Raw genomic sequence first — 243793 nt, 5'->3', positions numbered from 1 at the left:
TGAAAGTCTGTTTCAGCCTTTGTTTCAGAAGATACCCTTTTGTTATCAGTGCCTGTTTTGAAACGCATATCTTAAAATAAATTGAGTGCAAATTTTGACCTTGCCCCAAATTCAAATGTGTCCTTTTAGTAAAAAATTTTTATGTTTCTGGGACATTCTTATAGTTTAACTTTTGAGCTTTTCTGCCAGTATATTTAAGAGAGTTGATATTATGTCTCAGACTTTCAAAACTGCCTCCGTAAATTATATTTGCAAATTCTCCATTCAGAATATCCTTTGTTTGCGTATTTAAATAGGTATTTGCATATTAAAATTGACACATCAGCAGGCAGTTGTCCATATTGCACACACACATGGTCATTTGTATATGCAGATGCAGACCATTTTGAAAATACTTTTATACCAGTTTGTATTCACTTTGCACTGAGGGTTGTTCATGACAGTATATATGATGATTTCACAGTGTTATGAAATATCTTTCAAATCAAAATAAAGAGAAAAAATAGTCCTTGGGCAAAACCTGTTCTCATTTATAACCAGGCTCCTCAATATTCAGTGACTCTGAGACTGTGAATTTGCCACAGAATTCAGCTCCAGAATCTAAGCTTTCAAGGGTGGGGGGAAAGGGGAGAGGGGAGAGGGAGAGCTACTTACCCTTATGGTTGTGAAAAGACCTACCAAATGTGAACCAAAAGTAATAAATACAGCACTGTCTGCAGACATCCTGAAATAATAGCTCTGACTAGTGAGGAATGGGGTTGTTAACTTTGAAATCTAATGAGTATAGTGGTTATAAATACAATTTTCTAGCATGGTGTCATTGTGGGTCTTTTAACTCTAGCAACACTTCAATAAAACCTTTCTCCAGTCTATTCAGGAATGGTATATTCCTTCATTGCTTTGGTCCTTTCTACCTTAAAAATGTTTTTGCAGTATTTTTTGGTACTTTTGTGTCTTCTTGGCCTGACTTTAGTCATTTCTCAATTTCTGGTACGTGGGGTCTTTTAGGGTCTTTTAGCACCTGTTGGTTATATCATTTCCCACACTTTGTGAGGTCATGTGATAACACCTGCTGCAGAGCTAAAGGGCTTCTGCTGAGACACCAACCACAAAAGCAGACTGTGGTTTTGAGAAAAGCACATCTTGTTGAGGGTGACATCCAGCACTGTTGTGACACCACCTGCCTCCATGTTTGAAGTATTCTCTCAAGCAATGTGAATCATGTTTGACTTTGTGCTAATGCCGAAAGTCCAATGCAAAACCTTGAAAATAAGTGTAACTAGTCTCATAGGAAAAATAGAGAAGGGGGAATAATTTTTAAGCAGCAGAGTTTATATTTATAGATTTAAAAGATGCACAAGGCAGATTAAGGCAATCTGAAGCCCTAAGCATATCCCTACATGGGCCTTCTTTTGTGGCAGTTCTGCTCTCCTGGCTACAGTCCCATCCCTGCTTGGGGTGGCAATGGCAGGGCTACCCACAGAAAGTCTGGTGGGCTTGTGAGAGTCTGAAGTGTTCTTCTTTGGCAGCATGGAAACTCACCTTCCTGGATCACTGTTCATTGTCTTCAGATGAACTGAGGTCAGAAGGAGGGGGAATATAGCCTCCCCTCACCCCCAAGGGCTTGAACAGAGAACTTGAACAGAGGACAAACCATACCCTAGCAGAGCCCTCTTCCTCCCCCCCAAGTCATCTGCTGGAATGGTATCAGTGGGGAGCTCCAACATGCAGGAACCCCAGCTCCACCCCCAGCCAATTTTTGTGTAGATACACAATGGTGTTTGAAAGATACACATTGACAAAAAACATGACAAAGGGTGACAAATTTCAGAGACCAATAAAATTGAAGGTGCCTGTCTTCATCTTTAATATCCCAAATACCTTTCAAAATCTGCCCTTTAGTTTCTTTGTGCCTCTTTGACCCATCTGTAAAATGGGGATAATAATACTTACTACCTCACAAGGGCATTGTGTGGTAAACATGCCAGAGCTTGTGAGGTGCTCAGTTACTATGGTAATGGAGGGGCATATCTTAGATATATACTAGTTAAGGCAATGGAGATGAAGGCATGCATAAGGTTTCTAGCATAAGGGGAGTTAAGGCAGTGCAGTAGTAGGGTGACACTGCAGAGATAGTAAAAGTCAGATTGGAGATGGAGTTCTCAGGATCAAGAATGACTGCAAACTCAAACGGAGGAGGTCACTGAAAGGTCTTGCTCAAGAAGGGAAATAGGGGAGATGGATTTGTGATTTTAGATGTCACTTTTGATCAGTTCTGTCTCAGAAACACCTACCTGGAGGAGGTTGAGATGAAGCCACGTGTATACCTGAGAAGACAGAAAAGGAGGAGGTGGTGACCCTAGAAAGGAATCTTAAATGTCTAGAAAAACATGCACAGTTCGGTATCATCTACATAAAAGTGGTGGCTATCAAAAGCTTAAAGATAGATCTAAATGACTGTGGTAGATAAAACATAACATGAGTCTACATATCGATCATATATGAACATGAAATATGTGCAAAGGGTCTTTTCCAGCTCTCAGCGATGTTAGTGGAAAAAGTCTCTGACTTCAGTAGGAGCTGGATCAAGTGTCAAGAGTTAAACATATCAGAATGGAAGTCTGTCCTTTTTGTCTTTGAGGCTAAGAGCCTGTGCCATCACTAATCAGGCTCTTAATTTGATTAACTTATCTTGTTATAAATGCTTTCTTGGTTTCACAGACATTTTTTATGGTTGTGCAGAATCAGATGGGTTGCAAGAGTGGGGTTGGAAAATAACATTGAAACCCCCTCTCTGTTTTTGTTTCTCAGTGAGAGGCCTCCAATGAACAGCAAAAAATAAAATTCTGCAGTCCAGAGAGGTTTAACAAGATAATGTGAGTTGGGGACTGAAGCCTATTCTGTGACCTTTTACTGGCCATTTATTTGATGAGCACAGAGCCCTTATTGTTGGTGGTGTGTAAAACCACCAAGAATTGTCACAGTAAAATTGTATAACCAACCATTTAATATTGAGTATGAGAAATTTCCACTAATGAGTGGGAGATTCTTTGAAAAATACTCTGTGGTGTCAATTATCAATTAAATGAACCAAACACAAATTTTAAAAGGGAAAGTGCAATGCATCTTAATATGTAATTTGTCCATTTATTTTGACATCTGTAGTTTAGTTGTAATTTTTTATGATAAAAAAGAAAGAGAACCATGAGTGATAAACAGCAGCTGCAGAGTTAGGGCTATGCTCTTAAGTAGGTGTATTGATCTGTTTTCTCAGGTCACCCTCATCTCTCACACACATTGAACCCAGCATCTTGATCCCCTGATTTTTATTCTGTGGTCCCATCTGAAATTTGTGTGATGGAGTCAGAGCAAAATTTGAATTCTTCCATCTTCACCCACCCCATTGCTTGAAAAGTTGTGCTCTGGCTTCACTTCCTGACTTTCTGCTCCATGCTTGGTTTTCCAGATGCTGCAGTGCCTCTATAAATAGGTAATGGAGCACCACGGTTCACTCAGTTTGCAGAGGTGAGGCCAGGGTCACATGCAAGCAGCAGGAAATCACCAGCAACAGGAACAAACTGTGGTAATTTACGTACAATGTTGCTAGGCATTCAAAATACAGAAAAGAATCTGTGATTGCTTACATCCATGAAGGATGAATCATATTTCTCTATATCATACAGCGCATTTCAGGGAGCGAACTCTGCCATCAGATAAGCATACAAGGCTTCCATTGGCTTCACTAAGATTTTCACACACTCAACCAATGGAATAATGTATCCTCCAATTTTAAAGTACACTTCCAATGTGCTCCACTGCTTTGCTGAGCCTTAGCTCTGCACTTATATACATCTATATGTATTTTGGTTTTTGCAAGGGTTGGTCCCCCTTTTCAAGTCATGATGGGAAAATGAATAGTAAGCAAACAGAGATTATATATGCACTGTATTCATGTTACAAAAATGACCATTTTAAAAATAGCTGATTTATTTTATGTACAAAATGGGGCTGCAATTATAATGTTAGGCCAAATAGTACCTATTATTACTTGCCTAGTTTCTGTTCTTTTAGGAAGAATCTTTACCAATGTGCAAGTCCTTCTTCAAGTGCTTCTTTCCTGTCTTCCACAGTGCTGCATTGGTCCAGCATAGTAAATAGCAATCACTTAAGTGCCTGATCCAAAGCCCATCAAATTCAGTGTGAGCTTTTACAGTGACTTCAGTGGGCTTTGGATCAGATCCTAAAACAACAAGACCACAAATCCTGTAAATTTCTATTCCTTGGAGGAGAAGTTGCCTTATCCCTCTCAGGGTATGTCAACCCTACAGTCACTTCAGCAGCACTGCAGGTAATCCACCTGTCCGAGAGGCAGTAGCTAGAAGAATCCTTAAGGTGATTTTCCCACGTCTACACCGGAGGTTAGATCAACTAACTATGGTGCTCAGGGCATGAAATTTTTTATAGCCCTGAGTGAAGTAGCTAGGTGGACCTACATTTTAGATGTAGATCAGGCCTCAGTAAATATTCTGTGCCATGTGGCAGTGCTTACAAACAAACACTTTCTTAACCTAGCAGAGTATTTACTGTTCACAGAATTAAGTGTGTTAAGTATGCAGTCGGCTTAGACTATAAATAATCACATGTGCTTGTACCTTGAACAGATTGTCAGTTTAAGCTTTCTCATATGTATAAAATGTGTTACACTGAAGCAACACTTTCATCCATTCACTAGCTAAAACAGTGCAACTTTTCCCTCAACATTGCTGATGTAAAGAGATCAAGGGTTTAACCCTGTGTATCTATACTGTACTGTTAGTTACTGGTATATAACATTTTACAAGAGAAGTTTAATATTCAAAGCAGAGGCGTAGGGTAATTAAGTGACTAACAGCCTCTTCACTGGCATGTGTGGATTAACACTTATGCAGCTCCAGCCCATCAAACCTTTGTGCCTTCTCCCGTCTTGCACGTCCCTTTAGACCAGTGGGTCTCAAACTTTTTTACTGGTGATCCCTTTCACACAGCAAGCCTATGAGTGTGACCCCCCACAATAAATTAAACACTTTTAAATATATTTAACACCATTATAAATACTGGAGGCAAGCAGGGTTTGGGGTGGAGCTTGACAGCTCATGACCCCCATGTAATAACCTCATGACCCCCTGAGGGGTCCCGATCCCCAGTTTGAGAACCCCTGCTTTACACCTCCCTCAATTATTATTCTCCTTATTAGTGTATATTCTACTCACACTTCTTGTGTAGATAGTTATCACACTACCCATCACTATAATTTGTTTAATCTTTTCCCCATGTCAATTTCAAAATAAAGATGAGGTCACCATCCCTGTGAGACTGGAATGTGGACATTGAACCTTCATCACCCATAAGGTATTGCAAAGAATTGGCCACCATTATAAATATTCAATCAATTTGTGGAGGCAAAATACTGTAGAATCCTCTTCACTGGAACACATAGTGAATGGCTTATGTCCCCTTTAAGGGGAATTCCAGTTAATATAAGAACAGCAGTAGAATTATACTAATTTAAAACTGGGATGAGTGCAGGGAGAATCAGGCCCACAGTGTGAAATATTTACATTTATTACTGTGGTATATTTGATACGGATAAAAATCTTTCACTGGAAATGGCTAACAACCAGTGCAGATTATCTCAGCCTAGCACTGCATTAGCAGGTGCTTAAGTGAAGAATTTAGGAAATTAATACCACATGGCCACACCTGACAGGCAGTTCATATCACCCATTGTCAAAACATAACATGTTAAACTATACTAGCTAATTAATAACTGGATCATAAAAGACGTGCCGGCATCAGCTTGGTGGTGGTTTTGATTCATACTGGGGCCACTTGATCCAGAGTGTCTTTGATTTTAAATTGAATAATTATTCAATAAATACATAAATACCATCATTTGACCAGCTACTGGAGACTGAGGGCTAGTCTACACTTACCTGCCAGTTTGACGCGGAGAGTTCAACTTTTCGGAGTTCGAACTATCGCGTCTAATATAGACGCGATAGTTCGAACTCCGGAAGCGCTCCGTTCGACTCCGGTACTCCACCACTGCAAACGGTGGTGGCGGAGTCGACCTTGGAGCCGCGGAGTTTGGTTCCGCGGCGTCTGGACGGGTGAGTACTTCGAACTAGGGTACTTCAAATTCAGCTACGCTATTCACGTAGCTGAATTTGCGTACTCTAGTTCGACCCCCGTTCTTAGTGTAGACCAGGCCTGATAAAGAGATGTTTCCTGAAGATCTGGGTCAGTGAATTGTAAACTGCGGTTTGTTTTTGCTTTCTGATATTCTTATTCAAAAATTGACAAGTTGTAAGTAAATACCAATGAGGATAAAACACCTATGCAAAGTAGGCCAGATCGTACTACGGCTGCTTTGTGCCACTCCAGTGGCACAGAACAACTGTAATGCCAGCTCGATCAGATGGTGGAATAATCCCTTTGAAGGCTCCCTTTGTTTGGCCAGCTGATGTGTCAGGGAAAGGGTTTCTCTACACATTGGCAATCCCCAGCTGCTGGCAGACATGGTGCTTTGGAGCTATTGGTAACAAGGCATAAATTAGAGCACTCTTAAGGCTGCTCTCATATGTGCTGGGGACCATTCTGGTTCCCTGGAACACCAATGATGACTTGGATACAGCACAGATTACATCTTCACATGGTGAAAGGTACAAGAGCAGCAGATCCACTGGGTATACATCTACTCATTTCTTTCTTTAAAGGAAAATAAATTATTGCTTGAGCCCAAACTCCAAGGCTACTTGGCAGCTTTGACAATAAATACCATTATATCATTATTTAGGGCCTGATTCTGATCTAAGTCATGTTGGTTTAAATCAGAAGTAATTAATTTAAATCAAGTGTGTTACACAGGTGTAAAATTGCTGTCAGATTGGAATTACGGCCTTAACATATGAATATTCTCTAGGTATTAGATCACAGATAGATTTATGTGTAACTATATTTATATTTGGGATGCCACTTCCCTCTATCCTTCTTCCCTCCTTTTTTGAAAACAGTTACCTTTAAAATGATTAAAATACAGTGTTTAAAAGATCAAATCATTTGGACAACAATAGTTTCCTTTTTTCTTTGATAGGTGATCATTCTCCTTCAAGTAACATTTCTGTGGGTACTCCACTTCAGGTGTGTTTATGCCCTGTGCGCCTTTGATCAGCAGTGCCTTTTCGGTCTGCACATGCACCCTAGCTATCCTCCCGCTCCGTACCAAAGATATATAGGGCAGTGGTGGACATATTGCCCTCAGTTCCTTCTCAACTGCCTAGGCCTGAGATGGAGTGTGTTGCAGTGCTCACTTATAGCTAGATTCATTCCCCTTAGGGAATAGCTTAACTCTTACATTTGTTGTTTTAGGTCTTGTCTTTAGTTATTGTAGCTTTAGTTTTGTATGAGGGGATTTCTTTGTGAGATCTTCCCTCTCCCCTTCCCCGCCCCCGAGATCTCTCTCCCCTTTTAAGGGGTTTTAGCCTCAGGTTATGCATAAATCCACAGGATTTAAAGGTTGTCTCACTTGCTGGGATTCCATCCCAGTTAGTGATGGTGTCTCTCACTGTATCTGCTGCTTAGAGGATACCCACATCCCAGCTATGTATAAAATCTGTTCTGGATTTAAGAAGAGGTCTATAAAAAATAGGGAGATGAATCTTAAGCCTCCCATGGTAGAGTGCTCCCTTTGATCTGCCTCAGATCTCCCCTGTACAGTGGGTCTTCCAGTGTACACAATGCCCTGTCACTTCCACAGCCAGCTCACCCAGTAGATCTTCACAGGAGAGAACCATGGAGGATAGCAGTTCTTCAAGGTGTTTGTCCTTATGGGTGCTGCACTAACCTCCCTCCTTACTCTCTGCTTTGGAGTTTAGTTTTGCAGGACTTTCAGACAGAGAAGGAACTGAGGGCAGATTCATCTGACGGTGCCCTACATATCTTTGGTATGGGTCATGAAGATAGCTACAGTGCATATGTGCACCTAATGGGCACTGCTACCAAAAGTCCCAATCAAAAGTGCATAGTGCACATCTGCACCTGAAGTGGAGCACTCATAGGGACAAACATCTCAAAGAAGTCCAATTCCTTTACAAGGTAAGTAACCTCACCTCTTCCATGGTGTACAATCAAAGATAAGATATCAAGTCTGCTTGCAATTACTGGCAAGCCTCATTCTTTTCTTCTAAAATGAGGGAAATTGTTCACAAGCAATACAATCCTTTGCTATTATGTTTCCTTATTTCACTTTTGATTTAAATGATTGTGTGTTTTTGTAGATAACATCCACTGAGAACACAGATGAGATAATTTGCCACTTCTGGCATCATCTTTGCTACCCTATCTTACAGACTAACTCCATGGCTCTTCTAGCAGTAGAAGAGTATTTCTTTATAACATTTAACTCCACTTCAGTTCATAGCATATTTTTGTAATTATGTTCTACTAATTATTTAGAGCATTTAAATTACATTATTGTAAAATTCCATCCCTTTATTAAATGTTGCTAGTTTAATAGTCAGCATTGATTGGATCCAAAGCCCACTGAAATCAACAAAATTCTTTCTGTTGACTTCAGTGAGCTTTGGTTCAGACCCCATGTAAACTACTGTGAAAAGAGAAGACCAAAATCTCCTTGTTCGAGCATGTTGGTAAACAACTCCTAAGACAATTACTGTGAATAAAAATGCAGTTTTTCACATGAGCATGATTAATGTAAAAATGCAGAAATATGTTATAAGCCTTCTGGTATTCATTTTGCAAACTATGTGGTATATGTTGATCCTGTTTCTTGTTAAATTTCCAGCGACTCTGACCTTTCTTTGAACACTGAAAATGAGGCAAGCAATATACCAGAGGAGCATCCTGTCATGACCATAAACTGTAGTCTCAATATTAAGGTTCCAAATCCAGCAAAGTACTTAAGTATCTACTTAGAAATCTACTTTAAGTACTTTGCTGGAGCAGGACCTAACTGGGTAGTAGCTACTAAAATTTAAAAGTATGGGGCTATATTCAACCCTGATGAGACCTCACACTGAAGTTACTTCAAGGATGAATTTGCCTGATAGTTCTTATCTCTAATTGTCAACTAAATTATTCTTATTGCAAAAATCCATTCCTGCTACAGTCGACTCAGTTATTAAACATTGTACTAGAGAGTACTGTATTGTCCCCTGACCGTCCTATTACCAGCTTTAGTTTGACTGACTATATACAACATTTCAGACTTCAGTATCAGTATATCCCAGTCAAAAAATATGTTGGTTTAAAATCTTGATCTGGCAAGATTGTAGAAAGAGAGTAAACTTAATTCCTGAATAATCAGAACATATGGAGCAAAGAGGGACTTTATTACTGTTAGAAACTAAGGCCCTAGCCACTCTGGGAACAGAACAGTACTAGCCCCAATTGTGTTTAAGCAGGGGGGGATAGCTCAGTGGTTTAAGCATTGGCCTGCTAAATCCAGGATTATGAGTTCAATCCTTGAGGGGGCCACTTAAGGATCAGGGCAAAAATCAATACTTGCTCCTGCTAGTGAAGGCAGGGGGTTGGACTCAATGACCTTCCAGTTCTAGGAGATTGGTATATCTCCTATTGTTGTTATTATTATAATATTGTAGTTGTTGCTAGCAGGTCTCTAGAGTTGCATTTAAATGCTGCTAGCCATGAAGGAAGATATCTGCAGTAATGATCAGCACAAAATACATATACAACTCAAATTTTGGTGGGAAATTGTTATTTTGTGTATGGTAAGGGAAGGGATGGATGTGTATCCTGTTTCTTTCATAGATTCATAGATTCTAAGGGTATGTCTACACTACCAGAGTAGTTCACTTCTACTTAAATCGAATTTGTGGAACTGATATTACAAAGTCGAACGTGTGTATCCACACTAAGGACAGTAATTCGACTTTGTGAATCCACACTAACGGAGCAAGCATCGACATTGGAAGCGGTACACTGTGGGCAGCTATCCCACAGTTCCCGCAGTCCCCGCTGCCCATTGGAATTCTGGGGCGAGCTCCCAATGCCTGCTGGGGGAAAAAATGTGTCGAGGGTGGTTTTGGGTAACTGTCATCATTCAACCGTCACTCCCGCCCTCCCTCCCTGAAAGCGCTGGCGGGCAATCAGTTCGCGCACTTTTCTAGTGAGTGACAGCGCGGACGCCGCAGCACTGCGAGCATGGAGCCCGCTGCGATCATCACTGCACTTATCGCCGTTGTCAACTCCTCGCACCTTATCATCCACCTTTTTCACAGGCAGATGCTGAGAAATCGAGCAAGGAGGCTACGGCAGCGCGGTGAAGACATGAAGTCTGAGAGTGGCACAGACCTCTCACAGAGCATGGTACCCCGCGCCGTGGACATCATGGTGGCAATGGGTCATGTTCATGCTGTGGAACGGCGATTCTGGGCCTGGGAAACAATCACGGACTGGTGGGACCGCATAGTGCTGCAGGTCTGGGATGAATCACAGTGGCTGCGAAACTTTAGGATGCATAAGGGAACTTTCTTTGAACTGTGTGAGTTGCTGTCCCCTGCCCTGAAGTGCAAGGACACCCGGATGCGAGCATCCCTGACTGTGCAGAAGCGAGTGGCCATAGCCCTCTGGAAACTTGCAACGCCAGACAGCTACCGGTCAGTAGTGAACCACTTTGGCGTGGGCAAATCTACCATGGGGGTTGCTGTGATGCAAGTAGCCAACGCAATCGTTGGCTCTCAACGCTACTGCTCTCAAAGGTAGTGACCCTGGGAAACGTCCAGGTCATCATAGATGGCTTCGCCGCGATGGGATTCCCAAACTGCGGTGGGGCTATAGATGGAATTCACATCCCTATCCTGGGACCGGACCACCAGGCCAGCCAGTATATTAACTGAAAGGGCTACTTTTCAATGGTGCTGCAAGCACTGGTGGACCATAGGGGACGTTTTACCAACATCAACGTCGGATGGCCGGTCAAGGTTCATGACGCGCGTGTTTTCAGGAACTCTGGTCTGTTTAGATGCCTGCAGGAAGGTATTTTCTTCCCGGACCACAAAATAATTGTTGGGTCCTCATTATGGAGGATCCTATAGTGATCCTCGGGGACCCAGCCTACCCGCTAATGCCCTGGCTCATGAAGCCCTATACAGGTGCCATGGACAGTGACAAAGAAATCTTCAACTACTGGCTGAGCAAGTGCAGAATGGTGGTGGAGTGTGCTTTTGGACGTCTCAAGGGGAGATGGAGAAGCTTACTGACTCGCTCAGATCTCAGCGAAACCAATATTCCCATTGTTATTGCAGCTTGCTGTGTGCTCCACAATCTCTGTGAGAGCAAGGGGGAGACCTTTATGGTGGGATGGGAGGTTGAGGCAAATAGCCTGGCTGCTGATTACGCCCAGCCAGACAGCCGTGCGATTAGAAGAGCCCAGCGGGAAGCGCTGTGCATCCGGGAGGCTTTGAAAGCTAGGTTCCTCAGTGAGCAGGGTAACCTGTGACTATTAAGTTTGTTTACAGAGAAGCTGAACCTGCCCCCGTTTCTTTACCCAGTTAATGTTGACTATCCTCTGCAGTTACATACCCCGTTCACCCCGTTCCCCCCTTTCCAACACACGTTTAAAAATAAAATACATGGAACTTTGTTAATTAACACTGTCTTCTTTATTACTGATTTCGTGGTAAAGGGTTGAAACTGGGACGCAGACTGTGGTGGGTAGGGTGTGTAGTGATGTAAAGACCGCCTCTAAACTCGAGGAATGACAGGCTCCTGCTCCTAGAGCGGTCCGCAGTGGCGGACTGGTTGTTTCAACGGAGCCCTGCCACCCCTCCTTTTCGGGACTCTGTGTGTGGGGTCTATGTGACTTTGTGGTGGGGGAGGATGGTTACAAATCCCCTGCTGCGTGGCTCTGTGATCCAGGATAAGGACCGCTGCATAAGATCTCTAACCGCCCTCCCCCGCCACAAAGTCACATAGCCCCCCCCCACAGAACATGAAAACCACCTCCCAGACTGACCAGGGTGCCTAGTGACTGCACTTTGTGTGTGACCTGCTGCTGAACCTGCCCCCGTCTCTGTACCCTGGTAAAGGTGACTGTCCTGTCCAATTACCAACCCCCTTCCCCCCCTTCAAACACAGTCTCCTCTAAAAGAACATGACGGAATCAGTAATTAACAGAAAAGTATTTTTTATTATCAACTAGACAGTTAGGGGATGAAACTGGGATGGGGGCTTGGGTGAGGCGGGAAGGAAAGGACTTATCAAAATTTTGGGAATGAGAGCCTTCCTGTAATTGAGCACTGTGCAGGGGTGGAGTGACAGTTTTCATGGCCCCTGCCGCCCCTCCTTCTTGGTACTTTGGGTGAGGGGGTTATGGGACTTTGTGGCGGGGGAGGGCGGTTAGAGATAGACTGCAGTGGGGCTCTGTCCTCCTGCCTCCGGTCCTGCAGAACATCCACAAGGCGCCGGAGTGTGTCCGTTTGCTCCCTCAGTAGTCCAAGCAGCGTTTGAGTCGCCTGCTGGTCTTCTTGCCGCCACCTGTCCTCCCGTTCACTGTGTGAGCGCTGGTACTGCGACATGTTCACCCTCCACTGGGTCTGCTGGGCCGCCTCGGCTCGGGAGCAGCCCATAAGTTCTGAGAACATCTCGTCCCGTGTCCTTTTCTTTCGCCGCCTAATCTGCGCCAGCCTCCGTGAAGGGGATGCCGGGGTAGGTCAGGAGACAGTCACAGCTGTGTGATGGGAAAAAGGGAGTGAATTCCTTACAAAGATACATTTTTGCGAATGAACATAGTCTAGTCTGTCTCTGTGAACAAGACCATGCACAGCACCTCTCTCATGCGCACTTAGGACCAGTTCGAATTTTCGGCCTTCGCATTCAGTGCCTGGGGTCTTGCAGTGGAGATCAGACAAGCGGGGCAGGACAGCAGAATTCGTGTAGCAGGCAGACATGGTAAGCCGTAGACTTTTGGCTGCTTAAAACTTAATTTATAGCAGTGCCCTCCTTTCACGGTCAAAGCAATGCTCCTAGCGTTGGCCAGTCCCTGCTACCGGCAATCGGGAAAGCATGAACTCTGCCCCTGTCCCGCCTCCACCGTGTGGCTGTAAACCCCCGGTTACAGTTATGTAAAGGAACAGGCAAGCAGTCCCAATACTAACATTCCCCTAATTCAAAGCAGGTCACCATGAGCGACATCACCTTGCTGAGGATCAGTGAGACAGATAAAGACCGCATGCTGCGTGAAAGCCAGCAAAAACCAGGGCCCTATGCCACCATGCTCTGCGAGGCAATGATACCAGAATACCTGAGGATAGCCTGGCACGGAAAAGTGTGCTACCACGGAGGACCCAATAAGGCTGCTCTCCCCAGGAACCTCGTGCGGAGGCTTTTCGATTACCTCCAGGAGACCTTCGTGGAGATCTCCGAAGAGGATTTCTGTTCTATCCCCGTTCATATTGACCTTCTTTTCAGATAGTTAATATTCCTTTTCTGTTAAAAATAAATGTTTACATGTTTAAAGCACTTACCGACTGATCCTTCCCCTGATTCAGGGTCTGGGTTAACGGCTGGGGAGGGTTGGTAGGGGATCTCCGTGAGGGTGATGAAGAAATCCTGGCTGTTGGGGAAATCAGCGTTGTAAGCGCTGTCGACTGCCTCGTCCTCCTCATCTCCTTCCTCATCTTCCCCGTCCGCGAACATCTCCGAGGAACCGTCCGTCGACACTATCCCATCCTCAGAGTCCACGGTCAGTGGTGGGGTAGTGGTGGCAGCCGCACCTAGAATGGAATGCAGTGCCTCGTAGAAACGGCATGTCTGGGGCTGGGATCCGGAGCGTCCGTTTGCCGCTTTGGTCTTCTGGTAGCCTTGTCTCAGCTCCTCGATTTTCACGCGGCACTGCGTTGCATCCCGGCTATATCCTCTGAGTGCCATGGCTTCTCGTAGATCTTCGCATTCTGGTTTTTGGAGCGCAGCTCCGAAAGCACAGACTCATCGCCCCACACAGCGATCAGATCCAAGACTTCCCGGTCAGTCCATGCTGGGGCCCTCTTTCTATTCTGAGATTGCATGGACACCTCTGCTGGAGAGTTCTGCATCGTTGCCAGTGCTGCTGAGTTCGCCACGATGTCCAAACAGGAAATGAGATTCAAACTGGCCAGACAGGAAAAGGAATTCAAATTTTCCCGGGGCTTTCCCTGTGTGGCTGGTCAGAGCATCCGAGCTCGGACTGCTGTCCAGAGCGTCAACAGAGTGGTGCACTGTGGGATAGCTCCCGGAGCTATTAGCATCGAATTCCATCCACACCTACCCTAATTCGACATGGCCATGTCGAATTTAGCGCTAGTTCCCTCGTCGGGGAGGAGTACAGAAATCGAACTAAAGAGACCTGTATGAGACCTAAATAGCTTCGTTGTGTGGACGGGTGCATGGTTAATTCGATTTAACGCTGCTAAATTCGACATAACCTCCTAGTGTAGACCAGGCCTAAGACTGGAAGGGACCTCGAGAGGTCATCGAGTCCAGTCCCCTGCCCTCATGGCAGGACCAAATACTGTCTAGACCATCCCTGATAGACTCTTAAATATCTCCAGAGATGGAGATTCTACAATCTCCCTAGGCAATTTATTCCAGTGTTTAACCACCCTGACAGTTAGGAACTTTTTCCTAATGTCCAACCTAAACCTCCCTTGCTGCAGTTTGAGCCCATTGCTTCTTGTTCTTCCTTAGAGGCTAAGGTGAACAAGTTTTCTCCCTCCTCCTGATGACACCCTTTTAGATACCTGAAAACTGCTATCATTTCCCCTCTCAGTCTTCTCTTTTCCAAACTAAACAAACCCAATTCTTTCAGCCTTCCTTCATAGGTCATGTTCTCAAGACCTTTAATCATTCTTGTTGCTCTTCTCTGGATCATCTCCAATTTCTCCACATCTTTCCTGAAATGCACATATTTTGGAGAGAACTTGAATTCTAAAAAAATTTCAACTTGCACCACAATTTATTATTTGTACCTTTCTCAATGAATTATTCCTCTGAATACAAGCATGAGAAAAATGATGCCATTCATGTAAGAATCTAATTCAGCACATCTGCAATCTACAAAAAAATCAAATATAGCAAATTATAATTTTTAGATTAATGTTGCTTTGCACAGTGTTTATACAATTAGTCTAGAGTCAGATATACCTTAATAACTAACACTAGTAGACTTTTAGGAAGGTGGCATTAATTTGGAAGTACAATGTGCAATTGCGGCAGATGAACCTATTAACTCCTAGCACTAAAATAAAAAATATGCATTTGTAATGTCTAGTTCATTATTTGTTGTTATAAATTATAGGAATATGAAGATAGGAAATATGAATAGATATCTACAAAGTAATGGAAGTACAAATAGACAAGGCAGTTTTTGTGGCACCAAAAGAATGCATACTTCTCTTTGTGTTATAAAGGCTAAGAATGCATTAGGAAATTTTGACTAGAACTTTTTTTATTCATGTATCTCCTTTACACTTTGTGGCTAATGTTTACTCATTATCAAGACCTTGCATATTTTCAGCACCCACCCAGCCCCATGGTATTATTATTATTTTTTAAAAGGTCTGAGTGACAAGTACATTGATATAAGTGAATCATCATTGTGCAGGCATGAAATGTTATCAGATTGGTTTTCAAGTAGATTTATACATTTGAGAAAGTGCATCTGCCATAGAAGATTAGTCTCTGGAAGATAGGACATTTGTTCTAGTAATGGGTGATAGAATTTTACACTTTAGACATGTGAAGCAAATTAGATAGTACATTGACATCTTGAGTAGTTCCTGGTTATCAGATCCAGTGACAAAAACTAAGCTGAAAGGATATTCTTGTACAAGATTATTGGTGCAGGGCCAAGTTTCCATTCTCTGCTGGTTCCACTGCTTTGTGCTCCAAAAGTGCAAATTTGGGTCTAGCATCTGATCTTAATATAAAATTAAGTTAGCTGAACATGAAGAAGGGAAGTAAATAAACCCTCAAAGTGCCTGTGATTCCATGATGAAATGGCAATGTCTGTTGTAGAATTTTTCAAGGGCTACAGTAAGAGGGACCTAGGGGGAACAGAGAAAAAGACACCACATTGAACTCAAGATTCTCCTGTAGCAACCTCAAAGACTTTAGTTACAGACCAAAGTATAATGTTATCAGTTTGAATGTGGCCACATGCCTGATGGCAATTGTGATGCTCTATGTCACACTTAAAATAAAATAATCAAATACATTATGTACATCATATACATTTTTCAGCCATAAATGCCCCACAATTCCATAGGCTTGATCCTGAGCTCACTTATGCAAAGTAATGTAAATAGGGAAAAACCTGCATGCAGCACCACACAATCACAATGATGGTTGTTCCAGGCCAACAACTTTTACTCATATAACAGGTTGTGTGTATTCTAGGAACTGCAGATGGTTTTTCTTATGTTTTCCATGCACAGAACAACCATATTTTTTACTCTGACAACTTGTATTTAGAATAATATAACATGAAAAACAACAAAGAACAAGAATAAACTCCCCACAAGAGAGCAAAGTATGGGTTTCCTTGGTAACATGCTGGTTCTGCTCAATTTGCCAACAGCAAATTCACAGAAATTGTAAAGTTCAGAACACAGAAAACAAAATTAAAAAAATTACCAACTAAATACACCCCAGTTTAACAAGCTACGTTCCCAACAAGCAACTATAATTGTACACCCCCCAGCCATGGGGATATATATGTCAGCAAATTTTTTATGCTAAGTGTTGTGTCCAGAAGTTTGGTAGTGAGATGTCTTTATGTGGCTAATATAATCAACGGCTGCATCCAGATGAGGCGGATTTTGTAACTTGTGTGCATCCTGCAGTGCTTCTAACCTATGAACACTTGTGCAATGCTTCTAAAAGGATATTTGCCAGTCACCCTACGTTCAGTCCTTCTACTGAAGTCAACAGAAAAACTCCCAGTAACTTTAGTGGGAGCAGGATTAGGTCCCTATTGTCCAGAGACACATCATGCCATATGCATGCCACTGCACAGATGTACTAATAGTTATGCTGTTGTAGTCAGAGCCCATTAACTACATGTGTTTTAACGCTGCAATAACATAAGAATTGTATACAACAGAGTGCCGCTAATATATATTGTACATGAGTTGTTATAATGTGTACTGGAACACACATGTGCATAACATGTTTAAGAATAAGAGTAATTTAAGACAACTTGTACCAATGCTCCCTCAATATCCATGACTCTAATTAATGCAACTTTTCAGTTGTCCTAATAGTTAGAAGTTGGCTTGTGTCCTGAACCCTGAAGGTTTACATCATTCTTGTACACAAAACTCTTGTATATGTGTTTTAAAATATTTACTGTTATAACTCTAAATATTTTTGTGACTCATATAAATGTCTAATCCATATTTGAATGATTCCTTATATCATTTAAAAAATTTTCACCTTTCAGTTTAATTGTATTCTCTCGTTTTACTAAAAGAAAAAAAAGTTATGGAAATTTCGGATCTATCTTCTGTATGCCGCTCGTTATTGTATACTTTTATCATGTACCGTCTTCTTCATTTCCTCTGTAAAGTAAATCCCAATTTTTTCAATGTCTCTTCATATAAGAGAATTTCCATGCCCCTAATAATTTTTATCCATTTCTGAACCTCTTTTATTTCTGTGATATTCTTTTAGGGGTTATTAGAACTGAACACACTGTTCTATGAGAGGGAATACCATTGATTTACATAATAGCATTACAGTATTTCCATATAATTTTCTGTCCGATTTCTCATGCATCCTAAAATATTGTTTGCTTTTTAGCTGCTGACACACATTGAGCAGAGGGCTTCAGAGAATGGCCCTGTGATGGGGTGTACCAGCTCTGCAATGGACAAGAAGGGGTTAACCCCATATTGTGGGCGGAGGAAGCCATACACTCCCGCCACTGCTGCATGCTCCAACTGGACCCTCAGTATAAAAGGGAGCAGCCCAGCTCAGTTGGAGCTGGCTGGTGAGGAGGGAGGATGCACACTGCAGGCTCACTCCTAGGAACTGCTGGAGCCCCAGATCGCAGAGGCCAAGTGTGCTGGGACCCAGGCAGATATCCGACTACCTGCAGAAGCCCAAGAGGGGATGGAGTCATTGAGAGGTTCTCAAGCCAATGATCCCAGAGGGCCAGGAGACCTGTGGACAGCAACACTGGAAAGTAGCATAGGAAGTAACCCAGGGGAACTAGACATTGATCCGGTTGTGGAACTGGGACGAAGGCAGTGTGTTTCAGACAGATTCCCGCTGACCTACTGGCGAATCCATTCACTGCTATCAAGGCCCTGGGTTGGGATCTGGTGGAGTAGGGAGGACCAGAGTCCTCCTACCCTGGATGCCACCCATCCCTGGTGGCGGCCCACTTCCTCCCTTGGCCACTAGGCCATGCAGCCCTGCCGAGGGCAGCCATATTGACTCTTGCCACAAGGCCCCGCCAAGGAGGGGTGCCTTACTGACTCTGGCCATTAGGCCATACTTCCCTGAAGCTAAGGGTGGTCATTTGGACTCAGCCAAGGGGCTATAATGCCCCTCTCCAAAGTGTGATGGGATGTACCAGCCCTGCAACAGGCCCACAATGATGCCCAGGTCTTTTTCCTGAGTTGCTACAGTTAATTTAGAACCTTATAAGGTGTACAAATAGTTACAGATATTCATCCAAATATGCACTACTTTGCATTTGTCAACACTAAATTTCATTTACTATCTTGTTGCCCATTCATATAGTTTAGTTAGGTCATAGACTCATAGACTTTAAGGTCAGAAGGGACTATTATGATGCAGGCACACAATCTCACCCATCCACTTCTATAACAAACCCCTAACCTATGTCTGAGTTATTGAAGTCCTCAAATTGTGGTTTGAAGACCTCAAGCTGCAGAGAATCCTCCTGCAAGTGACCCGTGCCCAGGGCCGGCTCCAGACCCCAGCGCGGCAAGCACGCGCGTGGGGCGGCCCTTTCCCGGGGGGGCGGCAGGCTGGGCTGGCGGACCTGCCGCAGTCATGCCTGCGGGAGGTCCACCGGAGCCCCGGGAGGACCGGACCTGCCGCAGGCATGACTGCGGAGGGGGCGCTCGTCCCGCGGCTCCGGTGGACCTCCCGCAGGCATGACTGCGGACGGTTCACTGGTCTCGCAGCTTGGCTGGACCTCCCGCAGCTGCTCCCGCGGCTCCGGGGCACCTCCCGCACATGACTGCTTGGGGCGGCCAAAAAGGTAGAGCTGCCCCTGCCCGTGCCCATGCTGCAGAGGAAGGCGAAAAATCGCCAGAGCCTCTGCCAATCTGCCCTGGAGGAAAATTCCTTCCCGACCCCAAATATGGCGATCAGTTAAACCCTGAGAATGTGGGCAAGACACACCAGCCAGCACCCAGGAAAGAATTCTCTGTAGTAACTCAGATCCCACCCCATCTAACATCCCATCACAGACCACAGGTCCCTCTGAAGTTCCTCAAATAGTCTCGTCTTGACTCACCTAAATAATTTTGTCTTATATGAAACTTTTGTTACTCTGTAGCTCATCCCATTTTCCAGATCATGAATACAAGAACACTGATCACAATATGAAAACTTGTGATGCCCACTGTAAACCTTTTACTGCGTTGCAAAATGTATTCCCAATCTGTTTGTCTCCTAGCCAGTTTCTGAGCTAGATACACCTCTACCTCGATATAACGCTATTCTCGGGAGCCAAAAAATCTTACCGCGTTATAGGTGAAACAGCGTTATATCCAACTTGCTTTGATTCACCAGAGTGCGCAGCCCCGCCCTCCCGGAGCACTGCTTTACTGCGATATATCTGAATTCATGTTATATTGGGTCGCATTATATCGAGGTAGAGGTATAGTGTCCTTTTAAATAAAGATATTCATGTATTCAATGGGTACAGATCTTTTCAGAAGTTAGATCATTTATCAGTTAGATACATATTTAATGACATTGACACTATATTTTAAAACTTAACCCGAAAGTGACACATTACAGTGCAGTAAGCCATCTGGAATTAGTTTTCTCCAAACCATGCCCTGTTTACTTGTGATCTTAAAAGGTATGTTTAAGCACAATCTTTGTACTGAGTGCTTGCAGGGGTGGCTCCAGGCACCAGCACACCAAGTGCATGCCTGGGGTGGCAAGCCACGGGGGGCGCTCTGCCGGTCGCCGCGAGGGCGGCAGGCAGGTTGCCTTTGGCGACATGCCTGGGGAGAGTCCGCTGGTTCCGCGGTGGGTCCGCTGGTCCCGGGGCTTCGGCGGACCTCCCGCCGGCGTGCTGCCAAATCCACGGGATGGGGACCTCCAGCAGGCAAGCCGCCGAAGACAGCCTGCCTGCCGTGCGTGGGTCGGCAGAATACCTAGAGCCGCCCCTGAGTGCTTGATACTTAAAGCTTTTTAGACAGTTACACGGTTGAGTAACCTGTGAAAGAGTGGGGACTGTTTTTCCACTACAGCAGGTAGTAGAAGGTAGCCTGCACAATTTTTCATAATTTTGTCTCTGTTCAGAAAACTGAAGGCCTTGTTAGACATTTAAACACAGTTGACTTACTGAATAATCTTGTTGTGAACCTTTTGGGGACTGAGAATTATACAAGATGAGTAGAAAAGAGGTTCTTTTGAAAATTTGTTGTGAGATCCTAAGAAGACATTTTACTTGACAAAAAAAGTAAAAAAGAAAAATACACTAAAAAAAACAACCTATCCAGAAGCTTTATCCCATAAATTGTGCGTACATTAGTATGAAATTTTTCATTAAATGATAGTTTACTTTTTAAAATGTACTAACACAGGAAGCTGGATGACAGATGATTACTGATGCATTATGTATACTTCTAGGTCAACAGTTCAGATCAGCAAATTGATAATAACAAAAAATCATTACTATCTGCTGGCTGTTTGATGGCCTCTGAGAAATACATTGGTGATTTCAATTCAGTTCCTAGTGCACAGGTCCTTACATAAGAAATATCAGCTCAAGGCAGTTTCAGTGAAGGGACTAGGGTCTGAATGATCATAGAGAATGAACCTGTTCACCTCACTCAAGAGGTGCTATCTCCAGGTTAAAGATGTTGGAGGCAGATTGGCAGGATACTGTGACAGTGCTTGAATTCCTGCTATCATACTGCACATGATCTGTGGCTAGACAGAAGTTTTAATTTGTTCTTTGCTATTAGTCTTGGCCTGGTCTACCTTAAAAGTTAGGTCGACCCTGCTACGTTGCTCACTGATGTGATAAATGTACATTCCTGACCAGTGTAGTTAAGCTGATCTAACCCCCGGTGTAGACAATGCTAGGTTGATGAAAAAATTCTTCCATCGACTTAGCTACCACATCTCGGGGAGAACCCCTCCTGTAGATGTAAATAGTGTCTACACTGAAGCACTCCAGTGGTGCAGTTACAACACCGCAGCTTAGCCACTGTAGCATTTCAAATGTAGGCAAACCTTTTCATGAGCATTACATTCACTGTAAAAGAATACCACTAGCTGAACTTTAAATATAGCTTTGAAAATATGACACTGTCACATGGTTCTTGAACAGTTCATTAGCTGGTCATCATCTCCAAATATTTATATCGGGCTCAGAGTGAAACTAGGTAAGGACTATGGCACATTTATTATTAATTATTATTATTATTTGTATTACAGTGGTGTCTAGGAGCCCTCACCATGGACCAGGACCCCATTGTGCTAGGTGCTGTACAAATAGAACAAAAAATGGGGCCCTCCTGAGCCCTACTGCAGTACAAAAATAATAATACTTCTGCATGCTATTGTCCTTGGAATGCACTGTTGTCAGGTCTTCTTTTCAAACTATCTGCTAAGTGATAATTACACATTAAACTAAGAAATATTTTAGGCTACAGGTTCTTTTTAAAGATTACATCTGCTTTACCATTAAAATTATTGCTTCAGGGAAGCTTCATGTTATTGGCATGTAAGGATTATACTATGTAGATTCTCCTGCATCGGAGAGAAGTTATGTTTATATTTTCTAGTGCCATTATTTAAGTTATTCACTTTAAATAAAACTTCCTAAGTCTTGAAAACAATGTTATATTTGGTTATCAAATAAAGGATATGTGGTTTTTGTCCCCAGAAATTAGGGGTAATTAAAAAAGTGATAAATAAGCCAGTAAAAGTGGTACCAAAATTCAAGGAAGTGTGCCAAAATGATAAATTGGTAAGAGACTGATGAGATTTGTGTTAAAAATACGATGAACAAGTTTAACCGAAGTGTTATATGAAATAGAAAAGATGTTGTTACTTTAGTGTGTTTAATATTTATCACAGATTTTAACATTTGAAAAGACCTAGTCATCTAGCGTTTCTCAACCGTTTTGATGCCAGGGACCGGCTTACTGTGTTCCTAAACTGTGTCAGGGAGATCTCGGATACTGGCGCTGGTCCACGCACCAGTTGTTGAGAAACACTGGTCTAGAGCATTTTGAGATGCATCAGTAAAGGTCCAGACAGAAGCCATATGTTCTCCAAACCATTCATGATTTTATAGACCTCTAGCATATCCCCCCTTAGTCTCTTTTCCAAGCTGAGCAGTCCCAGTCCCACACCCAAACTTCCTCCCAGAGCCTGGTCCCCTCCCACACCCAAACTCCCAACCAAAGCCTGCACCCCAAGCCCTCCTCTGCACCCTCCTCCTCCCGAACCCCCTGCCCCAGCCCAGAGCCCACACCCAGCACCCAAACACCCTCCCAGATCCCGCACCCCTTCCCACACCCAAACACCCTCCCAGATCCCACACCCCCTCTCACACCCAAACACCCTCCCAGAGCCTTAGGCAAGTGTTCTGTGGCACCTTATAGACTAACAGACGTTTTGCAGCATGAGCTTTCGTGGGTGAATGCCCACTTCGTCAGATGCAAGCAATGCCCACTTCGTCCTTGCATCCGAAGACGTGGGCATTCACCCACGAAAGCTCATGCTGCAAAACGTCTGTTAGTCTATAAGGTGCCACAGGATTCTTTGCTGCTTTTACAGATCCAGACTAACACAGCTACCCCTCTGATATTAGGCAACTGTGGTGGTGGGGGAAGCAGGACTTGGACCCGTTCTGGGCACCACCCAAAATTATACAAACCTGCCACCCCTGGGACTGATGATCCGTGTGTCAGGGCAGTGGCACAGCTTGGGTAGTTCTGGGAGGGCCGATATACCCCGGGAAGATGGGCAGGGTGCAGTGCGTGGAAGGGACAGCGTGGCCAGTACATGGGCTTGGCTGGGGATGGCCTGGTCTGGGTGGGGCGGGGCGAGACGGGGCAGGGATGGGGGGGTTGGGTGCAGCGTAGGCAGGGCCGTGGCTGGCGGGGGGTTGCGCAGGGAGCACGAGGGGCTCCGGGCCGTTGCTCGCAGCGCGGCTGGCGGGGGGGACGCAAGTCGGGTTTGTCAGGGTGTGCACGTGCCGGGGGCGGGGCTGGCGGCGGCGGAGCACTGACTGGGTTGTGCGGCCAGGCGGGCCGCGTCGGCCGCAGGGCGGGGTCAGGCAGCACGGGCCGGAGGGGGCGGGGCAGAGAAAAACTCGCACTCAGAGCAGCTCCTTCGGCAGGGCAGTCGGCGAGGGCCTGCGCCTGCGCAGACAAAACGAGCGGGAGGAGGCTGTTTGGCGCCTGCGCACAGCGATTGGGAGAGGCCAGGCGGAGACCAAGATGGCGGCCTAACGCTGCGGCCGCCAACGCCACCGAGTGTGAGCGACGTCGCCGCCGCCATGGCCCGGCACAGGAACGTCCGAGGCTATAACTACGACGAAGGTAGCGAGAAGCCTCCGCCTGTCACATCTCCGGTCCCTACCAGTAACCAGACCCCTCCCACCCCCGCTCGGTCCTGGCGGCAGGAAGCGCCAGCGGCATGAACACGTCTCCCAGGCGGCCTCGGGGGGAGGGAAGGGGGGTGCGGAGTGTACGCCAGGCCGTGGACGGGGCTAGGCCCCGGGGACAGGAGTGGCGTGCATGGGAGGTGTGGGCGCTAGGCCCCAGGGGAGTAGGGGTTGGAGGGGGCAATTTTTACTCTAACTTTAGGGAGCGCATTTGACAGCAGTTTGAGTGACCTCAGTTTAATTCTCTCCCTTGTGGAAACCAGTTCACCCGTTTCCATCACTGTGTGGGACTTTCACAGCCTGGCATGGGGGAGACAAATATTTAAGAAGTAGAAACGCATTTTAAAAGCACAGACATTGGCAGGGGAAGACACGGTGGGGTGTGTAGTACCGTACAACTTTCAGCTCTGTTCGAAACTGACGACGTTTCACGTGGTAGTGCCACCTTAAAACTTAAGACAAGCTTATTTTCACCTAACCTTGCTGTGCACGGAGTGTTCAGTGTGTCTCCCGGAACAATTTATGACATCACAACCACTTGAAACATCAAGGAGGTGTCAGTTGCCTTCCTCTGCGTTTTAGGTTTGGGTGATGCCCCTAATCTCTTGGGGAGGACATGCAGGTTCCCGAAGAGGGAATTTGCAGGGCATGTAATAAAGCAGCTGACAACTTGTCTTAAGATGGGAGTATTTAAGGCTCTGTGTATTTTAAGTTTGACTTCATATAATTATATTCTTATGAACACCTGCGTTAGTGCAGCTTTCTTTGGTATACTATCTCATTTACCTACACTGCAATTTATATTAGGTGCTCATACCCGGGTAACTATATCAATGGTTTTAAATAATGATTTTGCACTTCTTTTTACCAGGGTCTGTAGCTTCCTGCAGCAATTCAGGTCTAATTTGTATCTGTTCACCCTTAAACTATATTATGAAAATAAGAGTTTCAGGTCATGCAGTCACTAGTGGCATTTATAGGTTATTAGAACTACACCAGTGTAAGTGACACTACATCAATCAGTGCATCTACATTAGGAGTTTGCATCACTGGTGCAAATTAACCTAACATAGACAAATCTTAAGACTTGCTTGTGGATTTCTCTGATTGATTGTTTCACCCCTTGGAGATTAACTCAGTTTCACCTAGTCTGCGATGAGGCTAAACTCTACAAATGTCCCTGCCTTTAAGTGGTTTTCAGTTTTCCTATTAAACACTTGGGTCCCAATCCTGCAAACACACATGGATATCTTTACACGTGAGTAATCCTTTTAATTGAGACTATGCTACTCACACATCTAAAGTTACTTGCGTAAGTGTTTGCTGGATTGCGGTCTTTAATTGCTATATGCATATAATGAACATTTTATTATGTACATAAGAAACTTGGTCTATGAATTGTGTTGTATCCAAATTTGTTAGTTTTTGGCATGCATACAGGTATGTACATATATACACACAGAGAGACATATATTGTGGGGGCATGCTACCTGTACCATAGTTGGGTTTTGCTATGAGTTTACTTTTTGGATAGATGATGCGATTTTCTATTTTTGTCTAGGTAAATAAAAAATCACTTTTATTGCAGGACTGGCCGTATCAAATCTTTTGCATTCCAGTAGTGAAGATTATTCGTCATGGAAATTAGGGTCAGGAGAGACCATTTATACATATACATATACATTTATACATATATACACTAGCTTTCCCATCATTGCTGCCTCTGCTAAAGCTGTATCGAATGTGAAAAAATTGGGAAATTTTAGGGAAAACAAAAGAAGAAAATCCATCTCCTTCCCAGTGCAAAATCAAACTATTCTTGTGCTCACTTGATGCAGTATGAGTTCCTGGGGGGCAGCTTTCTTTTTAATAATTCAGCTGTTCTTCCTTTACTTTTTCAAAAATTAGAAATCTTAAATACAAAAGGAGAGGGAGCTATTTTCAAATGGGTAAAAATGAATATAGTAGTAATTGCCACACTTATTTATGAATAAATCTGGTAGTTAATGTCCAAAGAGAAGATCAATGTTGTTTTTTGTGTTGTAATGCAATTTTGGTTTAGATCATGTATTTATGTAAAATTAGACATACCTGTTGCTGGTTTGGGGATAGGAACACACGAATTACCATAAGAGATCAAACCAGTGTTCCATCTTCTTGTTCGAGTCCAGTGGCACCTTAAAGACTAACAGATTTATTTGGGCATAAGCTTTTGTGGGTAAAAAAAACCCCACTTCTTCAGATGCATGGAGTGAAAATTACAGATACAGGCCTGAATATACTGGCACATAAAGAGAAGGGAGTTACCTTACAAGTGGAGAACCAGTGTTGACAAGGCCAGTTCAGTCAGAGTGGATGTTGTCCACTCCAAATAATTGATGAGGCGGTGTCAATACCAAGAGAGAGAAAATGAAGCAATTTTCCTTCTCTTGTATTGACATCTCCTTATTATTTCCAATGTGTGTTACCTTGCATTTGTTAACACTGGAATTGCACTTATCAGTGTGTATTTGTTCATTTTGTTTGAATTTCATCGTGATTTGCTCTCCTCTTGGCTAATTCAGTAATTTTGTTTCAGCTGCAAAATTTCCCACATCACTGCTCAGCTCCCTTTCCAGATTAATAGGAAATATATTAATAAACACCGGTCTTAGTGTGGAACCGTGGGACACTTTTCACTGTTATTTTTTGACCATGTTGAAAAATGCATCACCCTGCCGCCATTAACCAGTTTCTAATCCATGACAGTACTTTACTTTTCACCCTATGGCTGCTACTTAGTTTCCTTAGCAGCTGCTTGTGAGGAACTTTGTCAAATGGTTAATGAAAGTCCAAATAATTATGACAACCTGTTCTCCATTATCCATTTGAAATACCCAAATAATTCTAATAGAGGTATGATTATTCTTTACAGAAGCTGATTTGTCCATGTCACATCAAGTAGTCAGAGCAATAAGCCTTTAATTCCCCAGATTGATCTGAGTGCCTTTTGTAGGGAAGGGTACAACATTTGCTTTGGTGTAGAAGCTGTTATTAAGGAGTGTGCATAGTTTTCTTAGCATGATAGCTACTTCATTCTTCATGACTTTTTAAAACCAATTATAAAACTATTTTAAACTGAGTGTGCACTAGCATCTATTAAACAATATTTTAGTATATATTTTGTTCTTTATAATTATGTTCACTATGTATTTATAAATACTAAGCCTTGAAAATAAGTTTGCCTTTTCCATATTATTAGTATTATTTGCTTCCTTTTAATGAGCTCTGAGAGCCATATCCTGATCCGAGTAAACTTAGATTTATTTATTAGAAATAATTAATATTACCCTTACATAGCTTTACATGTCCATACAGCTTTTCTGTTAATCTTCTCAGTACTCTTATAGTATTTTCCTATTTTATAGATGGAGAAGTGAGGCAAGAGATGGAACAGTCATTGAAAGAGCCAGGACATTTTGGCTCTCAATCTTATGCTCATTCCTTCAAAATAGATCATGCTTCTTCCCAAGAAGGCCAAAGAGTTTATTCAACTGAGGATATGGTTATTACTTAATGACATTGTAATTCATATTTAAAAGGAAATAGAAGGAAAACCTACAAAAAACATGAGCAATCCCATTGCTGGAAGGATGCTTACTCAGTGCTAAACATTTTCTGTTCCTTCTCTAAAAGCCAGCAGAGGTCTTATTCTTGGAATAACTAATATGAGGAGATGATAAATTTAAAAAAATGCAGAACTCATTGTGTTGTTTTTTTTTAAATGAGAGTGGGAGAAGGAGAGATGCACAGAAATATGGGGGAGAAGTTATAGAACAGACCACAGCATAAGGCAGGGGTGGGCAATCTTTTTGGCTTGAGGGTCATATCTGGGTGGGGAAATTGCATGCAGGGCCATGACTGTAGGGCTGGGGCAAGGGGTTGGGATGTGGGTGGGAGTGCAGGGTGTGAGTGTGGGAGGGGGTGCAGTGTGCAGGAAGGGGCTCAGGGCAAGGGGTTGGAGTGGATGAGGGGTGTGGACTGCAGGAGGGGACTCTGGGCACAGGGTTGGGGTGCAGGAGGGGTGCAGCAGAGGGCTCAGGGCAGGGGTTTGGGGTGCGGGCTCAAGCCCAGTGCCGCTTACCTGGGGCGGCTCTGGGGTGGCAGCGGCACCTCGCCGCTAAGGCAGGCTCCACGTTGTGTGTGTGTGTGGGGTGTTTACCTGCTGCGTCTGCAGGTTTGGCCAATTGTGGCTACCACTGGCCGTGGTTTGCCGCTCCAGGCCAATGGGGGCTGCGGGAAGTGGCACGGGACAGGGGATGTGCTGCAGTGCCCATTGGCCTGGAGCGGCGAACCGCGGCCAGTGGGAGCCATGATCGGCTGAACCTGTGGACATGGCAGGTAAACAAACCAGCCCGGCCTGCCAGGGGGCTTACCCTGGCGGGCCGTGTGCCAAAGGTTGCCAATCCCTGTTATATAATATAGTACAGTAATAAAAGTACAGTTGTAGTTACATTTTCTTTTTTGTGTAAGTGTGTTCTGTTGTATCTTCTACTAAATCATCCTGCGTGTGTGAATGCTCAGTGCACATGAAAGTACTTTGGGTATGTGGTTTTATAAATTTTTCCTTGAAGTTAAATATTCTAGTAGGAAATATGCTGACTGTTGTTTTATTTCATATATATATTCATATACATATACAGACAGTCCCATGATTTGCTTAGGTTCCATGTTAGAGGGGGACAGAAAAGGAATTAGGATTCTTGATTTTTTTTCCCACTGTCCTATACGTAGTCTATTGAGTATTAACTATATATATATTACTATTCTTACTTATAGCTGATCAAAAAGACAATTTTTATTGATGTACCTTTGAAATATTAAAATGGAATAATTATATAATCAGGGAGAGGGTTTTTAAAAATATTTAAGAAACCGCTTTTAAACATTCCATACTGGTTAAATATTTAAAAAATAAATTATATGCAGATTAATTCTTTCTGTTTCTGCCTCTTAGATTTTGAAGATGATGATCTTTATGGCCAATCAGTAGAGGATGATTGTTGTATTTCCCCTTCAACAGGTTAGTCCAAATGTTTGTCTATGCAAGTCTCATTTGGAGAAATATAGATGATAAATTATAGAGAAGATTGGGATTTTCTGATGAGTAAAAGAGCTGAGAAGTCAACCAAGGCAAGGCTGGCTGAGTAGTGCTATATTTGGAATGTGATTGGAGCAGCAGTTGCAAAGACATATATTTATTCCCAGAACAAAGCTATGTGGGCCAGATTTTTAAAAGTATTTAGGTGCATTATTGAAATCAGTTGGAATTAGGGTCCTAGGCACTTCTGAAAATCCCAGTAGACACATATCTGCGTGTTTAGGCAACTAAATAACTTTAAAAATATGGTCGTTTGTCACTCTGGTTATTCTTTATTCTAAAGTAAGCAGTTGCAGACATAGATATGTATTTACAGTATTTTTCGTCATGTTCCCCTATTTAAAATTAAATTGCTTTGTGTTGAGTTTTAAACTTTTCTGGTGGTTTTTTTTTGTCCTTTTTGTAAGGTGTGAGGAGGTCCTCTCACCTTGTAAACAAAGAAACAAACGAAAATCTTTTTGTGGATACAGACGAACACAGCTGCTACTCTGAAACAAACGAAAAGACACTCAATGTATTCTGTTTTTAAACAAGTGGGTTGCATAGCTGTGCTGGGGCTTGTGTGCACCCTACAAAATCTTTCAACAGTAAGCTTTTATTTAAAAGTGCCTAATGCTGGTTACATCTAGAAAGATAGCTTTGCAAATAGTTGCAGCAACTAAGATGATTAAATGTAAAACATTGGGTGATGTGCATTTAAGAAACATTTGATAAGACAATCTCATCTTTTAAGAAGTTATAATCAAATTTGTATGTGTTCAGTATAAAAGTTGGAGTTGTGGGAATATTACACGGTCAAATAATGAATATCTGTTTTCTCTGACCATGTCTGTATGGTGTGTGTTTTTGCTACTCGTGAACATTTGTGCAAATTATTATTATTTATTATTACACCAATGTGTGCAAAGTCACTGAACTCTTGTTTTTGCATGGAAGCTAGAATATTTGTGTGTGGACAAGGCTTGCTTTTCTCATTTAAAAAGCTTTAGCCATCCAGTGACAAAGTAGAAACAAAATCAAATGTCTCAAAAGTCTGCTCATACACCATAAATAAAATATAGCAGATAGTGAATGTTCAGAGAACTCCTAGTCTGAAATTTCTTTACATAAACTTTGAAAAATTATGAATTATGACTAGGACCCGGATTCAGCAAAGCATTTAAGTATATGATTTAGGTGCTTTGCTTATTAGGGGTGAGATTTATGCATGTGTTTAAAATTTAAACATGTGCTAAAGTACTTTGATTCATGGGCTGTATTTGTAAAAAATTAAAGCTCAAGAACAGAAAAATGGGCTGAATTAATTGAATAAACTTTGTTATGAATAGATAAAAACTAGTATATGCTACTTTAACCCTACATCACACTGGACTTTAAAACAAACTAATTATGGCCAGTGCACTTATTTTTTAAGCGGAAACAGTGCAAACTTCTTGAGATTTGGGGTCATGAAGTTATAAGTTGAGTCCTAAGTAAAAATATTTGAGCACTCTTGGTCTAGATATTTTTTTTTTTTTGGCCTTTGAAAGTCTTCATAAACTTAATTTTTTGTTACAGAATACTGAACTGGGTAGAATTGTGCATTATATTTAAAGGTACATGGATATTGACTTCTGCATTGGGGGGGTCTCCTCTTTTGGTGGAAGGGGGCCATCCGGAGTATTTAAGTATGGACTCTCCTTTGCCCAGTGCAGTCCTCTAGGCTAATAATTACAAAATGAGATTCTTTTTTTCCAAATTAATTAATGCAGGCTACCATCAATACATATTTTCTTTAGCTAAATTTTGTATTCAAACAATGGGATACTTGTTTGAAGGGAAACTATTTTTAATACTCTGCTCTTGGTTGTTGTAGCTGCGCAGTTTATTTACTCAAGACGTGACAAACCCTCAGCATTTGCTGAGCGATTAGAAGAAGGGTATGGCTATGAAGATTCAGAAGAACCTGCCAAGAATATTACATCCAATCACCAGCTAACTGGAGTTGATCAAGGTAATTGTTAAGAACAGTTAATCAGTTCAATCTTGTTTTCATTCTTCTGTGACTTAAAGACCTTTATTGAAATCCTCTTATATTGAATTATCTTTTATTGATAACCAACTTTTATTACTAGCTGACTTTATCAAACTGCCCACCATTTTGGGGCCAAATAGTAGAACACCCATGAATTCTAAGGAATGGTCATATCTAATAATACATTTCAAAATAATCTCTAGAAGGCTTCAGTTTCTAGCTCTTGAATCTTGTTATGCCTTTCTCTGCTAGATTAAATAGTCATTTAGTGTACCCAGTATTTTCTACTTGTGAAGGTACTTATATATTATAATCAAGTCACTACTACTACTTTTTTGTGGACACCAGAACTGGGTACAATATTCCATTATTGGTCTCACCAGTGTCATACAGAGGTAAAATTGCCTCCCCACTCTTTCTCACAACTCCGCTGTTTATCCAAGGATTACATTTGTCCTTCTAGCCACAGCTTTGCACTGGAAACTCCTGTTGACTTGCTTGCCCACTGTGACCCCTATATCCTTTTGAGAGTCATTGCTTTCTAGAATACAGACACCCCACCCATTCTTTAGATACGGCCTGAATTCCTTGTTTCCTGACTGTATAACTTTGCATTTTGCTGTATTAAAATGCATTTTGTTTGAATGGCTCCAGTTTACCAAGAGATACAGATCTTTCTGTGTGACTGCCTTGTCCTGGTCATTATTTACTACTCTGCCAATCTTTGTGGTCACAGGCAAATTTTGTCAGTAGTGTTTTTATATTTACTTTCAGATCACAGCTGAAAATGTGGACTAAAGTCTAATACCGATTCCTATGGAACCCCTTTTGAAATATTCCCATTCAATGATAATTCCCTGGTGTAAAATTTTTGACATCTGTCAGCCGGTTTTTAATCCATTTTGTGTATGCTCTATTGTTAATTTTTTAATTGGAATGATGTGCGGTATGGAGTTAAATGCCATACAAAAGTGTAAGTATATTACATCTGTCTTCACAGTTACCTTTATCAACCAAACTTGTAATTTCATCAAAGAATGAAATCAGATTTTTTGATCTTTTTTTCTCTAATGATATGTTTACTGGCATTTACAAGATTCAATTTATAACAGATTAAAGGGTAGAAATATAGTATCAGCTTTTCATTACTTTGCCTGGGGTTTATGTCAGTGGGCCATTGTCCAGGTTATCTCACTTGCCGTTTTTTTTGAATATAGGCACAACGTTAGTACTCTTCCAGTCTTTTAGAATTTATTCTGTATTACAGGATATATTAAAAATTAACATCAGCAGGCCAGATATCTTCCTAGCCAACTCTTTCGGACTTTTGGGTGCAAGTCATCTAGGCCTCCTGATTTAAATGTTTATCCTTGGTAAATAATGTTTAATGCCCTCCTTGGTTACTAAGTGACTGGAAGGTGCTTCATCATCCTCATGTATTATGAATTCATTATCCTGCTTTTTTTTCCCTTCAGATGCAAACCAGAAAGATTTATTGAACACCCTGCTTTTTCTGCATCCTAATTAACAATTTTGCCATCTCCATCTAGTAATGGGCTTATTCCATTATTAGGATTACTTATGTTGCTTACATACTTAAAACAAAACAAAATAAAACCTTCACCTTTTATTGTCCACAGTCCTGCCAAGCATATATTTTTCCCTGATGCCTTCAGCTTCCCTTATCAATTTTCAGCACATTTAACTTCTAATTTTTATCTACTGCTATCTATTTCCCATGTGTTATAAATTGCTTTTTCATTTCTAATTACTGCCTCCACTTTGGCACTAAATCAGGTTTTAGCCAAAGTTGTCCTCTCTTTTGATAGTAGAATTGTAACTTTTTGGTCATCTGATAAACTCTTCTTAAAGAACTCACCATTTTTATTGACGTTTTTCTTTCTGAATTTTTCTCCCAATCAGTTTTGCTCATAATTGTCCTTAGCTTTGGGAAATTAGCACTTTTGAAGTACTAAGTATGTATTTTACTGGTTGGAATCATCTTTTTGCCCGCAATATAATCAGGTCATAAGTGATCACTAGTCAACCACAAACTCTGAGTCCAGTGATTAATTCAGCTTTATTCACCGTAATGAGGTCCAAAGTAGTCCTGACATGGGTACATGTTTTTGTGTTAGAAAACCATCTTAAATAAGTTTGAGAAACTTTAATGATATTTAATTACTATCTGCATGAGACTTCCAGCATATATTTCCCGTAAGAGTTTTCTTTCCACACGTTTCAGAGGAGGAGTTTAAGGAGTAATTCATCCTGTTCTCTGGTTTGATTTGGTGGTCTGTAAAAGACCCCCACCATTACCTTCTCCTGTACTTTATTAGCACTAACTAACTGTGGGGAAGATAAGATTTCTACACTATTGTTAAAATAGCCACATTGCTTATACTGCATGTATCATTGTTAGTTTTCTGGTTAAATATGTAGTTTGTTAAATTTATACCATAAAATAGTCAGCATGTAGAACCTGTCCAAGTTAACTTTGCTCTGAATACTGTATCATCTTTTTTGAGAGCCTCTGTACATTTCCACTTAAGGGGAACAGTGTGCTCGTAGCACAAACCCTGTTGAAAACTGTGACTCTGACGTTGCATGAGTAATGCCATTTGGCACTCGTATAAGAGACTATGAGTGAATATGGTTGATTGTCACTTGATCATGTTTATAATGTGCAAGCTGAATAAAGTCCAGACCAGTAATATATATACTTGGTGTTTTAATAGGGCAAATTTCACAAAGCTGAAAACAATTATGAGCCAAGTCAGCTAGTTGGAAGAATTTAATCAGAAAAATGTAGATGAGAATTCGGGAATCATTTAAGAACACCTTACTAGATGCCTCAAAAGCCACAATAGAGGAAGAAGGTTTTACTGGTTTAAAACAGACCTTGTTTAGAGGGAAAGTGAAGGGAGCTATAAATAATTTTTTAAATTTTGTATATATATTGGCATTAATTACATTATCTATATCTATATATCAAGAGGAAGTTGATAGTAGTGAATATAAATTGGAAGTTAGAAATTGTAGAATAATAAGGGAAGCTAAGGGACACATGGAGAAATTTGTGGCCAGCAGAGTTAAGGACACTAAGAAGTTTTTAAAAAAATGTTAGGAACAAAAAGACTCCTGACAATGGTATTGATCCATCATTGGAGGGAAATGGTTGAATTAAAAATAATAATGCAGTAAAGGCAGGAGTGTTCCATAAATATTTCTGTTCTGTATTTGGTGTGTTGGAGTGGGGAGAGATCTAGTCTCATCATATGGTGATAGCATTCTTTCCATTCCACTAGTATCTCAGGAGGATGTTAAACAAAAGCGAAAGGTAGACATTTTTAAATCTGCAAGGCCTGATAACTTGCACCCAAGAGTTCCAAAAGAATTGGCTGAGGAGGTCACTGGACTGTTAATGTTGCTTTTCAGTAAGTTTTGGAACAGTGGAGAACTTTCAGAAGACTGGAAGAAATCTAATGTTGTCCCAATATTTAAAAAAAGTAAACGGGATGAACTGGGTAATTTATAGATCTGGCAGCCTGACACCAATCCTGTGCAAGATAATGGAGCAGCTGATATGGGACTCAATTAATAAAGAATTACAGGAGGGTATTGTAATTAATGCCAATCAACATGGGTTTATAGAAAATAGATCCCGTCAAAATAACTTGATATCTTTTTTGGATAAGATAACAAGTTTGGTTGATAAAGGTAATAGTGTTAGTGTAATATACTTAGACTTCTGTAAGGTGTTTGACTTGGTACCACACAACATTTTGATTTAAAAAAAAATTAGAACGATATAAAATTAACTTTTGTTGTTTGCCGTGTTGTTGTAGCCATGTTGGTCTCAGGATATGAAACCCACAAGGTGGATGAGGTAATATCTCTTATTGGACCAACTGTCTGGATTAAACCTGAAGAAGAGCTCTGTGGAGCTCAAAAGCTTGCCTCTTTAATGAACAGAAGTTGGTCCAATAAAAGAGATTACCTCGCCCACCTTGAGTCTCTTATAAAATTAAAATCTTGTACTTTAAATGGTTTAAAAACTGGCCAACTGTTAGGTCTCCAAATACAATTTTCATCAAGCATGTGTATTTCCAGCATCAGTTCTTGGCCCTGAGCTAATTAACATTTATATCCATGACCTGGGAGAGAACACCTATCAGCATCACTGGTAAAATTTGCAGAAGACACACAAATTGGGGGAGTGGTAAGTGATGAAGAGGACAGGTCACTGATTAAGAGCAATCTGGTTCGCTTGGAAAACTGGGTGCAGGAAAACAAAATGTTTTAGTATGGCTAAATGTAAATGTATACAATTAGGAACAAGAATGTAGGTCATATTACAGAACGGGGGACTCTATCCTGGGAAGTAGTGACTATGAAAAAGGTTTGGGAGTCGTAGGGCATAATCAGCTGAACATGAGCTCCTATTGGGATGCTGTGGCCAAAAGAGCTTATGTGATTCTTGGATGCATAAAGGGGAACTTCAAGTAGGAGTAAACAGGTTATTTTATCCCTATATTTGGCACTGGTGTGGTTGCTGCTGGAACACAGTGTCCTGTTTTAGTGTCCACAATTCAGGAAGAGCTGTGAGAATGATTAAAGGATTAGAAAACATGCCTTATAGTGATAGACTCAAAGAACTCAATTATTTAGCTTAACAAAGAGAAGGTTAAAGGGTGACTTGATTAGTCTGTAAGTATTTACTTGGGGAGCAAATATTTAATAATGGGCTCTTCAGTCTAGCAGAGATAGGTATAATGATGTAATGGCTGGAAGTTAAAATATATATATGGAGATACTGATCTCATAGAACTGGAAGGGACCCTGAAAGGTCATCAAGTCCAGCCCCCTGCCTTCACTATCAGGACCAAGTACTGATTTTGCCCCAGATCCCTAAGTGGCCCCCTCAAGGATTGAACTCACAGCCCTGGGTTTAGCAGGAAATAAGGCTTACCAGTGAGTAATTAACCACTGGAACAATTTACCAGTGGTTGTGGTAGATTCTCCATCACTGACAATTTTTAAATATGTGCTCTAGGAATTATTTTTGGGAGGTTTTGTGAACTGTGTTATAGTGGAGGTCAGGCTAGATGATTACAATGGTGATCCTTATGGTCTTGTAATCTTAGACTCTAACATCATCAGTTTCTTTACTGTTGTGGTGGAGGGTATACAGAAACCTTTGCTTTGTCCATGCCTGTACACTCAGACCCTTACTTAGCACCTCTTCTCAGCTTTATAAATGTGTGTGTGTGTGTGTTTGTAGTTAATAGTGGATTTTGGTAGTTTTGAGAGAGTTTTTTCTTCCTTTTTTGTGTAACTTGCATGACGTTACGTAAAAATATAAGCATGGCCATACGTGGTTAGACCAGTGGTCCATCTGTCCCAGTGTCATGTCTTCCAACAGTGGCCAGTGCCAGAAACTTCAGAGAGAGTGAACAGAACAGGGTATTTATTAAGTGATCCATCCTCTGTTGTCCAGTCCCTGCTTCCAGCAGTCAGAGTTTTAGGGACTTTGAGCATAGGGTTGAGTTGCTGATCATTTTGGCTAATAGCCATTGATGGATCTATCCTCCATAAACTTATCTAATTCTTTTTTGAACCAAGTTGTACTTTTGTCCTTTACAGTATCCCCGGCAGTGAATTCCACAGGTTGACTGTGCATTGTCTGAAGAAGTCCTTCTGTATGTTATTTTTAACCTTGCTGCCTATTAATTTCATTGTGTACCCCTTCATCCTTGTGTTATGTGAAGGGGTAAATAGCACTTCCTTATTCACTTTCTCCACACCATTCATGATTTTATAGACCTCTATCATACTCCCCCCATAGTTGTCTCTTTGAAAGCTATGGGGTTCTAAACCTGGTCTCCCAAAGGGGGTTCATGATATCCCTCAATTTTTCAGGGGAAGTCTGAAGAGCATGCTTAGTGTCTCATCTGCCTGGGAGATGCCTGCTCTGTAGTAATATTGGTTTGCATAGCTCACTAAACTCAAGCTTGTTGGGACAGACAATTCTGACTATACTTCATGAGAGAAAAGTTGAATGCACAGGCTGAGACTCCAGAAGGCCAGGGTTCCATCTAGGGCCCACAATGTCTGTCTTTGGTGATGAAACCCATGACCACATAATGGCCCAAGTCATTTGCCTTCATGCTGGCTTCAGCACTAGACTTTAGGTGAGGTTGAGCACAGGTTTGTCTAAGTCCATGACTCTTCCATTTAATGTGACGATCAATAAACCACTGAGTTGTTAAGACTCTTCCAGAGTCTTAAGGTTTGGCACTTTAACCTGGTTCTGGCAGCATGCCAACAAAACCTGACACTTCAGAGGGCCTCTGGACAACTTTGTTATCAGACCTTTGGAAAAAATGATGCCTCCTTGAACCCAGAAGTCTGGCACTGATGACTTAGCCCATGTAAGCTGCCATGCTTTTAATATATCTCTCTGGCAAATTTCTCTTCTCTTTTCCTGCCAAGAGAAAGGAGAAGAGATCCTTTATCTAGTACTGAGAATGTCTCTCTCAAAGCAGAAAAAAACATTGGCCCCATTCTAAGGATAATACTCCAGAGCAACCACACCAGCACTGGAGTCTACAATGCAGTGATCCCAGCACCACCAGCAGACTTTTCTCTTATTCAGATCTCTTTGACTCTGTCCACATCCTCAAGCCTCAGTGTTGAACTCACGTTTAAAATATTAGCATCCTCATTATTATTATTATAGCTTCCCTAGATACATTATCTTCTGGCCCGGAACAGTTTCAAAATCCTCTAGCATGAATCTGCGTTTTGGTACTGGCAACTGTCTCTGCCATCCAGTATGGGATTTGAGGGTCATTCATGTTCACCTTGTCAGCAAGAGCATGCTGTCTCTGACTTTGGGAGCAGCTCTCTCTCTCTCTGTCCTTGTGAGTTTGAAAGGATTTTATGTAGGAACCTGTCCAATTGCTGAAGTGGTCCTATGGATATGACTTGCATATTTGTGATGGGGTGATTTATTCACTGCAGGTATGGGGCTTCCTTCTTGTCATTCAGGGGAATAGCTTACCAGGTCAAAGCCCCTTCCTGTTTTTGCCCACTGTCCCTCTGCTTCTTTGTCTGCACTCGTGTCTCACCCCAGGAGTTGCTGCAGCCTCTTTGTGACGCAGTTCTCTGGCTTGGACACTATTTTGGCTTCCCCTTCCTGGGGTTGGAAAGTTTATTCCCACACACAGGCTCAGGCAATCTTCCTACATACTGCCCTGCTGGTGCCACTTCCCCACTGGCTGCTTTGGGAACCTGGCTCGTCCTCTACTCCGGGTCCTGGTTCAGTGACCCTCTAGTCAGCAGTCAAGGTCTGTTTCACTCCGTACCTTGCTGCATTTCCCTGAGTCCTTTCCTAACCTTCGGGCTCTCCCTTACATCTTTGGGTCTGCCAGCTTCAGCACTCCCTCCTTCAGGGAACAACCGCAGCCTACACGTCTCTGTAGACTCCAAACATTCTTCCCTTTTCCCACGGAGTGATTAAAGCCTTTCCCAGCAGCCTCTTCTGTTGCCAGCCTCCTGGCTTATATAGGCTCTGCCAGTTCCTGCACAGAAGGTGAGCTTCTTCTAATTAAGGCTTTTCTCTCAGCCTTCAGCCTAATAGGTTAATTGGCCCATTTGGCCTCCATTAACCCCTTAAGGGCAAGTGTGCAGTGTACACCCCATCACAGGCCTTTTATAGATTGTGAAGCCTAAGAACAGAGGGTCTGCCTTACTTATCATGTGAATCTTTCTGGGGAAACACCGACATAGTGTGGATGGTGCCTGGAGGGTAAGAATCACGGAAGATGCATAAATTTAAGGTATGTAGTTCTTTAACAGAACGTGGCAGGGTAGCAGAGGTGGCAAGGTGGCACAGTTGGTTTCATTTTCCCAAAGAAATGCTTCCCAGCATTCAAAAGTTCGGAAAACATTGCCTTAGGGAGGATTGCACCCTTACACATGTATCTTTGTAAAATGGCATTTCTCATGACTATTACTTCTATCAGGAGAGCTAGTGAAAAATTACAAATCCTGATGACTAATCTCATACCACATTACATAAGGCAGTGGTTCTCAACTTAATACACAGTGTGTTACCTGGGCTTCAGAGGCCAGGTGGCAGGGCAGCTGCAGCCTGGACCCTGACCTAGAACTCTGCCGCGCGGGACTGGCTGCCCGCTCCGACCCCCACGGGGCCGCCCCTACTGGGCCAGCCAGCTGCCAGGCCCGACCTCGACCAGAGCCGACCAGAGCTAGCGAGGCCGGGTGGCTGCCCTGGACCCCAGACTCTTGCCATGTGGAGTGGGCCAGCTGCCCTAGACACAGACCCCGGAGCTTACGGGGTTGGGCAGCTAACCTGGACACCCACCATGAGGGGCAGGCCGGCAGCCCCGACCTTGTCCCCACTGTGCTGGACAACGGGGCAGCCTGCACCCCTCTGCGGTGGGCAGACAGGAACTTAGCGGACCGCAGCCCACGAGCCACGCTTTAGCACTTGAGCTGTGCTGCAGTTGTGTGCTATTTGGGCCGTATGCAGGCCGCAGGTTGAGAACCGCTGAATAAGGACACAGTGGTCCTCCAGTCACATCCTAAGTTAATTCCCAAAGTGGTTTCACACATTCACATCAACCAGTCCATCCACTCCCTGTCTTTTTCCCCTAAACCCGTGGCCTATGGAGGTGAAGCTTGTTTCCATATGTTTACTGTGAAAAAGGTTCTCTCTTTCCATTTGGAAATAACTAAACTTTATGCAGTTCAACAGATCGTTTTAGCCTGTATGAGGAAAAGTGCCATATTCACCCAGAAATTATTAGAGGATTAGATCCTACACAGTTTTGTTATAACATAGCTGAAGTCCATATCCCGTCAGGACTTAAGGCTCACTTGGTAAGGCCAGTGCTGAGTCTGTGAGATGCCTGAGACTTATCTCAGTTGCTGAACTCTACAGAACAGCTATTTAGAGTTCTGTGTATAAACTCAGTAAACTCTAGTTCTTAAATTTAGCATCACACTCTAATGATGGGTTTAAGAGAGCTGTTCCGCAGTCTTTTCCTGAGAACTCTTCAGGCTACATTCCGCTGGGGCTGTACTACTCACTAGTCTCCCACTAGTCAGAATGTGCAGGGGTCCATTGAAGAAAAAATATAGATTACCTCCCAGTAACAGTGATTCTTTGAAAGTTGCTTCTGCATATTCACACTTACCTCTCACCTTCTCTTTTACCCAACAGTTCTCTATGCACATAGGACTCTGTGGTACAGGAGAAGGAACTGAGGCAACTGGGAGCTGCACTCCCTTATAGAGTCTGAATGTTTGCAAAAAGGGCATGATCATTCAGCTCCCACAGATATGATTTTCAAGAGGGATTCATGAGCTTGAGGTGGCAGGGGCACCATCCCCCACAAGTATAAATACACAGGGTGACTGAAGAATCACAGCTACTAGCAAATAGCCTTTCTGTGATTCTTGATACATTAAAATATTTATTGTGGGACACTAATATTGTGTTATCTGAGTTTTCTGCATTTAATTTCTCTTAACAAGAGCCTCAAAGATCTTATGGTAGCCATTGCAGTCATGAGACATGTCATTTGGGTTTTGGCTCAGCACGTAAAGCTGGCATTGCTTTAAATCTTGGTATTGTAGAGTTTTGGTGAAGAGCAGTGGTTCCCAAACTTTAACAACCTGTGAACCCCTTTCACTAAAATGTCAAGTCTCGTGAACCCCCTCCTAAAAATAAATATTTTCAGGGATTTTCTCCCTTACCTGAGGATAAAGTATAAAAGCAGTGATCTTGGAAGTATAAAATTTGTTTTTATGACATGCTTATTACACACTATTATTTGATATTTATCATTACAGCATTTTATTACATTATGAAAATGGCAACACTCTTCCAAGATCTCACTTTTGCAGCATGTATCACTTTGATTAAGCCTGTTGTAAGACAAGGCTCCTAGCTTTCATCAAGGAGTATCAGAGTGAAACAGCATGAAGGTATTTAAGAAGCCAACTCAAAGAGTTCCTCCTACACAACATTCAGGTCTTGAGCAGTCCAGGCAAACAACACACATTACACAAAGCTTAAACTTGTTCTTCATAATAATTAAAAAAACAATACTAGCAGCCTATTTAATTTTAAAAACAGCAAAAACAATCTACCTCCCTTTCAATTTCTTATAAGGAGTCTTCAAGTTTAAATCTCCTCAGTGTGATAGATATGCTTGCTTTGATCTGCATAGCTCTTGGAAATCCCTGAGGCTCCGGGCTGGCCCTGTGGTGCCTGGGATCCCTAGGGACAGCTCTGTCTGCCATTAGAGAATTTTTTTCCCGAGAACCCCCTGTGACGTTTCGTGAACCCCGAGGGGTACACGAACCCCAGTTTGGGAACCACTGGTGAAGAGGATGGTCAGAATCATTACCTTCTCCAGTTCGATGTCAGGGCTCACCTTTGTTCTGCGGGGGCTGGAGGACTTAGGGCTTGCTGATTGTTAGTACTGTAAATGTAATGGATCACTTTATTGATAGTAGTTAGGATGTAATTTTCTTTTTTTCCTTGAATACTGATATTTTATTCCTAAATTCTGAACATTATTAACTTTGCCTTGGTGTTTAAATGACCTGCAACAGATAAATCATTAAGTTAGTGGGTAGAGAGACAGTATCAGAAGTTTCACACTGCATCTTTCTGATTGATGTGTGGCAAAGAAATCTTGAAAGATATATGCTGTGCCTGTAATGGAGATGAAGAAAGTTTTCTTCTCCATCGTAGAACTCTCACTGTGATCATGTTTATTATGCTAGTGCCTAAAGGCCAACCAAGTAGGCCCCCCATTGTGCTAGGACTGTACAATCATGGAGAAGGAGATGATCCCTGCCCCAAAGTGCTGACAGTCTAAGTCAGGGGTCGGCAACCTTTCAGAAGTGGTGTGCCGAGTCTTCATTTATTCACTCTCTAACGTAAGGTTTCGCGTGCCGGTAATACATATTAACATTTTTAGAAGGTCTCTTTCTCTAAGTCTATAATATATAACTAAACTATTGTTATATGTAAAGTAAATAAGGTTTTTAAAATGTTTAAAAGAAGCTTCATTTAAAATTAAACTAAAATGCAGAGCCCCCCGGACTGGTGGCCAGGACCTGGGCAGTGTGAGTGCCACTGGAAATCAGCTTGCGTGCCGCCTGGTCTAAGTAGACAAGACAGACATAGGCGGGGTGGGGGAGGTAGGGGAAGGGAAGAAGAATTAACAATGTGAGAGTTACAGTGTGAAGGCAACAAATGCCATGTCAGTTCCATGATTTTTTTTTGGTGGTAGGGGTGGGTTGAATAACAGCCAGATTCATCTGTATTTTCTCAGATTGAACAAAGGGTTAAGGGTATGTGACTGTGAATTTTTTATCTTTGTCAAGGATAATATTGTTTGGTTTCTGTGTACGCAGTTCCAAGAGTGGGGGGAGGGTGGCATTTACCAATGTATAAAATATTTGTAATGTTAGAAAATAAAGGCAAGGTCATTGACATTGGGAGAGGTAGGAAATACTATTCTAATGGATATATAAATAGCATTGATTTAAAACAGGGATAGGCAACCTATGGCACGTGTGCCAAAGGCGGCACGTGAGCTGACTTTCAGGGGCAGTCACACTGCCCGGGGCCTGGCCGCCCGTCCGGGGGGCTCTGCATTTTAATTTAATTTTAAATGAAGCTTCTTAAACATTTTAAAACCTTCTTGACTTTATAATATATAACAAAACTATTGTTGTATGTAGACTTTTAGAAAGAGACCTAAAAACGTTCCTGGCACATGAAACCTTAAATTAGAGTGAATAAGTGAAGACTTGGCATACTACTTCTGAAAGGTTGCCGACCCCTGATTTAAAACATATGAGAGATCTGTAGTAGGGATCTGTGCTAAACAGCCGGTGTGAGGATATTTCTGACTGTCCTTTTTAAAACACAAGATGGTCCAATAAAAGATATTACCGGACCCACTTTGTCTTACCTGCTCTTAAAAATCTCCAGTGATGGAATGAAGGAATATACAAGAGAAATTGCAGTTTAAAAGGAGTATAATTTACTTATTTTAAAGAGAGAGAGAGAGACAAACACCTGTCAGGGATGGACTAGATCAGGGGTCTCAAACATGCGGCCCGCGGGCCGCATGCGGCCCGTGGAGCTCTTCCCTGCGGCCCGCGGAGCTCCCCAGGGGAGCTCCGCAGGGGCCCCCAAGAGAAAAGCGGAGGCTCCCGCCTCCGCCCCTCTCCTGGAGCCTCGGCGCATAGAGCGCCGAGTCTCCGTCCGAGCGCCTGAGCCCCGCCCCGATCCGAGCCGCGTGGGGAGGGGGCGGGGCTGGGAGCTCTGGGCTGAGCGCTGCGCTCGGCGTGGAGCTCCCAGCCCCGCCCCCTCCCCACGCGGCTCTGAGCGGGACCCCCGGAGACGCGCTCGGGTAAGGGGGGGGGGGAAAGCGGGACCCGCCGGGGCCGGGCCCGGGCCGGGCCAGGCCGGGGGGTGGGGGAGGGAAGCGGGACCCGCCGGGGCCGGGCCGGGGGGACGGGGGCCCCGCGGGGGCCGGGCTGGGGGGGGGGGAAGGGAAGCGCTCAGGGCTGGGGCAGAGGATTAGGGTGTGGGGGGATGAGGGCTCTGGCTGGGGCTGAGGATTAGGATGCAGGGTCCTAGTGCCTGCCCTCCGCCAGTACTGGCAAGGCAGGCTTCCCTTACCCTGAGCCTCTCCAACCCCAAACCCTCAGCCCCAGCCAGAGCCCTCATTCCCCCCGCACCCTAATCCTCAGCCCCACCCCTGAGCACCCCCACATCATGAACCCCTCATCCCCCTGCACCCTAATCCTCAGCCCCAGCCAGAGCCCTCATCCCCCCACACCCTAATCCTCTGCCCCAGCCCTGAGCGCCCCCACATCATGAACCCCTCATCCCCCCGCACCCTAATCCTCTGCCCCAGCCCTGAGCGCCCCCACATCATGAACCCCTCATCCACAGCCCTCACCCCACACTCCAACCCTCTTCCCTAGCCCTGAGCCCCCTCGCATCATGAACCCCTCATCCACAGCCCTCACCCCACAGCCCAACCCTCTTCCCTAGCCCTGAGCCCCCTCCTGCATCATGTACCCCTCGCCCTCAGCCCCACAGCCCTCACCCCTGCACTCCCTCCTATCCCCAAACTCCGTCCCAAATCCTGCACCCCCACCCCCTGCCGCAGCCTGGAGCCTGCATCGAGCACAGAGCCTGCATCCAGACCCCCTCCCCCACCCAAACTCCCTCCCAGAGCCTTAGGCAGTAAATCTAAGTGCGTGTTTTGTCCTTTGAGTGAGGTGCATTACTGAGTGTATATATTTATTAAAACTGCGCGCGCTTAGGGGAGGAGGTGGAGAAGAGACAGGGCAGGGGCGGGGCCTCATGGAAGGGGTGGATTGGGGGTGGGGCCAGGGGCAGCAAGGGGGCGTGTCAGTGATGCGGCCCTCGGGCCAATGCACTAGTCCTCATGCGGCCCTCGGGGTCATTTGAGTTTGAGACCCCTGGACTAGATAATACTTAGTCCTGCTATGAGTGCAGGGGAGTGGACTAGATGACCTCTCAAGGTCCTTTCCAGTCCTATGATTCTATGATTTTGGTTTGTTTTTAGGATTGTCCATCATTTTATTCTGCAGCCTTCCTTTCATTTCCCTTTACTTTCTGTAATGTACGCAATATTAATAGAGAAGTCTGGCGTCAAAGAATATGGATTTTAAGACCCAGAAACCTCTCTCAGTTCTAGGAAAGGTAAGATTTCAAGTAGCTGTAATGCTAAAGCGTTAATCTAAAGATGCTAGCATTTATGGTTATTCAGTTGCTAAGTTCCAAGGCCTGAGAAGATGCTGTTTACCATAAAAGTTAAATACAGTATCTGTAAACACTTACAATGTGCTGTTAAATGGATATCACATGGTCTTATCAAATTACTTTGAATAGTTTTAAGCTGAATAATTGCATTTCTTCTTTGGCATGAATACTGTTCATGTTGGTAACACCTCATAATTAAGTGTTCAGCTCTTTAAAGACAATTTTAAAATCATTAAATGTATTTCTTCTAGTAATGTTTTGGTGAAATAATTGTAAAACTCTTCAGTGCTGGGGATAAGAGAGCCTGCAAGAGGAAGAAATCAGGTTCCAATGATTTTATAATTACCATTTCTGCCCCACCCCAAATATATGTATTGCAAGTATGGTTTTAGTAATTTATCATGCCATTTTGTGAAAACACACGTTTTATAATTTTATAACTACTGATGTCTTTTGTAGCCCGTCTTTATTCGTGCCTTGATCAGATGAGAGAAGTGCTGGGGGAAACTGCACCAGAGCAGGTGATGGTGGAAGCAGTGTTGAATAGTAAATTTGATGTACAGAAGGCTTTGGATTTTGTGCTTGCACAAGACAGTAAGCAAAATGTGAAGACCAAGAATGAAGAAGCTGTGACTACGGGAAAGACAACAAAAGGTATGCTTTTATTTAATTACGTTTTGGTTTAGGTTAAAGTTCACTGGCTGTGCATAGGATACTCGAGTTTAGAACTGGAAAATACTTGCATTGTTATATCAAAATTACTCATTGGAAAACAAATAAAGTTCTCAATCTTCTATTTCTAAATACATTTCATGGTTTTAAGATATATAGAGAACATCTCTTTAAAGGAAGCAGTAGATTTTTACTAAACTTAAAATCAAGTTTTAGTTTTAAACTTGGTCCTCACCCCTAAATTCAAATGTAAGCAACCACAATTCTCAATGAAATTCTGTTTTCTAATAAATACTTTAGTTATGTTACTACTTAAGTTATCCAACTGCTAACTTTTTTGTATTTTTTTGAGACAGCAAATTTTAAGACATTTTAAATGTTTGCTTGTGATATTGCAAGACTGTTTTTGTAGAGCTAGTACAATAAATTGGTTGTGTGGATTCAGACATCTTAAGAGTTGATATTCATTTACTAACTTAGTGTTTCTTTTGGTGGATAGTTGTAATAATTTTGCTAAATGATTGAATAAATGCCCTTCAGAACTCAGTTCTATTTGATTATAGAGACAATGATGCAATGCAATTTTTCAAGTAACATTTAGTAATTAAATGCCTTTCATGTTTCTCCTTAACTTTGCTGTTGCTGTCTCCTTAAAAAAATGGATTTTTTCGTTGTGACCATGCATCTATCTGAAAATTATTGGCTATTGTAAGGTAAGGAGATTTACTTTGTTCAGAAACTTTTACTTATTCGGAGAACTTGTCTTACTTAATAGAAAACTCTTCAGCAAACACCAGCATGTCTGAGCTCAGTAGCCTGACGGTCAAAACTAAATCACCTAGTTACTTTTCAACTTTAAGTGACAAAACACTCTTCAAAGCTAAACATTCTAATATATCCTCAATAGAAAAGAAAATATCTGAATCGTCTAATAAATCTTCAGGAGTTCTATATTCTTCCCTCAGTAATGATATGTATGAAGAATCATGTTATGAATCTGTCAGTAAACATGTAGCAGTACAGCTACCAGACAATACCAGCACATTAAGTTTGATTTCCAGCAATGAAGACAAAATTTGCTTTAGTGTAGGTGCTGAGTTACTGGAAGCTAGTCAGTCTGAAAATCCTGCCTGGAAGCAGTTGGAGTGCAAGGAATCACAAGACTTGAAATCTTTGCTGATGCAGAATATAACTAATGATTATTTGAGTCTCCAAGACAGGGGACTGCTTGGGGTTCAAAATTCTTCAGATCATAATAGTAAAGGAAGTATGGATAGTAGTCCTGGCTTAATGAGTTCGGTAGGGAAACTGACACTTGATAATGATATAAACTGTACTCAGAATAGAAAGACTGAGCGTTTTGAAAATTTTCCTTCATTTCTACAAAGTATCAGGCAAGATATCTCATCTTCAGACATGGATAGTTTGCCATTTTCAAACTCTGGGGGTCCATCACTGGCTGACCTACTTCAAGAGCACCAGGAAAGTAATTCAAGCCACTGTTGTTCTTTATCTGATCTTTATAACCAAACATCTATGAGTTTTATAGATTTGAAATTGGGATCCTCACCATTGTCACAATTAGCTGGTCAACATCAAGCTGCAACAGGGATGTCAGAATTAACAGGATCTCTGTCTTCTCTGGCATTGTCTCGGGCTTCTCCAGTAAGAGAACTTGAGAATTTGTCACTTTCAGATTTAATTGCAGAAACTATTGAAGTAGATAAGCCTCAAGAAGCAAAAGACTTTTTGAGGTTCAGTATAGCTGAAATGTGGCCTTCTGCAGGAGTAAACACAAACATTGACTTAAGTGTCCTTATAAAAAATCCAGAAGTATCTGCAGAAGCAGTAGCACGCCAGTCAAATACCATAGTCCCAGAAACTAAAGTTTTAAGTTCAAAGCAAGGAAAAAATATTATTTTAGTTAAAGGAAATAAAAAAAGCAAAAGACGTATTTCTAAGAGCCAGGATCTGTCTCTCTCATGGATGAAGGCTCTTTGTGCCAGACCGTCAGCTTTTGCTTTAACTTTGTGTCTCCGTTATCCTCCAAAAGGATGTAAAAGGCGCACGATTGATATCCATAAGACTTTCCTATACAGTAGGCAAGTAAAAGAAGTTAAAAATAAGGAAATTGACCCTTTAATATCAATAACACCATTTGACTTTAAATCAGCATCTCCTGATGACATTGTAAAAGCTGGACAAAAAAGAGCCTTTACAAGAGACTAGTGTAAAATAGGGGAAAGAAACAGAATGTATCCTTCAGAGCCTTTTTAAATGATTTTATAAATTTTGTACGGGGTGACTTTATGATCCAGAATTCACATTCTATATTTTTTTATTATACATTTGATAATTCTCAACAAATAGTTGGTGATCAAAAAATTTATGTGAACTTTTAAACTACTGCACGGTCTGTATTTTTATTTTTTGCATACTTTGCATTAAGATACAACATCTTAATTTTCACAGACTCTTAATCTTTAATACATAGGCATTGCACATATATAGAATACTACTATACAAAAGTACATTTCTAAGTAAGAAAAAATAGACTTAATTTGGGGGAAAAAAATCCTAGCTATACCATTCTATTTTACTGTTTGGTTATATTGCAGAACAAAACCTAAAATAGATATTGCTCTGGATTAATTTGATTAGATGTGCTTAAATTTAAAGTTTCTGGTACGTTACATAATTAAACTGTCTTGTGGCACGGTTTAATTTCCAACTGCTAATTTCATTCTCAATTTCATTATTCTTTTATATACTTTGGTCATAGTGATGTCACTAATCTTAGAAAATTATCTTATGTTCTCAAAAGCTCCAGTCATTTAAAAGAAATAACCCCAGAAAAATCAGTCATTGACCACTATACCTGATGATAAGCCATTTGCTAGCTTTTTGGCGGGACCAGACTTTCTTATGACAGCAAAGTACTATAACTTAAGGTTACAATTTTTATATCTGTTCAAAACATCCAAGTTAAAACTGGGCATTTAAGAATATTGGAAAACATTTGTGTGCATAGTATATATTTCATCAAAATTTTTCCAGTTGGAATCCATCACCTATTTTAAGTCTGTTTGAAGTGCATTGGAAGAAAAACATTCCCTTTTTTCCCTTTGGCATTAGTCATGCCTAGTGAAAAGGCAATGATAAGCTATAAGTGCTATTTCTCCTTTTAGGAAAAAGTTACCTTTAGTAATGGAAATGTGTAATTTTGCATTCACTTTTCTTGCTGGAGCCAATGCTCGTTATTTTGAGTCTTAATATGTGAGGCCAAAGTCAGGTCTTGAACTTCATTTCTTATCTAATAGTCACTGGACTCTGATACTGTCTATAGGTAGTCATACCTTTACAGAGGTGTTTGTCAAATATTAGTAGTTTTTCACTTGGATCCATGGACTACCAGTCGGTATTTTCAACAGTCAATCTGCAGCATATCCTATACAAGTACTATTATTACTAGAAAAATAAGCTTGTTTATAGTTTATCATAACTTTATTCAGATATAACCAGGAAACTGTTATGAAATAACGGGTTAAATCTTAATGGTGGAGCTTTAATAAGTTGATTTATAAAAAAGAAACCTTATTATTTAGTATTGTTCCTAGCTTTAAGTAGCAATGTCAGTTTAGTTATAAAAATGTATTTGAAAGCACTGGAATGCAGGTTTCATTTGCTGTACACTAATTTGTTTAGCTGGTAGACATTTGTAAATTGTCACTATTTAGGGAATTCTTCAAACATATGAGTATCAGACTCTTTTTTTTGTATTGAAGGGTTTTTGATCTTCTAATTTCTCCAGAATAGAGTTCATGGTTCTAGTGCCTTTTAATAAAGATGGTAGCACTACAGTGTTTATATTCTAACTGATCAGCTTGATTTTTGTTTAGTCACTCATATCCAGAAGCCTTTAGGAGCCTTCAGTAGGTTAAAACATAATTAATGTAAACATAGCTTGTTTAGGTAACTCAAAGAGCAGAAATAAAACCCAACATCCTCCTATTTTGCTCACAAATTATATATATTTTCCCCAACATAAACTACATGGAAACAGTTTCTTGAGCCTTGTCCTGAAGGATGTCACATTCTCTCAAATTATCAGAAGAACTTTCTGCTGTCTCACACCTTAAACAGAGAAAGCTCTAGATGACTTTTGTTGCTATCACAGGGCAATCCCTCAAGTACGCTAGTTCTTTTATCATTTAAGATTTTCATAGTAAGTGCTCCAATTTTACTTGCTGAACAATAAGCAAACAAGGTAGATCAGGGTGAGGCTATTCACTGGCTCAAAATACTAGTGAATAGTTCAGAAATGTTTTAAAAAAAATCTTCATTCAAGTTATCTGTTTTCTGAAGTCTCTCTAAATATGAACAGCCCTTTACTTGATATCTAGAATCTATTTTTCCCATTAAGATTTTAGGTCTTATCTGAAGAATTTGTGCAATAGACAGATCTCCAAATTTATTTTAAATGGGATAGTGTGCTACCAGTGATGAAAAAATTGTTGAACATTTTAATAATTTTCTTTTTAATGGCCCAGTCTTTTTTAGTTTGCTTTAGGTGATTTGCTCTTTTCTTGTTCCTGCCACTTCCTGATGGCTTGAATTGGCTTTTCTAATGGAGGTGTTACTAATCTCTGGTGGAAGAAGTGCTATTATATTTAGTGGAGTAAATTGTTTCTTTGCTTCTGCTGCTTCTGTTTTGTCTTCACCCTGTTCTGTCTAGTCTTATTGTGTTGTCTCTGTTCTCTCATTTCCTCTTCACTACTCTTCTCCCAAGCCCTTCTTTAACATTAGATGCTGCTAGCAGTTTTAGAGCCAAATTCTGCACAAATCATACCTGCACAGAACTCCTGTTGATTTAATCACAAGTTACGTGCAAGTCTCTGATGAAAGAATTCAGCACTTAGAACTCAGTCCTGCAATGATATCTGTGCAGATGAAGCCAGGGGCCTATGCAGCGCTCCATTGACTTCAGTCGGACTCCAACCACATATGGCTGTCCACCCACACAGATGTCATTGCAGATTGGGGCCTCAGTGTCTAACTTTACATGTAAGTACTAGGTGACTAACCCTTAATATTTCTCAGATCTGTTGCATTAGTACTGTTGGTGATCCTGAAGATGCTATGCATAATGCAGTTCAGCAGGATAAAAATCATGCAGCGTGTGGTGGGGATTGTCTGCCCAGACTAATCCTGCAGCCTGAAATGATCCTTGAATAAATATGCACAGAGGGTAAAATTTTCAAAAGCACTAAACTGACATCCTACATCACTTAGGAGCCTAACTTCCATTTAATACAATGAGACTTAGGCTTCTGTGCCACTTAGGCACCTTTGAAAATTTTATCCACAGTTTTGATTTTTAACTAAATGGTAGCATGTTACTGTATTTTTAAAACTGAAATGGGTGTATAAATAAATTACTCAATAAGAACTATGTTTATGTGGTTCACCACAGAAAATTCTTAATTTTCTTAAAACTACTGCATGATATTATGGCACCTGGAATTTTCATATAGCATATGGTTGGTTGGTTCCAAAAATGTTTCTACCTAATGAACATTAAAATCTGTTAGTGAAATCCCTCTTTGTTTACATTTTATATAAAATAGTCAGGGAGGTGGTTTGTTATAAATATTTCCTTAATGGTTTGCAGCCAGCCTGTAACTTTGCATGTGTGTATATGGGTCACTTGTATTAATTGCTTATATATTGATATTCAGATTTTGAAATCATAAAGTATTTGTGTCTATGCACACACAATGTATACATGGAATATACTGCTTACAGTGTTCAGACTGTTGTAAAGTATCTTTTGTACATTAAATTGTTTTTATATATAATTTTTTAAAATTCAGTGGGTCATTTAGTATTTTTAATGAAATTGCTTTGTGAATACTGCTTTTCATTTATGTACAAAAAAATAAAACACTTCGTAAAGACTGATAAACTACTAGCAAGAAATCATGTGTTATTTAGTCTTGCACTGCTAACAGCAACAAAATTTGTACACTAGCCATTTTTTTTGAGGAGGTAGGCCCCAGTGTATGACTAGATTTGCACAGGTGTACCCCTGTTCTCATACAAGTTTCCAGACATGACCTGAGGCTCTATGCAGACAAATATATCCGCACATATGGAATCCAGGTGCAGTATAGGGGTCATAGTTTGCCTTTTTTAGAAATGTATTTAAGAACCTTCACACAATTAGATTATAGATAGAGAAGCCTAAAAATTCTAACTTCTAAGCAAAAAGTAGAAGGGAAAGGATCCTAATGAAATAACCATCTAGCTCTAAAGAAAAAATTCTATGCCTGACATTCATTCTCAGGGCTTGTTTATACTTATGGCTAAATCGGCGCTGCTGTATCGATCGCAGCAGTGTCCATTTAGTGGGTCTGGTGAAGACTCGCTAAGTTGATGGGAAAGTGCTCTCCCGTCGACGTCTGTACTCCAGGTCCCCAAGAAGCGTAAGGTAAGTCAGCAGGAGAGCGCTCTCCTGTCAACACAGTGCAGTGCAACCTTAGGCATGTCGACTTCAATTACGTAACTTATGTAACTGAAGTAGCATAACTTTGGTCAACTTTCAACTTAATTAGACCAGCCCTCAGACCATACATTACAGTGGGGGCAATCAGTGCTGCTACATTTAAGGTTGTACAGGTGTTCAGGCACTTATAACTGACACTTTTATCTTTCAAGTTTAAATTTTCCAGGCTTTTGTGTCTGCCTCTGGGTATAGTTGTTTTGGAAAAATTGAGCCCCCCATCCTCCCCCCCCCAAAAAAAGCTGAGTACAAGGTGAGTGGAAAATTAACTTTGTCCATTAATTAAAAATAAACTTCTTTTAACAGCTTGTGTATGTAGTTCAGAAAGGCTTTACTGCATATATGTGCAGACGAATTATAGTCCTTGCCCCAGTCTCTATGCATCTTGGAAGGTAAAAGCTGCACAGCTCCTAAGGAGTCCAGGTCTCCTGTGGCATGTCTAAAGTGTGCTGGAGTAGGATGCCCTCCTGTAGACCTTATTAGGAATCTGATACAGAGGATTCCAGTGATATCTAGACAAATGAGTAGTTGCATGTCATGGAATTTATTTTTTTGTTTGAAGAAAACTTAGGAATTTCATCCAAATAACTATGGTAAGAGAAATTAAGGTTGCACGGTGAAACATCCAAAAATCAGGACATGATAGATAACGTTGCACATGCATCCTTTCCCCCTCTGCTCTCATCCAGAGCCTCATGACTTCTGTTTAGGTGTGGAATCTCTGCCACTCTACCCTTCCGTCCTCCAGGCCGTTTTCAGAGAGCAGAGGGTATCATTGTTGCTTTTGGGTTCTCTTCTCTCCTGAATAGTTGTGGTGCAGAGCTTTTGCTGGGCTAATTTTCCTAAGTAAGAATAGTGTCATTGATATGATTGTCAATTTTGCTGTTGTCCACCAGACTCCGCGTAACAGCAGTGAACATGATCAGTGACTTCATTTTCACTATGTTGCTCTTCATAGCTCTTCAACAAGCAACAGCATAGACACTAGAGTGGTTTCCAGGCATAACAAGAAAATGCTGCATGGATTAATGTACAGGAGGTTATCTTTGCAAACATAAGAGCTAGAAACTTTTTTTAAATGAAAGGTTAAATTTTACAGAAATAAAATGGTTAAACAGCTCTAGTCACATAGGAAGATTTAATTTGTAATTGATAAGTGACTTTTGAATGCTGTCCCATAATTAGGGCCCTACCAAATTCACAGTTTTGGTCAATTTCATGGCCATAGGATTTTTAAAATAGTAAATTTCATAATTCCACCTATTTAAATCTGAAATTTCATGGTGTTGTTATTGTAGGGGTCCTGACCCAAAAAGGAGATGTGTGTGGGGGGGATCACAAGGTTATTGTAGGGCGGGTTGCGGTACTGCTACCCTTACTTCTGCGCTGCTGCTGGCGGAGCGCTGCCTTCAGAACTGGGTGCCCGGCCAATGGCCACCACTCTCCGGCCACCCAGTTCTGAAGGCAGTGCAGAAGGAAGGGTGGCAATACCGTGACACCTCCCCTGTTAGCTTGCTGATTACCAAAGCTGTTTGTGATTAAATAAGAGCCTGCTCTATCACAGTCCATGTTCTATTTAATCCTTCAGTGAAGAGCTAAATTTGGCACTTCAGTCATTCATAGAGCAAAAAGACTGTCATAAATGCAAAAATACTAACTGCAGGATCTTCTGAGGATAGCCCTTACTGTAGAACATGCATCTTACATAATTATCAGATATGCAAAGAAAACACTGAAAAGTAAAGTAATTTGGCATAATAAAAGCATCCCCTAGGAAGATAAAACTATAATAAATTCATAGATCAATGTTTTAATTCATACCAGTTGAATTGACTGAATAGTGAAATTATAATGTTATAATCAGCAATGTACAAGCTCAGTTGGCATATTGTGTTCTGTTCTAGTTACTGTCTCAAAAAAGATACTAGATATAGTAGGGGTTCAGTGACGGGTGCCAAAATTGATTTAAGGCTTGGAGAATCTTCCATGTATGACACTGAAAAGATTGAGGCTCTTTAATTTGGAGAAGAAATGAGTACGAGGGCATGTGGAAGAGGCACGCAAAAGATTGAATAATACAGAGAAGGTCAGGCAGGCACTTCCTATTTTACATAATGCAAGGACAAGGGCAATTCAATGAAGAATTGAAAGACAACCAATTTGAAGTGGACCAAAGGAAATACTACTTTGCATGATACGTGAATAACCTGTGGAATTAACTGCCACAAGATACTGAGGTCAAGAGAGATGTTGCAACATGAGACTTAAAGGCAAACAGATGCCTTTTAAACTAACAAAAAAAGTAGTTAACCTAAACCATTGCAGTATACCTGTGTAGATGTAAAAATTACATCAGTGCTTATAAGCGTTGTCATCAATGTCTGAAGGAAAAAGGCAATACCTTGAAATGGCATATTCAATGTAAATTACCTTTTAAAATGTGTTACAGAAGAGTGGTAAGAATGTGGCCTGAGCATGTTGATACAGTACGACACTGTCCTTGACCCAGCAAATGTGCATTTTGAGACCATGATTCTGCAATGGGGCTCCACATGGATGGGCCCCTTGCACCCAGGCAGAGTTGATTGCAGGCGTGTGGACTAATTTTGTCCTGTTCATATTTTACATTTAGTTCATTTTTGAAGGAATCAAGATTGATCGCGTTTGCTCTTTCCTTTTGTCTTGTAGACAGTTGAGAAGAAAAAGTCTTAAGCTTGCTGCCTTAGACTTTCTGTTGCCTTCAAGAAGCAAGTGCAATAAGCTTAAAAGGCCTGCTTGTTTGTTGATGGGGTTTATTTGGAGAATAGACATATACAGAATAATTCCTTTTTCCAATTCATTTATCTGATACTCTTTTAAATATGTAAACAAAATGATTTTAAAAGCTTTTCATGAAATTCTCAGAATCTTAGACCCAGAAGTAACAGGGTTTCTCACACACGTCTTTCTGAATCACACTGCTTCATGAGAATTTCTGTATTCTTTGTGGTGCCCAAAGGTCTATCTGAGATAGGTAATCTTTGGAATTTTGTGCTCTGCCCTATCCAATCCAATTACATGCATTTCAACTGTATTTTTCACTAGACTACTTGTCTGCAAATAAGCCTCTCTGCAAAACAGAGTAACCAGTGGCTATGGAAAATAGGTAGCTGTGTTGAATACTTGTGAACACTGAGAGGCTGCTTCCAAGTTCTGAACTATCAATTTCATTCTGTGTTGCACAATGATTCCTGCAATTACTTCTTTAGAAAGACATGCTTTGTAATGGCATTGGGAGGAAGCATAAAAATAGTATGTGGTCATAATTACTTTCACAATGAATATACACAAGGGGGCCTACTTAGGGTTTCAGGGGCAACCTTAATTCTGGCATTTCCTAACTTTTCTGTGATTAATTTTGTAGCTTTAATTTTCTTTTAATGGAGGTTTGTTTGTTTTATATAATATAGATCAGTAGCTGCCAAACTTTTTTGCTGCCAAGGATCTCTTTGGCATCTGACTAAATGTTCTAGATCCCTTTAATTTCTGGTACTAGAATGACCCCGCCAGTGTGGGAATGCCCCTGCCATCATGACCTCTCTGTCATGCTGTATGGAGGATGCCATTTTGTCTCCAGGCAACAAAAGCAGTGGAATACTGTTTGGCACATTCCAGCTCTGGCTCAAGAGACGGACCCCTGCATAACCCAAAGCAGACCCTCGGGGATCACTTTGGGGAACCGCTGATACAGATTATATGCTTTTGGGCGGAAAACAATTTTAAAGCTTGAGGCTGTGCTACAGTATGTATTCATCGGTTATTACATGGAATGTGTTCAGAAAACGTATAACTTCACAATAAAGTAAAGTAGGCTACAGTACTATTTTAATGAGGCTAGCTTTGTTTTGAGCCAGAATTGTTTTGGAAATTGAGCTAATGAGTTTTTACCTAAGTGTGTAAGACAGAGAGAGAGACTGTAGTTAGATTTAAATGGAATAGAAGATTGGACATCGTGATGGAAGATTAAATAAACTTAACTAAGTTTAAGGTAATGCATATGGGCACAAATAGTATATGCTTCTCATATGCTAATGGCTTTAAACTTGCAGGATTTTCTGAGGGGGGGCAAAAAAGGGAATATGTCTCCATGCAGCTGTAATGTATCTTTAGAAATAAGTCTTTACATTTTCTGTGCAGCTGGAACTCCACTCCTCTCCTCCTTTAAGTTGCTGTCTCCAGAGAGGTCACTCTCTTTGAGTGCTTCCAAGAGAATGTTTCTGTGCTATACAAGTTACTATGCATGTCTAATTTAATGTTTGTCTGATGTATATTAGCAGTTGGGGGTCAAATAAGATACTTTGCGTGCATTAAAGAATAGAAATTATTGCATTTCATGTTGCTATATTGGACAATGATACACCATTGAATAGAGTGCTGTGTTCATGTGGAAACAGAAGTGAAGTTTTTCTAGGGAAGAGCAAAGAATATGGTTAAATGTACACCACAGATTGCAGAGACTAAAATTACATAGAGAAGGAGAATTATAAGGGGACTAGACAGAAATCTCAGACTAATGAAGGGCATAGTAGAATTTGATATTTTTTCCTTTCTTGAGACTACATGATGGAAAAAGGACAAATTTAGAATTAATAGAATATAGCCAGCCTGTGAAATTTATTGCTAAAGTGGATGCAAATACTGTTACTGTTAAAAATGGTTAATTTTATGTCCATAAAATGTGTAGCTATACTATCAAAGGTAATGAAATATTGAAATTTCATTGTGTTAATGTGCCTGCTCCTTTTTCTCTCTTCAAATGGGTAGCATTGCACAGTTATTCAGGTGAATCTTTTGCCTTCTGAAACATTGGAAATAGACTGATCCAGGGTGTGATCCCATATTTGCAACTATACTGAAATTAAATTGACCTCATATTTATAACTTCTCTGAGAAATCTTTAAAAAAATTAACACTTCAAGTATAATTCTAATCTGAAAAATGCTTCTGTAAAAAATGGCACCATGCTCTTAGTGAAAAGGATGTGCTTCCTAGGCATATTCATTTTCATTTCTACTTGCTTTTTACTGTTTAAGATGTTTTCATTACTTTTTTTACTCCTGTTAGCACTATAGAACACACACACATACATACTGGTGAGTGAGCTAGATTCTATACCATCTTGGGCGTCATTAATAGAATTGTTAACCACTTTCTGATTGTAAGATTTTTATTTTCAGTGATGCATAAACCAGAAAAAGTCACATCTTGGGTTAAATTTTTGGGGTTGACCAAAAAAAAACCAAACTTGTAAATCTTCTTGTCCACTCCTTCAGGATCTTTTTCTGCTTCCTCTATCCAGGAAGCATCAGTGATTGGCTAATGGAGCAACAGGTCTGTTGTGCAGTTTTATCACCAGCTTCAGGGTCATGCTACAAGCCTCCTTTGCCAAGCTATTCTATGCTGTTCTGTCCCACCTGATTTGCTAGCCCAATAAAGGACATCCCCTGCCACTGGCTGTGCAATGTTGGGCAAGTTACATAGCTGGAATTTTTCAAAGGTGCTTATGGGAGTTTGGAGCCTAAATGCTATTAATCGCTTCATGACTCACTGCATCCATCCCTAAAATGCTGATACTAACAAGCAGATTTGATCTGCAAGTTATTGAAGCAATAAAACTGGAATTCTACTGCATCCATTTTTACAAAATCATTTTTCAAATTAGATTGTCACTTTAACATTATGGTTGAAGATATTTTGTTTAATGCATATTAATTATTAATTTACAATACACAACGCACTATATACTAGTGACCACAACCAAGAATAAAGCCTCACTCTGGTAGGTACTATAAAATGCATAGTAACGGACAATCCCTACACTAAAATACTTAAAATCAAAATAGATAAGACAAAAGGTTGGGGAAAAATAGGCACAGAGAATTGAAGAGGCTTGCCCCAAGGTCTGATGTCATGTTGTTGGCAGAGTTGGGAATAGAACCAAGTTCTTCGTAAACCAGTCCAGTGCCCTAACCACTAGTCCTTAATGCCTCACCAACAGAGATACAGACTACAGGGGAGACAGTATTTCATTTATTAGTATAAATTGCTAATTTATTATTTTTGTTAAAGAATGTCAAATATTCTGGGAATTTTACAGACATGTCTGAAGAAAAAGTTTGTCTCCAACATACAGATGAAGGGGGGGGGGTGGCGGCTGGGGATAGGGGAAAGAGAAAAGGATGCAACATAAAAGCAAAGTAAACAGATGTGTGGTATATTTTTTTAGCTCTATATTTTATTCTAAGTTAATCGCCTTCCTCTGTCTCAACCTCTTCCCTTCCTCTTTCTTTATATCAAAACCTGTCCCAGTTCTATTCCATAAACAATTTCCAGCATATCAGCATAGCCTAAGTTTGACAACACACTGGAACAAGAAACAGCCACTCAGATAAATACCACAGAAGTGCCTTCACTAATCCCTGCAGCTTATTATAGTGATTCTGACTTCTTTGGTGATGGGGGTTTCCCAATCCAGGGACAGACACTTAATGGTCTGGCTTTCATGCTTCCAGATGCGCATTGCAGTTGCAACAGCTTTCTATTCACGAGTGCACTATAGTGGAATGCAAATAATCATATTTGTACAATTTGGGGATTAATATGTGACTTGAAAGGTGGGTGTAAAAATGGTTAAAGGGAAGACTAAAATGGGTCATACTGAAAGGGGAACTGTCAAGCTCGAGGGAGGTTTAGTGAACTTCATCAAGGATCAGTCTTGGGACCAATCTTATTGAACATTTTTATTAATTACCTTGGCACAAAAAGTGGGTGTGTGCTAATAAAATTTGCAGACACAAAGTTAGGAGGTACTACCAATGTAGAGAAGGAGTGGAATATCATACAAGATGATTTGGATGACCTTGGAAACTGGAGTAATAGAAATGGGGTGAAATTTGGTAGTGCAAAGTGCAAGCTCATGCAATTAGGGACTAACAAGATTTTTTTGCTATAAATTGGAAGCGACGGAGAAGAAAGACCTGGGTGTATTGGTTGATAACAGGATGATTATGAACCGCTAGTGTGATGTGGCCATGAAAAAGGCTTATGCAATCCTACGATGCATCAGGCAAGGTATTTCCAGTAGAGAGAGGGAAGTGTTAGTACCATAGTACAAGGCACTGGTGAGTCTTCATCTGGAATACTAGATGCAATTCTGGTCCTCCATGTTTAAGAAAGGTCATTTCAAGTTGGAGCAGGTGCAGAGAAGAGCTTCTAGGATGATCAGTGGAATGGAGAACCTATCATATGAGAAGAGGCTTAAGAAGCTTTGGTTGTTTAGCCTTACCCAATGAAGGCTCAGAGGAGATATGATTACTGTCTATTTATATATGAGAGAGATGGACTCTAGGGAGGGAGTTGAGTTATTTAAGTTAAGGGCCAATGTTGGCCCAAGAACAAATGGATATAAACTAGACATCAGTTTTTAGGATTGAAATTAGACATTGATTTCTAATCATCAGAGGGCTGAATTTCTGCAACAGCCTTCCAGCTGGGCAAAAAAACTAACTTGTTTCAAGACTGAGCTTGTTACATTTATGGAGAAGATGGTATGATGAAGTTGCCTACAATGGCATATGGCACTGCTTCACCTGCTATTAGCAAATATCTCCAACTGCTGGAGATGAGACACTAGGTGGGAAGGGCTCTGCGTTACAACAGTAAATTCTTTCTCCGGTGTCCAGCTGGTGGGTCTCTCTACATGTGCAGGTTCTAACAGTTCAATATATTTCGGGTCAGGATGGAATTTTCCTCCAGGTCAGATTGGCAGAGACGTAGGGGTGTTTTTTTTGTGTTTTGTTTTTTTCCCCCCCTTCCTCTGCAGCATGGGGCACAGGTGACTTGCTGGTTTCATCTAGAATAAATGGTGGATTCTCTGTAACTTGCAGTCTTTTAAATCAAGATTTGAGGACATCAGTAATTCAGCTAGAGATTATGGATCTATTACAGGGAGTGAGTGAGTAAGGTTCTATGGCCAGCAGTGTGCAGAAGATCAGACTAGATGATCATGATGGTCCCTTCTGGCTTTAAAGCCTATGATTAACTTTTGGCTGCTTTGTGAGTTCATAATGGGAACTAAAAATCTAAGTCAAACTGGAGAAACATACATCCAAATGCTAGACTTTGACATTGCATCCCTAGGGAGGATTCCAAGGAATTACAGGGAAAAATAAGTGTTCTGAAGCTTATACTAATAATAGTAAATGATATATTTTTGTTTGCTTAAAATGCCTAAGGCTTTTGTTCAAGATATAGGAACTATCATGCTTGGTCATTGTATTCTGTCCCATTCCAGACTGCAAATCATTTTCACGTTTACATCTCAACTGCCCAGTAGGAAACTAGAAATGTTGTCATGGTCTTTTATTGGTCATATTTTTATTTATTAAGCATGTCATGGTAGCACCCAGATGCCTCAGTTAGTGATGTGCTAGGTGCTGTATACATAAGTGTAAAAATGGTTCCTGATGTTTTAGCTCTGATATAAAGTATTTGAAATCCAATATAACTGATTATTCAACAAGCTTTTAAATCATGGGATATGATGAGATACTTCAAGACTTTGTGTTTTGTGTACTGAAAATATGTCTGCACAGACATTAGGACTTACTGAATCTCTGCACTAAAATACTGTGTGGGCTTTAGAAAGGAAGTGGCTTATTTCACAGAAAAATGTGTCATCAGCAGTGAAAAGCTTTTAAAATGTTCTGAGATACCTTTTTGAGATTCTCTTCATATATACTGTACACCTACACTGGAAAAAATGACACTCCAGCCTTTTTTCTGAGAGAGAGAAGTTTTGCCTTGCAGCATTTTAACACTAGTATAGTTTATTTTTCAAACAAAGAATAGCAATCTATACAAAGTAGGTCATATAGCTAGCTATAGCACACATGAATACTGTGTATTTAGTTAAGGAACCTGGATAAAATTTAAATTGATATCCAGTTAGAAATGCAGAACTCAAAGGGATCTTGAGAGATCTTCAAGCCCAGTCCCCTGCCCTGTGGCAGGACCAAGTAAACATAGACCATTCTTGACAGGTGTATGACTAACCTCTTCTTAAAAATCTCCAGCACAGTCAGTATTCCTGTTCCTGTTAACCAGGTGTGGCCTTCTGTTTGCATCCCCCTGGATCATGTCTTCAGCAGATGATTAGTATGTATATCAGTTAATTTTCTGTTTGCCTCAGGAGAACAATATTTTCATTTTTGTTCCATACACTGAAGTGAAGAATCAATCTGATCTCTAAACTGTGAGGTTCCTGACGTTCTGGAGCATTGTAGAAGTATGATTGGAGAATTATTTTTTTTAAACCTGTTTAGTTTCTTGGAATTTTTCCACAGTATGACAAACTTCACTCCCCATTTTTTTAGTAGGAGCCAAATGCTTTTCTCTTATGGCTATGGCAGAACTTGACTCCAGTATGCTTTTCTCCTTATATATGTAGTTTTTCTCCTGCTGTCAGCAGGAAATGTGTGCAGTTACGGAGCCCATCTTATTTGCATCAAGAGCCACCAGCAGTGTCTGAGAGCAGAATTTTTCTTTAAGACAGTAATTTTCTGCACCCTAGATTGGTGTCAGAAAATGTGTGGAGTAGAAAGTATAAGCTTAAATTGCGTCCATGCTTGCATTTTGTTTTCTGTGGATAAAATGAGAACAATGTCTAATGTTGTCAATCCAGCACCTCCATGAGCAATACATTCCTTTAGCCTCTCCCTTTTATAGACATAGGTATTTTTTAAAGGTGTTAGTTTTTCATTGTGTGATTTTTTGTCTCTGCTGTTCAGATAGATGTCGGTCTCAGGAGATCAGTTAATCTGTTTCAAAGTAATATTGTCAAAATTTTGAGCAGTAAGATCCGTTCTACTGGTTGATGACATATGTCTTATTGTCTAGAATGACTTTGAAAATTTCAGAGGAAATTAACAGGTAAGTAACGTGTATAGGATTCTTTATCACGTGATTTCAAAGAACTATACCATATAGACCGCTACAGAACTAAGCCAATATGTAAGCACTTTAGAGACCAACTTTATAAATTAATAATTTGCCATTTCCATAAGCTTATGGAAGAGGACATTCCTTCTATAGTTAAGGATGTAGGAAGCTTTCCATTATAATGCTGATTTTGCCTTTTTTTCTCCATTGTGTATCTCAGAAAAGTCTCTACAGTTCATATTTCATGTGTGTGATTTTTTTGAGCAAAGAACTTTTCCCCAAAGTTTTGAGGTGAAATGGATAGTTTATTTATAAGTTATTGGACTTAAACAAAATTCAAGTAGGGGATGGAGGCGGGGGGAACACCCCTACCAGGTCCATTTTTTGTGAAATCATCATTCAAAAGAAACTAATAACCTCAACAAGGATGGATAAAAGAATAAATCTGAAGTTTCTAGGCCAAGTTAAGTACATTATTTTTTGAGAATGGAGCTACTTTTTTATATGTACTATATTTGGCACTAGGAAAGAGAGAGAAATCTTTTTCAGTTTTGAAGTCCAAAGATCTGACAGACCTTACGGATCTTCAGAAAGTCATGTGGCCTTAAGCAAACTTTGGTAATGTCCATCATAACATTGCTACTATTGTGCATAGCTGTTAGATCACAGATGTCTCCTGAAGTGTGTAGCTAAGCAGCCAAAGATTAGAAGAGCTCCACTTTGCAGTTGTTGTTACTACCTACAGAGGCTTATGTCACATTAATATTTCGCAAATCTAAACAAACATTCCAGCTTTTGAATCTAGTAATGGATATCTAAGTATCAAAAGGACAAAAATCTTTAAGAAATCCCAGGGATGGGGAAAAACCTTTAAACTGGATTTAAGATTGTAAGTATGTATAAATAACATAAGGGAAAGATAGCCTAAAAGAACATTGTAGCTTAAAAAATAAATGTACAAACTCAGGAAAAGCAAAGTTAAGTGTAAGTTTAAAAAAAAAAAGTAAAGTATGCAAATACAGACTTAAATAACAATAATGTTTCAAGTATCTTAGTACTCATGTGTGCTAGGTATCTTACAATACAGATAGAAAGAAAAGGCTTTGACGTTCTCTGTGTATTCTCTTCTCCACCTACGCTTACATCATAAGACAGCTTTATGCCTGCATATTGTGCATCATCCTCATAGAAAGCATTAACTACATATTCTAGTACGTTATATCATACATGACATACTTATAAGCACTACCCATCCATTATGTTTCTACATCTACACTAGAGAACATACTCCAGTTCATTCTGTTATCACACTTTATATAAAGAAATAATCATCATCCAATCCTCATCTGTACTTTCTGATGTAGTTCGTTCACATAAGTTCCATGCATTTTTCCCCATTCCAGACCTTTACAGTGTACAGTGGGCATCTGTACATTAGTACCATTTTAAGTCCTATATTTCTGTTCTGCATATCCTGCATATCCTTATGGCGATAGACAGAAAATCTTTAAGTGGACTGTCAAAATACACAGTGATAAGATTTTCCTGGTTGAAATGCCAAAGAGTAGGGAGGAGTGTAAGGTACAAGTAGCTTTGATACTTAGCATAGATACATATCTACTGTTTACCAGGACACACAATGTGGGAAAGATAGGGAATAGTTATGGTCATTTGGGTTGCCCCAGCTCCGCTTTCATACTTTGCTATGTTTAAACCATTAAATTAATTGAGTTGTTAACTTTAAATCTAATCAATTCCAAAAAAGAGTTAAAATAATTTCAGGTAGTACAGCAATTTCTGAGTCTTGCTTCTACTTTCTGTGGTACAATCACATTTTCCTATATTTTTTATGTTTTTCTCTTCCCTGTTGCTGACCCACATAAACAGAGGAAAATGACTAACCTGGCAATACAGGGGAAATGATGACACTATACACAAAGGACTATTGAATGCACAAAGTAATCTGAAAAACAGAGAGATAATTGTTTCCCTTGTAATTTTCCTGTTCTAGACATCTTAGCACAGTGGTTCTCAAACTTTTGTACTGGTGACCCCTTTCACATAGCAAGCCTCTGAGTGTGACCCCCCCCAAATATATTTTTAAAAAAAGTGTTTTTAATTTATTAACACCATTATAAATGCTGGAAGCAAAGCAGGATTTGAGGTGGAGGCTGACAGCTTGCAACCCCCCCCCATGTAATAACCTTGTGACCCCCTGAGGGTTCCCAACCCCCACTTTGAGAACCCCATCTTAGCAGTCGCAATAATATTACTTTACGTAAACATTTTTCATGGCAAAGTGTGATTTGAATTGCCTGGCTTCTAATATTTGATATTTTTAATTGCTATGTTTTCTTAGGGTTACCTTCCCTAAAGTAATACATTTATAACCTTACCAGTAGTTTAAGGAAGCCTTTTTTATTTCAGCACCTGGGAATAGAGCTGTAAATGTTCTCTCTAGCTGTCTGCTAATTTACCTCACTATACTAGTTTGTTCATTGTACTTCTCATTATTATACAGTGTAATTTGATTTTGTAAAGACAGTTGATCTGGGTAGATTCTCACAGCTCAGTTTTGATTCTGGTCTAGAGGTAACTTTTTGTTTTTATTACAAATAGAGGGTGTTATCCATGCTTTTTTCTAATATATTTCCTTGTCTCTTCTTACTAACTAAGTAACACTTTGCTACTACTGAGATGGTGATAATGTAAGTTCTTATATAGATCTACTGGTGTCATACTTGGGAAGTTGTAAAAGATTTGCAGAGGTGTTTAATCACTATTATTTTTCTCCAGTTGCTGTCCCCCGCGCCCCTGTCACTCCCCTTCTCCCCCTCCCCCACTTAGAAGCTGGAAAATGGGGGAGGGGTGAAGAGGACAAATGGACAGAGTACTGTGGCTGGCCTCAAAGTTATTCAGAATTTTAAAAACATATGAACTATTACTTTGGAAATAGATAAGTTTTGTTTACAGTATGTGTCCACAGTACTGTTCTTTCCCCATGAAAGTTCTTTCCTTTTGGTAGATCATATCTTCATTTTCTTTTTTAGAGCCAGAAAATTGATGCTTGCCTTTATGGTCTTGTGGGCAGTGATCGATCCAGCGAGGGTCGATTTATCGCGTCAATGCGATAAATCGACTGCTGAGTGCTCTCTTGTCGACTTTGGTACTCCACCAGAACGAGGAGCGCAAGCAGAGTTGACGGGAGAGCGTCAGCTGTCGACTTACCACAGTGAAGACACTGCAGTAAGCAGATCTAAGAACGTCGACTTCAGCTATGCTATTCATGTAGCTGAAGTTGCGTATCTTATATTGACCACGTGCAGTAGTGTAGACAAGCCCTTTGTTTGATAACCGGCTTTAATGCTAGGTTACCATCTTCTGTGGTGTGATAACCAGGCACCAAGTAGTATAAGAGCTCATTAACAACCTAAGTAATATTAGATAAGAATTTTTGTTATCTTTTTCTTCTGCATCTGGTTCACTCAACTTCAAATCTTTCCAGCAGAGTTGCATGAACTGGAAAATTGGATAATAGTTTAATGGATTCAGAGTCAGCATTAAAGCCATATTAAAGTTGTAACATGAACTAATGTAAGAAGAGAAATTCAGAGAAGAAATGCACAATATTGTATGCACTATAACAATTTTTTTGGGGATTCCTGTTCTCTCTGAATGTGCCTTTTACTTTTTCACCTAAGGGATTTAGGAGCACAAGTCCCATTGAAAGTCAGAGATTTGTGCTCTTAACTTCCGTAGGTGCTTTTGAAAACTTCCCTCTTAACATAAGAATGGCTGTACCGGGTCAGACCAAAGGTCCATCTAGCCCAGTATCTGTCAACCGACAGTGGCCAATGCCAGGTGCCCCAGAGGGAGTGAACCTAACAGGCAATGATCAAGTGATCTCCTGCCATCCATCTCCATCCTCTGACGAACAGAGGCTAGGGACACCATTCTTACCCATCCTGGCTAATAGCCATTTATGGACTTAGCCACCATGAATTTATCCAGTTCCCTGTTAAACATTGTTATAGTCCTCTTAATTTCCATTTCTCTTTTTCACAAACTTACTGCTAGTAGGGATGCAGTCCTTACTAGCAGTAAGTTTGTGAAAAAGAGAAATGGAAATTAAGATACATTTATATTGGTGCAGACGACTTCAGAATTGTAAATGACAGCACAACACTGAGTATGAAGAAGACAGGAATCTGGAGGAAATTATATCAGGCAAAGGGGAGAGAAGAATGTGAATGAGTGCACTAAATATACTTCCAGTATTGCTAAAGTAGCATCATATGTATTTTAGTTTCTCCATATTGACTTTAATATAAGTCATTGGTTGATGGATTTTAGGAAAAAAGGGGATTCAGGAGGGATTTAAAAGGACTGTGAGATTGCATGGTGTCTGGCTTTGACTCCTGACTTAAATTTTCGAAAGAGTAAAATTACAAGCTGTTGCTGTCAGTATTGAAACTAGAGTTCCTAGAAATTTGTGCTCCTGTTTGAGAACTGTGTGGAACACAGTGTACTTTTTGAGATTGCAGCTGACCTTGGTTCTCACTGGCATTTATGTATAGGGGGGAGGGATAGCTCAGTGGTTTGAGCACTGGCCTGCTAAACCCAGGATTATGAGTTCAATCCTTGAGGGGGCCACTTAGGGATCTTGGGCAAAATCAGTACTTGGTCGTGCTAGTGAAGGCAGGGGGCTGGACTTGACCTTTCAAGGTTCCTTCCAGTTTTAGGAGATAGGATATCTCCATTAATTTATTTAATTTAGTTGTTCCATTTTCAAATATTTGCTTATTTTAAAATTAGGCAAGATAAATTTGTTTTTGATAGAAAGTGACCAACAGAGTCGTCATAATGGAACAGATGAAGAGGAAGAAGTTGGGGACAAAAAGGCAGTGAAGCAGAAGAGGAACTCTGGCATTTTGCAGGCTGGGTAGCAGGGTAAAACATCTGGGGGTAAACTGGAAGAGCATCTGAAAAGAAGTTGTATTGCAAGGCGGGGTCCGAATAGTAGAGGTAAAGGGGATAGGCTAAGGAGGCAATAGTCAACAAAGCTGAAAAGAGTAGAAAAATATTTTCATTCTTTAAATTAAGAGCCTGTTTTAGTAACAGTATAGGTTTCTTATGTGAATATAAACCACTTTTAATCCCAAAGTCATACATCTCTGGTATATTTTCTAATGTTTTGGTGTGACTATTTTAAAATACACTAGTGATTGGATTTCCACAGCCTAGGAGATCTATGTCAGGTAGCTTTTCCTGATAGTCAGCCTGCATTTTTTTTGTTTCTTCGTATTGCTGCTAGTTAACCATTGTACAATTCTAAATAGTTCCTTTTATATTTCTAGAATAGAGATGATAGTGCTTTCATACCCATCTCACAAATTGGAGGATATGTCATTTTAAAGATTTGGTCTTAGTTAAGTGCAGTGAGTGCTGGTTGTTGCTCAAATGCTTCCTGCCCCCCCTCCCTCAGCTTAGTAAAGCAACTTTTAAAATGTTGTGATATAGTTTTGAGTATAAAATTATTTTTTAAGAGAAAATGTTAAATTTAGTACTCATAACTCAAAAATGCTGTAAGGATTACTTTATGCTTTTAAAAAAAACATGTAATTTGAGACCATGCATGTAAAGAACCCACCCCAAAAGACACTAATTTTTGAAATTTCTGTTCAAATAGGGTTATAATAACGAATAGGATGATTCTGTGATGGAGACTCTGTACACAAATTTTACAGGTTTTGTTTTCATACAAAAGTGAATCTGAAATTGTTTGAATCTTTGATACTTAAAATAGCAAATGGCATTCAGTGGTGGCATTTAAGCATAGCCTATCTTCCTCTCCAGTCTGATTCCAAACCTGTTCGTGCCCCCCCCCCCCCAAAGTGCATGCTCGCTCACTCTCTCTGATAGATGCAACCAGAATCTAAGATTATGGTTTAATATTTCAGATTACTAGTGATAGCCATTCTGTTATTTGAACAGTCAAATTAACAGTGGATTCACCATATGCTTACTATGCTTACCCCACAGAATTCTGATACATGCACACACCAATCTATCTGGTGGCTTCTGTGGCACACTGTGCTTTTTAATGGGACCATGCATTTTTCATGCAATGCATTAGTCCCACCTATGTAGTCTGTGCTGAGTGTTTGGATAAATAATTTTAGGGCTTATCTACACTTACCGGGGGTTTGACATGTGGCGATTGATGCATCAGCAGTTGATTTAATGAGTCTAGTGAAGACCCGCTAAATTGACCGCCAATCGCTCTCTAGTCAGCTCCTGTACTCCACCTGAATGAGAAGTGCAACGGGAGTCGATGGGAGAGCGTCTCCAGTCGACATCGTGTAGTGCGGACCCTGTGGTAAGTAGATCCAAGTACATCGACATAACGTAGCTGAAGTTGCATAACTTAGATCGATCTCCCCCCACATAGTGTAGACAAGGCCTTAGTCTAAGAAAACTGCCTTCCTAGCTTTTTGCATAATTTAAGGTTTGTTACCGTAGTTCTAGTAATGAGATGTGAATTTTTATCAGTGTACTTTTTACTGCTAATATATTGTTTTTAAATACCACAAAAGTTGTTGAGTGCAGATAAACTCAGACTATGCTTAATCAGCCTGCTGCATTGATACAGCTTGGTTTTATGTTTTGCAAGTTAGATTCAAAGCAGCTTTAGCAGTTTCACACCTAGATTTCAAAGATCTTTTTTTTTCTGTAAATGTGTTGCCACTAACACATTTAAATAACAAAGAATACTAAAACTTTTTCTCGGTATTTTTAATGCCCTCCCCTTCCTCTGCATTTTGCTCATATTCAAATGTACTGTATATGTATACAGTCCAGGATGGTGAGGATGCAAGAGAGGAGAGTGGCAAACTGGTTTAATTTTTTTTACTTCAGAAAAATACCAGGACACTGAAATGAGCGGTAAGAAAGGTAAAAGTTAAAGTGAATCTTCAAGCCTGTTAACCTGGCAGATAAGAGATGCTAAAAACAAAGAACCATTTTCTCTAAATCAAGGAGGAAAACAATTTAGCACTAAAACTTGTCTCAAGAGAGACTTGTTTCGAACCATTTTCTGTCAGCCTGTTTGTGAAGTGTCACTTTGAGAATCCCCAGACCTTGTGCTATGTGAATAAGGTCCACAATGTCTTTGGGAGCCAACTACAGTACATTAAATATCCAATCATGCCAGAGCATGTTTGGAGCATCTAATTTTTTCTTTTGTAGCAGGGTCAGGACAACACAGTTATTTTTTTCTAGGGTCTGCCCTTTCTCCTGTTCTAAGTAGGTGTAACTGTTACATGGGAGTGATATTCATCAGAGAAGTGTCCACCAAGCATATAGAATTTCAGCCTCCCTCTGCCTCCTCCTCCAGGCTCCATCTTGGGGGTGGGAAGTAGCATTGAGGAAAGATTCTGAGCCTCATGTTCCTAATTTAAAATAGGAATAGCACATCCCTAGATAATAGGGGTGTTATGAAACTTAATTGAGATAATGAAGTGAAGATGGCAGGTTGAGAGAGAGCAACTGGAAGATCTGGCAAAGATATTTTATTAGTGTGTGCATCCACAGATTCATTTGAGCTTACAATATGGGGATCATACTAGATACTTAACTGCCTTTAGATTGATTGCATGGCAGCTGTGGCCAGAGCTGCTTTTCTTCCCCCGTTTACAGCTCCAAAGCAATTTATAACATTTTATTTTGGATTGTGAACCTCCTAATGACCAATGTCTTTTTCACCTCAAGTATAAAGATGTCATGTTCCCTGCCTGGGACTTGGGACTATTGTGCATTTTAAAACAATTTGGAAAATGAAAGTTGGTGTAGGGTATAGCAGCATAAAAATCATAATGTATGGGAGTTTTAACACTTACTGAGAGACTTTGGTTGTATCATACAAATACATGTTGAAATACTTTAAACAAATATATTAGCACGAGGAATAAAATCCTTAAGCAAATACTGTAAACATGTGGTGGCCATTTATTGGAGTTACATATCTCTACAAAATACCAGAACTGACTGGACTATATCATGGCCCTCACTTGGCAAATTTTATTTCTTTTTATTGGATTACACATAATAGCAACCAGATGTGTTAAGCTAATTATCTTCATTTTATATTCACAATTCAATATTTTTGACATTTGCTTTACATAAATGCTGCTCTGGATGGAGTAAGAGCTGTTTTTTAAAATTAAATAAATAATTACTGAAAAACAGGATTTCATAATGGAGACATCACCAAATCCTAGCTTATAATGGCACAAAACAACCCTTCCGATATCTGAAAATAACATGAAACAATTAATGGAAACAGTCTTCAGTACATGAATAAAATGCAGGTCTCTGCATTTCTGTTTTAAATATAGCAAAACCATTCACTTAAGTTTTGTTTTTAAAAAAAGCTTACATGATTATTTTGTGTGGGTAGGTAATTGTTGTACATCTTCTGCATATTTTTTAAACTTTAGTAAAACTAATACTATAAAAGGTATATGTATTCTCAGCTAACTTGATTTTGAACAGATTTAGTGTGAAATGTTTAACTGTACCTAATTTACATGTGTAAAGGAAAACAATGCATTTCCCAGGTTTCCTCTCTTACCATAATTTTTTCGTTCTTTAAAGACTAAGAATATTTTTTTTATAAATCTTCCCCTACTTTAGTGTTTAAAAATTATTCAAAATGAGTAGGTATTACTAAATGATTACATTTCACAAGCGCTGTATTACATATATTATAAATAATATTTTAAGTTGTTAAATGTTAAGGCTTTAACTTTCAAAAACTTAATTTTGATACTTGTAAATCACTTAAGCCTGTTAATATTTTTGTTAATATTTTCCAAAGGGTGAAGGTTTCCAATAGTTTCTTAAACATTTTGAATATAGCAGATGGTCTAGAGAGCTTGTAACAGGCTAATCCCAGCTCTCATTCATACTCCCAGTATGATCTTTGACAAAACACTTTTAATCTGTTTTAACATAACACTGTAGTAAGGCGGGGCACTCACCACTGCGGCGCCTCCTGCTGGTCAGTCTGGGAATTAGCTCATCTAGCTCTGGAGCTCCCACCTCTGGCCGGTTTCTCCCCTGCCCTTACCTTCCCCTCTATCTCCACCAATTCAGGCCCCGCATCTCTCCCAGACCACAGTGCCCTTTACCTTGTCGCCACACTCTGTGTCTCCCCTCCCAGGGGAGCCCCAACCCCCTATACGCACCTTACACCAGTGGCTACTGCCAGTCATCATGTAGCTCCTTCTCTCAGGGGCAAACTGCTGTCTGAAATGGTCACTCATCATTGGCAAGGGGGTTGGACCTGCTGCCTTTTCTTGCCCTGTCTGCCTCTCTGCAGCCCTAGTACCTCCTCAGGTCTTTGCTGCAAGGCCTCAGCCTTGGAGGTCACCAGGCCAGAGCTCCCCAGCTCAGCTGGCCCTTTCACAGTACTGCTCTGTCCAAGGTATCCTTGTCTCTACCAGGCAGCTAGGTCCTTCTGGAGCAAGATTGACCTCCTTCTCCCCAGGAGCTTGCTGGGCCCTGATTGGCTGCCTCAAGCCCACTCGTGATTGGCTCCCGGGGCAGCCCTTTCCCAGGACTGTTTTTAACCCCTTCCAAACTGGGGCGGGCTGACCGCTCCGCTACAAACACTAAACATATTTCTAATCTAACTGTTCTTGTATTGAATCCATCTCTGTATTGCTTACCTATAAAGGGAGTGGGTGGTGATGGAGCGGTATTATTTATTAATGTATCTAAAATGTCAGTGTATAGACAGTTTTCCTTACTACTAGACCTGATCAGACATCAGGATGTAATTTTAAAAAAAATATTACAAAACTTTAGTCAAACTGTTAGTTTTGCAAATTTTCAATTAGCTCTATATGCTACTAATTTCTGTACGCAAAATACAGTAGTTATTTATTTTAAAAAATGCCAGATGCAATAGATTGCCCATTTTCATCCTTTTATATAAACATTAAGTAATAAGGCCTATTCTGTATAGCTCAGATAATGATTATCTAAAATAAGAGAAATGTCCATCATATTTAACAGTTTGTTTCCACCCTCTTTGCTCATCCTCCCAGAGTTAGAAGCAAAGTGTGAGGGGTTTCTTTTTGTTTCATTGCCCTAGTTTGTGTCATCCAGCCCTACTGCCACCATGCTTTCCTCTTAATTGGCTAGCACATTACAGGTGCTATAAAATAATAAATTCTCCTTTCCTTTGCTCCTCCCTTGTCTCCTTTGGTGCTTACTGTATTCCAGTTAATGAAATATAACTGTTAGAGGACCCAGTGACAACATAGTAGTTTTGGTAATATAGATGACCCTTAAGAAAACTAAATTGCCTTTTACCTTCCTTTCTCTCTTACATTTGATTCTGTTTCCCCAAAATGGTTACGCCCATTATTTTGATTACCACCACTTCCATTTTTTTCTAACTTCCTCAACTCCCAAAAATTTTCTAGAATTCTCTTAGACCCTCTTGTGGCCAAGATACACATAGGCATTAGCTACTGCCTCATTTTAAACTGCATTTTGCAGCAAAGTGCTGTTCTAATGTCCTCCAATCACCTTTTGCACAACCCTGCCTTCGACAGATTTCTCTTTGGGTTTTCTCTGGCTATAGCATCAAAAGGGCTCTCGAGCATATCTTCAGTGACTTCTTTTTGTTGATTATGGGTACTACTTTTATGCTTACCTCAGTGCAGCTTTTGACACTATGGGCTGCTTCATCATTTGGTACTGCCGCTATACAGATGTAGGCATTTCTGGTTCTCTCTTGAAAATCTATACTGAAATCTGTCAAAGACATGCAAAAGGTGATTAGAGGAAATTAGAATAGCACTTTGGTGCAAACACGATATGTTGGGGAAGAGTCAACATGGCTTTTTTTTCCTGTGGCACCTTATAGACTAACAGATGTATTGGAATTGCTTTTACAGATCCAGACTAACACGGCTATCCCTCTGATACTTGACAACATGGCTTTTGTAAAAGGAAAACATGTACCAACAATGTTAGAATTCTTTGAGGGGGTCAACAAATGTGGACAATGGTGATCCAGTGTATATAATGTATTTGGACTTTCAGAAAGCCTTTGATAAGGTCCCTCACCAAAGGCTCTTATGCCGGTGTCAGCAGTAATGGGATATGATGGACGGTCCTCTCATGGATCAGTAACTGGTTAAAAGGGAAACAAAGGGTAGGAATAAATTATCAACTTTCTCAGTGTAGAGAGGTAAATAGTAGGGTCTCCCAAGGATCTGTACTAGGACTGGTGCAGTTCAACATCTTCATAAATGATCTGAAAAAGGGGGTAAACAGTGAGGTGGCAAAGTTTGCATATGATAAAAATGACTCAGTATATTTTAAGTCCAAAGCGGACTGCAAAGAGTTACAGTGGGATGTCACAAAACTGGGTGACTGGGCAAGAAAATGGCAGATGAAATTCAGTATTGATAAATGCCAAGTAAAGCACATTTGAAAACATAATCTCAACTATACATACAAAATGATGGGGTCTAGATTAGCTGTTACAACTCAAGAAAGATCCTGGAGTCATTTGGATAGTTCTCTGAAAACATATGCTCAGTGTGTAATGGCAGTCAAAAAAGCTAACAGAGTGTTAGGAACCATTAGGAAAGGGATAGATAAGAAGACAGAAAAGATCATAATGCCACTACGTGGTACACCCACACCTTGAATACAGCATGCAGTTATTATGTGGAGATATGCCTATCTCACAGAGCTGGAAGGAACCTGGAAAGGTCATTGAGTCCAGTCCCCTGTAAAGCAACTTTACAGCAGGACCAAGGACCTTCCACTGACGGATTTTTTTGCCACAGATTCCTAAATGGCCCCCTTAAGGATTGAACTGACAACCCTGGGTTTAGCAGACCAATGCTCAAACAATTGAACCATCCATGAATGTTGTGGAGAAAATGAATAAGGAAGTGTTATTTACCCTTTCACGTAATACAAGAACCAGACGTTACCCAATTATATTAATAGGCAGCAGGTTTAAAACAAAGTAAGTACTGCTTTGTACAACACACATTGTGGAACTCATTGCCAGGGCATGTTGTGAAGGCCAAAAGCATAACAGGATACAACAAATAAGTTTATGGAGTATAGGTCCATCAATGGCTGTTAGCCAAGATGCTCAAGGATGTAACCTCATGGTCTAGGTGTCCCTAAACCTCTTGCTGCTAGAAGCTGGGACTGGAAGACAGGGAATGGATCACTTGAGAAATTGCCTGTTCTGTTTACTCCCTCTGAAGTGTCTGGTACTGACCACTGTAGGAAGACAGGATTCTGGGTTAGATAGACTGTCGGTCTGACCCATTCTGCCCATTCTTACGTTCTTATGAGATAGTTCTGTTTCTGTTATTGCTCTTTTGTAGTCTTTGAGAATGACCCCTTCTCTGAGGAGATCCACAGGGTCCATTTCCTGAACTTGTTTTTCTCTTCTTCCTACCATTTCACCTGTCTGCAAACCATAGCCATTTTGTATTAGCAGCTTCAGTTTTCTCTTAAATGAAATCCTTAGCCATGTTTCATTTCCTCTCGTCTTCACTATTGCAATGCTTCTCACCAATGCTTCCCAGAGTCCAGAATGTTGTTAGCCATTTGTAAAGTTGGTAAGCCAGGTACCTTTAGATTTGCATAATTTTTTAGAAGAATACCCTAAGCAACTTAATCGGGAAAACTGTAAATTCACTGTTAGTTGCACAATTAAAATCACAAGTAGGAAATGCAAAAATTAACACTAATGATTAAGCTAGTTGCATTGGACCAGTGTTATTCATGGTTTTTCTGATTAAATGTGTCTCTTAAAATATTACTTTTTAAACTTACCAAAAAAGTGTGCAATACACCAAATGAATATTGCTGTTTGAACCTTAATGTTTGTACTTCTTTACTTTGATTTTTAGCCGTTACCTTTTTTGCGACAATATCTGACAGTATGGCCTGAAAATACTCTATTTAAAAAAAAAAAAAATTGGAGGGTTTTCAATATATAATTGGATTTTTTTTTAGTTCTCTGAAGTCACAAGTCTTCCAGTCTGTGAGATGCCTCAACATGCACTCTGCTAGTGACACTGCAGCCTCTATGGCACCTTTTGAATTATGGGAGGAGTGTGGTGGAGGATCAAGTAAGTGCAATTTTCATACACAATGACCTGGTTTTGCAAAGTAGTAAAAAGAAATAAGAGAAAGTGGAAAGCAAAGATAAAAGTAACACAAGAGAATATCACTCACTTCCCCCAGATAGGTCAGCTCTTTGACCATTTATGGTCGGGGTGGTTGTAATTTCACCAGCAGAGTGCACACGATGGTACTAACAGAGTGGAAGTGCTGCATCTTCACAGGGCATAAAGGAAATCAGGTAAAATATTAAAACCAGTTATATGTTAGGGTGTCTCCAGATTGGGAATTTAAAAATCAGTTATGTGCTGATTGATTTCCTTAGCTCTTTGGGACATGATCATGTAACTTTAGTTACTGTACTTAATACCTTACAACTTGGATTGATATTCCACTACTATGTTACATTTCTGGAAGGTGTTTATTGAATAATGTTAGATAAATTGAACAGCACATTTGAGGTAATCCTGCTTTTTGTTTAGTAAATAACCTTTATTCCAATATTATCCTACTTCACTACCTTTCACACTTCAAATATATTTGAGTAATTTAACTGCTATTCCTTGGGATCAGCTGAAGGCAATTCTGGTGCATAAGTATAAGCTTTGGGTCAGGACAGTTCTTATATTTGCACAGCGTCTTGCATATTTGGGTGCTACTGTAATCCAAATAATAAAAATATACGTAAGTGGTATACCTATATATGCATAAAACGCTAACATCTTTGTTTCTAAAATATTTTGTCAACACAAAGACTAATAGCACCATCCTCTGGTGCTGTAATGTAAGTTTTAGATCATACCTGACATTACTAACTGCATTATTTTTGGAAATGAAATTACATTTAATGTACCTGGTTTGTACATATTGTACTTTCAGTTTTACACACTCATATTGGGCCGAAGTCTCAACAGAAATTCTGTTAATTTGCATCGATTGTATACAGTTCTTTTCAATTTAGGTTACTGGCTAATGGATATACCTTTTTAGGGCTATCCCACATATAATGCTGACTCTGTTCTTTATGTGCCCATTTATGGTCAGAGTTAAACTTCAGAAATATTGGGCTGAGTTTTTTCTAAATCTCAATGAAAGCCATATTACAGTCATTTAAGTAAAATACGTTGAATAAGAAAACACCACTAACGATTCGTGGTTGTATGTCTGTGTGAGAATCAGATATTGTGGTGTTCTGTTATAGAAATGTATGGAGTGTAAATTTTTAATGCACAAATGATTGTTTATAACAAATTAAGACTTCAGATAAAATGCAGGGAGTTATAGATTGAGAAAGGATCTTGTTGAGCCTAACTAGACAGATTAGCAAAGAAGCATGTATCCCACAAATCATGACTTTCCATAGGTACAGAATAAGCTGTATTGCCTTGTGATCATGTTAATTACTGGATTTTAGTCCATTGACTATAGTGATTTGGCACCAGAAATTCCAGTGGAACTTTCTTGTTAGAAAATTGACAAGTGAAAAAATAATTCTTTTGGCTGACACATCACTCGCTACTACACCTTTAGGATTCTGCAAGGCAGCTGATATGCATGTGTGCCCCATCCAAAGCAGATCTTTGTTGTTCCTGTATACTTGAGTGCTACTTTGATGAAACTGGAAATCTTGAAACAAGCATTATAGTCTTAACAGCAGTGCTTTTCTTATACTATATTAGATGTGAATGAGAAATAGTAGCCCACTTATTCCTATTTGCATGTATGGTATACAGATGCTCCATATATGTGACTGAAATATAGTCCAGTTTAATGAGCTTCTAAGGTATTGCATATTACACACACAAAAACTGTGCTAAAAGAGCACTATTAATGTTGCAAAGTCAAGCATTCAAAAGTTAGGAAATTCCAAAATTAAGCCACAGAATTTTTCCCTTTTGTGCCATATGCATTATAATACAGTATGTGCTCATATGAGCACATGCTACTTTTTGCCACAGGATGCCTGCCTATTAAGTGCACAGGATGGATCTGCTCTCGGGATGAACCAGTATTGGGCATTATTGTCTGTAGGATCCTGCTTTATTTATTGCAGAAGTTGGAAGGTGTGTAGTGAGTGAAGCAGGGGATTGCAGGAAAAGAAAGGGTGGTGGTATGGTTAAGGCAGTTGAATGCTACCTGGGAGGATTGGATTTCAAGGCCAGAAGGGACAATTTTGATTATCTGCTCTAACCTTCTGTATAACACGCCATAGAATTTCCCCAAAATAATTCCTAGAACATGCCTTTTAGAAAAGAAAAGAATCCAGTATGACCCTTGATAAATTATTCAAATGGTTAATTACTCTCACTGTTAAAAATGTATGCCTTATTTCCAGTCTGAATTTGGTCAAATTCTAGTCATTGAATCATGTTAATCTTTTTCTGCTAAATTGAAGAGCCCATTATTAAATATTTTTTCCCATGTAGGTATTTACAAACTGTAATCAAGTCACCCCTTAACCTTCTCTTTGTTTTTGAGCCTATCACTGTAAGGCTTATTTCTTAATCCTTTAATCATTCTCAAGGCTTCTCTGAACACACTCCAATTTATCAACATCCTTCCTGAATTGTGGATACCAGAATTGGACATAGTATTCCAGCAGCTGTTGCACCAGTGCCAAATAAAGAAGTAAAATATCCACTTTACTCCTGCTTGAGGTTTTCCTGTTTATACATTCAAGGATAGCTTTTGCCCTTTTGTACACCACATCACACTGGGAGCTCATGTTCTGGTGATTATCCACCACAACTACCAAATCTTTTTCAGTGTTCCTGCTTCCTAGGATAGAGTCTCCCATTCTGTTCTTTGATGTATACATTTACACTTAGCCATATTGAGACACAAGACATTTTTTTGCATCCAGAATTCCAAGTGATCCAGATCAAGCTGAATCAGTGACCTGTCTCTTCATTATTTACCATGCCCCAATATTTGTTAGTCACAAACTGTTAGTGATGATTTTATGTTTTCTTCCTGGTCATTAATAAAAATGTTAAATAACATAGGTACAGTAATCGACCCCTGTGGGATCCCACTAGAAACACAGCCGTTTGATGATTCCCCGTTTATATATACATTTTGAGACCTGTCAGCCAGTAATTCATATAATGCGTGCCAGGTTAATTTTGTATTTTTCTAGTTTTTTTTAATCAAAATGTGATGAGGTACCAAGTCAAATGTCCCTTCTGACCTTAAAGTCTATGAGTCTTACAGTAGTCTATATTACATCAACACTATTACCTTTATCAGCCAAACTGGTAATCTCATCAAAAAAAGATATCAAGTTAGTTTGACAGGATCTATTGTCCATAAACACCTGTTGATTGGCATTAATTACATTACCCTCCTTTAATTCTTTATTAATCAAGTTCTATATCAGCCTCTCTGTTATCTTGTGTAGGATCAGTGTCAGGCCGACAGGGTTAGTGTCTAAGGTGCCACAGGTACTCCTGTTCTTTTTTTCCAGATCATCCTGTTTACCCTTTTTAAATATTGGCACATTAGCTTTCTTTTAGTATTCTGGAACTTTTCCAGTGCTTCCAGGCTTATTGAAAAGCAGCATTAATGGTCTAGCAAGCTCCACAACCAGCTGTTTTAAAACTTTTGGTGGTAAGTAATCGGCCTGCTTATTTAAGAATGTCTAACTTTAGTAGCTGCTGTTTAACATCCTCCTGAGATACTAGTGGAATGGGAAGAGTGTTACAATATTATATGACTATCTCATCTGTTTTTCTCCCAAATACAGAACAGAAATATTTACAGAACACTTCTGCCATTTCAGTATTTTTGTTGATTATTCTACCATTTCCATCTAGTAATGAACCAATATCATTGTTAGGATTATCTATCTATCTATCTATCTATTTTTATTATTGACATCTAATGCCACTTGACCTCCCCTTTTGCCCACTTGATCTTTTCAAAATGGGTTATAACCAGTGATTTTAACATTCCAGTCATGGCAGTCCTCCTATCATGTTTCAGTAATACCAACTAGATCAAATTTACACTCATAAATGAGCAATTCCAATTCCTCTTGATTGTTATCCAATCTCATAGCATTGGTATATAGGCAATGCAAGAATTTCTTCTTCTTGTGTCCTTTGGTTCCTTGATAAATTTTGTTCTCTCATCCTTGATTTTGTGCTGAATGCTCACATCTTCTCCTGACTTCTCTTGCCAGCCTGTCCCCAAGGAAATTGATCCCCCATCTACTGAGTCTGGAAGCCGTCCAAACTATGTAGCCCCTTTTCCCTATAGAAGGTGGACCAATGTTTTCCAAAACAAAATCCTACACCACTTACTTAGCCAGTGATCCACTTCCAAAATCGTCTGCCTACTGTCTTTGTTTGTGGGACAGGAAGGATCTCAGAGAAGATTGCTCTATCTCTGTCTCAGGTGCAAAGTTCCCATGTGGTGCTAAGCAGTCACTTAAACCAGACTTTTCCTCAGCTGATCACTAATTTTGTATTCTTCATATTCTGACTTGAGACCCTGGAGTCTGATTTGCAGAAGCACTGAGCACTCACAACTGCAACGGAAGTCAATGGGAGCTGTGCTTTGAACATAAAAAGTTCTGTATAATGCTAAGTACTCTGAAAAATCAGATACTAGGTATCTTAAATTGGGCACCAAAAATTTCTGGATACTTTTTACCTTAATCTTTGTGTCACAGTTCCCCATCTGTAAAATGGGAATAATCATACTCCTTCACTTCACAGGCTTGTTGTGCAGGTCCGGCTCCAGGGTTTTTGCTGCCCCAAGCGGCGGGGGGGGGGAAATATTAGCCGCGATCGGCAGCAGTTCCACCGCACCACTTTCTTCTTTGGCGGCAATTCGGTGGCAGGTCCTTCCCTCTGAGAGGGACCGAGGGACCCGCCGCCGAAGAACCCGATGTGCCACCCCTTCCCCTTAGCTGCCCCAAGCACCTGCTTGCTGGGCTGGTTCCTGGAGCCGGCCCTGTTGTTGTGAAAATAAATCTATTCATATTTGGGAAGTATTTGGATACTATTGTGATGAGCACCATAGAAAAAGCCTCTGAGGAAATGAATAATTCTGTCTTCAGAACAGAGCATGAACAATGCACAGAAATTAGACATGAAGCGACACATTGAACAAGGACGCAAAAAATATGAATAGCTGCTTAAAAGAGCACCCTACATTCTGTGTACTGAATGAGGCAAGAGTTCTGTGGACAAAACGGTATGTGATCATGTATATTAAAGACTGTATCGTAAATGCATATGCACAAGGCAACCTTAGTTCTGGTATTTTCTAACTTTTGAATATTTGACCTTACAGCCTTTAATAATTTTAATATAGTTTCTAAATGCAATTTCTTAGGTTTAAAAAAAAATAAAACTGAAAAAATAAATATTTAATTATGTGGCATTATCTTGACACCCATGTGGGTCATTGACAGGGTTGGAATTTTTAGGTTCATCGTACAGGCCTCTGCTGCTTGAGCTAATCGAGCAACTGATAGCAGTGGTAAGCTGTCATCCTATGTGGGGACCAGCACTGAGGGAGTTGAAACACAGAATTTGCCAGTGGGTTTCACAGACGTTTGCTGAGGAATGGTGAGACTCTGGAATCCTGGATTCCACTCCAGGCAGTGGAGGGGCATGTCTAATTACAGACTCTTCTACTGATTTCCCCCAAGTGTGACCCCTCAGCCCCATTCCCTCCAAGCTGAATCTGTCCCAGTCCTGACTTTTCCCTACCCTTGGGTCCTCATGCCAGTCCTTTCTCTTCACTTGGTCAGTTCCGGTCTCTACTTCTCAGATTTCTCACCCCAGTCTTCTTGCCCTATTAGGCTCACTCCTCCATACTTCCCATCCCAGTTCCAGTCTTCCCCCAGCTCCTTGTTTTCTGTCTCCTTGCCTGGCCAGTTCTCCCCCAATCCCAGCTCCTCATCCAATCTGTCTTCTCCTTACCCTGGCCTCCAGTCACCTCTCCAGCCCTACTACTCCTAGTCCCTGGTACTACTGCATCCAATCTTAATTAATTCCTTCCCCCAACCCCCCCCCCCCCCCATTTTCACTCCCTCCAGTTCCTTGTCCCAATCTCTTTGCCCAGCCAGGCTCAGTTCTCCCCCTGCATCCTAACTTCTCATCAGATCTGTTTACCTCTCCTCCACTCCTCCTTCCTGCACCCCACTGGTTCTCAGTGCCATTCTTCCCCCCACAGTTCTTTGTTTTCCTCTCCCTCCTGCCAACCTCCAGTCCCAGCCAGAGCCCTCAACCCCACACCTCAACCCTCTGCCCTTGCCCTGAGCCCCCTCCCGCACCCTAAACTCCTCATCCCTGGCCCCACCTCAGATCCTGCACCCTCAGACAGAGTCCTCACCTTCCCTGCACCCAAATTCTCTGCCCCTGCTCTGAGCCCCCTCCCACATTCCAAACCCCTTGGCCCCACCCCCATCATACATCATCTCCGTATTGGTGCACATTACAAAATTCATTCCGCACATGGATGTAAAAAATTAGAGGGGACATTGGCCTGGACCCAGTACAGTGCAACACACATCTCCTCAGAGCAGCAGTTACAGCTTCAGGTTGCGGCATGCCCAGTGCAGATGGAATCTGGGGAATTTTGCTGCTAAAGTCTGTCTATACTGAGCATATGCCAACTGCCGTTTTTCAAAAGTTTAGAACTTGGTCCAAATTTGGGTGGATTTTCACAGCGAAAAGCTAGTCCCTGACACAAAGCCAAATTCTCTGCCAAATTTCAAGTCCCCAAAGCATGTCAGTACTAAACTTTTCAAAGAAAAAGGTTGCCAGGATTTTTTTTAACATGGGCAAAATGTATTTTTCACTAGCCTTATAAGTGAATAATTTTGGCTGAAAATTTAAAAAAAAAAATTCATTCTGAGGCAGACACCTGACAGAGAAGTTTTTGCCTAAACAATTGAAATTTGGCAAAGTTATAAGCAACTGAAAACAGGGTCATGTACTTGGAAGTGTTGGACAATTTTGATAGTAAGGGGTGCTATTGACTCTGCCTATAATACTGCACAGTAATGAACTATTCAAGACCTAAGCTGATGCTGGAAGTAATGTGGGGAAATCAGATTGGCTGCTGTGTGTTCTGATAATTCAAACTAATCCTAATGATATACAAGAATTTGTTTTCAGTGCCCTCCTGTATCACCTTCTGAATCAGAACCTTACTACTCTTGAAATTAAATATCCCTATATTCAGGCACAAACATAGTTACATTTTTAGCATTTTTCACTGAAAATGCCCACTGGTAGTTTCATTGAAAAATTTAAAAAAATATTTTCATATATTCACTGACTGAAACCTTACAGAGAAGATAATAGTTGATAACAAGGCTAAGTTACCTGGAAAACCCCTGTCTGTGGTTTGTATTTAGGAAATAACCTTTCTTTTAAAAAGAAAAACAAAACTCAGTGTTCTTATTTGAGGAATTGTTTTCAATAATGTCTTGTGAGTAGCTGAATCTCAATATTTGTGGCACTAACTTACCCTGCCTTTTCCCCCCTCCCCGTTTAAAATTTTAAAGTTTTCAGTTACAGATGTTCAGTAGCATCAACTGTACATTGCAAGTACTTTATTTATAAATGTTGTATTCGGTTGCAATGTTTTGACTATTTTACTAAAAATGGCTTAGTTTTGAGTTTGTATAAGTTAAAATTGTAGAAAAACAGCTTTCTTTGCAAAGCAGAATTTTACATTATTATATTTATAGTGTGAAATTTGAGCTAGTTGGTGTATCTTTGCTGTTTGTATTATCACTCCTTAAAGAGCTGTTGATGCCTCTTGGCAAATATAGAAAAGTCTGTTCTGTTTCATGTTTTAAGTTTTCCTTTCCTAGAGTCCTTTACTACTTTGTATATTTGTCTGAAAACCACATCCTATTTATTCCAACTGGTACTTGTTTCTCACGTGCAGTGGACTTTGCTTTTAAATTTTCTTGCTTGGGCAAAAGTGCCTTCTAGTAATGAGGACATTGTAAAACATATTTCAACAGAATGTAAGTTTTTAAAGATTTAAGTTCAGCAAACCTTTCAAATACTTTAGGAAGTTTGGAAGGGACATTGTAAAATCTGAGGATGAGGTAGTAGTGGTCTCCTAATTCTGAGTCACGAGGCATTAAAGAGCACATGGTTGAGAGTCCTGAATTTTTGAGCTCTATTCCCAAGAATGCTGACTGGCCTTAATACCTTGTACTTGTAGAGCAGTGGTCTACAACCTTTTTATGCACAAGAACACTTTTTTTGAATGTAAGTGCAACCCAAGATCTACCCTGCCCTTTCCCCGAAGCCCCACTCCGCTCACTCCATCCCTGGGTTTGGGGTTCGGGAGGGGGTGTGGGCTCTGGGCTGGGGCGAGGGGTTTGGAGTGTGGGAGGGGGCTCCGGGATGAACCTGGGGCAGGGGGTTGGGGTGCAGGAGGGGGTTCAGAGTGCAGGGTGAGGTACGGGGTGCTGACTCCAGGAAGGGGCTGGGGGTTGGAAGGCCCCACTTAGGCACATCGGCACGTTCTCCCCATCATGAGCCGGGCCACCTCCCATCCCCCAGCCAGCCAGTAGTGCACCATGTGGCCACACCATTCCTGGAAGGGGCCAACGCGCCCATGCAGCCTCTGGGGTGCAGCACATGGCTACATATGCTACCCCTCTCTGCAGGCACCTCCCCCACAGCTCCCATTGGCCACAGCTCCCCATTCCTGGCCAATGGGAGCTGTGGGGGCGGTGCTTGCAGGCAGAAGCAGTGCACGGAAAACCCATCCCCCTGCCCCAGTCACCCCTCTACGCTGCCACGGCTGGAGATTGCGATCGACTGGGAGAGTCTCCAGGATTGACCAGTCGATCTTGATTGACCGGTTGGTGACCATGGTTATAGAGCATTGTACAAACTCTTAGGTGGGCCTCAATGCCTCCCTGTAAATGAGGTAATTGCCATTGGAGGTCCCATGGCAATCTTGATCTAAATTGTGCAGTAAGATTCCTGATTTTGGCAGCATTCTAGTATAGCAGATTGGAGATTTTGTGGCAGCTTCAAATATATTAAATTGAGTGTTTTATTGAATTAAATATGAAAACAAAAAATGAAAAATCAATATAATATTCCTCATTCCTTAATTTGTTATAACATTCAATTTTATATTATCTCTTTTTAAATTTTTCTTGTGCTGCACAGTTTTGATTGGAAAATGCATAATTATATTATGGAAGTTGTCAGGAAGCTGGAGGTCCTTACAATTGGGTAAGGGACAGTGGAGATTTATGACCCAGAGAAAGCTGTTGGATATGCACATGAGCTGGGTGTTGTAATGATTAACAATGAAATAGTTAACTCTGTTGATACTGAAATTTGCATCAATAGATGTCCCTGTAAACTTCCCATTGAGATGAATGGGTGCAGTTCACACTTCACACAAGTGAAACACAGACTAGACTCAGGCTGACATCTCTGCATCCATTATCTTGCACAATGCTCATGTTTGGAAGGTTTTTACAATAGTAATGGCATAGAAACTTTTGTTAAATGATAGCATGGATTCTGTGACAAGGGATAGATTTTTGTGGACATGGGCCTTGGTTATCATCATTGTCACTTTACAGATGGGGAATTATTAAGTAGAGAAAGGGTGCTTCTATACTAGAAAAAAAACGACTTATTACAAACAGTACAGCACCACTAATGTAGTCAAGGGTAAAGCTTTTTTTCTTGATGCCGTAAAATCATACCTGGAGCAGATTTATGTTATACAGAGCCTGAGCACAGTCTGGTAGTACTTACATCATTGGTGGCTGTTGCCACAATACAGGTAGACTAAGTGTAAATGACTACTTGCTCATGGTCATATAGAAAGTCTGTGACAGAGCAAAGAATGGTGAATGGAGAAAGTGAATAAGGAAGTGTTATTTACCCCTCACATAACACAAGAACCAGGGATCACCCAATAAAATTAATTGGCAGTAGGTTTAAAACAAACAAAAAGAAATACTTCTTCATGCAGCGCACAGTCAACCTGCAGAGATTATTGCCTGGGGATGTTGTGGAGAGCAAAACTATAACTGGTTTAAAAAAAGAATGAGATAAGTGCATGGAGGATAGGTCCATCACTGACTATTAGCCAAGATGGTCAGGGATGCAACCCCATGCTCTGGGTGTCCCTAGGCCTTTGACTGACATGTGCTGGGACTAGATGATGGAGGATGAATGACTTGATGATTGCTCTGTTCTGTTCATTCCCTTTGAAGCATCTGGCATTGACCACTCTCAGACGAAAGGATATTGGGCTGTTTGGACCATTGGTGTCACCCAGTATCATGGGTGCTGACTCCATGGGTGCTCCAGGGCTGGAGCACCCATGGAAAAAAATTAGTGGGTGCTTAGCACCCACCAGCAGCCAGCTCCCCCCTCCGCCTCCAGTGCCTCCCATCTGCCCGCAGTCCTGCAGATCAACGACTCGCTCTCCCTCCCAGCGCCTTCTGCTCACTGCAATCAGCTGTTCTGCGGTGTGCAGGAGGCGCTGGGTTCGTGGGAGGGGTTGGAATGGGGTGGCGTGGGGCAGGAAGAGGCGTGGCGGGGTTTTAGGAGAAGGGGTGGAGTGGGCGGGGCCTGAGGGTGGTAGTTTGGGGGAAGGGAGCGGGTGGTGGTGGGGTCTGGAGTGGAGCAGAGGGTTGAACACCCCTAGGGCCTAGAGGAAGCCTCCACCTTTGCCCAGTATGGCCATTCTTATGTTTTTGTGAATGGAAACCAAAATATCTAGTTCTCAATTCCATTCCTTAAGAACAAGACTATCCTTCCTCACCTTTTAATTTAACTGACATATTTAGAACCTACAAGTGAGACTGATTCATAGCTTCTCAATGATTGAATTGATATTTAAAAAAAAAGAACTAATATTTTGACCTTACCAACTTTAAATGTTCATAAATTAAAAGCTACTAAATCATTTCTTCAGATTTGGCATGTTTTGTAGAACTTATTGAGATGCCAAACCATGTACTGTAGAGTTCTCTATAAATGTGTAAGAAATTCTGGTTTATTATATTTGACTAATTATTTATAGTAATACTGAGATCATATTTTACGTCACAAGCATGGGCAGAATTAAGGCTCAGTTTTCAACATTAACTCTGCATTCTCTGTATTGTTGAATGTTCAATTCAAAATTAGTGCTGAGTAATTAATGCTAGGTTTTGGTATATGTTTCTTCTAAAGATTGGAAGTGCATAATTTATCTAGACTGGAGATACAGTAATGTACTTTGTAAGATAATGGGAAAATACATATGCAGGGCTTCTAGTTTTAGATTCAAATAAGTATTTAATGGCAAATGCTTGCTATTAACAAAGACAGAAAATATACTGAGAAATTAATCTCTGCATCCTTTCCAATAATCAGTTTCACATTGTCCATATGTATTTTATATGAATCTAAATTCATTTCCTGGCAGGAGGATTCTGATGAATATATTTGACAATCACTGACGATTTTCAAATGAAGATTAGATTTTTTTTCAATACAATACACACTCCGAATTCTTCTGGGGAAGTTTTATGGCCTTCAGGAGGTCAGACTAGCGGTTCCTTCTGACCTTAGAATTTGTGAATATATGAATCTAAGATCATCTGAATCTGTTAAATGGATGCTGAGTTTTCAGTGCACAAATGTCCATAACCACTATCGTAACTGCCACTGATTTTTGGTAATCTCAGCAGAGAGTCCAAGGACTGAATGGGCATTGAAACTGAATCATACTCTCCTTCTTAGAGGAAGTCCTTCCAGGTTAGGGTTGAGAGAGACATGCTTGAGGAAGGTTGCATTGCTGCTGGCTCTGTTCTGTGATTAAACTGGTCTTCAGTCTCCAAGGTGGTCAGTGTTCCACTCTGTAAGGGCATTACATTTACACACAGTTGCTAAAAGTAGAAAATCTAAGTCCCACATATGTAAAAGTAAAATAAAGGGAATATAGATTGATGTAAAATTTACAGAAGCACCTGTCTCATTTTCAAAACTGACTTAGACACTTAGGAGTCTACATTTCATTGGCTGTAAGCACTTAGGAGTTTAAGACACTTTTGAAAACGGAACACAGGCTCCTAAATTACTTGTGTGTTTGAAAATTTTACCCTTTATTTATAGTGTTGTTGTGTATAGTGATATTAACAGTTTGAGGGGATGTAACTGCAGCTTCCAGTAGGATGTAAACAAGTAGGATGTAAATATTAGTCCAAATTAGGGTGACCAGAAGTCCTGGTTTTATAGGGACAGTCCTGAGTTTGGGTTTTTTTCTTTATATAGGCTCCTATTCCCCTCTCTCCCCCTCTCCCCCCCCCCCCCCCGCTTGTCTGGTCACCCTAGTCCAAATTCTCTGTGTAGCAGAGCCTTTGAACTGCTCAGGCAGAGCAGAGAGGCTATAATCTGGCTTTCAATATCCAGCAGAGAATTCCCTTGTTGGAGGAGAACTCCTCTGCTGGTACAAATATAGTAGAGCAAGTTCTGTGCCTGTGTCCTCTGCTGTTGGGCTACTTTGAGTCACATCAGGGCTGGGGCTGGCCCTGAGAATCAAGGAGTCCTAATTAGCTCCTTCATATTCCACTTCTCCCCTTTGCCAAAATGATCTTTGGCTCAATAGAATTCTGGGCCATTGTATCTGACCCTAATATTTCTACCAAAGTAGGCCCTAAACGTTTAATCTTACATTGTATAGTCATAGAAATGTAGGGCAGGAAAGGATCTTGAGAAGTCAAGTCCAGCTCCCTGTGCTGAGGCAGACCAAGTAAGCCTGGAGTATCCCTGACATGTGTTTGTCCAACCAGTAATGGGAATTCCACAACCTCCCTTGAATCCTATTCCAGAGCTTAACTACTGTTATAGTTAGAAAGTTTTCCTAATATCTAACTTGCTTAAATCTCCCTTGCTGCAGTTTAAGCCCATTACTTCTTGTCCTGTCTTATGGAGAACAATTGATCACCATCCTCTTTATAACAGCCCTTAACATATTTGAAGACTGTTATCAGGTCCTTCCTCAGTTGTCTTTTCTTAGGTTAAAAAACTGGGCATTTTAGTCTTTTCTTTATAGGTCAGGTTTGAAAACCTTTTATCATATTTGTCGCTCTCCTCTGGACTCAGTTTCCCATTTGTTCACTTTTTTCCCAAAATGTGGTGACTAGAACTGAACACAGTACTCCAGCTGAGGCCTCACCAGTGCTGAGTAGATTGAGACAATTACCTTCCATGTCTTAAATATGACATTCCTGTTACTGCACCTCAGCATATTAGCCTTTTTTGCAGCTGTGTGATGTTGACTCATGTTCAATTTGTGATTCCCTATAACCCTCAGAGCCTTTTCAGCAGTACTAACATTTAGCCAGTTATTTCCCATTTTGTAGCTGTGTGTTTGATTTTTTTCTTCCCAAGTGAAGTACTTTGCACTTGTCTTTATTGAATTTCATCTTGCTGAATTCAGACCAATTCTTCAGTTTGTCACGGTTGTTTTGAATTTTAGTCCTGTCCTCCAAAATCTTGCAAGCCCGCCCAGCTTGGTGTTATCTGCAAATTTTATAAGTGTCCTCCTCCAGTCCATTATTCAGGTCATTAATGAAATATTGAATAGTAAACCAGGGGCACAGATGAGGAACCATTGAAAGACTACCCAGAAACAGACAGGAGTGGAGGAGCTTCATCGCTACCCTAAAGGCCAGAGGCATAAAGGGAACATCATGATGATGACTGGACCCAGGACTGACCTCTGTTGGACCTTATTAGATACGCTCTCCTAGTTTGACAATGAACCAGTGGTAACTACTAGTTATCTTTAACAGTCTTTCAACCAGTTTTGCACCCACTTCATAGTAATTTCATTTAGACCACATTTCCCTATTTTGCTTATTAGAATGTCATATGGGACTATGTCAAAAGCCTTACTAAATTCAAGATATGTCACATCTACTCCCCCCCCATTCACAAGACCACTAACCACATCAAAGGAGGAAATTATGTTGGTTTGGCATGATTTGTTCTTGACAAATCCATGCTGGCTATTCCTTATACACCTAGTATTCTCCCTGTACTTACAAATTGATGGTTTAATAATTTATTCCAGTATCTTTCCAAATATCAAAATTAAACTGACTGGTATAATTTTCAGAACATAAGAATGGCCATACTGGGTCAGACCAAAGATCCATCTAACTCAGTATCCTGTTTTCTGACAGTGGCCAATGCTAGGTGCTCCACAGGCAATCATCAAGTGATCCATCCCGTTGCCCATTCCTAGCTTCTGGCAAACAGAGGCTAGGGATACCATCCCTGCCTATCCTGGCTAATAGCCATTGATAGACCTATCTTCCATGAACGTATCTAGTTCTTTTTTTGAACCCTGTTATAGTCTTGACCTTCACGACATCCTCTGGCAAGGCGTTTCGCAGGTTGACTGTGTGTTGTGTTTAAAAAAAACAAAAAAAACCCTTCCTTGTTGTTTTAAACCTGCTGCCTATTAATTTAATTTGGTGAACCCTAGTTCTTGTGTTATGAGGAGTAAATAAGTTCCTTATTTACTTTCTCCATACCAGTCATTATTTTATAGACCTCTGTTATATCCCCACTTAGTCCTCTCTCTTTCAAGCTGAAAAGTCCCAGTCTTATTAACCTCTCCTCATATGGCAGCCATTCCATATGCCAAATAATTTTTGTTGCCCTTTTCTGAACCTCCAATTCCAATATATCTTTGTTGAGATGGGGCAACCACATCTGCATGTAGTATTCAAGATGTGGGCGTACCCTGGATTTATATACAGGCAATATGATATTTTCGGTCTTATTATCTATCCCTTTCTTAATTATTCCCAACCTTCTGTTAGCTTTTTGACTGCTGCTGCACAGTGAGTGTATAATTGAGATTGTTTTCCAGTGTTCATTATTTTGCATTTATTAACATTGAATTTCATCTGCCATTTTGTTGCCTGATCACCCAGTTTTGTGAGATCCTTTTGTAGCTCTTGCAGTCTGCTTGGGACTTAACTATCTTGAGTAGTTTTGTATCATCTGCAAATTTTACCACCTCACTGTTTACCCTTTTTTCCAGATCGTCTATGAATATGTTGAATAGGACTGGGCCCAGTACATACTCCTGAAGGGACACCACTATTTACACCTCTCCATTCTGAAAATTGACCGTTTATTCCTATCCTTTGTTTCCTATCTTTTAACCAGTTACCAATCCATGAGAGGACCTTCCCTCTTATCCCATGACAGCTTACTTTGCTTAAGAGCCTTTGGTGAAGGGCCTTGTCAAAAGCTTTCTGAAAATCTAAGTGCACCATATCTACTGGATCCCCTTTGTTGTTGGGGGGATCCGGTGGACATGCTTGTTGACCCCCTCAAAGAATTCTAGTAGATTGGTGAGGAAGGATTTCCTTTTACAAAAACCATGTTAACTCTTTCCCAACAAATTATGTTCATCTATGTGTCTGACAATTTTGTTCTTTACTATTGTTTCAACCAGTTTGCCCTGTACTGAAATCAGGCTTACCAGCCTGTAATTGCTGGGATCACTTTCAGAGCCCTATTTAAAAATTGGTGTCACATTAGCTATCCTCCAGTTATTTGGTACAGAAGCTGATTTAAATGATAGGTTACAAACTGGTCGCTAACCAGTTTGGAGTGGGAAAGTCGACCGTTGGACCCGTGTTGATGGAAGTGTGCAGGGCCATTAATTGCATCCTGCTCTGAAAGACCGTGACTCTGGGCAACATGCATGACATTGTGGATGGCTTTGCACAAATGGGCTTCCCTGACTGCGGAGGGGCGATCGATGGCATGCACATTCCAATTCTGGCACCAGACCACCTAGCCACTGAGTACATTAATCGCAAGAGGTATTTCTCAATGGTTCTCCAGGCACTTGTGGATCACCATGGACGTTTCATGGACATTAATGCAGGCTGGTCCAGAAAGGTGCATGACACACACATCTTGGAACAAATTGGTAAATTAAACAATTAAAAAGTCATCAGGACCAGATGGTATTCACCCAAGAGTTCTGAAGGAACTGAGATATGAAATTTCAGTACTACTAACTGTGGTATGTAATCTGTTGCTTAATCACCCTCTGTACCAGATGACTGGAGGATAGCTAATGTAACACGTATTTTTAAAAAATGACTCCAGAGGTGATACTGTCAATTGCAGGCCAGTAAGCCTGACTCCAGAGGTGATACTGTCAGTACCAGGGACATTGATAATTCTGTTCTTTACTATACAGATGAACACAATGTGATGGGGAAGAGTCAAAGGAAATCATGCCTAACCAATCTATTGGAATTCTTTGAGGGATTCAACAAACGTGGACCAGGGTGATTCGGTGGATATATAGTGTACTTGGACTGTCAGAAAGCCTTTGACAAGGTTCCTCACCAAAAGCTTTTAAGCAAAGTAGGCCTGTCATGGGAAATGAGAAGATCCTCTCGTGGATTCGTAACTGGTTAAAAGAAAACAAAGGGTAGAAATAGATGGTCAGTTTTCACAGAGGAGAGAGGTAAAGAACAGAGTCCTTTGAGGATTTGTGCTGGGACCGGTGCAGTTCAATTTTTTTAATTAATGATCTGGAAAAGGGGTAAACAGTGAGGTGGCAAAGTTTGCGAAGGATAAAAATGACTCAGTATAGTTAAGTCCAAAGTAGACTGCAAAGAGTTACAGAGGGATCTTACAAAACTGGTGGCTCGGGAACAAAATGACAGATGAAATTCAATGTGGATAACTTCACAGTGATTTTGAAATTCCAACTATACATACAAAATGATGTAATCTAAATTAGCCGTTAGCACCCAAAGATCTTGGAGTCATTGTGGACAGTTCTCTGAAAAGATCACAATATGTAACGGCAGTCAAAAAAAAGGCTAATAGAATGTTAGGAATCATTAGTAAAGGGATAGATAATAAGGGGAAAATATAATGCCAGTATATAAATCCATGGTATTCCCACAACTTCAATACTGTGTGCAGTTCTGGTCACCCCATCTGAAAAAAAAGTTATACTAGAATTGGAAAAAGTACAGAGAAGGGCAACAGAAATGGTTAGGGGTACGTAACCACTTCCACAAGAGGGGAGATTAAAAAGACTGGAATGGTTCATCTTAGAAAAGAGACAACAGGGGGGATAGAGATCTATAAAATCATGAATGTTGTGGAGAAAGTGAATAAGGAAGTATTATTTATTCCTTCGCTGAATACAAGAACCAGGAATCACCCAATGAAATCAATGTCAACAATTTTAAAGCAAACATATAAGGAAGTACTTCCTTCATATCATGCACAGTCAACCTGTGGAACTTGTTGCCAGGGGATGTTGTGAAGACCCAAAGTATAACTGGGTTTAAAAAAAGAATTAGATAAGTTCATAGACCATAGATCCATCAATGGCCATTAGCTAAGATGATCAGGGATGCAACCCCATGCTCTGGGTGTCCCTAAACCTCTGAGTGCCAAAAGCTGGGTCTGGATGACAGGTGATGGATCACTCGATAAAGTGCCCTGTTCTGTGCATTCCTCTGAAGCATCTGGCACTGGCCACTGCTGGAAGATACTGGGCTAGATGGACCATTGATCTGATCCAGTATGGCCATTCTTATGTTAAAACTTTTCTCTGGGGGCTGGATACCAGTTTTCTGTGAGCTACAAAAAATATATATAATTACAGATTATAGAATCAGATTTTTTGTTAGGATTTAAATTTTAACTTTTAAGGCATTAATGAGGTCAAGAAATAATAACATTAAATTAAATAAGCATTTTGAGATATGGCTGCTAGAGAGATGTCAGAATTAAAGTGGGAAGAGAAAAAGCAAAATAGTAATAAGAATGATGTAACTTTTCAGGTTGAATAGCTCTGTTTACTCTTTAGTTGACCTGTGTAAGTGCTTTAAAACCAAACAAACACTTTGTTTTCAACCAGTGGTCCGTGACCTATGAAAAGTGAGAAGTTTTCAATCCCCACCATTTATTTTAGACAGTTGTGTAACTTATGCATTACTAGCTTCATCCTATTTGTGTATGATCCATAAACTTACTTATGACATATGCATGAGATGCTATTAACTCTGAGCTTTTCATGTCTATCACTCCTTTATTTTCTTGCATTTCATTTTTATTTTATCCCTTATTTACACCCACTCTGGATGCGTGTGTGTTTGATCAAAACCAATTATTATTTTTTATATTTGAATAAAGATTTTTAAATCTAAAAATTTGCAGTTTTTCTGTGTGTGTGTGTGTGTGTATATATGTATAAAAATATTAATCCTTGTATTAATAATACTTAGCTCTTATAAGCACATTTCACCCATAGATCTCCAAATGCTTTACAAATAAAAGTGAGCGTCATTATCCCCATGTTACAGGTGGGGAGAATTGAGCAAAAAGAGATGAAGATAAACTCATCAAATATTGAAAATTGTGACCAGCTGTGGGATCTTAAAAAAAATGCACATGCTCTTTTGGCTTGCTCTCTATTAAAGAACTGTCTGTGGTATTCTGTTCCCTCACCTGAAACATAACTTTAAGAGCCTTGACCACAATTATATATAACCTGTATAGCAATTTGATTGTGTGGTTTTGAAGATATAGCTGTCATGCTTAAAATACAATAAAAAGTAACCATTGAGTGGTAGGATCAAATGACTCTTAACCCATCTTACTATAGTCAGGCAGAACAATTAAAATACTTATTCATCAAGAAAGAAGGGTTCATTTGGTGTTGAAAATTAGAATTATTGGTTTATTGGATAATATGACTGCATCCCAGAGCCATGACGTAAGAAGAAAGTTGCTAGGAATGAGAGATTCTTCTCTTTCAGAGGTCAATGACCCTTTTGTACAGCCTTCAAAGGAATTTGATTGAAAATTTTTTAGGTTTTGCAAGACCGCTGGAATACCAGTTCACATAATTCAAAGTAAAACCTTATTATATGCTTGGTTTGTTTAGTTTTAAATAATAGTAAAAATGTTTGACCTGAAACTCACTCATTTAATCTTGCTATAACAACACACCCAGCAGCATAAAAAAAGATAGATACATTCAACAAGAACAAATCAACTCCACTCAGCCAGCCAGTGAATCGGCTACAAGACCTCTTTTTCATTCCTTATTGTCTCTGGGAAGATACACAATTTATTTTATAGAGTTTTTCGAGAAGATTGAGGGTAACTTTTGAATGACACAATCTACCTCTAAATCAGTGAAGAAACAATAGAGCCTTTCACTGGAAATACATTTGTTTATGTAGTCCCATGGGTAATTACATTGTAGAAACAAGATGAAAATGTTTTTATTTTGCTTTGTGTGAAATTCACACTTTCTGGGCTACCAAAAAAAGGGTTACATTAGGAGTGTAACTTGTTAAATCTTCTATTATTCCATCAATGTTAATTCCAATTTTAAGTTCACACTTTAATTTTTCTGCTGCTAGGAAAACCAAGAGATTCCCAGTCAACCAGAATCGATTCTAAAATTGTGCCGAAAGTTACCAAAATGACTGTGTCTGGAAAGAAACAAGCTATGGGATTTGAAGTTCCAAGGTAAACCAAGCTTCATACCTCAAGATACTTTAACAGTTCTTCTTTCAGACTGGTGCACCTGTAGCAAGTTTACTTCTTTTTATATATATTTTACAGAGTTTTTAGTGTACACTCTGCAAAACTAACCATCTTGGCTTCTTGTTTGACTCATAATTACTTTCAGAAGAAGGCCTCTCACGTTGTGAGTTTAACAAATCCTTTCACTATGAATAGTGCAGAGATATCAACTTGTCAGATTATTTAAACATCCGCTTCATAGAATGCTAATGCTAATCTTTCTGGAGGCTAGTTTATTTAAAAATAAATTTTCTAAATGGAATTATGAGACAAGTCACTAAAAACTATAATTGGTTATTCATTGAAAGGAAATAGCTTAAACAATGAAAACATAATTTATGGGGGAAATAATCATTTCAGGCTAATTTCCCTCCATTGCACATGCAGCTTCCGTTGCCTTAGGTAGGATGCCTATACACCTATTAGAAGGCAGAATTTGGACATTTTTGTGTTTTGCTTTAAAATAATAAGATTGAGCAAAATTAGGAGAGTCAGATTAAATTAGGAGTTGTAGAGTAGTAGTCTTTCCTTTCACAGACTAAAGGCCAAACAGATAAAAGAAAATAGTTCTGAAAATAAATTCTGAGTTCAGAGAGATTTCTTTAATAGTGAGCGACTAATAGCTGTCTAAGTGTCATACATTGCAACAGTAGAATCTCCTATTCCTTCTTTCATGTATTTAAAAAAGAAAGTTAATGCAAGATTTAGTGTTAGAAATATATCAGGAATAAAAGGAGAGTGTAGTTGTGCTATGAGAGCATTGTGTGGGATGTCAGCTTTCTTCCTTAGTAAAACTCATTCATTTGATAGGAAAAATTTAGCAGCATGTTAGGTGTCTGAATCAGAAAAAGGACATTACAAGAACCAGCAGAACAAACTGCCCTGCACAGCTCATCAGTGTGTACAACTCTGCTCTGGAGGGACCATTTTAGAAATCAGTGTGTGTTCATGTGCATTCTGTGTTCTTCTGCTAAAACTGCCAAGAAAGTTGGCAGTTCTGTCTGTCATAGGATTGTCTATACTGTCCATCCAACATGCTATCTAAGGGCAATTAATTCCAATTGTGATAGTGGTTTTGTAATATGGTGTCAACTCATGGGGGACTGCACTGAGACTATAATTTCACGCAGGCCACTGAATATCCATCAGGTGGCAATAACTACTTTAAGCTATTTACCTGGAGCAATTTATAATCTGTGAGTTGGAGGATGACTCTAACATGTAACTCCTGGAGTCTTTCAAAATCTTGCCAGTACTGCTGGGGAATCTATGAAATAGAGTTAAGATATGACCAGTGATACACATATATTCATAGTAACCAGCGACTCTGGGTGAAATCTTTTTCTCATTTACTTCAGTACGGACGGATCACCACCCTCCCTCTCTAGTGTTTCTTATGGCACCTTTTATAGTCTGTGGTTCTGCATGGGAAGTGGTAAAACTCGTTGCTCTGAGTAAAAGTTTCTAAAAAAGAAAGAGAAAAAGTAGATGTAAGTGATAAAGCTCTCCATCCGTCAACAGTCCTAAAAGGATTGTAGGAATAGTTTGTTTTTTAAGTGCCTAACAAAAATCACAATTAAAAATATTCTTCATATAAAAAAAGCAGTTTGGAGCTGATCATGCATGTACTGTCAATTGAACAACAGCCACACTTTGAGTTCCTGTGTTGTCCATTTCTTGGGGCAACAGGGAGGTAAACTCTGGAAGACTACTCCCATATCCAGAGGCTAAAGTAAATTCAGGATAGGCACCTGGTGCTCCATTTTCTTTTTGAAATGATCAGTAGTTTTGTCAGGGTTGTCGCTATCCCTTTCTCTTCTCCAGTGACCCTAAAGTGGAGCTGTATATACTTCCCTTTTAGTGGTGGTGCTGTTTTGTATTATAGCAGTCCTCAACTCTGAAATAGCTGCTTGTCATCCAGCTGGGTTTGAATGCTCGGTGTTCTGAGAGAGGTTTAATTTCTCAGTCAGTACTTCATTTAAAAATAGTTGGGAATGTTATAGAAGTGATGCAACTAATTAGGATGGGGGAAGGCTTTGTTCTGTGCAAAAAGCTACCATTATTTGAATGGAGCCTGCCTTCTTAATGGAGTTTTACTCTAGTGTCAAGTATCAGAGGGGTAGCCGTGTTAGTCTGGTTCTGTAGAAGCAGCAAAGAATCCTGTGGCACCTTATAGACTAACAGACGTTTTGCAGCATGAGCTTTCGTGGGTGAATACCTAGTGGAGTCATGGAAAAGTCATTATTGATTATGTAAGATGTGAGATCTGAAGAGAGTCCTGGTGTAAGACTAGAGAAGCATCCTGGCAAACAAGGAGCACTTCTTGGAGGGTTAGTTAATAAGATTTGTATTTTACATGCATAGACAGGTTGGAGAAGACCATACAATGGAGAGTTTAGTCTATAGGAAGCCGAGTGGAGGCGCCTGTAGCTAGACACAGAGTGGTTAGCCAAAATATTATTGTTGTTTTACAACCTTATCATTGCTTTACAGCTGTTACACATGTAGTTCTGAACTAGAAACAACTCCCTCCCCCCCCAACACTGAGTCTCTGTACTACAGTGTTTTCTTTTACACTTGTATGATCTGGAATACTGAAAGCATAATAGTATGTTGTTTAGGATCAAGAGAATTGCAAAGTTTAATAATATCTATGAAAAATTCTTTATTAGCTTTCTTTAGGCACTCTTGATGTTAAGGTTCCATTTATAAATGGCTTACAAAGAGTTAATACATAGTTTTAAAATAAGTGCACTACAGAGATGAGTAGCATGTGCTTATAGCTATTAATGCACTTCAGTGTTATAGAAGGTTATAAGCAATCTGTTGGACTCCATAACAATCAATTAAGCATTTATTAAAACATTTTATAAATACTTTATTAATCCTTTATAAACTCTGTAAATGGAACCTTAATATAAAATGTGATCTTTTCTTCTTTAAAGAAGCTTATTAAAACAAATGGATGGTTATTGGCAGTTGTGAATTACTTATAGAGTTCTGGTTGCCTTTCTTGGGGTTGGTGAATATTTTACAGGGATTATCCTGGAAAAATATGGTTTGTTCATTTCTGATAAACTGCTTCTCACTCTACTAGCTAAAGACAATATTACCATTTTCTGTCTGTGCATGAATTCATGAAAGAAACCAGAGCAAATGTAAGCAAATGAGGATGATTTTTTCAGCCATACTGACCAAATTTGTGTAGCTATAATTTGGAATGGGCAAACTAATTTTGAGAGCTTCCTTAATAAATGTAAGTTTCCCAAAGAGAGCTTGCTGTACAAAAGAGGTTTAGTATCCCTCCTGACTGGAAGATTACAAAGAGTATTTAACTGAAATTCACATAGTTAAACCCAGGGCCAGCTCCAGGGTTTTTGCCGCCCCAAGCAGCAAAAAAAAAAAAAAAAAAAGTCACGATCTGCTCTACCGCTGCCGCTTCAGTCTTCGGCGGCAATTCGGCAGCTGGTGTTTCGCTCCGAGAGGGAGTCAGGGACCCGCCGCCGAAGAGCCGGATGTGCCGCCCCTCTCCATGGGCAGCCCCAAGCACCTGCTTGCTGAGCTGGTGCCTGGAGCCGGCCCTGGTTAAACCATAACAGAAGAAATTGCACATTTTGTAATGCATTCACATAATTAGACCATAACAGATGGAACTGCACATTTTCTATTGTGTTTTACTTAATTGGCAGTATTGAGACAGACAGGCATTCTAACACATCAGTCCCTAAAAGTACATAGATCACAAAGTGGTGTATACATATATTATTCAAGAGAATCAACTGCATAAGCACTTTGAGAATTCTTTCGGGATAGAGATTGTTGAAGCTTCTTTTCCTTCAATAAATTAATGAAATAGTTTCATCCTACTGTGTTTTGAACTGCTTCACTTTTTCATAGATTTTTGCTTTTTGCCTATTTGAGGGAAGTTTGATGATCAATTTAAAGACAGCTTTGGGTTTTTTCAGCTGAGGCTCCGTGAGTATTTGGTACTATGATTCATCATCTTGATGCTTCTAATTCACATCATGGTGTTGCATCAGTGATAGTAATGTCTCATGTTGTGGCAATATTGTCATGTGTTTGATAAAATGTCATTGTGGTGCTTCCTCTTCTAGCAGTGACATCATAGTACCTGAAATAAAGTTTTGGGTCAAGTTGAGAACTTGGATTTGATTAGCAGAGTCGCTCAATCTATTTCCCAGGCTCCTCAGTTTCCCCTGTCCCATTTATAAGCAGGTCGCCCAACCTATTTGCCTGACTCTCCACTTTGCAAAACCCCTTTTCAATTGCACCATCTTTCTCCCTTCTGCTTCTCCAGTCCTAATCCTTGAATTCCCAAATCTCCCCTCTCCTTATTACCCTTAGGTTTATACCCAAACCGAAATATAAGTATACAAATTAATGCATTTAATAACCTTAAGATTGTCACTTACTTGCTTTTTCTTTCCTTTTCTCATTTCTTTATTCCCTTTCCATCTTAAATCAGCTCCTCAGCATAATTCTTCTCCATTCCATTTTTTCTATAGTTTTTCTCTTCCTTTTACCCTCATCCCTTTTCCTCACCTCCTTTCCTTTCTTTCCTATTGTGCTTTCATCTCCTTTTGCAACCAGCGCACCTAATGTCTCCCTCCTCAAGGGTCTCCAAACCCTCCTTTATAAAATCTTTCCCTCCTTGTGTTTCCCAAGTCCCCTTCCCAGTTCTCATCATGCAGCTCAAGCAGAAGGGGGATGAGGAAATGTTTTGTTTAAGTGTCTACTGTTTCAAATCTGCATTACCAGGGAAGGACACTCTGGGGACTCAGGCAGAGCTCCTTGCCACATAGCAGCAGGACCTTTTTTCTGAGAGAACTTCTAACAGCAAGCTTTTTTCCCACTAATTTGGAAAGGAGGAGTGACCCCCCCCCACACACCCTGGACTTGGCATTCTGTTTTTAATTTCTTCAGTCCCATGGAGAGTGAACTATAGGTAACGATACTTATGTGACAAATAGCTAATGACTAAGTAGGGGAGGTGGCAGCCAGCCATTAGGGGCCTCATTGGAAAGGATCATAGTATTGCTGGAGGCGTCTGGATAGTTGAGGCTGTGCACATAGGCTGCCAGTGATGAGATTTATGCCTTTTACAAATTGATGGTCTCTCTGACTGTGTATTTTGAGATCCCTAAAGACTGCTGTACTTACAGTTGCACCCAGAACTCTGAAGAAAGAAAATCCCCTAGAATATGAAGCTTTACATTTTCTAAGTAATTATCAAAGACTAATTTTCTGAGAAAATTCTAATTAATACACAGCCATAAAAGATTACTGCTAAGAAATTGAGACTTTAATAAATATAGTTAAGCCAATAAAAAAGTTATAACCTGTGATTAATTTTTTAATCTGTTGTTCAGTGTTCTTGTTTTTTTGTCTTTACCTTGGTATTTGGGTAGCCTTAGTATAAAAATCTCTAGAACCATGCTTGAAAAGCTGCAGAAAAACTTCTGAATTCTGCTTTTGGGGTTGTATTAATTGCAGTTTCATATAGTTTCTTCATATAGTTTAACTTTTGTTTTTAATTAGCATGGGAAGTTGTGCAGACAATGAAAGAGAAGGTAGTGGGTTGCCATCTACAAAGTCAGTTTGACCTCTTTTCTTATGCAAGAACTTCTCTCTAGATCTTTAAATGTCATAAGGAGATCAATATAAAGTATATCTGTTCTTTTGAATATGTGCAAGTGTTACGCTTCAGTCTGAAAGCATTGGGTGTTAAAATTATGAAGTATAAGTACCTAAAAAAAAAATCTGAGAAAAGGCTAGAAGAGCATCTTTATCTTGATGGGAAAAGCCTGATACAAGTAAAGTATGTATACGTATGTAACTCCGAAATAATGCATGACTTCTGTCAAAACTGATTTGGCCTACTTTATAACTTCTGCTATTTAAATCTACTGTTCAGGTGTGGGAAAAGTGCTCTCACTACAGTTCTCTGTGCATGTGTATTTGGTGGAAAAACTAATTATATATTTTGTGTTATGAAATACTTGTCTAAACAGACAGGAATTGGGGAAGGTGATTTTGCATGAAATGAACTTAGTACTGGTTTGTTTCTAGAACAGGCATTCAGTTTAAACCTGACATACTATTTGTTTAAGTAACTTTTTTAAAAAAATGAAGGACTTTGGTACACAATGCAGAATAGGTGCTGATTTGAAATATTTTCTAGTAAAAGCAAGCATGGATGGTCGATGTTATATTTTTCTGTAGATTAGTTCCTATGCAGTCATTTTTTTCCCTTAACTACTTTTAAATATGAATGTTTTGATGATCTACTACTTTCAGATCTTTAGCACAGGAAATGAAGAATAGCTTCTTCAGTTTAAATTACAGGGGGAATTTATTTTGTTGGAATGTGACCAAGACAAAAGAGCTCTCACACATCTAAATGGGGTGCCATGGGGACAGGGGTCTTTAATGACCATCAGGGCCTTGGCTTTAGATCTCATCAGGAAGATGGCCTCTCCAGCAACACATTGTCCTGATATAGTACTGGGCCACTTAGTTTAGTTCTGAATTTGAGGAAAGGGTGTGACCTATAAAATCACCAATGCCACTTCCTGTATTACATGTGGTAGACTTCCTTTGCAGGTGTGCAGCATGGGTCCTTACCAGGCTTAATTTCTTTTAGTTAGAGATCTGACTAGATCATAAACTATTCTGTCTCTGTCACTACAATTATAAGAGTTAGAAAATCTGAGTTAGATTGTGTCATGGAATTTGTGTCATGGAAAATAGCCCAAAGTAGTTTTCAACCTTTTTTCATTTGTGGACTGCTAAAAGAAATTTCAAATGGAGGTATGGACTTCTTTGGAAATCTTAGACATATTCTGTGCACCTCCTGGGGTCCACAGATCACAACTTGAAAACCATTGGCCTAAAGTAAGAAAGAAATTCCTAGTAGGGTTGAAAACTGGCAGAAAGTGAGTCAGCTACACTGTTTGATGCCATCATGTGATAAAAGGATGAGGCGGAACACCATGCTGATCACAGGATTCTGATGTATATGGAAAAGTAGTTTTGGTTATGAAAGCTGAAGGGGAGGAAACAGGGAAATATACTCTGACAGGTAAATGGAAAGTGAATCATGAAAACTCACTCTGATGCAGCTTGAGATTGTATTATCTTCCATTGGCAGGGCTTCTTGGGCCAAAAGTGATGAATAAAGTTATCTGACTCCAGAAAAGCCAGCGGCAAAAGGATATTGGGGTTTGGAGGGAGATGGGAGGACGCAGATATGATTATTGCAGTAACATCCTTCCATCCCCTATAAATATTTTTTAAAGTGCAGTGTGGTTATGTGGCACTGCCTGGAGCACCCTCCAATGGCAAGCTGGTGCAGAATGTGTACACCTGCCTCAGTTTCCCCTTGAAATCCGCTCGTGAAAAGTAATATTTTCTCTTAGTGGCAATTTTATACCCTTTTATTCATTTAAAGGGTTGCAGTCCACAATTCTTCTAAAAAATCCTAAAGTAAAACAAATGTTTACTATGCAGAAGCTCTTCAATCCCATTCAAAGGTCACTGTTCCCAGATCACCTACCAGAGAGTCATCACTCACTTGGTCACAGTTCCTTTCAGCCCCTGTGTCTAGGCCCCATTCTCTAGGCCACCTACCTCAGATTTCCAAGACCTGCTTCTCTCCCATAGTCCCAAGTCATGTCTCCCACAACAGAGCTCCCTGCAGTGTTCCACTGACCAGACCTCTTTGCCTGTGAGTCCTACCCCTGCTCCTTGGATCTGTCCTTCAGTATCAACCTTCTTGTACTGGGCTCAGCTTCTCTTAACCAGGCTGGTTCTTCCCCTTCTTTATAGGGGCTGATCCTCAAGCTCTCCTTTAACTTACCAGGGGTTCCCCAGCTCTGGCCAGTCCTCACCATCAACCTTTTGCTCTTTCCAGTCGCTTACTGTACCAGCTTTTTGCTGCTGCTGCTCCTGGGTCTCTCCTCTCTTCTTCAGGCAGCTCTCGCCTGTCCTTCTCCTGACTCCGTCAGCTCTCTGTCCCCTCTTGGGTTCCAGGTGTCATCTTTTAAGCCCGGCTGGGGGTCATTGATCCCATCCTTGTTCACCAGGCAGCTTACATGCACAGAGACTGAATCAGATTTTTCTGAAGCTTTGTGTATAAGCCAGCATGGGAAATTTTTCAGTCTTCATTTTTTGTTTACTGTGTTTGGCTTTTCTGTGGTGGATATCACCATAACTATCTGAGCAACTCTAATGAATTTATCCTTCTGACACATCTGTGAATTAGGGATTGTTAGCTTTATTTTACAGATGGGGAACTGAGTCAGAGAGAGAGAGAGGAAATGATGTAACCAGGGTCACACAGAAGATCTGTGGTAGAGTTGGGAAGACACCCCAACCTGTAGATGTCCTGAATCCCAGGCCATTGCCTTAATCATAAGACCATCCTTCTTCCTCTTTTTTTTTTTTTTAGTTAAACCTACCTTCCCCAACACAACTTTCCATAAACATGGCAACCATGCTGACTTTTGGAAAGGCATTGGAGAACAACTAGCACTCGAGTGGTTTAGCCTGCATGCATGCAACAAATTGGGTGCATTATCAGCCCAAGTATAAGCAGCACTCAGGCTTTAACCTATACCCGAGGACTTGTCAGCTAACCTGTTTGTAAAACACCACCACAGTTGGGTGAGAGGTTCTTGTGTATGGAGCCAGGTTAGGAACAACCTCCAGGTAAGATTCCAAGTTAACTCTGCAGCAAGGAAACCCCTCAACTGTCTCTTCCCTCCCCATCAAAAGAAGTGGCCACGAGGAAGAGGGTTTTTGTCTTACCTGAATTTCAAATAGTACATGGGATGCTTTCTTATTTTGCTTTTGTTCAGGCTGCTTTTCAGGCAAGATATTCAGAGCCTATATCTGTCGTTTGTGTCCAGTTGTTTGTCACTTCCATTTTAATAGTCTCTAACTACTTATCAGAGATTCTTAATTTGAAGGGTTGGACTCTACGTAAAGAGAAACCCCCTTTGTTCTCTGATGCTGTGTAGGGCTTCAGTGACATTCTCTATAAATCTTTGTTTTCTCTTTGCTTTCCCTAGTGTGATTGCTGAAGAGAATGGCCATAGTGCTAATACACCTCAAAAAAGACCATCATCTGAAGATTCCAGTGTCACTTCTGGAGTAGTTGAGTTGGTCTCTAAATCAGCTCTTCCATCCCAAACAATTCAGATTCCAGAAGAGCAGAATACAGTACCTACTCCAGTGAAAAAGTCTAGTAAGACAAGACAACAAATAGATGTGAAAGCAGAGCTGGAGAAGAGGCAAGGAGGAAAACAGCTGCTGAATTTAGTGGTAATAGGTAATACCCTTTTTTCTTTATTTTAATTCCAAATTGAATACATTTTGGGCCAGAAACGTGTGCTTATTGAGTCTGGGAGTGATGCAGAAGCAAGACATTCCTCCGTTTAGGAAAGGAAATATCTCAGATTGCACTAAAACCCATCTGTTTTACCCTTCCTCTGTGGCGGGAGCCACTTTTAACCTGCATGGACTAAAATGCTAACTAGGCCTTCTGCCTATCCCCCATCCTCATCTTGTCAACATAAAATATACTTTAAAGTTGACTCTTTTTTTAGCATTATTCTTTTTAACATGAGTTAAGCAGAAGTCATTGTCAAACTTCACCCATTTCTTCTGTCTAGAAAACCTCTCTCTCTGTCTGCTACTATATATGATTATCAGACTCTGTGAATTGCATGAGCATGAAACAAAACTTCAGGGCATTAGATTCCCCTGTCTGCCACTGTGTTTCCTTTCCAGCTGTATTATCAAGTCTAGTAATAGTAGTCTAATGTTTACTTCCCTTCTTAGGACATGTTGATGCAGGTAAAAGTACTCTAATGGGTCATTTACTCTACCTTCTGGGCAACGTGAACAAACGAACTATGCACAAATATGAGCAGGAATCCAAAAAGGCTGGCAAAGCTTCATTTGCTTATGCATGGGTCTTGGATGAAACTGGGGAAGAAAGAGAAAGGTAGGCAAGTTATCTTCTAGTGTGAACTAATGTTCTTTCTGATTGCAACGTGTTACTAAATGTCATTCTATTAATTAGCTATGTGCTTACCTACATTAAATGTTTTAAAAGTAAAATGTTTGGTAGGAAATATTTCATCCTCTGTGTGTACATAGATATACACGATTGAAAGAAAAGTCAGTGTCTTTTCTTGGTTGTGGAAATGAAATGCCATTGAGAAATTGGATTTTGGTTTTTTTTTTTTGGTTAAAATCCTCAGTATGAGGAGCTGATAGAATTTGTTTGATCAAGGCACCAGCACATGTGAGGAGTTTAAGGAAGGTAACATTTTTAGTCTATTATATCTGACTCGTTAAATTAATATTAGAACTATTTTTGAAAAGTCCCCGCCAGTAACATATTACATTGAAATAAAATGTGTAAATACTTTTTCTGTGTAATGCATTTTAAATTGTATTACAGTGAGGAAATACATGAGGAGGAAGTGGTGTGGATAATTAAAAAAATTAATAAAATGGCTTTTTAAAACTATATAAATTGGATCTGTGGACAATGACCTGTGTTCAGAAAAACATGAACTAAACTGTAGAATTAATATCTTACTACAGTTTTTGTGGCATTCACCAGTATCTTAGGCTTCATTTAAAACCACAGAGAAATTTGTTTATCTAATGTAATTGTATTTTTATGTCATGCTCATCACCCATGGTATCATGGTATTAAAGCTCCTCTGGTTGCATAGATAACCTTGAAAATGTAAACTGATGCAAAGGAATGGGGAGTGGAGTGGGCTGCAGAGAGACTAGCTTTTTTAAAAAGAAAAGAGAAATGAACTTGTGCAGTGTTCAGACCTATAACTAAACTTCTGCATTTGCCAGTCTTCCCGTACATATGTTCAATACAGGCTTGTGTGAGAAAAGGTCAAAAAAAAAAAAGTCAACCAAAAATCAGTGTTGCAGACAAAAATGTGAAAAATGGTTTTTGTCTCAAAGTTTAAAACCTTGAAAATAGAATTTGGCCGTCTGGTAATAAAATATTTCTAAATATTGCCTTAAAACGAAAGTGTTATTAAACATCAGGATATATAAAAGGGAAGCAAGGTCTTTTTGCCTTTATTTCTGTAAATAAAAGATTTATTCCATGTTTTAAGGGAAACTTAGAGAATTTCCACCCTCAAAACAATTTCCACCCTTCTTGATTGATTTTTCCCTCATCCTTCTCCACTCTCAAGCCTATATTTTAAAACTAAAGTGTTCTGAAGCTCTCCTCAAATATTTAGATAGTTCTTTGCTGTCATTTGGCATCATGATTTAAAAAATAGATGGGCCAAGGCAATTTCCCACAGGTGCTATTTAGTCAAATTTAGAATTGAGTCCAGAACTATTCTGCCCTTTCTAAATGATAACAGGCATATGTGAATGAGGGGGACATTTACAAAAATATACTCTTATTCCTGTAGTTGTATATGTAGTAATTTTTTCTTGGTTGTGCTCTTGCTGCTGTTGATGCCTATTTTTGCAGAGGTGGAGAACTTCAAAATACTGACTTAGAAAATGTGACAGCTGCTTTGCGCTTTAGTAGTAAATTCTGAACTTTGCTACTTGTTCTTTGATTTGAGGACATAATCCATTATTGTATACAACTGTCATATTTTCAGCCTCTAGGACTTCAACCGTTTGCCTGTTCTCTTCCTATCAGCATTTTTTGGCTGACTATACATCTCCCTTCCTGCCTGGCATAGCAGAATTAGATTTGAATATCTTTATACATAGCAAAGCAGCGTATAAAGGGGAAGGAGAGTAAAACTTCTCTCAGCAACACATGCTTTCTTAACTTCTTTAAGATGAAATTCTGATGCAGATGGATAGTTTCTCCAATGAAAGGGAAAGTCAGTGCCACAAATAGACTTATTAAATTGGCCAAAATTTAGTACTGGTTAAATCAAATGGCAGACACAGTGTTCTGATTTGTTAAGTCTACTAACTTTGTGTGGAGAACTTTGGAAGGAGTTGTAATGGTGTATTACATGTTTGTTTTATTTAAGGGGAGTAACAATGGATGTGGGTATGACCAAATTTGAGACAAAGACTAAAGTTATTACATTGATGGATGCTCCGGGCCATAAAGATTTCATCCCAAATATGATCACAGGAGCTGCACAGGTAGCAAACATTTCTTAACTGCACCTATCAAGTATAATGTGATGTTTTATAATTTAATATTCTAAATTATTTGAATCTAACCTTTACATAAAAAAAAGGTAGTGGAATCTTTAACAGAGTGTCTATATACTGCATATTATCAGTTAATTTTATTCTGTTCAAAATATCATAAATGTAAATTTATTCTGTGCTTCCTAACCTGTAGAAAAAAATATGGGGAAAAGTAAGTCTTTATTTTCAGGAAGGAAAGGAGTCTTAAAAACCGAAATGTCTTATGCTTTTTCTAAACTGAAAGCTGACATTCTTTTCTGGAAATTTTAAAGGCAGTATTTTAGGTTAGTCGACTATATTGAGGTAAAAGGTTTTCACGTTTGTTAATGAACTATTCTGAATACTTCATTGCACTAGGATAACTCCAAGAACAGCTCAGCTTTAAATATTCAAACTTGACATGTATGTACTGCTTGACAGTGCTGAAAAAGTTTTATAGGGTAAAGTGTTGTAAGAAGCTTTGAGTGAAAACAGCAGATAACACACTATGTGAGAATACAGTTGAAGACATTCAGGAGACTGAAGCTGGTGCAGATTGCATGGGCTAGCTTACTGGGCCATCTTGCTGGAAACACATGACACTAGTGCTCTGGGATTTGCGTTTGCTGTCTGTTGGTCTCAGGATGAAGTTTCAGGTGTTGGTAGTTACATATTAAAGCCCTGAATGGCTGGGACCTATCTGCCAGAGAGATCACCACTTGACGTACTGCCACAGTTGCAGTCTTGCAGAGTTGCTTGAGCTGGATTTTCCCCTGTTATGAAATGAAGAGGACTTCCAGCAGGGTATTCTCTGTGAAAGTCCTGGGACTCTGGAACTTGCTCTGCAATGTGGTCTGAAATAGCCTGAATTTGATGACTTACCAGGCATGCTTCAAAAGCTACCATCAATTTAATAGGGTTTTTTGGAGAGGATTTGAGGGTATGTTCTCAGAATGAGGAGGGATGGAAGGAAGCTTTTCTTGCTGGCTGCCTGGGCTGAATGAAATTTGTTCCTTTGTGAATGTTTGGTTTTTCAGTGTTGCTGGGTGTGTTTATGTTGTAAGATTGAGAGTAAGGGCAGCTACAGCTTTTGTATAGATTTTTTTTAAATTAAATAAATTGAATGAGAGAGAATAACAAAGCTATATATATTGTGACAAAGTTCCTCCTCTATCTTGGTAGGTCCTGCGCTTATTGGCAGATTTGCTCACCTCACAGATTCACCCTGTGGGTTTGGAAACAGCCCAGAGACCTTCCCCTCTGGTAGAAGCCACAGTCCAGGTCAATGCCTCCTGTGTTTGATCAGGAGTTGAGAGGTTTGGGGGGAATCCGGGCCCGCCCTCTACTCTGGGTTCCAGCCCAGGGCCCTGTGGACTGCAGCTGTCTAGAGTGCCTCTTGGTTCAGTTGCTTGACAGCTACAACTCCCTGGGCTACGTCCCCATGGCTTCCTCCCAACACCTTCTTTGTCCTCACCACCAGACCTTCCTTCTAATGTCTCATAACACTTGTACTTCTCAGTCCTCCAGCAGTATATGCCTACTCACTCTCAGCTTCTTGCATGCCTCTTGCTCCCAGTTCCTCACACACACTTCCTCTCCTCTGACTCCCTTTGCCTGACTGGAGTGAGCCCTTTTATAGCATCAGAGGGGCCTTAATTAGAGTCAGGTGCTTAACAGCCTAACCTGACTCTTGGCAGGTTAATTGGAGTCAGGTGTTCTCATTAGCCTGGAGCAGCCCCTGCTCTGGTCACTCAGGGAACAGAAAACTGCTTATCCAGTGGCCAGTATATCTCCCTTCTACTACTCTGCTGTTCCCAACTGGCTGGGTCTATCACAATATGGATACAAACATTTAAATGTATATGATAATTTTTTTCTTTAAAAGCATGGACCAAAATTTAAAAACAGCTATTAACAGAATTGATAATTTACTTACAGAGAAGTCAGGATAGTCAGTTTTGGTTTGCACAAAGTACTATTTTGAGCTGCTGCTTCAGCTATGCACAATACAGTCCATATTCTTGTTACTGGTTTGAATGTTAGACGTTGAAATGTGTTGTAATGTTTTCTTTCATATTAGAAATAATTCCTATTTTACAATGTCCGTTTTACATTTTTGCCAGTTAGTTGTCCTTAATAACTGACACTATAATGGCCTGCAGGAAAGTCTGAGTAAACTGTTCTGCGGACATAATTGCCAAAGTTTCAGTGACAGGCAAGAAGCAAATTTTGGCTGTAATCTCATTACTATATATTTGTTTGAAAAGTAATTCCCTAGTCATATTTGTTATAATGAGTCTTACTCCATACTGTTATAGAGGGCCCTATGTAAAGTCTTAAAGTGCATCACAAAGGTGGATATTATCATAATTTTTCAAATGGAGAAATTGTGGCACACTGAGATTGAGTTGCCCAAAATCATATAACATGTCTATGGCAGATCTGCTGGCTTGTGGGTTTTTTTATGGTGTGAATGCTTATGCATGTTACAGAATGTCCATGATTTTTTTTTTATTTTTTTATTTTTTTTAAGTAGAAAAGGGGATCTTTAATCTCAGAAATTTTGGAAAATTCTGCACTTAACTGTATTGTTGTCTTTAATTCTATTTAAATTGTTGATTCATATTGGTGACTGTACAAGTAAGTAACGTGAGAATATGCAAGACCAGAGCCTTGGTCTGCAGGTGAAGATTAGGTGGGGCAGAGGAATCTTTAATCCTCCCTTATACTCCCTCCATATTTAGGGCTGCCAGGGGCCATTCTAGCCTTTAATGTAATTAGAGGTTTGAGTGATATTCTGCTGTAGGAGATTTCTGGAGGTCTGCTATTGCCATGCTCCCAACACTGTGAGGAAATGTTTATAAAGAGATGGCGTAGAACAGACTCTGATGGATCTACAGTAATTGGGAGTTTTGCCATTCTGAGGGAATCCCCAACTGCTGATGTGAAAAATGCAAAGCAGCCCTATCAAAGGCCATGATCTGGTTTATAGTACACAGTGCTAATAAAATAGTTCATGCATTTTTTAGCCCCAAGTGTAATTTTTTTTTTTAGGGCAACTGTAGATATTTGGAGGGTTAAATTTTATTTGTTGCAGCTTTGGCAGTTTCGAGGTGTGGTTGGTTGGTTAAACGAGAGTCTGATATGAGTTCCCTGTAACCTAAGGGGCTGCTTAGGCATTGGCACGACATTACAGAGTGATGAGGTATGATATGTCTCTGTGTCAATTGGTGTGTAGCTCAACTCACCTCATCTTATCCCTCTTATCACTTGTGTGGAGAAAGGGCTTGAATTGGGACTCTGGCTTGGACCCAGAGTTCCTGGGCAGGCCTGAGAGCACAGAGAAGGCATTGCCCTCATACCCATTCTCAGGTTAGTAGAACCCAGGCCCTTTGATGCCCATTTGAAATCCACACTGGAACAGCTCTGTCAGGTAGTTTTAATAGTAGCTCCAGTGGTTAATAGTTTTAATAAAGTTGCTATTTCTATATTTAACCATACTGTGGTGTACATGTCTCATTGTTTCCCTGTCCACATTAGTGATCTAGAAATCAATCCTCATTCAATTGAAGTCATGCTGATATTCTCTTGGTGAGCATAGAAGGTTAGGATGTGTTTTTGTGTGACCAGTCAGGACAATATTTATCCATAATCCATTCCTCTTGTAGAAATTATTTTCCTAACCATCTTTTTTCTTACCTAGGCTGATGTGGCTATCTTGGTTGTGGATGCCAGCAGGGGGGAGTTTGAAGCAGGGTTTGAGACTGGTGGACAGACTCGAGAACATGGGTTATTGGTTCGCTCTCTTGGAGTAACACAGCTGGCAGTTGCAGTCAATAAAATGGACCAGGTATTTGCTTAATAGTTTTCTTTAGTGAACAGTCTTGCATCCCTTCCTGTATGCCCTAAATTAAGGGGATATGTGTTCTGAGGCCAGAAGGTTTGTCCTTCCCTCATTCTTTACACAGTTACCAGCTGTTATAATGTCTGTGTTCAGAAAGAAAAAATTCTTCTGGAGCCTATGAATTCAGCATATCGACCAAGAAGGGGGAGATTTTCAAAAGCAACAAGGGGTAGTTAGGTGCTGAATTGCTATTGAAAGTCAATGGGAGTTGGACACGTAACTCCCCTTTGTGTTTTTTTTAAATCTCCCCAAAGGGTACTCTGTAATTAATCCTGCTGAAATTTACTGGGGTAAACTTCTGTCATGGGGATTGTCACCCTGATGACAGTTGCAGAGCCACCTGGGGTGCTGATGAGTCACTTGTAAGGCATGCTGCTGCATTTGCTCAAAAACATGCTGTTTATTTAATATTACCCTTATTTTACATTTTAGTTTTAATTTATTACTAAGTACATTTAATCTAAGAGAAATCCTTGTTGAATCTGATTTGTTTTGCCTTTATACCTGTGTGAATTAAAAAGCAAAATCAGGGGTACTGTTCATGAACAAGTTAATTTACAGTATCTTTAGACATGAAGTAGAACTGCAGATTTACCCTACAGCTTGTTCCAGATGGGCAAATTTCTGTACGGAGCCCCTTTGAATTCAGGTACATACTACGTTGTAGAATAAGGGCCTCAATTCATCTTCTTTCATAGTGTACTCTATGCTGTCTTTCTCAAACTACGGAAGAAACATTATGTACATTTTATTAATTAGGCTTAATCTTTGAACTGAAGTTTTCATAGAAGATCTTAGGCAGGGTACAGTATAAGAGGTCAATATAATTTGTATAGAGGAATATACCAAAATCTAGTATTTTTATCAAAATATGTTTTTATTTTAGGTCAATTGGCAACAGGAGAGATTTCAGGAAATTACCAGTAAACTTGGCCAGTTTCTTAAACAAGCTGGCTTTAAGGTAAAGTAAATTTAAGATTATGAGATTTGTAAAGGATTGGGACCTCCCATAAAGCACCCTCTTCTAGCTGGATCCAGGCTTGTGCCTGCAGAGCCAGCTCCTTCCCTGGAAAAATCCTGCCTAGGATCATCACAGAATCCAGGAAGGATAGTTTTCAGTCAGATTCATTGCTGTGGGATTTTTATTTCAAGCCTTCTTAATGAAAACAGGGATCAGTGCTTCACAGCCTCTTGGGGGGGGCGGGGGGGGAGAGAGAGAGAGCAAGTTGCCAGTCTTTTCCTAGGTGCAATGGGTAGGGTTTAATCAGCCAGACAGCTACCAGCCTCAACCAAGGGGTATACCATCCCTTATACCTTCACAGGTCTTTGGCATTTTGTTCATACCTTGCTGGTACACTGGGGCTAAGGTGGGATGAGTTTTTTATCAGTTTTGCCTGGCCATATCAGCAAGGTCTGGGTTTTTGCTGTGCCCCCTGTGCTGAACCCACTAGTGGGTTCATGGGACATAGCAGAGTCTGAATTGTACCCCACTTGCCCCACTAGTGGGTACTTAGGCAGTGTCAGGTGTGGACAGCGAGTGTTTGGTGCCCTTCCAGCAGTCCCAGCCTCCTCTTCCTTTAGATCTCCTGGGATGCCAGAGTTGTGGCTAGTTGCCTTCTTTGGATTCTGGAAGGAATTTTTTAATCAAGACAGAATTGACAAACCACTTTTCACTTTTTATATATCTTCCTTCTGGTATCCAAGAGGTCTTGTTTAGGGGAGTTACTGTAGATTGTTGCAAGATAGTACAGATTGTGAATTAGCAAGTGCAATTTTGGGACCCTTCTCATTTGAGAAGGAAGCAGCTGACGTAATTGCATGATGGGGGTGGGGGTGTCACAGGGTCTCCTGAGAGTCTTTTCCTGCCTCAGTAACTGCTCCAGCTGTTCCTAACCACGCCTGTACTTTATTATACCCCTTCAGTAGGCCACAGCCAGGAGTGTTGTTTACATATTTTTCACAGAGAGTAGCCAGCTTCCTCTGCTTGCTTCTGGGGAAGGGTACAGGATTTAGTATCAGCCAGTCTTGCCTTCCTTCAGGCTCCCTACTGTCCTCCCGAGCACTTCCTTCCTGTCTGCTTATATAGTCACAATTGCTGTGATTCCTTCCACGCAACTAGCCCCTCAGCTGTATCTCTACTCAGTCAATTAGCACCCTCTGCCAACTGCCTTGTATATCCGCGGGGATTTGGATGACTCTGTTGTTGTGTCACAGTTCCGGGCAACTGCACCTATATTTCCCTTCTATGGTCCAGCAAGGGCACCCACTTTCAGGCTTCCGGCTCTGCAGCTGGTGCCTTTCTTGGGTAGAGACCCATCTGACCAGGGTATTTCCAGGCTGACAAGTTTCCTGCCTTCCCTGTGTTATTCCCAGCAAAAGACAGTCTGCCTAAGCAGGGCATGCTTTGCTTCTCTCCCCAGAGACTGTACACAGTGTATTTGCCCCAGTTATAAATCACCATACAGTTCTTTCTAATCAAGCCTATTTTATTCTTAAGGCAAAAGCACTGCAGAGAAAACATTAAAAACAATAAAAGAGCCCACGTGCATGCTAATAAGCTTACCAAAGATCGCCCCTTCCAACTTGAAAGAAGTCCTTCAGATCCCTGCCCAGAGGATTTCCTGTGGTTTCAAGTTCACCACACCCTTTGCTCTGAACAAGAACACAGTCTTATGGGGCCTAAGTAGCCAAAATCCTTAGAATCATAGAATATCAGGGTTGGAAGGGACTTCAAGAGGTCATCTAGTGCAACCCCCTGCTCAAAGCAGGACCACTTCCCAACTAAATCATCCCAGCCAGGGCTTTGTCAAGCCTGACCTTCTAACCCTTTCCTAAGGATTGGGGCCTTCTGTGGACCGAAGGTCCTGCCCATTTACGGGATCAGAATAAAAGCCTTGAATCAGTTCACCACCAGATTATTTATCCCAACCTCCTTTCTTTGTCTGCTGGTCTCTTGAGAATCCAGTTTGAACCTTAGAAGAAACTGTGACTAGGTAACCGGCCAGACAATAGTTCCCTTCCCCAGAATAAAGCTTGAGAGGTGCTAATCAGAGGAATTTTAATAGCATGCCCCCTTCTCCTAGAGACATTACATACAATCTCGCAACAACATGTAAGTAATTGGATTGTTAATACCATTGCCCACAAAGGTATTGCATTTAATTCAGTAAGGTTTAACTTAATTCTGTAAGATTTATCCAGGATATTGCATTATCCGTCACAAGGGGTATATGCATTAATGTCTTAAGCAGTGAGGTTTCTTCTTTGCGTGGTGTCCCTATGGGTGCTCCACTGTAGGTGTGCTTGTGTCCCTGCACTGCTGATCAGAGAATTTTGGTAGCAATGTCCCTTAGGCCCGCTGTATCTCCTCCTGCTGCGCTAGTTGCAGGCTAACCCCCTCAGTTCCTTCTCAACAGCCCCTGGCTAGAGGCAGAGCCATTAACAGTCTATTAAGAGCAGGGGTGAGCTGGAGCTGGTTCGCACAAACTGGTTGTTAAATTTAGAAGCGGTTTTAGAACCGCTTGTTAACTGGCTTCCCTGCGAGGGAAGCTTTGATGGGCTCTGGCCGGGAAGCCTGCAATTCCTCCTCCCGGTCGCCGGGGGCGCTGCGCTGCGCTGAGGGAGCCATGTGGGCTGCTTCCTGGCCCTGTTGCTGCTGTTGCTCCTTGGACCTCTGGCCGTGGGGCTCCTGCTGCTGCCTGGTGAGTCCCTGGGTGTGTCCTGCTGCTCGGGCTGCTCCCAGCCGCTCTCCCCGTGTGAGTGTCTGCACCCCCCTGCCTGCAGCCAGCCCCGCCTGCACCCCCTGCCCACAGCCCGCCCCTGTCACAGCCCCTGTCTGCACCCCCTGCCCACAGCCACCCCCTGCCTGCAGCCAGCCCCGCCTGCACCCCCTGCCCACAGCCCGCCCCTGTCACAGCCCCTGTCTGCACCCCCTGCCCACAGCCAGCCCCTGTCTGCACCCCCTGCCCACAGCCAGCCCCTGCCCACAGCCACCCCCGCCTGCACCCCCTGCCCACAGCCCACCCCTGTCACAGCCTCTGTCTGCACCCTCTGCCCGCAGCCGCTCCCTCTGCCCGCAGCCAGCCCCTGCCTGCACCCTCTGCCCGCAGCCAGCCCCTGCCTGCACCCCCTCCCTCTGCCCGCAGCCGGCACCTGCCCGCAGCCGGCCCCTGCCCGCAGCCGGCACCTGCCCGCAGCCACCCCTTCTGCACCCCTGCCCACAGTCAGCCCCTGTCGCAGCCAGCCTGTGTCACACTCCCTGCCTCCAGCTAGCCCTTCCCCAAGCCCCTGACTGCAGCCAGTCCCATGTCCACTGGTGCCCTGCAGTTCTCAGGGCACTAACCCTGCACACCTGCTTCAATGATGGGGGGCAGGGAGCAGCTGGGACCCACACATGTGCACACCCTAGGTTGACCAGACAGCAAGTATGAAAAATCGGGACGGGGATGGGGGGGTAATAGGAGTCTATATAAGAAAAAGACCCAAAAATCAAGACTGTCCCTATAAAATTGGGACATCTGGTCACCCTAGCACACCCCAAGGGAGTGGCGGGGACCCACACATGAAACAGAGCTTATTTCTAGTTCAGGCCTATCTTTTTAAAAAAGAACTTTTAGGTAGGGTTAACATACATCTGTATTTTCCCAGAGATGTCAGGCTTTTTAGTTCTTAAATCACTGCTCTCGGGAAAATACGGACGTATGGTAACCCTACTGGTACAAAAAATACATACTGTGGTACATCCCTTAAATCAGAACTTTTTATAGGGAACCGGTTGTTAAGATTTTAGCAGCTCATCACTGATTAAGAGTATCATTTTATTTTACATACCTATAGTTAGTCTCCTAGTTCTAGTTGTAGTCGTCTTCTCCTTTCTTATTTTATTGGAGAGAGGGAGAAAGACTTAATTTCTTTCCTGCTTTCTCTCCCCGTCAGGGATCCTTTCCCCCAAACGGGGTGTGCCTGGTATGCTAATCTTCAAAAAAATATCTCACTAGTAAAGAGGCGATCCCAATTGCAGACAAGCACTCTCTGTGGCCTTCCCCGAGGCAGTGAATGCACTTAATACAAATGTGAGGTCTTTATCAACAACTCTGGCCCAGATCTCACAAAGACAGAGAGGTCTGCCAGAAGATCGTCTTCATGGAGGCAGCTCTCCCACCCTGGTTGCCTGGTAGACATGAGTCTTCCCCACAGCCTTCTATGTCTAAGGGCTGTGGGTCGAGGAAACAGGCTGTGGACCCCTCTCATAAATCATCTAAGAAGAGAGAGGGATGTCCCCACAATGAGCCCTGAGATAGCCATAAGCGATCACCATATTGCTCGGTATCTTCGGCACCAAAACCATCTCATGGTCTTGGTACTGAAGATACCCATGGCTCATGGAGGCCAGCAGCAACCAGTACTACTGACAGGCCCACGGACCTGATGGGCCGTGCACCAAGTCATTGGCACCAAAGGACAGGAGTAGGCACTCCTCTAAAAAGACGCTCCCAGTATGCGAGTCCACATTGGCACTGCCAATGATGGCTTGCCCGGTACTGGAGCAACCAGTGCGGGCAAGATCTCCATCCACCACCGACACCAGGATGATCAGTTCCGGCGGACTCCCGCCATTCCAGAGACCTTCGCATGCTGAATGCACCGTATTCCCCTCCTCTCGGTACTGAGACCTCTTCACCAAACACTGAAAACACTGCCATACCATGCCCCTCTGCCCTCTAGTGAGGGTTCAGACAGTGAGCCAGAGGAGGCAGTGTTTCAGTACTCCTCCCAAGTTCCATATGGTACTCACTACCAACAGAGCCCATAGATATACCTGCAGATGCCCCTCCCCACACCATCTTGATATGTCCACCCATGGGCACCACCACCATCCCAATGGCCATATTGGGACCCTTGGGTGGTGCATTGCCAGCATGCCTCTCAAACTTCAAGCCTTGCCTGAGAGCCCTCGAGGCATACCACCTCAACCGCATCATCCAGAGCTTGAGAACTGCTTCAAGATATTGAGGAACAGGAAGCTGGTACCGAGAACCATATTCTCCTCCTTCTCCAGATAAAGCCGTCATGCTCTCCTCTTTCGACCCTTCCAGAAGCTGGCAAAGAGAGTGGCAGACACCGTGTAGATACCCTGGGAGGAACACCCACCATCAACTCCTTGACATCCTCCACTACACGTCCTCCTCAAAGATTGCCCTCCTGATTAATGAGGCCATTTTAGACCTGGCACAGATTGTGTGGCAGAACCCAGAATCAGTGATGCCAACCTGCAAGCGAGCAGACAAAAAATACTTTGTCCCTGCTAAGGAATCTGAATTCCTATTCTGCCACCCAACCCCATCATTGTGGACACCATAAACTCCCGGGGCTGACAACTCCAGTCAAAGGGCTACTCCCAGTCCCTAGGATAGGGATTGGAAGTGTTTTGACCTTTTTGGTCAGCCACTCTACAATTTTATATTGCCAACTACCAGGCCCTCACAGCGAAATATGATTACATAAATTACTTAAAACTCAGTGACTTTATTGAAAAGATGCCAGAAGCATATGGCGACCAATTTAAGGTCATTATCCAGGGGGACCAATCAGTGGCAAAGATATTGCTGAAGTCTGCACTTGACACGGCAGCTAGGTCCATCTCCATGGCTGCGGTGATGCGACGAACGTCGTGGCTTCATTTATTGGGCTTCCCGAAAGAGGTACTCTACGTCATTCTGATTGCTCCTATTTGGCCGAGACAGACTTACCTATCACAGCTTGCATCGTGCCCAATGATCCCTCTCCTGGACATTCCACACATCCTCTTGCAGAACACTGAAAAATATTTGGGGGTCATGGTGAATAATTATCCGAACATCAGCTTCTGGTGCGATGTGGCCAAAAGGGCTAATGTGATCTTGGGATGCATAAACAGGGGAACCTCAAATAGGAGTAGAGAGGTTATTGTACCTCTGTATTTGGCACTGGTGTGACCACTGCTGGAATACTGTGTCCATTTCTGGTGCCCACAATTCAAGAAGGATGTTAATAAATTGGAGAGAGTTCAGAGAAGAGTCAAAAGAAATGATTAAAGGATTATAACATGCCTTATAGTGATAGGCTCGAGGAGCTCCATCTATTTATAGCTTAACAAAGAAAAGGGTAAGAGGTGATTTGCTTACAGTCTATAAGTACCTGCACGAGAACAGATATTTAATAATGGGCTCTTCATTGTAACAGAGAAAGATATAATATAATCCAATGGCTGGAAGTTGAAGTTAGACAAATACATACTGTAAATACTGAGGGTGAATAACTATTGGAAAAGTTTACCAGGAACTGTAATAAATCCTCCATCACTGACCATTTTTAAATCAAGATTGGATGTGTTTCTAAAAGATATGCTCTAGGAATTATTTTGGGGAAGTTCTATGGACTGTGTTATACAGAAGGTCACACTGGATGATCATAGTTGTCCCTTCTGGTTTTGGAATCTGTGAATTTATGCCATTGTGGCAAACTAGCAACCTGCACTGGACTATTACTGCCAGTTGAGGGATAGGGTTAGGGAGTTCTTTGCTGAGTATGGTTGTTGATTACAGTTAATAAAGTTGCAGCCTTGCCATGTAACCTATATTTCTATGTTTGTCTCATTGCTTTGATGTAGAGTAAATAGAAGGAAGCTGGATCAGTCAAAAAGGCTGATTGAGTGTCCATCTTAATAGAGGCTGAGTGTTATTGGGCAAAATATTTTCTTTTTCATTCAAGGGAAATGTGGAATAGTAAGCAAAGTGTCCATAAGCTTAAAAACAGTTGTTATATTGAAAATGTGCTCCTTGCTGCTGCTTTTTCACGAAGGTACCATTTTAGAGATACACTGTATATTTATTTTAGAGGGTTTTTTGTTTTGTTTTGTTAATTAGGAGTCCGATGTAGCTTATATCCCTACAAGTGGTCTTGGTGGTGAAAATCTAGTCACAAGCTGTCAATCAAGCGAACTCACTGAATGGTATAAGGGAAAATGTTTGTTAGAACAAATTGGTGAGTGTGCCATTCTGCTTGATTTAATATTTATTTGGTACATTGTAATGTTGTTTATGCCAAAAATGTTCTTTTTGGGGGAGGGAAGTGTGTGTGGGGAAATAGAATGCAATATATTTCATTACTTAAGGGAGAAATTGTGAGATGGTCATTTTGATTACTAAATACGGGAAGTCTCAAGGCATTATCAATTTTTTTTTTCCAGATTCTTTCAAGCCACCACAGAGATCAGTGGATAAACCATTTAGATTATGTGTGTCTGATGTTTTTAAAGGTTGGTTTTACTGTGTGTAAATTTTATTTGACCAATCATTTTGAAGATGTAAATAAATCTATCACTCACACACACATATTATATGTATGTGTATGTATATATTCTGAAATAATTTTAAATTATTTTAAAATCATATTTCTTATTACTGTTAAAAATCTGACCATAAAATAAGTATAAAAAGAGACTTCTGTTCAGGGGATTATACTTTTTTTCTGTGTGCAAAGCATGTTTATTATTGTGTGTATTATTCACATTTTACTGATAGAGAAACTGAAGTAAAAGATTGTGACTTGCTTATGGTCATATAATGAGTTGGTTGCAGAATGGGGAATAGAAATCAGGGGTCCTGGCTTCCAATCCAGTTCTTATTCCTTGAGACCATAACTAAGTGACACCGTGATCTGAGATTTAATATCCAACCTGACATAGTAACCATTAATTTATTGCCACATCATAAATTGTATTGTTTTACTGTTGAAACTTTAAGAATTTATCATAATGTTTGTATAGTGTGTACATACTTGGAATTAGAGTGATAGTATAGTAATCTGAACATCAGGTTTAAAAAGCCAGTGAAAATGGAACCATGTTCAAATATTGGCAATGGTAGAAAAATGCAGTCCATGCAGATTGGGAGTGGGTCTTTTTCAAAGAGACCTTAAAAAAACTTAGGACCTATCAGCTCTGCAAGAACATTGAGAATCTCATGTTAAATACTGGAACACTAGATAAGGGTTTGTCCCAATACCTTGGCCAAAATTTCCATGACTGTACTGAGTGGTGCATACCAGAGTAAACGTTGTTACAGTGTTGCTATATGTATATAGTATGTAAAGCTCATTGAGAACCTTTATGATGAAAGGCTTTATTATTTGCAATAACTAATTTTGCATTGAGCTTAATTTTACAGATATACTAATGAACTAAAATGAATAATTTCAGTAAACCTACTCTATAAAAATGTGCATTTGCCAAATTTATTTTTGGTGGTGATTATGGGAAATATGTCCCTGTTTACATATATAGGGTCTGTTGTTTAAATAGTTAATATTATTATAGTTGTACGTACAGATCACACCAAGAATTTTTGCATACAAGGCTAGTTTTGAACACACATCCAGCTTTGAAATTTGGGCTCTTAGTTTTTTATTTTAGTTTTTTTTTTGTTCCCCCCAGTATACACTGCTCTCTCACTTTCCACACTTTTGGGGTGTTAAATGTTTTTTTTATCATTTGACCAACATGGTAATTCATCTATAAGTTTGCTCTAATGGAGAGGAAAAATGTCCCATTGGCACATCTGGTCATGCTTCTCTAGGTACATATGCTGGAGCACCGTACAATAATGGCAATGAGTAGGAAAGGAGGAAATGTTATTCTATGCCCCCTGGTGACTATAGCATACATACATAAAAGAAATGTTTCCAGATGCACACTGAAACTTCAAAAACTTTGTTTAAAAAGACATTTTGTCGGAAACCAAACCAAACATACCTGCATATATGCCGTCTCCATAGTTTTGGAGATAGAACTTTGCTTCAAGTGTACCAGTAAGAGCAAGAACAGTAGCACACCGCTCACTTTTTAATAAATAACCAGTATGAACATTCATATGACTAGAAATGTACCCACCAGTATATAGACTTTCAAAATGAGAAATATACTTTGTAAATCCAATACTTATTTATTCATAAAAAATGCAACACTCATCCACCATTATTGTGGTATGTTTGGGTAGTAAACCAATCTTCAGCTGACTTCCTGAGAGTATAAAATATGCCAATAGTTTCCAGAATTTCTGGTTCATTGGACAATAAACATGCATGAATGCATGGGGGTTTATTAAGGTGTCTCAGTAAATATTTTTATCTGTAAATAGCGTTTGGGCTGCTTAAAATCAAATAGGCTAATGATCTAATTCTTGTATCAAAAAGCTAAAAACTGGATTTTTATGCAACCACATGAATTTTAAAGTACAGGGTTTCTGCTCTTAGTTAAGAAAAATATCAGATCAAGGGGTTTTGGAATTAATGGTTTGTTTTCAGTATGATGTAAAACTGGTGACTTTACAAGTAATGAATACTGACTCAGCTGAGAAAAATGCTTTTTATCACATTAAAATCTGTCTACATTGCTAATGGGTTAATTGTATATAAAAATGCACCTTACCATATAGTTAATTGTTTTATTATTTTAAATGATTAACATGCTTATTACAGACCAAGGATCAGGATTTTGTGTGACTGGTAAAATAGAAGCAGGCTATATTCAGACTGGAGACCGACTTCTGGCTATGCCTCCCAATGAAACTTGCACTGCAAAAGGTATAGTATTCAAAAGCTTGTTTACTTTCAGGTCAATACTGGTCTAGAAACAGTTACTGAAATGGTAACAGGTTGTCAAACTGATACTAACTGTCAAACATAACATGTGAAAGCATAAACGAATTTTAGATGTGACGGTATAAATATCTGTCTTTGAAAGATATGTGAAAGTTCATATGGTTTTTTCATCTTTTTTACAATGCTAGTTATTCCAAATTTGTCAGCCTCATGATTTTTTCAGTGAAAATGTGAGAGTTTTGCAGTTAATAGCTATAAAATGTATGAAACACAAAAAATCATTAGAAGTCAGATTTACTTATGAGCATTGCAATTTTTGTGTGAGTTTTAAACAGCCCTTGCCGGTAAATCTTAACTTCTGAAGTTTTTTATGTGCTGCAAGACATTCCTTGCTAGGGGACAGAGGCACTTAGCAGCCCAACTGGATCCCAGGTGCTCAGTGGAGAATTGCAAATATATTTCTGCAGTCTTAAAAATTTCAAGGAACAATGCCAAATACGTTTTCAGCATTTAATTTTATTTTTTCACAATTTTCTTAATTCCTGTATCAACAAATGGAAGGGAGAATAAATTTGTGTTGAAAATAAGTTTTGTTTCAGTGTATTTTTCTGATGATGGTAAAAAGTTGCATAACTGAGGAAAATTGCTGAATATCTATTTCTGTCAACAATGAAGTGTATAGTATTCAGCATTGGGGGAAATTAAACCCATTTTTCTGATTTGGTCATATGGAAGAGTTGATGCTAAATTTATTATTTGTTTTGTACCACTGGCTAATGACTGAACAATTTAGCCCTCATGAAGAAAAATTCAGAATATTTGTGTACTTATATTGATATGCAAAGTAATGGCTGGTACATTTAAAAATGTTAAGATGCAAATACTTCTCCATTACATGGAACAGAAGTGAAAAACATGACATTATGTGTTGGAACAAAATCTTCATACAGTTTGCAGTAGCAAAGTGCATAGATATGCCCTGCTATGTATATTTAAACTAGATGAAAAATAACAGTGGTTTAAAACATATGTTTATATGTTTCTTTTCTCCAGTACACTCTGTTGCTCTGGTTCCTAGTGCAACTTAGAGTCCAAGGGAAAGTTACAGCAGTCAGAGTATGCTATATACAAGTTAAGTGCGGGGATGCCCTGGCCACTTTCTAACACAGGTTGCAGGAGAGTAGGAGGTAGCACAGAAACTACTATGAGAGGTCTACGTCACCTGAGGATCCCCCATCCTATGTTGGGAAGGTCCATCTGGGGCTGGAGCATCACATAGTGGCTCAAATGTAACTGAGGATTTGGAGCCATTGTTTATCAAATGCTACATGAGGAGAAAATAATGTAATATATTTATATTTCAGTACAAACTTGAGGCATGCTAACTTGTATATGGTATGCTACTAGCTTATCACTTCTAACAGAAAGTAAAGTCTGAACTTCATTTATCCGTGTATGGGAGTGCCACCTGTAGGTGAAGTAATTATCAACATGGCTTAACAAAGTAGTTCCTCATGACACTGACATGCTTGAATTTGAATGACACTGTATGCCTATTCTGGAAGGGAGCAGGAGAGACAGATTTGCAAACGAAGAAATACAGTTTGGTACATGTTAACATGAAATGTGTTTTGTTTAAATTGTTGTGATCTGCAGTGAAACAGACCTAGGTCTGTGGATGTGTGCAGTATTTATAAAATGAAAACTTTTGCTAACACTTATCTTTCTTCTGATCAATATAATTCATTTAAAAGTCATGATGAATTTTTTATTCTCACTCAAGTCTACACCAGTGGTCACCAACTAGTCGATCGTGATTGACTGGTTGATCCTAGAGATCTCCCAGTCGATCGTGATCTCTGGCTGTGCAGTGTGGCTGCTTCCGGAAGCAACCAGTGCAGCCCCACATCCCTGCAGGCGGCGGGGGCAGGGGTCTCCCTCCACATGCTTGTCCTTCCTGCAAACACCGTCCCCTCAGCTCTCATTGGCTGGGAAAGCTGCGAGGGCAGTGCTTGCAGAGAGGGACAGCGCGCAGAGCCACATGCCCCCTACCTGTCCCCCTGGGGGCCACAGAAGTGCATTGGCCCCTTCCAGAAGTGGGACCAGGGTAGGCAGGGAGCCTGCCTTAGCCTTGCTGCACCTGCCACTGCCTGGGAGCTGCCGGAGGTAAGTGCTGTCCAGCAGGAGGCAGGGCCAGCTCTACTGTTTTCGCCGCCCCAAGCAGCGCACCGAATTACTGCCGCGGATGGCGGGGGCAGTCCGTGTGCCGTTAGAGTGGCGCACACGTTTCCGCAGTTGCGGCAATTTGGCAGCAGCTTCTGTCTTCAGCCAGAAGACAGAAGCTGTGCCACCGCGGACAGCTGAACATAGAAGCTGCCACCGAATTGCCGCCGTCGCGGAAACACGCATGCCACCCTAACGGCACACGGACTGCCCCTGCCAGCCGCGGTGGCAATTCGGCATGCTCCTTGGGGGCAAAAACACACAGACTACTGCCCCTTGCAGATTGCTGCCCCAAGCACCTGTTTGGAATGCTGGTGCCTGGAGCCGGCTTTGGCAGGAGGCTGCACCTCATCCCTGAGCCCCCTCCCGGAGCCAGCACCCCATACCCCCTCCTGTACCCCGAACCCTCTCCTGTACCCCAAGCCCTACCCTGAGCCCCCTCCCAGAGCCAGTAACCCATACCCCCTTCTTCACCTTGAACTGCTTCTTACACCTCAAGCCTCAGCCCGGAGCTACCTCCCAGAGCCAGTACCCTGCACCCCCTCCTGGACCCCAACACTCTGCCCCAGCCCAGAGCCCCTCCTGCACCCAGACTCCCTCCTAGAGCTTGCACCCCTCTCCCGAACCCCAACCCCCTACCTGAACCTGGTGAAAGTGAGTGAGGGCAGGGGAAAGTGAGCGATTGTGTGTGTGGGGGGGGTGAGCGGGGCGGGGCTTTGGGAAAGGAGCGGGCCTCAGGGAAGAGGGAGGGTAGATTCTGGGTTGCCCTTATATTCAAAAAGTGATCTTGGGTGTAAAAAGATTGGAGACCACTGGTCTACACCCAGGAGTGTATACATCACAGACAGAATAGAATACCTATTTAAATGCTTTCTAATAGATAACATGATGCTGCAACCCAAAGTCATTTGTTGCATTCTTCTATGATGGAGAGAGAGCGAGCGCTAACCCACTTAGGGTAAATGAAAGTTGCCACTAGAGCCATTAAGGAACATGAAAGGCGGTGTAAAATATGCATGTGCATCAGAGGATGGGTGGGGCAAGCACTGTGGTATTAGTGCACAGTAGTATTTTCGAGACTGCATCATCTGCGCTGTGTGAGTAGCAGCAGGTCCACTCCCATGACTTAGACAAAGCCATATTAATATACAGGGTGGAGTGAGAGCGATAAGTCCTGACAAAAAAAATTGTTTCCTCTATACTTTTAGTCAAAAGCTTTTACTCTCAGCCCATTCATATTGAAAACTGATGAGTAATGGTTGATGAAGCACAAATGGCCCAAACAGAGCTGTTTGTTTGTAGCTCAGAACCTAGGTACTTCACTGTGAGGTTCTGTTCTTACTCATTTCCAGGAATCACACTGCATGATGAACCAGTTGATTGGGCTGCAGCAGGAGATCACGTTAGTCTCACTTTGACCGGCATGGATATCATCAAAATCAAGTGAGTCCAAATCTGAGTTTCAGTGTAAGCAACGGTTTGTTTTTAATGAAAAACCTTTTAACTACTACACTTTACAGTCAGCGGTTTACTTGAAGAATGATTTGGTTACCAGGATATTTAAAACCAAAGTGATGCATATCACCTGGCCTGCATGTACAAACGTTGGAAACATCTGCTGCATGTGCAACGGCAACCTCAGAAGAACACTGTTAGTGTTCGTGATTAATTCACCCTAATACTGGCAGAAGTGATTATAAAAGCCTTTTGCTTATGCGTCCCATTCTTGGAATCTTAAAACACACATCTTAATTGCTAAATGGAACTTCAGAGACTACTCTAATATTATATTTAGAATTTAGATGATAATATAAAAGATTTACCAAGAATTTCACCAAACTGTAAATCATCGAGACAACAAAGCATGTCTAAATTGCTAGCACATACAAGTCTTGTATCAGTAACTAAAAATGGCCAAACTATTTGTAGTGAACAATTCATTCAATAAATTTAGCCTCTTATTCTGTTTCTAAATGATTGGGAAACGTGTCAATTTTTTAAATAAATTGATTGATCCAGGCTTACTTAATAAATGGTTTTTTATAAGCATATTTCAGCCTACTCATTTCTAACAATGTGTTTGCCACAACTGTTGTGATTAGTATTGGCTATTTGTAAATTGCTATTCATGCAACATGATTGGTAACGTAATTCATATGGCTTCGTTTCTGCTTCTGGGTCAGACAGCCAAACTCACATGGATCATGGTTAGTATTGAGTGACACAGGCAATGCTCACCTTATCTCTCTTTGCCCACAAAAATATAGTTTCTTGATTTAACACTGCCAGTTGCTCTTCTTAGATTCAATATAGTTCTATTATGAAGGTGGATTTATTTTTTATAACTGAATGTAGTGCTGATGAAAGTTGTGAGGTTTGACAATGCTGGAGATGGAAGCCCTCAAGCCACAGAACAGGTAAATAATAGGCAGCAGCACTGCAAATTTACCCATCCCATCTTGGCAAGAGATGACCTCTGGGTAACAGGCTAATTTATTCTCCTGAGTGTCTCTTTTCACCAAATGTCATTTCAGAAGAATTTTAGCAGTGGAGGTATTTGTCCATTTGGATCTTGCCATAATTCTTTGTGCTCATCCACAAAACAGCTTTTATATCCTGTAGTAATGCATTTGACTGGGTGCTTTAATAGTGCGATGTTTTCTTTTCACATAAAGCATATTAATGTGTCACTTCTTTTACGTAGTGTTTACTTCAAAATACACCGCTTAACATTTTTCCAATATACTCTCTGAATATTTGTCTTTTTGCTTCCTCTTGTAGTGTTGGCTGTATATTTTGTGGTCTGAAGGAACCCATCAAAGCCTGCACTCGTTTCAGAGCTCGAGTCCTCATCTTTAATATTGATGTCCCCATTACTAAAGGATTCCCTGTAAGTCTTGAAATATTCTTCTCTTTGAATGTTCTGATTTTCTTTCTAGGTGGCTCAGTATTCTTGTTGATAAAAACGAATTTCATTTTCAAGGCGAGGAAAAACTTTAATAAACAAAATTGCGAAATCAGTGGCATTCTCTTGAAATTCCAGATTCTAGTTTAAAGAGGATGCAGAGTTACAGCTTTGGAGTCAGATGCCGGTGCCTGCTGGTTTCTGAGATGTTGATATGCCCTGTTCAGAGAATGTGGGGGTTACACCCACTGGTTTCAGCCAGGCCTGTCATTAATAAGACAACGTATGAGTGACTGTAGAAATTTACCTAAAAATCTCAGTGCCTGCCACAGGACTGCACTGATGTGGTAGGGTTCAAAAATGAATAGTAACCGAAAAACTTAGAGTGAATGAAGTATTTATTGTAATGTGTAAAAGAATAGCCCGTAAGAGAGATCTAGCAGTCATGTCCACAAAGATCCCATAAAGTCCAGGATGTGGCTCCCCAGGAGATAAGCTCTGACTGAAAGAACAGTGTTTGTCTACATTATAATTTGAGGTGCCATTGCAGCAAGCACAGACACACGTGAGTTAGCTTGGATCTAGCTAGCTTGAGTAACAGTAGCAGTGTAGCCGTAGCAGTATGGGTTGTATAAGTCTGCTATACTCAAGAGGCTATCCCTTGCTTACACTGCTTCATAACTATTGTTACTTGAGCTAGTGCTAGCTCAGGTATGTCTACATGTGCTGCAATGAGAGGGTTTGTGAAGATGAGGTACAAATGTTTCACTGAGGAATGTCCATAAGTAAAGCAAGGGATTTTATACTGATGCCAGCATGTGTGCTACTGTTGGGCCAGTCCTTTATTTTGGCATGTGCATCAGTAGACAGAATTTTTCAGAAGTCAAACTTTAGACCGTGAGGATCTTTCAGGCTCTTAAAATGTAGGTAGGTGTAAATGTAGAATTTTTAAATGTAGGTTACTAACTGAAAAAAGTAAATTATTGTTATTTTAGGTGCTTTTACACTATCAAACCGTAAGTGAGCCTGCCACTATTAGACGATTATTGAGTATCCTTCACAAGAGTACTGGCGAAGTTACAAAGAAAAAACCTAAGTAAGTATTTGTGAGGTGGACATTAATTACAATAGAAATTTGACAGTTTCAAATTGGTTAATATAAAACAAATTGGATCGTATTATTACTGAACATATTCTGATTAAAGATAAAGTAAGAGTATACTTACATATTGTATACTGCTTTTCATCTGTAGAGCTCAAAGCACTTTATAAAGCAAGGTGAGTATCTTTATCCTTGTTTTACAGATGCTAAGGCACAGAGAAGTGAATTGACTTGCCCAGTGTCACACAACAGGTCATTAGCAGAGTCAGGAATAAAACAAGGATTCCCTGATTCCCACCTCAGTGCTCTGTTCACTAGACCATGCTCCTGTAGTTTTACTTCTTGAAACAGGATAGAGTCTATAGCAGGGGTAGGCGACCTATGGTATGCGTGCCAAAGGTGGCACACAAGCTGATTTTCAGTGGCACTCACACTGCCCGGGTCCTGGCCGCCGCGTTTTAATTTGTTTAAATTAAGCTTCTTAAACATTTTTAAAACATTATTTACTTTATATACAACAATAGTTTAGTTATATATTACAGATTTATAGAACGAGACCTTCTAAAAACATTAAAATATATTACTGTCACGCGAAACCTTAAATTAGAGTGAATAAATGAAGACTTGGCACACCATTTCTGAAAGGTTGCCGACCCCTGGTCCTATAGTATGGCTTTGGATACTGGTTGATTAAAGCCATACTCTGGTTGACATATTGTTGCATGGCTGTGACATTACCAAAATGGACCTCTCACTGAAAAGAAATGCAGAGGAAATCCTGAATCCCCCCAAAAAGATCTCTGTGTTTTGTCTCTAGAAAAGAGATGACATCGATGCCCCTCAGTATTATGCACTGTTCTCTCTATCTCACACTGATTTTTTTTTCTGCTAAGCAGAGATAGGCTGACTCACTACTTGGTTGAGTGACCACTAGGGGAAAAATGGAGGTGATGGGGATTCAGTAGAGGCCACTCATCTGATTTAATACCGCTTTAGACAGTGTTCCAGCTTGGCAGTATTGTCATTCGCATGAGACTTAAAACTGAGATCCTACTGCTTGTGGTCATTAAAGATCCCTTGATCTTTCACAAGAGTAGCATTATTAGCTTGGTGCTTAACCAGTGTCCCTCTTGGGTAATTACATTCTGCTTGATTGAATTTAAAAATCCAACCTGTAGTTTCAGTTGGACACAACATTTTTCCCTTTTTGCCCTAAGCTGTTGTGTGGTAGTACTGTGCACTGTTAAACAGTTGTTTCATGTTATTCCACACATTGACGTATTTAATTCCTGTAATTTCTAATGTCTGTAACACACTTTGACATGCACCTAGATGAAAAATGCTATGTAAATGAAACATCATTAATGATTAACAGCAATTTAGAAAGAGACTGCACATCCAGCTGGTGGAAAAAATTATCTACAGTGTGCGGCATTTAGTAATAGCAGAAAAAGTTGGGAGAGAGCTTTTAAAGAGTTACATTTTATTTCAGAACATGAATAGATGAAGCAATATTTAAGTAATCTGAAAGGAAAATGCACAGGGAGTTCTTAGTTCAGCTGGAGTTTACAAAAATTCTCTAACTAGAGTTGTCTGCTTTAAAAGGGACAATTTCATAAAGCTGAAAACAATTTATGAGCAAAATCAGTTGGGAGAAATAATTTAAACAGAAAAATATGAATGATAATTGGGAGTTATTTAAGAACATTTTAATAGATGCCCCAAAAGCCTCATTTGGGAAAGAAGGCTGCATTGGTTGGCTTAGACTTAAAGGGAACTGAAAGCAGCTATTTTAAAAAAAAAAACCTGCATTATATAACAAATGAAAAAAGAGGAAGTTGATAGTAATGAATATAAATCCCAAGATAGGATTTGTAGAAAATTTATAAGGGAAGCATAAGGACACAAGAAGAATCAATGACCAGCAGAGTTGAGGACAATAAGGAGGTGTTTTAAAAGTGTATTAGGGACAAAAGGAATCTTAACAATGGCATTGGTCCATTACTAGATTGAAATAATAGTAATAATGCAATATAATAAGTCAATAATAATGCAGAAAAGGCAGAAGTATTCAGTAAAAATTTCTGCTTTGGAGAAAAAGCCAGATGTATTCGTATCATACGATGACCACGAAATACGTTCCATTTTAACAGAAATTGAGAATGCTAAGCAAGCAGCTACTAAAATCAGCAGGTCCAGATAACTTGCATACAAGAGTTTTAAAAGAGCTGGCCTAGGAGCTCTCTGAACCATTAATGCTGATTTTCAATAAGTATTGGACCACTGGGGAAGTTCCAGAGAACTGAAAGAGAGCTTAATATTGTTCCACTATTTAAAAAGAGGAAATGGAATGACCTTGGTAATTATAGGTCTGTTATCCTGACTTCAATCCTGGCTGAAATAATGGCATGGTTGATACAGGACTTGATAAATAATGAATTAAAGGAGAATAATATAACTAATTGCAATCAGCATGGTTTATGGAAAACAGATCCTGTCAAACTAACTTGATATCTTTATTCAGTAAGATTGTAAGTTTGGTTGATAAAGATAATAATGTTGATGTAATATATATAGACTTCTGTAAGGCATTTGACTTGGTTCCACATGACATTTTGATTAAGAAACTAGGTTGATACAAAATCAACATGGCATACATTAACTGGATTAAAGCATGGTTAACTGATAGGTCTCAAAATGTAATTGTAAATGGGGAATCATAATCAAGCAGATGTGTTTCTAATCGAGTCCTACAGGGATTGGTTCTTAGCCCAACACTATTTAACATTTTCATCGGTGTCCTGGAAGAAAAGACAAAATCATCACTGATAAAGCTTGTGGATGACACAAAATTTGGGGGAGTGGCAAATAATGAAGAGGACAGGTTACCAATCAAATGCAATCTGGATGGCTTGGTAAACTGGGTGCAAGCAAACAATATGCATTTTAGTACAGCCAAATGTACACTCATAATGTCTAGGAACAAAGAATATGGGTCATACTTACAGGATGGGGTTCTCTATCCTAGGAAGCTATGGCTCTGAAAAAGTCTTGTGAGTTAGGGTGAGTAATCAGCTGAACATGAGCTTCCATTGCAATGTTGTGACCAAAAAGGCTACTGCTATCCCTGGATGTATAAACAGAGGAATATTGAGTAGGACTAGGATGGTTGTATTACTGCTATATTTGGCACTGTTGTGACTGCTGCTGGAATACTGTATTCAGTTTTTCTATCCACAATGCAAGAAGGATATTAATTGTACAGGGTTCAGAGAAGAACCATGAGAATGATTAAAGGATTGGAAAACATGCCTTATAGCGATAGACGCAAGATGCTCAATCTATTTTACTTAGCAAAGTGAAGGTTGGGGGTGACTTGATCACAGTCTGTAAGTACCGAAGTGGAGAACAGAAATTTGATGATAGAAGGTTCTTCAGTCCAATAAAGAAAGGTATAACAAGATCCAGTGGCTGGAAGTTGAGGCTAGACAAATACAGACTAGAAATATGGCACAAATCTTTAACAGTGAGGGCAATTAACCATTGGAACAATTTTCCAAGGGGGATAGTGGATTCTCTGTCACTCAAAATTTTTAAATGAAGATTGGATGTTTTTCTAAAAGATTTTCAAACAAGAATTAATTCAGGGAAGTCTTATGGTCTGTGTTAAACATGAGGTCACACTCAATTATCATAGTAGTCTCTGCTGGCCTTATAATATATTAATCTATAGCTTGCAATTGGATTAAATTTTATATCTGATGACAGATGTTTCATTATTATTTTATAGATATATTGATAGATATAAAAATTGGGTGTTTTAATATTTTATTTGCAGGGTCCTGACTAAAGGACAGAATGCTTTAATAGAACTACAAACACAAAGGCCTGTTGCCCTAGAATTGTACAAAGACTTTAAAGAACTTGGAAGGTTTATGTTACGCTACAGCGGATCCACTATAGCTGCAGGAGTTGTCACAGAGGTACGAGGCTTTTGTAACAGACTTTCTAGAATGTTGATTATGGAGAGGTGGCAGCTTCTCCATAATAAAGGTTTGGAGTCGGCTTCCATGACAAAGCCCTATTTTATCAGCCTTATTACTATGGATTGGAAAATTAATTTGATTTGAAAATTGCCAGATGTACTGTGAAAACAAAGGAGAACATTTCTGCAAAGTTTTGAGGAAAATTTGTCCAACTGTTTTTTGAATTACAGGTCATTAAATGAAAAGAACCATGGTTTGAAATTTTAAAATGTGTCTCTTCTTCATATCACTCCAACTAAAAATAGGCTTATTACCATCCCTTCAAAGTTTCCACATAGACAAACTTCCCTAAAAACTTTTCCCCCAACGATGTTTAAAGAAAATAGGTTGCAATTAAGCAACGTTGTTAATTTTTGTTGCCAGTAGCTTTGGGCCCAGTCCTACTCCCTCTGAATTTAAAGGGCTTGTAAACCAAATCCTGCTCCCACTGATGGCCGTAAGCATTTTCTGCTGTTAACTTCAGAAGATGCAAGGACAGGTACTTAGCGCATGTGTAAAGGCTTTTTGCCTTCTGTTATCAGGATTGCACCTTTGAAAATATAATATACCTTCTTCTATACTGACAGGTAAAGTCATCTTTTTTGAGGCCTGTGTTTTTGGATCTGTAGGACCTGAGTTCTAGTTCCAGCTTTGTTTAGTGTGTTATGGAAAGGTGGTGGTATCATCCCACTTTTATACAGAAGCCCATGGTTTAATAATTTGTCAGTAACAGAGCCTGAATTAGAACTCTTCTCTCTCTGCTTAAAACAATTTCCCAGAGCTCGTGAGGCTTTGTGAACTATGTTACAAAGGTGTCTTAACATAGTTTCTTGTTACAGTTTACACAGGACTCTGAGCTGGGGCCATGATCTTATAAATCACTTGCACACATTTAACTTCGCTATTGTGAGGAGTCCCATTGGGACTCCTTATACTACTAAAGTTAAACACATGCCTAAGTGCCTGTAGATTGGGGCCTAAATAAGCTTGTGGCTTGTTAGGCTCTTCTTTGGAAATAACTTTTTGTAGGACTCAGTGTTGTTTCAAAGAATCTCAGAGAAAATTCAGACTACTGTCACTGAAAACGTATCGGTAGATAATCTATTAAATGTATATGTTATGTATACATTATAACCCTTTTGTGGTGGTCTGCTGTTTTTTGCTGAAGTATTTTCATTTGTTTTTTTTTTATGAAATGACGACAAAACTTACTGCTTTTCTTCTTCTTCTTTTTAGATTAAAGAATGATAGTGGTGCTATAAGGCTTCCATGACCCAACCAAAATGCAATCAGCCATCCAAACTGCTTTCTGAATCCAGTTACTTCAGTTGAAGGAACTAAGTGCAATTAAATTAAAAAAAAAAAAAAAGAAAAAATTTAAATCCACATTGGACATTTAGTGAACTTTTTATCAGTCTCTGCCTACTGGGAAACAAAATGCCAACTGACATGGAAATGCTAATGTTGCACAATCTCATTTAAAAAATATCCATATTTCTCTGTGTGAAATTCATCCCACATTTGCATCTCTCAGAGCTTTATGGAAACTTGATTGGAAAGATGCATTAGAAGAAAAGATTGTTTCATGACGATTCACCATCTTTCTACTTCCAGCCATAGACTGTTTACATTTTTTCCTTTGATTTGCTCATTGCTGCACATTAATCCAGAAAGTAACTTAATTGGTCTAATATATTTTAAGGTTTGAGATGGATGCATTTTCAGGGAAAAAATAACTGTTTACTTCAGTTTCAGAGAATGGTATGTAGTGTCATCCACAAGATTATTTCCCCCATCCCAAAATTTATTTTAAAAAGTTAAATTTCATGTGTGGTGGAAGCTGTGCCAACAATGACTAATTTTATTTTTGAAGTGTAAAAATATAATAAAGTAGCCTGGTCTAAGCATAATATGTTTTGCCTCCTTCAAACCGTATTATTTAATTTAAACCCTTGCTAAATTCCATTAAACTGATTATAATTTTTAGGACAAAATGTTTCTATATAAACATTATAAAATAAAACTAGAAACTGCATACTTAGCATGTGAGAGTATGTCTTCACTGCAGAGTTAGTCCAGGCTCTTACTTTTGCATAGCACCAACACCCCTCCCATCATCAGAAAAACCCACTGATCCGATTTTAGTGGTTCTTTCAACACGAGCATTCTGTCCTGGGGTACAGGCTATAGCTTGAATGCTGTTTTCAGTTGGGCTGGTAACCTGCTTATTTTGCAGTGATGATGCATGCTAAACCACTCTAGTGCTGATAGTCCTTCAATGTCTTCCCACAATTCCCCCTGTGTGCCCTGAAGGACAGGCAAGTTCTCCCACTGTTCATTGGGACTCAGAGTGACTCAGCTTGCTGCATCACAGAGAGCCATGGGATATGACCCCAGAAGTCCTAGCAAGTGCAGGACACAGTAACTTGGGTAGGACTTTGCAGTGCGACTGTTCCAGTCTGATCTGGGTGCTCAGACATGAATGCGATGACCTGGATTAACTCTGCAATGAAGACATTCTCTGAGATGTGAAGAACACTGAAGACTGGGCTCATAATTTGATTCAAGTGGTTGCCCAAAACATTCCTATAGGCATCTATCTTTACTCTTCTCATACTGGTGGAAGTTACTTTGACTGCAATCAAATGAATAGACCCCAGTTCTGCAAATACTTATACAAGTGCTTAACTTTGCATGTGAATTATCCCATTAACTTCAGTGGGAATACTTGTGTGTCAAGTTAAGCATGTGCATAAGTGTTTGCAGAATTGAAGCCTAAAGATATGTCTTCACTGCATGTTTAATATGGGTAATTGGCACCTGTGTTAGCCTAGTCCAGGTATGAATGTCATCACTGTTCTTGCACTCAGCCATGTGTGTCTTGGGAGCTTATCCCATGGTTCTTTGTGGCAAGAGACACTAATATTGTTTCACAGTCAATTGCGTCCTTTGGGGGAACTGTGAGAATGGCACAGTAGTGCTATCAGCACTTGAATGGTTTTGCCTACATCCTCAGTGTGAAGTGGGCAGGTTTTGGCCCAGGGTAAACCAAAGTTGGTTTCTAACCAGAGAGGCCATGTTGAGCTCAAGTTACGTGAATTTCTGGGCCTATTACTCTCAAACCTGAACACTTGTGAATTATACCATTATACCAGTACCATTAATTATGGCTTCCAATAGATCTTTAACAATGCATGTCCTTAAAGTTGCATGTAAACCATTATGGCAGCAGTCCTGAGGCTGACAAGATTCCAGAGCTTTCATACTCCCAAACACCTGTGCTAAGCCACCTCAGTAGACTTACTTAAAACCAAGGTAACACCATTTATAGATCTGAAATACCAGGAGAGCTGAAGTGCTGGGAGTGGAAGAAAATTTCAGTCTAGTTCCTGACTTGTGTGCACGAGGAACCATATACCTCATAGCCTCTTTTCTCCTTAAAAATGCAAATTGACCCAAGTGTTACAGCTGGTTAGTACAAGGGACAGAAATAAATAAATGGTGGAAAAGATGAAGGAAAGACATGCTACAACTTCGAGATCAGTGATTTTTTTTTTATTTTAAAAGTACAGATTCCACTATATTACTATTATGTCTCAGGAAGAGCATGTCCTAGAGTTCTGTACATTTTGGGTTAGAACAGTGGTTTTCAAACTTTTTGAGCTGAGGCCCCCCTGCCTGCCCCCTTTGAGTTACAATTTTTGGTTGCATTCTCCCAACCCAGACAAAAATAGACACAATACCTGCCCCCTCCCTCTTTGGTTTTTTGGGGTGGGGGAAGGCATGTATGATGGTCTCTGGGGGCGGAGCCAGCACTGGGTACAGAGGCTTCAGGGAGCAGAAATCAGCATGGACACGGCGGACGTTGACGCTCACTGGCTTGGGTGGCTCACTGAGGTGAGTCAGGAGGTGGAGGTGGGGCTCCTTTTCTGAGCCCAACCCTGTGGGGCAGTGGGTTGCTACTCCCACGCCTCCCCCCCCGCCCCGTGGTGCAGCTTGCTGCGGTTCGTCTCTCAGCGGGGCTCTGCGGTCGGGGGGGAGTAACGCACACTCAGGGGCTCAGGCCCTTGGAGCGGGGGCTGAGTCAATAGTCAAATGGCGGCCCAGGCCCTAGGTCAGGGTGGGGCAGCCAGCAAACAGTCAGAGACCCAGGCCTTTAAGCAGGGACTGAGTCAGCAGTTCCATAGCAGGAGGTCCAAGCCTCTCCAGGCCAGGGAGAAGGGGGAGTCTGCCACCCAAGGAGTCCCACCACCTCGCTACACCCCCAAATGTTCCTCTGCACCCCCCCCCCCCCCCAGTTTGAAAACTTCTGGGTTAGAAGATGATGGTAAAATGTTTCCAGTGGAACATGAGTCAAATATCTGGACTCTCTGGGTTAATTTTTAGCCTAATTTAAGTGGGGCCAAGATTCTACCCCCATCGTTTCCCTGTCTGCTATTGAAGATGGACTTGCAAAGCCCTAGCATAGTACCTAAAATAGGTGAATCATGGCTCTCTGAGGGCAAAGTGAAAGTATTGCTCATGTGTTGTCTGTTTCCCAGTTCTTAAACGAAAAACAGAATTCAGGAGGATTTCCCAGATCTCTTTAGCTGGTAGCTTTAGGCTCTCCAGATTACTCCCCTTATAGAAGTATCTAACAATACTCTGTCTTAGGGATGTAGTTACAGAAAAATTCTAGGGATGAGCAATACCTCTCACACTGTTTAGAAAACTCCCTTTGCAAAATGTAAAGCCGTTGTAGGATGGCTGCGTGGGTATCCCCTATTTTGTAAAACGCATGGTCTTTTGTGTGATTGGTGCATTACAAAGATGAAAAAATTTGTTCCTCCTAAAAGTATTTTTATTACATTTAATGTGCTCTTTTTTCCTTGGGTCCCAATCCCCATTTTACCCCTGGATCAGTGTAAAGTGGAGAACCCAGAAGTCCTGTGTACTGAATGATCTTTACCAACTAATTCCACTTGATCTTCTCCCCTGCCCCCTCTGTCCCTATGAACACATCTTTTATGATAAAATACAAATGAACAAGCAAGCTAATCTGTAAATAAATCATATGTATTTGCTTTATACAAGTGAGATGGTAGCCACACAAAGCCTGACCAACTGTTGTGCTGTTTGTGTATATGCAAGTTGTGGGGAGGTGCAGTCCATCTTTCCAACCAGGGGCTGAGGTGTGGGGGTTTCATTGCGTACCACTTGTACCAGTCTGCATGCTGTCTAGGTACTTATCTAAGCCTGTTCTAGCACTGTTCTCTGAATTTGAAGTTGGGGTTGTTGAGGAATACATTTTGAATACAGCAATATGATGGTGTGTATAATTTGATGACAGCAGATTTACTTATTGAAATAATCTGCACAGTTTGAGAAAAATCTCGGCAGACATTAACATTTGTGTCTGCTTCTATTTCTCAGGCAAGTAAAACAAAACTGCTTAATTAAACAACAGAAGAAACTTCCTGATGGGAAGGTGTTTTATACTGGGGAATAGTTATGCAAAGGAAGGAGGGAAAGCCCCACTCCTTGTGAGATTTAGACTGAAAAAGAAGCTAGAAAATGTACTGGAGGGGAGCAATTTGCTCTCTTCCTCCTCCCCTCCCCCCCGCTGTTTGTCCTGCTCTGTTCTAGTTTTAGCTCTACATTTCTTTTGTCTTGCCTTCAACATTTTTGCTGATCCTGCCACCCTTCTTACACTACACAGAATATTCTTGGTGAGCCATAGGAAAAGCAACCCTTTTTCTGCTCATTTGTTTCTGTTGGCACACAAGGGGTTATTTGCTGGGTGTCTCGCTCTCACACTGGAGAGGGAGAGGGAGAAAGAAGGGGTGGAGCTCAGGCTTGTAGTGTAACTAGATATGAGACCAGCAGTATAAGCTGACAGCTGAAAGAAATCACAGATTAAGCCAGCTGCTGACAATGGCTGGCCCAAAGACTCTCTTAGTGTTGGAGAACTTCATAAATGGTAAATTTGTCCCTTGTTCCTCCTACATAGATTCCTATGATCCATCCACAGGAGACGTGTATTGCAGAGTACCAGACAGTGGCAAAGAAGAGGTGAGTACAGCAGTTTCACTAACAGAAGGCGAAGAAAAAATGGGAACATCAGTGAAGTTGTTTGTGGGGTGGAAGGTGGGGAAATCAGGAAGAGGATTATCCTAGTGATTAATTGTTTAAATGAATAAATTCTTAACATTACTACAAGGCCAGGTAACATTGCTCCGGGAACAAATCCTTTTTGTCACACTGTTCACTATTGAAAGCTATGGACCAGATCCTCAGCTAGTGTCAATCAGTGCAGCTTCAGTTACTTCATTGGAGGTATGTCAATTACACCAGCAGAGGATGGAGTCTTGCAGAATGCAGGTTGAAGGCAATGGTCACGTCAGCAGTTTGCAGATGATAACACTGGAGTCAGGAAAAAAGGGGCTGTTCATCTCCCCTCCGTGAACAGCTCTGGATACACTGTATCCAAATTAATATCTTCTCTCTAAATAGCTTTAATTTCTACTACTATTTCAAAGGACTTTGCACACTGGGGCTCTTTCCTTGAAACAGGATCAAAATCTCACCGCCTGCCTGAGGTTTGATCTCTGCAGATCGATGTTGAGCGCTTAGAACGGGTAGGCAACCTATGGCACGTGTGCCGAAGGTGGCATACGAGCTGATTTTTCAGTGGCACTCACACTGCGCGGTTCCTGGCCACTGGTCTGGGGGGCTCTGCATTTTAATTTAATTTTAAATGAAGCTTCTTAAACATTTTAAAAACCTTGTTTACTTTACATACAACAATAGTTTGGTTATATATTATAGACTTATAGAAAGAGACCTTCTAAAAATGTTTAAATGTATTACCGGCACGCGAAACCTGAAATTAGAGTGAATAAGTGAAGACTCGGCACATCACTTCTGAAAGGTTGCCGACCCCTGGTTTAGAACATTGATATTGCAGGTGAAAAGATAACAAATCGTTTTAGTGCAGCTGCATGAATGTGATTTCTGTACAGTGCAGAAGCCTGCTCCAATCAACGAGAGCAGAAATGCAATATTTCTTTTTGGCTCTGTAATTAATCTTTGCTGCATGTTCTTTGCCACATCAATCGTTAGGGCAACGAGACACTCATATTGGAAACTGCCATTTAGTTTATGGCAAAGTACTGTTTATAAGGAACGAAATTAGAGGTGTGTACAATGTAATGCATTGGGTTCAGCGAGGGGACAGATGAACGGAAAGGAGTTATATTACACTCCAAGGGCTTTCAAAATGTTGACTAATAAGTGCTCAATATTGTTTCATTTTCAGAATAAGTGGTCTTTTTAAAAGACTTTTTACTGTACATGAATACCTCTTTCACATATGTATCAATCATGTTGATCTTGTTTTCCTTTTTCAGCAGAAACCTTTAGCACCATAATTTTGGTTGGGTAAATATTTGCAAGGTGCTGATAACTAATGGTTAAAGTGTAACCAGTCTGGCTTTGCTAGAATATGCTTAATGTAAAATCATGTCAGTCCAAAACCTCTTTGTGCTCGAAGAATTGTTTCTTTCATGCATAAACACTACGTGGGTCCCCATTCTGTTTATTCACATAAGCAGATGCACAAATAATTATAACAGTAACGGAGATTTGTGAGCATGCCAGAAAGACCTAACAAAAATAGGTTATGAGGCATCATAGCAGACTAAATTCTAGATATCTAAGTGTAAGGTAATGCATATTTGAAGGAACACTAACTTCTCATTCAGTTTCCTGAGTCAGCTGCAGCATACACCTTAGGAACTATACTTAGGCACCAACCAACTTAGGGTATGTCTACACTACGGGATTATTCCGATTTTACAGAAACTGGTTTTTTAAAACAGATTGTATAAAGTCGAGTGCATGTGGCCACACTAAGCACATTAATTCGGCGGTGTGCATCCATGTACCGAGGCTAGCGTCCATTTCCGGAGTGTTGCACTGTGGGTAGTTATCCTGTAGCTATCCCATAGTTCCTGCAGTCTCCCCCGCCCATTGGAATTCTGGGTTGAGATCCCAGTGCGTGATGGTGCAAAAACAGTGTCGCGGGTGATTCTGGGTAAATGTCGTCACTCCATCCTTCCTCCGTGAAAGCAATGGCACACAATCATTTTGAGCCCTTTTTTCCCTGGATTGCCCTGGCAGACGCCAAAGCATGGCAACCATGGAGCCCGTTTTGCCTTTTGTCACTGTCACCGTATGTGTACTGGATGCTGCTGACAGAGGCGGTACTGCAGTGCTACACAGCAGCATTCATTTGCCTTTGCAAGGTAGCAGAGACGGTTACCATCCTTATTGCACCATCTGCCATTGTAAATTGGCGATGAGATGATGGTCATCAGTCATTTTGCACCGTTTGCGTTTGGAAATTGGCGATGACGGTTATCCATCCTTTTGTACCGTCTGCTGCCGTCATGGGTGCTCCTGGCTTGCCTCGCTGAAGTCGGCCGGGGACGCATGGACAAAAATGAGTGACTCCCCGGGTCATTCCCTTCTTTATGTTTTGTCTAAAAATAGTCAGTCCTGCCTAGAATATGGGGCAAGTGTACTAGAGAACCAGAGAGCACAGCCGCTCCGTGTCAGAGCCCCAGAGATCCCACAGAAATGATGAGCTGCATGCCATTCTAGGGGGTGCCCCTGCAACAACCCCATCCGTTGCTTCCCTCCTAGTGACGTTTTCTGCTTAGGCCTGTGGGCTGCTGAACAAAAATGGGGAGGCTCTACAAAGCTGGGAGCTAGGGGAGGGGCTGGAGTCCTCCAGTGGAAAATATTGAAATACCAGGTCCAGTTGCCTGCATTTTAGGAGAGATATTAAGACAATTCAAACTGAAAATAAGCACCTACTGTATTAGAATTCAGTACTGGATCAGTGGCCATATGAGTAAGGCTATTCACATGCATAAGGGTTCGCAGGATTGGGCCCATACTCCCCACCGGACATGCGCACATATAAACATTCAAACAGCCAAAATCAAACTTAACCCTACTAAGTAGGTTATTTCCCCCTCATTCACATACAGGAATGCTGGTTCCCATGGATAACTAGGTCTGGCAAAACCCCTTTATCCTAAAGGCTCTTGCCCTCCTACAATTCCTGATGGAGAGAAACAAATTTACTTTACCGTGTGTACTTTGGCTAACATTTTAACATCCAGCTTTTTTTAAATTGTGCTTTGTCTCTGGTTTTTAGGCTGTTACTTCTACTTTCTTATATGGAGGAGGAGGGCAGGGGAAGTATGTATGAAAATAAAAATAGATTTATCATTACATTTTGATTACACACATTGTCTTTCTTGGCTCAGTTGTTTTTTTCCTTCTCTCTCTGATTCTTTCCCTCAATCAACTTCAGTCTATTTTCTCTATAATTCTTTGCACCTTCCCTCTCACTGTATTTCTACCTCCGTACCTCCTCTTCCTTTTTGTTTTCTCCTTAGACTAAGTCCCTTCCATTTCCTTCTCCCCATCTCTCATCCTTGCCCCCACATTTTTTTTCTTTTCCTCAGGCTGTCCTCCCCCTCGGCCTGGGAGAATCCCTTTGTAGTGCTCGCACCCCATCCCTATAAAAATCACCAAAATGTTCAGGGAGAGGGGGATCTCTGGCTGCTACATGGGGTAATTCGTTCTGGATCAGGCAGCTTCCTTTTCTGATGAGCTACTGAACTGAGGCATACAACATGGTGTGGAAGTGGCAGCGAAAAGAGGAAATGGAGAAGCAACCACAGCAGCAGGATGGCACCTAGTGGCGGAAGGATGGAAGAGTAGGTTATTTTAAAAAAGGAGTTGGAGGTGGGTCAATGTGGTCAAATGAACAGGGAGTCCTGAGCCCTGTGTTCTGTTTCTGGCTTAGCCAGTGACCTGCTGTGTGATCTTGTGCAGGACACTTCACTTCTCTGTGCTCCTATTTCTTCCAGCCTTTGTCTCATCTGTGTAAATGGTAAGTTCATCACCTCACCACAATGTATGAAAAGGAACGGTATGTTACAGGGGACTTTGATTTGAGTGACGCATGCTGGATCCAGTCAGCAGCTATGCAAGCAGTAGTAAAACACCATTAGAGTTCATAGAAGATAATTTCCTAACATAAACTGTATTGCACCCAATCCAAGGCAATTCTATTTTGGACTTCATCATGACAGATAAAGATAATCACTAACTTCCAGTCCTATGATTAATTTATCTTGATACTAGTGATACTGACCTGATTACATTCAGTATGGGCAAAGAGAAGGAAGTCCCAACCTGTGTGTGCACGTGCATGCGCCTTTAAAAAGGGCTAATTTCCTAAAGCTGAGGGAAATTGGGAAGAAAAATATAGACAGAAAAATGTGAATGAATATTGGGAACTCTTTAAGAATATTTTATTAGATGGCCAAAAATCATGAGTCCCCAATCAAGAAACGAAGCCCATTCTAGTTCAGTGCCAAAGTGAAGGCAGTAATTAGAATTTAAAAATACCCTATAAGAAATGGATAAAAAGAGAAAATACCACCAGTCGATATAAATTAGAAGCTATGAAGTATAAAAAATAGAAAAGGGAAGCTAAAGACACCAGGGAAAATTCCATGGCTGGCATAGCTAAGGACCAATAAGGATTTTTTATATATACAGGGACAAAAGAAATCCTATAAAAGGTATACTATACTGGAGATGGTGAAATTGTTAATGATTCAGAAATATAATATTTTTTGTTTTAGGAAAGAAGCAGGATATCATGTACTTATATTGTGAGGATGATGAACAAAGGATAATGAACAACATTAGTAACAAAAGAGGATGTTAAAAACATCTGTTAGGAATGAACATTTTTAAATCAGCAGATCTGGATTAATTGCCCCCAAAAGGACTAAAAGAATTGGCTGAATAGATCTCTGGCCCATTGATTTTCATTTTTATTACATCTTAGAATACTGGAGAAATTCTTGAAGGCTGGAAGAGTACTAATGTGCTAATATTCAAAAAGGGCAAGGAAGATAACCCAGGTACTATAGCCTGATATAAATCCCAGACAAAATAATGGAAAAGCTGATAGGGGAATCAGATTATAAAGAATTAAAGGATAGGTATATAATTGATGCCATTTAACATGGTTTTATGGAAAATAGGCCCTGACAAGCAAACCTTATTTCATTCTTTGATGAGATTACAAGTTTGGTTGATAATGGTAAGTGTCTAGAAGTAAAAGACTTTTGTAAGGCATTTGATGTAAAAGTGTATGACATTCTGATTAAAAAATTAGCACTATACAATGTCAATAAGCAGACATTAAATAGACGACAAACTGGCTAACTGACAGATATCAAAAAGGTAGTCATCAATTGGGAATCGTTCCACTGGGGGTATTTTTAATGGAGTTCTGCAGGGATCCATAATAGGCCTGATGCAATTCAAAATTTTCACCAATGATCTGGGAGTAAATATAAAATCACTGATGGCAAAATTTGTGAATGACACAAAGATTAGCAGAGTCAGGATGGGACAGTCGTACAGAGCTATCTGAATTGCTGGCGAAGCTGGCCCTATTCCAACAAAATGTTTCAGTACAGCCAAATGAAAGTAGTCTCTCTAGAGGTAAAGAACGAAGGCCTACACAATGTGGGGCTCTATCCTGGAAAGCAGTGACTCTGAAGAGAATCTCAGAGGCATAGAGGACACATAACTGAATGTGAGCTTCCAGTGTGATTCTGAGGCAAAAAAAGGGCTTCATAGTCATAGATTCCAAGATCAGAAGGGATCATTGTGTTCTAGTCTGCTTTCCTGTACCACACCGAACTTCCCCAAAATAGTTTCTAGAGCAGATCTTTTAGATAAATATCCAATTTTGATTTAAAAATTGTCATTGAGGGAGAATCTACCATGACCCTTGGTACATTGTTCCAATGGATAATTACTGTCACTGTTAAAGATTTCTGTCTATTTCCAGCCTGAAAACTGGGCTTGTCCAGGATTTGAACACAGGACTGCTTAAACCCTAATGAGACTCATTCCCCTAGACCAACAAGCCATCCGAAGCTTGGGTGATCCTTGGATGTATAAGTAGAGAAGTAGCACACAGGCATAAGGAAATGATTTCACCTCTATAACTAGCGTTGGTGACACTGATTCAGGAATCTGGTTCTGGTGTCCACATTTTTAAAAGAATGTTGAATAAATGGAGTGGGTACAAAAAAAGAGCCACAAAAATGATTTAAGGGCTGGAGAAAATGCCTTACAGTGAGAGACTAAAGAAGCTCAGTCTGTTTAGCTTATCAAAAAGAAGACTGTGAGGCGACTGGTTTACAGTGTATAAGTACCTACATGGGAAGAAAATACCAGGCATTAAAGGGCTGTCTAATCTAGCAGAGAAAGGTATAACAAGAACCAATGGCTGGAAGCTGAAGCCCGACAAATTCAAATTAGAAATAAAAATTTGTGCCTTGACAGTGAGGGTGATTAGCTATTGGAACAAACTACCAACTACATCTCTTGATGTCTTCAGAACAAACCTGGATGCTTTTCTAGAAGACATGCTTTAGCCAAACAGGGCTCAATATGGGGGTAACTGGGTGAAATTTAAGAGCTTGTGATACACAGGAGATTAGAACAGAAGACGTAATGGTTCTGTATTACCTTCCTCCTCAGAGGTTGGCAGAGGTCAGACAAGGTAATGGGAGAGGCACTGCCTCAAATGAGGGGCCTGTATCTGTAAAATGTACTGCAGTGTTCCTAGAAGGAGCTGAGATAGGCCATATATGAGGCTGCATCTGGGATGCTGTGTACTGTCCTGGGCACCTCACACTGGTAAGAATGAGAAACCCAAGTGCTTTGGAAGGGAGAGAGAAATTCTCTTGGTTTGGGGCATAAGTGAAGTTCCAAATGATAGGATTAGCATGAAACTTTTCCTTTGGGCAGGTTATTCCATAACTGTATTGCTTGCACTTTCCTCTGAAGCATCTTGTCTTGGCTGCTGCTGGAGACAGAATGGTGGAGTAGATGGCCCACAGGTCTAATCTGGTATGGCAACGCCCATGTTCCTAGACAGATGTCAGGAAACTGGAAGGAATTTGTAGAAGCACCACTGCAATGGTTAGCCAGATGAGAGGGACTGACATACAGGAAAGATTTTAAAGAACTAAATACGTTTCATTTGTTTAAATGACTGGGACAAAAGGAAAAGAGAAGTAACTTGTCACAAAAAAATGGAAGGCTTAAGCATCAAGAAGTGATAAAAAATGAGTATAACTAGAAGAAAGAAGAGTGTTAAATTTTAGGCAGAGTGGGTCAAGAAAAAATGCCCTCTTACTAATGTTGGTTAGATTGTGGGTTGTCTCTTGAGAACTTTGAGGGATGCCAACGGGACACACTGCCTGAGACTATAATGCAAGGCAGGACAAACTGACTCAAAAGATCTTATTCTCTCAAATGTCAATAGCTCTATTGATTGTTTTCCTCCCATAAAGCACTCTTGAAGTTTGCTGTCTCTGCTTTATTCTTTCAGGTAGAAGTTGCAGTCACAGCTGCCAGAGATGCCTTTCTAGGCTGGTCCTCCAAAAGCCCTCAGGAAAGATCTCAGATAATGAACAAGTTAGCAGACCTGATAGAGCATGACCTGGAGGCATTTGCACAAGCAGAATCAAAAGATCAAGGTAGAGGCACAATTTGTCCATCTCTTTGGCTGTCTGTCCCCAAATGAGGTTATAGAGAAGGAGGGTCTTGTTAAATATCGGGACTGAATCACAATGGCCAGGTCCTATTCTTGACTCTAATGCTGGCTGTCGGTGTGATTGGGTCAGTTAGAGCCAAATTTTTAAAGTTGCCACAAATTTTGTGTGCCTAACTAGGCAGTCCCTGGGTTTGATTTTCAGAGGTGCTATGTTTCTAAAGTTGGACACTCAATACTAGAGGCTGGTTTTGAAAATGTGGGCCTCTTAACTCCTCCATGCCTCTGTTTCCTTCTCTACAAAATAAGGATGGCAATACCTGCGGCACAGAGGGGCTGAGGCTAAATTTAATCAATATTCAAAAAGCACTTTGAGGTCCTCAGGTAGAGGATGCTGCCAAAGAGCAAAGCATTACCAGTCCTATGGATGTACTATAAAATCATCTATCTAATCTATAGTGGAAGTGGTGCCTAGAGGCTCCCAGACAAGAATCCAGGACCTCATTGTGCCAGGCACAATGCGTGCACACACAACAAAAACATGGTCTCTGCCCCCAAATTGCTTATCATCTGAATATCTGTTTACGCTATAATTTGTACGTATGCTATTCATGATGCTTTCCAGGCATCTAATTACTTCACCATTTATCATCACCAACAAAGTTCTTCCCTAGGCAGTGGATAGGAATCCTAGTTCAGGGCTCCAGTTTGATTTGGAAGCTCTTCAGAGCAGATGCTTGTCTTCCTGTGTGTTTACAGCAGTATGCACACTTATGGCATTATATAAATGTTAGTTTTTCCTCTGGGATAAAGTGCATGGTAATGACACAACAACATGCTTGTTACTTTTCTCTTTCAGGAAAAACAATTACATTCGCTAGAACAGTGGACATCCCACGGGCAGCATACAACTTCCAGTTCTTTGCATCTTCTATCCTTCACCATACCACAGAATGCACTCAGATGGACCACATGGACTGTATGCATTACACCGTGAGAACTCCAGTAGGCATTGGTGGGTGTTTTCAAAGGACAAATGCTGAAAAGCTCGGCAGATTGTCTGCCAAGAGAGGGGAACAAAATAAGAAAAAGGGGGGCCTTGAGCTCTGCTGCTTATTTTTTTAACTTCAGGCAGCATTTTCAAGGGCAGGGGGAGAAAGGATTATCATAAAGTTAATGTTTACTGCTTCTAGATCTCGTGCTAAGCTTGGATACTCCACTATGAACTCTGGCACCTGCATACCACAAAATCAGTGAACAATTACAACATTTATCTTAAAAAGTTCCTTCTTCCCACAGTAGGACATTTCCCATCCTCAAAATCTTCTGTGGACTGGTCCAGGCTGAGGTTGATGGTAAAGTGGAAAGTGTTGAAATCCAGGTGGAAGCTACAAGCTGTCAGGAACAGTATCCCTGATGAGGCCACAGCACACCTGGTGGCTAAGCTTTCTGACTTTGTCCTCACCCACAATCATTTAAGATTTGAGGACAACTTATACCTTCAAGTCAGTGGCACTGCTATGGGTACCCACATGGCTGACTTAGAACAATGCTTCCTCAGCTCTCGTCTCCTAGCGCCCCTCCTCTACTTGAGCTACATTGATGACATCTTCATCATATGGACCCGCGGAAAAGAGGCCCTTGAAGAATTTCACATGAATTTCAACAATTTCCACCCCACCATCAACCTCAGCCTGGACCAATCCACACAAGAGATCCACTTCGTGAGATCCACCCTATACTGGATGCATTACCAGTCCTATGGATGTACTGGAAACCTACTGACTGCTATAGTTACCTACATGCCTTTAGCTTCCATCCAGGATACATCACACGATTCATTGTCTACAGCCAAGCCCTGAGATACAACCGAATTTGCTCCAATCCCTCAGACAGAGACAAACACCTACAAGATCTTTATCAAGCATTCTTAAAACTACAATACCCACCTGGGGAAGTGAGGAAACAGATTGACAGAGTGAGACGAGTACCCAGAAATCACCTACTACAGGACAGGCCCAACAAGGAAAATAACAGAACACCACTGGCCATCACGTACAGCCCCCAGCTAAAACCTCTCCAGCGCATTATCAATGATCTACAACCTATCCTGGAAAACGATCCCTCACTCTCACTGACCTTGGGAGGCAGGCCAGTCCTCACTTATAGACAACCCCTCAACCTGAAGCAAATACCAGCAACTACACACCACAGAAACATCAATCCAGGAACCAATCCCTGTAGCAAACCTCGTTGCCTACTCTGTCTCCATATCTACTTTAGCAACACCATCAGAGGACCCAACCACATCAGCCACACCATCAGGGACTCATTCACCTGCACGTCTACTAATGTGATATATGCCATCGTGTACCAGCAATGCCCCTCTGCCATGTACATTGGCCAAACCGGACAGTCCCTACGTAAAAGAATAAATGGACACAAATCGGACATCAGGAATGGTAACATACAAAAGCCAGTAGGTGAACAGTTCTATCTCCCTGGACATTCTGTAACAGATTTAAAAGTAGCTATTCTTGAACAAAAAAACTTCAGAAATAGACTTCAAAGAGAAACAGCAGAAATAAAATTATTTTGCAAATTTAACACCATTAATTTGGGCTTGAATAGGGACTGGGAGTGGCTGGCTCATTACAGAAGCAGCTTTTCCTCTCCTGGAATTGGGAGTGGACTACATCCACCCTGATCCATTTGGCCCTGTCAACACTGGTTTTTCACTTGTGAGGTAATCCCTTCTCTTCATGCATCTGAAGAAGTGAGGTGTTTTACCCACGAAAGCTTATGCCAAAATAAATCTGTTAATCTTTAAGGTGCCACCGGACTCCTTGTTGTTTTTGTGGATACAGACTAACACGGCTACCTCCTGATACTTGACATATTTATATCCATTATTTTTGGAAAGCTAGCCACAAGATGGCACTGTCACATCAGAGAAAGTTTGAATGCATGTGTTTTAGAGCTATATGAATAATGGTGAAAATATTTTTATACCAGTTTGATTATTTAATACATTTGTTTAATAAATTTGACCTGTTTTAGTTCTCTTCCCATGAGCAATTGAGAATCTGAGTCTTACTGACCAAAAATGCTCACAGACATCAAATTTTAAATTCATTACACATGCTTGTGTTGGAACTCTGTTCCCTCATTCAATCATAAGAACGGCCATACTGTCCATCTAGCCCAGTATCCTGTCTTCCTACAGTGGCCAAAGCCATGTGCCCCAGAGGGAGTGAACAGAGCAGGTAATGATCAAGTGATCCATCCCCTGTCGCCCATTCCCAGCATCTGGCAAACAGAGGCTAGGGACACCATCCCTGCCCATCCTGGCTAATAGGTCCATCAATGGCTATCTAGCAACAAGGAGTATCACATGACCAATCACAACTAAGCATCATAGCTTGGGTTTCAAATATTTGTGATAAATACACAAAGTAAAAATATTCATGAAGATAGTAATTGAATAAATTTAAATAGCACTGCAATTTGAGGAAGTCAGTCTGTTCACTATTATTCTGGACTAAATTCATCAGGTAAATTATTCATTGTGCATGATGCACTCAGCTCTAATGTTTGACAAGAGCCAGAAGTGGCAATCAATGCATATTTGTTAAAACAAAACAAAACAAAAAATTTCAATTTGCATATATCATTGATTTGTGAATTCTAAACACTTGGACCTGTCTGTAGAGCATGAAAAAGCTCCTACTGAAATATCTCTCTGCTACGCTGGGACAAAAGTACAGCAAAAATCAGTTGTCCAGTTGAGGTGGTCAAATATATTTGCACTGTAAATGTTTGGCATAGTTTAGGTGGGTTATTTAGAAGGTGTTGGCCATTAGAAATGGCCCTTATTGTAGGGTTCACTGTACCATTAAGAATAAGGTAGGGGTGTAAAATTTCCTTCATTGTCTTGCCATACTGAAGCTTTGGCTTCCATCAGGGTAGGAGATGTCAAGCCTGGGCATCAGATTCAGATCTCCTGTCCCAATACATGTGGCCTCTTGATTTTGTCCTTTTTTTCCTTTGTAGCTGGTTTAATAAGTCCTTGGAATTTGCCACTTTACTTGCTGACCTGGAAAATAGCCCCAGCCATTGCATCTGGAAACACTGTCATCGCCAAGCCCAGTGAGATGACATCTGTCACTGCTTGGATGATGTGCAAACTTCTGGGTAGAGCAGGTAATTTGGAAACGCCTTCAGCACAGGGATCCCTGCTGTCTGTTGCCTCCTTTCTTGCAGAAGTTGGAAGGTGAACAGTGAATGAGGCAAGGGATTGCAGGAGGAGAAAGATAATCACAGGGTTAAGGCAATTGAATTCTTCCCTGGAGAACTGACTTTTATCCCGGTCTCTCTCCCATACCTTCCCTCCCCCTGCCACCATCTCCTCATCCCCATCTATTCCCTTCACCTCACCTCTGCATTCCATTTAGGCTGTTTCTCCCTCCAAAGTGCTTGGGTGCCAGCAGGGGGAACATGGAGAACATAGGAACAAGTCTGTCTGTTCTCAGTTCCTGTGCCTGGTGCCTCATTGATCCCGGGTAGCTGGGAGCAGCAATTGCAGAGAAAGTGCTGCTCTACCCCTGCATCCCCTGGTTGAAGCATGCTCAGTACAGATGGAAGCTTCAGAGAATAGAGCTGCCAAACTCTAAGGCTGTCTCTTCACTAAGAAAACCTGGCCACTTCCAGTTAACTAACACATGGTAAAATCCTAGTGAAGACAAGGCACTTAATGGTCCTCACACAATTAACAGGTCAAATTAACCCCTAGGCTACCCAATAGTCTTCAGTTCAACCTGCTAACTTGTGTGAAAGCTGCAAACACCCTTCTCTTCACTGATTTTAGTTCATGTTCATAGGCAGCAGGTTATATACTTTTGTGGTGCCTGGGCTCCAGGAATATTCAGGGCTAGGGGCTCTGCTCCACCAATATTTGGAGCTGGGTCTCTCCACCGGCCCTGCCTAGAGCGGGCCCCGGCCCCCGCGGGTCTCCCCCCTGCCCTGCCGCATCCCTGCCTGGAAGAAAGTGGCGCGTGCCTCTCCCTTGCCTGTTTGTGCTGCCAGAGTAGCACATTCCTATGCGGAGCCCCTCTCCCGGCAGCAACTGCTGTCTGCTGCCCCAGGGTCCTAGCGCCCCCATCCGCTAATGGCAGGGCAGGCTGCCCTTCCGCCCTAGCCCTGAGCCTCTCTAATGCCCCAAACCCCTCAGCCCCAACCCTCATCCCCCTGAACCCTAATCCTCTGCCCCAGCCCTGAGCCCCCTCCCACACCCCAAACCCCTCATCTTCAGCCCCACAGCCCTCACCCCTGCACCCCTTCCTATCCCCAAACTCCCTCCCAAAGCCTGCACCCCTCAGTCCCTCCTGCACACCCACCCCCTGTCCCAGCCCAGAGCCTGCACCCAGCACCCAAACTCCATCCCAGAGCTTGCACCCTGTACCCCTCCTGCACCCTAATCCCCAGCCCAGGACCTGCACCCCAGACCTCCTCCCCTCACCCAACCCCCTTCCCAGAACCTTAGGCAGGTGGGGGGTGGAGGTTGGGGGGATGGAGTTGTGGGGGCGGGTTCTGGGCACCACCAAAATTTCTACAAACCTGCCACCCATGTTCATGTTAGCCAGCTTGAGTTAAGAATACACTTTTTTTTTCCTAGTAAAGATTCACAGTTAACAAGCCTCCACTGACCATGTGCAGTCCGTGATTTTTCAGTGTCTTATAACTTGTCCCGATGGGTGCAGTTTTTCACAGCACCGGCAAAAGGCACATTTCTGACATCAAAGGGACTTCCCTGCCAAATTTCAAGTCCCTCTCCCCAAGTATGTAGGCACTAGAACTTCCCGAGAAAATGGTTGCAGAAATATCTTTCACATGGGCAAAACAATGATTTTTTTTAATTTTCAGAAATGGCTGAACTGTTGAACTGTTTTTGCTGAAACTTAAAAAAAAAAACAGAGAAAAAAAGAAGTGTATCAGTCTAAAGCAGACTGGAAAATTTTAGACCTAATGGTGAAAGTTTGGCATAAGTTATATCCCACTGAAAACTAGGCCTTATTATGGGAGGTGTCAGGCAACTTTAACTATTGGCAGGGCTACCAGCTCCACCTGTAGTAATACAAGAACAGAGATTAAAACCTAATAGTTCAATGTTTTATCTAGTTATTTCTCCTATTTTGCTCAACCACTCTTAAAGTCAAAGGCTTCCTCGTTAATGTAGCGCTGTTAGTAGTTTGCTGGGGGGAGTGCAAAATTAACCTACCTACCTCAAAGTAAAAGACATGAGTGTTTTGTGTGTTTGTTCCCATGAGGAATCCCACCGGGGGTGGTGAACATTGTGTTTGGAACTGGCCCCAAAGCTGGGGAGGCTATTGTCTCCCATCCTGAGGTGCCACTGATCTCCTTCACTGGAAGCACGCTCACAGCCCAGCGCATCAGGGAGAGGAGTGCCCCACACTGGAAAAAGCTCTCTCTGGAACTGGGAGGCAAGAACCCTGCAATCATCTTTGAGGATGCTAATCTGGACCAATGCATCCCTACCACTGTGAGATCCAGCTTTGCAAATCAGGTAAAGGGAGATGCTCCTCTCTTAAGCTTCTTACTTATTAAGTGTGTAAAGAGCAATGTGTGTGTGTGACTGCCTTTGTGCTTGTCTGACTCTTAAATAGTCAAAGGTATTTTGTTAAGATTCCATATCATTAGCAGAATGCAAGTAGGAACTTATGAAGCTGATGTTTTCATGATCCTAGCAGCAGAGAAACAATGATAGTAAATAATTTGATCTTCTATAGTGTCTTTCGTTCAAATATTTCAACACACTTTACAGTCCTCCATGGGAAACAAATTACTTATCCTCCTAGAAAGTCGGTAAGTTATTTATCTAGATGGAAACAACTGAGAGATCAGGTGACTTCCCCAGAATCAAATGAGTTTATACAAGAGACGGGAATAAACCCAAGAATTCCAGTCCCCTGATCCAACTACTAGATGCTCCCATTCTTTGTCAACATCTTCAGCAATGATCAGCAAGCCTATGAAAATTATTTCAGTGAGTGTGAAGATAACTTGGCAAGTCAGGAAAAAGAAGCATTTCCGTGATGTCACGGTAGTGATCATTCAGACATGGCAAGTAATGTTGCTGTGAGCCGTGATGGGGAGGATAAATAACCAAGACTTAATAATAAACTCAACAGTCAAGATGTCTACATCCCTTATTGAGTGACCACGTGATTTTATTATTGTCCCCGTGTCCTCTTTCTCCCCTTCTCCCCTCCAGTCTGTTTAGGACTCTCAATTTTGAGTGTCTTTAAATTTAGTTTGGGCTTTTTGTGGGGTAGGGACTGGCTTTACATGTTTTGTGAGGGGCGTAGCACATTTCTGGGCACTCAGAAGTAACAGTATTGCAACAATTGACAGTATCTTTGTTTCTCTCCTCATGTTTAATAGGGTGAAATCTGTCTTTGCACCAGCAGGATCTTTGTTCAGAGGAGCATTTATAATGAGTTTTTGAAGAGGTTTGTAGAAGAAGCCAGAAAGTGGAAGGTTGGGAGCCCCTCAGATCCCACAGCCAATATGGGGGCACTGATAAATAAAGAGCATTTAGAAAAGGTAACTGCAGAGGAAATCCTGCCTGAACTATAGTCACGTTTTAGAGATCCAGAAAAGATGACTTGTATATGACTGGGGCGAGGACCATGTCATCTTCTGTGTTAGGACCATGCCAGTCACACTGTCATTTCCCCATAAATGATCATTAAAAAGTGTCTGATGATTAAGGTATCTGCTGTGTATGGGTTAGGTTCACATCGTCCTAGGAAAAATAAAATCTGCGAACAAATAATTTTAAACTAAGCGATCAAGCTGTTGCTGTGAAAGTACTTAAATGAATCTAACAGTGCCAAATCAGGCAACATTTTCATTGACTTAAGTGTTGGGCCCATAGCGATAACTTATTTGCCTCATAAAACAGCGTGCATTTAGATTGCAGCATATCTGATTTGTAATGCAACTCCTGAGGAATGTAAAAGCAGAGTTTATCTGGGATACTGAGTGGCTCTGGGGATATTGGTAATGGTATATACATGGAGACTTGTAGTCCACAAGTTCCAGGAATTCCACTTAGGCCATGAGTGGATGATAGTAGTTACCATCTGCTGGCTGCTGTGTGGTTGATGTGAAATGAGTATAATGGGCTCAGTCAGTGGTCTGGAGATCAGGTGTCCATATCACAAAACCCACTGATGCAAATGGCATGATCTGGTAACATGCTGACAATCTCGCACAGAAGAGAAGGTTCAAATAGGCTGAGAGACTGATCTCTTCCTCTGGGCCCTCCGGGTCAGTGATGAGATGTATTGGTGGATTACCCTACACTGTCGCTGCCTATGCTGTACCTGTTCTGTGGCTACATGGAGGACTTGAGTCCCAGGGAGTCTCTCTGGGCACCTTTCAGGGTTTCTTTCACACACAGCATTTAAAAGAAAGGAGCAAAAAAAACCTCAGTGATTTATCTGTGGAATTCCTAGAGTGGGGGAGAGCACCCAGTAGTTTCAAAGCTTTAGATAGAACAAGATCAATAGCATGACCTCTATGCTCAAGATAGCCTATGATAGCAGCAACCACATAAATTGTTGTAATGGTTTATTGATCGTGTTTTCTGTTGTGCTCATCACTGTAGCATCTGAGTGCTGTGACAACATATAGTGAGCTTCCTTGTATGGTAGGAAAAGGTAATCACTCTCATGTGACACATGGGGAAACTGAGGCAAAGAGAGGTGTGGTGTATTGACCAGGGTCATAGAGGAAGTCTGTGACACATAAGGGATAGGAGCCAGGTCTTCTGTGCTTTAATAATGTGACTATCGTTCCATCCCTTCAAAACATATTTAGAGGAAGGTACAAATTCATGTTTTGGCTAGCAGGTTAATGAGAGGAAAGGGAACAGTTTACTTACAGGGAAAAATGCTCTGACTTCTTTTTACATATATTTGGCTAAAAAACCTAGGGAATGAGACCCTGTCATTGGCAGGGGGAAAATGCCAACATGGATCAGTGGGAAATGCTCCTAGATTCCATGTTGGTTTATCCGTATTGAAAATGTGAATTTTACAGCATTTTCAGTCTCCCACATTGATGTTTTACCCTCCCCCACCCAGGTAAAGAATTATGTGAAGAAGGCTCGAGCTGAAGGGGCTAGAATTCTCTGTGGAGAAGGAGTGGATTCTTTGGCTCTTCCAACTGGAAATCAGAATGGCTATTTCATGCTGCCTACAGTCATTGCTGAAGTCAAGGATGAATCCTGCTGCATGCAAGAAGAGATCTTTGGTCCCGTGACGTGTGTGGTCCTGTTTGATACGGAAGAGGAAGTGATTAAAAGAGCCAATGGTGTCAAGTATGGCCTGGCGGCCACGATATGGTCAAGCAATGTGGGGCGTGTTCATCGTGTGGCCAAGAGACTGCAAGCTGGCCTGGTGTGGACCAATTGCTGGCTAGTTAGGGAACTGAACTTGCCATTTGGTGGGATGAAAGCCTCAGGGATAGGCAGGGAGGGAGCAAAGGAGTCTTATGAGTTTTTCACTGAGGTCAAAACCATTACAATAAAACACTGAAATTTGCCCATTAAATATTTAAACAACCGACATTTGTGCTTACAAGTGTCTCTGGGATATACCAAGAGATCATGGCCTGCTTATAATTAATTTCTATAGAAATCCATTTGTTGACAAATACCAACTAAAGCTTAAGATGCTCAGCCCCACAACTGGCAGCAGAGAAAGTAGATTCTGTATCCTACCCAAGCCACAAACCTGATTCTGAGGGTTCAAGGAGATCTTGAGGATTCCAAAGTTAATTCACCATCTCTTTCTCAAGCTGGTCCAGTAAAAGGTATTACCTCACACATCATCTCTCTCTCTCTCATATCTTGGGACTTATATGGCTGCAACAACACTGCGAATAAATGTCCCCCAAAAAGGCCGATTAGTGACAGGGTGATAAATAATGATGGTTGTGGTCAACAAATCACCTTGAGTGACAAAGACACAAGCGAGTTATGATGTTATGTTCTAATAGGAATAAACATATTTGCTCTCTAAATTGTTCCCATGAACAATACGTTTTGTACTTTGATTGTGTCATCAGACTAGAACTAATGAAATTTCACACTAAAATCCCCAAGGCAGTGCTGCTTATCTGTTTAGTTGTGCTAAACTCTAGAGCCAGGATATTCCTGCAAAGCACAAATAAAGCAAACATATTTTTATCGTAACTCTTTTTTAAAGTATGTAGTTGTATTGTCATCCTACTAAAATGGTTATTTTGATGTTATAATGTTTCATCTAGATTGCTCCTATGCTGGTATTTTTCACATTCCTAAAAGTAATTTGGCTGGCAGAACATAGTCACAGGTATGCCCATTGACAAAGCCTGGAAGTGACTCATTTTCAGCAGCACTGTTTGAAAAAATTGTCAAAAAATTTTAAAAAAAAACCCACTTAAAATTAGCCTATTTTTCATTTTCAGGCTTCTGTGAAAATGGTCCATCTTGCAAAACTTTCCCATTGGTGAAAATGGAGTTGAAGTTGGGCAAAGTTTCTCTCCCACCCCAAGTAAATGCCAGTAGACATATCAGAGCAGTTTTCGGTGGCGTGTTCTTCACATTTTGAGCTGGATTTTATCACTTGGTTGAAGTTGCATGGTGGCTTTCAGGTTCCATGGCCATTTGACTAACTTTCTCATGAATTAATCTCAGGACTAATTTTTTTGTGGGGGAAGAAGGAGATATTCCCCATGAACACATACAAGTGTTGAGTAACCAGAGATTGACCATATAGGGGAGTAGCAAATTATTGCTCCTCTACCTTGAACAGAGAAAACACAAGGGAAAGGATTCAGGATTGTCTAGGAGAAGGGTCTTTTTTCAGGCCCTGTTGGGAAGAGGGGTAAGGAGTTGGGATGGGGGGGCCGAGGTATACCTGGTAGCAGTAACTCAGGTAATGTTTAGAGAAGCGTTCAGACTTTGAATACTAATTCATAATTTACTCTGAACCATTTGAGGTTCCCACATGAGTAGTTTGATATTTTCTTCATAGTGTTAAGGCTGGATTACTTTGCACACTCTGAAATGTATGTTTTCTAAGGAAGCTTTTACTGCATGTAGCTTGGCTATGCTAATGCTAGGATTTGCATCCTTTTTCTTTTAAAATTGAAAGGGTCCAAAGGCTGGTCTAAATTGCCCCAGTCCCTGTGTATGCCCCCTTTGGAGATGGGAGATGCAGGGTATAATTGGCTACTTCATGCTCCCTTTGTATTTCTTTCATGGTGTCACAGGGCCAAAGTTAGCATGGGCCCTTCTCAGGTTGAAAAGCCTTTCGTCCCAGTGGGCTGCTTTGTCTGGTGTGTTTGCAGTTTGTGACCATATGGTGGCAGCAGAGTACCGGTACGTAGTTCATTTGTTTCTCCTTTTCTGTTGCTGACCTTGCTACCAAAAAAATTAACAGTTAAAAGGAGTCTGCTGGTAGTATACTGAACTCTTCAGAAACCCTGTTTTGAGGAACCAGATACTTCAAGGCTGTGAAACCACTTAATCGGAGGGCAGATGCCCTCAGTATTGAGGCCTGGCACATCACACAGAAGGCTAGTTTGAAGTATCACCTCAGTCTTGCCTGGGTGCAGCTTTGGTGAGCTGCTTTCCCCCAGGTGTGGATTTTGGCTGAGCATTGAGCAACCTGGGGAATAATGCTGTTTCCCATGATGTAAAGGAAGTATCTGAGTGTTATCTGTGTGCTGCTTGTCCTTCAGCCCAAGATGTCTTACCAGCTCCAGGCACAAATACTGAGTGGAGAAAGGTCGACTGAACCTTGCAGCAATCTTCAGATGAGGACTATGTGGGTGGTGCAGCACTTGTCCAAAGTGACCCTCTGGGTTCACTCTGAAAGAGAGAACCTGAGCTAGTTCAGAACTTCTTCATTCACCCCTGCAGCATCTTGAAGACAAGAGGAAATTGGTAATCAGTGGTGTCTAATGCCATGGGGAGGTTAAGGAGGTCCAGCAGGCTAGAGTGTATATGATACTTCCCTTGTCTCTGGGCAGGAGGAGATCGTACACCAGAACAATAAATACTGTCTTTGGTCCACATTTTCCACAAGCTCTAGCTTTCTTCCTTCTCACTCTGGTGGGTTTTTTTTTGGTTGCAGATCTGATTAAATAAATGGAGGTCTCCACAGTCAGAGGGCTGGGACAAGGCACTTTGGTGATAATATGTGTGTAGCCAAAGTGGTCCCCAAACTTTTCACAGTCCCTCCCCTGCCCGGGGAGCCGGGGCCAGGAGCAGGGCCACAGATCCTGGGGGTTGGGGGGAGGGGCACAGACAGGGGTAAGGGGGCTGAGTCTGGGGCTGCAGCTGGGGGGAGGGTCTTGGGCTGGGAACGGAGCCACGGCCGGGAGCAAAGCCGTGGCTAGGGGTTGAGGCTGGGGCGGGGAGGGGAGCAGCAGCTGGGAGCCAGGGGGCAGAGCGGTGGGCACCGAGTGGGACTGGGTGGTGCTCCCTCCTCATCCCCCACGGAGGCTGATCTGGACCCACCATGGCCCCCCGGAACATTCCTCTGCACCACCCTAGGGGGACTTTCCCCGTAGTTTGGGGTGCTGTAGCTGTAATCAGGAAGTAGTTTTAGTATTCACTTATTCTACTATTCCTTGCCCTCTTGGATGAGTAGAGTTTCCTATGTGTGTGTTTTGGAATTCAGCAGGGTCCAGGAGTTGCTGGGATGGACCATGGTGGTTGGTTTCTTTTTGCCTTGTGATGAGGAAAATTCTTATTTCTGCCTGGGGTAGGGTGGCAATTCTTGTGTCTCTACTGTCCACCTCCAGCCTCAGATGGCAGTTAGCAATATGGGCAACTGTGTGTGGGTCTGATGATGACTTGTAAAGTGGAGAGTTCAGACAGGGGGCTGGCCTGCTGTAACCAAGTGCTATTTACACGGAGATTGAAGTCTCCCAAGTTACTAAATCGTGTGAACTTCATTTCCACTTCTAACAGTTCTATCACAGCTCCTCTGGGCTGAGTTCAGGGTCTAGAAATGTATAGAAAAGCAATGTTTGGATTAATCTTGCCTCTGAATTCAGATTACGTGGATGCACTCAAAAGATTTTCTTCGGGGTAAACTTTTCCTTTGTTTGAGCCTGCCAGAGAATAGAATGGTGACTCTGTCTCCAGATTTTCCTCCCTGGGTTTGAGGCTGTGGTTAATAAAATACCCTGAAGGACAAGCTGAGCTAACACCAGGCCTGAAGCATCGCTCTGCCAGGTTTCTGGGATGCTGTCTGGGGTGGGTGACTTGGAATTTTCCAACCCTATGGTGATGTTTTATTACAGACTGCCCTGACTGGCAAGAGAAATCATGTGAACGTTATGAGGATTTGTTTAATTACTTTTATGTAAGCCCTGAAGAGCTTGTCCATCTGTTAATCCTTACAGATGGCATAAGTACAGTTCTACTTAATGCCCAGAGATTATCTCACTGGGGTGAGATGATTCCTATACATAGATGTGTAGCTGTGTATGCACCATACTGTACAATGGTTAATTAGGGCTTTTCTGTTCTGCATCAGGGGTTTTCTTAACATGTTTAGATCTGTATCCACTTGAACCTGCTGTGTTAGTGGTCATATGGTGCTTGAAAAAACAGGTTTGCTTGTATATATTGTTGGCAGGAGTGTGAAGGGAGACAGGGTGTATACAGATTTCAAACTGTGTTACAACTCTGCCCCTACAATCTTCTCAGCTTTGACAAAGGCCAGTCCTTTTGCTTGTCTCCTAACTATGAAAATGGGATCCAACCCCCTCCCGTAACAGACATTTCCCATCTAGTGGTAGGTATGGAAGACAATGGCAGGGATATGGAGTCAGAATTAAGGTTTTTGTGGAAACGTAACTATGGATTTCTAGGCTTTCAATGCCTGGCTTTAAAATTCATCTGGATGCAGAGCTAAGCCCCGCACCTGTGAGGCCAACGCCTAAGACTTTCTTCTTCCAGTAGAGAAGTATAGAGCTGGAGTCCTGGGGGACTAAGATGACCTTAGACCTGCCACAATACTGGCCTCCAGAGACATACGAATTAGTCTGTACTAGACATGGGTGAGTATTTGCTGAAAACCTACCAAGCCTGTAGAGGATAGAGTTTCAAATGTCCACAGTGCTTGCCTTTGAGATCGTCATTCACTTGATACACAGCTAAGCATTTGAAAGGGTTTGCTGGGCTACCGGATTCATGATGTTATCCTGTAGGGGGATTGGCTGCATTACTCTTAGGCAGTTGTTCTAACTGAAGAAAAATGCAACAAATTTGGGACCAGTTTCTAACCCCTTCACTCATGCTCATTGAGAATTTCAATGAGACCACTTGAGGAGTAAGGTCAGACTCAGCATAAGTAATAGTATCAGAATCTGTTCATGGATGTTTCTAAGCCAAGCCTCTCTTGAAAATATCAAGTCAAAAGACTTTTAACCCCTCCCTTCTCCGAGCACCCTCTCTCCCCCCCACCCCCGTCATGTTTTGCAAAACATTATTTTCTGGCAAGAGACAACCCGCAAAAAATGTCAAGTAGATAAGATCAGTTCTAAGAAGTTAGAGTACTCGATAATGAGCCTTTTAATGGAATGATCTTCAACTCTGCAGTTGCTACCATAATAGAAATGTATTGGAGTTGATGTTTTTACTAAAAAACCAAAACAATCTTCCCCTGTCTGCTCCCTCCCCTGCAAGTTGTTCCAGGTTTGGAAGCATAACATTTTAAAATCTCCCGTGATACGTTTTCTTACAACCTTTCCAAAAATATTGACGTTTTCTACCACTTGGGAAAACTACCACAGAAGATCCTAGGGTATATTTGAGCACCAGAGATGCCATCTAACTTTCATGTTGTCTTCTATCCTGCCACCCCGAATGTCTGTTACCTGGACAAAGGAAATTGATATTCCCTTTGTCCAGGTGAATTAGATTTCATCACCATCTTTAGATGTTACCCAACAGCCTTTCCACTGCTTGCTGAGGTGCCTTCTTTACAGAAAAAATCTCAGGATGAGTCCAAGCACCAAAGAAGCAGGTTTTCAGAGTTCAGCGAGAGGTAAGGCGAGAAAGCGTGGTCCAGTGGTTAGAGTTCTAGCCTGTGACTTAGGAGACCTTGGTTCAGTCCCCTGTTCTGCCACAGACTTCCCGTGTACCCTGGGACAAGTCACTTAGCCTCTCTATGCCTCAGTTCCCTTCTGTCAAATGAGGTTAATATCACTGCTCTACCTCACAGGGGTGGTTGTGAAGACAAATACATTAAAAGTTGTGAGGTGCTCAGTATCAGAACTAGGTGATTCTCTGAACACTTGTACATGTGGGATTCTCAATTAATGCTAATGGCAGGTTCCAGAGAAGCATACAGAAATTCTAAGTAATTATAGACCATTTATCATGGAGACCTAAGAAGACAGATATATTCAGGAAGTACTAAACATGTCCAATTCATTCTGAGTGCCTGAGTTAATAGAGAAAAGACAAAGCCGCCATTTTAATCATTCATTTTCCTCCTCCTTTGGGAGCAGCACCAGTTAAAGCAAGGGTTTACTCAGTATTACAGGGAGAGTTCCTTTTTCTGTAGCATCAGTACAAGAGCTAGGCAAAAATCCCTCTTGCTGCTGGTGGAAAAAATAACATTTTCTTATACTTGTGAAAAAATCATTGTCTCGATTTCTTAAAATGGAAGACAAGAAAATATGTATGTGGTCGCTTGGCCTGAAGAGGATTAATTGTTTGCCTACTGAAAATTCATGCTTTTGTCTTGGGAAGGAATGTCACAGCATTTGCTGATAGAAAACGCTAAAAATCAATGATGGATTCAATTTAGGTGCCAGTGCTAAAATATCCTTGTTTTCATGTGATAACTGGGACTAGATAATTTTGCCCATGTTTAATCACTATATTTCAGTCTCTCTGCCCCCACCCCCAACCCCAACAAGATACTGTAGCTAGCATGCTATGTATTGTACACAGAGTAGCAATGATAACACAGCTATAGAAATTTGATTAGGAAGCTATCCTTCCCGTGCTGCAGAGTGTTCTCAGAATAGAACTAGGTTACTGCAGAGCAGAAGGAGTTCTTTTGTAGCTCATAATTATATTCCTACAGTTAATCATTTTTTCAATGCTGACAGCTTTCCCTCTTCACATGCACTGTGGGAAGAGTCTGCTATCCTGGAGGGTCAAGTGTATCTTTGGGCATCTCTGTGGCTCTGAGTCATATTGCATGTGATGGCACTTGGGTGTACTACAGTGATGACATGCACAAAAGCCTGTTCCCAATCAAAAAGGATTTTGTGACCATATGTTGCTGAGAGTTTTTTCCTAAATCAGTTGACTCTGGGGATGGTTGCAGGCCATTTCCTTCACTGGGGCAATGTTCACATAACTCCTCCTTTGCATTAAAAAAAAATTAAAATTCTGTATCGTAATGCTGTAGTAAGGGGAGCACCTTCTCCAAAGCCTGGATCATGGAAATGTAAAAACTGCATAGACAATACCTTCATGCAAGTAGTCCAAAGGTTTTACCAATAATTACATAAACCTTTGGATCAAGGTATTAATTATAGGTGGGTAAACTGAGGCATTAATCAATATGTCTGCAATGAGAAATTTAAAGGCCTGAGACTTTCCCCTTGGCTGATCTTTATCTCCTAATCTGGTTTCTCTCTGCCAATTGAAAAGCAAAACAAAGCATAGCTTCAAATGGGAATGTTTGTTTTATTCATGTTTGCAGTGTTGTACCTGTGTTGGGCCCAGGATATTGGTGAGACAAGCTGGGTGAGGCAATATCTTTTATTGGACCAGCTTCTGTTGGTGAGAGAGACAAGCTTTTGAGCTACATAGAGCTATATGTTTGCACAAGGTTTAGCACAATGGAGTGCCAACTTGGTTGGCTTCCAGGCACTACCATAATGTAAATAAATAACTCGGAGGAAGAAGATATTTATTATTAAGTTCAGATGCTAGAGGAACTCAAGAATGTAAAAACATGGAGCCAGATTCTCAGCTTGTGTAAACTGGGGTGACCTACATTTGATCAGCTGAGAATTTGACCCGTATCTTTTTTCTAGACTTCTGTGATAGGACCCACCTCTCTCTTCCTTCCCGTATCTATTCAATGTTACTTTCACAGTTGGGGCTAGAGATGGGCAAAAAATAATAATGTGTCTTGAATATTCAGTGAAATAGTGAAATGAGTGTGCTCCAAGTATAAACTTGTTTCTTTGTTTGCTTTCCACAAGACAATTGAATGATAGGCTTACTTTGGTCTTTCTCTTGGTCCAAGACACATTCACTTATTAAGATGCCCCTCACACATGGAAAATGTGCATTTCCAACCACACTGTTTCTGAGGTTTAGCTGAAATGTTACAGTTTATGGCATTTTGGCAACAGGGAGTGAACATTCTGTCCAGGAGCACAGTCTGAGCAAGAAACTGCTCTTTGGCCTGATAACATACACTTTTTTCTCTTTCTTCCTCCTAGCTATTCATATTTTACCTATGCTGTCACACACTTGGATGTACTTTCAGTGTTGTTTTGCAACCATTTCTGACTAGTGTTAGTCAACACTGTGAATTCTCTGCTGAAGTATTCACTACTCCTGGAAAAGAGCATTCTTGACGGGGGTGGGCATGTAGTTTAGACAGAGAATTATTAGTACTTATTATTTGTATTACTGTAGCACTTAGGAGTCTTAGTCACGGACCAGGGCCCCATTGTACAAACACAGATCAAAAAGATGGTCCCTGATCCACAGAGCTGACAAGCTGAAGTGGGTTTTAGCCCACGAAAGCTTATGCCCAAATATGTTAGTCTCTAAGGTGCCACGAGTAATAACTCATAATTAGTTGACAATTAGTTGTCGTCATAATCTCCAGTGCAACCACTTGTCAGGAACACAGGATTATGACTTCAACAGAAGAAGTGGATCAGTTCTTAAGAAAGAAAGTTCCTGATTTTATGTAAATCTCCTTAGTAATAAAAGAAGCGGGAGTGGAGGAAGCATGGCAAGAAAATAAACAGCATTGTCTTAAAATAGAAAAGTGTGTTTCTCAGGTACATCAGGCCCTTACATGTATTTACACCTATGTTAAAGCTTCTTGGTGTAACGGGGCCAAAGTGTAAATGAGAATCAGGCCCAGATAGAGATTTTTTCAGAAGAGTTCCACAAGCAGCAGTGGCCCTTAGCTTTGAAACAGTTTGAAGCCTCTATCCGGGCTGGCCCTGGTGTGTGAACACACAAATTAAAAAAACCAGTGCTTCATATTAGAGTGTGTGACAAGAAAAACATTGCAAATCTGCAACAATATGGATTTCATTGCACCACTGACAGAAGAGCTGCTTAATATACTTTGGAGCAAGGAATTAGGGATATGGAAAGAGTTTCACTTCATTAACCAGCCATCAAGGACTTTTTGGCATGTGACAAGGGTAAATCTTTAGTGCAGAATGTGCATGGAAGGGTGGTGGAGGTGGGTTGTTATTAAACGTGATAGACGTCAAACTAGAACTACCTCTATACTTTCGTTGAAGCCTGAGCCAAAGCACTTCTATGGCACGATCATTGCTCTTTCTTCTAGACCACTCAAATATTTGCTCAATTTAAGTTCAGAAATTAGAATGCCTCTGGGGCACTGACCTCATCTAGACCCTGCATGCCTTGGATGGCATCAGGAATGTTACATGAGCCAAAAGAAGCCGCCTTCTGGCCTAGCTAGGAAGAAGGAGCTGTGTTCTCTTGTCTAAACTGGAAGTTGCCCTCTGTATGTCTTATGCCATGCCATACAGGAAATCTGTTTCCTCTTTACATATACTCCATAAACTTTTGCATATGCACCTGTGGGCCTCATCTGAGCTTGCTGATGTAAAGGCAAAACTTCCAGTGACTACTATGGGAGCAGGCTCAGGGGCCTAAGTTACTATGCTTGCCTCTGTAGAGAGACCATGATCCACCCTTAAACGCTGCTGACAGGATACGAATTGATGAGCAAAATTCTCTCCAACCTGCACAGCAAACCTCACATCTAGCGTTCCATTCGCCCCACGTACATGGGTGTCTCACTGACATCAGCAGGAGTTCGGCTCATTCACGGGGAAAGAGCAGTACTGGAATTGAGCTCCACTGCGTGGATCTGAGAGGAGAATCGGCTCTTTATGATTTGGTTGGCTTGCTGTTTGCAATAGCTGGTTCAGCCCTGTGCAGGTTAATTCTGCAGCGAAAGCTCTAAACTTTCCCCTTAGAGCTATAACTCTCCAGCTGAGTGGGGTGGAGACCAGTATAAAGAGACAGTCAGGAGGTTGTGCAAGCAGCGTATTGTTTAACAGTGACTGTACAAATACAGGATTGGTTTTGTCTCTCTTTTCCCCCTTTCCCGCAACAAGCCCCCACAGAAGGTTAATATAGTTCAGGAGTTTTGGACTGCAGTCACACACAGCGTACTGCACCCTTTCCTCAGGATGTATCCATTGCAGTGTAATCTTTATAAAGACCAAGGCCTGAACTGCAAGGTTAGGGTCAGGGTGCAACATGTGGAAAAGAAAAACCGTCCCCCAGGCTTCTGGTAAATGTCAAAGTGATGAGTGCTGTAAAAGCTGCCTGGGCGAGGAGAAGATTCCCAGCCTCTCCATGAACCTTTGTCACCATATTGTGTAGAAGTGAAACACATGCTGCCGGACATGATAAAAGGAGTGCTGCTATTTTTGTTTTTGGCCATGTTCTCTCCCTACCATGGGTTCCTATTATAAAGGGCTGGAAGCTCCTAAAGCCATGTGGCTAGGAGGCTGCTGGATGAAGTACAAATTGGGGCCCCTTCTCATTCCATCAGTGTAAGGTAAACCTCACTGCCATGGAATGAGGAGCTCCTCCTCTTTGCCACAGCTAGTTTGTGAGACGTTCTAATCTATTCCTGAAATTAAAGTGCATGTGGAATCAGAGCCTCTTTCCTCAAAAAGCTCCACATTGCCTTTACATTACACTTTGCAAAGGGGCCCTTTCTCTGGCTCTGTGCCATGTGTTTAATGCTGTACCTCTTATATACTATAGAATCTTTGCCCGAGGGGCTCTGTTGGGCTTCTTTTCTATTTGTAAGGCAAAGGTAATGTTGCATTGTGAGCCATGGAGACCTAAGTCTGACTTTATCCTGCATCCACAGGAACTGTACAAGCCCCCTCATTTTTGCCAATGTGCCACAGTTCTGACTGGGTCGGACCACCTCTTGGGCTGAAGAAAAGTAGGTCAGTCTCAATACCCATCAGACTACCAGCAAAAGTGCCAGTGATGAGGAGCTCCTCATCATTTCAGACTAGCAGTCAAAAATCATCAAATAGTACAGACATTCTGCCATTACTGATTTGAGCCAGTGACCCTGAGAGGAAGGCCACCATGATCTGACCCAGTGTCTTTAGGTGAGCTTCCCTCCTACCAAGAGGAAAATGTAAAGCAGGGGTGGGCAAACTACGGCCCGCACACTGGCCACTTTAAACCAGCTGTCGAGCTCCCGCTGGGGAGTGGGGTCTCAGGCTTGTCCTACTCTGGTGCTCCAGCCAGGGCATAGGGTCGGGGGATGCTTCACAGAAGCCGTGGCATGCCACCCCCCTGGTGATCCAACAAGGGAGCAGGGTTGGGGGCCACTCCACGCGACTCCCAGAAGCTTCCCTCTGACTCCTACATGCTCCAATGGGAGCTGCAGGGGTGGTGCCTGTGGACGGGGCAGCATGCAGAGCTGCCTGGCTGTGCCTCCGCATAGGAGCCAGAGAAGGGATATGCTGCTGCTTCCAGGAGCCACTTTAGGTAAGTGCCGCCTACAGCCTGCACCGCTGAGTCTCTCCTCACACCCCAACCCCCTGCCCCAGCCCTGATTCCCCTCCTGCTCTCCGAACCCCTCATCCCTAGCCCCACCCCTGAGCCTGCAACCCCAGCCGGAGCCCTCACGCCCCCACGTTCCCCCGCCCCAACCTGGAGCCCCCTCCCACTCCCTGAACTCCTCATTTCTGGCCCCACGCTGGAGTCCGCATCCCCAAACAGAGCCCTCATCCCCTCCCACACCCCAACCCCAATTTTGTGAGCATTCATGGCCTGCTATACAATTTGTATTCCCAGATACGGCCCTCAGGCCAAAAAGTTTGCCCACCCCGATGTAAAAGGATGTACATTGCATGGATTGCTCCCGTACTCATATATAAAATGGTGCGGGTGTGTGTGTGGGGGGAAGCAGAATAAACTCTTAGTGTATAACATTTTTGAACTGATAAAGTCTGGGGGAAAGTGGCTTAATCATCAGGAGAAAGGAAGACCAGGCTTTTTTCTATCACATGGTCTCTGATTGCCCTGTCTCTCCTTCCTCTGTCCTGCTCAGTCCATGAATAGTGGGTTAGAAGGTGCTTCCTGCAAGTGGTTTCAGTATCACTACTGGAGAATCTCAGCTGCAGTTATGAACAGGGGTTGGATTGAGGGTGAGGAGTACGGGTGACTGATCTCAGCTGATGGGAAAATATGACTATCAAGTGAGCTGGCCTAATTCCCAAAAAGAATCCACCTCTGTGGAAAAGAGATTAATAAACTAGATACAGTGGTTACCCTGGACTCAGGACAGCAGTTTACATTGTAGCCACCGGATGAAGAGTTTCATTATGTTATAAAGTGATTATTTATATCTTCCGTTGAATGACACATTTGTTTCCCTAAAACTGCATGGTTGTATAATTTGCCTTTTTAAAAATTCTTTATTAGGTTCTAAATATAAAGCAGGACAGAAGGGTGTGTATCTGCAGCACTGATCTGTTCCCTGGTCAGGGACCCATGGTCCCATCACTTTTTACCAGCTGTAACGGGTCAACTCACCCCTGCGGCGCCTTCTACTGGTTGCTCTGGGGAATTAGCTCTTTCCAGCCCTGGAGCGCCCTCTGCAGGCCGGTGATCCACCTGTCTTCTCCTGGCCCCTGTATCCCTCCCAGGACCCCAGTGCCCTCTTACATGGGGTGCTGTCCCCTAGCAGTAACCCCTTTCTCTCTGGGTTTCCCCTCCCCAGGGAACCCCCACCTTCTATCCCCACTTCACCTCAGTAGTGGCTACTGACCCAGTCTCTATCTAGCCCCCGTTTGCTGGGGCAGACTGCAGTATCCAGTACTCATCATCGGCAAAGGGGGTTTGGACCTGCTGCCTTTGCCTACCCCTAGGTTGCCCCCTGCAACCCCCAGTACCTTTTGCCCTGTGCTAGGCCGCAGCCTGGGGCTTTCTAGGCTGGAGCTTCCCCAGCTCCTCAGTCTTTCCCCAGCCCTGCTTCACCCTAGGTACCTTGTCTCAGCTCCTAAGCAGCCAGGCCCATCTCTCTCTGTAGCCAGAGAGAGACTGTCTGGCTTCTGGCTTCCCTGGCCGCCTTATAAAGCCCTGCTGCTCAGTTTGGGGCATGGCCCCAGCTGCAGCCACTTCCCCAATCAGCCCAGCCTTGAGAGCAGCAGCTCTCAAGCCCTGCCAGGCCACTTTTAAACCCCTTAAAACCAGGAGCAGAGGTCCACCCTGCTACACCAGCCATAAGGACAAGTGATGTGGGGGCAAGGGGCAGATAGGAGCGAGCGGGAGGTGGGTTTTTGGGGAAAGGGGTGGTGCGAGGACGGGGCTCAGAGAGAATGGGTGATACAAGGGCGGGACCTCAGAAAGAATGGGTGACATGGAGGAGTGGGGCATAGTTTAGGTGCCTTTGTCCTCCCCTCTCCACCACACTTTTAGGGTGTTTCTGCCACTCCTGTCCCTGGGTCTACACTTTTAATAACTTCTCAGTCTAGGAATGATTTTCCCCCGTTGCTTCTCCGTGTAAGCAGTGTCTGAATGAGCTCTCTCCGGACGGCTAGTGATGAGCTGGGGAGAGGAAAAGGCTTCAGGACCAGACTGTATTTAAATGCACACCCACTCTGCCTTAGTGTGAGCAGATAGAGCTGCATTGCCAAAGTGATCAACTTTGGCTGGTGTTGGGTTACAAATCACTTTAGTGTTGAATGCAGGAGTCATTAAATGTTGTTGTTCTTATTGTCTGAGTAAATGGCAGTAGAACTGTAATTAGCCAGTCTTGACTGAGGGGATCACCCTCAACTGAACTGAACTCACTAAGCGGGGCGGGGGGGGGGGGCGTCAGTGAAGAGCAAGAGTGCAGAGGTCACAGTAAAGAATCAGGTGGTATCCGAAGGTGACAGTGTGCATCAGTGCTGGACGGCAGAGTGGCGCGGAGGGCGGGGTGGACAGCAGAGTGGCATGGTGAACAGGTGGCTGGTGGAATGGCATGGTGGGTGGGGTGGCACCAGAGGAAGCACCCGGATGGCGAAGCGAGTAAGGTGCCTTTTCCCCTCCCCCTACCCGCCAGAGTAGAAGGTGAACTCTGCAAATGCACCTCTGAACTCTGGGTCTTCACTGATGAAGGCCAATAACTGTGAGTGGGGTGTGGTGGAGGGAGTGGCATATTAAAGGAACTTTTGATTGTTGGACTCAAGAACCTGAGGCAAAAAAGACACTGCCCAATGTACTTGGGGGTGGGTGTTTGGCTAATGGTTTTATGTCTATCAAACCTGCTTGCAGCATTTTTCCAAATTAATGCCAAGTTACTTCTCTCCTTTCATTAAAAGTTTCTTTTCTACACTCAGACACTGTGCTTGCGAGAGGGGAAGTTTTGCCTCTAGAGGCACCCAGGGGGTGATGTGTAATTTTCTCAGGTTACTGAGTGGGGGCTTGGTTTTGTGTTGTATTGTTGAAAAGGAAATTCTAGGTACTGAGCCCGGCCCTGGTTGCTGCCGACTCCACCTGGCAGAAGGGTTACATACATAATTTATTAACACACAGTTTGCCTCGGTCTATGCTTTAAGACCTTTCTGCAGCTCTGCTCACCTGCATTCACAAAGAATTTCACCAGTAAAATAACTCAATCATAGCGTGTGCTTTTAGCTATAACTTACAGTGAGCACACATCTTGATATGTACAAACATCACTGGGAATAAATAGGAAGGAGTGTTAGGATTATGAGATATTTTAGGAGTTTTCTAACCACAAAATGAGTCTTCATGAACTCTGACAACTAGTGGCTCATGGAGAAATTTCCTGGATGGTTCTTTATATTGGAAAGAGAGAGAGAAGCTTTCTTAATTTGAGGGAACATCCTTTATCCCTCACTTTGATGTTTCAAGTCCTGCCTGAACACAGTGACGATGGGCCCTTGAGAAGTGCAGAATGATTGACTGAGGCACCTATGGGTGCAGTTTGTAAAAATCTAAATCTTAAGAAAGGGACAGCTGAGATAAACCTGATATTTCCATGACAAGCTGATTATTTTTGTGATTAAATAAATGAAGCCCAATATAACTCATCGTTGAGGCTTACTTCCACTGTGGGACCTTCCTAGTTTGGACCAGGAAATCCAAGGCCTGTGAAGCATAACTTTTGAGGCTTGCCCATACTCCTCTGTAAAGGCAAATTTTCCCCTACTGTTGAATTTCTGATAACTTCTCTTTAAATGCTACAGCTTCTCTCAGGACAGGAAGGATGAACAAGCCTCCATCTCATAACCTATCAATGCCATGTCTCTGTCAGGCAATAAGGTTCAGTAAGGAATGGTGTCCCTAGCCTCTGTTTGTCAGAGAGTGGAGATGGATGGCAGGAGAGAGATCACTTGATCATTACCTGTTGGGTTCACTCCCTCTGGGGTACCTGGCATTGGCTATTGTCGGTAGACAGGATACTGGACTAGGTGGACCATTGGTCTGACCCAGTACAGCTGTTCTTATGTTCTAGTATATAATACATAAGATGGAGGAACACAGTTCAGATGAAATAAGAACCTACCTGAAACTTCACCCATTCCTTAAACCCAGATAATTTGCTTTTGATGTCCCAAAAGTTTGTTGTTGGTTTCTTTCCCCATCAAATTCTTTTCCATTTTGCCCCTCCCCCCCAAATTCACACACTCAAAGTGCCCAAATCTCACAAGAAAAGCTGGGTTTGTAGTATTTTTGGCCACCGAATGCAGAAAGTCCTGGAAGTCTTGTAAGAATGCCACACCCATGAGGCAACTGATCCAATCTCATGTTCCCAAGAGGTTTAGGTGGTTTGGAGACAATTCAGATACCATACAAACTAAAGCTTTTGAAATTTTCCATAGCTAGTCAAAACTTGTGCAGTGGGATACTCCCTCACTCGATGGCATGGAGTACTGTGCTGCTGTGTCCTCATCAACTCCCACCTGCCAGCCAAATTAGAGACTCAGGCTCAACCTAGACCAGGGGTTCTCAAACTTTTTTTCCGTGGACCACTTGAAAATTGCTGAGGGTCTCAGCGGACCACTTAATGATCTTTCCAAATGTTGTTTTTACTGTTAGCACTTTTATCCAAAGCGCTTTATAATAGTTAGCTATGTAAAATAAAACTTTTAACTTTTTTTTGTTCCACAAATAAAAGCACAGAACTCATATTTTAATATCAGTAGTCTTATCTTTCTAATGCGATGGATGTGCCCTCTCTTCCCCGCCTTGGCAGTTCCTGAGCTGGGACTGGAAGGAGGGGGGGTATCTCCCTCTCTCCCATATGGCAGCAATCCCTGAGCTGGGCTGGAAAGGAGAGGGGTCTCCCCCCTGCTGTGGCAGCCCTCAAGCAGCCACAGAGCTGAGGCTGGGAAGGAGGGCTGTCTCTCCCCAGCAGCCGTTGCCCTGGAGCTGGGGAAAGTCACCTCTCTCTGGCTGCCACAGCCCTGCATATCCCAAATTCCCACCAGTCCCTCTTCTCACCCCACTGCCCCATCCCACCTACCCCTTATTCCCCACAAGGCCACCACCTCACCTTAAATGTGCATCTTCTCCAGGGTCCAGGCTCCTAATTAGTGGAGCCGTGCAGGTGTGGCTCCATTAATTCGATGGGTGGCCCTTCATTCTCTTGTGTGCGTCTGCCCAGGCATGCACCTTAGAGAGGACTATCCACAGACCACCTGAATGGAGCTTGCGGACCACTGGTGGTCCATGGATCACAGTTTGAGAACCTCTGATCTAGACTTTTCAATGGCAGGGTGTGGTTGTAGTATGAACAATCATGACACATCTTAATTTTAAATGTTAAGGACTTGGAGAATTGCAGGCAACTGGCTCAATGAGCAAATATGGCTGAAGTAAAGGAAAACTTAAGTGCAATGAATGGAGAAGTAAGGCAGAGTGAGAAATCAATTGGGCACGAAGGGGGCAGATATGGTTTGGTTGCCTGAAAGCTGGAGAAGACAGGGACTATTTGTAATAATAGGAAGCCACTGCCCAGTGCAATGGGCCATATCATGGTAAGGTAAGGTAAGGTATCGTGTGTAGACAAGACTTTAGTGAAGAAACCTTAAGCTATAGTTCAACCCGCTAAGACTGAGCTAAAGGTGTTCACACTAGTGGAGAGTGAAAAACTGATTTTTTGGTTTAGAGGCCAAACTGAAAAATAATAATAATAAAAAATTGGTTCAGTTCAAACCAAACTTGAATTTTTATTGGTTTATTCCTCAAAATGAAAACAAACAAAAACATCCTTTGGGGTCATTTTGGGGTGTTTTTCATCCTTTGGTTTTTTAAAAATTAGCAAAATTTCAAAATGAGATGCCATTTCCAAACAAAAAGTCAAAACATTTTACAGTAACTCCTCACTTAGTCATCTGTTAACATTGTTTCGTTACTAGGTTGCTGATCTATTAGAGAACATACTTGTTTAAAGTAGCGCAATGTTCCTTTATCAGATTGTTTAGCTTGCCTCGCCCCACTCTGCCTGCCCGGCGCTCCTGTCAGGGAGTGGGGTTGGGGTGTAGGTGCTTGCCCTGCTCTGCCCGCCTGGTGTTCCAGCCAGGGAGCGGGCAAGCCCCTGACCCCCTCCCCGGCAGGAGCGCCAGGTGGAGCAGGGCGAGCCCCCACGCCCCAACCCCGCTACACCCCTGCCTCAACCAAGCTTCACAATCATCATTGGTGAGTACAGTATTCAATTGTTTGTTTAAAATTATTTAAAACTTACACTATACATGTATATAATGCCTTTTGTCTGGCGAAAAACATTTCCCTGTAACTTAACACCCCCCATTTACATTAATTCCTATGAGGAAATTGGATTCACTTAACACGGTTTTGCTTAAAGTAGCATTTTTCAGGAACATAACTACAAGGTTAAGCGAGGAGTTACTGGTTTCAGAGTAGCAGCCGTGTTAGTCTGAATCCGCAAAAAGAACAGAAGTACTTGTGGCACCTTAGAGACTAACACATTTATTTGAACATAAGCTTTCGTGGGCTACAGCCCACTTCATTGGATGCATGCAGTGGAAAATACGGTAGGAAGATATATATACACACAGAGAACATGAAACAATGGGTGTTACCATACACACTCTAACAAGAATATCAGTTAAGGTGAGCTATTACCAGCAGAGGAGAGAGAAACTTTTTGTAGTGGTAATCAAAATGGTCCATTTGCAGCAGTTGACAAGAAGGTCTGAGGAACAGTGTGTGTGTGGGGGGGGAATAAACATGGGGAAATAGTTTTACTTTGTGTAATGACCCATCCACTCCCAGTCTTTATTCAAGCCTAATTTAATGGTGTCCAATTTGCAAATTAATTCCAATTCAGCAGTTTCTCGTTGGAATCTGGTTTTGAAGTTTTTTTGTTGTAATATTGTGACTTTTAAGACTGTAATCGAGTGGCCAGGGAGATTGAAGTGTTTGTTTTCCAACTGGTTTTTGAATGTTATCATTCTTGACATCGGATTTGTGTCCATTTAGTCTTTTACGTAGACACTGTCTGGTTTGGAGTTACTGTATTTCAAAATGGCTCAGACAAACCGTTGAGACTTTTTTTGAACCTTCCCCCCCTTTTTGGGTCATAATTATTTGTTGAATCTGACCCAAATGCATGAACAACTTTGGTGCCCTGAAAAATGCATTTTTCAGCACATTTACAACTTGTTGTATACCAGTGTATGCACAGCCTAACCGGAAAGAAGCTCACTTCCTAGACCAGGAGTTTAATGTTGTGTCATATGTCATTTGAAAAGTCATTTCCCCTACACTTTCAACGAAACCGTCTCGCATTTCATATGACCTCAATGCCGTGACCATTTGGCAACTCTGTTTTGTTGGAAAGCGTGAACTCCTTATTAAAAAGGCTTAATTTTGTCATTCTTAATATACTTTTCCTCAGAAAAGTACCTACACTTTGAGAAATCAAATGGCACTAGTGGGGAAAAATGGTAAATACTTTGTAGGGGTGAATATACAACTCAAACAAAAAAAGTAGGTGTAACTAGTTCCTCTTGGCCTCTGCCTGGGTAATCTGACCTAAATAGTGATATTTTTTGTTTTCTCTGCAAAAGACACAGAAGAGCTGTAATGGGGAGAATTCCAACTTTTTGCCTATATATTGGGGGGAGGGATAGCTCAGTGGTTTGAGCATTGGCCTGCTAAACTCTCAGTTGTGAGTTCAATCCTTGAGGGGCTATTTAGGGACCTGGGGCAAAAATCTGTCTGGGGATTGGTCCTGCTTTGAGCAGGGGGTTGGACTAGATGACCTCCTGAGGTCCCTTCCAACCCTGATATTCTATGATTACATAAGAACATAAGAGAGGCCGTACCGGGTCAGACCAAAGGTCCATCTAGCCCAGTATCTGTCTACCAACAGTGGCCAATGCCAGGTGCCCCTGAGGGAGTGAACCTAACAGGCAATGATCAAGTGATCTCTCTCCTGCCATCCATCTCCATCCTCTGACGAACAGAGGCTAGGGACACCATTCTTACCCATCCTGGCTAATAGCCATTTATGGATTAGCCACCATGAATTTATCCAGTCCCCCATCACTGGCACTCCCATTATAATGATAGAGAGCTAAGATTCTGTGGGTGGGGGGAACTCCAGCCCATTGACTTCATCCTCCAATCCTCACTCAGCCAGCAAATGTACATCACTGTCAATGGAATATTTTGCGAGAATAATCACTGCACAACTGAGTCCGCCGGGTCTGTAAACGATGGTGGCAATACACCTACTTCCCCATTAACTTTGGTGCTGTGCAGGAAGTCCCAGTAAAGCTCTTTTCTTAGCTGGCTCGTGGGTGCTGTGACTTTCAATAAATACCTCATTCATGAGACGCGGCTGTTGAGATGATAATGAGCAATGCTGCTAACTTTCTTGAATATTCCTAATGCGTGTGAAGGGTGATATGTTGTCTAACATACAACGTTTTTATGCCCCAATAAATTTGTTAGTCTCTAAGGTGCCACAAGGACTCCTCAACGTCTTTATGCTCTCCCATAAATATTTTTCCCAATGCACACAATGTGTGCACTGCAAATCGTGAAATTGTCAACATGGAGATTTGCTTCTCTGAACAGTAATTTTCAGCTCATGGAGTTGTTTAGAAAACTCTAATACCAGTTTTTAGTTTTATAGTGCCATTAGACAAGCTGTGATGGATATAGCACCATTTGGAACAATACACACAGCATGGCTGACTAATAAAGAAACAAACATGCCTGCCCCGCTCTCCTTGCAAGATGCAGCTGCTGTTCTTGGAGGGGTGGCAATGCTTCCCTTGACGTGCCATTCTCATGCTTAGCACACCTTCACTTCAATAGCCTGTTAGACTGATGTCTAGGAGAACCGGGTCTTTCTTTACAGTGTGTAGGATAAGGATCCCAAAGTGAATATCTCTGTTTGCCAACAAACTTACACACTGCCCTTGGAACTCCTTGTGATGTAAGTTTCCATCACAAACACTTACTGGAACAATCATCAGTTGTTAAAGGAGGCCCCAACCCAGCAAAGCACTTTAAGCACATGCTTCACTTTCAGGAGGTGAGTAATCTCACTGAAGTCATGCCATACAGAACATAAAATCATTACTGATAAAGTCTGCAGAGGAGATAAAGATTGGGGGAATGGTAAAAATGAAGAGGACAGATCACTGATTCAGAGCAATTTGGATTGCTTGGTAAACTGGGCCCAAGCAAAGAATATATGTTTTAACATTTCTAAATATAAATGTACGCATCTAGGAACAAAGAATGTAGACTGTATTTGCAGGATGGGGGATTCTGGCCTGAGAAGCAGGGACAGAAAAAGATTTGGGGGTTTTGGTGGATAATGAGCTGAACATGAGCTTGTGATGTGACATTGTGGCCAAAAGGGCTAATGCCATCCTAGGATGCATAAACAGGGAATCTTGAATAGGAGAAGAGAGATTATTTTATCTCTGAATTTGGTACTGACCGCTCCTGGATTACTATGTCCAATTCTGGTGCCCACAATTCATTCAGGGTGTAGCTAAATTGGAGAGGGTTCAGAGAAGAACCATGAGACTGATGAAAGGATTTAAAAACATGCCTTATAGTGATAGACCAGGAGTGGGCAAACTTTTTGGGGTATGTAAATTGTATGGTGGGCCATGAATGCTCACAAAATTGGGGGTAAGGGTACGGGAGGTGGTGAGGGCTCCAGCTGCAGGTACAAGCTCTGGAGTGGGGCCAGAAATGAGGAGTTCAGGGTGCGGGAGGGGGCTCTGGCTTAGGGTGTAGGGGGGCTGAGGGGACTGGGGATAAGGGGTTTGGGGTGTAGGAGGGGGCTCCATGCTTGGACCAAACGGTTCGGAGGGCAGGATGGGGATCAGGGCTGGGGCAGGGGGTTGGGGTACAGGGGAGGGGTGTGAAGGTTCCAGATGGGGGTGCGGGCTCTGGAGTGGGGCCAGGGATGAGGGGTTTGGGATGCAGGAGAGTGCTCTGGGCTGGGATCAATGGGTTCGGAGGGCAGGAGGGGGATCAGGGATGGGGCAGGCTGTTGGGGCATGCGGGGGTGGTGGTGGTGGTGTGTGAAAGCTCTGGGGGGCTGGGGATGAGGAGCTTGGGGTACAAAAGGGGGTTCTAGGTTGGGATTTAGTGTTTGGAGGGCGGGAGGGAGATCAGGGCTGTAGCAGGGGATTGGGTCGCGGGGGGGAGGAGCTCAGGGATGCAGGCTCCAAGTGGCGCTTACCTCAAGCAGCTCCCAGAAACATGTCTCCCCTCCAGCTCCAAAGCATGGCCAGGCGGCTCTGCATGCTGCCCCGTCCTCAGGTGCCACCTCTGCAGCTCCCATTGGCCAGGAACTGCAGCCAATTGGAACTGCGGGGGCAGCGCCTGCGGATGGGGCAGCATGCAGAGCCACCTGGCCATGCCTCTGCACACTACGTAGGAGCAGGAGGGGGGTCATGCCAGCTGCTTCCTGGGAGCCATGTGGAGTGGGACAAGCCCCCAACGCCACTCCCCAGCTGGAGCGCCGGAGCAGGTCAAACCCCGACCCTGCTCCCTGGTGGGAGCTGAGGGCCAGATTAAATGGTCTGACAGGCCGGATGTGGCCTGCAGGTCATAGTTTGCCTGCCCCTGTGATAGACTCATGGAGCTTTATCTATTTAGTTTAACTAAGAGAACATTAGGGAGTGACTTGACCACAGTCTATAAGCAGCTGCAAGAGGATCAAGTATTTAATAATGGGCTCTTCAATCTAGCAGAGAAAGATAAATGACTTGCCCAAGGTCACACACAAAATCTGTGCCAGGATAGGAAACTGAAGCCAAGTTTCCCAAGTCCCAGGCTAGTGGACCATCCTTCCTCTCAAGTAGTAATGGTGCATATCAAGTGCCATATAAGTAGAAGGCCTTTTTCAAGCCAGTCAGAAGGAGAGACAGAAATAGTACTTGGGAATCCTTGGCATTCAACCCTTTGCTTACTCCACTAACCCATGTAACGTATGGAGGGCATGCCCAGTGGTCCTATGACCTCAACTGACAATAACCAATGTTCACTTGCCAACTTTGGGACAACCATGTTTTCACGTGACCTTTTTGTTAAGAAATATATTTTTTTCTTTTCAAAAAATTGCTTCCAGCTCCTGTAATTTCCCATGACCTTGAGAGTAGGCAGTTTTTGGTAAAATAATTCATGCAGAGGAAGGTCACATGCACCTTCCTGGCAATATGCTAGCTTCAGAGTAGCCAACTCTTATGATTTTATCATGAGTTTTTCAATATTTGCTATTTTTGTGTCCAAGTAACAGCTCTGTGATGACATCAAAATCTTAGCTTCCATTAAAAGCAGTACGCTTCTAGCTCTGATGGTTGTAGAGAAAAACTCGAAGACATGACCCAAGTGCATCCTAAAAGTAAATAAAAAGAACCCTAAATGCATTATTTTAAACAATCTTGTGGGTTTTTTTTAAGCCAGCCTTGTGATTTTTGAATGCTTAGGGTTGGCAATACTGCCACAGTTGCTAGCTGGCTTGTCTGGAGACATCCTGCCTGCTGGCTTGCTCACGGCCAGAACCAAGAGGCAGGTTGCATACTAGGTTCCTGTTTCTGCAGAACATAGTGAACCAGTCCATTACTTCCACCCACAAAACTTCTCAAGAAGATATTTCCTGGAGCAAGGAGGCCTGTTAACACCTACACTCTGTTATGAAGGCAGGCAGGCTGGCTGGCTGCCTGCCTCTAGCCCCTTCCACCTGCCACATCTTTCAGCAGTAGATCTGTAAACACTCTTTGGGAGGTTTTTTCTTGGAAGAATTTATGAGGTCAGTGGAGAAAAGAACCACTAGATGGTACTATATCTCTACAAAAAGAACAGACTAACACGGCTGCTACTCTGAAATATATCTCTACAGTATATATATATATTATTCATATAACCTCTTTTTCAATAGAATGGATGAGATAACCCAATTCTTCAAGATCCACTTTCAATCTGCACCAAAAGAGAGCTGTGGCTGGGCTAATAAAGTGTGTGTTTTTAAGATTTCTCTCTCTAGTCTTTGGCTGCTAATCCTTACTGATTTATCAGGCAGATTCTATGGGTAGAATATGGCTCGATCCTGTAATTAGTTCTTTCTTACAGCTAGTTTCTCCACTTTGCTACCATGGCTGGAAAGAACCCAACCATAATTGGAGAGCCTCGGGGATTTGAGGCTTAGTCTGGGGATAAATGCCCCAAAATAGGGATGTTGTTTGGGGAGTGCTATGTAAAAGTGTCCTGGCTTATGACAGGAGCTGCTCGGTCCTACTTCAATACCAGTAATTTATAATGATGACTCTGTGTATGTGTACATATTAATAGATCATCATCTATGGACACAGAAAAGTAGCATTGTTCATAAGCGTTTTAGGTTCCATAAAATTGTTGTTATGCATTGAAAATTGCTTGTGTTTTAGCAGCTATCATCAGATGTTTAGCCAAATTTAATTGAACCTTTGAGCCTATACAATTGGACTGGGAAACTCATGAAAACAGACTTTCTTATGGCGATTTGGCTTTTCCCTATCTGCTCAGCATCCAGAAGTATAAAGATTTTCAAAGAGGGAGACTAAATGTCCATAACCTTTTGTGCTGGTTTAAAAGCTTATTTCTGGTTTAGTTTTAATTTTGAGTGAAAGGTTTTCACCAGTTCCTATCTTTTCCATACTGGTTTAACCAACCTTAATACAGTTTCCTTCTCCTCGAGAATGTTTCCCCAGTAGTGGTGCTTGGAAGGAGTGGGTATTTATGAGACTTTGTTTGCAGTATCATATATATAAATAAATCATATATACAAATAACTCCCCCATTGTACAGTTTGGATGAAAGTGGGAAGCTGGTGCAACACAACATCCCAAAGTATAGCTGGCCAAAATGACACTTGGGGGGGGGGTGGTTCCTATTATGAAATGTAATTCACATAAAAAATACAGCTCTGATCCACCACTGCCTTACTCCAGTTGTATGTTGGTGTGACACCGTTTAAACTCATGGCATTGCACTGTGTAAAAGTAGAATGACCACACTGGTGCACAATTTCTTCTCTCTTCTAATTAGATGTGCTAGTTAATTCAGTCTAGTGGTTTAGTGTCTGCAGGATCGTAGTCGTGCTTTGTTGGGCATTTATAGCCACAGGTACTTGCAATATGTATATTTTCATCATGATTTTATTGTATTTCCCCTTTTGGAGAAGATGTAAGTGAACCTTCCATTCTGCATCTGGCTCATTGCAAGTGAAGCAAACAATACTTCAGTAACACAGACTATGCCTGATGCTCTGTATAGAGGGTATAAATGGGCCGGGGGTGACGGCAGCCAAGGATAGAATACCTCTAGTACAGGAGCTGCATAGAATTGGCATATTCAGCCCTATGCTTCTCCCCTCCCCGCCCCCTCGGCGTCCCTCATGTAGAAGCCACGCCAGGACAGGAAGGACATGCCCTGGTGATGAGTGCTATAGCCTTTCTGGGTTGCTGAGCAGACCACTGGCTGCTGTAATCCTGAGCCACGCCTGGGGTTGCTGCAGTTTATGCTAAGGGCCACAGCAGTCCCAGAGGCAGGCTGAATCCAGGTGGAATAAAGGTGACTAGAGTGCTATGCTTTAGGCACACAAATTGCTGCAGAGTTTTAGCCTGGCTTACCTCATCAGTGTGAATAGGAATATAAACCTGTTATAACCATGACTGCATTGGACAGAGGCAGATTAAAACAGGAGCCTTGAAGAAACAGAAGAGGGAGCCACTGAAAAATCTACCATCATATTCTGTAGATGATGGGGAGAGGCTCTCAACCAAAAGGCAGGTAGAATGACTATAGCCTGTGTTCAGGAGCTAGGGAAGGGAGGGTAGCAAAGCACCAATTTAACCACTGTTCAGAGGCCCAGAAGGGATAAGAAGTCTATGAAGGGAGAGGAGTGCTGGGACATACTCTGTTGTAGAGGTGAAATGGCTGCATGTAATAGGGTTTTATGCTAAGGCCATTGGGGGAGATTTTCAAAGCCTAACTGCCTTCTGTGCCTCTGAAAATCTCCCTTGTTGTGTAAATGCACCATGGAATGTGAAAGTGGAAATTCTAAACAGAATCCATGGTGTCTATGAACCTCTGTCACAGCCTTATTTCAGTGTCTTTCCATGTGTACAAGTGCCTCTTTCTTTTTGGGGTAGGGAGTTGGAGTAGTTTTTCTTTTCAGGTGCTTAGTGACAGTATGGCAAAACTAAAAAATATGTTTTACATGACCTGAAAAGTATCCCCTGAGCAATAGGACCATAAAAAGGAAAGACACTTTGCTGAACTTAGAATGTTTTTTCAGAGGCTGGGACAGGGGACACTAATTCATTTTGGTACAAGACAGTTTCCAGTGATCATGCTGCAGAATATATGTTTAATGACAATCCTTGAACGGGTAGAAGTGATGACACACAAGCCTCACCCTGAGAACTAAAGTGTTTTGGATTCCACATTTCGGTGTCATTTCAGGTGAATGCAGTGAGTGGTGATCCTCAGAAACAGGCTTCCAAGGGGCTATTTTGGCAGTTTGGGATTTCCAGAGAGTCACCCCCCATTTTGCCTGGAAATGTCCTCTATGCTGAGGACCAGGAGAAGATGTGGTATAGAATTCCTACAGTGGAGTTTAGTCATAGGCTCCAACTTACTCAGATTCCAGGGGATGCTCGACCCCCACTGCACCCCCACTCCATCCCTTCCTCCAAACCCCCACCTCTGCTTCACCCTAGGCCCTGCCCCCACTCCACCCCGTCCTCCAAGCCCCCACTCCCCACCTCTTCCTTCCCCTGCCCCAGGCCCCACCCCATTCCATCCCTTCCTCCAAGCCCCCACCCCTGCCCTGCCTTTTCCTGTCCCTGCCCCCACCCCGCTCTTTCATCCCCCCCATGCCTCCCATCGCCTCTTGCATGCCACAGAACAGCTGATTGCGGCAGGCAGAAGGTGCTGGGAGGGAGGGGGAGGAGCTGATCAACGGGCAGGAAGCACTGGGGGAGGGAGGGGGAGGCACTGACCTGCAGGGCTGCCAGTGGGTGCTGAGCACCCACAATTTTTTTCACCCTTCAACCTTTTCACCCCCAAGCAAGCACCAAAAAAAAAAAAAAAAAAAAAAAAAATTAAAATACCAACCAACCAACCAAACAAACCCCCCCCCCAAAACCAAGGAATATGGAAAACTATAACCCAGAATAAAAGAGAGTTACAAGACAATTGTATCCTAGCTTTCAATATCTGCATATTACAGCCATTTGGAAAGCATACCGAGGGGTGCAAACCAACACAATGCCAGCAAGCATGACTTTCCAAGGCTCAGGGCCTAAATTCCTTGTGTTAAAAATAAACTATTGCACACCAATTTCTCTGGGTGAGATTTTCAATGCTGACTAGAGGATTTGGATGTGCAATTTGCGTTAAAAGGACTATATATAGGGCATCTAGATCATGTGGGTGGCTCTGAAAGCCTATAGCTTTTAATGTTCTAAAAGAGTTCCATGAATTTTAGAAATGAACCATGGACTTTCACGTATATTAACTAATCAGAAGCACAAAATAAACTGTCATCCAAGGGTGATTTATTGCTAAAGCCTTGTAATTCACAGATACATGAGCTCAGAAGTCAAGCGATCAATTTCTGCTCAGTGCCAGCCTTTACAATTGTTTCATTCCTACTTGTTCTGATCGAATCACTTCCTCTTCCTTTCTGATATTTTTGAGGGGGGGGATGGGTGTATTTTCAAAAGGCCCTAAGGAAATTAGATTCCCAATTTCCCTTGAAATTCAATAGGAGATGAGCACCTAACTTTCATAGGTTTCTTTGAAAATCTCAGCATTGATGGATAAAAAGAGCTGAATAACAAGGCCCTGTTCTGACTACAGACCAATCCATGGTTGAAAACCTGGTTACACCATAGATTCAGGGTACATTTAGAAAAGATTCATCAGTGAAGGTAGGACAAGACGTAATCAGCTAATCTGCAGCAAAGGAGATGTAGGCGAGATGCTAGGTAACACTTTGTAACTATAAGGATAGTTAAGCTCTGAAACAGGCTTCCAAGGGAGGTTGTGGAATCTCCACCATTGGAGACAAGTTAGACAAACACCTGTCAGGGATGGTCTAGGTCTACTTAACCCTGCCCCAGTGCAGGGGGCTGGACTCGCTGATCTATCGCGGTCCCTTCCAGCCCTACATTTCTATGATTCTACAAATCATAAATAAATGGCTAATGAATTGTTACAGATTCCAATAGGTCAATAAATTCCTTATAACTGTGGCTTAATCCTGCCTGTAATACAGTCTGCTGCTGTGCTTGGAACATACAACCATCAGGAACATGCTTATAAAATCTATTAATCATTTACTGACCCTTTATGAACTATTTAGAAATGTACCTTTCATGTCAAATGTGACCTAAAGCTGGGTTAAACCAGTTTGGACATTGCAACTGCACAGATGGTTTTGAACTCTAGTGGCCAGCTGGTGTTGCCCTGACAGTTCCGAACTGGTGACATTCTAACATGACTCAGACTGTTGGAGCCAAGGAGGCAAAATGTGGGAAGGAAGGTAGATTATAACAGTAATGTTACAGGATAGGCCCCCTGACTATGGAGAAGCCCAACCAATGACCCTGCTTTATTGTCTATTGTAGGCACTCCTTTTTTGATAGTTTCTTCAGACTTTGTCTCCTCCACCCCCAGTGGAACCGAACCAAGAGGGGAACACATGGATCTCCGAAGTTTCATGTAGGCTATGTGGCCCTGCACTGCTGCCAAGGTGTTCCTGAGTGTCCCTGCTGTCAATCCCCCCCGGTAAGGGCAAGCAGGGAGTGAGGGGAGGGTGCTGGGTGCTGGCAGTGAGGGAACCAGGAAATCAGCATAAGTTAATTATTGATGGCATCAGCATTAAATTATGCCAGGAATCTGCACAAGCTGGAAGGGAGAACAATGCAGAAGAAAGTGGATGTCTTCCAGGCCCTCGTTATCTACGGATTAAATGATTTAAGATCACACAGGAAACCTATCCCTGATTCCCAGTTGCCTGGTTTAACCACCAGAGACCTCTGAGCGCCTGCTGTCATCAGCCTTCCCCCTACTCACTCACAGTGGTGCACCCATGCAAAGGTTGCCTTGCAATCAGTGGAAAAGGGAAACCACATGTTTCTTGTACGATCCCACTCCCACAGCTACTGTTTGACAGTTTTGTTTCCCTTCTTTTCATTGAATTGGAGGGGAAGGTCTGGTCCCAAATGAGCAATGTAGATGCATTATAACTGAGTTGTAGCAAAGGGTTAAAACTCCAGAGCAGCGATGTGAGGAGAAAGCCACTGCAGGTGTGCAGCTGAGCAGGAGGCTAACTGGTTAGCAGCTGAACATTAGGAGGAAGCATTGAGAAGGGTGGAGGTGAAATTCTATGGCTGGAAGAACAACACTAATGCTGATCCTTGCAGCTGAAATATACAAAGATTGAACTTTTTCTCTGTGCTGCAGCCTTCCTGTCATCTATCCTTTGCTGCTATTAAAATAGGCAGCCTGTAAATATTTGAACAACTCTAACTTGCCCAATGAGCTTCCATCCCCTTTGCGTTCTCCTCCCTCTCTATTAACATCAGATCATCTGAACTGCCCTAATCCTGGCATGCACATATGGACCATTCTAAGAGTCTGTGGTCATTGCATTAGTTAAACTTGTTATTCAAGCCAACTGTTTTAGACACCTACTGGAGCCCTCTACTTGCCATACAATACATCAGTGCAGGGGAAATGCAGCTGCTGATCATTTCCATCTAATTTCATTTCACCTAATCATTTCCAACTAATCCCATGGGCTAGAGCATGAGATTGACTGGAAAGGCACGGACATGCCCTAGTGACGCATGGCCAGCTAACTGGGGAATGCTGAGCTCCTACAGATCATAGCATTTGTACAAGATACATCGAGTGCATGTTCATAGAGAGCTCTCATAATGAGGACTTGTCTGAATTTGGAATGCGTATTAGTGATTATAGTTAGGGAGTGCTATGAAAGGAAAGCAGGTCATAGCCTATGATACCCCAGGGATAAGTGCATGTTAACAGGCTTGGAGGTTTAGCTCAGAGACTCATGCAAGAGGTCAGGTCAATATTCTGTGGCAGCATGGCACAGTGGAGAGGGCACCAAATGGGGAGCCAGGAGATGTGAGATCTCTTGTCCAGATTGTTCCTGTTCTGCTGTGTGATGTTAAGCAAGTCACTTCATACTCTGGGCCTCTGTTTTCCCTGTGTGTCTTGGTTCTTTAGGCTGTTAGCTCTTAGGGCAGGGACTGTCTCTCACTATGCGTTTGTACAGCACCGAGCACAATGAGGCCTCCAGGTACAACTGTCAGACAAATAAGAATTATATCTGGAGCATTTAGAGATCCCACCTTTCTACCTGTCAACCATCTTCCTTTCTTTTCTCCTTCTTTGGGTTTAAAGACAGCATATGAGCTGGTTTTACATTATTTCAGACTTTCTTGTACTGCTAACTGTTGGCCACAGGCAATATAAATACAAGAGAAAATGAGAGAAGAATGTGCAATATCAAAGAGGAAAAAAGGAAAGGAAATAATGGTGGGATTTCCAGGCTCAGTTGCAACTTGCAGATAAAGGTGTTTGCTTCAGGGCGAAGAGGAAACGCTTAGAGAATTAGCCAAGTTCAATCTTGGCACAACTCCATTGACTTTAGTGGAGTTACAACAGGGATGAATTTGGCCAATTTTGCCTTTTGAATTGGAAAAGATAGAGAGCAACTTACATCATGAGTGGTTGGAGAATAAATATATTATCTCACATCTGGGTTTCTTTTCTCCAGCCCATTAGTTATCCACATTAGATTTTCCACACCCCTGAGCTACATAGTTATACCAACATAACTCTGTAGTGTAGACCAAGCCTTGCTGAGCGTCACACAGCAACTCATAAAGGAGCCAGGAAGAAACCCTAGGTCTCCTGACTTCCAGACTCATGACTTATTTATTGATAGAGCTACGACGCTGGCACATAGCAACGCAACAACAGAAGTTAGACCTCCAGTCAGTGTGTCATATACCAGTACCAGTGGCCCACAATGACTGCACAATTATCAGAGGAATTATCATGGGACTTTGTGGTCACTCCATTTTACAATGTAGTATTGTGTCATGAATGATGTGATTTTACTGTGCGTCACCACCGTATCCATAGAAATGTGTGTATTGAATATTGCAATTAAAATTCTTTCTTTGTTCCAGAGTGGGTACCTTTATTTCCCTTTTCCTCTTTCAATTTTATTTCAACACCCACGACCATGAATTTTAAAAAAACGCATAATAAAAAAGGAAAAATATTCGGGACAAGTTGCTACTTTTTTGATGGGAAATCAAAATTTGAAATTGTCTCTTTTCCTAAGTGTAACCTAAAAGCAGTTAGGCATGCTAAAGTCCTCACTGTTATTCCTAGTGGTCTTGCCTTGTAATTTTTACTTATTCTAATTTTTAGGGACTCAGACGGCTTGTGTTTGTTCTCTGTAGCTTATTAGCATATGTGGGCCTGGAATCTGTGGGATTTCTCTGTTAAATACACAATGTTTTCTTTTCCAGCGACATCAGCTTTATGAAAGTGTTTGTTTTTAAAGCTCATTTTGAAAGGTTGTGTGTGTTGAAGGAAATGAAGGTGGATATGGCTACCCTTCTTTAGATTTATGATCAGTTAAATACACTACATCAGGGGTGGGGAAACATTTTGGCCCGAGGCCCAGATCTGGGTGGGAAAATTGCATGCAGGGCCATGAATGTAGGGCTGGGGCAGTGGTTTGGGGTGTGGGAGGGGGGTGCAGTGTGCACAGGGCCGGCTCCAGCTTTTTTGCCGCCCCAAGTGGTAGGAAAAAAAAAGATAAAGCTGTGATTGGCGGCACTTCGGCAGTAGCTCCACCACAGCTGCTTCATTCTTCGGCAGCAATTCGGCGGCCGGTCCTTCCCTCCTAGGGAGACTGAGGGACCCGCCGCCGAACTGCTGCCGAAGACCTGGATGTTCCACCCCTTTCAATTGGCTGCCCCAAGCACCTGCTTCCCGCGCTGGTGCCTGGAGCCAGCCCTGGGTGTGCAGGAAGGGGCTCGGGGCAAGGGGTTGGGGTGGAGGAAGGGTGCGGGGTGTACGAGGGGGCTCAGGGAAGGGGGTTGGGCTGCAGGAGGGGGTGCACAGTGCAGCAGGGGTCTCAGGGCAGAGAGTTGGGGTTTGGGCTTCAGGGTGCAGGAGGGGTTTGGGCTTCGGCCCGACGCCACTTAACTGGAGTGGCTCCGGGTGGCAGCAGCGCACGCTGGGGCCAGAGCAGGCTCCCTGCCTGCCTTCCTGCCTTGGCCCCGGTCCCGCACTGCTCCAGCCTCAACCCTGTGGCCCTTGAGGGGCGGGGGGAAGAGTGTTCCGCATGCTGCCATTGCCTGTGGGTACCTCCTCCAAAGCTCCCTTTGGCCGTGGTTCCCTGTTCCTGGCCAGTGGGAGCTGTGGGGGGTGGTACCTACAGGTGAGGGCAGCGCATAGCGCCCCCCAACCCCCAGGGGCTGCAGGGATGTGGTGCCGGCTGCTTCTGGGAGCAGTGCGGGGCCCTTGGTGCCATGGGGGTGGCAATTCTGAGGGCCGTAGTTTGTCTCCCCTGCACTACATGCACTCCATTTCATCTATCATACTCCAGGTATGCTATTGCTTTCATTTGTTGGCTCTCTCCACTTGCTCATAGGGTACATGGTAGTGCATATTTTTCATGGTACAGAAACAAGTCAAATCAGATTCAATTTAGCCTGCTCCTATGGAGTTCATGGGGTTATGACTTCGAACACATTTGACTGATTCTAATTCTTTTAATGCAATCTCTAACAAACAGCACTTGTTTTCCTTAAGAATCCATGAGACAGCTGTGTGGTTTTGTTTTGTCCAGCAAATTGCCCATTCCATTTTAATTATCTTTTAGAGAAGCACAGTTTGTTTCTGTAAATCTTTGTCACAGTGATTATCCTGGCAAGAGCAAAAAGTGATAAGTATGTTGAGTTTCTATAATTCTGTGATGTCTTGGGAAATGAAAACTAGAAAGTCTGCTGGTTTCATATGTTTTGTGACATCTTCTTTATCTGCAGCTCCACACTTCGTTCTTTAAAAAAGAAAACAAAGAAAAAAAATCATCCAGTTGAATCTAAAATGTTATGGCCAACGGTCTCTGGTCTGTCTGGGCTGGACTTTGCAAGGGAGTGGAAGGAAGCTGATGGAGGACAGAGACATCTTTTGTGCAACCCCAACCCCAACCTTTTATTCCTCCAATCCTGAGGCTATCCAGAGGCCAGTCTAGCCCCTGCTGTAAATTAGAGTAGCCTCAAGGTTGCTGTGTCCTACACTTGGCTACCCATGGCCCCCTCAGAGACTGCTCTGACAGCTGGGGGTCACCCAAATGTAAGAATGCCCTGGCAACAGCCCAGCCCCTCCAGCTACCTATACTAAGGAGGTTTCCCTTTAAATGTTAGTCTTGTAACTTTCAGACAGTTCTATATATGTGGTCACTCTAGCTACTCTTTGCTTTCTTGCTCCTGGTGGCTTGTAGGAGGAGAAGGGAGGCAACTGATAGAGGAGAGCAGTTCCCCATTTTCACTTGCTCACTTTAGTCCATGCAGGGGCAAAGGCTACATTGCATCTGGCTTCTCTGCAGCACTTTCTCCTCCCCTTTAGACTCCAGAGTGACACCTGACATTCAAGGAAAGTGGGACTCATTACAGCTGATGGCATGGAGAGTCCTGGCATCTCCTTCTACCTGTTCGCTTTTCCTGCTCAGGTGACCAAAGGAATTTCATGAGAGGAGAAAGATGTGGTTCTCAAATGGGCAACACAGCTCTACCTAAGCTTCACCACATACAACCACATCATTACCACCAAGATGGCCCACAGCCTGGATGAGATCAGCTCATGGATGAAGAACAGCTGGCTGAAGCTGAACCCGAACAAGACACAGCTTATGCGGGTGAGCAAAGGAAAGCATCAGTCTCCTTTGGCTGAAAGGCACACACCCACAATTGGTCAGTTCAGTCTGTAGCATAGGAGTGCTCCTTGATCACATAGCAGCATTAGCAAGTAATGCTTTTCTCTGTCTCCAGTTGGTTAGGAGACACCCATGCCATATTGGTGGATGATGACCTGACCTCAGTTATTCACACTTTTATCACCTCTCATCTGAATTAAACCAATGTGACATACCTGAGCATGAAGCCTTCAGTGCTTAGGAAACTTCAACAAGTACAGAACACTGCAGCATGTATCCTCAGCAAAGACACATCAGACCTGTTCTCCAGTCTCTACACCCGCTTCACATAGAATTTGGAATCAAGTTCAAGGTCTCGGCCATTATCTTCAAGGAACTCAATGTCCTGGGAGCCAGATGTATAAAAGATCCCCTAAAGCGCCAGGATGAAGACTGTGATCAACAACTTGCCTTCTCTGGCACAATGGAACTCTTTACAGCAGTGGTTCTCAAAGCTGGTCTGCTGCTTGTTCAGGGAAAGCCTGGGGCGGGCTGGGCCGATTTGTTTACTTGCCACGTCAGCAGGTTCGGCCGATCGTGGCTCCCACTGGCCGTGGTTTGCTGCTCCAGGCCAATGGGGGCTGCAGGAAGTGGTGCGGGCTGAGGGATGTGATGGCCGCCCTTCCCGCAGCCCCCATTGGCCTGGAGCGGCGAACCGCAGCTAGTGGGAGCCGCAATTGGCCGAACCTACCAACGTGGCAGGTAAACAAACCAGCCCGGCCTGCCATGGGCTTTCCCTGAACAAGCGGCAGACCGGCTTTGAGAACCACTGCTTTACAGTATGGGTAAAGCCATTTGTGTGGGAGACAGAACTTCCTTGTGGGCTAGTGAGATGTGAAATGAACTCCCACTGGAACTAAGGACCATGACTAACCTCAAATTTCAAAACATTCCACTCACACAATTCTACTGCTGGGGAGAGGAGGAGAGAAGAAACACATGACAAATGTTAGCCACGTTGCTTAAGGCATTACAGGAAGGTGCTCATATACTGTGATGATAAATGTGGTATAAGGACCTATAAAGAATAGAATAGTTGATAGTGCTGCATGTAAATTACTGACCAACAATAACATCCACCTTTTAAGTAGCTAACGGTTGATCCTTTTCAAACTGGGGACATAAGTATTGGGCAGTCTGTGTTATTTAAGAGACATCTTTGAAAAGTTATTTAAGCTGACACCTTTGAAAACAATTCTGTTTAATGAGTCAATTCAAACTGTCTGTTATAGATTTCTCTGTTGTTCTTCCCAAGTTTTTAATTATATGGGATATTTGCATGGAGACAGATGGTTTTGGCTACTGAGTTCATCTGCTTCTCTGCTTAGCCCCTAATTGAACTCCTAATTACAACTGCTATTCAGTGGTGGGCAGCCATGAAACTGACAAGAAGCATGTCAATTTCACTCAGCAGTTGCTCTCTGGGGGAGTATATAAAGTTTTAGAAACACCATGTGTTAGTGTAAGACACCTGTTTAACTCTGGAGGTCTCTGGTGTCAGCCAAGTTGGTGACTATCACAGCACTAATTGTAGTGTCAGGTGGTTAATGAGCAGCAGGGGCCAATGAAGTGTCTTGTCTTCACACAAATATCCTTCATGATAAAGTCAAGGAGGAAAGAGAAATGGAGGCAACGTATGACAGATAAGCAGAATTTGTTCTAAAAAGAATGTCCTGTGACATGTTCCTCCAGAGGACAGCAGGGCTCTAAGGGTATGTCTACATTACAAAATTAGGTCAATTTTATAGAAGTTGATTTTATACAGTCGATTGCGTATGGCCACACTAAGCGCATTAAGTCGGCGGTGTGCATCCTCACTACCGTGGCTAGCCTTGATGTACAGAGCGGTGCACTGTGGGTAGCTATCCCATAGTTCCCGCAGTCTCCGCCACCCATTGGAATTCTGGGTTAAGCTCCCAATGCCTGATAGGACAAAAAACATTGTCGCTGGTGGTTTGGGGTACATTTCGTCAGTCGCCTCTTCCTCTGAAAAAGCAATGGCAGACAATCGTTTTGCACCAGACACCAGGGCGATTAGAAGAGCACAGCAAGGCGCGCTGTGCATCAGAGAGGCTTTGAAAACCAATTTCATGACTGGCCAGACTTCGGTGTGACAACTGTGTGTGTTTCTCCTTAATGCAAACCCACCCCCTTTGTTGATTTTAGTTCCCTGTAAGCCAACCACCCTCCCCCCTTCGAAATAAAGTAACTATTATTTTGAAACCATGCATTCTTTCTTTATTAATTAAAAAAAAGAGATGACGGACAGGGTAGCCCAGGTGGGGATGGGGAGGAAGGAAGGACAAAGCCATATTGCTTATTGTAGCCACACTAAAAATCAAATTGTTTGAATGACAGCCTTGTGTTGCTTTGGCCATCCTCTGCAGTGGAGTGGCTAGATGCCCGGAGCCGCCTCCTCCCCTCCCGCCACGTTCTTGGGCATCTGGGTGTGGAGGCTATGGAACATGGGGATGAGGGTAGGTGGTTATACAGTGGATGCAGCGGGGGTCTGTGCTCTTGTTGGCTTTCCTGCAGCTCCAACAGATGCTTCATCATCATGTCTGTTTGCTCCCCCAACAGACGCTTCATCATGTCCTTTCCTGGCCTCTGCCACTGAATGCCTCCATGCATTAAGCTGTGCCCTATCAGTGCAGGAGGACTGCATGAGCTCGGCAATCATGTCATCGCAAGCGCCTTCTAATCTGCGATAACCTCAGGGACGGAGATGATAGGGGGAGTGTAGAAACAGTCTACGCTTTACGATTCTGGGGGGACTGCATGGTCACCTGTGCTGCTGAGTTTGCCACTCTGACCAAACAGGAAATGAAGTTGATTTTAAGAGCCTTTTAGGTCGATGGAACGGGGTTGCTTGTGTGGACACATTCATTTTTAAATCGACCTAACGCGGCTAAATTCAACCTAGCCCCCGTCGTGTAGACCAGGCCTAAGACATAAAGGTGATCCTTAGTGGGTGTGATGAAGAGACCTGGTTTCCCACTGCCTTCTGACCATTTTATACTGCTGTTACTCCTTTTCACTTGCATAAAACTGATATGATGCAATGGAAGTTCAGGTGCAAAAGCTACAATAAATGAGACAGTCACTAGGCACTGAAAGCTAAGAGGGTATTTGCTGGCATATGTAGCAGGTGGCTTTTAAACCTCACCCACATTTTTCTGTACCCACAAAGTTTCAGGTGAAGAAAGGAAGGCCAGGCTTAGGCCAGTATAAAAGGAGGTCTGGGGAAACTAGAGCAAAGTAAAGTTCTGGAATTGTGTAGCTGCTTTTGCGTAGGTTCTGGCTCAGATCTTCAGTAGTTTAAATCAATGGAGGCATACTGGCCCTTTAACACAGGCTACCTGTCCCATACTACCCTTGTTTTGGCAGTAAAGCCATCTGAGACTTGTGGTCTACCACAAGGCATGCTAGGAAAGAAGTCAAACTATACAACAGCCTCCCTCCCTCAGATCAAAGAACTGGAGCTGCTTGGAGGTGTCTCCAGCAAAGGCGCTATGGAAGAAGCCTTAGAAAGAACTAGGTGATCAAGAAGAGGAAACCCAGGAGAGGGACTAGTTGGTTTCTCTTCGGATTTTGTTGATTTCTTTGTCCCATAGTTTGTTAGGATATGGGGAGAAGAGTGAGAACAAGGTGGAGGAAGAGACCTTGCGCAAAAAAGCAGCCTGGGCTTGAGGCCTAGACTGGGTGCCTGCTCCTTCCAGGGGCCCAAGAGCCAGAGCATCCCCCTCACCACCCCACCATGCCAAAGTGGGACCCGGACCCAAATGAGAAATCTGTGCCCCCCCCAAAAGACTGAGGGGAAACTTGATTTAGTTACATTGAACTTTGGTCACCCTACCCAAGGTGGGATGTTACTGTATGCAGAGGGCTGAACCACCTTACCAAGAGAAGGAAACTGAGGCAGCAGCTGCATTACCATGACAGCCACTGTTACAAGGACCTACACCTGTTGAGCAGTATTTAAAACTCAGGTCCTGGGTCTTTGAATATATTGTATTCAGAAGGCTTCAGAGGTTATCAGCTACCCAAATAAAATGTTGGCTGTCCAGTAGCCCTGAGGTTTACTGTCCATAAATCTCTGCAGCATTAACAGGAATTCCTAAGGGGGCAAAGGTGGTGGAATGTACTGTACCTTCAGACAGAAAATTAATAGCATTCATTCCTTTTATAGATATTGCTGCTATATAGGAAGTCCCAAAGTACACAGTGTCTTCGTTGGTTACATTTCCTGTGTAAGCAAAATGCTCATAAAATTACCTAATACCATTTTTCTTCCTATTTGTTTGTTGGCAGTAGCAGCAGTCCTATGGATGCCTGGAGCATCAGAGCAGTTAGCTCTCCTTTGCCTTCCTTCTGTTTCCTGCGCAGCCTAATAGCAACAAAAATGAGTGAGGGTAAAGAAAGGGGATTGAGGCAGGAGGATGAGGGTTTTCAAGCAGCCCTATAATACGTGCTACATCACCCTGGCTTGCCTCTCCTTCTGCCTCCACGTAGACCCATCCTATAACAGCCAAAGCCACAGGTGTGAGCTCCCTTGCTTCCCACCTGGAGTCACTTTGCCCTCACCCGATGCAGCCAGATGCCAATGGTCAACCTGCTCTTCATCTCGACTCCTAAGTATTAGAACTGCAACACTGAGGCTGTGCTTTCCCATTGTGGTAGGTGGGAGGCTTGACTTCTAATAAATCAGGCAACACTTCCCTGCTCATTTATGCTTGTGGGCTCTCTTTTCCACATGTGTCTCTTCAAAAGACGGACAAGATAAGAGCATCAGCAGACACGTTTGGTCATCGGGTGCCACTTTTCTGCAGCCCTCTCAGCAGGTGGAGAAGCAGTTGCTGTTGAAAGAATTTGAAATGTTCCCATTTAGCTCTCCTTATTGATCCCCTCTGGTCTAAGGTTTTGCCATCTAGGCAAGTCAGATGGGTGATTGGCCTCAAAGGGAACAATTTTATTGGATGTTTTTGCTGACCTTCTAGGAGTCCAAGTGACTCTTATCTTGCTTTGAGGGACAGTCTTCCTGGCTTTCTGTCCATCACTCCCTTTTTCAGAATTGGCTCAAATATTTTAGTAGATTGGTTTCAGGTGTAGTATATTTCAGACTATCCATATTGATCATTACGCATCAAAATAAAAATGGATCCAATGTGACTTATTTTGTGTAACTGCTTTTGTCCAATTTGATTAATAAACACATTTCTTCTGACCTCTGTTATAAATCTGTTACAAAACCTCTTCAAGACACAGACAAATACATATACTAAGGTACTTCTGCTGTTCTTACGTTTGTTTGCTGTACTTTTTGCTCCAGTTCTCCTCGTTGCCAAGAGCTAGTAAATACAAACCAGCAAACTGTAGGCTGCTTTAAAAAAGACTGAAACTGTCGAGATTTCAGAAGAGAAAAGTGTGTCTGCAATTCAAGTTTTAGCATGTGCTGCTTGAAAATGCACAGGTTCCGTTTCAACAGTTGGGTTGTTGGACAGTGATGCATAGGGAAGCCAAGCCCCATTGAGCGAAACCCAAAAGAGGTAGAAAAGTACTTAGCTAGACTTGGAAAGTGTAAACCCTTCTGTGTCCGCTTCAAAGGTCAATCGAAAAGCTGAAAGGCATCTGCTAATGAAAATTCAAGCGGAAACTGTTAAGAAATGGGAAAGGGAGATATCTGATGAGACTGGACATCTCTTGAAGGACTCGGAGAGGAACTTTGACTTTCACTGACATTCTGGCATTAAGCAAGCTCTTGTGTTACCAGCTTTCCTGTTATTTTGGGGTACGTTCATTTATTAGGGTTACTCTTCTGGGGCAGGGTTCTGTACTTCTATCAATGTACTGCTTGTGTCACTTGTGTTCTCATATGGAGCTCTACTTCTCCGTCTGCAAGTCCCCTCCCAATGGAGCTATCCTGCAGGACCTAGGTTCCCCAGGGCTGGGTTCTTCCAGACCCATAATCAGACGAACGAACACACACACACACACAGAGCATGTCTGAGAGGACTGGGTTAGTAAGCACTCCCAAGCAGGGCCGGCTCCAGACCCCAGCGCGCCAAGCAGGCACGTGGGGTGGCATTGTCGGGGCAGGGCAGCATTTGGCTCCGGCGGACCTTCCGCAGTCATGCCTGTGGGAGGTCCACCGGAGCCCTGGGACGAGCGGACCTGCCGCAGGCATAACTGCGGAGGGTCCCCTCTTCCCGCGGCTCTGCTTGAGCTGCCGCAGGCATGACTGCGGCGGGCGCGCTGGTCCCGCGGCTCTGACGGAGCCCCCGCAGGCATGCCTGCGGATGCTCCGCCGGAGCCGCGAACCAGCGCACCCGCCGCACACACCTCTGCCCCGGCCACGGGACCGGGGAAGGGCGGCGCAGCGCGCCGCCCTGCTTGGGGCGCCGTAATTTATAGAGTCGCCCCTGCTCCCAAGCTGACCCCTTATGTGTCCCTGGACTCAGTAGGCTGGGTCGAGCAGCATTTCCAAGCTGTCACCCTCAAATGCCCTTGGACTCAGCAGGTTGGGTTGAACAGCATCTCCAAACTGTCACCCTCATATGCCTCAAGTTCAGCATGTCCCTACCCCCACTTTCACATTACAGTTGTTCTGGTAGTAACCCACTTGATGAGCAAACCCCACAGGATTTTTTGGGTGCTTCAGGGATCTTTAGCTTAGGTATGAGGAGCATTGCTGCAGAGCGAATGAGGAAGCCAAAAAAACACCCACAATGGGGCGGGGGAGGAGAGAGAGAGAGAAGCAACCAACTTAACCATGAAAGTTATTTATTGCCAGGTAATAACCATAGGGGAGCCAAACAAACAAACACTTTATAATATTAAATCTAACTTAAATTTGATTCTGAAAGTCAGGTTTAGAAAACTATAACTGATCATGCAGGTCCGGGTCCAAAGGCTATGCCTAGAGAGAGAGAGTTAGGTTCTCACCACTCTGTGAAGCTTGAATCGATCGGGGGTCCCAGGTGGTGGTGGTAGCTGAGGTTCTGGAGTGCTGGAGACAAGCAGAGCCCCCAGCACGATCATTCAGGAGAAGATGAGAAAGAAAGAAAGATGGAACTGAAGCAGATTTTGGATCCAGGCATCAGAACATTACTTGAGCATGGGTAGGGGTTTTTGTAGGGAAAGAACAATGGTTCAAGGGAGAACACTAGATTTGCTTATGGGTAAATTGATGGCTCAAGGGAGTATATCAAAATTGTTTTGTTCATGCTAGACAATAGGAACTGCTCATTCCTGGCTATGGGCGGTGTTCCTTCAAGGAAGCTCACAGTGCAATTAGGCAGCTTCAGTATTTTGGATACCAATAAAGGATTTATTACTAGAATTGGTCTGATAACTACTGAGCTGTGTGTGTGCAGGTGGGTTCATTAACATCTGGAGCAGAGATCCCCCATCATGCAGTGCTTCCCTGCTTTTCTGGTCCCATAGTTCAGTGTGGTTCTTGCCTTGGAATTTCTGTTCTCCATTCTGTATGTCAATGGAGATGCCTCCCTGTCCCATCTTCGATGCAAATGAAGCTAGGGGAGTTTCCTTAATTCTGTCACCCTTGTCCTGAGGGGTTTAGGTGTGTCTTCCACCACCTTTTCATTGCTTTTTGTAAGTCTTTCTTCTGATTGGCTTTGGTTCAAGCAGAGACTGGGGAGTGGGAGGGGGAAGGGAGGTCTTCTGAGAGTCAGACAGGCTCGGTACTGTGCCCTGATTCCCCAGGAACACAGAGTTGACAGTTAACACTTGTTAACTATTTATCAGGATGCCTTTCTAAGTCACAAGCCCTGATTCCACTATAGTCTATCATCTGGCTCTGGAAGCATCTGAGAATAGTTTCAAGAAGAATCCTCTGCCTGTTCAAACACAATAAAATAGCTAAACATAAACACACATGTTGCATGCCCTTATGCCCCAAGAACTAGAGAAGTGTTTAGGTTGTCTTGTTATGTTTTGAAGGGTCAGCAACAATCCCCATGCAAGCCACATGCAATGAGAAGACGACTCTATCTCCCTTCAGTTGAAGGTTTTCTTTGCAATGCAGTTTGTCTTATTTTTGACAATGATCAGCATTTTGTTCTGTGCATGTGTAATACTTGCTACAGACAATTTGCAAACGCCCAGGGCAGAAAAAAGGAGGCTGTGGAGGATTTTTACACTATCATAAGCCACTAAAAAAACAAAACAAGTTTTTTCATCAGCTCAGTGCAAATGTTTGTGCAAATTAATTAGCCAAAATGGTCTGTTAACTCAAGACTGTGTGAACTTTTCTTTTTTCAGCTCTTATCTGTTCATCAATGGGCATGTTTTCATCAGTGTGTGTGAGTGTTTTGGCTGTGAGGAAGGCTGAATTGCTATTTTGCATGGTTGGATTGTGAAATGGAAACATGCACAATGTGACATGGCTTGAAAGAAACTGCACTGAAATGTGGCTGCACTTTGATGAATGGGTTTTTCATTTGGTGGGTACTTATGAACATTACCACAGTCCCGCTTTTTTGTAAATTCAAATGATCATGGCTGCATATATTATACCTTTTGGCATAGACTGGCAGAGCTACTGTTGCCACATCATTCCAGGTGGGCCATATTTCTGCAGGAGAGACTGCTGGCAGTAATGTTTCAAACTGAAGCAGCACCTCTGACAGACAGGCAGTACAATATGTACTGTATTTATCTGATTATATCTACTTGGAATCTGGGCAGACAGGACTACAGCTGCATACCAACAGCAATCATCCATCCATCCATCCATCCAGTAACTGGAGTTGAACTCACAATCTTTGGTGTCAAAGACGCAGGCTTCTATTTGCTGAGCTGCCCCATAGCTTAAACCAGAGGATAGTACGCCACTACTCTATGCAGAAGAAGGCAATGTTGAGCTCACACAAGCCAGTATAAGGCATTATAATACCCACAAATTCATTAAAAGCAGTGCATTTATTTTAATAAACGGTTGGTGTCTCCCAAGTCCTAATTTAAAAATAACCCCCCCCACCAACATTCCATGAATCAGAGAAAGTAAAAGGATCGGAGTCTAAATGTTGTAAAGGGGGACAACGACCAGATTGTGCATCTGTTATCCAGAATTTGGGGATTTGCACTTTTGGAGATATTGAATGTTTTAAAGTTTATATATAAAAGGGAAAGTCACTAGAGGACAAGGGGTTATGAGGAGGTATGACCCACAAACCTTGTGATGCCAACTGGCAGAGGGCACAGAGATACACAAGAGTTACAGGGATCCCCTAGGTCTGGCATCTACCTACTAGTCTGTCAAAGAACATCGTGCAATGTCTCAAACAAAAGCCTGTGTTACGCGGGTCAGCATACTCGTGAAATATATGTATGGGAAATGTATGAAGAGTTATGTATATATATACTAAAAAGTAATGTTCTCTGGGTCTGTGTTAAGGCAAGTCACTGAAAGGTGATCCACATCCCCTGTCAGGCAGAGGCAAAGAGGCACTTCTCTCACTCTGGATGGGCAAATGCAAATTAAGTATTGCATGGTTCACAATGGCTGCCTATTTTATAGTCCGAGCAAAATGCTAATCAATAGATAGCCATGGCTCGAGGAAAAACCAAAATCAGCAGGGGTTACCTTGTTTTAGGAATAAGAAAATGAACTTCTGAAACTATAGTTAGGGTGCAGAAGAACACCCACGTATACCTTCAGTCTGTGAGGACAAGCCACCTGATCTTACGAGAAGGGTTCTCTGCCAAGGGTTCTGATTGAGAATGCTGGGAAAAGGAGTTGGGGTAAACTATCCTGTAGGAGATGTCTTGTGAGTTAAGTTAATGCTCTAGAAAAGTGTGTTATGATTTTATTTTGTATGTAACCATTTGTGTCTACTATTCTTACTGTCTATCACTTGAATCCCTCCTCTTTGATAATGAACTGAGTGGAACACTGCAAGCTGGAGTGCACTGTTCCTTTGGGAGCAGCGAATCTGGGAGCTCTGTCACAGGTCAGTGGAACAGGGGCTGAAGACTGCAGAGAGTCGCCTGGAAGACTCGGGAGTTGGTGCATGCCTCTTGCTAACCTGCACGGAGTGAGCGAGGCCTGCAGACATCTGGAAAGCTGCGCATGTGCTGCCAGTGGCTGGTGGTTTCAGGCAGCTGATCCACAGCAGCCAGACAAGACTTCCTCAAGGAATAAAAGGGCACCCCAGAAGGCAGGTGGTAGCGAGGCGCCTCACAACCCTGGGTACCCCGGGAAGCGTCACAGTGGTGTAGTCAGCAGGATATACACCCAGTTTGCTGGTTAGCTAAGCATCACGCTCCAGGCACTTATTTACCAAATACTGTAGATACTAAGAGATTCACAAATGAGAAGGTTGGGAACAGGTGCAGAAAAGGTCATTTTATTTATTGTTTTCTGTTTATTTTGAGTAAGGGAATAAAGCAGCAGAAAAGGCGGGATGAGCAAAGAAGTGTATGCTAAATATACCAAAAAGTAGTTGGAAGAGCTGTGTACAGAGTGCTGCTTGTTTGCTACCAGAACAGGTGTGGAGGGGTTGAGAGCCCTGGCTGTGGAATGACAAGCAACATGAAGGGCAGCCAGATGCCTTGAGTGTGCCTACGGACTTGGAAAACCAGCCTGACCCAATTCTTGGTAAGACAGCCATGAAACTCAGACTGGCTGAGATAGAGGTCCAGATGATGGCAATAGCAGATAGAGAATAGGAGCAGGAGGCAGAGAAGCAAAAGTGGAAGGCAGAGGAAGCAGCCCTAAAAGTGGCCAACCAAGAGCACTGGAGCTAGAAGACAAAAAAGCGTGAAACCCGAGAAGCAGAAGCCCTAGAAAAAGCTAAGAGAGACTTCATGCCCTGAGCAGACACACCAAACCTGCAGGGGGAAAAACACATAAATTGAGCTTGTTTTTGGCTTAATTGGCTTGTGAGTTGCTTGTTGGCTAGTTTTTGGCTTGTAGCTTGTTGCTTGTTGCTTGTTTGGCTTGTAACTTGTTGCTTTTTTTTTTTTTTTGATCGGCTCCTGGAAGGCAGGGGCAAGGGAGGCAAGCAGGGGCAAGTGGGGGAGAGAGTCAGGAGTACACAACAGGCCCACCACAGTCCCAGACTGCACACCAGGGGGATCTAGTCACAGAGTGTTGGGGTTTGTTTTGGCCTTGTTTTGAAATGAGATTAGCTTGACTTTTGGCTTATTGTGAAAGTCGGGTGCTTATTTACCACACGAAAGTTGGCAACTGTGGTCCTGAGCATGCTGGCCTTACAAAAACTGATCTCTCAGCCTGTGAGTAACCTCTGTCACGGGATCACACAGCTGGGCCAAAAAATCCCTGATGGCTAGAGAATGACTGTCCTAATTCTCAAACAGACTGAAGAAGCTTTGCAAGTATTTAATGATGTGGATGTTAGTGAAGTTACGAAATATGTTTAGTTCTAGAAGTCTGCGTTACAAAGATTTCCGATTACTCCAGAGGCATATCGCCTCTAATTCAGAAACCTCAAAAAGGTTGTTAAGTGAAGTCCTGGGGAATATGTGCACAACATGTTGGATTATTTGAGCAAGGGGATAAAGACAAGCTGGTAGATCTGTTTTCTCAGGAGCAGTTCTTTGAGGTTTGCTCTAAGGAAGTGTGAGCCGCTGTGTGGGAGAAAACGCCAGCCTCAGTGCAAGCAGGTGCTGCAGCAGCTGACTAGTATCGTACAAGTGAGACTATTTCAGGAGCACAAGTCCCAAAGGGCCGGGCACAATCCTGGAATAAAAGAGAGTTCGTTCCAGGGAAAAAGGAGGGAGGAGAGGGAACTAAATCCACACCACCCCAGTTCCAATCACCTCCTCGTAACCCTGATTACTGGACCCCAGACCAAGAGGAAGGCTGAAGAAAGTGTTACTTATGTGGGTCACTTGATCAAATGAAAAGGCAATGCCCTAAGTGTGGGGGTTTAAGTTCAATCTTCTCTCTGTTCAGGTGAATGAAGCTACCCTTGAGTCAGAAGCTTCAGTAGTGGCAGAGGAGGTTCTGGTTAACTTTGTCAGGCCAAGATAATGGTACAGTGTGCCAGAGGTGATGAGGCACTGATGCTCAGATTTCCCTAGTCAGGAGGGATGTGATTCGGGAGAATGCTATGCTTCCTGGAAGGAGGTGAAACTACTAGCTTTAGGACAGTATAAAACCACAGTATTTTTGGCTGGCATTGAACTGAAGTGGGAAGATTTAAAGGTGGCAGAGGACTCTGTCACTTTACAGATCAAGACTAACACGGCTACCCCTCTGATACTTGACAGAAAGTATTGACTCTGGTATCTCACTGGTTCCTTTTGAAAGGCAGATGCCTCAGAGAATGCCTGTGGAAGCTGAATCCAGGTCACTGCAGCAATCAGCATGGAAGGAGTTAATGGCTGATGAGTCTCTGTATCTCCTACATGTCAATGAGGTGTGAGAGCCCAATAGTGTACTCTCATCTCACAAATGGGTGGTTGGGATTCCTGATTACCAGCAAGTTCTTTGGGGAGGTCACATGTCAGAGGCACCCTGGCCTAGAGAAATATTTTCTTGTGATATGTGACATAACACCTCTTTCACTGTAGGTTTGCCGGTGCATCTACTATTGCCACATTTGTGTTCCCATTTTACTAGCTCAGTTTTAACTTCCTGGAGCCCAGTTTGGTGCATCATCTTCAACAGATCTTTTATTAACCCACTGCTAGACATCTAGGTTTAGTGGCAATCACTGAGGCTTCCCATTGATATTCCATGGTCATATGTGAGATGGAATTTGGCCAGTTGTGTGCAAATATTTTATATTCATTATTCAAAATTATTCAAAGAAATTTCTCCTGAATTTTGTTTATTTTAAACAAAGGCTGAACTCCAAACTTCAGGTTTTATAGTTTAGAGGTGATTAATGAAATAAGTCACCTGGTATTGTTTTCCCCCCAAGTATATGAATGTAGTTATAATCTTGCGCAAATGCTTACAGAAAGAGAACTTAAAATCCATGAGTGTTTGAGTGCATGTGTGTAAAATTTGCTTTCTGCAACCATTAGTGCTAATTAAACAGTGGGGTGAATGTTTGCAAGAAGGGAACACAAAGGTGATGTGAGAATATTAATGGAACTTTTTATTTAGTATTCACACAGTTCTTACTGTGGTTAATGGCAAATACACATTGGGAGTTTGTAGGCTTATTGTGCACTGAGGGGCAGTGAACTGGCTATTGTGTGAATAAATATGAAATGGCTAGCTACACCACTGGATCTAATTATTTTGCTACAAGTGTGTGAATACACTCTCCACTCTCATGCCACTCTAACTTCAGCAATTCTACCACTCGGTTAGATTGGGGATGAAGATTACAAAATCTGGTTGAACGAAGGAATGCTGCAGCCATCATTTAAGGGTTGTGAGAAATGGTTTAACACTGAGACCCCAATATGGGCACTAGAAAACATGGGGAATGTAGCAATACTGTCTGATTCAAGCTGTCCATGGTGTAGACTAGTACTGCACTGAAGTTTATTGACCTGACTTTTGTGCTTGAACCATGATCTTCTATCAGCCAGCTCATGAGGCATCTGTTTGATCAGAAATTGGGCATTGACGTGTCAGCTGATTCAGATTGGCTTGTGCCTCACACACCCCTTGTTACGCCCACAAATCACTAGGTCTTAACGAGATGGGCTGCCTGAAATAGCTCTTACAAAACCTTGGCACTGGGCCCTGCTGGTGTCTGTGATAATGAGGGGTACTTATGCATACACTAGTTACACATACCTTCGTCTATTTAACCTATCGGGAAGGAACACTGGTGTAATCTGAAACAATACAGTGTAGCCTACATTATTTTAAAAAATAGTTCACCTATTTAATTCTCTTTGTATTTGATTTTATTCGTGTTTTGCCAAAGTTACTGTCCTGAGCAATGGTATGTAGCAGCTGTAGGGGGAATTCTAAGGATCCTCCAACCTTTCAAGAAGTCCCGTCTCTTATGCCTCTAATTCCCCTCTGTTTAGATTGCAGTGAATGCAGCACTCAACATCTGGCATGAAGGGTGAATGAACGGCCTCCTCCAAGACCACTCTGAAGACTGGCTGACAAGAGTTGCTTGGGAAGAACTGAGTGCCACCACTCTCACTATCTCCTCCCAGTGGCCAACAAGCCTCCTTTGCTATGGGCTGAACTGCTCTGGCCTGGGAGTATGAGACCTGAAGCTATTCCTGAACTCATGCCTTGTCATTGTGGTGTCCTTGCTGCTAATCCCTACATCTAGCTGGCTGACCTTCAGCTTTCTCATGCCGTTATCTGTTGCGTAATGAACTAGAAGCAGGTAAGTAATTTTGGTTTCAACTATTACATAAAGCAAACATGCATTTTGAAAGCAGCTGTTTCTAATAGTGCGTCAGTCCCTAATAGTGTATTAGGGGTCACTCTAGACTAGCTGGCTTGAATAAAATAAGAAATGATCCAAAACCTCAAATGGAACCTTCAGAAAAAGTGTAATTCTTGTATTGATATTCATATAGCTTTGTCCTTTCTAATTTTTGCTGGGACTGGAAATGCAAGCCAGTTTTCATAAATTTTCCAGCTAGATCTCTAGAATGATATGTTTCCAATATGTGCAGCCAGACATTTGATTATCTGAACCAAAGCTCTGAATTTTCTGAGGTTTGCACAGCCCTTGTAACAATGAAGGCAGAAATCTTTTTTATATTACAGGATTCTTATCCTAATATATAAATATTATCTCACTGATGCTTCAAATTATGCTACTGGTTTGGAACTAAAGGTATGTGTCATTCAGATATTTTTTGCATTAGTTTCCTGTGTGGACCATTAATTGGGAATAGATTTGCAAGAATACTTTTATTTCACTCTTCCCTTCTGGTCTTGTCTATCCTGGGTATATTCCCCTGATCACATCCATCGAGTATCATTCACCAGTTTAATATCACTGGGACCAACCCCAAGCATAGGCAGCCAAAATTTCTCTTTGCCCCAGGTGGGCTTACCCTAGTTTTAAGCAGTGATAAGCCGCACCTTTGGAAATTGTGGCTTAGTGTGTCTACACATGGGGTGCCCATTGGTGGCCAATAATGACTCTAATCAGGGCAAATCCCTAGGATAGACAAGACCTCAGTTTTTCTGGTGGGAGGGGATCTCAGGGCATTGTTGTGTACTTGTTGATTTTATGGGCATTATATTCATCAGCCACCTTTCTGCTTTTTATATTCTCACCCTATTAGGCTCCAACCACTGCCTAAGCCCTTCAGTAAGAAGGGTGGAATACTGCAATGTCTCAAAACTATGGTTTCAGCAAGCATGTGTGAAAATGTCATTAGAAAGACTTCTCTGCAACAAGATGGTTGCATAGAGAACTGTGGGAGTCAGTATCTACCATCATCACTACCATGATCTGAGCCTTTTAGGCTTCCTTTGGACCAGTTCTAGCAAAAGCTGACGACCGTTCTGTTTTGTGGAAACTTGTGAGGTTTAGACATTTGTTTTCCTTCCATATTGGAACAACATCAAACCCATTAGAACATTGTCCCAGAAATGGAATTGTGTCAAAATGTCTGGGTTTGGATCGAAACCTGAGCTATTTGAGAAGTAAATGTGCATGGGTGCGTGCATGCGTGCTCTTTCTTGTTGAAACACATATGTATCTGTGAAACAGCCTATTTCGCCAAAATTTCATTTAGCCAAAAATGTCCCAACCAGCTCTAGTTCTTGCTGTTCCTACGTCTGCTTTGCTGTGTAGTGCCACTGATGTGGCAAAAAAGCTCTCAGGCTGTTAGTGCATGACTTAATAAATATCCACATTAGACAAAACAACTATTTATTATGCATACAAACAAACATACAATGGCATACTTTCCTCCCCTCCCCTCTAACCAGTACTCCCAATTCCATAAATGTGAATGGTGAAAGCCCACCCCAGATCATCGGAGACTGCAACAATGTTACACAAGCTGGTTTTTCCCCCAAGTTTTCTAAATATTTTCCAACTTCTATTACACACTATTGTCTTCATGCTGTAAACTCTTGCCAGAACTCCCCCATCAGCATTCTTCACTGACTTTGCAAATCATTTTTAGACAGCAAACAAACCTTTTAAAGAGTCATTCATTTCTTCAAGAAAGCATTTATGTTTATTATATATGAAATAAAAACAACTAGAATGCACATTTTACAACTCTCAGATCTCCACTGAAAGCCATAAACAAAACCTCCTGTGACAGGTCAGAATTTTATTCTCTTCTATGCATTTAAATTTGGGAACATACTTCTTACCTTCCAGAGCAACCAGGACACCCCTCTGTGTATAAAGCAGTTTTAGCTGCTACCAACTCTACATAACTTCACCTACACCTGGGAATCACTGAATTCTCAGTTGACTTAATTCTTTATCACTTCTCCATTTGCCAGTTGTCCCCTCGCTTTTCTATGGTATAGCTCTTCTATATTTCTGCATACATATTCTGTATGGTAAGATCACCACTTTATACAACTAGCAATGTACTGTTCCACTGTTTGCTATTTGTCTTTTGATCCTCCTCCTATTTATTGATGGCATTCTAAGAGGAGTCTAGTGGCTAATGCACCAGGACTGGTGTCGCTAGATTTGAGTTCTATTCCTGACTGTGAAACAGTGATGCTGTGTAATTTTGGGCAAGCAGGTGAGTCATGTAAGCCCGCACCTTCCAAAATTGTCTCTGATTTTGGGTTGTTTCCATTTTTGGGCCCTCAGCTTGTTCCTACTTTCACTTAGAACAGTGCAGATCCCTTGACTGCTGTGCAGTTGCTCCTGATTTACACTGGGGTTGAGGAGAATTGGGCACCTGGCCTCTGATTTCCCATTGACTTCATGTGGAATTTCTGGTGAGCAAAATCACTGAAAATATGAACTTGGGTGTCTCATGTTGGGCACCCAAGACTGAGGCATCCAAAATTAGAGACAGCTCCTGAAAATCTTGGCTTTTCACTCTTTCTGTGTCAGTTGTTCCAATTGTTTAATACAAATATTTGAATGCCTCAGTGGGATGCTTTGAGATCTTTGGATGCATAAATATCTTTGCTGCAGACAAGTGAAATGTTCTTTATAGTAATATGGGACATTCACTGATGTATTTCAAAGTAAACGTCTAAACAGTTTCACATATTATTTTTTCACGCCTGTTACATGGTAACTTAAAAAGTCCTTCTCAATATTCCTAAATGTTGAACTTCTGAGATGAACTAAACAACTCTAACCATTTTGCTCAGGGGATGAATTGACTGTTCAGAAGAAATAATACACATGTTGTAAGACAGCTGGTCTCTCCATTTTATGGCTCTTCTGAGCAAATGTGACAAATAGATCTTATGTCCTCCCTGTCAGAGAGTGATCAATATGCTGTCACATTCCTTTAGTAATCTTGGAATTTTGTTCTCCCACCCACGTTGATGATGGTATCACAGTGTACTTCCTTGTACTGAGTAAGGGACTGCCTCCTCAGGACATGTTCTTCTTAGTCATGTGAATTTGCCAAATTTAGAACTGATTGTATTAAATAAGCCAAATTGACTTTTCCACGTCTATTCAGCTCTGCGCATTAAAATCAGTTGACTCTTAGGGTATATCTACACTGCAGTTAGACACCCGCAGCTGGCCTGTGCCAGCTGACTTGGGTTCACGGGGCTTGGGTTGCAGGGCTGTTTAATTGCAGTGTAGAAGTTCTGGCTTGGGCTGCAGCCCAAGCTCTGGATGCTCCCACCTTGCAAGGTCCTAGATCCTGGGCTCCAGCCCCAGCCTGGATGTCTACACTGCAATTAAACAGCCCCACAGCCTGAGCCCCATGAGCCTGAGTCAGCTAGCATGGGTCAGTCATGGGATTTTAATTGCAGTGTGAGATACCCTCAGACATAGTGCTCCGTGATCAAATACTGAATGAGGAGATCAGAAGGCGTACAGAGGTGACCAATGTAGTGCAGGTGATGTATGACAGAAAGCGAAGTTGAGCAGGTCATGTAGTCTGCAGGCAAGACAATAGGTGGACAACCCGCATCAGTGTCTGGATCTCTAGAGACTACAAACGACCGCTTGGCAGACCGAAAATGCGCTGGGCCAATCCCATGACAAAACTCTTTGGCCAGAAATGGAAAGAACATGCTTGCAACAAAATAGAATGGTGTGGCGTTGACTTGTGTTCATGGAGGGACGGACGAGGACAAGGCGGACAAAGGTGACATACCCTTAGATGCTGATTCTCCTCTCATTTATAGCAGCTTTACGCCAGTGTAACTTCATTCACTTCAGTGGTGTTACTCCTGATTTACATTGGTGTAAAGGGGGTCTGGGTCTCCTCTCCCTATCTCCTGGGATTTCTTTTCTTTGGATCAGAGTCTATTACCATTCACACAACAAACAACACCTTACGACCTGTCAGTAAAAGCATGTAGCCTCTTCTTCATTTAAATCTGTACAGTGACAACACAATGTTGTCAGAGAACTAGCACAAGGGGAAATAAACAGGAAAAAGCCTGTGGAACCAACCTTTAGCTGGTGTAAATGGTCACAGCTCCATTATGGAGCTAAGTCCATATACAGTAGCTGAGAATCTGACCCTGCACCTCTATAGCTCCCCCCCCCATTTACTTATGGTTCAGAGGGCTTTTAATTAGGATTTTAGAAAAATCGCCAGTTGCTTTAATGGTTTTTTATTTATCTGACTCACCAACAACCTCATCGACTGGCAGAGTTCTTCCTTCTGAGTGTGCATTTCATAACTCTGATATGTCAAGTTAGCTGGAGATATAAACTGCCAATTTGCTTAAGTATTTTTCCAGGTTGGTGCTGACAGTTAATAAGAATTGATATATTGCACTGCGTTCCTCCAGAGTCTATTCTCTCCTTTCATATTAATCGGGAATTCGAAGTGCTCACTGAATGGAGAATATTTCCTCTTGTAAATAATTGGTCTCTCCTTTCTGAAGCAGGCAGTGCAAGCTCAAAATAGAGAGGCTGAGAGAGAAACAGCAGTGGTGTTAGCCAGTTTCCAAGGATGCAACTGCACCCACAGAAATCAGGCCTGGATTAACCAACGTGCACTGTGTACACTTGCACAGCCCCTTCCCCCTCATCTCAAGTTTGTCCTCACCTCCCCTTTGTTATGACAGGGGGAGCCGGGGACCAATTTGAGTGAGCGGCATTGTGACCTGGCGCACGAGTTGCAGCGCCACTCAGGTTTGTCCTGGCTGCCCTTCTGTCACAGTGGAGGAGCAGCTGGGCCAAACCTGAGTGACGCTGCCACCCCGTGCACCTAGTTGCAATGCCTGGAGCAGGAAGCTGGGCCTAGTCCCACGGGATAGGACCTGCCATGGTGGGGTGCATGTGGGGCAGGTTCACTTTCCAGCCCTTCCACCTGGGACATCCCCCTCCACATGAGGCCAGGATTAGGGTTGTGGTGCCAGGGCGAGGGTCAGGAATATTGGTCAATTTTCAACACTTCTCCACCAACATTTTGTTCTGGCAAAAGGAGACGGTTTCCTTCTGAGCTTACCATTATGTTCAGAAATCTATTTGGTGACTAATATTTCTCCCAGCTTGACTAAAGACATTTGGAAAGTCAACGTGTCATTGATATGCAGAAAAACATAAATGACAAATAGACCCATGGGCTTCGTAGGACTCCTGTAGATGCTGGTGTCAAAGAGGAGATTTTTTAACAGCTCATGGAAAATAAGGATTTTTTTTCCGTCCGTTATTCACACTCCTTGGCCTCTCTTTGCTAATGTTTAACAGGAGTCTATTGATTACAACAGACAGTGTGCACTGTAAATGGGTACTGAAGGTTATATTTTTGTCCCACAGCTGGTATGTGCATACACAGAAAGTGGAAGTTACATATTTCACAAACCAATATTAAACTGGGACGCATTCCCAGGCATTGTACAGCTGGCTGGGACAAAAAGGTGGTATTGTTTTATCTAGATACAGAGTGGTCCTCATTGCTGTAGTATCGCAAGTGTCACTGGTGTGAGCCTCACGACATCAGAGGTGAAAATTCAGTTGCATGCACATTGTGTGCATTGTGTCTGTCGGCAGCCACCTGATTAGCCTGCTGCCCCAGCCCCCTTTGGCTAGGCTGCCAGAAAGTTCACCCTCGATGTCTCATTGCCAGCTCCCAGAGCCCTTGGTGGCCACCTGATTGATTCACAGCTCACCTCAAAAGCATATAGAAAGCACATCTGTGTCATCGCCCTCCCTACAGCAAAGTAGCAATTTAGAATCTATGCCTCCTGAGGACCCCGATTTGTGGGGTCTCCCTTTACCTACAAGGTCCAGGTGCTGCTGGTGTATTTTCTCCTCTTCAAGTTCATGTTGCAGCTTTTCTCAAACTGCAGTTTTCCTCCACTAGCTGGTCTCTTCAATGCCAGCTGCTACTGATAAGGTGAACTCGGTCTGGACAGACTCCAATTGCTGCCTCTATCAGCCTCTTCCCTGTTTCCCTCGAGGCGCTCATCCCCAAGATCTCCCAATTCTGCTGTTCCATTTTGGCCTCCAGCAACTTTGACTTTGGTACCCCATCGGCGATCTGGATGCTTCTCTCGAGTGCCCTCCCCATCCTGAAATATCATTTATTTTCTGGTCCTCAGAGTACAGCAGGCTGACCAGCTGTGCCTTTGTCAGCTCTTGAGAGGTTAGCTGTGTCTGCATAACTGCACCAGCTGCCTTCTCTTGAGTTGCTCATAACTCATCTTTCCTGCCTATCTTTTATCTACCTTCTCCCTAGAAAAGAACACTGGACTGTTTTACTCTTGCTCTTCCATCTACAGTACTTACTTTCCCTGCTGTTGGCACTTGTTGGAGTCTCACCACTGTCACTGTCTCACCAAATATGTCACAGTTACTGGGCTAACTGCACCTCTGACATTTCCAACCCATATCTAACTTGCTTGTCTCTTCATGTGCATTTCCCTTGGGCCTTGAGTCGTCACCTGTCTTTCCAGGTGCAATCACATGATTGGACCACTTCTGACTGAGCTTTGGGCTGCAGTCCCCTGGTACTAACTGTGGTTAGCTCAGCCAGTTCAACTGAAGCTTAGACCCTGCAGTTCTGTTCCCTCTGAGAGCAGTGCCAGTGGTAGCCAGTGACCAAACAACATTCCTAAAGCAAATATTCTTTATTTAGAATCAAACCATTTACCATTCCCTGGATCCCAACTTCTTCAGACTTCCTCCACAGAGCCTCTTTCTGTGTCAGCCTGTCCCTCCAGACTGCCCCTTCCATTACAGAGAGCACCTTAGCTGTGTTTGATCTCAAAGTTCCCAGCCTGGCAAAAGAGCTGTGTGATTTTAGTCCGGAGCCTGGAAGAAAGCCATTGTCCTGTAATTGCTCCCCTACTCCCACCAGTGTTTGCTGGGATGCTGCTCATTACAGCTATTGTGGTGCTTTCCTGTTTGTTCTTCCCATAGCCTCATATCAAGCTAGATCAATGTAGTGATACAGGAAAGTCTTATAACTGAACCTACAATAACTTCACCTCCCTGACCTGATCACATACAGCGTTCATAAAATTATTACATATTGTAGGGTTGCCGGGTGTCCGGTTTTTCGACAGGAACACCTGGTCGAAAAGGGACCCTCCCCAGCCCGGTGAAAATGAGCGAATGAGTGAGGGTGGGGGAGAGCGAGCGATGGAGAGGGGGGGATGGAGTGAGCGGGACAGGGCCTCGGAGAAGGGGCAGAGAATGGATGATTGGTTTTGTTCGGTTAGAAAGTTGGCAACCAGTATTAGAGTATTACCTAGCAGCTCCAAATCCACCACAAATACCTTCCTTTCTCTAGTCCTATTTGTGTGGCAATCATGCCCTAACTGGAGCTATTTACACTGTCCTTCTCTTGACTGAAGACCTACAGTCAGAAGCCAAATAGCTAAATGCTTGTTAATACTACTCTGTCTGCTGTCCTACTGATGTCTGCTAGTGCTCTGCACTGAGAGTACCTCACCACATGAAAATATCTGAAGCTGAACTTCTTTGAAGGAATTTAGAATGTAGCTTGGCTCTCTAGTACTGGCTTTTGGGTTATCTTCCCCATTGCTCTGCAACAGACCAGTCAGCAGCTATTCGTAAAGAAGCAAGTTTTTTTTTTTCCTAACAAGGTCTTACTTTTACTTCATCTGTCTCTTACAGGCCAAGATTTCAAAAGTGACTATTGATTTTGGATGCCTGACGTGAGTCACCTTTAAAGGGCCTGAGTTTTTTCAGAAAAGTCCTGAGTGTCCAACCTCTGAAAAATCAAGCCCCTTCGAGATGCCTCAAGTTGGGCACCCAAAACCACTAGCCACTTTTGAAAGTCTTGGCCATGCTCCAACTGGGCCAGTACTTGCACTTTCCTACATTAACCATGAACATCTATAGTAGAACCTCAGAATTATGAACACCAGAGGAATGAACTGATTGGTCAACCACACATCTCATTTGGAACCGGAAGTACACAATCAGGCAACAGCAGAGACAAAAATCAAACAAACAAACAAACAACCAAATACAGCACTGTACCATGTTAAATGTAAACTACTAAAAAAATAAAGGGAAAGTTTAAAAAAAAAAGATTTGACAAGGTAAGGAAACTGTTTCTGTGCTTGTTTCATTTTTAAATTAAGATGGTTAAAAGCAGCATTTTCTTCTGCATAGTAAAGTTTCCAAGCTGTATTAAGTCAATGTTCAGCTGTAAACTTTTCAAAGAACAATCATAATGTTTTGTTCAGAGTTATGAACATTTCAGAATTACGAACAACCTCTGTTCTCGACATGTTTGTAACTCTGAGGTTCTACTGTATATGAATCTCTTCCTTTATCATAGAATTGCAGAATTATATCACCAGGGATTTAAAAAAAAAGACCTATTTGGTCATCTAATCTGTTTCCCTGACAAAGCAGGAGTTTTCTCTTCAGCACATTTTCTAGTGCTATGTCCAGACTCGTTGAAAATATCCTATGCAATGGGACTTTTACTGGCTTTCTTGGGAGACTATTCCACAACGTAATACCTCTCTGTGACAGCAGGCTTTTCCTTCTATACAATCAAAATTTTCTCTTTCTTTACTTTTGGCTGTGCTTCCTGGAATCATTCTACTTACTAGGATAGGGCAAAATATTGTTCTTTCTTAGCTAAACTATAGTTAAACCTGTTAATCTTGGCTCATTTGACTTTCCCTATATACTCTTGATCATTCTGTTCCTCTTAAATGAACTCCCTCCAATTTGTCAGTTATCTTTCTGCAATTGAGATGCCCACAGACAAACACATTATTCCTGCGGTGGTCACACCAGAATGAAACAGAACCAAATCTAAGTCCAACTGAAATCAGTGGAAAGACCGATCATTGGCTCAGGAACTACTGCCTCATCTCTCTGACTGCATGCCCCCCAAAACAACATTGCATTTTTGGCTGACATTTCCAACTCATATCTAATTTGCTGTCCAATGCTGCCCATGGATCTCTTTCAGTGTCACCACTTTCCAGGTTTCTCCTTCTTTTTGAATATTTTGTACAGTATTTTGGATTATTATTGGTTGTATGCATCAAGCTGAGTCTCATTTTTCTAAAGCCTGCCCTTGTTTGTGATCTCTCTAGGCCAAGCCCTCTACCCCAACGTAACCTCTTCACACTGCTCTGGTGGGACAAAAGGGCTGTAAGTTGTCATAGGAGAGCAGCTGGGGACTTCTCTAGCATGAGAATCACCGATTGGTCTACCCCAGGGATCGGCAACCTTTGGCACGTGGCGCACAAGGGTAAGCACCTGGTGGGCTGGGACAATTTGTTTATCTGCCACGTATGCAGGTTCAGCCGATTGCAGCTCCCACTGGCTGCGGTTCACCATCCCAGGCCAATGGGGACTGCGGGAAGTGGCGCGGGCCGAGGGATGTGCTGGCTTCTGCTTTCCGCAGCTCCATTGGCCTAGGATGGTGAACCGCGGCCAGTAGGAGCCATGATCGGCCGAACCTGCGGATGTGGCAGGTAAACAAACTGGCCCGGCCCACCAGGGTGCTTACCCTGGTGAGCTGCATGCCAAAGGTTGCCGATCCCCGGCCTATACAGCGCTGCCAGCTCACATGATTTTTTATCCTGAGTCTTGTGATAGTTTGTGTTTTTCTTCAAGTCCCAGCTGCTGGAGTCAGATGGTTACATGAGAATCTCGGCTTTCGTTAAATAAAAAAAGTAAGTTTCCAGCTTGAAAACATGACGTAAGTGCACCCTAAAGGCTCACAAAGCAGAAGAACTCCGTTTGTACTATTTTTGTAAAATCTCATGATTTTTTTTTCAAGGCCCGACTCATGCTTTTTGAATGTTGGGGGTTGGCAATATCGCATATATTGGCAGAGCTGACTCTACACCACCACCTTCTATTTTCCCTGAGATAGGGTGGATGTGTCAGAGTATTGCCTGGAATACTGCTTTGCTCCAGACATAATCAGCCAGAGTAGCTGTCTCTTAGGGTATGTCTACACTGCCCAAAAGACCCCAAACCCCATGGCAGCGAGTCTCAGAACCTGGGTCAACAAAACCAGCAGTGCAGACGTTCCTGCTTGGGCAGAAGCTCAGACTCTGAGGCCCACCCCCCTCGCTGAGTTACAGAGTCTGAGCTCCAGCCCGAGCAGGAATGTCTACGCTGCTATGTTTAACCTCGTAGCATGAGCCCCATAAGCCAGTCAGTTGACCCACTCTCTGAGACTCGCTGCCGTGGGGATTTTTTCAGTGTAGATGTACCCTTAGGGGCCATACCTCCCAGCAGCTGGGGGCTGATTTGGTACCCAGCATCCACGGAGATCAGGAAATCACAAAGGTGACGCACAGCTCCCCAACCGTTGCATGCAGATTGGCCAGACCTGAGGATCACAGCCTCTATGTTCCTTTGTAGTATTTGCAACTTCCCTGAGTTTAGTAGCATCTGGGAAGTTCATCAACATACATTATGTACTCCCTCCACCAGAACATTCCTATACATATTATAACTTAAGACTGCAGCTTGCAGTGTTCTGATTGATTTCAAGGGGAATTGTACCCATGTAACTGACAGCAGGTCTGAGATCAGTAACTCCAGTTGCAACATGAAGGAATTCTTTGGCTCTTCCCATCAGGAAATCTTAGTCCTTTAGCTTTGTGGCTGTGGAGATGTTACTTGGGAGCATGCAGTCGTATGATGAATACGTCTGGGTTAGCACTATGCTTTTTTTCAGCAGGTGTCCATTTGATGGCAAGTACTTCAGTGGCATGACCTCAGGCATCAACAGCAGCAGTGACAGTACACATTTATTTTCAGGACACAGGTAGCATAAGGACATCATATGAACCATAGCTGTTCATATGCAATCCAACTTTGATTGAGGAAGGAGAGGAACACACTCTGTTGGCAAGAATGCAGCCCCAGGAGTAGTTGTGGACAACTTTCCCCTTTCTGAGTTTCCATTATCATTGACATTTTTCAGACTCCGACCTTGTTAGAGACGAATTTCCTAAGGGTAGGAGCTGGGACAATGACATTTCATTGACATACAGGATGTATAAAATGCCAAAGAAAGAGTGAGGTAAATTACAAGGTTGTTTCGATAACTTATTGAGGTAGCAGAAGTAGCTTGCTGTGCTGTAATGAAAAAACAGGAAGTTGTGGTTAAGGCATAGGGTTGGGAATCTGTCCTATACCCAGCCCTACCACAAACTTCCTGTGTCACTTTGACAATGTTTTGCTAATGTACCCACTAATTTTGGATGCCCAACAAGGGCCTGATTTTCAGAGACGCTAAAGACAACAGAATCTGGGGCTGCTCAGTGGCTCTCAAAATCAGGCCCAAAGGGTGTCAAGGAAGGCACTCAAAATTAATGGGAGCTTTTGAAAATAACAGTCTAAGCGTGTGTGTCTGCCTCAGTTTCTCTTTCTTTAAAAGGCAGATATTAATACTGCCTCTTAGTGGTCTTAGGAAAGATGATTTCATTAATGTGTGTGGGATGCTAAGTTACTAAAGTGAGGAGCCCCATAGAAATGCCTGTAAATGACCAAGCTTAATTAAATGTAATGGATGTCCAAGACTTTTCAAATAAAAATAAAAATGTTTCTTTTACATTGTTTCAGGGAAATGTGTGAATTTTCTTTTCAGTACAGCTTGGTTTGAAATGTGTGTGAAATTGGTTCCCAAGGTGTTTGGCCTTAAGTTTGTAAGAATACTACTACTACTGCTAATAATAATGATAATTAATAACAAAAATGATGATTCTCCTAACTCAGGTGAGGAGATTTTCTAACTGATCCTCTGTCCCCTCCCTGACCTCACTCAGTTCCTGCTGTCTATACACTTCCTCATGCTTCCTCAAATCCACTGATCCTATAGCTCCTTCTGGTCACTCTTCAGTGTCAAATACACCAGTGGTGGGTTTTTTAAAAGCGCTCAGAATTGACTTAACTGTGAGGGAGTTTGATCATTGACTTCAATGGGAGCAGTTGTGCCATTGCTGAGCCCTTTTGAAAATCCCTCCCCATGCTTCTAAACCTGCCAAGGCCCATGTGTGGGAGGCAGCGTGTCACACGGACCCCAAACGAGGGACACATAGTAAAGTGTTCATGCAGGAAACTTAAAATGCTGTAGTGTCCATTTCTTAAATAGTATTAATATTGAACTTCTCAACTAGCTGTCTATAATCTCAGTTGAATTATTCTGTATTTCTGATGTAAATAATGGTTGTCAATAAAAATGAGGGGATGCCAAATTTGTGTGGAACACTGGGGCTAAAACAAGTCCAGTCCTTTGACTGGAGGAACGGTTGAGTGGTCTGTCCCCAACTCCCCCAGTACTCACACAGGCCAAAAGGGGCCACCATAACATTCTCACTATAACAGGCTACGGTTATGTGCACTGTTCCTCTGCCAGAGTGATCTTGAAGGAGAGAGGCCAGAAGATTTGTCTCCCTCCTCCCTTCAGGAGGATTCCTCTGTCACTTCTTTCAGGCGGGGACCATTAGGGACAGAGGCATCATGATTAGTGCATTCGCTCCAAACAAAAGTTCTCTTACCATTTGTCCCAAATCTGTCAGTTCATTACTCTCTCCTCATAGCTCCACCCCCAAATTCAGCTGTTTTCTTTTCCTTCCCCACTCAAATCCATTTGTTCTTTCTTCCCCTCAACCCTATGCTACTTCACCATGGAGTTTTATTTCTTTCCCTCTCCCCAGAAGGAACATGAAGGGGCTATGAGGAGGGTTCTTTGCTTGCCTCTCCTCCATGGACATATGAGGAGGAGTCTAGCCTGTTACCAGCTTTTATAGAAGGGACTGATTCTTCAGTGCCTTCTATCTTGTGTCATTACAGACACGTGTGCAAAGTGAGTGGAAAACACGACCCTGTCCTGATGTAGTAGTGTTTCAAACTCACGTTGCACAGCTGTAGTGGTGAAACAAGGCAGGGGTGAATCAAATTCTAAAGGCCCTATTCTCTGTTGTCCTAACTCTTCCTTTCCTCATACTTATGCCATAAAGGAGGTATAAAAGCAATGGATCTCCCCCCAGTGGAATACCCAACCCTGGCATAGGGAGCTTCGCCTACACTTCTCCCCCTTGCAGCATCCAGCATCGAGGGCCTGGCAGGGATGTGCTGTGGGAGTGGGCTGGACCAGACTGACACTGCAGTCTTGCTACATGAGGATATGGGCATCCTGAGCATAAGTTAGTGCTCCCTTGAGGCTGCTCTAACTTACGTTGGGGGCTGACCAAGCTCAGAATACAAGGAGAGTTAAAGATGTTTTAAAGTCACCTTTGTACCTCACCCTCCCCTGTTCCTGTGCTGAGTGTATCTCAGCTGGAATGGAGAATTGGGTCCTCTACCTTTATGAGAGTGAGCAAGAGCCCCAATTATGGTGCTTGATCAGTCAACACCAGACTGGCCAATGTAAGGCAGCATAGGGTAGTGCTGGTTTAGCTTGATACTTGTTAGTGCTGCTAGTGTGACACCATGGATAAGGCTTGAAGTTGCAGGAAAGTGAATGAATGTAGAATGAATAAGAAGCCCTAGCTTGACTTCTCCTTCCTAATGATAGGTATTGATTTGCCTTTCTCAAATGCCACATACAGGAAGCCAGGATTCTCCTGGGCATTTCAGCTCCTCTGGCTTTTTAAAGTGAATCTTTGTAAGCATCATTAATACTAATTATTCCTGAGCAATGGAAGTGAGCAACCTCATAAAACTGTTGGATCTGTACTAGTGTTTACAATTTAGCATGACTGCCTTAAGGCTCAAGATGACTTTTTTCTCCACAACAGTGACTGAACTCTGATAAAACACATTTTCCCCTCTATGTACTCTTATCCTGTGAGATGGCTGCTGTATGAATAAATTGCACAGTGGGAACTAAATGAAAAGATTTCATTCTGATCATTATGTGCATAATTTAGTTCTCCCTGGTGTTTGCTTTGCCATAATCTCTGCTTTAATATGGCTGTGTACAGTCATAACTCTCCACTGTCCCTCAGCATGAAGGATGGCCCTTCTCTTTCACACCCAAGTGTCTTCCCACACAAGCTTGATGTTGTCTTTTATTTTTGTAAATTCTTCCAGAAATGCGGGATTATGAAATGGAGGTTAGAGAAGTTCTGCAAAATGAACCCCACATCAAGTTAAATTTCTTCCCCTAATACATTTCTTGTGTCTTTCACTTTTAGCCATAATGTGTCCCATATTTGGCTGTTGGAAGAGACTGAGGCATAACCACAGCATCTTAGGGCTTGAAGGAGCAGGCTGCTGAAGTTCATTACTGACACTTCTTATAATTTATGCAATTAAAACTTGAGTTTAATCTCGAAGACAGTGGGGTCCAGGCTTCTAGAAAATCACAGGGATAACATTGCAATGCACAAAGCCTGAGTTAGGTCCCAATAAAATGAATGAGAAGAATTAGAAGTCTTCCAATATGATCCATAAAATCCAGCATTTTAGGCAGGGAGTTGCAGTGGAGATTAAAGATAAGATAGGTGTGGCCAACCCCTAAACAAATACTTTATCTATCTCAATGTTTAATAAGGGTAATGAGGCGTTTGGGGGCAGTGGCCAGGTAGCTAATGGGAAGAAGGATGTGGAAGTAGAAATTACCAAATGCAAGGTGGAAGCCAGACTCATACATCTTAATGGGACCAAACTGGGGGGTCTAGGAAATCTCCAGCCAAGAAGACTAAAGGAATTACCACATAAAATTGCAAGCCCAATAGCAAGGATTTTTAATGAATCTGTAAACTCAAGGTTTGTACACTATGACTGGAGAATTGCTAATATAGCACCTATATTTAAGAAAGGGGAAAAAAGTGATCTGGGAAACTACAGGCATGTAAGTTTGACCTCAGTTGTATGCAAGGTCTTAGAACAAATTTTGAAAGAGAGACTGATTAAAGACATACAGGTGAACAGAAATTGGGGTAAAAGACACTGTGGTTTTATAAAAGGTAGATCAAACCAGACTAGTCTCATCTCTTTCTTTGAAAAGATAACAGACTTTTTAGACAATGGAAATGCAGTAGATCTAATCTACCTGGATTTCAGTAAAGCATTCGATACAGTTCCACATGGGAAATTATTAGTTAAATTGGAGAAGATGGGAATTAATATAAGAATTGAAAGGTGGGCAAGGAACTGGCTCAAGGAAAGACAACACTTCATACTGAAAGGTGAATTGTCATACTGAGGGGAGGTTATTAGTGGCATTTCTCAAGGATTGGTCTTGGGATCAGTCTTATTTAACATTTTCATTAATGACTCTGGCACAAAAAGTGAGAATGTGCTAATACAATTTGTGGATGATACAAAGTTTGTAGCTACTGCCAATATAGAGGAGGACTTAAATATCATACAAGAAGATTTGGACAACATTGAAAACTGGAATAATAGAAATGGGCTGAAATTTAGTAGTGCAAAGTGCAAGCTCATGCACTTAGGGACTAACAACAAGAGTTTTTGCTGTAAGACTTACCAGCTGGCAGCGACAAAGAAGGAGAAAAACCTGGGTGTATTGGACGATCACAGGATGATTATGAGCTGCCCAGTGTGATGTGACTGTGAAAAAAGCTAATGCAAGCCTAGGATGTATCAGGCGAGGTATTTTAAGTAGAGATAGGAAGTACTATTGCTGTTGTACAAGGCACTGGTGAGACCTCTTCTGGAATAGTATGTGCAGTTCTGGTCTCCTGTGTTTAAGAAAGATGAAGTAAAACAGGAATAGGCTACTAGGGAAGGGCTACTAGGATGATCACAAGAAAGGAGAACCTGCCTTATGAGAGGAGACTTGAGGAGCTTGGCTTGTTTAGGATAACAAAATGAAGGCTCGGTGGAGATATGATTGCTCTCTATAACACCTCAGGGGGATAAACGCCAGTGAGGAAGGGAAGTTATTTAAGTTAAGGGCCAGTGTTGGAACAAAAATAAATGAATATAAAATGGCCATCAATAAGTTTAGGCGTGAAATTATATTAAGGTTTCTAACCATCAGAAGAGTGAAGTCCTGGAACAGCCTTCCAAGCAGCCCAGGTGGGCAAAAAGTCTAACTTTATCTAAGGCTGAACTTGATAAGTTTATGGATGGTATGGTATGATGAGGTTGCCTACAATGGTATATAGCCCATCCACACCTGCTGTTAGTAAATATATACAGCACCAGAGGTGGGACACTAGATGGGGAGGCCATTGAGTTACTACAGAGAATTTTTTCCCACATGTCTGGCTGGTGGGTCTCGCCTACATGCCCAGGGTCTAACTGATCACCCATATTTGGATTGGGAAGTAATTTTCCCATGGATCAAAGTGGCAGAGACACTGAGGTCTTTCTGCCTTCCCGTGCAGGCACAGGCTGCTTGCTGGGTGCAGGTCACTTGCTGGTTTAAACTAGGATAAATGATGGATTCTCCATAACTTGAAGTCTTTAAATGGACATTTGGGGACTTCAGTAACTCAGCCAGAGGTTATGAGCATACTGCAGGAGTGGGTGGATGAGGTTCTGTGGTCTACAATGTACAGGAGGTCAGACAAGGTAATTATGATGCTCCCTTCTGATCTTAAAGTCTATGAGTCTACATAGCCAATGGAAGATGCTGATGAAAAGGATGTTTCCTACATCCCACCTCTCTCATGGAAATAGGTGCCTAAGTCTGGGCTGCAAGGAGGTACCAATCCTTGCTAGAGATCCACGAACTGGCAGGAAGATGGGCATCCTTCAGCTTACTCACATGTGGGACCTGATCCAGTAGGTGCTCTCAGAGGCCACCTAACTCTCACAAAACAACGAGAGAGGGGAAGGAGGAGCCAGAGGACCTCCCTCATATAGATGAGCCCATCTCCCCTTGGATGTGGGAGACCCCTGATTAAGTCCCCCCTCTATGTGATGAGAAGAAGAGAATTGAGCAGGGACTGGCTATCTCTGAGGTGAGTGCTGTAACCACAGGGCTCTAGGTTGTTTCTCACATTTTCTCTGGACCCATTAATATCTAATGATTCAATTAAAGTGGAACATCTTCAGGAGGTGAGATTGAGGGAGCCCCATATTAGAATATCCCAGTGGTTAGAGTGCTCATCTAGAAGGTGGAAGCTTCCTGTTCAAATCCCCTCTCCTCATCAGGCAGAGTAGGGAACTGAACAGGGGCTCACCCTCATTCCAGGTGAATGCCAGATCCACTGGGCTAACGGTTACAAAGGAAGGCCTCTCATTCCCACTTTAGACGCCTCTGAGCACGCCTACCAGTTCAGGCCCTGCACACCAGATAGGTGGAGGAATGTGGATCTCTCTGGGGCTTAGGTGGGAGATAGGCATCCGGATGCCCAGAGGGAGGCAGCAGTGCACATGCTCAGAGGTAGGAACATAGTTGCCAAGGGAACTTTTACTACACAAACTTAGGCACCTAGTGAACTTAGCTATCTGCAGGGTTTGGCAGTGGCTGAGCAGAGTTTTGTGGATCATAGTGGTGCCTAAAAATGGGATTTAGGCCCCGAAATCTGGGGGCTAGGTACGTCTATACCTTTGTGGATCTGGGCCTGGCAGCTAGAGCCTCATAATGGCTATTGTTTCCAGTGCAGTAGTAGCTGATAGAAGGGAATCCATTTCCATATGCACCTGCTGAATATGATCATTTAAGTTTACTAATAGCAGGTTAGACTGCTTAAATCACCCTAAGAATTCCATACATATTCTTCAAGAGCCTTCAGGTAGCCAGACAATCAACATAAGGGACCAAATCCATCCTTGGTGTAACTCTACTGCCATCGATGGAGTTGTATCTAGCTTATTTCCAGGCGAGAGGGAAGTGGAAAGGCAATCTACTAACAGTCTGACACATGGAGGCTGAATATTGGTGGTAGAGTGAATAGTACATTAGGAGAGAACACACTAGGGGGCTTTTCTTAAATAAATATTTTGGTAACTTGAGACTCATGCCTGTCTTACACTATTACTAGGGTCCTACCAAATTCACGGTCCATTTTGGTCAATTTCACGGTCATAGGATTTTAAAAATCATAAATGTCATGATTTCAGCTCTTTAAATCTGAATTTTCATGGCGTTGTAATTGTAGGGGTCCTGACCCAAAAAGGAGTGTGTGAGGGGGGGTTGTGGTACTGCTACCCTTACTTCTGCACTGTTGCTGGTGGCGGCGCTGCCTTCAGAGCTGGGCAGCTGGAGAGAGAGAGATGGCTGCTGGCCGGCCACCCAGCTCTGAAGGCAGTGCCACCGCCAGCAGCAGCACAGAAGTAAGGATGGCATGGTATGGTGTTGCCACCCTTACTTCTGCACTTCTGCCTGCAGAGCTGGGCCCTCAGTCAGCAGCTGCCATTCTCTGGCCACCCAGCTCTGAAGGCAGTAGTGAGGGTGGCATAATATGGTATTACCACCCTTCTGTGCTGCTGCTGGCGGGGCACTGCCTTCAGAGCTGGGTGCCCGGCTAACAGGTACCGCTCTCTGGCCACCCACCTCTGAAGGCAGCACAGAAGTAAGGGTGGCAATACTGTAACCCCCTTAAAATAACCTTGTGACCTCCCTGCAAATCTCTTTTGGGTCAGGACCTCCAGTTTGAGAAATGCTGGTCTCCCACCATGAAATCTGTATAGTATAGGGTAAAAGCACACAAAAGACCAGATTTCACGGTCCGTGACGTATTTTTGACGGCCATGAATTTGGTAGGGCCCTAACTATTAGGAGGAGAAGGATTAAAATTGAACCCTTATGGCTAACGCATGGGCCACGAAGTCCGGTGATATCAGTTCTGTTCTTAGCTTTAGTATGGACTTCCTATGCAGCCTTCGCAAAGTCCCTGTACACTGCTGCACCACTGTGCTGGGCCTGTTGTAAATTTCCCCATCAGTGTAATACGGGGATAATAGTAGAGGAGTATTGCAGGGCTTCATTCATTAAAGTTTGCAAAGGGCTTTGAGCCCTTCTCAAGGAAAATGGTGTGTTAAAAACCAGTATTATTATTTTAATAACCTACATCTGGCATGCTGGAAGTCAGTATCATAAACAGCTTCACCAACAGTTAATTTGGAATTAATTGAAAACAGCCCTCTGTGAGCATAGTTATTTGCATGAAAATTTAAAGTGATTAAAATGATGTTGGGGCTTTTGAAAAAACAGAACTGTCAGCTACGTTCTGAGGTATATTTTATTTTTGTATATCTATCTTGAAAATGTTTTAAAAGCTTCTTTTCCTTACTTTGCTGGGTTTGGGAACCAACTGGTCTTTATGATTTTTTGTTTTACACAGTATTTCCTCTCCTCTCAGACAGTTCCAAAAAGCAAGTTTCTTTCAAAAAAAAGTGCCCTCAAAAATAATAATAATTATGACATTGCTTTTTTCTCCTGGAGACCTTGAGTGACTATTGATGAAATCTTTTTTTTTCAATGGTCAAATATTAGGCAAAAAAAAAATGAACCATCTTTCCTGGCTGTAATATGATTAAAGAAAGCATTTCTTCAGTAATCTGCTCTAATACAATAGATTTTGATGACTAAGCTAAATATCCTTGTGCTTTTTCCTTGCCTTCCAAAGACAACTTTTGGTAAAATTCACCCTTATGTTGAGGGCCAGCAATGCCAGGATCTATGCACCATTCCCATTTGAACTCTTTATACAGCTATGAAGGGCCTGATCCTGCAAGCTGTTGTGCACCTTCTGTGAGGTGCGGAAGGCCCTCAATTTCCATGAAATCAGGATGCATCTCTTCCTCATTCTGCACCTGCACCCAAGTTAGAATGCTGGCTGTGGAAGGCTATCCCAAGCACTGCCAATACTGTGATAAGGAACTTTTTAATAAAGGACTCTTTTGTCTGTAGGAGTTATAGATTTTTAAGGCCAGAAGGGACCATTGTGATCATCTAGTCTGTACAGCACAGGCCATAGAACTTCCTCAAAATAATTCCTAGGCCATATTCTGCTGCCCTTTGTCCTAGCGGTGCCTCTACCAACACAGACAGTGGAACTGGGATTTCTGGACACCCCGAAAGAGTTTTCAGAGTCCCAGCTGGGAGTGCCTCATTCTGATGAGGCAATTGTGCAAAGCTGAGGCTAGTTAGCCACAGAACCGTAAAGAATGCAGACTCATCTCATCAGAGAAAGCCAGGTAGTGAAGGTGTTCTGTGTTTATGCTGGTGAAACTGGGCTCCTTGAGTTTCAATAGCAGGTAGATGGTGAGTGTTCTTCTGCCCTTTGTTATTACAGAAAAATTAATAGACTTTAGTTTTTGAAAAGAACAGTTGCAAGTTACAGAAGGCAGCTCAGATATATCTAGGGTGATGAGCCTCTGCTTCTGGTGTTTGCAAATTTGGAATTTACAGGGTATTAAAGGGATGTGGCTAAATTTGCTGATCTGTGCTCTTTTGGTTAAACAAGAATTCTATAATGAACTAAAAAAAATTGATTTTTTTACAATTTTAATTTGGTTTTGTTGAACCCAAGCCAGCTGGGGAAACTTTCTTGTCAGCTGCCCAAAGAAGGAGGCAGAATTCCATGGTGTATGAAGATATTAAGCTGCACTCTGTTGGAGCCATGTATAATTTTACTCTAGAAAGCTACACTGAGTATACTGGTAGAATAACAACTTGCATAACTAGAAGTGGGGATAAAAACAGTTTTAGAGGAGTCTGGGAATATCCTCCCCTGGGCAATTTGATTCCAAATGCAAATAACTTGCTCTTCAGAAATAGTTCTGAGTCCTAGCGATGGGTCATCTCTAGCAAGGATGACCTAGGAATATGTGGCTAAGGGGTAACGCTAGTATTGTCAGTTTGCTTTTAAATCTTTAACAAATGGCTGTTGGGAGCTCCTTTGCCATGTGGTGTGGCTTTATTACACTTCTGTCTAAACTCTCAGACATGCTGGTGCCTGTAGTAAAGTGGGCCTCAAAGGGTTAAATGGGTTACTCAGAGTATTGTGGTAGTATTCCCTTCCTTTCTCTTTAGTTAGTCGGTGTCCACCCCCCCGCCCCACTCTGTTTGTTGTGAGTTAAATAAAGCAGCATGTGCCTAGCCTGCAGCCCTGTAAGTAGAGTATGTTCTCCTGAGCAGGGAGCAGTCCCTTTTACAGAAGAAATTAACCACGATGTCTCTGCTTCCTTCCCCCTCTCCATGGATGGTGAATAGTCAGAGTGGGGCCTGGGGAGCAGCACAGGGTGGTACACTTGACCTTTTTAAGGACAGCAGCCTGCAGTTCTGTGTTTTCACCTTCCCTAGACGAGAAAAGCACTTTAGCTCCCACATTTGTGTTGCAAAACAGCAGTTTAAAAAAACCCCAAACTCTGAAACAATAATTTGTGACCTTCCCCTCCTCCCCCCACCCAACAGAGAGAGACAACAATATCTCTGACCTCATCACTAATGATTGCAGTTAGAATAACAACATCAAAATGAGAAATTGAGACAAACCAGAAACTGGTTTTCTCCTCACAGGATGGGTTCAGGAAGTGACTTTTAATTGCCTAAGTAGAGATGCGCTTTAGTATTACATTGTATTGGATCGCTTTATTTATATAGGAAAAGCTCTCTGAGAGAGCTGGCTCCACGGCAGGCTTTCAGGAGCATCCTGTTGTCTGCACTGTGGTAAAGTTACTGATTACACAAATATTGTGACATAAAATGAAGAGAATAGTGTGTTTGGTCCATGTGCCTCTCCCTAGGTTTTAAGAGTCTATACGGAACTAATCATGCGGAGGCTCCATCCTGGGAGGAGCGGTGTGTTCCTAACTCCCATTGACTTCAGTTGAAGTTGGGGGCACACTGAGCACCCTCCATGACTGAGGTCATAAACCTCTCTGAGTCTAAAAATCTTATGCTAATTTATTATCACACTGATGGTGAGTAAGTCAGTTGGCTAACTGCAGATCCAGCTTGTCTAAACATACCTGTGCTGTATGCAGTGTAGTTTGTAGCCGTGTCCGTCCCAGGATATTAGAGAGAGAAGGTGGGTGAGGGAATATCTTATTGGACCAATTTCTGTTGGCGAGAGAGACAAGTGTTTGAGCCACACAGAGCTCTTCAGGTCTAGGAAAGGTGCTCAAAGCATCACAGCAAAATGCTGGGTGGTACAGATTGTTTAGCAGAAGTAGTTAACGATCTGTTTCACCTGGCATTTTTGCTGAGATGCTGGGAGTCCTTTCCCAGATCTGATGAAGGGCTTTGTGTGGCTCGAAGGCTTGTCTCTCGCATCAACAGAAGTTGGTCCAATAACAGATATTGCATCATCCACCTTCTCTCTTATGGTAGAATTTAGTTGCCCCATTTGTACCTCAGGTAAAACCAGCTGCACCCAAGACTAACCAGAAGGATGTACAGTATGAAATTTACACTGCTGTGGAATACTCTGCTGTGAGTGCACCTTTTTAAAAGGGCTGGACAATTTTATGAGCAACACCCCAATTTGCATGCAGAGTAAAGGATAATCACATCTCAGTTCTGTTCCTGTGGATTAGGGAGTTCTCAAACTTTTCATAATGTGAACTACATTTTAATAGTAATTGTCTTGTGAATAAGTCTCCCCAATTTGTGACTTTGTAGACAAACCCTTCTCATTCACAGTCAGATGCACCACTTCCTTACCCATGTAGGCAACTCATGAACAGGGTTTGTGTGGTGGGGGGGGAGGGAGGAGGAGGGATAAAGATTAAGATTCTGTAATGTGCCTTTCTGACTGCAGCACAGAACATGCAGCCTAATGGAAGGGAGTGCTATAGTGGCTTTTAAGCCACCTTTGTGTTCTGATTCTGGACTTCTTCTAAGGGCCTTATAGGTATACTGTGAGGCCAGTTTAATACTTATAAAGCACTCTGAGAGGCTGATAGACACTTTAAAGATGTTACATATTATCAACGCAGTTTGTGAGATGAGCATGTCTCTACTTGAACAACCAATCCTGCATAATAGTCTCATATGTTGACTTCTAAAGTATATGAACAACTGCCTGTCCAAGCATAAGTGTAGTCATTAGAAAGAGGTGAGCACTTACAATAACTAATACAATAATCCCTGATGCTAGAAGAGAAAGGGATTAAAAAGGATATATCTGAAAAGGAAACAGACCACTGAGGAATAAAATAGCAAGAGAGATTTTCTGTGTACTCCAAATTAAGGCAGAGATGGTTTTAATTTCAGGTGTCCCAAGGTAGACAACAGTACCCGTATAAATGCCCTGAAATGGTAGCTGCTTGTTTCAAGTGTCCTTAAAGGTGACTGCAAACTGTGGAAATGATTGGTTGTTTTTTTACTTCTGGATGCTCCCATCTGCTTTTCTTCAGTAAGCACTGTCCTTCCTTCACTGCAGAGAAGAAGAAAAGGAGAAGCTGTTCTGACTTTCCTTTTCAGTTTGCACCATCTTATGAAAGCAGCTTTACTGGAGCCCAGCTAGTCTTTCATTTCTAGCTTGCTATAAATTATATAAGGTTCTTACTGGTGTGTAGTCCCCTTTAAGGTGGCAGGCTGCCAATGGTAAGAAATGAAATTCTGCTATAATGACCAGGAGGATCAGAGCAGATTTGGGTGATGAAGCTGTTTCCTAATTACACTTAGATACTTGAATAGATTATTTTAATCAGTTATCTGTAAGAAGTTAACATTTTTATACTATATGAATAGTTTACCCCTAGCATCCCTGTCCCCTCGTATAATAAGGACTCTGAGCATTTCTCTCTCTTAAAGAGTTGACAGAATAATTAGATCCATTCAGCAGCCGCAGCACTGGCTGCAGAGGATGACAACAGTGGCAGTAATTGCTGAATGTTAGGGTAACAAAAGAGGCTGGATCAAGATGAAAATTCCTCAACATGTGGGTGGGTGTCCCAGATGGACAGGAGACAGAACATCATAATTACTTAGCGTCATTTACAGGACCCATTAAAAACCAAACACTCAGTGCTGAAATGAACAATAATAGAAAAGAAATAATTCTTTGCTGGGAAATTGAGCTCTTGCATCTCCTATCTGGTCTGGCCAGCCTTCATTAATGTTACTTGGTCTCAGTTGTCAGTGTCAATTTACAGTTTAGGAGCAAAATGTAGCCTTTTCTCTTTAAAAGTACATTATAAAACCTGAGATGTATAGAAAACTCTTCATTTTCTGTATACCATTTCAGTGACAAGTTTATCTGGGATTTAAACTTTCTCTTCAGTGTTGTAACCCAGACTTAGCACTGTTGTGCTAGGCCCGTAGTGGTTCTCAACCAGAGGTACGTGTACCCCTGGGGGGTTTATAGAGGTGTTGTAGGGGGTACATCAGCTCATCTAGATATTTGTTTAGTGTTACAACAGGCTACAGAAAAAGCACTAGCAAAGTCAGTACAAAGTAAAAAATTTCATACAGACAGTAACTTGTTCATATGGCTCTATATATTATACACTGAAATGTAAGTATAATATTTATATTCCAATTGGTTTATTGGTAAATTATATGGTAATGACAAATTAAGCAATATTTCCATAATTGTGTGCTGGGACACTTTTTTGTATTTTTATGTCTGATTTTGTAAGCAAGTGGTTTTTAAGTGAGGTGAAACTTGGGGGTATGCAAGACAATCAAGCTCCTGAAAGGGGTTCAGTCATCTGGAAAGGTTGAGATACACTGTGCTAGGGCAAATATTGACTGTAAACAAAAGAGGAACTACCAGTTCAGTTCCCATGCTCCTTGCTGAAATCAACATGTTATAAAATGTGAAAATAGCTAAGATTTTTAAGGGCTTGTCAACACATAGAATTTAATCCCAGAATAAAGTAGAGAACAAATTAGAGAAGCGTATTAACTATTACTGATCAACTCTAAAAGTGGATTAAACTAGTTTGGAATAAAGCACTTCTATTCCAGAACGACTACCCACAAATGGGGTTAATTAGAATTAACTCTTTTGGAATAAATCCCTGTGTAGACAAGCCCTATGTTTTAATAACCTAAAGTGGTGGTAGTAGCCCAGGTAAAGTAACTTTACACCATATTAAAAAATGTAAACTGAAATTTGCTCCCTTTGCTTGTGACCAAATCCGAATGGCAGTGTTTTGCACCTACTTGGCATTCACTGGTGTAAAAGACTGTGCGGTGTGCAGGACAACAGTGAATCAGGCCCTATCAAGGTGATGACTAAAACTAGTCATAAAATTAGAAAACTGGTGTTAGGGACACTCAAAAAGCAGCAGCACGGCTCACCACAATAGATGTTCACAATAGATGCCCTTTTGAGTTGTTTGGGGATGTTGGTGATAAATGGTGGTAACAGTGGCAATGCTTCTAGCAGATAAGAATCTACATCAGACAAGGTATCACTGTCCAAGGATTATGGCTCAGTAACAGATCAGGTATATTGCAAATAAGAGCTGATGTCAGAATTTATTTATTTTTCTTGGATTGTATGGAAAGTTCTTATTTCTTGTTAGAGTCCACTTTGGCACCTGGCTTTTCTCACTAGGATGGGTGACACCAAAACCCTGGTTCCTTGAACCCAGGAACTTTAGGGAATTCCAATCTGGATCACAATTTTGTGGTCTCAGTACCTGTATATATTAAGCAGCAGAGAAATATATCATTACAAGAGAATGGCCCTCTTCTGAGCAAGGCTGAGTCTGAGTACAGACCCAATAAAGGATTTACATAAGCCCGCAGATGTAGATGAATGAAAGCTTGCAGATCCTTCTCAATCCAAAAAATAGTCTATGAAAAACGTCATCCAGGGTGCAGGGAGGATGAAGGGGGAATTAGAGAGGACCGTTATCCGTGTGTGACAGACCCAGCAGCTGTTGCACTAGAAATGATCTGTCGTCATGCCAGATTCTGCAAACTGTTCAGGGAAGAGAGGAGCAGGCATGTGAAAAAAACGACAGTGACAATTAACACAGACTTTTGTTTCCTATCTGATTTTTTTTCTTTAAATTAACCCCTTCATTGCCTCTGGAAGTTTAATACGTGTCCTGTAATGCTGCATCCATGCCTCCCATTGGACATAAATTCTGTGCACTATCACCACATTACTAGCTGGGCCCTGAAAAGGAATGGCATGTGAAATAGGCATCACAAGGAGAAACTAAAATGACACCTTCGAAAAAAAGATTCCCAAATGTTGTTAGAGAGAGCCCTTCAAGACAAATGTTGTAGGAAGGTAGTGTTTTTTTTTTTAAAGCCCCAACAATCCTGGCAGACGAACATCTTATTTTATTTGTGCAATACCTATTTTATTTGCCACCTAAGTATTAGATAAATAGACATTAACAGAGTGAATTTGCTGCAACAACATTTGTATTGGAATTTAGTACTTATAAAAGGTCTTAGGGTGCCAGCTGTATGAACTGCCTGCTGGAAGAGGAACGTTTAAAGTGCAGTCTTCCTCACAGTGCCCTTAGACCAGAAAGCCTAGCTCCAGGGCTTATAATTCAACCTCCACCGTTGGCCCCTTTAGTACTTGGCTTCTCTAGTGAAATGGTTACTGGGGTATACATTCTTGTATGGGGATGAGATGCCTCCAGGTAGGATTGGGATCTGGGAATTAAGAGTTCTAATCCTGTCTCTGATACAAACTTCGTTGTTGGCCTTCTGAATGTCTCCACAGGCCTTATCCAAAGCTTGCTGAAGTCAATGGAAAGACCTGTGTTTACCTCAGGTTTCTGTCAGGATTTCCTAACGTTAATGAAGTGTTCTGCTTACTTTTAAGTAGTCTGGGTACACCCATCCACCACAAATAGGGTGACCAGATGTCCCGATTTTATAGGGACAGTCCTGATTTTTGGGTCTTTTTCTTCTATAGGCTCCTATTATCTCCCCACCCCTGTCCCGATTTTTCACACTTGCTGTCTGGTCACCGTAACCGCAAAGAAGGAGGCAGCTATTGCAGAACTAGCTATATTTTTGCAACTGAAAATATTTTTGTGACAAAACCAAGCATTCTTTTTACTGAGGTAGGACTGGAAGTGAGGACAGAGCATGCTCATAACTTTATGCTAGGCCAGGGACTGAGTATATTTTAAAACCAAAATATTTCAAAAATCATTCTCCCCCCCCGCCCCTTTTACCTGTCTCAGTATTTTATGGCTTTATAAGGGGTCCATCATTCTGGAATCTTGGCACAGTGCCAGGATCTGAGCCTGTGTGAGAACCCCACAGCTTTCAGTATTCATTTGGTTTGTGTATTGAAACCTGGGAGCTTAGATTAGAGGGGTGGGCAATGGTTTAGACGCCTTGTGCTCATTTAGAGGTTATACACATAGAGACACACACATACCCCTTTCTAGCCGACCTGATTTATTTGGCTAACTGGCTGGAAATTGCCAGCATTCTAAGGGTTAACTGAAAGGCTTTCCTTTAAACTTCTTACTGTGGTGGTTAAGGGGTTACAGTTCTTTTCAGAGACTTACTGCATCACCCCATCTCAACGGTGCTGTACAGATGTAATATCAAAGAGATTTTAATAGGTGATAACTACTGCTGGGAAAAGATTACTTGTTCTCAATCTAAACCATGTAAAGTGTGTCCTGATGCTAGATGTCTGCTGGAAGAGGAACATTACCAGTGCAGGCTTCCTGATATGAACTTTATAAATATGCATCATCATCATCAAACTATATCATAACTTCTGGAAGTTGATCATGGTTGCCCAAAGGATGTCACGCTGCATAATGTCTCCTGGTTTCTTCTTATAATTCTTCTGATATAAGCATTGCTATATTGACCACACTTATTGATATTCTTGATAGTTACGATTAGCTTGAGTGATTTAGTCTATCAGTGGTCAGAGGAGTTTAATGCTGTTGTCCAAACGAATTAGCTGTTGCAAACCTCAAGGCAATGCAGGAGAAAGGGGATGACCCCAATAATTTGTGGATCGAGGCAAAACGCTGTCCAACACTGGCCACGGGGCATGAGAGGAACGTGTTTTAGGAGAAATTTTCAATTATGAAAGCAGTCAGGAGGCCAAGGGGACATTCTGGCATGGACACTATGGCACAGCAGGAATTTGGAAGGGCCTGATTTTCAAAAGAGCTCAGTAGATTGGGTACTGATAGCTTTTGAAAAACCTGGTTGTAAGTTTTACGATGGGAGCTGCTGCTTGCTGAGCTTGCTTGAAAATCTGCCTGTACATCTTTCCCTGAGATATCTGATTCTAGTTAAATGTAGCTGTGGCATACAGTCTGTAGGATAAAGTTTTCAAAAGCACTTAGCATTGACCTAACTCTGCTTCCACTGATGTCTGTGGGAAAACTCCCCTTGAATGGGAGCAGAGGTAGGCCATCACTGAGTGCTGCTGGAACATCTCATCCTATATAGATATGTTAATGAAGAGGTGTTATGATTCTATTAGGTTGTCAGGCATCCGGTTTTCGACCAGAACACCTGGTTGAAAAAGAATCCTGACGGCTCCGGTCAGCACAGCTGACCAACCTGTTAAAAGTCCAGTCGGTTATGCGGCGGGGCTAATGCAGGCTTCCTGCCTGCCCTAGCTTTGTGCAGCTCCCAGAAATGTCCAGTATGTGACCTGCAGCCCCTACACACAGGGGTGGCCAGGGAGGCTCCATGCACTGCTCCCACCCCGAGCACCGGCTCAGCAGCTCCCATTGGCTGGAAACTGTGGCCAGTGGGAGCTGTGGGGGCAGCACCTGTGGACAGTGGCAGCATACAGAACCGCCTGGCCACACCTTCACCTAAGAGCCAGACATACCAGCTGCTTCCGGGAGCCACCCAAGGTAAGCGCTGCCTGGAGAATTGCATCCCAAACCTACTCCCGCACCCAAACTCCCTCCAAGAGCCTACACCCCCCTCCTGCACTCCAACCCCCCTCCCCCAGCCCTGATCCCCCTCCCAGAGCCCTCACCCCCTCCTACACCCCAACCCCCTGCCCCATCCTGATGAAAATGAGCAAATGACGGACGGAGAGGGGATGGAGTGAGTGGGGGTGTGGCCTCAGAGAAGGGTCAGGGCCTCAGGGAAGGGGTGGGACAGAGGTGGGTCTAGGGTGTTTGGTTTTCTGGAATCAGAAAGTTGGCAACCCTAGGTTCTGTACACTGCACCTGTCAATGTAAGGATTCTTTGTGTCAGGGATGCTGCTGCAAGTTGATCCCAGGTGGCAGCACTGTACTGTGTACTTTCTTGGGTATTGGGTTTAGTGTGTGGGTGCTGGATGGTTTCGGTGGCCTATTAGCCACAGGAGGTCAGACTAGAAGGCCAGAAAGGACCACTGGATCATCAACTCTTTGACTGACTGACTCTCTCGTGGAAACGGATTTATTTATTAATTTATTGTTTCCCTTAATGGGCAATAAGTTCTTCAGACTGTGGGAGCTTTTTGTCTATGGGAAGTCTCACAACAACCCATTTGGAAAAGTGATCCCTTTGAGTAACAGTTTTCTAGGTAAGAAGAGTTCTCAGTGGACCTAGCCATTTCTCACCCTCTCCTCCCCTTTAAATCTCATTGTCATAGTTACAGGGCTAACTGCATCTCCGTCCCCTTCCTGGTATCTGCATGCATCTCCTCAAGTGTCGTCCCCTGGCCTTTACCTATCCTGGGGTGGAATTCATAATTTTCCCACTCTTAGACCAGGGCATGGGCTACAGTACCCTGTATATCAACTGTTCTGTTTAGCCTGCAGGTTTGGCTGAGTTTAGGTACTGGCAGTTCTTCCCTTCGGGAGTCTGTGACCGGACAGCCCTTCTAAACCAAGCTGTTGTTTGCTTTGCAGTAGGAGCAAAGGATTAGAATGAGTAGGATTTAAAAACAAACATCTATATGCATGTAGACTATATAACGGCTGATGGGAAAGTAGGCAGGCCTAATTTCTTCAGATATTCCCAAATCCCAGTGAGGCCTGGTTTTCCCAAACAACTATCTCCCCTGCCTAGAAGAGGGTCTCTTTTAAACCCTGTTATAGTTCATCTGTGTTCCTGGGCTTTGACCCTTCTGGTTAAAACCAGACCTATAGGCTCAGCAGCAGGAGATCAGGCAAAATCATCAAAGCTAATCATTCTAGTACTGTCTGCTAACAACTCTCAAGTGTTTGCTGAGCAGTGGCTATCTTGAGCCATTCTTTTCCTTCCTTCCTGCGTTCCCAAACAGCCCTCTATTGAATTAACCCAATATATTTGTACAATACACCTCCAGTAACCAGGCCAACATACAGTATTCAGAAATTATTACAGGGCAGTTCCAAATCTGTCTCCATCTTTTTTTAAGGGATCCTGAGAGCAGATCTCTTGAAGACATAGCCTGGGTGCGCCATACCTTTCTGTCCCAGGGTGATGTTCCCCTCTGAATGTTAATTCCTTTGCACTGGGATTGCCTTCTTTTGTACGTTGTGCACGAGTGGGAGAATATGGTGACTAGTATATGCAAAACATTTAATGAACTCTCCATATCTTCTTTTCCTGGGGCACCATTTAGTCTTGCCAGTCCTTCCCCAGAGCAGAAAGAAGATTAATTAAGGCCCCCATTTAACAAAGCATGTGCCTAATTTTTAACACACAAATAGTCTATTGAAGTTAATAGGGCTATTTGCATGCTTAAAGTTTGGCATGTGCTTACCTCATTGAATTGGGGTGTAAGTTTCCTTGTTTGAGGGTTAACTTGATGAGCAAGTGGTGTAGCTACAGCACAGCAAAGCTGGGAGGAGAGATTAGAGTCCCCCTCCTCCCCGCCCCAATGTAGGAGGAAATTTAATTCTTCTTAAGCTCCTGAAGGGATGTGCAAACTAATCGTCATTCCTCTTCTCCAGCTTGAACCAGAAAGAAAGAGACTATCAGCTACTTCCTGATGACTGGTTTCTTTTAAACCTCAGCCAGCCCAGCCATGGCCTGAGTCTTTTCAAAGTGTGTGGAGCCAGGGGTATGCTCCTCCTTCTGTGCTGTCAATGTTCAACTTGAAGGGAGGGGTGGGATGCATGTGTTGTATCTGCTGGGGCGCACCCTGCTCTCTGGATACTGCTAAATAGTCCCTGCCAAGGGAGACTTTTTTATCCCTAGCATGTAAAGGTATTTCTGAAGAGCAAATATATGGCCTTCAAATAGAATGTGCTTTTTAGTGCAAATTTTTGATTTGGAGCAAACACACCAAACATCTTACGAAGGTTTAAGTCCCCTCTCCTTTTCTCATTGGAAGTTACTAAGAGCTCCAAGCCCCCTGAAGTCAATGGGAGCTTTTCCATTGGTTTCAGTGGCCTCTTTGAACAGTCCATGAACCCTTATAGTGCCTGTGTCCATGTCTTTATCCGTCTTCTTGCTCCATAGCCTGCAGGACACATTGAAGTAACTGGAGTTACCGCTATGCCATCGGGGGAGGGGAGTATGATCACTCAGTTGACAAAGCAGCCTTCTAAAAGTTCTGTGAGCAGTCCTCAGTAAACCTGCCTAAAAACAGTCCTTCCACCCAGAAAGAGTTGTCTGTATTTTTGAATTTCCAGTGGTACCAATTAAATGCTGATAGATTATTAATGAATGAAGCATTCTGCAAGGATTTCTGCTGCAGAGCTACCCTGGAGTCAGAGCAGCTGTTCTGTGCACCCTGGCTCCTTTGAACCTAGCAGAAAGTTCCTTTATGTTAGTGTTGAGACAAACAGCTTTAGAACTGTTTGTGCATCTACTCTATTTATAACAAAAAATAAAATAAAATAAGCCCAGAAGAACAAAGCATGTCTCCCAAATACACTACCCTAAAAATGTGTAAGAGCACACAACAGCCAGGGATGAATCTGACGTCGGGAAACAAAGGCAACAAGTTATATTTAACCGGCAAGCTTTCCTGATCCTGCTGCTAAGTGCTTTTAGCCTGATGTGGGCATGCTATGGAAGCAGCTAGCCTCAATGTGGCTGACTGTGAGGAGGAAGGGTGATGGTGGCTTTGAATTCTTCATGCCTACCTTTTAAATCAGGTAGTGTTAAGTATTTGTTTTTAAACTAGCAGTTTGAGAGGCATTAGAGCAGTACTGACCTCAGACAAATCACCTGATCCTGCTGTTATTTCAAGTCAATGGTAGTTTCACTGATGACATTGATGGTAGGAGGTTACAACCCAGTGGTTTTAAAGTGGCTGCTTCCTACCGGTGGGCCTGCTCCTGCTGAGTGCCCTCAACATCCAAGTGGGGTATCAGCACTTCACAGGGTGAGGCTCAGTGTCCTTGGACAAGAACTGCACAATTACGTGATTCTGAAGCTGCCTTTTTTTTTAATCCAGGAAAATCATGGAAATACTCAAGATGTTACACATCTTCCGTTCACACAATCTGTCCGAACACTTGTCATCACATACATTCATCTTTCCTTGCAATTTTCAGAGAGAACCAAGGGTTAAAAAGTCACAACGTGAGCACTTGGTTCCGCTGCAAATTCTAGACATCTAAAGACTTCGCTCATGAAAACTTAAAGCAAAACTCACTTTTTAGCAATTTTATTTTTATTTACAAACACCCCAAAAGATGTGTCAAAGGAATCTAAAAGTAACTCTTATGACCAGAAGTTTCTTTTACAATATTACAGAGATGGGATTTAATAATTAAGGTTACTATTTTGTTCTGGTGACTTTTACTAAAAGTCAGACAGGTCACAGGCAATAAACAGGTCACGGCTTCCGTGAATTGTCTGTGACTTCTACTAAAAATAACGAGTGGTGGAGGAGGGGGCTAACACCCTTCCCCCTCCCGCCATGGCAGCATCTGGGAGCTGCAGGGTCTCCATGGCGACGGCTGGGAGCAGAAGCGGAAAAAGTCATGGAGGTCTTGGAAAGTCACGGAACGTTCATGATAAGATTTTTATCTTTATTAATATATTTGGGACTGAAAAATTAGCATTTTAGAACAGTTGCTTTATTAGCTGTTAATGTGAAAAGTTTTCAGAGGACTGGCAGTGCTGCAGAAGACAACCAGCTCTCAGACAACAGGAAGTGCTGCAAAGTACCAAGGAAGGAATTGCCTCATGTATCTTTTGAGTGACCCCTCCAATTGTCACATGGTAATGGTGAACTTGAGAGGGCACTAAAGGTAGAAAGTTGCCTTCAGCCCAACACAGGGCCTTCTAAGAGGGAGTTAAAGAGCACACTTGGGAGAGAAGATCTTCCAGAATCCCAAAGAGACAAGAGTCAGGACAACACTCACCCTTTTCTTCTATTTGTTTCTGGTTGTCATACTTGGCTGATTATGACTGTTGTTTGTATTGTGGTTGCACCAAGGAGACCCTGTCATGGTCCAGGGCTCTGTTGTGCTAGGTGCTGTACAAACACAGAACAAAAAGACTATCTCTGCCCCAGAGAGCTTGCAATCTAATCCAATACAAACACAACAGGGGAATACAACACAGATGGGAGAACAAGGAAACAGTGAGACAATACTGGTTGGCATGATAGGCAGTGGTTTGAGCACACCAGCTATAGTGGGTGAAAATTCCCTTTACTCTTATAGCAATTATCAATGGTGGTAGAATAGGATCTTGATTTCTATTTTCATTTTTATATTCTAAGCTAATTTATGGTCATAAAGAAGACAAAGGTAAAGGACTAATGCATTTAAATTTCTCTGGTGGAATTCATTATAATATCAACCACACTTTCTCACTTTATAGGTCAAAAGTTGATATCCTTGTTCACTTTTATTTTATTTTATTTTTTTTTACACACACACAAATCTTATTTAGTCAAGCTCCCATGAACTTCACTGACTGATTTTTATGCTGTCCAGTGTAAACATAGTGTTGGAATCAAGGGACTGACCCAAAGAGTCCTGAAGCCAATGGATGTCTTCCCATTAACTTCAGTTACTTTGGATCAGGCCACAAGACAAAGAATGTCAAGAAACTTTACACTTTAGCTCTAAAGTGGTTGGGGAGGTATCCAAGGGCTCCAATATTCATTGAACAGAAAGAGCACATTGGTTCAGGAGGGGAGTTGGGATTAGCCCCATAATCTTTGGCAAAAGAGTGGCCTGGGCCACACAATTTGTGTAGGGATCCAGATTTTTTGTGGGGGAGGAATGGTTTCAGGATACTCGCATCCAGAGTTTTTGCTCAGCATATTCTAGACATTGGGCCAACCATGAAATTTAAATCAGAAACCACACATCTAATAAAGTAAAAATAATTCTTTGGGGGTTTGGATAAGGCCTGTCTCTATTTTGTAATGTTACAAATGTAACATTATCATTCTCTCTTTTTTTTTTAAGTGACTTTAATGCTTGCTGTGCTGTCTGACTTTCCTTTAGCTATGGAACAGATAAAGCACAGGCAGCAGTGTTTCCCCACACTGCACTACCAGTTTACTTCAAAACTTTTTACCTCAAACTCCCCCACTTCCTTCCCTACTCCTTCCCTCCCCCAGAAACACCATCGTTAAATGTGAGAAGATAGTCTGGTGTCAAACCCATTCAGTCTTTCCCTCTCTTTTGAGGCTTCCAGCCAGACAACCAACTGGTGGCCTCTGTGGTGGTGCTTGCTGTACTGTGGTCAGTTGTTCCTGGAACCAGGATTTGGACCACCACCTCATTCTACATGAACTACTGAATCAGCTGGTAAACAAAATATCAGTCACTGCTGCAGTGAGCTGAATTTGAATTTGTGGCCTAGCAGTGAAAGTTTCCAGAATCCACTCAGTCTTACAGCTATCAACCCCACAAGTCCTTTGTCCCCCTAGACTCATCTGGGATATCTAAGATGCACTAGTCCTCTGTGCAAGTGAATCAGAATACAGGCAATGCACATGCTGCCTAGGAAGAATGAGGCTGAATCAAGAGGGTTTGGGCTACATTAACACAGAAAATTATCCTTGCTGCCTTGGGGTTTTGTCTTAACCTTAATATTGTTTGAATGAACTTTGTAGCATTTAATATTGTATGCCAACTACAAAAGAGGAAACGCATGCTATGTCTGTATTTAGACAAGAGCTTGCCCAAAAGTCTTTTGTCTTGCTTGAGTTATCTATTGAAAGTAACTAGGGCTTATCTAAATTTCATAATTGAATCCTGAACAGAAGCAATGAAAACTAACAATTAAAATGGTTGATAGACATGTGAAGAAAATCTATATACTGCCATATGCAAAGGTTTGGGACATTTTCACAGGGAAAGCCCTGCATTCCACTGTGCCAGTGAAGATCACCTGTGTAGCAAAGGACACTGACCATCCCAATCTGGGTGCGCACTTGGTACTTGACATCTGAAAAAATGTATTTTGCTGGTAGAGGTCACAGGATGCCTTGGTTCACCGCTCTCTAGAAGCAGATGATTTTAAGATGGGTTTTAGATGTTGGAGAAGGACTTAGGATCAATGCCATGAACTATGGGAAGACTCCTTTAGGCTTGGAGCAGGAGACTGAAGGGAGGCCTTTCTAGAGTCGAAGCAGCAGAAGTCTGAAGAATAATTATTTCTCTGCTGCTGAAGAAATGGATTGAAGAGTCTTCCCTTTATACTGCAGTATGCTTGGTTATATATTATTTTTGGGGGTGGGGAGTTAATCCACAATGGAGAATCTTTTATTTTAAAAATAGAGATTGCACAGGATCTCCTTGTGACACTCTATACCTCAGGGGAGCACCCTGTAACCCCCATATTCCTCATTTATATATAATTGTGATCTTGCATAAAAAGCATACCATGTAAGGTATCAGGGGGAAGGTTATAATCTGCTGAAAGTCACTGTTCTATCTAAATATGTATATATCATTCGTGCATATGAAGTTATGAGTTTGTGTTGTATAGTTGTCAGTAAAACATGCTGTAAGTTGGGGAAATCAGCCAAATATTAGCTCCCCAGACACAACAGCAAGGAGAGTAAGCAATGCCTGGGTGTGTCTTAAACAACCATCAAGGGAGCTTGTCATAGGTCTCACCCCCACTTAGAGCTGTTGGGTTCCAAAGTGGGGACCTGCCTTGGTTTCCCTCTAAACTAAAAATCCTAGTTTAGATCTACTACGCTGCCACCAGTCAGTTTTCTAAGTGTCTGACACACTGCCTGTTCCCCCAACTTTCCCTGGGGAACACAGATTCAATGTCCCTGAATCTCTACACACAGGGAAGCAGCCCACTTCCCCCCTCCCTCTCTCCTAGCCACTCTGGAGAGATATACACCGAGTCAAATCCTTGACTCAACACAAAGAGGGACTCACCTCCCCCTCCCCTTCCCTTGAATCTCCACAAGAGAAGAAATTAACCAAGTCCAAAGAAAAGAAAAGAATTTATTAAAGAATAAAAAGAAAGTCACTGTCTCTGTCCCCAAGATGGAACAATATACAGGGTCTAAACTTATCAATCTCTGGAGAGAATTCCCCCTCCCTTCTTTCTCAGTAAAAGCAATACAGTACAGACTTAAAGAAATTCTATAACAAAACACAGAATTGCAAATACAGAAATAAAAATATAAGAATACTAGTTCCTTGCTAATACTCACTAGCTTGAATAGAAGAATTTATTGCAGAAACCTAGGAGGACTTGATTAAGATGTCTGGACTCTCTTAATTCCCAAGAGAGACTCTCTAAGAAAACAAAGAACAGGGAAAAAAAAACTTCCCTCCACACGGATTTGAAAATAATCTTGTCCCTCATTGGTCCTCTGGTCAGGTGTCCACAGGTACTGCTTGTTAACCCTTTACAGGTAGACAAAAACCTTAACCCTTAACTAACTGTTTATGACAGAGCTACAATTCAATGACTCACCTGCATAATGCCACACCAGGGGACTTGCTCAAGACTGGGGACTGAGCAATGACCACCTGACATGCCTGGACTTCTGTTCTCCAAGCACATGGACTAAGGGTATAAAACAGAACACAGTGGCCACATGCTTGGCTATTTCTTCTGCCCCCATCTATGCTGCAAGCAACAAGGATGCTCAGAAGACTGAAGGCTCCAAGAGAGGAGATTGGCCCAAGTTTCAAGGGTGAAATCTGTATACTATGAACTGCAATATCCAGTGGTCTGAGAGAAGCTGGTTAATCTAGACGTTGCCCAGTCTAATAGGGTTGAGAGTTTAGACTGCGTGGTTATATTTTCTTTTCTTTTGGTAACCACTCAGACTTTTTGCCTATCTTTTGTAGTCAATACACTTGTTTGACTGTTTATCTTTACCAGTGAGTTTGCCTGAAGTGTTTGGTAAATTTGCTCAGGTTTACAAAGGCTGGCGTATATCCACTTTCCATTGATGAAGTGGTGAACAAATTAATAAACTTGCACTGCCTGTTTTGAGCAGTGCAAGATGGTATATTCCTGAGGTACAGTGCTGGAAGCTAGAGGGATTTGGCTGGTGCCCTTCTCTGTGTGATTCATGAGTGGCTCTGGGAGCATTCATGCATCTAGCTGGGTGTGGGGCTCCACATGCAGTTGTGCTGAGTGCTAACAGCACCTGGAGGGGTTTGCTGCTTGTCACTAGCAAAGCATTATGAGAGACAGCCCAGGCTGGAGAGTTAAGGGGGCACAGTGGTCCCACAGTCCCAGGCTACACCCCAGGGATCCCATCACACTCCTCATTTACCTATAGCTCATCAGATACTGGTATTTATAAGCATTCATCTTATAATGCTTGAAAATTGGCCATGGATTGCCAAGTTAGAAACACTGGGCTGGACCACCTGGGTCATTGAGTCCAGTCCTTTCTATTGCAAGCAACTTCATCATATAATCCCATTCATAAATGTATTAAGCTCCATGTTAAAACTACTTATGGTGTCTGACCCCACTGCTTATATTGGAAGTTACAACCTCTTGAGTATCCATTGGATTAATGTGAGTAGTGATTTGGGGTGCCTTAGTCTTAGTCAATGCCTGAGACCTCTTAAATGGGATGTGGTTTTCAGAAAGCATTGAGCACCCACTCTCTGAAAATCAGACCCCTTTAAGGTGCTTCAGGATGGGAACCAAAATTATTCACCTGTGAAATGTGAGATGAGGATGTCTAAACATCTTGATCTGAGAAAATATGGCTAAAAATTGTCACATTTCACAACCTGAGTAAGAGACTTGTGACTTTCCCTTTGGTGAAACTGCAAAGACAGTGAGAGACTATCAGTCTCCTGGAATTGAGCACGAGTTCTTAATTATTAAGACAGATCCCAATGTGGAAGATGAAGTCAGTGGAGCGATGCTGATATACATCTTCAGAAGATCTGGCCCATTATTTGTAACTGGGTTATAAGAGGTTGTGGGATATAATCAGCTTGCATACAGGCTCAGTAATGCTTTAGTGAAGCAAGCCTCTCCTGCAGCTCCGTTCTAGGGTCTGCTCTTCATTATCTGCCCTTGTTATCTCCCCTTCTTTGATTTTCCCGGGGGAGATTTTAAAACTGCCTGCTATTATTGCCTTCACCACCTATCTACTGTTTACTTGAGCCCTTCAGGATAGCAAATAGACTATGAATCCTAATGAGTTTTACAACAAAATCCTGTAGTGTCCTGTGTTTGTTAATTATTTGGTATTTATTTACTGTGATATGGTGCAGATCACAAGGAATTTATTTAGTATTTGATGTGAATTCCATAGGTAGCTAGCATCAGTGGAATAGCGCTGTTTCAATAAAATAACGCCTTGGGAATAGCAAATGAGATGCTACTGAGCCTACTTTGTTTTAGAAAGTTTAGATTCAAAGACCTGAGGAATGGAACACACTTTTCAGCCAATTAAAACTGTGAGTGAGTTTCTGGATCACAGTGCGTCTGGCTACAAGGTAAGACACTCCATAGATGTCTGCTCCAGGGATAATAGAAGGGAACTGCAAGGTTTGTGGGTTGTCTTAGACACTAATCAAAAGACACCACATTTGTACACTGGATACTTGTATTTCACTTGCGTGAGCAGCATGAAAGGACTAGCCCTGCAGTCGTTACTCACGCAAAACATCAATGGCAGCATTAACCCCTAAGCTCTGCAAGACTGGGCCCTGTAATTAACCATACAGCAATGATTATAGTTACTATTATTAACAGCAAACTAGGCACTTTATAGACAGTAATGAAATCACAGTACCTCAAAAAGAACATATTGTATAAACAAAGAGTAGGAGTGTGTGTGCGGGGGTGGGAGGGGAATTGGTGTTATTGAATACGGACATCTTCTATCCATTTGGTTAATTCTCTGGGTTTTGTTTGTGTTTTATTTTTAGTTAACCATACTCTCTGGGCATCGCTAGGTCTTATGGGGCTTTTAGAAGACCAGCTTGTTAAAAAGACACTTGGGGGAGATAATGGAGGGAAGGTGGAGCACGTCAGGAAGGAATTTTATAGGCAGTGTAGGAAAAAAACCCACAAAGACAATAGTAGGAAATGGACAGAGGGCACTGAGCTGTGCAGCTTAAGTGGAGAGAAGGGAGAGGAGAACAAAGGGGTAGATAGGAGCTCATTTGTGCAGGACCATGAAGACTAGGACAAGGAAATGATGGAGAAGGGAAGCCAGAATAAGGATCTGGAGAGGGCCTAGAAAGGAGAGAGTGGAAGACAAGGTAAATGAGTATAGTGGCTGCCTTTTGCACAGATTGAACGAGGGCAAAATTTGTGTCTGGGAGCTCAGAGAAGGGGCAGGTTGCTGTCATTGCAGAAATTATAACCAAAGCCTGGATTCTCTGGTTGGCAGTACTTTGGTGAAGAGTCTGCTTCAAAAAGAGACTTGTGTAGTAAAGAGTTAACTGTCCATAAACAGCACCTAAGCCTAAATGCAGCTTGCTCTCCCAACTCAGACACCAGTGCTGCTATGAAATTGTTTTGAGCTGGGAGAGAATTCTGGGTAGTGAGGTGTAAAGGAGCATACCCAAAGTGAATCAGAAATGTGTAACGAGAGAGGCAAGGTTTCAAATGTTTCTGCTTCTTGCTTTCAGACACTTGGGGGCATTGATGCTTGACTCTTCCAATTGCAAAGGAAAAAAGCAAGCAAAATTGCAAGTTTCTTTGTACGGATTACTTGACTTGAAAATAAGCTCAGCGCAAGTGCTGGATGGGCATTAGTTTCCCAAAAAAATACAGGGCCACCCAGGGAGGGGGGGCAAGTGGGGCAATTTGCCCCGGGCTCTGCCGGGGCCCCCATGATAGTTTTTCGGGGCCCCTGGAGCGGGGTCCTTCACTTGCTCTGGGGGCCGCAGAAAACTCTCGCAGGGCCCGGGCCCCTGGAGCTTCTTCCGCTCCGGGTCTTCAGCAGCAATTCGGCGGTGGGGGGTCCTTCCGCTCTGGGACCCGCTGCCAAAGTGCCCTGAAGACCTGCGGCGGGGGGGTCCTTCCGCTCCGGGTCCCGCCGCCGAAGTGCCGGGTCTTCGGCGGTAATTCGGCAGCGGGGAAAGATCCCAGACCCCCTGAATCCTCTGGGTGGCCCTGAAAAAATATACACTTAGTATTTCTGGTAGGCCTGCAATGTGAAGAGCACCTTCTTCAGTTATGTGCTGGAAGGAGTTCCAGGGAGGCCTTCTGTTAAGTCTACCAGTAAACTGGTGGTAGAGCTGGGATGATTCCCTGCCTCTGGGGGAGCAGTCTTCTCTCTGGATGCTAATAAACTATCCTTGCTGCAGATTACTTTTATTCCTTGTGTTCAGTTTTATAAGGGTTTGAAATGCCCCAGAATTCAGAGGTAGGTCTCTCCTAAAAGATCTCCGCTCCTCCATCCCATTCATATGACCAGTTGAACACTGTTGCAATATCAATAGACTTGTGCCAGTTCATAAGGGAATAACTATCCTGAATTAACTGAAGGCTGTTTCATCAGGAGATAGACATGACTATGCACACATGCCTGTCTTCATCTAAAAAGATGATTTCTATTAGTGGAACTGTTGCATGTAGACCTGGTCTTAGGAAGACCCTGACTCTCCATTGGTATAGCTGTGGAATCACACTAGTATAGCTGTCAGGCCCAATATATTTAGCAGGA

At 42.2% G+C, this 243793-nt stretch overlaps 2 protein-coding genes and 1 long non-coding RNA gene across 9 annotated transcripts; all 3 read left to right on the top strand.

Moving 5' to 3' along the window:
* Positions 1 to 2063: 2063 nt before the first annotated feature.
* On the top strand, positions 2064 to 133841 carry HBS1L (HBS1 like translational GTPase). Of its 5 annotated transcripts, none has more exons than XM_045009685.1 (21): positions 2075 to 2350; positions 2812 to 2876; positions 3467 to 3583; positions 23630 to 23831; positions 28893 to 28958; positions 30892 to 31029; positions 45368 to 45562; positions 94747 to 94855; positions 104005 to 104264; positions 104777 to 104942; positions 106987 to 107104; positions 110838 to 110984; positions 111925 to 111999; positions 118943 to 119060; positions 119266 to 119334; positions 121554 to 121658; positions 125252 to 125342; positions 126681 to 126789; positions 127800 to 127900; positions 131745 to 131889; positions 133168 to 133841. In XM_045009685.1, exons 3-21 carry the CDS (start codon positions 3542 to 3544, stop codon positions 133177 to 133179), a joined length of 2268 nt encoding a protein of 755 aa, XP_044865620.1. In that variant the 5' UTR covers positions 2075 to 2350; positions 2812 to 2876; positions 3467 to 3541; the 3' UTR covers positions 133180 to 133841. The 5 variants fall into 5 exon arrangements, with proteins under 5 accessions (XP_044865622.1, XP_044865620.1, XP_044865621.1 ...); XM_045009686.1 differs by having other exon boundaries at positions 2083 to 2210; XM_045009689.1 differs by lacking the exons at positions 2075 to 2350; positions 2812 to 2876; positions 3467 to 3583; ... (2 more) ...; positions 30892 to 31029; positions 45368 to 45562 and adding an exon at positions 75193 to 75304.
* A 3948-nt stretch (positions 133842 to 137789) lies between these two features.
* ALDH8A1 (aldehyde dehydrogenase 8 family member A1) lies at positions 137790 to 155858 on the top strand. Of its 3 annotated transcripts, XM_045010541.1 has the most exons (8): positions 137847 to 137982; positions 141450 to 141704; positions 145421 to 145568; positions 146442 to 146597; positions 149636 to 149785; positions 151909 to 152165; positions 153044 to 153205; positions 154753 to 155858. In XM_045010541.1, exons 3-8 carry the CDS (start codon positions 145499 to 145501, stop codon positions 155203 to 155205), a joined length of 1248 nt encoding a protein of 415 aa, XP_044866476.1. In that variant the 5' UTR covers positions 137847 to 137982; positions 141450 to 141704; positions 145421 to 145498; the 3' UTR covers positions 155206 to 155858. The 3 variants fall into 3 exon arrangements, with proteins under 3 accessions (XP_044866473.1, XP_044866476.1, XP_044866475.1); XM_045010538.1 differs by lacking the exon at positions 141450 to 141704 and having other exon boundaries at positions 137790 to 137982; XM_045010540.1 differs by lacking the exons at positions 137847 to 137982; positions 141450 to 141704 and adding an exon at positions 141860 to 141880.
* A 46333-nt stretch (positions 155859 to 202191) lies between these two features.
* Positions 202192 to 205631, top strand: LOC123367608. Its single transcript, XR_006578555.1, has 3 exons — positions 202192 to 202397; positions 202486 to 202799; positions 203716 to 205631. It is a non-coding gene; the product is annotated as an uncharacterized LOC123367608 (long non-coding RNA).
* The last annotated feature ends 38162 nt before the right edge of the window (positions 205632 to 243793 follow it).

This window comes from Mauremys mutica, chromosome 3 (assembly GCF_020497125.1).
Source record: "Mauremys mutica isolate MM-2020 ecotype Southern chromosome 3, ASM2049712v1, whole genome shotgun sequence".
Taxonomy (NCBI): domain Eukaryota; kingdom Metazoa; phylum Chordata; order Testudines; family Geoemydidae; genus Mauremys; species Mauremys mutica.
This window is presented reverse-complemented; position numbering and strand designations above follow the sequence as displayed.

Excerpts from the sequence above, each read along its gene's own strand:
- HBS1L (XM_045009685.1), top strand. The coding sequence starts at position 3,542 with ATGCAAGCAGCAGGAAATCACCAGCAACAGGAACAAACTGTG. Across the intron at positions 104,943-106,986 it reads ACTGGGGAAGAAAGAGAAAG|GGGAGTAACAATGGATGTGG; the intron begins GTAGGCAAGTTA and ends GTTTTATTTAAG. Across the intron at positions 125,343-126,680 it reads ATGGATATCATCAAAATCAA|TGTTGGCTGTATATTTTGTG; the intron begins GTGAGTCCAAAT and ends TTCCTCTTGTAG.
- ALDH8A1 (XM_045010538.1), top strand. The coding sequence starts at position 137,845 with ATGGCTGGCCCAAAGACTCTCTTAGTGTTGGAGAACTTCATAAATGGT. Across the intron at positions 137,983-145,420 it reads CAGACAGTGGCAAAGAAGAG|GTAGAAGTTGCAGTCACAGC; the intron begins GTGAGTACAGCA and ends TTATTCTTTCAG. Across the intron at positions 153,206-154,752 it reads ATAAAGAGCATTTAGAAAAG|GTAAAGAATTATGTGAAGAA; the intron begins GTAACTGCAGAG and ends TCCCCCACCCAG.